Genomic DNA, 255901 nt, shown 5'->3' with positions numbered 1-255901 from the left:
TGCTGGTCACTGCACTTGTCTTAAATCTGCTTTGTTCTCATATAGGTTGTTCACATACTTTGAACACATAACGTCCCACTAGCATTCAGCTTTATTGTGAATATCGCCCAGATCACTGAAGTCTTGTCTTGCTATCCGGTCGTTAAGTGATGACATGACGAATCCTACTTCCGGGTCTAAAGTAGTCTGCGTTTAATATGGCTTTTGTGTTGTTAACATGTTTAATGTTTTGTATTTTCTTCTATTTAATCTCAAAAAGCTCCTAAAACAGTCAGTGATCACTGTTGACCTCCCTCGGCTTTTATTACCGCTAATCATTTATTTAAGCTCAGTTTTTAAAAGCTTAGGAGCAGCCCAGCCCATGCAGCAGTATATGAATGACTAACCTCGTATTGTGGATGGATTATCTCAGTTGTTCTCCTGGCTGAAGTTTGGTCCTTTTACAGCATCCTGCCATGCGATTACATTTGTTCCTGACCACCGAGAACACTCACGTTAACTTTTATCGAGTGGAAAAAAAGTTAGCTTGTTTATATTATGCTAACATAGCTGTATTGCTAGCGGTCACGTAGCACATCATTATATACCAGCTAGCCCAACTTCAGTAACCCTACAAACGTCACTGCTGTTTAGTTTTCTGTCTTCATTTATGTTGGAAGTGATAACAGAGCTGTACGTTTTAATCTGTTTCCAAAACCCCGCAGTCAGGACATGCTATATTGTATTTAGATAGAAGCTAGAGAGCTAACTTCCTGCTAACTTCTAACTCTGTTAAATGTCATAAATTCCATTTTCATGGATGCCTGGATGTTAAACTCAATTGCTACACCTGGTAGAGCAGAACGCTGATCATTTTATTAAAGATGAAAGACTTAAGACAGTTTTTCAACTCTCAGTAATGCCATAGTGATCGTTTGATATATGGACCTGCAGCGGAGTTTAGGCCCAGACACGGCTAGTGACATCAGACTTAACGACCGGATAGACTAAATGCAGCAAAGAACAAAGACAGTGATCAAATCTCTGGCGTCTCTCACCATCATACTCAGCTGGTCGTTACCATGTAGTTATTAATAATACATAAGTGCTTGTTTCATGCACCATCATGTACTGGATATGATGATGATGATTTTAAAAATGTTATAAACTAAAACGTTCTACAAGTTTAGTCATAACGAGCGGTTCTGTTTGTGCTGCTCATGTTGGGTTTGCAGATGTTCAGGATTTTCCCTGTAGGCTCTTCACCTCACAACTCCTTAACAAATACAATTTAACTCATTATTTTAATAACTGAATTGATTAGAATTGCATGAAAGTCACCTTCAAGTATAATTGTGAAATGTGAGCATATTTCTGTACTTGTTTAATGTTCTTGTCTGGTTTTGAAATAATAAGCCAATCTGTGATGTCTCTTAAAGACAAATAACACACAATCGTCATTCAAATGCATTTGCTGCTTTGGTCAGATGTGTCTCTTTTATGTCATTTTGTACAGTTCTTAAAGGCCCACAGTGCATCTCTAAGCCTAAGTGGGACTTCAGAGCCCGACAGTTTCCATAAAGCTCTCGTCTGTTTAACCAGCTGAGCTTTGTAAAGTTGCATAAATGAACCAATAAAGTTTTCTTGAAGTGTTTCCAAGGCTGCAGACGTGTGTGTGTGAGGCAGCCTGGTGCTGTTCTCACTCTTACTGCAAGACACAGCTTGCCATTGTGGACTATCACTGGAGGTTGTTTTCATGGCATGCTTTGGTTTGTGAGTATTCTGATCATGTACTTTCATGCAGAAGCACATATCAGTGTATGAAGGTAACCAGAGAAACACACAATCCAGTGTGATGAGTAAACCATAATTCCTCCTGTGACTGATGGCTTCCAAATGGATACAATGAATCTAACTGTAATTTTCAAAAGTTTGTGTACTTTAGGCAAAGCTTGAGATAAGCCTTCCTCTCAGAAATGTTTCATTTTTACGCGATGAGCTTCTAATCACAAGCCCAAGCTCGAGCCCGGTAAAAAGAAAGGGACAAGTATCTGGAGCTTGGCAGCCTCTCTGTGTACATGTCCCCACACTTGGACGGACAGACATGATAGCGGTTGTTTCCATGGTCACCCTGTGTTACTGTTTCCAAAAACAATGAGGAGGTTGGTGTGTAAGGAGAGGAGCTGCAGAACAACTGACTTCTTCCTCAGCCTCAGCTGTGACTGTGCTCTGCTGTTGCTCTGGCTACAGAAGAGCACAGTCACACTGGTGGACACTGGTTTTCAGAGGTATACGACCAACTGGTCATTACTGTTAATGACTTCACATCCTGGCTTTATTGTTTGGTATGAGTCAAGCTCCAAAAATGTTGGAAAATACTTCCCACAATTTTTCATTTGACCCCCCTGCCCGCTGTAGGCTTTCAGACTCCACTCTGTTATAAACATGAACGCCAAGCTCTAGATGAGATAGAGCCTTATCTGTTTCAACACACCAGTGTGTCACCTGTTGCGAGGTAGAATAGACAGTCGGTCACTGTGGATCAGGTTTAAAGCTAAGAAAAAGATGAGTGATGGTGACTGACCCTTTCATCGTGGTAACCATATTTGTTTCATTTTCTTCATCACCCTGGACAGTAAAGCCACTAAGCAGTGAATGTACAGCGACTGTCTCGTGGCATCTGTTTGCAGTGTTTATTCTGGCCTACACTGATAGCTGACATCGCTTCCTCCTTGGTAATCCTCTGTACTTCTCGATTCACTAACTGTCCTTCTCTTTGTCTACATTCAGCTCCTCAGCGTATTCCTTCCATCCTCTCTAAACACTCTCTTCACTCAGAAACACCGTCTGTGCGTACATGTTCACCACAGCCATTTCCATGCCTTTAGCAAAGTCTACCAACATTTGTCCTTTTGAATTGCTCTCCTTCAAACACACCTCCTCACATCTGTTCCTTTTACCTACATGTCCATAGAAGTCTGCTCTAATCACCCTGGGGAAACTCTCTGCCACTTCCTCCAACTTTCTCAAGAACTCCTCTCCGTCTTCTAAGTTGTCTGACACTCTCTTCAGCTCCACACTCTTCCTTCAAGATTACCCCTACTCCATTTCTACACCATGGTAGAACCCTTTGAATATATCTGCAATGCTCCTGGCCTTGCTTCCCTTCCACTCTCTCCTGCAAACACAGTATAGCTACCTTACCCTTCAAATTCAAACGGTTAATCATAAATGTTTAGCCATTCATTCAAAAACTAAAATATAAAATGTCCAGATGATGAGCTGGAGTGACAAAACAAATAAAAGCTCACTCAAGTTCAGCACCCATGTCTATCTCAGACCATACCATGCTGTAGTGGAACAAACGGGCTCTGGTTCTTCTTCTTGCTGCAGTTAGCACACTAAATCCTTGATTACCCTGTTAATGAAAATAACTGAACCCCTGCTAACAGCAGGTATGTATACTGGGAATGTGACTGTGGGTGACTTTGCTTTGAGGTTTGCTTTTTAAAAATAACTTTGGTGGTAATAGCTACATGGTTTGGTTTAAATTGTCCAACTTTTTTGTTAGTGTAGATTTGATGCAGACATTCATGGAATATAGAAAAATAAATTTTTCAAGCTATATGGAGGATAGGAGTCCTGGTCCCTGGAACTGGGACAGGCATTACACTTTCCCAGTTTGACTGGCCATTCACAGGGAGAACACAGAAAGGCTCCCGCTGATTTAAAGACAATGGATTTGTCTCACCATGGAGCCAGGTTCCAACTCTGTAATGAGACAAAAACTTCAGGGTCAACTTACCAGAAGGTTTCAAGACCTTTGCTTCACCTGCCTGGACGTCTGTTAACAGATGGTCAAAACTGTCATGTCACATGAAGACTTTACGTGACTACTAAGCAACATTCATGCTCCCAAAGCTTCCAAAAATCCGCAGTTTCATACAAAAGTACTCTGAAGAATAAGTAAGACACTTTGCAGTCTAATGGCAATAGAGCTTACTTTGGTCAGTGTAAGGTGTTAAAAAAGCGAGACCAACACTGAAGTCATAACAGAGGTTGATGACTCTGACTTATCACAAATGTTCTTCTGTTCAGGGCCACTAATGTAACTGGAAATGAGAGTCTTCAAACCTGGAATCATATGACAGAGTGGATCATATGAGGAACAAACTAATGTTTTCAAAAACCGCAGCTTTTCACTGTGAGTCACTGACAATTACTCTATTGATGTCAAGTGACCAGTACTGGAGCAGATCCAGCTGAAAAATATGACAGTATTTGTAAAATGACCAAACACTGAAGGGTTTGTCAGTGATAAAGTCCCTTTTTTAAATGCATAATCGGTGATGTGTGAATGAATGACTCCTTCTGCAGGTACTTGCCATGGTTGACCTTTGTTCATCTTTATCATGGTTTTCGGTCAGTAGTTTGATGGAGTCATACCCATTCAGGGATTCAAAATTCAAGATTCAAGACTCAAGGTTCAAGGTTCTTTATTTGTCACATGCATAGTTATACAAGTATAACACGCAGTGAAATGTAACCTGACATGCTCCTCGACTTGTGCAAACGGGGGGAGAGAGGAAGAACATTATATATTATATACATTAGGTGAATGTGCAGTAGTAGCATGTATGCAGCAAGCAGGTGAATTCTGTACATTAAGTGAATTAAATAAGAATAGACAATCTGAACATTTTACAAAATAGACAACATGAACATATTTAAAATTAAAGGAATTTGAAATGTACTTTGTGCCAGTGGGTTTAGAGTGTCTAGAAGAGAGTCCTGTCTTAGTCACTTAGGGCCCAGATGGCTTGGGGATAGAAGCTCCTCTTGAGTCTCTTTGTCCTTGCCCGGATGATGCGGAACCTTCTACCGGATTGCAGAAGTTGGAACAGTTTGTTGCCAGTGTAGGTGTCCTGAAGCGGAGGGAGAGCAATCCTGCAGCAGCGTTCTGCTGTACGGATCACTCTCTGGAGAGCTTTTTGGTCCTTCACACAGCTGTTCCCAAACCAGGATGTGATGTTCTGTGTGAGGATGCTGTCCACAGCGCCTGTATAGAAAATCCTGAGGATCTCTGGAGACACCCTGAACTTCCTCAGTTGTCGTAGGTGGTACAGGCGCTGCCTAGCCTTTTTGGTCTGGACCTGAATGTGGGCAGACCATGTCAGGTCTGAGGAGACGTGGACACCGAGATACTAGAAGGACTGCACCCTCTCCACTGGAGCTCCATTGATTGGAGGAGATGATGTTCTTCAGCAGCCTCTCGAACACCTTCATTACTACCAAGGTCAGTGCAACTGGCCAGGAATCGTTCAGGAATGAGGGTTTGCTGTTCTTGGGCACAGGGATGATGGTGGATCTTTTGAAGCATGTGGGGACCACAGACTTCGGAAGTGAACACACCTGCTAGCTGGTCAGTACAGTAGCTCGGACGTCGTGCTCCACGATGCTGATCACCGGTCTCTCGCTGATGACGGCACTGTCCTCGGTAGTCAGGTGGTAGTTAGCATTAGCCAACTGGCTAACCTCAAAACAGGTGTAGAACTGGTAAAGCTCGTTGGTGAATGCAGAGTCGGCGTTGATCGGTGCAGTGTCCCTTTTGTAGTCCGTAATGGTGCGTAGTCCGTGCCACATACTCTGTGTGTCGGTTGAAGCGAGACTCCACGCACTCCAGGTACCGGCATTTGGCATCTTTCGCCGCACGCCGTAGGAGGCGCTCATATCGCCAGTGGCGAGACCCGCGTTGTAGGTGGGGGTCCTGGCGTTCACTGCAGTGCGGCTCGATCTGTCCATCCACTGTTTCTGGTTTGGGAATGTGGTGACTCTTGCAGTGGGGATAATCTCCTCCGCTAGCATGTTGACGAAGCATACTGCTACTTCCGTAAACTCGTTGATGTCGACTGTGCATGCTCTGAACATGTCCCAGTCGACGTCGTTGGGTGCGTCCTGTAGCATAGCTTCTGATTGGGCAGACCACCGTTTTACCTCCCTCGTGGTTACCTCTTCCCTCCGTATGTTTTGTTTATACTGGGGAATGAGGAAGATGGCGTTGTGGTCAGACTTCCCAAAAGCCGGGTGTGAGACAGCTTTGTAGCCCTGCTTGTATGGCGTGTAGCAGTGATCCAAAATTCGATCCCCCCTCGTTGGACACGAGACATGCTGGTAAAAGTTCGGAATGACTTGTCCGAGGTTCGCTTTATTAAAGTCTCCTGCTACAATGAGGGCTGCGCCCGGGTCCTTGTTTTGAAACGAACTCAGCACATCATGTAATTCTGACAAAGCCATACCTGTGTCCGCTTGGGGTGGGATGTAGACCACCGTGGCGATGACCGAGGTGAACTCACGGGGCAGATAGAAAGGGCTCACGAATTCCAGATGTGGCAAGCAGCCGCTGGAGAGAGCAGAAATGCTCCTGGCATCACACCACTTTCTGTTTACCATGAAACACACTCCTCCACCTTTGGTTTTGTTCAACTCTGTTGTTCTGTCCGTGCGGAGCACAAAGAATGAATCTGACAGAGTTGTGGTCTGGTCCGGCACGGTGGGGGTCAGCCAATTCTCCGTGAAGCACACAATGTTGCAGTACCTTATGTCATGTTGGAAGGTGACTCTTGCTCTTAGGTCATCGAGCTTGTTTTCCAGCGATTGTACGTTGGCCAGTAGGATGCTGGGCAGTGGTGCGTGATGTGCCTGCTGTCTTAGTCTGTTTCGAACGCCAGCGCGTTTCTCCCGGCGCTTCTTTGTTCTACGCCTCGGGTGAGCGGCCCGTCCTTTATTGTTGTCTGCGCTGCATAGTATCTCAGGCAGCCGGGTCGGGTTTAAAAGTGCCCAAGATTAAATGTGCAACCTTGTCACCGATGTTTACAAGTGATCTGCTGTCGTAGACTATAAAACTAGAGGATTTTGGGATGTAAACCAGAGCAAAAAATAAGCAAACAACTAAAAAGGTGCATAGTCTGAGCGGAGCAGTCAGGAAGGCGTCTGGATGTGGCCACGCCATCTTTAATGGTCAGGGTTCTTCTGCCCTGTGATAGGAGGTACCCCTCCAGACTGGCTAACTTCTTCAGCCAGTAGGTGTCAGTCATGTCCGTTCCTGTCCCAAACTGTTATCTGACTGGATGCTGCTGTCAGCCTCCACAGCACTGTTCTCAGTGATGAGCGGTGAATGACTGGACTCTTTTGTCCTGAAGTCGATAATGTTCCACTTGGTCTTATCTATGTTTAAGATCAAATTATTAACACTGGACCAGTCCACCAATTGCTTCACCTCCTCTCTGTAGGAGAGGTCGTTGTTGTCCTGATGAGTACCACCACCGTAGTGTAATCTGCATACTTGATAATGTGATTGGAAGGAGATGCCAGGCTGCAGTCAGCTGTCAGAAGTGTGAACAACAGTGGACTCAGGACACAGCCCTGAAGGGAGCAGATGGAGTTGTTTCCCACTCTCAGTGACTGAGGTCTGCCAGTGAGGAAGACCAGCAACCATTTACACATTGGGGTACGGGTACCTGGGGTGTCAATTTGCTCACCAGCTGCTGGAGGATGATGGTACTGAATGCTGAGCAGAGTTACAGTTTTTTACAGACGCTAGGACACATTTCTCAATACTTAGGTCACGTTTGCAAAACTCCTCACACAGTGAGCACAACAGAAGTCTATGTGGGCTAAACTGAGGACCAGTTATCATTGTTTTGGCACAAAATGCATTCAATGACTACATCTCTCAAATTTCATGAATTATCTTCTCACTCAGACACAACAACTGCCAAAAATCTTTGTACGGACAGGACGTTTTGCATGTGCTTACATACTGTTTTCAAAACTGTTAAACTTATGGCCAAAACAATAACACAATGCAAAACTTGAAAAGACAGCAAAATCCAACAGCAATATTTTATTGAAACATATTTTAAATCTAAAAATGCAGTTTAACCAGCCACAGCTTATTCTCATTGTAGATGAACATCTACACAGGTGTTACTCCTTCAGTTTTTCAACTCCTTCAATTCTGGCATGCCAGAAGATTCTTTCCTAGGTGTATTGCCCTAGATGACATAAGATGTGATGTGGATGAGAACCTGTGGCCAAATGGAGAAGACCGAGTAGATTAGCATTACTATTGTATGTGTATCAGTGGATGGTGTGTATACAAATTCTTGTATTTTGGGATTACTTAGTGCAAAAAAATAAAAATGCATAAACAAATATTAACGAATTCTGCATGATGTATGATTCATTCCAGTAACATATATTGAAATTATAAACAGAGATGTGTCCTTGTTTTACACAAGGAAACACTGTGTAATGCTACATGTTGTTAGTGTTTTTTAGGTCATTGTTTTGTGGGTGACAAAGTGTGTTTGTCGGCTGTCAACCTTTGCTAGTGTTCTGGAAGAATGAGTTTATTTGAGACCTGAATAAAGTGTTTTGGTAGTTGTAGTGCATTTTGAATGTGAAATGAACTGCTTTGCCAAGCTGACGGTCAGTTAGGAGGATTGTGTGAAGTGTTTTGCAAAAGTGACCTAAGTATTGGGAAATGTGTCCTAGCGTCTGTAAAAAACTGTAAACAGCATTCGTATGTGACTCTTCTCCTCCAGATGTGCCAAGCTCAGTGTAGGAGAGAGGAAATGGTATCCTCTGGCTGGGAAACAAACTGGAACAGGTCAAGTGATGATGTAGTCTTTTACCAGCCTCTCAAAGAACTTCATCATTGTGGGAGTAACTTCAACAGGGCAGTAGTCAGCATGTGGGGCTACTGGGCTACTGGGAGACTAGAAACAGACTAGTGGTAGAAACACTTTTCTCCAGTTTGCTCCAGTGAGGATGGATGTCATCTGGTCAGCACACTTTCTAATGATCAGTGCTGAAGTGTCGGTGCCTGCTGCCTTCCGTACATTCACTTTTCTCAGAGTTTTTTGAACATCAGTCACATTGAGATTCAGTGCCTTCTCATCAGGGTGAAGAATGGGTTTTGAGTTAGTTGGGAAGGTTTGTGTTGTCACACAGTGTTACCACCCGAGTCCTCTGCCACATGCACCTGGTGTTACTGGGGTGTGATGCGTTCCAGTACGGGCACACTTTGCTGTTCTTATGACATGGTTAGGGTTGGCTCTCGCTGTTCTGAGCTCAGCCTCATCACCAGATCTGAAAACAGTATTCTGCACTTTTAGCTTTTCACTGACCTCCTGCTCCATGGTTTCTTTTTGGCGCTAGTGGAGATGTTATTCATGACACAGTGGTCTTCTGTGCATTTCTGGATGTCAGCAAATATCATTGCAATACTACTTGTCCACATTAGTGTGCTGATTATCAGTGGCAGCAGCTCTGAACATGTCCCAGTGCATTCAAAGCAGTCCTGTAAGGCTTCTATTGCCTATGTGCAGGTATGCAGGTATTAGCATCACAGACAGATGGTCTGTGTGTGTGTGTGTGTGTGTGTGTGTGTGTGTGTGTGTGTGTGTGTGTGTGTGTGTGTGTGTGTGTGTGTGTGTGTGTGTGTGTGTGTGTGTGTGTGTGTCGCAGCTCAGTGATGGTCTGACAAAGAGCACTCAGGGGCTCCTCTGTGTTTATGCTGGGGGGATGCACATGGCTATGATGATAACAGTGCTGAATTCCCTCGGCAGGTAAAACGGTCTCCATTTAACAGTCAGCTAAGAATCCAGTTTGCTTATATGGGAAAGTAAATGTTAGTAAAAAATAGAAATACTAGAATGACTCAGGCCTCAGACTTTACACAGCAAGGCGCTCTGAAATAGCTGAAAGAATAATAAGGAAGTTTATTAAATTGAAATATCTAAAGCACTAAATTCAGACAGGTAGTTCATGATTTATACTGTAATATTGGATGATGTTATTTGTGTAAGGCTTATTGAGAATCAGGCAGAAATCAAATCTGAACAAGTACACCACAGTCTCCAACACAAACAGGAACAACATCTCCTAAAGGCCTTTTCCTTCTCACAATCAAACAAGTATGTGATAGTTGCTATTTTTAGATCGTTCTCCCATTCTGTCTCCTCTGCTCTCACCCTCATCCCCTCTTTCCTGTCCTATCATGTTAGTCAATAATGTCCCCTACACAGGGACTGGACTGTGCTCCATACTCCCATTCCTGCCACTCCTACTGTGCCAAAGCCTGAAAACATTGGTGCAGCTGAAGCAATGTTACACACGATCCAGCCTGTAAAATGAGCAGGGAACACTGAGGCTCACATGTCCATATATGGACCTGGACCGACCTGAGTGAGAAGAATGGGTTCACTTGATGAATTTACATGCAAAACAGAGCCGAGAGGCTCCCAGGCTCAGATTTTACTTTACAGTGCTGCAGGCCTGGTTAAAGCAAAACTTTCAGAATAAGGTCTGACTGATGCTGTAATCCATGTAGTAGGATGGTAGATGTAAACATGCCTGACTGAAATGTTGAGTATGGCAGAAACAGGTGTTTCAAATTGTAAACGCAGAGGGAAGTAGAGCTGAAACGTTCAGGTTGAGGATGAGCAAAATGTGTTCTGACAGATTGTTTGTGCGATGTTCTTTCCACAGGTCAGGAGGAGCAGACGTACAGCGCTGTGGTATTAAATCTGCTAAAGTCAGGGATTTAGATGATCCAAGCATCTTATTGTATGCATGGACTTCCATTAAAAAGCTATGTTAAATACATCATTGCACAGAGACCAACTGACTTCATTCTGAAAACCGTTCGACTTTGAGGATGCTCATTTTATTACCAGAAAAGCTAAAAACAGCAAACAGGACACTGAGACAGGAGCAGGAGACCTGAGCCCAACACATTTCATTCATGTTTGTCTACTCGCTCCTGGATTTATGAATATCAAAGGCATTTTAAATAACACAGCCTAAAGTCATATAATTCCATTTTATTCAACCAGATTATCTGTCCCTGCGTGTGCTTCCGTCTTTGGTTAGGGCACCAGCAGCACAAACACTGTCAAGAGGTCCAGGTGAGTGAACCTGATTAACAGAGCACTGACCAATAGTTATCAGCTACAGCTACCTGTGGCATCACACCTGGGAGTCACAACAGCCACAGTCCTAATTCTGAACATAACCACGGTCCAGGTGGTGTAGTTATGAAAAGCCCTCTCCTTAGAGTTGTTATAAAATGGAAAGTATCCACAGCCACAGAGGTGGACAGAGGTCAAACTAAATCGAGTAGCAGGCTCAAACATACCTTAAAGTTTGTTCTAAAGTTAGACAGTTTGTAGTTTTGAAGCCTGACCTTTTACATTTACATTAAAGGGCTGCAGTTTTTAGCACATTAGGCACAGACACACACACACACACCCTTTAAACACCTGGAGAGCTACTTTGTGTTAATATCCTAAATAAAAACCCACAGTGGTGCTTCTTGATGTAGTTTACAGACTAGAACCTTTAGACTGGAGTTTAAATGAAGCTAGAGATCGTAGTCATGCTAAAACCTCCACGTGCAGCATTTCAGATTCATTTGTCTTTCCCATGATTAGCTTTGAATCTTCAGGACTAAATACGAGCACTTTATTCATCAGAGGAACGGATCTGAATGACAGAAGTGGGAGAAATAGAAAAAGGAATGAGGTGTGACGCAGGGTGAAGTGCGGGTGGCTGGAGGAGCTAGGGAGGTGGAGGAATGGGGCCGTGACTGGTTCCACATCAAGAGGAGTGGAGGTTAGAATGGAGAGTTGGGGATGCCTGTGCAATGAATCAGCTGTTTAAATATGATCCCTGCTCTTCATCGTAACACACCCATTCACTCCCTCAAGAAGAGGAGGTAGGGATGCACACCTCCTCTTCGTGACATGCTATTTATCATTCCACCCTCCTTACAGTGCTGGAATGAAGCCCCTCGGGCCAACCTGCTGCACTGGGCCCACAGTCTTTATTGCTGGTGTTTTAGCAGATTTAGACTTAAAGTGCAGGGATAGAAAAACCAGCAGGCACTGTCCTGGTTATCATATACTGCCACTAGCTGGCTTCAGGTCAAAGAGCCACATGTGTTCAGGTATAAACTAAACATCATCACACTGAACTTTATAAAACAGTCTGTCCTTAAAGGTGTTCATGGTTCTGCTCAGTGCACAGAGGAGTGCGATGTTCAACAATGGAAACAGGCTTCTCACTCAGCACCACGACCTGAACATGACGTCTGACTGAGCTTTTAAAAAACTGCAAAAATTAAACTTCACACAAGAACCGGGTATTAGCAAGGCAAAGTAATCAGTAATCAGTGGGTGCACATTTTCTTAGCTACTGATTGGCTGTCAAGTTATTTTTTTGCAGGTCACTGGAGCTGATGGTGTGTTTAAGTGTGACAGCATGGACATCTGCAGCAACAAGATAATAAAAGCTAAAGCTGCGTCCACACAGCACATCACTGTGTTGCTGTCAGTAGCAGATATTCCTAAACCTCTATTCTCACTGGCTGCCTCGAGTTTGAGAAAAGTTTAAAGTCAACAGAGTTTTGCTACCTGCGGTTACTTTAAGTTAAAATAGACAAATGTGACTGATGATTAAAGCTGAAGGAAGCCCCGGGAGAGAGCAGAGCAGAGCTGGAGTGATGAGAGGAGCTTGTAGAAAGACTTTGTTGAAGGAGTACCCAGAGTGATGTGAAACGTAACAAGTGTGATGTGGACTAAGAAAAAGATGCTGTGTACTTTGGTGATGGTGGGAGAGTAGAGCTGTGAGCTGTGATGATGTTTCCTGTGGTCAGCTGCATCCGAAACCTGATGGGGTTTAAAGATACGAGCCAGGAAACCAAAACAATGCAAGACGCAAGGTGATCATTTTCACTGCGTGTAAACTCTTTAAACTTATCAGTGCACCTTGCATTTCAGCGCTCTCACACGCTACTGTGGTGTAGAGTATCACATTCCAGGCCAGATCCTCACTGAGTGCAGTAAGCTCTCGTCTGGCAGCGTATGGCCTCAGCTGTCAAGGAACTGAACACAGATGTAAGAGAGTAAATCTCAGGCTTGCTGGACAAGCAGCTCAATGAGCCCAACGCACACAGGCTGACACAAACACACACCGGAGGAGGAGAGCTGCTGCTCATGCTAACAGGGAGGCAGGTGCTTCACGTGCTGACAGAACGCCCTCTGGTTAGTTTCCACCTACACATTGTATCGTAGCTCGTCACACATGCCAGCAGCATGGGGTGGCATTACTTTCGATTGGCTGTAATAGAATGTAATATGACTGAGGTCATAAAACCCAGGAAAGACACAATCTTGCTATCCTCCATGATTATTAGTCTTCCAGGGTGCATTTACATATATATTAAACTATACATGACACCTGAAATCAATGGCAGCCTTCACTCATGGTGAAATCATCACTTATATCAATCTCAGCTTGTGAGGGAGGCCTAGCAGGGACGGCATCAGACTACAGCACAGATTCAGCCCCCTGTGCTTCACTACAAAGCCCTCGTGCTGTTTCCTCACTGTGTGAGCCGGCCCCTGGAACAGCAACTGTGCTTTTATTACCAGCAGAGCACCAGGCCAGGGCCTTTCCTCAGGGTACCAGCAGCACAAGTGTGAGTGAAAAGTGGGAAATACCTGAGACACATCAGAAAGCTGTGTGTTTCTAGGCTGCAAATACGCTCAGAGCCTCGGGGTTAGACCGCTACGTCCTGATTTTGTAATAACATTTCAACACAGCACGTGAAGCAATCCAAGCTGTGAAAATATATTTTTAGCACTGCAGATGCAGTAAAGCCATTTAAATGAATACTAATGCTGTTAGTATGCTGTGTACTGCTTATGCCGCATGGCTGTTAGCTTGCACTGGACCGCACGTGTGAAATGAGATGTTGCTTTTGTGTATATTGTTTTGAACAGCAGCATTGTGTAAAGCTCATGGTGATGCTTAAATGTGGTGCATGTTCCACATGTCACCTTGATGCTGGTAACCCACAGAAATCACGTCAGCACATATTTCTGCACAGCCATCAGTATGTAGACTTTTACATGTTGTTATGCTGCGATATAGGATGAGCTATAGCTCAGGAGGTAGAGCGGATCTAACTGGAAGGTCGGTGGTTTGATTCCTGGGATGCCAGACTATCTCCTAACCCCAAGTTGCTCTCTGATGCATCTCTCAGTGTGTGACAGTGATGTTAGATGTGCCTGTGTGAATGAGGCAAGTTGTGTAAAGCGTTTTGGGTGCTCAGGTAGAACCAGTCCATAAAAGATTAGTTTTCCTGTGAGCGCTGGAAGCCTGATACACTGCAGCGTTTGCAGCTGAGATTCAATATCCTAAATTTTCCCCAAATGATTTACAAGTAGTGGAAACAATGTTGCACATTTGATGTTTGAAAATATGCATATGAGTGATTGTTCTCTATGTGTCCATTGGTGGTTCCATGCACTTCTACTTTAAGTTTAGTTGCTGCCCCGCCCCACCCTCCATACACAATAAAGAACAGTTTAGAATATGTCCGGTCACCTCCAGCATGACGGTGCCCTCAGCTCCTATGATCTTTGATCTGCATGATAGACAGCACCTTCATCCAAACACTGAGTGAACATGAACAGTGTTGGTATTCCACCAGGAGACCTGAAGGATCGTCGGGGGATCACTCTTCACACGAGGGCCCAAAACATTATTCAGACACTTTTTTTCCTCTAATTTGTCACACATCTGTTTGCCCTCTGTGTTCAGACTGAACGAAGACGTTGACAGTGTTAATGTTTCCAAGTATCAGTGTGTGTCCCATGCTGGGGTGTTGGCCAAGTGTTTACTGTCTGACTTTTAAAAAGAATCTGCCCTGAAAGGGCAACAGAGGAGCAGAGAAAACTGAAAACAGAACAACACATTGTGGCTTTGCTTTTTTAATGAAGATGAATCTGATCTTATGTCATAGTTGGCAACTGTAACCAAAGCCAGTGTTTTGAGTTAGCGAGGGAGCCGGTGATTGGCATTTCAGGGGGAGTTTCTCTCGCCACAGGGGCAGGGCGCTTGGCTAACGTTAGCAAAATCCCAACCTCTGATATTCCAAACAGACTGTTTTGGAAGCTTTCAGCCCTCAACTTCAGCAATTTATCGGGGACTAATTAAAATGTAGATTTACGATGTTCTCAGATTGAGAAACAGTTCAGTCATTGAATTCCTTCATATGTGATGAAAAGATAAGTTTGTTTTTCACTCAGAGTCCTGCCCTGCTCATCTGCTGATTGCTAAAAAAGTCTTATACTCGTACACCGAGGCACAGACGCCAGCAGCATTGTGTAAGTCTGTTAGCACAGAGTTCAAGTCCGACCGTGTGCAGTCAGGCAGTCTGCAGCGCCTAAGATGGAGCCTTCATTTGACTGAGGGAAACAGAGAGAGTGAGGTGGGTCCAAGCCACGATGTCTGAGTCAAGGGTGGAAACTCTGAATGTTCTCGCGCCACTGTGCAAAAAGCTGCAAGCTATTACACATCACAGTGCAGCCTCTCAAGCTAAAAAAAGAAACAGGGCTCTCCTCAGCTCCCCTCAAAGAAAAAAACGTGCTCCTTCTTAAAAGAAACATCTGCCCCCAATCCTCTGCTTTAAACTGGACCTGACGCATGCTCGTGGTATTTTCCATCTTTTTAGAAATAGTGAGGAAAGAGTGAAATGACTTTCTGAACCGATTTCGTCTGACTTGGGCTGCCAGTAGGCGAAGGCTGTTTGTCCTACATACAGCATGCTATGGAAGAGATACCTGGAGGCCACCTGTACTGCAAACTGAAGCTGCATATTCATTTTAACTGCTGTAGTTTTGGTGATGAGAAGGTGGAGCTGCAGAGACACACACACACACACACACACACACACACACACACACAGCCATGATCTCTGCTTCCCTGTGTCGTCTAATAACTTAATGCCAGTAGAAAGGACATTAATGATAAGACCTCGGGTGAACTCAGGAAATGTATCATAAATTGGAGAAAGAGAGGAAGCTGTGCTTTCTGATAAATTGTTACCATCGCTCTAGATTTGTTCTGTTGGCTCATACTTTAATTATTAAGTGTGATTTGGAGTCATTTGGTTCATGATTTACAAACTCTTGTTTGCTATTCATCCTCCTCAGTCTAATGCTGTCATTGGTTGATCGCTTCACTCTAATGCAGTTCCACAAGCATTTGGTTCCTTTTGCAAAGCCTGGTAATAATTACATAATAATTACATAATAATTACAGTTCTCTGCTTTTATTTCCATGCAGAAACACAACGTTTCTGTTAAAAGATCATTTTTTTTGTTTTTCAGGAAATTAAAAGTCTGAGGATGATCAGGGTGGTGTTTGAAATGCAATGCGAGGGCACGTCTATACAACAAAAACACTATCTTTGCATTTTTTTGTCCATCTTAAGTGATTATTCTGAGCAACATTGCAAAGTCAGAGTAATTCAAAGGTCAGACTTTCTTTCTTATCATCTGTCCAGAGAAAAGTCTTACTGGTGTGTCTGAGAGTGAAAGCAGCTTCCAGTAAGAACCACTCCCTGAAGCCCCCAGCATCCCAGCAACCTCTTCACCAGACTAAACCACCTTTGTAGGAGTTTTCAGTGATATGGCTCACAAACCAAAACCCTGCTCGGTTATTCGGTTCATCCATGAACCACACCCATCTCTCAGGGTTTCACTCCCACATCAAACTGACTAACACATACTGAAACACAAACACTCTCCCACCTGATAAATCATGACTTTGAAGTTGCGTCTCTTGAGCAGCTCCGCCTCGTTGTTCTCCAGCTTCTTGATCTGGCCTCCTTGCTTCTCCAGCGTGGCTCGCACTGTCTTGACATTGACGCTCACCTTGCGCACCTTTTCCATCATCTTGTTGACACTGTTGGATGTGGTGCTGTGGCTCTTGGTGAGTTTTGTGAGCTCGCCTTGGATGCTGGTCACCGTACGCTCCATCTCCTGCTGCCTGGCCTCCAGCCCGCTCTGGGTCTGCTGGATCTGGTCCACTGCCCCGATGATCTTGTCAAGCAGTGAGAGCACCATGACCCCGTTAACCTGTGGATCAGCTTTAACGCCATCATCTTTGTCCTCGGCGGCGTCCCCTTCTGTGCCCATTGTGGACAGCTCTTTCTTGGCTGCAGCAAGGGCGTTGTCTTCATCATCTGAAGGTGGAAGGTTAACCTCATCATCAGAGATCTCAGTGAGAGTTTGAGGCTCCAGCTGGGCACTTCCAAACTCCAGTGCTTCCATGGCTGCCATGTTGGTAGATTTTATAAAGTGTAATCAACCTTTTTCACCACAGTTTCTTCTGGATTACTTTCTCACTCCTTATCTTCCCACCTGCGTCTTCCTCTGCTCTGCTCTGCAGCCTCTTCTTTTTTACTTCCTATTTACAAACTCTCTAATCCCTCTCCAGCACACATACATAGAGCCTGTCTTTCTCGGCTATCTGTCCGTTCTGTCTGAAGCTCCTGGAGTCAGGCCAGTGATCAGGGGAAGCCGAGCGATGCTGGATGTGACCACATGAGCGTTAGGATGTAAATGGCTCACCAGGCAGAGAGATCCTCCAGTCAAGCTACAGCCAGCAGCGCTTTTTTTTTCCAACCCACCCTCCCTTTTTTCCACTGGGCTCTCCTCCTCTCCTCACACCCCTCCTTTATCTCCTCCCTAAATTTACAAATTTCAGTATGACTCCACCTAAGTCCAGCCCCTCATGACTCAATGGCACACCCACATGGCCTAGCCTTGTCCCACCAGCATGGCTGAAATAGTTAGCAGAGCTGCACTGATCTGCTGGTATACAAGCTGAGGCACAGCCGAAGGAGGAATGCCAAGCTGGAGCTATTCTTGTTTCCATTCCTGTCTCCCTGCTCTCCACAACATGGAAACCAGCAGTGGATGAAAAACACAAAGAATAGAAAGCAGCTTGGAAAAGCTAACAGCTTACAGTTCTAAAGTCTAACCTTTAACACTATTAGGGTAAGTTGTCCCAAAGTTTTCAACAACAGCTTGAAATTAGCGATCAGGCCCTTTTGGGGTTCAGTTAAGATTGAGGCCTTGTTTAGACTGCAGCACAAGTTCAGACCAACTATTTTTTAGACTGAGGCTTAAATCAGCGCTGGCTGTGTTGGCTCCAAAGACATTTCTTTCTACACGTGACGCTGATAAAGTATAAACTTCTCTCCACAGAAAAGAAAACTACCATGAGGTGCTGTGGAGGAAATTTATGATGTCTTTCCTAACCAAGAAGTGACATATCATATGCCATAAAAGTGACATATCAAACATGTCTCAAGGAAATATTCTGAAAGTCAGGTTACCATCTGGTAAATCTTCCTCATTTCAAGCACTGTCGTGTAATTTGTGACAGGAAGTAATGCTGCATCTGCAACTGGGTCAGATCAGCAGGATTATTCACATCATGAACCAACATCCACCTATGCACCTAGGAGCAATTTAAAAGGAGCGGGGAACAATACTAAAGAGGACGTACTATAAAGCACATTACAGGTGCAGCTGTTGGTTACAAAGGGCACGGGACATTATGATTACTTACCTGCATCCATCACTGACTGCTCCCACCTAAGGCCTCAGACGAGTCTGATTCCTCCTGGGTCGTTGTGCTACTTCCTCAGTGTAACCCAGTGATGTCCTTGTGTTCTCCTAGTGCTAACGTCAGCCTCTCTCTGTGTATAGATTCCTTGGACCTTGGCCTGTTCTCCTTCCCCGTGGACCCTGAGTGGATAAGCGTAAGAGTGAGTTTGGACTGGATTATTGTGTGGATTGCCGTGAGTCAGTGTGTGAAGAGGAGTTTGGACCTTCCCCTGGCTGCCCTGGACCCAGCTTCGTCCCCCCAGCACTGTATATATGTTTAAATCTCACCTGGTGACACCTGTGTAAATAAACTCATTCAGAGTCCTGTGTTTGAGTCATGCACTCGTAATCGTGACAGTTATGCAGATGGGAACTGATAAGAATTTAGTGATTATAAATTCATTATCAATATCACTTATCGATTCGATTCCTTATCGATTCTCATTGGCTCCAGTTTGAGGGTCACCATCACCTCTCAGCAGCATATCAAAGACATTACATCCATGCACATTAACTACATGCTGTGTGATCAAACATTCGTGCATGTTGGAGGTGTCCCCCGCTTTGTTGTGATCGGTGATGTTAAAAAAGTTAACGCACATATTACACAGAACACTTGTCTTAAAAGCAATGCAGTACGTTACTTCATTACACCCAGGATAAAGACATTCGTGTACTACTCGTTACTTTCATGTTACTCTGTAAGATCTGAACACTGTCACATAGTTACCACTGAACAATATAAACCTACAGGCTACAGTCACACACACCAACACAATCCTATCCTGATGACCTCACACGTGATCTTTCTCTGTGTGTCGGTATGAGCACAAAGCAAAGATGAAAACCAGCACAAAGAGACTTCATAACGGTTGTCACGGTGATTCTACTGTAGAAACGCCTCCCCTCTGTCAGCGCGCCCCAGGGTGGCTGTGGCTACAATGTAGCTTACCGTCACCAGTGTATGAATGTGTGTGTGAATGGGTGGATGACAGGTTGTGTAAAGCGCTTTGGGGTCCTTAGGGACTAGAAAAGCGCTGTACAAATACAGGCCATTTACCAAACATGAACAGGTAGAAACGGAAGCTGCAGCCTGACTGCTGTTCAGCAGCAGCTCAGGTTATCACGGTGCTGGGTCAGCACTTCCTCAGCTTCAGCATCACTCTGCGTTCTTGGCTATTAGAGTTAGCATGCTGTTTGTGCAGGTGCTTGCTAAGAGCCAAAGTTGTGTTAACAGTATGATGCAGCTGTTTCTGTCCCACAGCAGTCTCCACTTTACAATCGCGCTCTCGTCCTTTCTCCTACAATAATAAAAGTCTCGTCCATGTGCTCTAAACTGCGCTACTATTTCCTCCTCTGACACACGAGCTGAAATCAGCTGATCGTAGCGGGAGAACAGACAAACGGGATCGATAGGCAGGCAGACTAACGATTGCATTTCTTCTTCACTCACCTGTGTTTGTACACCACTCTACATCTAATCATTATTAATCTCTGGTTCTCTTCCTGTCTTCCTCCCCAACTGGTCACTGTAGATGGGCCTGGTTCTCCAGGAGATTTCTTCCTGTTCAAAGGGAGTTTTTCCTTCCCCCTGTTGCCAAGTGATACTCACAGAGGCTCATCTGATTGTTCTCTGTATGATTGTAGGGTCTTCACCTTACAATATGAAGTGCTTTGAGCTAACTGTTGTTTTGATTTGGGACTATAAAGTAGCAGAAACAGCTTCAGCAGGTATGCTCCAAGTCTTACTTCATTTTCATGTTCACATACTGCAGGATGACTCGTCTCCAGGATCACCATGTCCTTACTGATGGAGCTCCAGTCAGCCATGACCTGCTGGAGAGCTGTCTCCTTATGGGGTACTGTCTCTGTAGATGATGTCTTTGTGTTTTTTTTCTCAGAGCCATGGAGTGATCAGCTGATCAGCTCTGTTCTTCAGTTCCTGCCCCACGGCATGCAAGCATGGAATAGGATTTTAACATGCTCACCTGCCATGTGAAAACTACCCCAGCAGTGCACTCAACCCAGAAACTGCTACAGACACACAGTGGAGTGTTTACATACAAACACTTATTTAATTAAACTCCTTCTTTACTGTATTTTATTTTTGTTTTTGTCATCTGACCTGTTTAGTTCTCTGATGTTGTATCTTAATGAGTTGGTAAATGGTTGGTTTTCATGCTTTAACTGCTGTGCCACAATAATTTCCCAGCTTCTGGGATAAATAAATTATTTCTCATCTCTTCTAATCTAATCTTAGCAACAAAACTTTGCAAATGTACATATCTATGACTGAGTCAGTGTAAAGAACAGACAGTTTACTGAAGCACTGACTTTGAGTGTTAAGGTTAATGATGACAGGATACCTCTGCCCTCTGCGCCATGACAGCCATCCCAAAGGTAAAAGCTGTTTACTTAAATAAGTTGGGCTGCTTCATAATAACAGTCAAGAAGCTGTGAGAACAAAATCTTTTAACATATGATTTTTAAAAGAGGCTGATTTTAAATCTGTGGAAATCCAGCCAACATCTTTCAGTTATACAGTCATATTTGGTTATTGAAGGCATCTCCATGGCACACGTTATGAAAAACACATGGCACACACAATGAGGCAGAAAGCTGCTCCATGCAGTCGTCTGCTGTGGTAATTTATGTACATTAAGGGAATTCCATGCTCCAAAATTGCTCACTGGCAGCCTCCCAGTGTCCTGATTTAAACCCTGCACCATGTGGAACTGAGAGATGCTGAAACTACTACTGTGGCTTTCGTAATAGGAAACTTTCTACAGGTTCTCATTAGTACTGACTCAACATTTGGCTAGTCGTGGACACAGCATCTGTTAGACCTTAAGAAGAGGGGCTCTGGTAGCTCTGCTCTTTAGCTGGTAGTAATAAACATCGTATAGGCACAAGTAAGAACATGACAATCAGTTAACCAGAACTTGATATGCAGCTCTTCATGAAAGATTTGGGAGCTAAAAACGATGTGTAGATGCAAAGCTTCTAAGTTTTCTTGATGGCTTTTGAGCTCTTTCAGTGTTTTCTGTGTCTTCATGTAAAATGCTCAGACATCAGGGCTCGGTGGGACTGAGCAGTAAGAATCGACCCCACACACTGTGATAGGTCAAAGGGATGTATCCCGCAGAAAAGCCATGAATCACCTTCAACATTTTCAAAATATATTCCCATTGAACTGATTTCCCCATTTGCTGTATTAGCGTGTTTTGCGCAGTCGGAAGGACATCCTTCACATCTGAGATGTGTAAGTTCGAATATCACTTCTATGTCCATCGTCAAAACGAAAGAAATCCCTGAGATAAAGATACAGTCATTTTACTTTGAAATCCTCCCATCGGACATGTTTCCTGCTGAAGTGTATCTAACTTGACGCAGCGCAGGACCACCGCAGCATCCAGGAGGAGACTGAAGTGTGAAGAGAGGGCTGACGAGCTGCAGCTTGTGAGGTGAGTGTAGATACTGTGGAGGTGGGTGTTTGAGGATTATGAACCACAGTCCACGTTTGTCCGTGTGAGCTGTGAGGCGGTGGTCAGCTCCTCTGTGTTTGCAGTGAGGTCTGTTTCAAGGTTAGTTTTACGAGCAGTGATTCGTGTTCTCATAGAGGTGGCACGGGATGAGGCTGTGGGGCACTTGGTATCCTGCCACACAGCGGAGTTACGTCGTTGTTTATAGTTATTCATATTTAAAATGAGTGTGAATGAAGCGGCTGTAGGCCTGAGCCAGCAGCGTCCTTGAGCAGTGAAGGACAGAGCTGCATCAGCAGGGATGCAGTGACGTCAGCGATGCTCCGTAAGCCTCTGTTGATGCACGAATCACCAACAGGAACTACATTTATGACGTGGATGATTATTAATCCCGGTGATTCCTTATGTGGCTTTCATCGTCCTGAGGTGTGGAGCCCAGCCCGCTGTCGTGCGTGGCCTAGTGCCCGTCTGACAGACGCGCATTAGCATCTTTAGCCTGTTCTAGCATCATCCGTTTACTTACAGCACACGAGTGAGACATAGACCTGCTAAAACCAGACTCCTGCCAGCGCATTCATCCTCTATACGATTTATGAGGTGTGTGTGGTGTTTCCTGTCTGTGGCCTGTCAGTGGGATTTTTGTTTTTTACAGTGCACTCGTCTTATTTGACTTCCTGCTGCTGTAGGACGCTTCCATCAGCACCGTGCAGTTTAAAGTGCGTCCCTGGGAGCTTGTACAAAATGAGCTGATAATGGACAGATGCAAGATTATCCATGGGTACACCCTCATACAATCAGGAGGATGTTGCATCTCATTGTGTAGAGGCTGTAGCAGCCAAACAACAACGGTCAAATCCACATTTCAGTGTTTTTCTCAAAACAGATTTCCCACTTTATTCTCAAAATGACCAACAATATTTTTTCTTGTGAGGAAGCCGTGCTCAAACAGTTTAAAGACACAAATAACTATTTGATTATTTTACAGATAAAACACTGAAGAAAATGATTAGTAACTGCAGCCCGTATAAACCTGAAACCATACTACGCTTTATTATAGGAAAGTCTGAAGAGTGCAGCCAAGTATAATGAGACTATGGTATATTTGCTATATTATCTAGTTATTGTGCACTGTGTACTTGTTATTGAACCTTCCTGTCGTTGCTGCAGTGTTTGTTGATCCTAGCTGAGGTGGAGTGCAGAGGTCATCATGGGGGAACTGTTCAGAAGTGAGGAGATGACTCTGGCCCAGCTCTTTCTCCAGTCAGAGGCAGCCTACTGCTGTGTGAGCGAGCTGGGAGAACTGGGCATGGTCCAGTTTAGAGATGTGAGTATGATTGGTGCCAGACTGACACTGACATGTAAAAGTCATTTTTGATTACCATGGTGTAAGCTGGTTTTAGTGAATGCCAAATTCCAATAATACATTTTGAAACATGTATTTCTGGTCTTTTTCTAACAACAGCTGAATCCAGATGTAAACGTGTTCCAGCGCAAGTTTGTGAATGAAGTGAGGAGATGCGAGGAGATGGACAGGAAGCTGAGTGAGTGCTGCTGAGTCTGACTCACTTTCTGTTCCCTTGTTGTGGTAACGAGGTAATCACTGAGTTTCCTTGATGAACAGGGTTTGTTGAGAAGGAGATCAAAAAAGCCAACATCCCGACAGTGGACACTGGAGAGAACCCGGAAGTACCTTTTCCCAGAGACATGATTGATCTGGAGGTAATCAGCCATTTCCAAAACAGTGTTTCCTTCTTGTCCATTGCTTTTATTGAGTTGGTACAAAATGTTGTATCTATCAAAATAACGTATCAACATTATCACAATAAACTGTGTGTGTTTGGCAGGCCACATTTGAGAAGCTGGAGAATGAACTAAAGGAGATAAACACCAACCAGGAAGCCCTGAAGAAGAACTTCCTGGAGCTGACGGAGCTCAAACACATCCTCCATCGAACGCAGCAGTTTTTTAACGAGGTTTGTTCACACGTACACTACACAGAAGAACAAAGAGTGTTAGAGTGGCTTTGTTTATGCATCGATTAAGGCAGCAGTTCCCTGTCAGACAGCAGACGATGACATTAGCTTCGCAGTGTGTGAATGTGTGTGTGAATGGGTGGATGACTGGATATGTAAAGCGCTTTGGGGTCCTTAGGGACTAGTAAAGCGCTATATAAATACAGGCCATTTACCATTTGCAGCTACAACATTGTCTGGAGCCGCCTGCTGTGCCTCCAGAATGTTTGGGACAAACACAGTTTTGCAGTTTTACCTCTGAACACTGGATTGTAAATCAAACATCGAGTATCTCATTGAAGTGCAGACTTTTGGCTTTAATTCAAGACATTTTTGAGAGATTTTATTTAAGAACTGCAGCTATGTCCATAAACAGTCCACAGCCTTCAAGTTTCTGGGACAGTGGACTGACAGCAGATCAGTCAGCTGTCAGTGGTGCAGGCCTGGTGAGGCCAGAGGAAGCAGACACAACGTCTGAAGTTGATTTAAAGTCTTGACTTTGTGTTTCATGCCTTTCGCAGCTTTTAAATGTAATTTTAAATACGAGGCTCAAAGAGATGTTAGTGCAGGTGAGGGCGGGCATCATTAGCCTGGATAAACCTACAGCGTCAGACAGGCAGGAGGCGGTTAACTCAACATGGATGACTGAATGCACCAACAGGCCTGAGAGAAGACAAAGTGCATGATGGCAGAATTATTTCCATGATTAGGAAAAAACCCTTTCATAACACGTAACCAGGACAGAAACACTCAGGCAGGTGTGTCCCCGTCAGAGTCTACCGCCACCGTTAGCCTAGTTTACAACAAACCACTGATTACTCTCACAGTCTGTACACAGACATACTGGGACGGGTGGAACCAAAGTGACCAGTGGTGCAGTGAAGGGCTCAGACACTGATAACACAGCACACCACAGTGCAAAGGACCCAAAACTAACTGCAAAAGCATGATGGGAAAAACTTCAATATCAGAGTCAGTCATTAATGTGAGGCCAGCTTTTCTGTTACTGGGCACCAGAGTGGATGCAGACAGACCCACAAACCAGCTGCTCTGGGTCTTTTCTGTCCTGGCCTGGTCCCAGTTCTGTTCGTGGTTATAGTGTGGAGCTCCTGTTTCCCGGTGTCTCTGTGTTACCTTACTTCCTGTTTTATTTTGGTAGTCTGTTGTCCAGTGTGTGTTGCACTCAGTTTTACTGCCTTGTTTTCACCTGTATGTTTGCACACCTGTTCCCTTGTGTGTCTATGCTGTATGGCCTCAGTCCTGCCTTTGTCCTTGTTGTACTGTGTGCGCTCTGGCAGTGATGTATTCGTTGTTTTATTTAATCAGGATCACTTTCCTGTTAAACAAATACTATACGCTTCTTCAGTTTCCCATTCCATGCACCTGCTCTGTTCCAGGTCACATGAGTCTGTGCAACAAATTTGTGACTAGCTGACCTAAAAACGTCTTTCGAACATAAAATGTAAAAGAATGGTTCTAGTAGTCACAGCACTCTGCAGTAACTCACTGGAACATGCGTTAACTCTTTATTTGATGTTTCACACCCTGTGCATCTGTTACAGGCCTTGCAGCGGCAGTGCAAAAGTCTTTGTGTGATGCATGGGCCTAACTGCTAACTTCCTACACCTGATGAGGTGTTTTTTGTTATTTTGTTGGCAGATGGAGGATCCTAACCTGCTGGAGGAGTCATCGGCTCTGATGGAGGGTAGTGAGGGGGGCCGCGGGGCCCCACTCAGACTGGGGTAAATAATAAGGATAAATGTATAAAGTAACATCAATTTAAAAACTAAAAATGATCTTCTGGATCTCTCATGGTTAGTGATCCTGGAGAACTATAAACTCCACAGTGAAGGAATGGTTAATGGTGAAAGGACTTCCTCTTATGAGCACTTTATACAACGCGCCTCGTTCACACAAGCAGAAGGGCTTTCTCTCTAACACTCACACTCCACTGGATGCATCAGAGAGCAATTTGGGGTTAGCATCTTGCTGAACAGTGTTTGGCAGGCAGACTGGAGCAGGCAGGGATCGAACCGTCAATCTTCTGATTAGTAGATAACCTGCTGTACCTGCTGAACTACAGTCAGTCTAAACATCAGAAAAAGTCAACCTTATCTGCTGATGCAAGCGGAGCTAGATGCTAAATGCTCACCACAGTACTGAAGAAGTACTGAGACTGTTGTCTCTTATAACTGCTCTCTCTGGGAGTTTGCATGTTTAGCTCATTTGGCTAAAGGCGTGTCGGCACAGTACTCGTCAGAATTTCATCAAATATATGATCCTGATCCCTTAGTGCAGGGATAGGCAACTCCAGGCCTCGAGCGCTGGTGTCCTGCAGGTTTTAGATCTCCCCCTGGGTCAACACACCTGAATCTAATGATGAGTTCGTTATCAGGCCTCTGGAGAACTTCAAGACATGTTGAGGAGGTCATTGAGCCATTTCAATCAGCTGTGTTGGATCAAGGACACGTCTCAAACCTGTAGGACACCGGCCCTCGAGGCCTGGAGTTGGACACCTGTGTCTTAGTGGATCTCAAGGTCACATTTGTCACTTGTGAACTGTGATGGATTATAAGCTGCGACGTTTCTGTCGTGCTGGTTTCGTGTCTGTGCAGTTTTGTGGCCGGAGTGATCAGCAGGGAGAGGATTCCCACCTTTGAGCGGATGCTGTGGAGGGTGTGCCGTGGTAATGTCTTTTTAAGGAAGGCAGAGATCGAGGACCCACTAGAGGACCCCACCACAGTGAGTATAGTAGCAGTGGAGTTGTGGAGAGTAGTAGTGAGAACAGAATTTCAAACAAGAATGGGATAATAAAGCAGATGAATAATACATGTGAGGTTAAACACAGAGCACTATCTAATGTTTCGTTCCCTTTCAACAGGGAGACCAAGTCCACAAGTCAGTGTTCATCATCTTCTTCCAGGGTGACCAGCTGAAGAACCGGGTGAAGAAGATCTGTGAGGGGTGGGTGTTGCATGAAAAACCGTTGCTGCTGTCACTGTTAGGTTTTATTGACAGTCTTTAAAATGTAGAATCACGCAGCGTGATGCTTATGTTTAGTCCTGACACGGTTTCCCGATCACATAGTAGCATCACAGCTGAGTGCTAGTGAAGGTGGGAATGTGAGCGCTGTGTGACAGCTGTAAATCCACAGAGTGGAACATTTTCTGTAGAGAGTGACACACATGTCCCGTCTGTCTGTCGTCACGAAAGGCTTTGATCTTATTCTAGTGAAATGTACGATATGTCCAGTGTAACATGGCCTGTGATAAAGTCAGGGAGGGGCGGGGCCATCTGCTGCGACCGGTGTGTTGCACGCTGTGTGGTCAGACTGACTGTGGCGTTCCTGCAGGTTCCGTGCGTCGCTCTACCCCTGCCCAGAGACCCCGCAGGAGAGGAAGGAGATGCTGGCTGGAGTCAACAGCCGCATCGATGACCTCCAAATGGTAAGTTATGTGTGCTCTACAGGCATCAGCCAAATGCTTACAGTCTTGTAAAAATAAAGCAGAGGGGAGGAGTCGACCCTGGACAGATGCCTGTCTAAGCCGCAGAGCTGTTAGCTGTGCACTTCTTTTGCTCACTAAACCAGATGAAATCCATGAGACGCTCTGGCTCCTGCACCTTTCCTTGAGAACATTTATTTCCAGTCAAATTACAAAGGCCCTTGTAGTGTAGACAGGCTGCATTGTGCTACACGTCTTATCTTTGAAAGAGCCGCGTCCTTTATGTGCTGTGGTTCCCCCGTTTCTCCTTATTAAGACAGGAAAAAAGCCTGTTCTGCTTGAAAGGTCTGCACCGGTCTGATGCTGCCAGACGCCCTGCCACAGCAGAGCCGAGCAGTACACTGAAATACAAGTTGTGTGAATGAATATGACGTAGGTTTTCTGCACTGCTAAAACTGCACATTTCAAACTTCAACAAGAAAACGTGAAAAATCAAAGAACCGTGCGTCAGGTTAACAGAATGAAACATCCTTCCACGCTGCTGCTGTAGGTGCTGAACCAAACCGAGGACCACCGTCAGCGAGTGCTGCAGGCTGCTTCTAAGACCGTGCGGGTGTGGTTCATCAAGGTGAGGAAGATGAAGGCCATCTACCACACGCTGAACCTCTGCAACATCGACGTCACGCAGAAGTGTCTGATAGCTGAGGTGTGGTGTCCTGTCTCAGACCTGGACTCTATCCAGTTTGCTCTGCGCAGAGGAACGGTGAGTTTGGTCCTGTCTCTGCAGCCTGTCGCACATTTCTCTGTTCTGCTTCTCGTGCTGTGCATCTGAGCCCACAGACACCCACGGTCACAAACCTGGACTCAGGTTGGGATCAAGTAAGCAAAAAGAAACTAGAATGTTTCCAAAGAGAATCGCTGTGTCTTAGTTAGGAGTCAACTTTATTGTCATTACACATGTATAAATACGGGTGAACCAAGTACAGTTTGCATCTAATCAGAAGTGCAAAGAGCAGATGATGTTGTTGAAATGTTCCCATAGTTACTACCCAGCGGTAAGTAAGTAAAACTTTATGGCACCTTTTAAGAAATACAGTCACGAAGTGCCTCACAAGAGCCAACAATGCATAAAAAACAAGAAACATGAATACAAAACAGGTTTAAAACAATATGTTTTTAACTGGAGGCGACTGATCTGAAGTCCGAAGAGAGAGTTCCAGAGCGTGGGCCCACTGAACACACGGCTCTGATCCTTTTGTGTTCAGCTCAGTGTGGGGCGCCGCGAGCCGGCCCTGGTCACAGGACCACGAGGGACACATGGGTGCAGAAGCTCTCTGATATAAACTAGTGCCTGCACATGAAACGCAATCCATGTCAATAAAAGAATCTTATATTGCACGCTGAAATAAACCAGAAGCCAGTGCAGCTGCATCAGGATTTTGTCGAAGCCTGTCGGGATCATTCTGAGCAAACGCTCTACGGAGGTTTTGCTAAGACACGTGTGCACTGCAGGAATCCAAATGTGATGAAACAACAGCGTGAATAATCATTTCCAGTTCAGGACGTGACACAGTGCAGCTTATGTTTGAGATGATAAACACAGGAAGGAGTCTTCACATGTGCATCCACACGGGCCACAGAACCACCACGTCCAAGTGTCTCCTTTATCCCAGACACACATGTTTCTGCTGCACAGACAGTTATTTCAGTTTGTCTCGATTTAGTTGAAGAAAACTGTCTGCCATCCACCGTTCACAGTGTCTAGGCACTTTCAGTGAAACAAAGTGTACAGCTGAATATCATCTGCATAGCAGAGATAAGAGATGTCTGAGCAGAATGGAAAGAAATGTATAGAAAAACACTTCTATATGTCATATTTTACATTTAAGTTGGCACAGGGCAACAAAAGCCTCAGAAAGCTGCGTAATGCTTAAAGAACACCTGACGGGGAATCTCCCTCTTTAGACTAATAAGTTACCTCAGTGGTCCCAAACCTTTTTTGCACCACGGACCAATATTTTCACGGACCGGCCTTTAAGGTGTCGCGGATAAATACAACAAAATAAAATGATAGGACCGAGACACAAACTGTGGTATCTTGCACCAGTACCAAGAGAAGATTTATTCATAGCACACAGGAAAAGACCCAGGGAAACCGAGTTAATGATCAAAACCCTGAAAACCATAAATTTCACACCCGAGCCTCAATTCTCGGTACCAAACGAGCCCCCGGGGGTTGGGGACCGCTGATAGTTGGATGAGGAAAGCATCTGAGAGATGCTCTGTGTTTAGCTGTAAAGACGGCGTTCACTGGTCTGTGGACCTGTGGATAAGGAACATGGCCATGTTCTTGGTACAGGGCGAGGTCACAGTGACTGTGGAACTCACTGAGGTCTGAGGTTTTCTAAACGAGGCTTTATTTCACAGGAGAGGAGTGGATCAACAGTGCCCTCCATCCTAAACAGGATGCAGACCAAACAGACTCCACCCACCTTCAACAAGACCAACAAGTTCACATCAGGCTTCCAGAATATTGTGGACGCCTACGGCATCGGAAGTTACCGGGAAATCAATCCAGGTCATTGGCTCATATTGAAATGACTGTTCATTCAAACTTGTGATTGTGACTCTGGTGAATGTGAAGCTCTCCCTGACTCTGCAGCAGTTCAGTGTTCAGACCAAACTAATCGAGTGTCAACCAAACGAACAGAGCGATTTTGGTTCTGTTACAAAGGATTCGTTACTTTGTGTGTAAAATTTGCTTCTAGCCAAACATTTTAGAGAAGTTTCAGCAGCAGAGTTGGATGATGGTTGTTTGGATCCCTGTGTGCCTACAGCTCCGTACACCATCATCACCTTCCCCTTCCTGTTTGCTGTCATGTTTGGTGACATGGGCCACGGCCTGTTGATGACCTGCGCTGCCCTCTACCTGGTCATTCGAGAGAGTCGCCTCCTCGCCCAGAAGAGTGACAATGAGGTACGTTAACACAAGTAGAAGTAATCCAGTATAGTAAATCATCGTTGTTCAGTCAGTGAGCAGAAGCATCATATTCCAGTGTTTTCTGTTTGCTTCTGTAGATGTTCAACATGATTTTTGCTGGGCGCTACATCATCCTCCTGATGGGGATCTTCTCCGTCTACACAGGCGTCATTTACAATGACTGTTTCTCTAAGTCACTCAACATGTTTGGGTCTGGCTGGAGTGTCAGGCCCATGTTTGGCCCCAAAGGAGCCAACTGGACGTGAGTTCGGGCTCTTCCAGTTTTTCTGCATCACAAATGAAGTTTAGATTTCCACTTTTCCTGTTTGTGACCACTACCAGACGAAAACGCTATTGTTACGACCCGGCTGTAGCTGGGACGTAACAGCTAAACCTTTAAAATTACCAACAGTAGCACAAACACAGACTCAGAGGAAAAAACGAATCTGATGCATGTAATCCAGTTCAGCGTGTGAGCCTGTAGGAACCTAAAGGAGGCTTCTGTAGTCAGAGCCGGCAGGGATCTGCTGACTGGCCACTTTGTCAGGAGCACTTGTTCAGCTGCTTGTTAACAGTTATCTAATCAGCCAATCACACTTTGAACACGGCATGGTTGCTGTGTCAGACGGTCTGCTGAGATCATCTCAGTGAGCAGCAGCTCTTTGGTGAAAATGCCTGTTTGATGTCAGCGCTAACAGGAAGGTAGCAGTAAGTTAATAACATGCAGGAGAGCATCTCTGCACAAACTCTCATATTTAAGAGTGTTAGAATTTAAATGCAGCAAAGCTAATTATACAAAACACAAGATAACTGACTGTCAAAGTAAGACAGGAAGTCAACGTCATCATATGGGTCCAACCTGTTACTAGCGAGGTGTAACTAATGAAGTGGCCTGTGTGTGTGTGTGTGTGTGTGTGGCAGGTTCGTGCTCTAAACTGTTTCTCATCTTACAGCATGGATTGTAGTTCTTCTCCTTCCGTCTGTCCTAGGTCTGAGACTCTTGATGGAAATGCAGTTCTCCAATTAGATCCTGCTATTCCCGGCGTGTTCGGTGGACCTTATCCACTCGGAATTGACCCGGTAAACAATACATGTACTCACTGTAACAACTAAATCAAATTGCCGGCTCTAATTGTCTCCAGTGCACGACAACCTGCTCATTTCATCTTGGGCTGGTGAAATCAGTGATAGGAATGCCAATAATCCAGTTTGTGAGCCAAGCAACAATCGATCCTGTCAGAGCTCCATAGCTGTCGGTCCTCACTGTGTTACAGAGATGATTAAACACCCCACAGATGTGAGACCGTGTGACACAATGAGTCACCTGCCCCTGAACCCTGTCTGAGAAAACTGCAGTGTCCAGTAGGGCTGGGCCACATCATACCGTTCACGGTGATACCGGTATAATGTTGGGCAACGATAAGAAAATGAAATATGGCGATAGAATATGGGTAAAACGCGCATGGCGGAAAAAGCATGGCGGCGACGGAGAATGAGAAGGGCGAAAGCAGATCGTTGAGTGAAACAGATGAACCAGAACTGGTTTGTAAAAATGCTGCAGCATCACTGGTGTGGAACTGGTTTAGCTTTCGTCCGTCAGATACACAACAAAGCACTATTTTTGGTAGCGCATGCTAGCGGGCCGTCGTTATTACCGTGTTATTTGGAAAATACGGCACACTTAAAATCAATCCTTTGATTTTCCTGAAAGTCAACAGAGCCCTTTATAATCCCGTGTGCCTTATGTATGAATTCTGGTTGTGTTTACTGACCTCGAAACAATTTTATGTGCACGGCGCTCGAAAATCTGTCAGATGTTTCAGTACGACTTTGCTAAGCTACGAAGCCGCACCGCTTGATGGATTGTCGGAGCATTATGGCTATCGTAGGCGGAGCCTCACGGAGTGATACGTACTGTGCTTCAACATAATTTTGTGTGTGTATAACCTCTTTTTAAGTTTTGTGGATATTATACATGGTTATGCTGAGGATATGTCGGCCAGTTTCCACTGGAAATGCCTTTTGGTTAAACTGTCAGCGAGGAATTTGCATTTGCACTGTTAAAGTTTATATAACTTTAATGCACATAAAAAACAGCTGCTTGTTTAAGTGAAAATACACTGATGGGTTTTTTTTGCACTAATAAAGTTGTGGAGTTGTAAAGTATTTTGTCTCGTGTCAATTATATCGTCAGTTATATCGTTATCGCAAATTTTCAGATGTATATCGTGATAAATATTTTTGGTCATATCGCCTCATATCCAGCTCCAGAGATGTTTCATGAACTAACAACTGTACCTTTAAAAAAGACCATCTGTCTGAGGTCACTGAGAGGTCAGCACAGACCTGTATGTCAGCCTGTTTGTACTTGTGTCAGAGTAGCAGGGTGCTCTGCGTGTGCTCTTCGTTGAACCTGCTGTGTGCTCTCTGCAGATCTGGAATATTGCCACCAACAAGCTGACTTTCCTCAACTCCTTTAAGATGAAGATGTCCGTCATCCTGGGCGTCATCCACATGATATTTGGAGTGTCTCTCAGCCTCTTCAACCACCTGTAAGAGTCACACTGAGGGCTGATACTGAATGTTCAAACACTTTTCTTAGAACTAATAAGGTTGTGTGCCGTCTAGCTTCATATTCACAGCTGATCATTTTCAAACAGGCACCATGCTGTTCTGTTGTTCATGTGTGACCTCACTGCGCTGCAGGTACTTCAAGAAGCCTCTGAACATTTTCCTGGGCTTCATCCCAGAGATTGTCTTCATGTCGAGCTTGTTTGGCTACCTTGCCCTGCTGATCTTCTACAAGTGGACAGCCTACACCGCCCGGACTTCCAAGGATGCTCCCAGCCTGCTCATCCACTTTATCAACATGTGTCTCTTCAACTACGGTGACCCCACCAACAAACGCCTCTACGAGGGACAGGTGCTCCTTCCATTACCCACCCTCTCCTAACATATCCGCATCACACTGACATGTTAGAGTCGTGCATGGACGTTCTCTCAGCAGTTCTACAGAGCAAACAGATATTTCAGTGTGCTTTACTTTCCCGATGACCTTTTTTCAGAAACTTGAGGTCGAGCTTCACTGTAGAACAAAAACAAACAGAGCAGCTTGGAGCAGTTTGAGCTTTGCTTATTGATACCATCTCTTCTCATAAAGGTGCAGGTCGTGGCGTTCTGTCAGTATGCCGAGGTTTTAAATTGTTGATTTTTTTTTTGCAGTTTTAAATCGAGGTGATAATTTTCCGTGTGTGTGTGTGTGTGTGTGTGTGTGTGTGTGTGTGTGTGTGTGTGTGTGTGTGATTTGAAATTCTTTATCATTCTCACCTCTCAGTATGATGGTTGTGCTGCTGGCACCTAGTGGGGTTCATTTGTTGGCTATAACACAGTATACAACAGTTCCACCTTAAAACATGAACATGGACAACCTGCACAGATGCTTTGTTGTTAGTGAAACGCTCTAGTGGTACAGTTGGGGTCAGGTATATACATTCATTACGGGGCTTAAAATCATGGTAATTTTGGCTTTTAATGATTCCTTTGAGTTGTTTTTTTCAGCATCTTTCATCTTTAATGACTAAAAAAAATAATTCAGTGCACAAGTTTGAATTTATTTAGGATTTTCTCATTTTAAAAAACCAAAAACATCAAATTCCCCACTCGCCTCTGCAGGCGGTCAGTCCTCCAAGCTCGGGTCCTCTACCAGAGGCCTGGGAGCTTGAGGGTCCTGCAGTATCTTAGCTGTTCCCAGGACTGCGCTCTTCTGGACAGAGATGTTGTTCCCGGATCTGCTGGAGCCACTCGCCTAGTTTGGGAGTCACCGCACCTAGTGCTCCGATTACCACTGGGACACTGTTACCTTCACCCTCCACATCCTCTCCAGCTCTTCTCTGAGTCCTTGGTATTTCTGCAGTTTCTCGTCTTCCTTCTTCCTGATGTTGCTGTCATTCACTACATCGATCACTATGGCAGTCTTCTTCTGTTTATCTACCACCACTATGTCCGGTTGGTTAGCCACCACCATTTTGTCCGTCTGTATCTGGAAGTCCCACAGGATCTTAGCTTGGTCATTCTCCACCACCCTTGGGGGCATCTCCCATTTTGACCTCGGGACTTCCAGGTTATACTCGGCACAGATGTTCCTGTACACTATGCCGGCCACTTGGTTATGGCGTTCCATGTATGCCCTCCCTGCTAGCATCTTGCGCCCTGCTGTTATGTGCTGGATTGTCTCATCTTTACACAGCCTGGGGTCTTGCCTGGTGTGATAGACCCCAGCCTCTATGGATCTTGTACTCAGAGCTTGTTCCTGTGCTGCCATGATTAGTGCCTCTGTGCTGTCTTTCAGTCCAGCTTTGTCCAGCCACTGGTAGGTCTTCTAGATATCAGCCACCTCCTCTATCTACCGGTGGTACATACCGTGCAGAGACCTGTCCTTCCATGATGGTTCCTCGTCTCCCTCCTCTTTCTTAGGTTTCTGCTGCCTGAGGCGCATCTCCTTGGCAGATCCTGCACTTGATGCTGACTTGTGCTATGGGCTTGAGGTTGGCCTCCAGTGTTGCCTGCCACATCCCCATTGAGTTCCTGATGAAGGCTCTCAGGGTCCTGTTGACCTTGTACAGTTCTCGGCATTCCAGGATCCAGGTGTGGGGCATTGAGTCATAGGCCTCCTTGTAATCAGTCCAGGCAGTGCACAGGTTGGTCTCGGCTGACTGCTCAGTCAACCAGTAGCTGGCGTTTTGCGCTTCTGGTATTCTTGGCCCTTTCTGTGCCTCGCTCATGTATTGACCCGTGTGCCTGTTCATCTTAGCCACTATGATGCCTGACAGGAGCTTCCACGTGGTGCTGAGGCAGGTTATTGGTCGGTAGTTGGAGGGGACCGGTCCCTTCTGGGGGTCCTTGAGGATCAGGACTGTCCGGCCTTCGGTTAGCCATTCTGGGTGTCTCTCATCGACTAGCAGCTGGTTCATTTGTGCTGCCAGGTGCTCGTGGAGTGCAGTCAGCTTCTTTAGCCAGTAGGCGTGAACCATGTCGGGGCCTGGTGCTGTCCAACTCTTCATACGGGAGACCCTTTCTTGGATATCTGCCACTACAAGCTGTTGTTTAACAACATTAGTTGTTCGTTAGTTATCAGTTCTTGTTGCAAGATGAAGGTGAAGATCTGGCAGCAGTTGTAGTTTTTTCTGTTATTTTTAGTTACATGTGATCGATTAGAGCATGTTAGGTTTTTAATCATTTAAAGCACAGCAGAGCTCGTATTTTGACGTCTTGTGGGTTTCATTGTCAGTGTTTAGATGCAACAGACAATCTGTTGTGTTGTGCTCTGTATTTACAGTTTGTGGTACTGTTTTAGACCAAGACCTGTTTGTACAATGCTCATTTCTTAATTAACCTCTCTCTTTGAATCTTTAGGTGGCGATCCAGGTTTTGTTGGTGCTGATTGCCCTTGCATGTGTTCCCTGTATGCTGATTGTGAAAACTATGGTGCTTCGGCGTCAGCACCTGTGGAAAAAGCACCTGGTATGTGCATCTGACCACAACTAGATCCCTACTTCTATCTTTCATTACTGTTAAGTTACTGTTAAGTTATAACCTTTGATATAACCTTTTGTTTTCTTACTCCTGTCATTCATTTCAATGCACATTGTATTGTGTAATGTGGTTGGTTGTGCTGCCATGAAAACTGCTTAAAGCCAGCTTTGGAAACGTTGATATTTTGGCGAGAAATGTACGATAACTACTCAACAGACAAAGGACACCCTAAAATTCGATGATACTTTGATTCAGTTGTCTTAACTGTATATTTGGCAGTTTTCTATCCAAAATGATGACGACCATTACCGAGTGCTACCTTGGTAGATATGCTACCTGGAGCTTTCATATCTCTCACTGGTTATGGATCTCACTCCACTGAAGATCAGCAGAGTTAAAACCTCACAAAGACTCTTTATAACTCGTAGCTTTGTGACATGTGGGACCTGATCTTTGCATGTAGAGCAGATTAGCTTTAGCAGTGTTATACATGCTCACACGTTGTAAGAGAGGTGAATGTGGACTATGCAACTTTCTGCATGTATTTAAAGGTTTTTATCAACAATGTCTGAACAGACCTAACTGGCTTAGTTTGTACTGATTTCTATGTTTAGGAGCAGGGTTGTTTTTCACTACACAGTACTTTGCCTGAATGCTTCTCTTCTGGGAGAAGACGGCCAATAAGCAACACTATGGCAAACATTAGTTTAGAAAAGGAGTTTCTATTTATTAACACCAACAAACAGTCTGCTCTCAGCACAGCAGCACAGCACAAACTGTCTGAAGAGGGCGAAACAAACACTTGTGACTACTTAAGCAAACGAGAAAAGATTAGCCAGCTGGCTGCAATCATAGATCATAAAGACTGATGTCATTGGGCTGTGAACCCAGTTATGAAGTGTCAGACTAAGTGTTTTCACTGTCGCCATTCAAAGTGGACGTGACAGGCCGAGTGTGGCGTGAGTCTGCACGCTCGCTCACTAATGACTGTTAGTCACACGCTGTGGATAACTCTGCTTTCTGACAGATAGTTCACTGTTTGTTTGTTTGTTTTGCATGAGCCAAAATGATCCAAACTGAGTAGCTCATCAGAAAATTGACTGTCTCTGCAGCTCTTTTCTGATGCTTCAGTTAATTTGGTCAAATTAGCCACAAGAAGGACTTTTTCCCATCAGGCCTGTCTGGTCAAAGGGACATTTGACCATTAGTGGAAAACTGTGGTCATTATCAGCAGAACACAGCTGTCACAGTAATGATTCCAGCCCCATTGTTCAATTCATTTTTTTTATATCGTTATATTGCGAGGGAAAGACAATCGTTCAGAGAAAATCCCAACCATCAAATGACACCGTAGTTTTCCTCTTGACCCAGAGGCCACGAGGTTTGCCAAGCTCTCAAAGGGCTGACATAGACAGCCAGTTTAAAATCACTTATAAAGCTAACACGCCTCCTTTGGACAGTGGGAGGACAGGGAGAGCCTATAAACTGAAGGCACCAGTGGATTCAAACCCACAACCTTGCTGCCAGGTGACTGGCACTGCTGTGCTGTCACATTAAACCACCTTCCCAAATTCATGTAGGTTAGCTATGTTACAGCTAGCTGATATTATCACACACAGCCTTTGGACACATGGTGAAACTGCAGGTTTTGCTTTTCAAATTTAAGATTACTTCAAGGTCACAAAAACGCTTTTAGCCATGCTCCAGTATTTGTTTCCCAGCAGTTGTAAATCTCACACGAATGATGATGAGTTCTGGGAGCTGTACAGCTACAGTTAGCTGGACGGGTCTTCAGGTCTTTGTGCTCAGCTGTGATTGAACCAGTGAGACTATTTTGCTCTCCAGTGAACGATTGCTTATTGAAATTTGAACCATTATACTTGATAAGGTGGTAAATATATCTATTTTTTCTCGGTTTCTGGGTGTCCTGTTTTACAAATTGGAGTAAATTAAGAAGGAAGCATCATCCTAAGGCTTGCTTTAAGCTAGACACAGCTCTTGTGGCTTTTGTATCTAGTCACAGAAGAGGGAAGAAACCCCTGCAGAGAATCTAGAGCAGTCTTTAGAGCAAACAGGCGTGTCCTCATCATGCACCGGACTCACTCAACAGGGCACGCAGAAGTTTGGAGGGGTGCGGGTGGGCAACGGGCCCACAGAAGACGAAGCTGGCATCATGGACCACGACCAGCTCTCCCAGCACTCAGAAGAAGGCGATGAGGTGAGTCTCATCACTGCCACATTCTGTCCTCTCTCAGATTCTGCTTTGAATTGGTTTCTGTTTTGAATATATATATTTTAGTAGGATTGTGATGTGAATGATGCTTTCAGCGTCATATAGGCTCTGACTATTCCCTGGGCTCCCACAGATGCCCAGACGTCACAAAGCACAAAATGTTGCATGACTGCCATTTAACCAGATGCAGCTCCATGTTTCAGATAGGACATACAGAGCAATGGCTGCTTATTTCAGGTGCAAATGGACTGAAATAAACACACTAATATCCCTTTATAGAGATATTAGAGTGACATGATCACAGCAAATGAAAAAAGATGGCTTTTCCATTTCAGAAACATAAATATGAACGAGAACCACCCCCTTTGTTTCAGTCAGTGACACAGGGGTCAGGTGTCTCTGGCTTCTCTTCATAATAAATCTTGAGTGTTTTTGTCGTGATGACTTACACTGCACAGTTAGCAAGGCTGCATTTATCATCCATTCACAAAGTAAATATGTAATGTTCTGGGACTTTCTCTGGAGATCCGCCTGGCTTCCTTAGAAGGATTACTTGTAGATCCTGAGGATTTAATATGAGAATCAAACCTGTGAACCGTGTGGAAAAGCACAGTGGGTCCATGCGATGCAACTCTCACATCCCTGTTTGGAAGTCGAGTTAAAGTTGAAGTGGTGTGGAAGCTGGTTCTGCATATCAATGCGTCACTCCACTGTGGCTCAGACAGGAAACACAAAGAGGGGAGGTTCCTGTTAAAAACTGAGTCATGGTAAGAAGACAGGACACCCACTTTAAAGGTTTTACACATCACCACTAGGGCTGCTCAATTAATCGAATTTTAATCTCGATTACGATCTGGGCTTTCAACGATCATTAAAAATGACTGAGCCGATTATTAGCCCCTCCCTCATGCTTTACTCTCGCGCTGCTCCATGTGGCAAATCGAGCGCACCTCTCTGCATTTCGAACACATGTCACAACAATTAAGAGCAGCGGTCCCCAACCTTTTTTGTGCCACGGACTGGTTTATGCCCGACAATATTTCCATGGACCGGCCTTTAAGGTGTCGCGGATAAATACAACAAAATAAAACTAGTACCGGTACCGAAAAAAAGAAGATTTATTCATAACACACGTGAAAAGACCCAGGAAAACAGAGTAAACGATAAAAACGATAACAAAATAACGCTGACAACTGATAAAAACCCGGAAAACTATACATTTCACACCTGAGCCTCAACTCTCGCGGCCCGGTACCAAACGACTCATGGACCGGTACCGGTCCGAGGCCCAGGGGTTGGTTGAAAAGAGAGGTAAAAAAAACTTCAGTGGTGTGGAAACATTATGGGTTTGAGTCAGACGTGGATCAAGTAGACACAGTGTGTAAACTTTGCTACAGTGTCGTAGCTGCACCACAGAGCAACACTGCAAAGTTCACTAAACATAGATGTTTACATTTTTCATTTATTTCTTATATTGCAAACATTTGCACTGTTATCAGTATTTGCACACTATTTTATATTATTTTTTAAAGTCATTATTCAACACATTGTTATTGTTAAATAAATATCGTCAAATAATCGAGATCTCAATGTCAGTGAAAATAATCGTGATTATCATTTTTGCCATAATCGAGCAGCCCTAGTCACCACATAATACAGAATCATCTGGCCTTAGCAGGTAAACACAACCTCAGACGACCAACAGCATGTGACATATTACACCGTGTCATTATTTGACAAGAATGAAGCTAAATTGCAGAAGCAGTGAGTGGAGGAAGTTCAGCCTTTAGCAGGTTAAGTAGCAGCAGGTGTGACCACCTCTGCGAAGCAGAACTTGGCCTTCAAGCTTTACGCTGTATGTTAACACAAAGCCACAGTCTTCCTAAAAGTGGAAGTCCGTGCAATGCTCAGGGAGACAGCAAAAAAACATAAAGCTTGTTCTGCAGCCTGAGCATCTCACAGCCAAGGACTTGACCATAAACTTCTTCGTATACCAAAGTATTATAGCGTCAGGTGAGGTGTCACCTGTCTGACGGCTGAAGCTCGGATGACACGGGGTCAGCAGGAGTTGGAGGTGTCGTAATGGCCCAGTCAGTGACTGACATGCTGTGGTGGGACCTTCAGACATCTGTGCATGAAGTGGGAAGAAGAGTGTTTCAGGTTAAATGAGTGATGACATAGTGCAGCGTGTCCCGTGCTCTTCACTGAGGTGGGATTCACGGATGTTAGAGGTGTCGTTTCTTTTTACCATGACTGTAATATCTGAATTTTAGTTTACACTACAGGGACTCGTCACTTTTAAAAACCTGCACAGAATAACAGTTGTGTATGAGACCTAAGCATTCTGGGAACAAACCTGAGCTCTTATTAAGAGGCAGCCTGAGGGAGGGCTTCATTTAGGCAGAATGATGTGTGCTCGTCTACACGGCACACATCATCCACATCATTCACATCATAAACATGACAGAACTGAATGATTGTGTACGGGTTACCGAGCGAGACATCTTATTGATGAGTTCCACACACGTCCTCATTTGGATCATGTCCCAGTAAATCTGGGTGATGAAAACTTCTGAAAGATTTGATTGTGGATCGCACCACTGACCTTTCACCTTTGCTTACTTTCAAGCACTCAGAGGAAGAGCCGGTAAGATTCAGAGTTTAACGTTTCCTGAGCATGTCTGAATGCTGGCTTGCTTCATTTGGTTTTTGTCATGTTTGAATTGTTTAAATGTGCTTTAATCCTGAACTGCCAGGCATGCATGGATGAAGGTACATGTTTGTTTGCATGACAGAGTGAAAAAGCTTCTCGCCCTGTGACAGGTGTGTTGAGTTCTTATATAGAGCTTTTCTATTCTAAAGCACTTTATAAGGATACTTGGTGTGCAGACTGGAGCAGGCAGGGATCAAACCACCAACCTTCCAATGATGACCTGCTCTTCATCCAGAGCCACAGTCATCATTATGGAAAAACGCAGAACGTGTTTAGATATCCAGTAACTGGGAAAAGATGAAGCAACAGTTGTTACTTTGTGACCAGATCAAAGAGCAACAGGTCAAGGGTCAGTTTTCACTAAAATCCATCTAGTTGTACTTCTGCACAACCGGAGTTTTTGCCCCCATCTCACCGTTTCGCCCCTAAAGCTGCGTCCATAGTCAGTCAGGTACAGCCCAAATTTCAAGCTGTCACCTGAGCAGAAGTCTACCTTTTGTTTCCACTATCAGCGGAAATGTTTCCAATTCAGTCATTGGCCTCAGTGTTTTGTGCCATTATGGCATGCTCGTATTCATACTTCTGTTTTTCATTAGTGATCCTTTGAATGGGAACAATGACTCCTGCTTCCATGAACTCCATTTGTCTGATCCAAAGACAAAAGGGGAGCATGGAAAGAGGAAATCAGATCAGCGCCAAGCAAAACCGAACAAAAGCTACACGGAGCGTTTGACTGCCATGTTTCCCCCTCCCTGCTCGCTCCACACAGGAAAGGCTAGCCTCGCTCCAGGATGGAGAAAATGGAGGAAGTGCGCGGGCTTTACAATAAACAAACACCTCCCTGAGCTGTGATCTGGCTGTGGATGAAGAAACTTCTCTGTTCTTTGTTTTAAAGCTGATGAGAGAAGTCACAGGCAGAGGTCAAAGCAGCTCGTCACTAGCAGAAGTAGCTGTTTCCCAGCTCTCTGGATTAGCATGCTCGCTGAGTTATGCTACACAGCATGTGTGAGGGCTTCCTCCTACATAAACAAAGGTTACCCTGCAGCATGCTCTGCTTCCTAAACTACATCTCAGATTCTAAACAATGAAACATGTTCAACATTGATCCAAAGAACAAGGTGTGGTCAGAGAGTTCGTCATCATCATGAAGACAGGCTTATTTGTATGGGGCTACATACACTTCTAACCTGATGGATTCTCCAACTAAGAAGTCCTGAAGCCTGCTGAAAACAGTAGTTTACATCTGCTGTGAGAGCACACGTGAACACGTTCAGGAAGTGATCTGAAGTTAATCTGAAGAGAAACTGGGCCAATGTTTGGTTCGATTTTATGGTCACACCTCCTGCATGTACACACTCCTGTGCTCACGCTGTTCCTTCTCTCACTACAGTTTGATTTCGGCGATGTAGCTGTCCACCAGGCTATCCACACCATAGAGTACTGCCTGGGGTGCATCTCCAACACAGCCTCTTACCTGCGCCTGTGGGCCCTCAGCCTGGCTCATGCACGTTAGTAGCGACTCTCACACAGCTTTGTGTTGTTGATGATCATAAACATTCAGAGAAACAGAACTATGTTGAGTAATGTTGTTTACTGCTGGATATTCACTGTAAACCTTGTTGTCACGACTGTTTGCATAGAGCTCTCGGAGGTGCTCTGGTCCATGGTGATGCACCTCGGCCTCTCCTCCAGGAGCGGGGGCGGGTTCTTCGGCCTGGCCATCATCTTCGCATTCTTCGCCGTGCTAACAGTCGCCATCCTGCTCGTGATGGAGGGGCTGTCAGCCTTCCTGCATGCCCTGCGTCTGCACTGGTTAGAGTCGCACTTACACGCAAATACAGAGTATCTGTGACGGGGTGTCAGAGTCACTTTGTCACTTTGTGATCTGGACCAGGGAAGCTCCCCTCTGTGTCGGTGTGACAGACACACAGTGTCCAGCTTTTGTTTTATGTAATATTCAATACTGAACTGTAACTTTAACGTCTTTTTCAAGGAAGCAAATTTGTATTCAGTGTTTGCATAAAAGCCTTATTTTGATGTGTTTGCTACGAGCAGGGAGGACACACATGAGGTCAGAGACACGTTTGAGCTTTTGTCCTCCACAATGAACAACGGCTGAAAGGAAAAACCAGCATCACTTTGTTTAGTTCCTAATGTCTGTCCAGCTTTGCTGGGCCTGTAAGTTTGCCACCCCTGATTTATGATTTGAATGAAGACAAAACCAACAGTAACACGGTGTTACTGTCAGAGCATCTTCAGTGCTCTTTGGCCCTGATTGAAAATCTGCTGGAGCCATCTTTACAAAAGGTCTCCCAGGTTTTCTGTTTGAGGCCTGATAACTGTACCAGCTGTAGAACGACTCCAGTGCAGTGTTGGCGTGTTTGAATCAACACAGACTTGATCATAAGATGATTACTCTGACTGCAGAAAATATCCACTCACAGGCAGCTCCATGCATGGCACGTGAAAGCAGAAAGTAAACTGTCCTCGTGTCTAAACAGTCCCGCACTGATGGAAAACAAACACACGAGTGTGTGTGTGTGTGTGTGTGTGTGTGTGTGTTTATAGCATCTCATTGACATAATGGTTTCCCTAGCCCCTAACCCTAACCATTAAAAATGAATGCCTGACCCTGAACCTTTCCATAACCTAATTGTAACCCTGACACTAAAACCACATTTTGAGTCTCAAAAATGCCTTCAAACAAATCCTGGTCCCCACGAGGCCTGTTTGTCCCCACAAGCATAGTAAACCACCAATTTGTGGTCCCCATGAACATGTTAATACCCGTACACACACACACACACACACACACACACACACACACACACACGGGGGTACTTTTGCCAAAGCTCATGAGGAATTCCAGCAGAATCGGACCTTCTCAAACTGGTTTACTGAACTGTTATCACACCGAACTCCAGAGGACCTTACACACCTTCCAGCTCCATCGCCTCCCAGCACGCACTCCGCCCTGCTAATCCAACTACACTGACATACAGCAAATGTCAAACATTACACAGCAGTGAAATTTTTCAGCTGTGCAGTGTAATCGTGCTTTGGCTGGCAGCTGCACGCTGCAGCACACGTCTATGATTGCTTAGGTCAGGGGTCTGCAACCTTTAACACCCAAAGAGCCATTTGGAGCCGGTTTCCACGCAAAAGTAAACTCTGGGAGCCGCAAATACTTGTTGACATGAAAATGAAGATAACACTGTACATATTGTTTTTTTACCTTTATGCTTTGTGTGAACAACTAAAGTAAGTAAAGTTTATTTATTAAGTGCTTTTCACAGACAGGCAGTCACAAAGCGCTGTACACAAATATTAAAATAAACAATACAATCAACAGACATTATACACAATGTAAAAGATCAAATGTAAATAATGTAAAGAATATAAAATACGTAGATGAATTTATTATGAACTCCATGAAGTGCTACAGAGAAAATTACATTTTATTCATGTAATTAACACATTTTGAACTCTTAAAGAAATATAAAAGGAAAGCTGAACTAAAATGATCCATGTAGCAAACACAAACTGTTGTCAGCCGACCCCCTTATATCGCCTTTGGGCTTTTGGAGCCTTGACCTGACTTTTAAAAATAACTGGGGAAAAAAGCACTATGCTGCTGAAAAATGAAAAATAGATATTTGCAAAATTCAGCTTAAATATGTATTTTACCTGGTTAATGTGTGTGGCGGGGCGTGGTCTGCAGCGCTGCTGCAGGGGAGGCGGACGCACCTGAGCAGCACCCACAATCACGCCTCGCCGCCTTAAAGTCTGTGCTCTCTGTGTTGTTGTGTTGGTGTGTGTCGGGCTGTGAGCTGCAAAGCTACAGCCGGCTGTGTGCGTACAGCAACCGTGTGTGAAAAGTGGTCAGTAAAGAGAAGCTGAAAAGCGTGTTCATGCAAACATCGTCAGGTCTGCTGTGATATGTTTACAACGGGACTTCTGCTCCTGAACCTCTGCGCACAGCGTCTGCAGATCGGGGCTGTACGAAGTCAGTTTACGCAGGACTGTAAGCTGTCGTCTGTGAGGCGTGAGCGCTGTTTGTTTTAACATAGTTCACGGTGGAGCTGCTGACATAATGTGGATCCGAAGATCCATAATTGGCCTACGTGGGGTTGAAAGTCTCGATAAATGCACGCCGTTTCGGCTTCCACGAGTGTGACGCTTATTTTGAGCGATGAAAAAATAATAGAATATAATTTTAGTTTTAGATTTCAATATCACAATAATCTTCCAATTTAGAACTAAAAGTTAAAAAAGAACTAATATAAATAAAATACACTTCAGCTAAACACTTCTAATTTATTTTCCCAAACCACGCGGAGCCGCACTGTAAGAACTAAAGAGCCGCAGGTTGCCGACCCCTGGTCTAGGTGATAAATCTAAAAATGAATATACTGTAGTTTAGCTGATTGTGAGGACGTTTATTTTGAAAATCACAGAATATTGCAGAGGCCTATGAGGAGGTGGTGGAAGTGACAGATGATCCAGTACAGAGCACATGACATGAAACCATGATCATTAGCTGTGACTAAAGGGAAATGGACACCGGTGTCTCCAGCAGGAAGCACCTCTGAGGCGCACCACTTAGGTTTCACCTCATGTGTTTTGTAAGAACTCCGTTTATCCACCGCAGCGCTTCAGTGCATCCTCTCTGGGCACAGTGTGGATGCTCACCTGTACTCTGTGATAGCATGTATTGTAATGTGGGGACTGTAGTGTTGGACAGCTGTGGCTGATTAGTCTTTCCTGTCATGCTCACTGACGTCTGCTTGCTGGAGGCTCTGGTGCGTTTTAGTGAGGTGGCTCCGTGGACGAGTCGGAAGAGTCGCACAAAACTGTCAGACTTACAGACGACAGCACGATAACTTTAACTCGTCGTCTAATGATGAAATTGACATTACTGTCTCGTGTCGGGTAGAAGTCCTGGGAGCAAGTGGGCAAAACTCACAGGGTAACACACTGGCACTACAACACAACAAGGAAGCGTGGAAACTGAGGGCTTAAATGCACACACAAGCTAACGAGAGTGGGCAGAGCTGTGGAAAACAAGACACAGGTGAGCCGAGTCAAACTAAGCTCATCAGAGATCTGGAAGGACTCAGGTGCTGACCGTAGTTCCTGTCCACACGTGTCACTACAGTTGGTGTTTGAGCTGGTAGCTTTACAGAGTCGTTTATGGGCTGTCTACAAACGAACCACAGCACCGCTCAGGCTGGCAGAGTTGGTCTGCTGCAAAAAGGAACGCTCTGTGAAAGCTTTGTTTATTTTCTTTAATCCTTCGCGTCTGCTTTCACACAGAGCTTACATCATTGTTCAGAGAGGATGGCCTTTGTGTTTTTGTTGGACGGAGGCACAGTGGTAATGCTCAGCCTTTCCTCTCAGGCTGATTTGTATAAGAAGCTGAGGTGGACGCTGTTCCAGCACAGCTGTGTTACATCCACACTCTGAACAGTCCTTCAGTTTGTGTTGTCTAGTCCTACCTGTGTACCGCACACATGGGGCACTCACCATGGCGACCCCCTGCTGAGCGCAGCCTGAAGTGAATATGACAACTTAAGAAGAAGGTAACGGGACAACTTTGAATCCCGACGACCTAAAGAGGTCAAAGGTCAACTTATCTGAAAACCACTGAGGATTTTCAAATTCATACCATAGCTGCGTCCATAGGCTGAGGGGCAGCACTGGCAGCCTCCAATAATGATGTCATCCCCATAATCTAAGTGTGTGTGTGTGTGTGTGTGTGTGTGTGTGTGTGTGTGTCTGGCTCATGTGACCTGTTATAGCAAAGGTATGATGTCACAGATGATGACATCTGTTCTTACAAAGTTGGCACTTCTGGCTTTTCAGTCCCGCCATGATCTGTGAGAGCTGCGCGACTCGTACACGGAGAGTTTGTTCAGCAGGCAACAGGATACGTGACAGAAACACGTTGTTTCCCAGCATGTCTGAACGGTACACATCATGATGTTCAGTTACTTTAGGTGTTTAAGGCGGTCGTGCACGAGTATCATCCCCAGAAGGGTTGACAATAACGTCACAGCATCTGCTGAAAGTTCCTCAAACTATGCTGTCTGCAGTGTGTGGTGTCCTGCAGTGAGTCGGACTTGTTTCAGACGGGTGCTTCTGTTGACTGATGACCTCTTGGTCACAGTGGGCGGTTCACACCCGAGTACTGCGTTAGCACTTGTGAGGCTGTGGTCCTCAGTGGAGCGCCCACCGAGTGGATTTGCTGCCCCAAGTGAAGGAGTTCAAGTATCTCAGGGTTTTATCCACAGATGGGAGAAGGAAGAAGCAGGAGATGGTTGTGGAAGAGAGCTGAATGTGAAAGTGTGGATTTAACTTGGATCTACCTCCCCACGCTCAGCCACAGTTAGTGTTGGACGTGAACAAGTCAGTTTATATTGTTTGTGATGTTTTGTGTTTCTCCTGCATCCTGGGCCATGTCTGTACATCACTTTTGTTCGTGTCTAAGTCTGGAGCAACTTCAGATATTTCTTATTCAATCACCCACAGGGACACACAGGTTCATGACGCGTCAGTGTGTCGGCTCAGCACACCTCTGTAAGCTTCAGAAGGAGCACCGGAGTATTTTTCACACAGCTGAGTGACTGAGTGGAAATGATGATGTTCAAAGTGAGCCTCCATGTTCCCCTGAGCTGTTCACGCCTCACACACACATTCTGATGAGCTGTCTGCACAAACACACTCACACACCACAGTCCATAAAGCGTCGCGCACGTTAGGCTCAGGAATCTGTTTCCACGGCAGCGTGGCGAGGCAGATGAGAGGAGCGCTCGTTTCTTTCCTCTGTTTAAGTGTTGCCCTCTCACATCTCTGGAAGGCCAAATATTTGCCACAGCCGGGAAACATTCCTGGGCACTCCCTCGCTGACCGAGGCCAGCAACCATCTTAGCTTTTCCTCTTAAATGAAGTCATCACGGGTTGTCAGGGCCGGAGGCTTTCAGAATCCTAACTGTGGAAAAAACACAGCGGCTGGTTGGATACTGAGTCAGCCCGTGACAGACTGTAATGAGGTGAGTCACACGGAGTGAACCGTCAGGTCCTTCTAGCAGTTTTATTTCACAATCATGTGCTTTAAATGCTTTAAACTCCAAGTATCAGACACACGAAGTCTCAAACTGACCTGCTTCATCATTTTATTTTAAAGCCTGTAGAGCGCGCGCGCGCACACACACACACACACACACACACACACACACACACACACACACTCACTCACTCACTCACTCACTCACTCACTCACTCACTCACTCACTCACTTTTGATCATCCTTTTCACATTGCTGGTCAGGGAATAATTCAGCGGCTGTGTGGGAAGGTTTACTGGAATGCCTCACACACACGGCCAGATGAATTTTATCATCCTCACTTGTTTTTGTCCTGAACAGAAGTGATGTTCTGAAGCTCTGAGGTCATACAATACACGTGCTGCAGGTTTCTAGACTTCTTTGCAGTGTGTTCTGTTTGCAACAGTCAGAGCAATGGAACGATTGTACCGGTACCACACCAGAAGGTCCCAGATTAAAACAGAGCCGATGTGCATGAAGAATATGTTTGGAAAAGGAGTTGTCTCTGGAACAATGGCTTTGGCTGTCAACTTATTGATGCACCTGATTGCTTCATCATAAATATCTCAATAATGGATGAGCTGAGGGCGTGTTCCTCCATTTAAACGTCCCTGTACACGCTGTATCTCACAAAAGTGAGAAAAAGTATTTTGTTAAATCTTTTCATCACAACATTGAAGATATGACACTTGATACAATGTAAAGTAGTCAGTGTGCAGCTTGTGTAACAGTGTCAACTTGCTGTCCGCTCAAAATAACTCAACACACAGACATTAATGAGTACAGCCCTAAGTGAAAATGGTACGGCTCCAAACAAACTCCAGGAGCTAGGCAGGAAGTGAAGTGTGCAACTACAACGCTACAAGTTTACAAACTCATCAGCTGATTTGGACCAAAGTAAACGAAGTGTAGCTGTGAGAACGCCCTCGGACCTGATTGGTCGGGTCATTCATCATCTCTGACCAAACTGTCACTGACTTTAAAGCCCAAATAAAACTCAGATCGCTTCTCGTCCACTCTCCTCCCACTGAGTTTGCTTTGATAATAACACATAAATACTTCTTTCCTCCTCCTGCTGTAACTGACCAACATCACAAAGCTGCTTGTGGGTTTCAGATGACTGTTGCTGTGCACTGTTGCTATATAAATAACATTGTGTCTGCATTTAGGTTCAATCCAAACTCCCAATTTGAGTTTTATCTTCTTTTCCGTTGCTGGGAATGGCTGGAAAGGCAGAGCACTGGAAAGGGTGTGGGCAGCAGCGGCTTGTTTCATTTAAAGCCACAAGTACAGAAACAGCCTCTGTGGGCGGGGCTAAAACAAACGGCATACAGACAGGAACCAGCTCTGGGTGTACACGCTGGAGACATGTGGAGCTTCTGACTAGTTTAAAAAGGCTTTAACGGGACAACTTTCATACATGCTTGTGTGGATATTTAACCAAACAGTCTTCTCTCTTTTTCTTTCAGGGTTGAGTTCCAGAACAAGTTCTACTCGGGCCAGGGCTTCAAGTTTGTCCCCTTCTCGTTCGAGAGCATCCTGGAGGGAAGATTCGACGAGTGATCGGGCCTCGGCCCATCCAGCACAGTCTTCAGTGATCCCGCCTCTGTGTTTGTGTGGGCGTGCATGAGCCCCAGTGCAGTGTTTTGTCTCCCCCTGGTGGCACTTTGTGAAGCTTTATTGTGTATGAGCTGTAGTTTAGTCCCTGTGAAGTGGAGCATATTCCTGGGCTTATACCCACAAACCTGGTCTTTGCATTTAGACTGAAACACAGATATCACACAATCAGTCCAAACATTTTCACAAAGGTCAGATCAAGCTGAACAAAAGAATATTTTCATATGCAGCAGTTACGTGTATGCAGAGGTGCATCATCGGTCGCCCACAAGTTTATATATAATCAAACGTAAATAAATGATCGCGTCTCGCTGGATTTAAGGACATAAAGTCGTCTGTCTGTGTGACTGTCGTCATTAGTTCTCGCATGCTGCTTACAGCTCACTGCTCCCTGGATCATCTTTCTATCCTCTGGAAACGAGCTCCACCCGAGCCCCACCTGCTCTCATTCATCAGCTGCTGTGCTGCTTTCACACAGATGTGTGTAAAACCTGTGCTTACACTGTATTGTTTCTGTGAGGACACACCTCGCTCCAGTCGTCTGTGTTGCTCTTTGCAGGTAATCATTGAAATAATCTGGTGGCAGCTTCGTATGTGAACGTGGAGCTTTGCCCTCTTTGGTGAACCCCAGCAGAAGGTTTCACACTAGCACTAAATCTGGCCCTAACCTCGGGCGACACTGCGATCGCTCATTTACACCCTAAATGAATTTAAACTGATTAAGCTCAGTATGAATATTTGGTTCCCCAGTGGTGGAGCACTACTCCGCTGTACATATGTCAGATCTCTTATCACATGGTACAGCTCATGATAAATGCTTTGGCTGTCTGGAAATACAGAATGTAGGTTTTGTAACTTTGACTCAGTGAGACAACATCCAGTCGGCTTTGCCAGATATTTTGCGATGTTTCTTTGCTCGATCACAACTGTGATCATTCCTGTAAGTGTCCATCTTACACAGTGACGAGGTTCTCACCGTTTTATTCTAACTTTTTAAACAAGCATTTGTTTTTAGTCCCCGTACATCACCTGTGATGCATTGTCACATACTTTGCCAGTTCAGTCACACATGCTCACATATCAAAGGAGACTTTATGCACATGCACGTCTCCATCTTTGAGAGTTTAGATCACAAACTAAGGCTGTTGTTGCACATGAAACAGCACGTTGAGCTTTTTGTTGCTGTGAGTCGAGCTGTTGCACTCTCAGGACTGATTCCACGCAGACCGTGATTATTGGGAGAGTTTTCACTGGGAACCCACTGAAGATCCTGCTCATGCAGTGACAACACCTCAGCTGTGATGAGTGTTTTCACAGGTCACGTATTCCAGGATTAAAGCATCTTTAACAATGTGATATCAGCATTAGAATCATAATCTCATTGCAGCTTTTAAAGTGAATGTTTGGTTTGAATTAGTGTATGGCTGTAACCTGCTCCGTCTGTGTTTCCTGCTGTAAACCAGTTAAAGAGGGAACTGTCCAAACTCTGTACCGTCACCTCTGATTGTTTCAAAGTTGGAAGATAATATCACATATAGACTTCAGGACCGTCCTTTTTTCTTTAGCCTTTTATTTAATGGTTTGAAATCAGTGTCCAGCATCTCCCACTCCTGAGTATGTCTGAGATTTAACCTTAAGGTTTAGTCAGCCGTTAGTCGGCATTCATGTTGGTTTGATCACCACAGCTGTTATTGAACTGGATTTTCAGAATTCCATCATCCCTGTGTTTAGTTTTATGGGAACGTGTATTTGAAGTGCTGTAATGAACTCGTGTTTCCATTTGGATGAGAAAAAAATCAGATGTGCTGTTGATGTTGAACAGTGACAAGAAGTGTAAAGTGTTAATGTGTTAATAATAAACAGACACCTGGGGATTCATGCTGTGTGTGTGTGTGTGTGTGTGTGTGTGTGTGTGTGTGTGTGTGTGTGTGTGTGTGTGTGTGTGTGTGTGTTCTTTTGTAAATAGATGATAAGTCCGTCCTCACATCATGCACACAACACATATGTAAGTTCCCACTGTGCCACTGGGTCCGAACACTTTATTGTGATAGATTTCCGATTAGTTTCCACCTTTCAACCAGACTAACAACTTCCTGTTGGGGTACATCACCATGGTGCCTTCACCTGCAATCGTAGGCGCTCCACAGCATCTTATAGGAAATAAGAAATCCTAATGATCCATCAGTTCTCTGTAAAATAAAAGCAGCATTCCCAGAAGGTCACATAAACCTTAGAGAGTAGAAATGTCTGTTTTACACACAAGTCTTTGTGTTTTCCTCTCTGATGAACAGAAGTTGATCCTTATGATCAGCTTCATTCCTTGCTTTTGTTACACCATACCACAGCAGGGCAACTTGTTGACTGTATATAAAGTTCCTCCATGCTGTCGGACCACAGATGTCACTGCAGGCTTTTTCTAAAGGAAAGTGTCTTCTTTCAGCTGCTCCCTCTTGGCGTCTCCACAGCACATCATCTGCCTCCATCTCCCCCGTTCCAGCATCCTCCTTCCTCACATCAGCCCTCTGCGTGTCCTTCACTGCATCCATGAATCTTTCCCATAGGAAACATTCTTTTCTCCTGATTCTTATACTCTCCCCAAGCACTGAAACTTTGATACAACATGCCTTATTCACACCCATTCACACTTTTTCTATGCAGTGGTGCTTTCTTTCTAACGTCCACACTCTGATGGATGCATCAGAGACCGTTTACCACCGGGGTTAGTATCTTGGCCAAGGTTACTACAGCTTTGCATCAACTTCTTTACAGCGGCTCTCACTTCCTCCGCCTTCCTCTACACTTCCTGATTCATCCTCCTCTCCAATTGTCTTCCTTAATCAGCTCCTCCAGGAGCCTTTTTCAGCCCCCTTTACTTGTTAGTACGCTTCCATCTGCACATCCTTTCCAAATCTGCCTATCGACAAATGTCGGTCTCTCCTTGCTTTGTAAATAAAATGGCTAAGAATAGATGATTTTGTGGAAATCCACCACTGAAATAATTCTGGTCACATCTCAGTGATCACGTCTCTGCCTCAGGGTGTCACTGCTGAGCTCTCTCCTCATTTCACAACTGAAAACAGTTTCGGTTTCATTTCTACGCAGAGCTGCGGCTCGTTTTTCTGGCTACAAGGTATTTAAAAGTCTTCTTTTACTGAGCACCACTCATAACGTAACAATGTTGAATGTACATTTGAGCTTGTATGTAAAATGTGCAACAGCTGAACAGGTAAGAGGGCAGATACAGTCAGCAGGGAGTGGGCCGAACTGCGGGCCCAGCGTCGTTTCATTGGTTTCATAGTTTATATAATACATTTCCATCTGCAGTGTTTAATCACATAACATGCTTTGCACTATCAAACTATGAGTAATATCGGGCCAATGGCACAATGTGGAGTATAACAGCTCACAGCATAGGATGCAAATATCTAATGGAAGTAGATGGCGTCCTGCGTATTTGTGCATCTTCATTCTACTGGATATAGTTTATCTGATGTCGGTATGTTTTAATATGAATCTGTTTCTGCATGATCAAAGTCTGCGGTGTGTTAATGCTCCCGTTCTGTGGGTCCAGGTGAAATACAGAAACTAGCTGCTGCTGAGCTGTGTGAGTGAACAGGTGATGACATGAGCTTGGGCGCTAACTTTATTATCCAGCACATTGTCGTGTTCGTAACTGAGCTGCCCAGCATTCATGTTGTCGTGTGTGTTCATGTGTTAAGACACTGTGGTCCACTCAGCCATAAGTCAGTGTGACACAGAGGAGGGGGGCACACCATCTAAACGTGCCAAGAGCATGGAAGACTGCCTGGGCAATGAAGCTACGGGGTGAGACAAGAACTTCTCATACAGCATACAAACTAGTACTATTTCATTTTAAAATAATCCTGAGGCAATGCTCTGTGGGGGTCTCCCCCCATGGCTAACACAGTGAGCCATGTTGTAAAGGAAGTGGAGTAACCATGTGGGCTTTACCAAGTTATGTCCCTCTATGTATTTGTTTATCCAAAAAAATCAGTTTTCAAAGCAAATGTTTACAAATAGAAAGTAAGTATAATAAAATCATTGACAGGTAAGGACTGGATTTGATATCTTTGAAATTTAATATACAGTATGCTGTTTCCCTACCAGGATGCCGAAGCAGTTAGCAGGCTCTCCTCTGTCCAGCTCTATGTCCATGAAAAGTGACTGGTCTATGGACCCGCCTTTAAATTTCAAAGAAGGGAACCTCTCTGTTGACAAAAGGTAACATTTTGAAAGTCATAAAAGCAATCAGCCCTGCCTCTTTATTTTCAAAAACATCACTAATGCTGCACCTAAGGGTTAAATGTCCACTCCATCAGGGACTTGTGAGCGTCTCATAGCACACTGCTGTCCTCACTCCTACACTTAGCTGATGTAAACTGTCAGTGTCCCGCCCACTTTACTGTAGTTCTGCATTTCATTTGGCTCAGTTAGTATTTCATTAATCCCACGTACACCTGTAGACACCTGTAGACCCTTTATCGTTACCTACTGGTCCGTGCTGTGCTGAATATGTGCCGATCAGAGGACAGATACCAGAAATAACTGTGTACATATTCAACTTTCAGTGTATTTATGCAGTGATCCATAGTGTTACTGACCATTACTGCATTTAATAATGTTAATTGTGGATGTGTGCATGTGTGCGCTCTCTTCGCAGAGTCGGGCAACAAAAGTCTGAGGTTCATAGCTGTCAGTCTGCTCAGCAGCATCAAACAACGTTGGACTCAGTTTTTATGGTGGGAAAGTCTAAAGCACATTTTCATCACTGTTCTGTTTCTAATTGGCTCAATGACATTCTCCTGACAGAGGGGAATATGTGCACAATGCATAAATAAATACATGCATAAATGCTGAAAGATAATTTCCTATAATATTGTCTTCCAGCTGCTTGAAGAGAACATTATCACTTTTGTGAAGAATGAGCTTAAAAGGTTTCAGAGGATTCTGCAGAGTTCCACCTGCCCAGAGAAGGAGAGCGAGGATGAGGATGTGTTAGCTTCTAAGGCTGAAGAGCAGACATGGAGCACCAGGGAGGCTTTTGTGAAGATCACACTGGACTTTCTGAGGGCGATGAACCAGGAGGAGCTGTCTGTCTGTTTGCAGAGCAGTAAGGGCACTCCCACTGATGCAAAGTAGGGCTGGGTGATATGGCCTAAAATCCATATTGCAGTATAGGTTGAAGCATGTGCGGTAACGATATATATCACAATTTATTTTCTTCTGTATACCGTATTTTCCGCACTATAAGGCGCACTTAAAGTCCTTTAATTTTCTCAAAAATCAACAGTGTGCCTTACAATCCGGTGCGTCTCATGTATGAATTCTGGTTGTGCTCACTGACCTCAAACCGATTTCATGTGCTACACGGCGCTCAAAAATCTGTCAAAAATGTTGTAGTACGACTTTGGTAAGCTACGAAGCCGCACTGCTTGATGGATTGTTGGAGCATTACGGCTACCGTAGTCAGGAGCCTCGCAGAGTAATCTGGGTCCTAAACTCCGTCCACTTTAGGTCCCAAAGTCAAATGAACACTGCGGCATCACTGAGAGTTAAAAACTGTCTAAATTATTTCACCTTTAATAAAATGATCAGTGTTGCTGCTTTACCAGGTGTAACAATTAAGTTTAACATCCAGGCATCCAAGAAAACAGAATTTATTATATTTAACAGAGTTAGAAGTTAGCAGGAAGTTAGCTCGCTAGCTTCCACCTAAACATGCAGTGATGTTTGTAGGGTTACTGAAGTTGGGCTAGCTGGTATATAATGATGTGCTACGTGATTGCTAGCGACACAGCTATGTTAGCATATATAGCAGATATATATATAAACACAGTGAAGCTGGAGGATGAACGCTAACTTTTTTCCAATCGATAAAAGTTAACGTGAGGGTTCCCGATGGTTAGGGACAAATGCAATCGCATGGCAGGATGCTGTAAATGGACCAAACTTCAGTCAGGAGAACAACTGAGATAATCCATCCACAATACGAGGTTAGTCGTTAATATACTGCAACAACATGGGAATAGAGCAGCTGCCAGAGAATTCAGCATTAATGAATCAATGGTACAGCAGTGGAGGAAGCGCAGTTTTTGGCTTTCCTCATATTCCAAAAGTGCTTCATCTCTTCACTATTACTGTCGCTGGCATAATTTGCAGATGATTTTTCTTGCAGCTGCTGCAATGCTTTTGACCAAAACAGGCACTTGATGACATCATCAGCATGCGGTATCGCGGTAGAGCGGTATAGTCAAAATCCCTACCGTTGGTCAAATTCATATTGTTTCTACCATATACTGTTTATACCGCAAAGCCCTAATGCAAAGCCTCAGTCTGTTGTGGGTGCACGTGGTCGTGTACAACGACTGGGATATGACACTATAACCCAGTAATTTCTCTGCGGCTAACGTACTATTTAATGAGTCTAAAAATAAGAAATCATCCACACGGTTAGCCATTGTCTGTACAAACATTACAAGTATATTTAAAAGTACTTGATGAGTCAATGTGACCTTTATTTCACAAAGCAAGTCATTAAGAAACGATTCTTGTTGTGATTTGGCACTGTATAGGTAAAACTGAATTGAATTAATTCCGCAGTGGAGGCATTGCTGAGCAACTTGGGCTTCTTATTTTGCCCAGTGATATTTGGCATACAGACTGAAGCAGCCAGCCCAAGAGAAGCACAGAGAAGCACAGAGAAGCACACAGCTGTCGTGGTTATCAAACAGATTATATTTTATCCTCTGCTAGAAAAGCCTCATATTTTAAATTTTGACCAGCTGTTCATTGTTCTGAAATTTTAACACCATCTCATTTGTTTTTTGTCCAACAGGAGTGGGTGCATCCATTTGCCAGGATAAACTCAAATCAAATCTTAGAAGGAAGTTCCAGCATTTGTTTGAGGGAATTACTAAAGCAGGAAACCCAACACCTCTCAATCAGATCTACACAGAGCTGTACATCACAGAGGGAGGGACCGGAGAGGTCAGTGACGAACATGAGGTCAGACAGATCGAAACAGCATCTAGACGACGTGTGAGGTTAGAAAAGACAATCGCCTGTAAAGACATATTTCAGCCGCTGCTGGGAAGAGATCAACCAGTCAGAACAGTGCTGACAAAGGGAGTGGCTGGTATTGGGAAAACGATATTAACACAAAAGTTCACCCTAGACTGGGCAGAAGGCAAAAACAACCAAGATATCCAGTTTACATTTCCATTCACTTTCAGGGAGCTAAATGGATTAAAGGAGGAAAAGTTCAGCTTGGTAGAACTCGTTCATCTCTTCTTCTCTGAAACAAAGGATGCAGAATTTTGCAGATTTGAAGACTTCCAGGTTGTGTTTATCTTTGACGGTCTAGATGAGTGTCGCCTTCCTCTGGACTTTCAAAAGAATAAGATCCTAACTGATGTCACAGAGTCCACTTCAGTGGATGCACTGCTGACAAACCTTATCAGAGGAAAACTCCTTCCATCTGCTCGACTCTGGATAACCACACGGCCTGCAATGGCCAGTCATATTGATCCTAAATGTGTTGACGTAATAACAGAAATCAGAGGGTTCACTGACTCGAAGAAGGAGGAGTACTTCAAGAAGAGTTTCAGGAATGAAAAGCAGGCCAGCAGGATCATTTCCCACATTAAAGCATCACAAAGCCTCCACATCATGTGCCACATCCCAGTCTTCTGCTGGATCACTGCTACGGTTCTGGAGGATGTGCTGAAAACCAAGAAGGGAGGAGAGCTGCCCAAGAACCTGACAGAGCTGTACATCCACTTCCTGGTGGTTCAGGCCAAAATGAAAAAGGTCAAGTATGATGGAGGAGCTGAGACAGATCCACACTGGAGTCCAGAGAGCAGGAAGATGATTGAATCTCTGGGAAAACTGGCTTTTGATCAGCTGCAGAAAGGAAACCTGATCTTCTATGAATCAGACCTGACAGAGTGTGGCATCGATATCAGAGCAGCCTCAGTGTACTCAGGAGTGTTCACACAGATCTTTAAAGAGGAGCGAGGACTGTACCAGGACAAGGTGTTCTGCTTCGTCCATTTGAGTGTTCAGGAGTTTCTGGCTGCTCTTCACGTCCATCTGACCTTCATCAACTCTGGAATCAACCTGCTGGAAGAGGAACAAACAACCACTCAGATGTCAAAGCCTAATCAATATGAACTGAAACTCTTCTACCAGAGTGCCGTGGAACAGGCCTTACAAAGTCCAAATGGTTACTTGGATTTGTTTCTACGTTTCCTTTTGGGTTTGTCACTGCAGTCCAATCAGACTCTCCTACAAGGACTACTCAAAGAGACAGGAGTAAACTCACAGATAAACCAGGAAGTAGCCAAGTACATCAGGGAGAACATTGGGGAAAATCTGTCCCCAGAGAGAAGCATTAACCTGTTCCACTGTCTGAATGAGCTGAACGACCACTCTCTAGTGGAAAGGATCCAACAGTCACTGACATCAGGAAATCTTTTCACGGTTAAACTATCCCCTGCTCAGTGGTCTGCTTTGGTCTTCATCTTACTGTCTTCAGAAAAAGATTTGAATGAGTTTGACCTGAGGAAGTACTCTGCTTCTGAAGAAGGTCTTATGTGGCTGCTGCCAGTGGTCAAAGCTTCCAGTAAATCTCTGTATGTTCATGCACGACCAGATAAGTCACTGTCACTTTAAATACTGTAAAGAAAGAGAAAAAATGATTAACTTCCTACTTGTTTTTTTCCTTACCCCATCAGGATGATTGGATGTAACCTTTTGAGCAGAAGCTGTAAAGCACTGTCCTCTGTTCTTAGCAAGTCCTCTAGTTTAAAAGAACTGGACCTGAGTTACAACAACCTGCAGGATTCAGGCATAAGGACAATGTTTGCAGATCTGGAGAAAAACTTTAAACTTGAGGTTCTCAGGTTGGTTTCAGAATTTGTACACTAAAATTGTATTATTTAAATATATAGGTTAGAAAATGAAACAGGGAAAGTCAGGAAACTGTTAATCTCCATAAGTTCATATGTGTATTTTCATACTGTAGTTAAACCTTTACTCAAAAAGCCATCTCTAGACCCAGCAGTCTTAGCTAATTATAGGCCAATCTCCAACCTTCCTTTCATATCAAAAATCCTTGAAAGAGTAGTTGTCAAACAGCTAACAGATCATCTGCAGAGGAATGGTTTATTTGAAGAGTTTCAGTCAGGTTTCAGAGCTCAGCACAGCACAGAAACAGCTTTAGTGAAGGTTACAAATGATCTTCTTATGGCCTCTGACAGTGGACTCATCTCTGTGCTTGTCCTGCTAGACCTCAGTGCAGCGTTCGATACTGTCGACCATAATATCCTATTAGAGCGATTAGAACATGCTGTAGGTATTACAGGTACTGCACTGCAGTGGTTTGTATCATATCTATCTAATAGACTCCAGTTTGTGCATGTAAATGGAGAGTCCTCTTCACACACTGAGGTTAATTATGGAGTTCCACAGGGTTCAGTGCTAGGACCAATTCTGTTTACATTATACATGCTTCCCTTAGGCAGTATCATTAGAAGACATAGCATACATTTTCACTGCTATGCAGATGACACCCAGCTCTATCTGTCCATGAAGCCAGATGACACACACCAATGAGTTAAACTGCAGGAATGTCTTAAAGACATAAAGACCTGGATGGCCGCTAACTTTCTGCTTCTTAATTCAGATAAAACTGAGGTTATTGTACTCGGCCCTGAAAATCTTAGAATTATGGTATCTAACCAGATTCTTACTCTGGATGGCATTACCTTGGCCTCCAGTAACGCGGTGAGGAACCTTGGAGTTATTTTTGACCAGGACATGTCCTTCAACGCACATATTAAACAAATATGTAAGACTGCTTTCTTCCATTTGCGCAACATCTCTAAAATTAGAAATATCCTGTCTCAGAGTGACGCTGAAAAACTAGTTCATGCATTTATTACTTCCAGGCTGGACTACTGTAATTCATTATTATCAGGATGTCCAAAAAACTCGCTGAAAAGCCTTCAACTAATCCAAAATGCTGCAGCAAGAGTCCTGACAGGGACTAGAAAGAGAGAGCATATTTCTCCTGTTTTGGCTTCCCTTCATTGGCTTCCTGTTAAATCCAGAATTGAATTCAAAATCCTGCTCCTCACATACAAGGTCTTAAATAATCAGGCCCCATCTTATCTTAATGACCTTGTAGTACCATATCACCCTATTAGAGCGCTTCGTTCTCGCTCTGCATGCCTACTTGTTGTTCCTAGAGTATTTAAAAGTAGAATGGGAGGCAGAGCCTTCAGTTTTCAGGCCCCTCTTCTGTGGAACCAGCTTCCAGTTTGGATTCGGGAGACAGACACTATCTCTACTTTTAAGATAAGGCTTAAAACTTTCCTTTTTGCTAAAGCATATAGTTAGGGCTGGACCAGGTGACCCTGAATCCTCCCTTAGTTATGCTGCAATAGACGTAGGCTGCCGGGGGATTCCCATGATGCATTGAGTTTTTCCTTTCCAGTCACCTTTCTCACTCACTATGTATTAATAGACCTCTCTGCATTGAATCATATCTGTTATTAACCTCTGTCTCTCTTCCACAGCATGTCTTTATCCTGTCTTCCTTCTCTCACCCCAACCGGTCGCAGCAGATGGCCGCCCCTCCCTGAGCCTGGTTCTGCCGGAGGTTTCTTCCTGTTAAAAGGGAGTTTTTCCTTCCCACTGTCGCCAAAGTGCTTGCTCATAGGGGGTCATATGATTGTTGGGTTTTTCTCTGTATCTATGAAGCGCCTTGAGGCGACTTTTGTTGTGATTTGGCGCTATATAAATAAAATTGAATTGAATTGAATTGAAATTGAATACTTACCATTAATTTTTAGTGTGATGGCTGCACACTGAGACTCTTAAACTGTCAGCTGGATCCATTTAAACATTAAAGGCCACTCTGTGCTTTCAGGTCTAAACTTGGCCCCATAGTCTAATAATGGCCAGATCAAAGTAAAAGCTTTACTCAGTGAATATTCTTGGTGCTAAATATCATACAAATAGACTGATGATTATTTCTAATCCACGTTCTTTTGCTGCAGTTCGCACAATTTACAGGTCACACAGACAGACAGACAGACAGCCCAATAGATAGATTGATAGCTTGATAGATTATCTTAGGAAGAAGAAAAACATAGATCTTATTTTTTCTTAAAAGAACCACTGTATTACAGCAACCAAAAAAAGTGATTCAATAAATCAAAATCTAAATTTTATATAATAAGAAGAATTCATTTCTGAAAAAACAAACAACAACCCCAAACAAACGTTGAATTACAGGTTTAATGTGGGTTCTTTACCTTTAACAGAAAAACACAGTAAATGGGGACATCAAGAGCTCAGAATAATCAATACTTAAATGTAATTGTATTTAATTAAATATAATTAAAGTATACATCTCAACAGGAACACTGAAATGAGGGGACTTCAGTTAATAAAATCAAATACTGTTAAAAAAAAATGGCTAGATTCCCTGTTAGTGGTTTTAAAATAAATGGAGGCTGTGCTCTTCAAGATCGTGTTCCTTAAAGGTCCGATGGTGTAATGTCCAAATACCTTGGAACAATTATAGATTCCAAACTGAACTTTGAAACAAACTGAGAAGCTTAGTCATGTTTCACAACGCTGTCTTATTTCCACCTTAATAAACCATGATGATTTCATTTAACATGATTTTAAATCAAATTGTGAAACAGAGGAGGCATTTTTGGTTTTATTTATGTCTTCATTATGCAATATTATGCTTTTCTGTTGTCTCTGTTTGTATTGAAAATGTATAGTGTCGATGAATGACACCATAGTAACCTGAACCTACCCCTGAATGAATAAATCTATATTCAAATATTTTTCAATAATTCTCATTAGTACGAGCTGAAATTTGTTTTTTTTCTGTATTTTTTTTTATTCCACATTTCTGATGAATGCTCAATATTATGTCTTCAGGCTAAATGGCTGCGAGCTTTCATGGAGAAGCTGTAAAACTCTCTCCAGAGTTCTCAGCAGTCAGTCCTCTACTCTGGAAGTGCTGGATCTAAATAATAATGAGTTGACGGATTTAGCAGTCACGTATCTCTTCACGCCACTTGAGGGTCAACTGTGTACACTGAAGATTGTCAGGTAAGAGCTCTTCAACAACATGTGACAACATTCATATTCAAATCAGCACTTCTGAACCTGTGATGGCTAACCTTCAGAATCTGAAGGGTTTATCCTGAAAATTCTATTTTGCTGGATTTCTTATAAATGTTACTTTGCAAAAGCTGAATTCATTCTTTTTTTCTTCAGGCTGGGTGGCTGTAGCCTGTCGAATGAAAGCTGTGAAGCTCTTGCTTCAGTCCTCAGTTGCCAGTCAATTAGTATGATAGAGCTGGACCTGAACAATAATGACCTGCAGGACTCAGGAGTGGCGCTGCTGTCTTGTGGATTGAAGAGTCCTCAGTGCAAACTTGAAACTCTCAGGTTAGATAAGAATATGCTTTTGTTTTTTGTTATTTCAAGTTTTTTAATGTTTTCATATCACACATTTTCTACAGTTAATGCAAAATTTCAAACAGATAAACCCAATGATGTTGAAATGTTTACAGCTTGTCAGGTTGTCTGATAACAAAGAAGGGTTGTGCTTCGTTGAGCTCAGCACTGAGTTCAAACCCTTCTCATCTAAGAAAGCTGGATCTGAGTTATAATCACCCAGGACCCACAGGAGTGACGCTCTTCTCTGCTGCACTGCAGGATCCACACTGCAGATTGGACTCTCTAAGGTAGGAAGACAGGTGCTCGTAACCTTCTTCAAATTAAGGCTCAGGGGGAGGCGGGGCCATCTGTTGGGGTGAGGGAAGGGAGACAGGACAAAGACACGCTGTGGAAGAGAGCGAGAGATGAATCATAACTAACCATTAAATGCAGAAAGGTGTATAAACATTTAGATATTTGGAAGAGGGGAGTGAAGAAGCCCATGGAGGCCTAGGCCCATTGCAGTGTAACTAAGGGAGAGTTCGGAGTCACCTGATCCAGCCATTAGTTTATGCTTTAGCAAAAATGAAAGTTTGAAGCTTAATCTTCACAGTTAAGAGGTTGTCTCTCTCTCCCAAATCCGCAATTCGTTCCATAGAAGAGGGGCCTGAAAACTGAAGGCTCTGCCTCCCATTCTACTTTTAAATACTCTAGGAACAACAAGTAGGCCTGCAGTGTGAGAGCGAAGTGCTCTAATAGGGTGATATGGTACTACAAGGTCATTAAGAAAAGATGGGGCCTGATTATTTAAGACCTTGTATGTGAGGAGCAGGATTTTGAATTCTGGATTTAACAGGAAGCCATTTTGGATTAACTGAAGGCTTTTCAGGGAGTTTTTAGGACTTCCTGATAATAATGAATTACAGTCGTCCAGCCTGGAAGTAATAAATCAGATTTTTTTAGAGGACAGAATACTGTTCTGAGATGTAAGAAAATATCTTGCTTTTAGTTTGTTAATATTCTCAATGATTTAAAATTTTAGCTAGTCAGACACATCGTGTCTTGCTTATCCTCCAAACTCAGGTAAACAAAACCAACGAATGTATGAAAACATTTTCATGTCTCTTTGTTTGAATTATTATTCCAGGCTGGACAGCTGCGGAGCTCAACGATTGAAACCAGGACTGAGGAAATGTAAGTGGTTTTAGCTTGATTAATGAAGCTAACATGAGCTTATATATATATATATATATATATATATATATATATATATATATATATATATATATTAGGGGTGCAACGATACACAAAATTCACGGTTCGGTTCGGTTCGATACTTTGGTGTCACGGTTCGATATTTTTTCGATACAAAAAAAATGTTCATGCCTTTTTAATTTGTCATTTATTAAAATTATAAATATATATTTTAACTCAAAAGTACAGTTTTTAAATTTAACCCTAACCCTTGTGCGTGTTTTTTATTTTGACAGCGAATGCGCACCTGCGGACCACTTATGTGCAGCCCTGGTTATTTAGCTCATCATATTGCAGCCACAGAAATTCTTTTGTCCATGAAACCATAAAGCTGCACTTTCTTTTTGCCTTATAGTCTGATTTGTCATAACTTCTCCGTTTTGTGGTAAGCTTTTCTTTGGCTGTCACTTCTTCACCCTGACCTGTCTTATTTGGCTCAGCAGAACTGAAATGCTTTTACACGCTCACTCACATAAGCTCAGCGATTCTCTGCGCGATCAACCTCTCACATGTTTAAGCTTGCTGCGGGAGATTTCACTTGTCATGTTTGCATAGTAAGCTAACGATTAATAAGACGATGTCAGAGGAATCGGTGCACAAATTATCATCACTCACAGATCAGTGCTGTCGCTCTCTATACACAGTTCGCACGATTGCAAAGTGAAAGCAAAAAAACAAGCGCAAATTCAAACGCGACTTCAATATGTCACATATTGACAGTGGCTCACCGATGCCAATGACATAATTACCCAGCTACATTTCTGAAAGAATGCAAAAGCATTGACATATATTTTTCCTACAATAGCCCGACGGGCAGGGAAGAGATAGATTTTGGTAGCCCGACTGAAAAAATCGCTAGCTCCAGGACGTCGGGCTAGCGATATTGCAAGCCCTGTATCTGATTGAGGAATCACTCATCTTTGGAAAAGAGAGTTTATTACAGAGAAATGGCTCTTTCCAAAATAAAAGCTATACTATCCGCTTCTTCTGGGCTATATTCTCAGCAGCATAAGGAGAATCATGTGCTAACAGCTGTCTAAATGACTCGGCTAAAGTTAGTAGCATGCTTGTTGTTTTTGTCTTTGCACTAGGATGATGTCGGCGTAAATGTGCAGTCATATTCGTTGTGTTCCCACTAGTGCTTTCAGGTTAATCTCGTTGAAATGACCTTAACGCCACAACACGGCAAATCTCCGTTAACGAGCTACCGCCGATCGCTCCGTGCATGGGGCTAGACGGCAAACACGTTAACGAGCTAACTGCGCTAACACACTAGTTCACACCAATGTAATTGAGCATTGCATGGCACATCCAACATACTGTTTTACTTTAGTCCATGACTCGCTTACCTTCAGGGTCATATGTCACATGAAAACCAAAATAATTCCAAACGCCAGATCTGAATGTTGCAAGTAGAGCTTAACTTCTGTCTTGCTAGCTTGCCCTGCGCTCTTCCTTCTGACTATGCTGTCTGTGTTGAGCGCTCAGTGGATCTGCGCTCGACAGTGCAGCCTAGGCGGAGTAGTCGAACACAGATTCACTGAGCGCTCAACACAGACAGCATCGTCAGAAGGAAAATTGATAAAATAAATTACAAATGTTGTATTGTTCGATACATATGCGTACCGAACCGAAAGCACTGTATCGAACGGTTCAATATCGATACGAATATCGTTGCACCCCTAATATATATATATATATATATATATATATATATATAAAAACACCCAGCACGCCCCTGCGGGCGGTTTATCCTTCAAGCTCGGGTCCTCTACCAGAGGCCTGGGAGCTTGAGGGTCCTGCGCAGTATCTTAGCTCTTCCCAGGACTGCGCTCTTCTGGACAGAGATCTCCGATGTTGTTCCCGGGATCTGCTGGAGCCACTCGCCTAGCTTGGGAGTCACCGCACCTAGTGCTCCGATTACCACGGGGACCACCGTTACCTTCACCCTTCACATCCTCTCGAGCTCTTCTCTGAGCCCTTGGTATTTCTCCAGCTTCTCGTGTTCCTTCTTCCTGATATTGCTGTCATTCGGAACCGCTACATCGATCACTACGGCCGTCTTCTTCTGTTTATCTACCACCACTATGTCCGGTTGGTTAGCCACCACCATTTTGTCCGTCTGTATCTGGAAGTCCCACAGGATCTTAGCTCGGTCATTCTCCACCACCCTTGGGGGCATCTCCCATTTTGACCTTGGGACTTCCAGGTTATACTCGGCACAGATGTTCCTGTACACTATGCCGGCCACTTGGTTATGGCGTTCCATGTATGCCTTGCCTGCTAGCATCTTGCACCCTGCTGTTATGTGCTGGATTGTCTCTGGGGCATCTTTACACAGCCTGCACCTGGGGTCTTGCCTGGTGTGATAGACCCCAGCCTCTATGGATCTTGTACTCAGAGCTTGTTCTTGTGCTGCCATGATTAGTGCCTCTGTGCTGTCTTTCAGTCCAGCTTTGTCCAGCCACTGGTAGGATTTCTGGATATCAGCCACCCCCTCTATCTGCCGGTGGTACATACCGTGCAGGGGCCTGTCCTTCCATGATGGTTCCTCGTCTCCCTCCTCTTTCTTGGGTTTCTGCTGCCTGAGGTATTCACTGAGCACTCGGTCAGTTGGGGCCATCTTCCCAATGTATTCTTGGATGTTCGTTGTTGTTATATCTTCACTCCGGGTTACTAGTATAACAATGATACTCGGACCACGACGTAACTTGAGGCATTTATTATAACGGCATAACTTGACATGGAGCTAGCCGAGCAACAGCCTAAAAAGCATCTTTTCCCATAATGCATCTGGGCATGACCGCTACGGGCCCTGTTATAACCCAAAATACACAACATCTCCTCCCCTCTTACAAAGGATGTACTACGAAATAAACAGGTGATGTACTCACAAACTTCAGTCTTCACTGGCACATGACAGTAATAGCCTCACAAACATTTCACCTCTTATTAACTGTAAGGTTACAACACCAACTCTTTTAATTGCTATCTTGGGGAGTGAGGGTGGACTACCTCAACCTCCCCCATGACCCATGGGGATTATTCTGCCCCGTTCATTTGGGTCAGGTGCCATCTAATAACTCAAACGAACAGGAGGCCGCCGCTCTCTATTGGGGTATCGGCGGTCTGTGGTAACGTCAGTCTGTGTGCTCTCTTGTGGAGCCTTTGTTCCTGACACCGAAGATGTCTCAGTCTCTCTTACAGTCTCCTTTACAGGTGGAACCACTGTTCCTGATGTGGTGGAGTTCTCTACTTGTGTGTGTGAAGGGGCTGACGAGTCGATGAGTGCATTTTCAAGATCTCCGCAAGACCCTTCTGCAGACACTGGTGCGGACTGGAGTAGCTGATCCACGTGTCTTCTCCAGACTCCATCGGCCACCTGAACTGTATATGAAACTGGACCAGTTTGAGCAATGACAGTTGCAGGAACCCACTTGTGTACTCCTCGGTAGTTCCTGGCCTGCACTGACTCGCCGGTGCTGAAGACTCTGCTCTTGACCTTTTGACCCCTGTACATGATTTGTTTCTCTTGTTGTTTTTGTACAGTGTCCTTCACAGTTGAGGGTTTCAAAAGATCAAAGGCAGTGCGCAGATCTCTTTTTAACATTGCGTTGGCAGGAGATGTCCTTGTGGTAGCATGTGGACTATTCCGGTAGTTAAGCAGAAACTTGTGCAGTCTCTGATGCAGTGTTCCTTGGCCTTGTGATGTTTTCAGTGCATGTTTCATTGTCTGAACAAACCTTTCTGCAAGACCATTCGTTGCAGGATGGTATGGAGCTGACGTAATGTGCTGCACTCCATTAGCCTGTAGGAAAGCCTCCATTTCCTGTGAAACCAGTTGAGGTCCATTGTCAGAGACTATCTGAGTAGGAGATCCAAACCTACTGAACATTTCTCCTAGAGCTTCTATGGTCTTTTCAGTGGTGGCTGATTTCATGATGGTCACTTCAGGCCATTTACTGTGTGCATCAACAGCTACAAGAAACATTTTGTCCTCGTATGGACCTGCAAAGTCAATGTGTACCCGATGCCATGGCTCCTGTGGGAACTCCCAGGGATGAAGAGGAGCAAGTGGTGGGTTGTTCTGGACCATCTGACACGAAGAGCAGTTCTTAGCAATCTCCTCGATCTGTTTGTCCATATTTGGCCACCAAAAATAGCTTCTCGCTATTTCCTTCATTCTCACTATTCCACTATGTCCTGCATGCAGTTACTTCAACAGTTTTGGTCGCAATGACATGGGAATGATGACTCTCCTCCCCCACAGCAAACATCCCGCCTGAACAGAAAGCTCCGCCCGCTTTCCCAGGAAAGCCTTCAGGTCTACACCCTTACTTGCAGGCAGACCCTTAATGATCCAGTCCAGCACTGCTGCCAACACAGGGTCATTTCTGGACGCCTTTTTCACCTGCACAGCCGAAACAGGTGCTGTCTCTACCTCCCTGAAGTAGAGGATCTCAACTGTGTCAGAGACGGGTTTTTTAACAGGAAGGGGTAACCTGGACAACCCATCTGCATTGCAATGAGACTCCGATTTGCGATACTTGATGTCATAAGAATGTCCTGACAATATCAACGCCCACCTCTGGAGACGTGAAGCAGCAAGAGATGGAATCCCTGTATAGGGTCCCAGGATGGTTGTGAGAGGCCTATGGTCAGTAAACAGTGTAAACTTCCTACCGTACAGGTACTGGTGGAATTTCCGAACACCGAATACAATGCTCAGCGCCTCTCGTTCCAGCTGAGCATAGTTGGACTCTGCTGTGTTTAATGTCCTTGATGCGAATGCAATTGGCCTTTCTTCGCCATTTGGGAGAATGTGGGAAATCACTGCCCCCACCCCATAGGGAGAAGCATCACAAGCAAGCTGAATTGGGAACTTGGGATTGAAGTGGGTTAGCACCTCAGATGCAGTCAGTGAATCCTTTGCCTTTTGAAAGGCGTCTTGGCAACTTGCTGTCCACTCCCATGCTTCTTCCTTGCGTAGCAGGTTGTGCAGTGGTTTCAGGAGTGATGCCAAGTTGGGTATGAACCGTCCGTAGTAGTTCAACAGCCCTAAGAAAGACTTTAACTGACTGACATTTCGTGGTGGGGGTGCATCCACGATTGCTGTGATCTTCGAAGGTGCAGTGTGAAGTCCATTTGCATCAATCACGTGCCCTAGATATTCCACAGATGACTGGAAAAAGTCACATTTCTCCTTACGGACTCTCAATCCGTATTCCTTCAGCCTCTGAAGGGTCGCATCCAAGTTGCGCAGATGCTCTTCATCATCTGCTCCTGTACACAGGATATCATCCAGATAGCATTGCACACCAGGTAATCCGCTCAGGATTTGATCAATCGCTCGTTGAAACAATGCTGGAGCTGATGTGATGCCAAAAGGCAACCTGCAAAATCTGAAAAGTCCCTTATGTGTGTTAATAGTCAACATGTCACGTGACTGCTCTTCAACGTGCATTTGCAGGTAAGCTTGGTTGAGATCTATTTTGCTGAACTTTTGTCCTCCACTCAGACCAGCAAATAAGTCATCAATCAGTGGAAGGGGATACTGCTCTGCTGTTAATACAGGATTCATGGATACCTTGAAGTCTCCGCAGATCCGGATTCCGCCGTCCTTTTTGGGAACTGGAACGATGGGCGTGGCCCACTCGCTGGTCGTAACCGGCTCCAGAACACCACTCTTGACCAATGCGTCTAAATTAGACTCCACCTTGGGCCGAATGGCGTACGGCACAGGTCTAGCCTTCATAAAGACTGGCTTGGAGTCAGGCTTGAGATGCAGCTTCACTGTAATTTTTTTCATGCTGCCCAGTTCCTCACGAAAAACCTCCTGGTGTTTTCCCAGTATGGCCTGTAGCTGAGAGGAACCATGCGACAGCTTTCTCACCTCTTGCCAGTTGAGTCTGATTGTTTTGAGCCACACACGTCCCATTATAGCAGGGCAGTTCTTCTGCGTAACATACACAGGCAGCTTAGCAGTTTGGCCATTGTATTGAACAGTCACCTCTGCCATTCCTTTCATAGGCACTCGATGTCCAGTATATCCTTTAAATACTGTGTCGGAGGGTTTGAGTGGAAGGTGCTTCAGACATGTCCTATAGACATTATATGACACTAGTGATGCTTTTGACCCAGTGTCAATCTGCATTTTTACAACATGTCCCTCCAGTTTGGGCGTGACCCAAAAGCCGTCTGAGGTTTCATCCACCTTCAGTATTCGCACAGTATTTATTGCAGACAACACTTCTTCATCTGAGGAGTCATTTGCTCTATCCTCATGAAGCTTAACTGTGTGAACATGTCTTTCTTTTTTGAATCTTGCAGTGCCTCTTTTATTTCCAGGCTTTGAGCCCTTATCCTTGCATCTTTTGTTCCTGCATGCCCGTGCTACATGACCTTTTTTTCCACAGTTGTTGCAATCCATTTCTTTGCACCAGCAATCACTAGCAAGGTGTCCTAACTTGCCACAGCGGAAGCATGGTCCCTGTGCATTTGCTTTACCATTGTCTAGTTTGTGTACTCTGTCTGTAGCATGTAGCGCATGGGCTTCTTTTGATGCCATTTCCATGGTCACACTGATATTAATTGCCTTCTCAAGAGTCAAATCACTTTCCGTGAGCAATTTCTTCTGTGCAGCTTCATTTCTTAAACCACACACGAGTCTGTCTCTTAATGTGTCATTTAAAACATCTTTAAACTCACAGTGTTCAGCTAATTTGCGTAACGATGCAACGAACATTGTGACAGACTCACCCTCTTCTTGGTTTCGCTTGTGAAACTTGAACCGTTCAGCGATCACGAGGGGCTTGGGCGAGAAGTGTTTGGTCAGTGTGTCCACGATCTCTGTGAAACTTTTACTGCCTGGCTTTGCTGGCTGTAGCAGGCTCCTTAGCAGGGTAAAAGTCTTTGGGCCTATCACACTCAAAAAAATGGGCACCAGTTTAGCATCCTGTATGTCGTTAGCCGCAACGAAATATCCAAAACGCTCCGTATATGAGCTCCATTGCTCCGTGCTTTCGTCGAAGGGACCGATAGGGCCAGTAACTCCAGCCATTACTCGGCTCCTGGTTGAATGGCACTCTTCCCCTCACAACTGTTCCTTTTCGTAACGTCTCTTTTATCCGTTTATGTTTTGGTTAACGTCACTTACGGAGTCTGCCTTCGTCGTCCTGTCCGCTGTACATTCCTCCCCGTTTCGCTGAGAGAAAAAAAAAGCGGCATCCACCTTCGCACACCGGGAGCGTCGTTCTCCCTCCGGCGCTGTCTAACACCAGGTCAGCGCGAGGCATCAGCAGAAAAAAAAAAGTGTAAAACTCCAAAGCGGACTGCAGCGTCGGTCCAGACGTCCTCGTCGCCACTTTTGTTATATCTTCACTCCGGGTTACTAGTATAACAATGATACTCGGACCACGACGTAACTTGAGGCATTTATTATAACGGCATAACTTAACATGGAGCTAGCCGAGCAACAGCCTAAAAAGCATCTTTTCCCATAATGCATCTGGGCATGACCGCTACGGGCCCTGTTATAACCCAAAATACACAACAGTTGTCTCATCCTGGACTGTGGTGCTGACACTCACCAGTCCCCGGCCCCCTTCCTTCCGCTTAGCGTACAGCCTCAGGGTGCTGGACTTGGGGTGAAACCCTCCATGCATGGTAAGGAGCTTTCTTGTCTTTATGTCAGTGGCTTCTATCTCCTCCTTTGGCCAGCCTATTACCCCAGCAGGGTACCTGATCACGGGCAGGGCATATGTGTTGATGGCCCGGATCTTGTTCTTACCATTCAGCTGACTCCTCAGGACTTGCCTGACCCTATGCAGGTACTTGGTGGTTGCAGCTTTTCTAGCGGCCTCTTCATGGTTCCCATTCGCCTGCGGGATCCCCAGGTACTTGTAACTGTCCTCTATGTCTGCAATGTTGCCTTCTGGTAGTTCAATCCCCTCAGTTCTGACTACCTTCCCTCTCTTTGTTACCATCCGACTACATTTCTCCAGTCTGAACGACATTCCAATGTCATTGCTGTATAGCCTGGTAGTGTGGATCAGTGAATCGATGTCTCGTTCACTCTTGGCATACAGCTTGATGTCATCCATGTACAGGAGGTGGCTGACAACTGCTCCGTTTCGTAGTCGGTATCCGTAGCCAGTCTTGTTAATGATCTCACTGAGGGGGTTCAGGCCTATGCAGAACAGCAGTGGGGACAGAGCATCTCCTTGGTAGATCCCGCACTTGATGGTGACTTGTGCTATGGGCTTGGAGTTGGCCTCTAGTGTTGTACGCCACATCCCCATTGAGTTCCTGATGAAGGCTCTTAGGGTCCCATTGATCTTGTACAATTCTAGGCATTCCAGTATCCAGCTGTGGGGCATTGAGTCATAGGCCTTCTTGTAATCAATCCAGGCCGTGCACAGGTTGGTCAGTCTGGTCTTGCAGTCTCGGCTGACTGTTCTGTCTACCAGTAGCTGGTGTTTTGCGCCTCTGGTATTCTTGCCAATTCCTTTCTGTGTCCCACTCATGTATTTACCCATGTGCCTATTCATCTTAGCCGATATGATGCCTGACAGGAGCTTCCATGTAGTACCCAGGCAGGTTATTGGTCGGTAGTTGGAGGGGACCGGTCCCTTCTTGGGGTCCTTGGGGATCAGGACCGTCCGACCTTCGGTTAGCCATTCCGGGTGTCTCTCGTTAACTCGGTATATATATATATGAGTGTCATTCATCTAAAGAAAAGACAGATCTATGACCTGGACTTTGTGAAGGTTTAAATACATTTATGATCAAACTTGATTATGTAGAGTTTGTATCATTTCTTTGACACCTACCAAATGTCTTTGAACTCTGTTAGCTCACAGTTAAAAGATTTGTTTCATGTTTTAGCACCGATGTGTTGTTATCACATTTCTTAATATTAAGTTGGCAAAAAGTTTTTACATTTTAAGATTTTATGCCTTAAACTCGCTGACTTGCAGTACATTTACTAATTGTTTATCTGAAGCTGTGGTATAAAATAATTTGATATAACAATGGATTCATTTGCTCTGGGTCATGTGATCTGACTGGTAATGCAGTCATGTGATCTGACTGGCATCAGTGCTTGACTCTGTAGACGGTTCTGACGGTTCTGTTTTTATTTTGTTCTGCCGTCAGACGCCTGTGAACTCAAAATGGACCTGAACACAGTACACAGGAACCTTTACCTGTCAGAAAACAACATTGTGACAGATGACGACGAGGAATGGCTGTATCCAGATCACTCTGAGAGGTTTGAGTGCTGGTACCAGCTGATGTGTACACGTGGCCTGACTGGTCACTGTTACTGGGAGGTGGACTGGAGTGGGCTGGTATCTATAGGAGTGACTTACAGAGGGATTAAAAGGAGTGGTCCTGGTATTGACAGTCGTATTGGTGGGAACAACATCTCCTGGAGTCTGGACTGTTCTGCTGACAATTATTCTGCATGGCATAATAACTCAGTCCGGATCATAGATAGCCCTGCTCCCTCCACTGAAACGAACAGAGTGGGAGTGTATTTGGACTGGTCTGCTGGGACTGTATCCTTCTACAGAATCATTTTTGATACACCGACACACATCCACACGTTCCACTGCAGCTTCACCGAACCTCTTTATCCTATCTTCAGGATACGGTCAGAGTTCACCTATGGAGTTTACAACTCTGTGTCTCTATGTCAGATGGATGCAGAAGACTAGAGACAAACTGCTTTCCTTACACATTTATTTGAAGCATTTTTATAATTTGAAGATAACTGACAAACATGGACTATAATGGACTATAACAGACACAAAGTTTTACATCTTGGTTTGGCAGCTGCAAGTCCTGTAAGAAGCAACAACTCAATAGGATTGTTAAGACTGCCAGGAGGATTGTTGGTGCCCCTCTCTCGCCTCTGGAGATCTACAAACAGGGCCGCATACGCAGAGCTATCTCCATCATCAGAGACTCCCACCACCCGTCTCATGGCCCGTTCTTCCTCCTGCCGTCTGGCAAGAGGTACAGGAGCATCAGCTGCAGAACCACCAGGATGCTGGAAGGCTTCTTTGCACAAGCTGTGAGACTGATAAATGGACTGTGCCCCCACCCCATCCACTCAGCTACTCACACAGCTACACTGTAAGATTCACAATTGGACTGTGATGCCCCCTATCTACACGCACGCACGCACGCACGCACGCGCACGCGCGCGCACACACACACGCACACACACAATATACTCCCCAGATACACACACTACTTACTTTAACAACCCCCTTCTGTGAAAGGGCTGCTGCTACCTGTATGAGTGTGACTGTCTAGACTTGTGTTTGTTTTAGAATTTAGATTTTATGTTCTTTATCCCCATTTATTGTTAGGATTTTTTACTGCTCTTTTTAAAACTTTTTCTTTTTTAAATTGTATTGACTATTGCACTGTAGAGGCTGGTGAGAAACAGTATTTCAGCCTGGGTAACACCAATGACAATGACAATAGACTTGAAACTAATAGACTATAAAGATGGAAAATTAAGGAGAAGAGCATTACAGGACATCCAGGCCTTTATATGTTTAATACATGCCTGTATTGCTGTTTGTATCACTTGGCTTCATGTATAAATAAAGAGAAGGGTATTATCTGCACTGTTTTCAATGATACAGCCTAAGGGAATCGTGTATGCTATAAAAACTGTTGGTCACAGCAGAGAACCTAGTGAAACTTCACACCAACTCTTTTGAAGAAGAGGACTCCCTATTTACATGAATAAACTGTAAATTATCAGATCGTTATGATTCACTCATGTGTAGCTTAAATGCTGAAATAAATCTGTCTTGGACCATTGTCAGAGCTGTTTGTTGTTGTACGTCTTATTTGCTAAATGCAACAAAATATGGTATTACTCTAATGACATGGCAAAATTAAAATACTAAATAATCATTTTTAAAAATCCATTGCAGAGAAGTTACATTTGGTCAAAGATTTAAATTATTTCCACTTATTAGTGATATCAGTAGGCTCATAAGTCATAATCCTAAACCTTACAGTGAAGGCTGTGTCATCTCATTGTAAGGCTTAAGAACGTGACATATCAGCTTATTGATATTTCTAATAAATAGACATTATTTTGGTAGGTCGCTGACCCCTGCTGTCTCAGTCTGCTTTGCCACTGATGCAGTGGACAAACATGACAGACAGGGGGCGCTGAGGTAGAACTTGAAAGAAGCCGTCTCATTTGTTAAACATTTTAACAACAATAAAAAGATGCACATTTAACACGATCATTTCAAACCATGTGACATTCAAACGGTGATTGGTTACATTCAGAGGTTGGAATTTACCTTTAAAACAAGGAAATAAAACTAAGGTTACAACGTCACCAAAGCTGTGCGTTACAGAGCTGATTCAGTCACAGTCGTCATAAGTTTTATTTCCTGTTGAAATGAAGTCAGAGCAGACAAACACGGGCTGATCCCGACATCGACGACAAACTGCTCGTCGTATTCATTATTTTGAAAGGTTTGACCGGAACAGCCTTCTTGACCGTGGTTAACCCGGTGCGGGTCTGACGTGAGTGCGTCGTTTGTGGAGTGTTTGGCTAACCCTCACTCGGGGCACAGAGTGTAACTCTGCCGGTGGAGGGGGCTCTTTCTACCGTCAGGCTAACCGAGAGCCGTCGGAGCGGAGGCACACCGGGGAAAGACGACGAGACGGGTCCAGGTGCTGTTTACCGTCCAACAAACCCGGGATCGTTTGTGTTGCAGTGGCGCTTTCCTGGTGTTTCCTGTGGTAAACGCGTGTGCTCTGATGTTTCACGGTAAGTTGGTGCGAAGCCCCGGTGCCTGTGCTCCTCCACCATGCCAGACTCCACTTTAAAATCTTCCCATTTAAGGAGCGCTTGTTGTAGCACAAGAAGTTAACGCGCGTGGCGCAGGATACACGAAAGTCTGCCTGTTTACGGCTCTTCTCAGATGTTCCCAGTGGTTCACAGCTGGAGGGGTTTATTCGCCGAGCTAACACTGAACGACTTCTTTACTGAGCACGTTTACAGACGGACGGTGTCCGTGGCTGGTTTGTGACACAAGGATCACAGCAGGCGTGAAAGGCAGGGTTTGCATGTAGGTGCTGAGCTCCGCTGTGATGTGTGGTTTGGACAAAGAGACTGAAGATGCTCACGTTTTCACTGGGCGTGATGGACAGGGTTGGAGGCAGAGAGGGTTTGGACATGTGCAGTGGAGGGACACTGAGCTGCCAGGCTGGAGGATGTGCTGGGGTGATCGCTCTGGCGACTCTTACAGGGAACAGCAGAAAGAAGACAACGGGGTTCAATGACTGAATGCATTGACATTGAAATATGCAAACATAATGGCTTTATTCAGCACAGCTTCAGTAATGTTTAGCTGTGGGCTTTGGGGAGGCCAGTCCCTGACTGATTTATATCCAGGGTTGGTTTTGCTGCACAGTCCAAACATGAAGGTGCTTCGATCATTTGGTGACTCTAGATCACCCTGAGGTGGATCAGTGGAAGATGATGGATGAAAAAATGATTTATTAGTTTTGTCTGACCATCTTCCCTCTGAATGTCCCATTCAACACTATTATAAAAGAAAACCATCAAAAGGAGCCAGTCTTCACATTAGAAGGCCAAGTCCTCTCCATCTGTGCTGGGGAATTTCATGTTGTTGTGGATGGTCGTCAGTTCTGTTGTCCCAAGGTGCTTTATAGAGTAAGGTAGAGGGAACCCCGGTCCCTTGTGACTTGGTGACAGTGGGATAAAAGAAGTCCCCTTTATCAGGTCGGTCTCTGGTGGAAGCAGGCTCGGTGCTGTCTGCCACAGCAGGCTGGAGAAGTAAAGAGAAGACGTGAGCAACGCTGAAAGGTGTTCCTCTGTACTAAAAGAGTTTTGGGATACAGTTGTTGCTTTGCTGTCTGCACACACATGCTGCATATTATTGTCTGAAGAGCAGCTGCTGCTGAGTACAGCAGTCTGTGTGCAGCGAGCCTCTCAGATCATGCACTCAGATTTTGTTGGTAAATGCTGGATTGCCAGTATTAGACACATGCCCTCACTCTGTAGGACTGCAGTCGAACCGCTTCAGATGGGGGCTGGCAGCAAATCCCGTTCACCATTTTGCAACTAAGTGAGTCCCTTTGTATGGAGGAGAATCCAGTAGTGGAAACAGATGTGCGCATTCATTGGAGAACCAAGCGAGCTCAATCCAGCTGTGAAATGGAGGATTAAAAGGCAAAGCACTTAGTAAGTCCTTCACACAGAAAATATCATATAAAATATAGAAAGTGACACGTGCAGAAGTAATGTCTAATGTTTAATGGAGGGGCATGGCAGAGACGTGTGGCTGTGCAAGCATTTTAGGCACTCAAACGGAGGGAAGCGTCTCTGCAGCAGTGACAAAGTCCTGGTCTGGGGCTCAGGTGGACCTGCATTCAAAACAGGTGGAAAAGACTGCATCAGGAACACTTTGGAAAACAGCAAAGGCAGCTGCCCCCGCTCACGTACGACGGGATGAAGTGAAGCAGAGAACGGTGCTGTGCTCTGACTGTCTGGGTTAAAGGGGAGAGGGAGCTTTTATTAGCACACAGTTTGACACCAGCTTCGGTGGGGGTGGGGTCTCAGGCGGGGGCACCTTCAACATTATGCACATATTCCAGCAGCACAGCTCTGTAGGATCCATCCTGTCATCCACTGAAAACACTGAATTATAAAAAGGAAAAATCATAGAAACATCAAACAGCTGATTACAGCACAACATGTAACGTGTCCTGATCATTGGATTCTGCTTTTTCTTTACAGTGTTGCAACTTCTGTAATAAATCACGTGTGGTTGGCAGAGGTTCGCCGTCTTCATCCCCACAGTCTGATCATGTTTGTAGCTTATACATTTGAAATAGCTTAGGCTTTTAGCAGAGCATCAGCTGGACCCGTGTTGTTGCAGGTGACGTTGTGCTGCTGTTAAACTGAGGGTTTGGGATGAATGTGCCTCTCCACACGCTGTTGAATCTTCCTGTTTCTATGCAGGACTCGTCGCTGTGATCTGATGATGGGACAGGGTGCTGCTGGGAGTGACTGCAGCCCTGGAGGCTGATGAATCTGCTCCATCAGCCAGTCAGGATGCACATAGCTTCAGTCGGGGTCAGCAAGTTCTGCTTCCTGTTTTCTCTCGCGTTCTGCGGCCTCCTGCTCCTGCTCATTCCAGCTCTCCGGCCCCGCCAGGTGGAGCTGCCTAAGCCCCGACCCCAGGTCAGACCTGCCCAGGTGGGGACATCACACCAAGTCAGGGTTCCAGCAGGTTTTTTACATGTTGGGGACAAAGAAATAACGGCAGGTCTTAACAGGAGCTCAGAGGGGCTGGGGAAACCCATCAAAAGTGAAATTAGCAGGAACAGCAATCCCAAAACAGGAAAGGGTGTCAGAAGAATCCCTGAGAGAGGCGTTGGTGGACCTCGAGAGTATAAGTCACGTGACAAATTGGAGCTGAAGGACATTTTTGTTGCAGTAAAGACAACCAGGAAGTATCACAAGTCCAGACTGGAGCTGCTCATTCAGACCTGGGTGTCTCAAGCTAAAGAACAGGTGAGTGCCACTCCTGTTTTCACGTGGCCGTGCACTCCAGTGTCCATCTGTTAGGCTTTCCTATTGTCGATGCAGGCAGAGGTCCGGTCGGTCCGCCTGGTCTTACAGTCTTGGTATCAACCAGGAGCTGGTGCTATTTCAGAGCTGCTCTGACCCGTGCTCCTGTACCGACTCGCGTGTGCCTGCTCAGCTTGATGATGATGAGTACACAGTGAAAGACACATGTGGGCTTTATGACGGAGTTTTATTGTGATGTCCACAGTAAAGTGCTCGTCCTTTATTGTCCCAAACAGATGCCAGACAGAAACAATCCTGATATAAACTGGAGAAATGATCGTTTAACAACAGCTGAAACATGAGAAATGTGACATTCAAATATATACAAATGAAATAAAAGAATCTGAGCTCCTTGAAAATGTTTAAAATCAATATTTACTTTGTAAATCTGCACGTGCTCTCTGTACACCTCAAACATATTTATACAGTTTACATTTTTGTTGACTTTTGTTCCATAATACAAGAGAAGTAAAACTAACACTGTGCCGCACATTCAAACAACTCATTGATAATTGAAACATGTCTGATTACACATTACTGAAGTAATTCTTGGCTGCAGAAGGAAGTGTGTGTTTTTGTCTCCCGATGGTCCAAACTATTTTAGTTGCGGTGCTGAAAGGTTGTGCTTTGCATGGACACAACTTTCTGCAGCTTCCACACAAAAAGTGAAGATGCAGCTTTCACTGCAGAGCACCAGTGTAAGTGTAAGGCTGTGTGAGTGTGCCACAGTGTGCTGTGTCAGTTAAAACTCTGCGTTAAAGTGAGCTGAGACTGAGAGCGCTGCTGTAAGGAGATAAGTGGCTGTGACAGAAACAGATTCCCACAGCATGTAGTGAGCACATGTGATCTGGATTGTGTATACACACAGATGTTAGTCGTGAAGGATTTACTGTTGTGTACACTGTGTGGCTCTTTAGGGTGGATTTTGAGATTGCACAGCTAATGTGGTAAAGTTTGTCCCCGGTGACATTTAGCACAACCGCAGCACGTTTAAAAATCTTCATCCTTCAGTTATCGAATCATTCTGCTGCTCACTCCGTGTGCACAACGGTCTGCTGTACACAACAGCTAATGCTTAACATCCAGGTGTGTGTGTGTGTGTGTGTGTGTGTGTGTGTGTGTGTGTGTGTGTGTGTGTGTGTGTGTGTGTGTGTGTGTGTGTGTGTGTGTGTGTGTGTGTGTGGCCCCCAAAGTAGAAACTGCCGTTAATATTTCATGCATGTCTGTTCCTGCAGCAGCTGAGGTCAAGAAACATCACGATGTAATATAGAGTTGATGTGTGAATGGAGCTTTTCATTAAAGTAACTGGAGTTTAAAGTCACCAGCACAGCAAGTGCAGGTCTGACGCACTATTAAAAGCAGTTATCGAGTCCCAGCGCCGGACAAAGAGCCTCAGTTTGCAGAGAAGGAGCTTTATTGCACAAACAGCCTGCTGCACTGCAGCCACACACGTCACAGTCACACACAACTGTTCCAGTTCAGGTGTCGACCCAGTATCAGCAGCTTGGCTCAAACCAGTTTTAAGTCCATGTCTGCTGTGAAAGTTCTCGTCTGTGTGGGTTAACTGCTTACTTCCAGATGCTGGAGAGTGTTACAGGCCTGTCGCTGCATCGTTTCACTGCTCTCAGATCAGTAAAGTGTCCTGCGTGTTTAAATGTGCCTGTGAAACTGAAGGCTGCTCCTCACTGAAGCTCCTGTCACATGCAGTCCTTCCATTTAACTAATCATCAGAGAAATCACACAGATCTGCAAAAAACAACACATTTTTCAGCTGCTTGGATGTTTTTGGTCAATTTATGTTTTTCAGGGTGCTGAATCCAAAAACTCCACTTCCCTCCATCACGTGCAGTTATTTACATTAAAAAAAGCCCAACAGCAGTGAAAAACATCACTATTCTGAGCTCCTCACACCACCAAACCCACCGCACCCGCCCGCCTACTGAAGCCCCCCAGTGCCTCACGTTTTCTACTTTTATTTCTCAAGAGTCTCACTCTTAGAAATATTAAATTAATGTAAGAAATCCTTATTGGATATGTTTTTGACTCAAGTATAGGATTCCAGATTCCAGAGTAAAAAAGGAAATTTTGCTTAATGAAACTAAAAACATGAGTTTTGCAAGAGGAATTTTTAAAATATTTTCCTGGTTTCAGTGAGTAACAATCTGTAAGAAACAGTCAGGAAATCCTGTGCAGTGTTTTGGTTGCAGACCTGTGTAATCATACAGCATAAAGGAGGTTAAGAAAGGAGAGAAATGATTGAGGCCGGAGCTGTAGATGGTTTGGGAATGTAGGATGTCTGAAATGACCCTTAGATGAGGTGACTGGGGCCAAGTCCTCCTCCCAGTGAGACCATGGCACAGACCCAGCACACGCTGGAGATATCGTCTCTCCAGCGTGTGCTGGGACCATCTCAGTGTGTCCCCTGAAGTGCTGGAAGAGGTGGTTGGGTTGGACCTGCAGATGTAAAGGGGAGGGATGGATGTGCTACATTTATTTTACATTAAAGGAACGATGTAAAGTCCAGCCTGATGTCACCTTATGCACAAATAATCAGTCCCAGTGTAGAGTGAGGAGTCAGCTGATGAATGTAGCACAAATAATTTGAAACAAAGAGTCGGTGCAGCTGGTGACCGTGTGTTTCTAAATTAAATGAAGCAGTCTTTCTTACTTGCTCTCCATCTTTGCTCTTCCTCTTGCAAATGCTCGTCTTGATCAACGAGAGCAAACAAAGGAGCGAAGCTGTTCTTCACCGCGTCCTCACTGCAGAGCATTAGCTTGTGTAATTGTGCGCTTGCACAACTTTGACAGCATTTCCTTGTTTGTTTCAGACTTTCATTTTCACTGATGGTGATGACAAGGAGCTGCAAATGAGGACTGGTAAGAGGAACCAGTTTTACAGGGAAAAAGGATGACAACCAAAATGTCCCTCAGACTGCTGCAGCAGTGTGATCACATGTTGTACTGACACAGTGGAGACTGCGCACTGCAGAGGGGTTCGAACAGTAATCTGCTGTCTGTGCAGTACTGACCTTTCTCACAGCGTGTGTGTACACTCATCCTGATAATGAGAATGCAATATTTGAAACTGTTGATGTTCAGCAGTATTTTTTGATACCATTTGGACAAACAAAAGCTGTTGTTACAACGTTAAAAATTAGACCTTTAAAAAGACTGAAATAGGCTGAAAAATGATGACTGAGTCCACAGTGCTGTGAGTGAAACCTGACTTCTGGGTGTCCCAAAGCAAAGAAGCCCAGCTCCTGCCAGTGTGTCAGCACTGTGGACAGTTAGCTTTGAAATATTTAGAACTGAGATGCACGATGATGGTGCTGTCAGACAGATTGCATCACATAAAGACAGTTATAGATCAATCACTTCCTGTTACAACACAGTTATGTTTGTGCTTATCTGCTACATTAACACAGCTAACAGATCTGCAAAGGAATGGCTTATTTGAAGAGTTTCAGTCAGGTTTCAGAGCTCATCACAGCACAGAAACTGTTGAGCATAATATTTTATTACAGCCCTTAGAGTACACTGTTGTAGGTATTTGATTTGAATAATTAGTGGTTTGTATCATATCTATCTAATAGACTCCAGTTTGTTCATGTAAATGGAGAGTCCTCTTCACACACTGAGGTTAATTATGGAGTTCCACAGGGTTCAGTGCTAGGACCAATTCTGTTTACATTATACATGCTTCCCTTAGGCAGTATCATTAGAAGACATAGCATACATTTTCACTGCTATGCAGATGACACCCAGCTCTATCTGTCCATGAAGCCAGATAACACACACCAATGAGTTAAACTGCAGGAATGTCTTAAAGACATAAAGACCTGGATGGCCGCTAACTTTCTGCTTCTTAATTCAGATAAAACTGAGGTTATTGAATAGAATAGAATAGAATTCAACTTTATTGTCATTGCACATGCACAGGTACAGGGCAACGAAATGCAGTTTGCATCCATCCAGAAGTGCTTTAGTGATATAGATATATTACAATATATATTAGCAATAATATAGATATGTGAGTATATTACAGAAATGGGTCTATTATGGTATGTTATAATGTACACGGTATGAAGTATGTTGTGAATATTCTATAACTATAAGTATGTACAGGCTGTAGTGAGTACAAGCTATGTACAGGCTATGAACAGGATATAAATATGAAAAACTATACAGAATATGAAATAAATAACTTTACAAAATCTGAGATATACAGCTATACAGAAATGGGAACTATGCAAGTTATAAACAGTTGTAGGATTAAAGATTATCGAATGTACAGAATGATTATTTACACAGAGCTATACAGTAGTGCAGTTAAGATAAGTGAGGGTGTAGATAGTTTCTACAGAGGCTATATTGTACTCGGCCCGGAAAAGCCTAGAAATATGGTATCTAACCAGATTCTTACTCTGGATGGCATTACCTTGGCCTCCAGTAACACTGTGAGGAACCTTGGAGTCATTTTTGACCAGGACATGTCCTTCAACGCACATATTAAACAAATATGTAAGACTGCTTTCTTCCATTTGTGCAACATCTCTAAAGTTAGAAATATCCTGTCTCAGAGTGACGCTGAAAAACTAGTTCATGCATTTATTACTTCCAGGCTGGACTACTTCATTATTATCAGGAAGTCCTAAAAACTCCCTGAAAAGCCTTCAACTAATCCAAAATGCTGCAGCAAGAGTCCTGACAGGGACTAGAAAGAGAGAGCAGATTTCTCCTGTTTTTGCTTCCTGTTAAATCCAGAATTCAAAATCCTGCTCCTCACATACAAGGTCTTAAATAATCAGGCCCCATCTTATCTTAATGACCTTGTAGTACCATATCACCCTATTAGAGCACTTCGCTCTCGCTCTGCAGGCCTACTTGTTGTTCCTAGAGTATTTAAAAGTAGAATGGGAGGCAGAGCCTTCAGTTTTCAGGCCCCTCTTCTGTGGAACCAGCTTCCAGTTTGGATTCAGGAGACAGACACTATCTCTACTTTTAAGATTAGGCTTCAAACTTTCCTTTTTGCTAAAGCATATAGTTAGGGCTGGACCAGGTGACCCTGAATCCTCCCTTAGTTATGCTGCTGGGAGATTCCCATGATGCACTGGGTGTTTCTTCTTCTTCACTCACTGTCTGTTTATAAAACTCTTAGAATTTTGCACACAGCTCTGCAGGAGTCTATTCAAACCCTCATGCTGTCTCATCACAAAGATAATGTGCTGTAGCCACATGGATCTATGCAGATCTGAAACAAAGCAGAGTTACTGCCATTATATCCAGTCTACATATGGAGATGCAGTAGGATGCTCTAAGAAATCTTAGGTTAAAGTCTTTTCTGTTGTCTCTTCACCAGGAGCTAACATCATCAACACTAACTGCTCAGCAGCTCACACCCGACAGGCTCTGTGCTGCAAGATGTCTGTAGAGTACGATAAATTCATCGAGTCTCAGAGGAAGTGAGTGATTGCAAGGATGGAGCAGTTGGCTCTGACTCAGCCTGCACGTCTGACCCTGTGTGTTTGCGTCGTAGGTGGTTCTGCCACGTGGATGATGACAACTACGTGATCCTGCCCAGCCTGCTGCGGCTGCTCTCGTCTTACCACCACAGCCAGGACGTCTACCTGGGCCGGCCCAGTCTGGATCACCCTATAGAGGCTGCAGAGAGGGTCAAGAGTGACGGTTCGGTGGGTCAGCTTTCCGCTTTTATGGCTCCACTCGCACACAAAGAAGGGAAATTTGGCGACGCTGTCCACAGTCCCCTGTGACATGAAAGTTGGCGACATGTAATAAGAGCTAGCTAATGTGCTCTTTCCTTTCTGGTTCAGGTCTCTGTCAAGTTCTGGTTTGCCACAGGTGGAGCAGGTTTCTGTATCAGTCGAGGTCTGGCCCTGAAAATGAGTCCGTGGGCCAGGTAGGATGCTGCCTCTGCTTTGAAAGGATTTCTACACTCTTATATTTTGTACATTCTGGTGCAAAATATCTACATTTATACACATATGCATGCTCTTTTCAACTCGCATCAAATCTCTGTGCAGCCCCTGTGAGGGTGACACGTCCTCTTGATTTTCTGCATGGTTGATCCTGAGAAAGCTCAGCTTGGACACTGTTGTCTTGTGTTTTCAGTTTGGGGAATTTCATCAGCACAGCAGAGAAGATCCGACTTCCAGATGACTGCACCATCGGCTACATCATCGAGGCGCTGTTGGAGGTCGCTTTGACACACACGCACCTTTTCCACTCTCACCTGGAGAACCTGCAGAAGCTGCCCATTGACACTGTGCTGGAGCAGGTGAGCGAGAGGTGGCCGGGGACGGCGTTTTACAGAGCTCTGAAACAAAACCTGAAAAACGTCTAAATGTTGTTCAGTTAACAGATTTTGTAAAATGACCCACAAAACCAGTGTGAACTAAAGGTGAGCGGGAGATGATACCAACCCACTCAGTTTGATAATGGAAGCTCAGATTCATCCCAATATAGTTTAATATCTTGATGCATTTAGGAAACATTTAGGAAATACAACCTTACAAAGAATTCAGTTCAGTTTTATTTACACAGCACCAAATCATAACAGTCGCCTCAAGGTGCTTTATATTGTAAGATAGACCCTACAATAATACATACAGAGAAAACCCAACAATCATATGACCCCCTATGAGCAAGCACTTTGGCGACAGCGGGAAGGAAAAACTCCCTTTTAACAGGAAGAAACCTCCGGCAGAACCAGGCTCAGGGAGGGGCGGGGCCATCTGCTGTGATTGGTTGGGGTGAGAGAAGGAAGACAGGATAAAGACATGCTGTGGAAGAGAGACAGAGATTAATAACAGATATGATTCAATGCAGAGAGGTCTGTTAACACATGAGTGAAGAAGAAACACCCAGTGCATCATGGGAATCCCCCAGCAGCCTACGTCTATTGCAGCATAACTAAGGGAGGATTCAGGGTCACCTGGTCCGGCCCTAACTATATGCTTTTGTATTTAATGTATACATTTGTTTAGATTCACTAAAATCCGTCATTTTCACATGAGGGGGGTTTTCAGTGACAGCAGCTGTGACGTCAGTCTCCATTAAATGTTGATTTATTGTACACTGTATGATTGTTTTGCTGTAGGTGACTCTGAGTTACGGAGGGTTTGAGAACAGAAGAAATGTAGTCGGTGTGGTTGGAGGGTTTTCACTGGCTGAGGACCCCACAAGGTAAACACTGACACTCGCTGTGTCTGAACATCAGAAAGCATGGTTACATTTACCATCTGTATGAGCTGCGATCACAGTTGTTCTAATTATTGTTGATGGTTTCCTGTAATGAACTCTTTGTGTTCACAGGTTTAAGACGGTCCACTGCCTTCTGTATCCTGACACTGAGTGGTGTCCAGAGCTCAAACCGCGCCACAGAAACTGAATTCCAGTGTGAACATTTATCCTGCAGAGTCGCTCTGAACTCTCACTGTAAAGCCTTAAAAACTGAAGCCAAAGAAGCTGTTTGAAGACCATCCAGGCCTGCAGAGGAGAGTTTCTCCACTTCTAACAAGCTTTTAAGAGTCGACCTTCTCTCAATTCAACATATATTTGTAGCATGTTTTTTATGGTCGAGCGGAAGCTGAAAAGGTGAAGTTCAAGAACAGCGCTCAGGACGACAATGAGGCGTTCACTTTTGCATCTACACCGAACATGAACTGTGATTGGATGACACATGATGATCTTAGAAAGCCTCTCTGAGACCCTCAGTGACCCTGGTTGAGCTCCGGGTAACCGCGGGGCGATTATCTGTGAGTGACTGTGACTGTTGCTAAAGTCACGCTAACACAGTAACAATGATGGACAGCTGGTGTACAAATGCTTCATGCGTGTGCAGGTTGTGCGTCGTTCAAGCCAACAAAGCCAAAGTTGTTTTTAAAGGGCGACGGTAAAGCCGAGGGGAAAATCATGACTGTAAAACGCAGCCTCTCTTCTCCCTGAGCTCGGCGAGTTTAGGTCAACAGCTCTTACATGACAGATGTATGTGGAAACCTCTCTGTTCCTGTTACTTTGGTAAATCCCTGACTGGAGTTTAAAAGCTTTTTAAAAAGTATTAAAACAGTTTGAAGGAGGTAGAAGATTCCTGGTTGGCTGTTTCAGCTGCGGTCTGAAGAAGCATGAGGTCTATTATTGTGACGCCTGTTTTCTAGGGGTGCAACGATACACACAATTCACGGTTCGGTTCGATACTTTGGTGTCACGGTTCGATATTTTTTCGATACAAAAAAATGTTCATGCCTTTTTAATTTGTCATTTATCAGAATTATAAATATATATTTTAACCCAAACGTACAGTTTTTAAATTTAATGTTGCTGAAACAACAAAGTAATAAAATAATAAATCTATCTGATGGAGAAATCACTCATCTTTGGAAAAGAGAGTTTATTACAGAGAAATGGCTCTTTCCAAAATAAAAGCTATACTATCCGCTTCTTCTGGGCTATATTCTCAGCAGCATATTAAACATATCAGGTCCCCATAAGGAGAATCATGTGCTAACGGCTGTCTAAATGACTCGGGTAAAGTTTGTAGCATGCATGCTTGTTGTTTTTGTCTGCTTCCACTTGTCTTTGCACTAGGATGATGTCGGCGTAAATGTGCAGTCATATTCGTTGTGTTCCCACTAGTGCTGTCAGCGTTAATCTGAAATGACGTTAACGCCACAACACGGCAAATCTCCGTTAACGAGCTACCGCGGATCGCCCCGTGCGTGGGGCTGGACGGCGTCAACGCGTTAACGAGCTAACTGCGCTAACACACTAGCTCCCACCCATGAAATTGAGCATTGCGTGGCACATCCAACATACTGTTTTACTTTTGTCCATGACGCGCTTACCTTCAGGGTCATACGTCACATGAAAACCAAAATAGTTCCAAACGCCACATCTGAATGAGGGTGGGGGAGGTTCAATTTGCCATGTTGCAACGAGTTTAGCTTCTGTCTCGCTAGCTTGCCCTGCGCTCAGTGAATCTGCGTTCGACTACTCCGCCTAGGCTGCACTGTCGAGTGCAGATCCACTGAGCGCTCAACACAGACAGCATCGTCAGAAGGAAAGTTGATGAAATAAATTAAAAGTGTTGTATTGCTCGATACATATGCGTACCGAACCGAAAGCACTGTATCGAACGGTTCAATATCGATACGAGTATTGTTGCACCCCTACTGTTTTCTGTTTCTGTGTGATTAGACTGACTGCTGCAGAGGAGCAGATGGTGGTAAAAAGCGACACTAACATCGTTCTGCTGCTTTGTAGTTTAGTTTTAAACGGGGTCATTGAAAGATTTCGAGTTGGTGTTTGCTGTGAGTCCAACATGTAGACGTGCGCACAGGAAGGACCTCACAGTACTGTCATGTACTTGTACGCTCACGATGCAAGAATAGGATGTTCATTCCATTAGGATCTGAGGTCATATGAAATATTAGTGACAGACATGAACTTGGATCAACATGAATGTTTGATACGAGTAGACATGTGACCTCCTGTCTGTGGCCGAGCGCTGCTTTGCTCCTGGCACTCCTACAACGTTACCAGCTGTGGTGACGTGGGGAGTGTCCGTGCAGACTCTTTGGGTTTTATGTAAACCTGCTTTGCATGTCTTGTAGTTTTAGCTCCACAGGAATGATGGGCAGTCACAGGCTGGAGTAAAGCCAACGTCAGCATCAGTTCATGAAATGAATAATGTTGGTTGTAGTTTAGAGCTTCAGTCAGGTCCAAGGGTCAGCACTTTGTTTTCACAAACACCAGCAGTGAGTCAATAATAATAAGCTGTAATTTACACTTACAGTGGATGTTTGTTTCCTGCAGCCTGTTCTATCAAACAGGTCCTGCTGTCAGTAGCACACAGTGGTCAGCACAGCGTAATACGAGGCTTATTCTTTTAGCTGCAGAAGCCCCAAATCAGGCGTCATAGCACCGACCAGCAGCAGCATCTTCTGCTTTTAGACGACTCTACACATTTACAGCATCCTGACCAGTGAGCACGGTGCAGGAATGTGTCACCGTCGAGTTTCTCGTGTGAAGATTTTTGCTGAACTTCCACTGCTCTGTCTTTCAAAGAGAGGAGAATGAACCGGTTCTTTGTCTCCGCCCACTCTGATCTGTATATTCAGTCACTTCTGCTGGTGAAAGCTGGTGGTGTACAGCACCAGCCTGTTTGCACAAGACTAGAAACCAAACCCCACACCACGAGTCCCACTGCAGGTCAGTGAGTGAGTGTGTTTTTGTCAAAGCTGCCACTGCTCTGTTGTCAATAAAGCTTTCCTGCATTCCTAAGTGTTTCTGTCACATTGATCTATTGAAGAGAAAACCACATAACCGAGACGATGCATGGAAATATTCAGTGTCATGTTGAAATCGCACGTCTGTCAGATTTATAGGAGGTTGAGTCACACGGCCTCCTCGGGAGGGTCTCCTTGTAATTAAACCACAAACTGATGAGCTCGCTGGGATCAACATGTGACGTAGTCCTTTATCACAGCTGAGTGTCCGTGGATGGAGCACAGACAAAAAGGAGTGTGCAAATGAAAAGTGGAGCTACAAGTGAATTCAAAAATAAAATCAGCAAGAAACAACTTTTCCAGTATAATTTTTAAAAATCTATATAATACCAGTTACCTCGATGCCTTACAGTATGGAGTTCAAAGTCACCGCTTTGCTTTTGTTGCACACAGCATCCAAAACACCAGCTTATAATAAAAGTCAGTGTGAAGAAGAGGAAGGGCAGACGATGCAGTTTGATGCTGATGAATGAAAGACGAGGAGCTTTCCCCTCAGGACTGCAGTTCACGCTCCGAAATAAACAGCTAAGCTTTACAAACGTCAACATGAGTGCACACTCGGACATGAGAAACACCTCTGGATCAGACCTGGAGCTTCAGCACAGATCGAGGAAAGTCGTGAGGAAGCATTTCGAGCCCAGACTGACATCAGAGCTGCAGAGGACGACTGTGTCATCAACGCTGAAGCCTGACCTGGAGGAGGTCAAAGAGCCCAACAAAACAGTTACAAATCAATTGCAGAGATGCTGCAAACTGAAGAAATGATGACACATCAACGGACATTCAGAGAAATGTGGGAAACTGAGTACGTGCCAGAGGACCCGGGTGGAGCAGAGCTGCTGCTCCTCCACACTGGAAGAAGCCAGGGGCGGATGTTCTGAGTCAATGTGAACGCCACCGTGTACGCTACATTTGTTGATTAGAAAAACACCTGGAAGACGATGTGACGCCTCTTCACCCTGAACACATGCTCAGGATGCAGCAGGCAACCAGCCTTAAACGGGGCGCTAACAAACGGGGCGCTAACAAACAGGACAACAGGAGGAGCTAGGCTACAGCACGGAGGTCACATGTTCCCTGATATTTAGATCATGAAAGAAGGATTTTATTTTAGGAAAAATGCTGTGATGTTACTCAGCATTTTTCCTCTAATAGTTTGTCAGTTTTCTTTAGTTGCACTAAATTATCCAGAGGATATTCAGGACCCCGGGGCCCTGCACCGCTGGGGGCCACCCAGGAGGCACATAAAACTAACTTGAGATCTTGAAACTCTAATTATTGGTTTAATGAAGTTATTTTTCCATATCTCACCTGCGTCTCTCTCTCCAACACTGACAAACTTGTAATTTCTTAACTTAACTAGCTTTTTTAGAAATGTCAGATATTTATTTATTTATTTATTTTATTTAAAAGGAGAAAAAATATTTACCCCTTTTCTACTAATGGACACGTGCCAAAAGCATTTCCTGAAAATGGATGGTGATTTCTGAGTTGTGCAGACTAATAACATTATTTCTAACGAATCTTCGTATATTCTTCAGTAACACTCACACGTGACTCTGTCACCTGTTTTAAATGTTAGCACAGAGTGTGCAGGTGGCCCAGAAACACAGAAACATCAACTCTGATTAGAACTTCGCAGTGATCACGTTCAACAAACGAGCTTTTGGACAACAGATGATCAAATCTGTGAACTCATTATATGATTTATAATTACATGCAGATCATCCCAGTGCCTGAGAGTAACACGTCTGTCAAAGTATATGATGAAATACATCAAATATATATTATGCAGAAAATATTCAATAACGTTAAGTGGAGAAGTGAACGTTTAGTGGGGGGGCAGGTTACAGTAGATCTACAGACACATTTAGTGTTGTGGAAATAAATCACAGCAGTGTTTCATTGGATGATTGCAGTGACTTAAACTAGAGGATGCATTTGCTGCAGTGTGAATGCTGAGAGCTGAAATGTTCAATGAGCTGAATCAACAAATCTTTCAGCTGAAGGTGCAGAACTGTTGAAAGCTGAAGTGTCAAAGTTGGAAAGTAGCTGAACATCTTTAAAATGTACGTTAGAAACAGACGACTAATGATAATATGAACTTTAAATGTCTAAACTCAAGAAACTCAAAGCATCAGTGACTTTGTTCATCCTCTTCTGTGCCGCGTGGATGAGGAAGCTGACGTTTAGGTCCTGGGAGATGGTGGTTCCCGGAAACTGGTTTACTGTGTCCACTGGGCATGAAGGAAGATCAGATTTGGTGGTGTTGGTTTCAGCCTGAAGCCCACCATCATCTCCAGCTGGAGGCGGTTGATGACTTTTGTAGACTTTACTCCCATCATCCCAGCTCTGCTGTGACACCAGCTCTCCCACCTGAACGTGATTCGTTGTTTATTTCACCAAAGATTCAGCGACTATAAAAATTCAACTCAAGCATTGAGCTGTAAGCATTTACATGAGATTTTCTTCTCATATAGACATCTGAAAGGAAAATATTCTTTCACCATAGATGCAGACTGATGCAGAAACACCGATGAGGGACTTTTTATTTGATTTTGTACAGCGGGAGTTGTTTTTTCTTTCTTCCTGATTTGAACGTCTGCAGACGTGTCTGTGCAGCACTGCTCACTTCAACGAGCAGCTGTGGAGTTTCCTGAAAAACTCTTTTGCGGTGACCGGTTATAAAATATGACTTTTGGGGATTTCACAGGAATCCGGGAGCTTTGCAGCTCTCCGCCTTATATGGCAGGGCTGAGCGCGTGCTCCGTGCCTGTCCACGGGCTGCACGAGTGACCTGGAAGACAAACACGGTGTAGAGGCGGAGGACACGCGCACACACACAGCTCTGTCCGCTGCGCTGTTGGTGAGTACCTCTCTTCTGTCATACAAACACAAAACACAAGGAACAGCACAGAGAACACGCATGGAACATTTCACACTGCTAAGCTAAGCTCGCTCAGCACGTTCAGCCTGAGTGTCACGTGACTCGTAACTCCGTCTGTGGCGCTTCCACCTGCAGCGGCTCGCTCACCCACGCAGGCCGAACATGGAGGCTTCGTTTGCAGGTAAACGCGCTCTGGTCACCGGAGCAGGAAAAGGTAAAGGAGACACGCACGCACGCACGCACACGCAGCGACACCAGCAGGCTGCTTTATGAACAACATCCACCTTCGTGCAAATGCCCCCACCAACCCCAGTGTGGTCACGGGACCCGAGACTAAGGCTACGTTCACACTGCAGGCGAAAGCGCATCAAATCCGACTTTTTTGACCCTATGCGACCATTTATCCGATCATGGTGTGACAGTGTGAACGGCACAAATCCGATATTTTCAAATCCGATCTGGGTCACTTTCGTATGTGGTGCTGAATCAGATACATATCTGATGTTTCAGAAAGCGACTGCTGTTTGATGGTCATGTCGCATTAAATCCGTCTTTTACGTCACTGACGTAAGACGGACGCCAATTATCAGCGATAAGACATCGTGAACGCTTCCTGGACATCCCGTGTAGATGTCAGTGAAACTGTTGGGAAGACAACGTTGGAGAAACGTGAACATTTTATTTGTACTGTATAATCTGCAGATTCTGACAGAAATTAGAAGCAGCGCTCCTCTAAAACAGCAATAAGGATCATTATTAGGTTATTCACATTATTATGTAAATAACAAAATAACTTCAAGCAAAAATTGGGAAACGTAAAGTCCGAAGTCTTTATATTAAGGCCATCAGTCAAACATACTGTTGCTCTGGGTCTAAACAGAGCGCGTTGTGTGTGACGTCGTCTTTTGCGCATGCGGGCACTTTGAGCGTTCACACTAGAGCGCGTTTGCTGTCACATTTTATCTGTAGTGTGAACAAGCAGACAAAAACATCGGATTTGATCAAAAAAAATCGGAACTGAGCATTAAGACCTGCAGAGTGAACGTAGCCTTACTCTCCTCTCATGAAACTGTTTCTGTTTTTAAACGAATCAATGCTTAATGTAAAGTTTCACGTGATTTCCACTTGAGCTTGATTTAAAAACAAGTTTCTGAAGAGAACATTAAATGTCAGCAGTGATGTTGATTTCATTTACACTCAAACACAAACTATCATAGCTCCTTGTGTGGCCCCAAACAGAGGCTGCTGTATAAACGTGTCCTTCACATACACCAAGTTAGACAAATATATAAAACACAACACTAACATGTCCTTCTGTCGGCTTCCAGCCGTGTTACAGACGTTTAAAGTGAGACAGTGTTGATGGGAGCGATGAAGTTACTGATTACTGTGAACTCAGCAGAGTGTGCTGGAGGAATCTGATGACACTGCACGGAGCCTGAACCAATGTCATCAGTGAGAAAGTGGAATAACAGGAGCTTTGTTGGTGGAACGAAGCCTAAGACATGTGTGGAATGTGTGTGTGTGTGTGTCCACTCTGTAATCAGTCTTTGTGTTTATGGATTCTTGTGTCCCAGGGATTGGTAGGGCCACAGCTCTGGCTCTGGCACGCTGCGGGGCAAAGGTCATAGCGGTCACACGAACACAGGCCGATCTCAACAGCCTGGTGGAGGAGGTGATCACCCCACACACACCCATCTGAGGGGCCCCAGCCCTGACCTTTGACCCACACAGTGGACTGTCAATCAGCATAAAGCATATCTCAGGCCACCTCTTAAAAATGATGCGTATAAAAACCAACCACGTGTAAATGCACCGTTAGGGAACCGACAGCGAGGAGCTGGAGAGGCGTGTGGGTCTGGTATTATCGTAGGGTCCACCTTACAATATAAAGCACTTTGAGCTGACTGGTGTTGTGATTCAGTGCTGTATAAATAAAATGTCCAAGAAGAGTCCAAAAGAAAAAGATACATTACTAAAATTATATATATGGATTATAAAAGCACAGAATTAACAAACAAATATTTAGGAACCTTTCTAAAGACTCTTTTAAAAAAAAAACAGTCCTAGTTCAGTTTTATTTATATTCACAACAGTCGCCTCAAGGTGCTTTATATTGTAAGGTAGACCCTTCAATAACACATACAGAGAAAACCCAACAGTCATATGACCCCCTATGAGCAGCACTTTGGCGACAGTGGGAAGGAAAAACTCCCTTTTAACAGGAAGAAACCTCCAGCAGAACCAGGCTCAGGGAGGGGCGGGGCCATCTGCTGTGATTGGTTGGGGTGAGAGAAGGAAGACAGGATAAAGACATGCTGTGGAAGAGTGTCATGTCTTTAAAAAACGTTACATATAAAAAATCCAAAATGTCCTCTTTCTGCAGAGAGACTTGAGTCACCGTTGCTTTAGCTTTAGCTTTAGCTCTGTGCCTGGAAGACGTCAGAAACCCATCACAGCTGTTTCTGTCAGTTCTCTGATGGAGCGTCTGTGATGCACAGATAAACCTAAGAGACTCTAATCGACTCTTTGCCTACAGCTTTGATCTGCACAGTGAGATTTCTTCTCAGTTTAAATCTTATTAATAACTCATCCAAACCTTTTCTGACTCATTATATCAAACCGATTTTAATCAGCTGACGGCGGCTGATGACTTTAAAAGCTGTTTAATGTAGTTTTCACTTGAAGTAGAATCTGCAGTATGTTCGTCATGCAGATACAATAATAGAGAAATAATTTTTTTCAATCTGCACGGCTAACATGAGAAGCATTTCACTGATTGACTCTAAGGCAGCAGCTGAAAGAAGAACAAAGCTACCCTGCACAGAGTTGGTCTGACCTCAGAACAGCTGTTCAGCATCTGGATTTAGTTGTTCTCACACAGCTGCTGTAACCTCGTCAGAGTTTACTGTTTGTGAGGAGGCCTGTGACTGATTCAGTTCTGGGGCCCAAACGCATTATAAATATTTGATGTCTCTTGTCTTCCTTCTAATCCGAGTCCGTCTGCTTTTGACTTCCTGTCACAGTGCGCCTCCATCACCCCGGTGTGTGTGGACCTCACAGACTGGGGGGCCACAGAGCAGGCCCTGCAGGATGTCGGCCCTGTCGACCTGCTGGTCAATAACGCTGCCTGTGCCAACCTACAGCCATTTCTGGAAGTCACACCTGACAAGTTTGAGCAGTAAAGCAAATATTCTCAACTTTCATATTTGTTACTGAGGAAGTACCAGCTGTAAGCACACAGCACAAGCCTGTGAGCCCGAGGCCAGAGCCTCATCATGTGCTAACCTGTCACGTCTGTTGTGTCTTCCAGGGCTTTCAGTGTGAATGTGAAAGCTGTGGTACAGGTTTCTCAGGTAAAACAAACACGGCTGCTTTATTAAACCACGGTGTTTCCTTTCTTTGGATTTGATTTGTGGGAAATGCATTGCTTTGAAGTTCAGCTGTGAATGAACCCGTCACAATGAGTGTTGGACGGGCTTTAGAAAACGTGTGAATGGGACTTACAGTAAAACAGTGTTTTTTTACCTCGATATTAAGAAATGTCTTGTGTAGATCTGAAAGCTCCGGCTCTATATCTGTGCTTCGCCTGTCGGTCTGAGCTGTGCAAAAATCTGTGCTTAAAAAAATGAGCAGATGACATTTTGTTACATGAATTGTTTGACGCTGATGTTATTGGTTAAGTTGGGTTTTGGAAAGTTTCTGTAACAAAGCTCGATGCAGTTGAGTGGAGCTTGTAGGGTGTTGGGTTGACCCGGCTCATTCATCAAACTGCTTCTGTGCAATGAGACAAAGCTCCGTCTGTTGGCAGTTAGTGGCTCGTGGTATGAAGGCCCGGGGATCGGGAGGCTCCATTGTTAATGTGTCCAGCCAGGCATCGCAGTGCGCCCTCAGAGAGCACGCCGTCTACTGTGAGGAACACAGACATGGGCGCCACAGCCTCTATCACATTTAAACGAAGAAGCCCAGTGAGGGTAACAAACTGAGCTTCTGTTTCTGCTCTGTGCTCAGGTGCTACCAAAGCGGCTCTGGACATGCTGAGTAAGGTGATGGCTTTAGAGCTGGGACCACATCAGGTACACCACTGTCCTGGTCCACACGTCCAGCTTCCACCTGACAGTTACTAATGCTAATGTGGTTAGCTCAGGTGCATCTTTGTGAAAGCATTAACTGAGTTAGTGATGCCACAGTTATCATTCAGTTCGTGGTGTCTATTTCTAAATGATCAGGAAATACGGGGAAAACAATATAAGCTAATGCAAGAAACTGTCCAGGAAATGATTTCATGTGAATATTAATTATTCCTGTAACTGCATCACTGTTCAAGTGTCAAAGTCATTTACACGTGTGCCTCACGTCATGTAAGGTGTTGAAAAGCATTGGAATACTTCGATGAGACCTGATATAACAGTGAAACACTGCACGAACACACCAATGCCAGGACAGCTCACTGCACTGTGAAACACCTTCTGCAAACTCATGTGGCCTGGTGTGGTGCTGAGAGAGAGAGCAGCAGATTCATAATCATACGACATCAAAACACAGGATGTAGGCTTTCAAATCCCAGGAGAGACCCTAAGTGACCCTTCGCTCTCTGAGGACGACAGGCCTGAAAGCAAGTCTGCAAAATTCCCACCTGCACCACAGTGTGATATGTGCAACATAGTGAAGGAGTTGTGTAAAAAGTCGCTGGCAGCTGGTGTCAGTGGTGTCGGCACCAACCTGACACCAAAGTCCACACAGAGTTTTGTAAAGGCTGCATCTAAACGACACCTGAATCGGTTCCTGTGAACTCAACATTTACTGGAAGCAAACAACAGGACAGCAGCCAACACTAAACTTACTTATAAGTTCCCCATATAGAAAAGATATATATAAATCTTATAAAGTTTGTATCTGTCTTGTGTGAAACTTGTATGAAAAGCATACAAGAGTGAAAACACATAAGATCCCTTGAAAAATTATGTAATGAAACTTGTATGTTTTGTATACTTACTAAAAAAATATATGAAAGTAATGAGAAAGTGGCCACTTTCATGAGTAAATCATATATGTTTTTACTATTTCTTTTCCATATGGGTCTATGAGCCAGTGTTTTAAAGCATGTATGAGGTTTCATGCAGTTGCTTTAGGAGGTTACTTTAGTTACTGCTGCCTGTCCGGCTGTTAACATGAAGAAAAGTATTCGACAGTCGGATCGGGGTCGTCTGAACAAAGACGGGATCTGACGTCTTTTCGGTGACTCGATTAACTCAGGTGTCGTCTTGTGATCAGATCCGTGTGAACACCGTGAACCCCACAGTGGTGATGACTGACATGGGTCGCTTGGGCTGGAGCGATCCTGAAAAAGCCAAGAGCATGAAGTCCCGGATCCCCCTGGGCCGCTTCGCAGGTCAGTTGCAGCAGTCTTGGTCAGACATGTCCTCTTAGATCACATCACTGTGTTTGTGTTCAGCTCCTGTATGCATGGAAATCTACCTAATGTGAGAGGCAGTGTTACCCCACAGACAGGTGACGAGTCCACAGAGTGAGACCAGTTTGCATGATCCCAGTCGAGGGTTAGGGACATAACACTGATAGACTCAGTCCTGCCCTCTGGTCTGCACACGATCCTCCCCGTGGTGTCAGGGTTAGCTCTGTAAAGCTGAGTGTGATGTGTGTGTCTGTGTGCAGAGGTGGAGGAGGTTGTGAACAGCATTTTATTCCTGCTGAGTGAAAAGAGCAGCATGATTAATGGAGTCACTCTGCCGGTGGATGGAGGCTTCCTGGCCTGCTGACCCACATCATCCCATCGTCCACCTGCTCGGAGCAAAACTTCACTTGTAGATTTCTTCTTCACTGTGATTTTCTCTAATATAACTGGACTCAACCAGCGAGGGGCCCGAAGGATTGTTTGACCCATTGATGGAATTTGTGCTATTAAAAGACAAAAACATGCTGCTGCATTAAAATCAGTATTAAAAACAAAAACTCTGTTTAAAAATAAGTTGTGGTTTGTTTGTTTTTTACTGAAATATAAATGATCGCAGTGACTAAGTCACCAACACATGAAAACAGAAACGAATGAACTCTAGGTCCTCTTTATTTACAGCACCGCTCCACAGCTGAGGCGAAGTAAGGAGCTGAGACACAGGCCTTAGTAAAGTTTAGTACGTGGTTCAAAGTGACAGAACCACTGGACTTACTAACCAGGCCGCTTCTGCTTATTAATTTGGCTTCACGCACTGCAGGCTCTTGTAGTTGTTTCAGTGCTGCAGTAAAGAATAGCAAAGAAGAACTGAAGCCTGGACGTGTGCTGGAAAGCCTGCTGATGAAGCTGAATAAGAGCCATCATCATCATCATCATCATCATCTTCAGTCAGAATGATTCATTTGGTCACTTTGATAAATCTAAACAACTAAAGGTACAGGAACAGTCAGTCTTCTGTATTCTGTTAATATATATCTAAATAATCCTGTAAAAAAAAGGACTCATGCAGCCACTAGAGTTTTCCTCAGTGTTAGTCCACGAAGCACATTTCGATGTGAACACGAGGGAACGCCTCGCTGTGTGAGGAGGAAATGACGACAGGAAGCAGACTACCTTACATATACATTTGTATTTAGTATACAAAAAATTGAAATATGTCACCACACAGACATGTGAAGTAATAAAAAATAAGACAAACAGTTGAAACAAGTATACAAGTCATCTTACATTACATACGTACATGGCCAATGCATTTCATCATACAACCTCTCCTAAGAGTTACAGTGGGTCAGATAACCAGAGAACTTCCATGCAATAGTAGTAGTTTTTTTTTTTTTCTTTTGCTGTTTCTCAGCTACATTTCGACACCTTAGCTAGGCAGGACCACACGACATGATTCAACCACACAGCTATGCCAACCAAAGACAGCATAACGGAGCACTGCAGTGCTGCGTCTCGCCACACGGGGGAGACAGACACACGGCAGGCCTGCGACCATACAGAAATGCATTTCATAAAGGTGCAATCTGCACTGTTTGCCATGACGACAAACTCCACAACGATTGGCCCTTTATCGTACACTGTTAGCGACACTTCTAACTTCGACATGAGCAACTATAATCCCTTTAGTTTGAATTGTTTTAGTTTTACGAGCTATATATTCAGGTACATGTAGATATTCATAACGCATTCCTTTTCTGAGGATTATTCTGTACATGACTGGATGTCACTGATATTCGTGTTTTTTCCTTCCTTTATGTCACAGATTGTTGAAAAGTCTTGTGTTTTACTACAATACAATATGAAATAGTACCAAAAACTGGACACTAAAAAACTTGGCTTAAAACAATACTGTCTCTTATGCACTACCCCAAACTGTCTCACTGACACCGACACATGCCCGCCCACCGTGCACGCACGCAAACACACCTGTCACGCACACATTCATGTGCTTGCGCACAAACACACACACACACACAGTCTAAACAATGGGATAAATTAAGACAGAATATTTTAAGACCCATGCAAGCTCCTCCACTCCCACAGGCAGAACTCAGGCAGCAAGGTTGTACAGCCCCCATGTGTTTGGCAAGCTCGTCTGTCACATCTTCACAGTTAAGAATAGTTACCCAAAGAAATTGACCAAGATCAGGCGACTGAAGCAAGAACACACTGGAGGGGCATAGCCAAATAATTCTTCAACTGATCAGAGGATGCAGGTAGACCTCTAAAGTACAGTTATGAAACAGACAAGCTTTGACTGAAACCTCCAGTTAAACCTTTGTGTCTCACTGAAAATCTCTTTTTTCTCATTGAAAAGTTAAGAACGATGACACGGGGCTATGATTATGAATCTGTGCGTGGCTTTACTGAGACGAAACCCAAGAGGATGAGTTCACGGTTACATGTTTATACTTTGACTGCAGCGCTGATGTGATCGTTTGGCAGGAAATCTGTCCTAACTCGACAGGTTACTGAGAGGATTGAACAAATACAAGCAGTTAGACCATCGTTACAGTCACTGTGCTAGTTAAGAACTACAGGGAGCATCTCGGGCCGTTTGCCCAGTCTGAGGGAAACAGCACGGCCTTTCTCCAATGAGCTGTTTAATAATGAGACGCTGATCTGGCAGTATGGAGCAAACTTGAATACCTTGCCATTTTAAAGAACTTGGTTTGGATCGGGAATAATAAAATGCCAATCAGGACACCCGCCAGTGAACCAAGCTGTCAGAGAGTCTAACTGCTGGTGTTTCTGTCATGTGACCACAGATCTCAGGGGGGACCTCGCTGTGCATACTGTCAGAAATGAGGGCTGAACGAATGAAGGCAGTATATCTTTTAATGTGCTGATCCTAGATCAGAAGCTGAGGGTAACTTCAGAGCTGAAGGCGTATTCACAGTTCATGTTCTATCTAGTCAACACTGCATTATTTCAAGCAAGCATAGCTGAGAAACAAAAGACTTTGCAGTAAGAAGATAAGAAGTCTTTGTGAGCCCTCGTGGCAACATGACACGTGTCTATGAGTACAAAGCAGTTGGACAGTCATTGTCTTTCACAGAGAACCTATGACCTTACTCTGTAATGGTTAAAAAAACTGGGTTAAATATTGGTCCTACCAATATGATTTTGAAAAAACATCGATATAAAGAAAGCAATCTCAGCAGTGCACACTCACTCTCGCTAGTTTTCTTTCTCATCCTCTCAGAGAAGTAGTGGTTGTTGTTCATGGTGATGTGGTGTAGTGTTAGCAGTGCTTCCTCCTTAGAACATGGTGCATCTCTTCCCCCTCTTCTTCACGGGTGGGGGGCAGAGCACAGCCCGGATGGCCTCGTCAAATACCGTCTTCAGGCCTCGCTGGGTCAGCGCAGAGCACTCCAAGTACTTCACGGCTCCTGAGGACCAGGGAGAGGGCATGATGGGAAAACTGATACGCCCCTCTACATTACCCAACAGAGCACCTAGCACTCACCAACGGGCCCCACCAGATAACTGTCCATGCAAATACTGAGGAGAGTATGAATAAAGCAGGGGTCTCACACTGGAAGGAGCTGAGGGCCACTGCTGGCACTGTCGTCTGAAGGATACTTTTGTGTTGAATTAATACAAAAAACAAACATTTCTGAAAATGTTTTGTTTGCTTTTTTTAAATTTCAAATATCATATAGGCCCCGGGGCAGACCCAGGACACGCTGGAGAGATTATATCTCTCAGCTGGCCTGGGAACGCCTCGGTGTCCCCCCGGATAAGCTGGAGGAGGCGGTTGGGGAGGTCTGGGCTTCTCTGCTCGGGCTGCTGCCCCCGCGACCCGGCCCCGGATAAGCAGAAGAAAATGGATGGAAATATTATATAGCAATATCTTAACTAACTGAATCGTTTCATTGAAAGAGCAAATAAACACACTGGTCCTCTGTCTGTCACACACGTTCGTATTGAACAAAATACAAGAGCAAGTGACACATGAGTTCGTGCGAGTGGCCCCCGGGCCGCGAGTTTGAGACCCCTGGAACTATTGCAGAAGGTGCGTGATCGTTTTTTCCTCCTTGACACAAGGCGAGTGGAATTCAAATCACAATATAAATATTTACTAATAATTTTTTATTTTAAATGAAATAGTTTAACCTTGTTTTTAAACACTGTTTATTTTGGGTGTTTAAAAAAAACGTAGCAGATGACACGCTGTCTCTACCCACTGCTAAACACAGCCACAGTTCAACTACTGGGAAGCTGAGCAACATGTACATATAAAAACAAAACAAAGTGATTTACAAATCTCATAAACCAATACTTTATTCACAATAGAACATCTCCAAAAGGTTGCGACAGGAGTATGTTTCCATCTTTGTAGTATCTTTTTCTAACACCTGGAAACAGGAGAGCAGCTGTGGAGTTTCGGGAGAGGAACTTTGTCCCGTTCTTGTCTGACAGAGGATTCTAGCTCAGCAGTCCTGGATCTTCAGTTTGATTTATATCGAGAGAAATCACAACAACACTTGCCTCGAGGAGCTCTTCTCGTCCATCTTTTTCTGAACAGTATGCTGACATTGGTCCATAATTTGTATGTATGTATGTATGTATGTATGTATGTATGTATGTATGTATGTATTATTGTAGGGTCGACCTTACAATATAAAGCACCTTGAGGTCACTGTTGTTGTGATTTGGAGCAGTTTAAATACAATTAAACTGAATTGAAATTGTTCCTCCAGCTGTTTCTTTTTAGGACCACTGAGTTTTCCAGCCTGTTGTTGCACCTGTCCCAACCTTTTTGAAACATTTGCTGTCATCAGACTCAAAATGAGTCAAGATTCTTTGTGAAATAGTTCCAAATTAAGAGTTTAAAGATTTAACAGGTTTTCTGTGTTCTATTGTGAATACAATAGGGATTTATGAGATTTGCAAATCATTGCATTTTGTTGTTTTTAAAATGATTTTTTTAAAATTGGAGTTAAAAATTGTCCCTATTGCCAGTCTTGGCAGCCGGGGGTCGGTCCGCCAGGGCCTCCGCTCCTGGCCGCCACCCGAGAAGGGAGCCGGAGATCGACAGACGGATTGGGGCTGCGGCTGCAGTAATGCGGACGCTGCACCGGTCAGTCGTGGTGAAGAGGGAGCTGAGTGTAAAAGCGAAGCTCTCAATTTACCGGTCGATCTACGTCCCTACCCTCTCCTATGGCACGAGCTGTGGTAGTGACCGAAGAACGAGATCGCGGATACAAGCGGCGGAAATGAGCTTCCTCCGAAGGGTGGCTGGCCTCTCCCTTAGAGATAGGGTGAGAAGTTCGGCCATCCGGGAGGGGCTCAGAGTAGAGCAGCTGCTGCTCCACATCGAAAGGAGCCAGCTGAGGTGGTTCGGGCATCTGGCAAGGATGCCCCCTGGGCGCCTCCTGGGCGAGGTGTTCCAGGCATGTCCCACCGGGAGGAGGCCCCGGGGCAGACCCAGGACACGCTGGAGAGATTATATCTCTCGGCTGGCCTGGGAACGCCTTGGTATTCCCCCGGACAAGCTGGAGGAGGTGGCTGGGGAGAGGGAGGTCTGGACCTCTTTGCTTAGGCTGCTACCCCCGCGACCCGACCTCGGATAAGCGGATGAAGATGGATGGGATGGATGGAGTTAAAAATTACTTTTCTAAACGAGTTGGTCCCTGCACTGAAGCTGTGATAAGACCAGTTTCTAAATGAATAAACTAAGGAAAGGGCTTCAGTGCTTCCTTTATTACCTCCTTCAGTATCCACTGGAGGATGCACTGAAACATCCTTCATTAAAAAAGCAAATAATCAAAGTGTTTTTATGGATGATCTGTGCCAATGATGTTGCACAACAACAGTCAAACAATCATATGTATGAATCAGGATTACACAATCATAACAATCATCAACATGCTGGCATGTTGGAGCTTCCACAGCTCCTTGAATATTATGCTGCTGTATAAACATCTGCTTCTTATCACAGCTTTTAATAATTATATACATACCGATATACAATACAATAATCAGCCATATTTGAATTGATCAAAGTGAATTAAAGGTTTACTACATCATCGGCTTGAGCGCTGCTTTCAGGTTATAAGATTGTTGAAAGCCTTTACAAAGGCCGGAGTAACACTGGATCATCTCCTCAGTGGGACTACAACAATGGAGCAAATAATCTTCATGTGACAAGCACTTCAACTCACTTCACAGAAAACTACAAACGTGGTTATAAAGTGGTCTCTTTCTCCGCTGTACATACGATTCATGTGCCCACAGCATTTATAGGCTAACATTCCCAGCTATCCTAATACCAGCAGTGGTCTCCAGGTAGTTCTGTCCCTAACTGACATTCTTGGGTCTTTATCCTACAATGTGAATTGCTTTGGGTTGACAGTTACTGTAAATTGGCTCTTGAACAGGTGAGATGGATACCAGTGAGCTGAGTATTGAGATGAGGTCAGGACAAAAAGGCACATATGGAAGTCACTTATAGTGCACTGACAGCAGATCGAGTCCAAAGAACTCTTGACTCCTTGTGACTCCCAGTCTAATAGCAACAACATTCCCCAACAGATATCTGGTCACTGTTTTCTCACAGTCACTGTGGTCATGATTTCTAAATCCACGTCGCTTTAACAATCATGTTGGAAAGTTAATAAGCTTCAAAGGTTTATAGAAGGATGTTTCATTGACAGTTGGCTGGAACTGTGTTTAATTCATGGTTCCTCACTTACACAAACATCATTCTCCAACCACGCCTTCATGCTTCTGCTCGTCAGTGAGGGTGTGGGCATGTTTCAGCATTCTGAGGTCGGATGTTCCTCACTTTAAAGGCTGAACTCAAAGCAGCTCTAACCCAAACTAATGGACATGTTTATGTACAGGGGAGGACTGAGCACACCCTCTCCACATCTGTGTGTGTGTGTGTGTGTGTGTGTGTGTGTGTGTGTGTGTGTGTGTGTGTGTGTGTGTGTGTGTGTGTGTGTACACACAGAACAAACACAGCGTTATGCATTAATTAGTGAGTGAGGTTAAAAAAAGTTGGTAACTGTATTTTTCGTTAGCTGCTTTCAGCCTGAATTAAGTTCTGCTGAGCACCAAGCAGCAGACGGTGAATGCTACAAAGCTGTGGACATGCTACTGCTATGCAGTGAATAATAAGCTCTTATTTTTCTTAAAATGTGACATTTATGTTCTATTATCAGTAAAGTATGAATCCATGAGCTCTTTAAATCTACGCAGCCTGTTTTCATTTTCACAACTTTTTAGGAATCGACTTTGTAAAGCATGTTTCTGTCCACTGTGTCACATGAGCCTTTTCCCACCTACTCGACTCGCGGATCGACCGGTCTTCCATTAGAACCCTGTAGTACCGTGTCGTCATGGCAACGCGTCTGCGCGTCTCGAGACGTAATTAATATGCGACACGAACGCCACAACAAAGGTGGACATCGAAGCAAACACATGCCTGCTACTCGGTCCGTGGCGTTTCGTCACACTCAGAGATCACTGCGTTGTTTTTGTAGCCGTTTCAAAAAAATGGCAATTTGGACTTTCGTGAACGCTCTCATGACTCGTAACGCTACGGCCAGCCAATCAGTGGCATACAGTCTGATGACGTCACATTTAGTACCTGTTTGGATCACTTGAAATCCAAGCAGGTGCTAAAAACTGGTACCAGGAACTATGACTAATGGGAAACCCTGAAAACCGTGCCGAGTCGCTCCGTGGAGGTTCTATTGGAAAAGGGCTTTGGTGACCTCGTTTGTAGAAAAACATACATTTTTTTAAACTGCATTGTAACAATACGTTACTACAGGGAAAGCTTGTGCATTTGAAAACCTCAGTAAGAGCAAGAATGATCAGTCGAAGTTTATTCAAAAGTCCCATGTAAGTGTGCTGAGAAGTAGAAGCACCGTTGTCCGTCCATAAACAGCTGATTTCAGTTTGTCACAAGCATCCAGCCGCTGATGTTTTCACAGTGCAGGAAGGGCTTGGAAAATGATCATCAGGAAACTAATTTTAAAAGCCTTGAGGCGACTTTTTTTGTGATTTGGTAAATAAAATTGAATTGAATTAATTAGCAACTAAAACTGAGTTTACACCAGGCACCAGGCACATTTACTCACTTATGTGAGTAAATGTGCCTGGTTATATCCCACCTCTGACTAACCAATATTCTACTTAGTTCCCTCAACCCAGAAAACTGTATATACACTTTTCTTTGGATCAACTGTCACTGGTAACCAATTTAATATGTTACTTACTGAGACAACAGACAAACAGCAATCATTATATATAGCTAAATTAATGGTAGAGAAAAAACGATGCCGTTACAGCCTCACCAATCTCTCTCGCCATGGCCAGGCCCTGCGGGTAGGTGATGGGGGAAAGCTTCTTGTCCCGCAGCCTCTCAATGGTGTCCTTGTCATCTCGTAGATCCAGCTTGGTGCCCACCAGAATGATGGGTGTGTTGGGGCAATGGTGTCTCACCTCAGGGTACCACTAGGGCACCACAGGCACCCACACACAGACACAACCACACACAGATGTGTACATATGGATATACAAAAGACAAAGTCAGTGAGAGAGGTGAAAGAGAAGAGTCAGCTGGCGGCGGTGGAAGAACATCATGACCCTTTCCACAGTGACATTCAACAAACTGAGTTGTGGCTACAGAAAACATTGTTATTAAGTTCGAATGAAAGCATAGCTGCATGAACACAAGACATCCTCAGGCAAAGAAACCTCCAATCACGTCACACGATGGGACAATCCCGTCGGAAACACAGAGACTCTACAGAGGGACCCCAGACCTCGTGAAAAGTGTGATTTCACACGAGAGCGTCTCATGATGCTCAGCAGATCAAACCACAGCCGGCCGTGACGCTCCCTCTGCAGAGTGTTTGCACTCGCTCAGGCCTCAGCCTACAATGTGTGTGTCTGCGCTCCACGTCCTGCTGGAGTAACATCAAATCCAGACCATTCTAAGCTGAGGACTGAACAGGTGTGATGAACCAGGTGGAGCCAAAGATGTGCCTCCTTGTGGTCAGACTCGGCGTGAAAAGGGGAAAAAGGAGGGGGCGGGGTGGACGGTCAGCGTACTGACCTTAGCTCGGACGTTCTCAAAGGAGGCCGGACTGACCAGGGAGAAGCATATCAAGAACACATCCTGGGAGAGAACCAGAGACATCGCTAGTTGAGAGTGAGATCTGTGTGTGTGTGTGTGTGTGTGTGTGTGTGTGTGTGTGTGTGTGTGTAAAACCACCACAAGAAATCAGCTTTATTTGAAGTCTTCGACACTTATTAAAAGTCACAACACAAAAGCCTCAGAGAGGCGTGTTTCTGCTTCATATTGTTTGTTCAAAGACATTTTAAGTGTAATAGACCGAGGACGTCCAGGACAGACCCCGCCTCTCGCCTTATGGCAGCAGGGATAGGCTCCGACCACTGCAAGCCTAAACTGGATAAGACAGTGGATGAATGTTTGGTGCTTATCTACACAAGAAGTGGTTATCAACACAGTGGGCAAATATACACAGCGGTCCCTCGTTTATCGCGGGAGTTACGTTCTAAAAATAACCCGCGATAGGTGAAATCCACGAAGTAGGCAGCTTTATTTCTTACAATTATTACAGATTAATTTGAAGGCTGTAAAACCCCTCACTGCACACTTTAAACACTCAGACAGGCATGAACATCTTCACACGTTTCTCTCTTATTTAAACTCTCACAGTTCAAACCTAGAACAATGAGTCCAGTATTATAGGATGAAACCAAAGACGCGCAGGTGACGACGTTTCATCGACATTGTTGTGTTTGTTGGGGAGAAAACGTACAAACATACAGTTCAGCAGAGTCACACTGCTGGGATCGAAGATTTATGTCAATTTGACAAACTGAACGCACTCTGTCCTGTACAGGAGACACGGCACGAGACTGACTGACAGTGGTCTACAGCCAATCAGGACGCAGAACACAATGCGCTGTAATTAAAAAAAAAAAAAAAAAAAAAAGCAAAATTGCACAAAACAAACAAAAACAAAACAAAACATTGAAACAGCGAGGCCATGATAGGTGAACCGCGTTACAGCGAGGGAGCACTGTGCATGAAAACATTCCCTTGAACTGGAGCCCCGCCCACACGTGCGCGGTACTTTGGCAACTGTAGCTTTTCCTCAGTGTTTAGGCTGTTTTTCAGTGTTTTTCATACACAAGTAAATGACGTTTTATGTCAAAATCCCCATTTTTATAAAAACACAGGGTTTCTTAAAGCCCTTCCAGGGTGAACACTTTCAGGAACCATGGTTCTGCTCGTGCACTTGGTGAAGGAAAATGTTGATTTCATCTTGGACATCAAAGGTGTGCGCCGCTATCTCCTTTTTTGATGTCAGACCGTGCTGACCAACGTTTCACCGCCTGTTTTCTCGGCATCGTCATCACAGTGTTTGACATCATTTTTAGCTTTTCACGCGGACAGAGATATGAAAGTGAAAATCCCTGTTTGAATCAGTGCCTGTGAGCATAATCGCCTCCCAGATCATCCTTTTGGCCGTTTCCAGGCAGCTTCCACCTGCTATTTCTGGATTGCTCCCTGGAAGTTCTGTTGCGCCCACACTGCACAGGCGGATTTCATCAGACTTCAAATCCAATTCTTTTTCAAACTAACCTGAATTTCACGTGAAGGACTGTCGTTGTTGATGAGAGCTGGCAGTTTGCAGTTACAGAGTCAGCAGCTTTAAAGCTGAACGCTGCATGTTGGAGGAGCTCGCTCATAGTGGAACACCCTGGGGTGTCTGGGGGAGAACATTCAGCAGATCTACCCTGTGCCAGTGCACAATGCAGTGAAAATGGTGGCGTTTCTTTGCTCACTAACTGAATAACCTGCCACAACAATCAAGATGACGGACTGCCAGAGTTCCAGCATGCATTGCAGACGGGGAAGGGAAGCAGTTGCTAATCTTGAATGGGAGATCGCAGAACAGCCTTTTCCTCACACCGTGTACGCCCTGTTAGCCATCTGAACTGGTGAGTGTAGTTTGGACTTCTTGAAATATTGGGATAATCATTTGTAATTTAAGGCATGCAGTTTTCATATTAAACGGATAAACTGATAAATGCTGGGGTCTACAAAGCATTACAGCATCCTTCGTACATTAACCACCTTCCATTTCATTCCCTTACTCGTTCATCTAAACAGGTCAAACAGAAAGCTCGGTTCAGTCACGTATCTGTGGCATGCTGTGAGTGTGTGGGAGGAAAGAGTAGGAATACCGTCTGTGGGTAAGACAGTGGTCTGAGCCTGTCGTAGTCCTCCTGTCCTGCTGTATCCCACAGACCCAGATTCACTGGTTTCCCATCCACCATCACATTGGCAGAGTAGTTGTCAAAGCTGCAGGGAATTGGACAGCACACTGAGTAAAAAGCAGCTGAGACTACTGACAACAGAGTAGTGTGATTACTCCTAAACAACACTTTGCAGAACTACATGACCGCCTAGATAAGGGTTGGTAAATATTTAAGGAAGCTTTTTCTCCTCCAAGTCCACTTTTTGGTGTTGCATTACTATATTTGATAAAAGCTTTTAAAAGAGAGAATGAAATTTAAGGGACAGCAAACAGTCCAGTCCGGAGCTGAACTGGGAGTTCCTCATTCAGCCCAGTGCTCACTGGGCTCTCAGGTATCAGGTTCTTCTGCTGCGGATGGGTCCAGCACTTTGAAACTGAATTACTCTACTAACTAATTTGATATGAACTGGTTTCCAACCTATGGGATATATGCTGCTCATACTAAAGAGCCACCTGCCAGTTGGCTCAGCTGAGCGGTTTAACACGACTGAGGTGAGATGCAGATATTTGAAAAACAGGATTTAAGGGAACTTTCTGGGCTTGGCACAGTTGTCATGATTATTTTGTTATGCTGGTTTAAAAATGTAACATTTGTGTCACGACGTAGCTGATAAACACTGAAATATCTTAACAGCTTAAAATTTGAAAAGTTAAAAAAAGCATTGAGTATACATCACATCAGTCTGTTTGATTTGCAATATTAAATATATAAATACTACAAATATCATCCATTGATAAGCATGTATAGTTTCTCGGTGTACAGAACTGTGCTGCTCGCTGAATGAGCGATATCTTTTATTTAATCTGATTTCATTCGACATTCATTCGTCTCTTTTCTGTGTTTTCTTTACTGTCAACTAAGTTCTTGTAGGAGAACAGCTGTATTATTATTATAATTATTATTAAATCCTGAAACCTTTAGACAGCACAGTGTCTTTGACAGAGCGCTCAGCCCTACAGCGTTACATGGTGGTATTGTGAGAGCATGAGGAGTGTTTGGGTTACTCACACAGTGGGGATGTATTCACCGGGGAAGGCATTGGTGGTGTAACTAATCAGCAGACAGGTCTTACCCACAGCCCTGAGGAAGTGACAGCAGAGGATCCAAAATTAGGCTGCAGCTCCACTCTCATACAAACCTGAGCGTAAACAGGCCACATGTATGTGTGAGCACAATGGAGGCCTCTATCCCCTTTCAGCTGAGTGCCACACAGACATTGGCCTACATACATGTTGCCTAGGGACACAGTAGCCTTCTATGGTAGCCACGCACACACACACACGCACACACTCTTATATCCTTGTGGGGACATCTCATGGACATAATGCAACCATCAAAGATGAATGCCTAACCCTGACCCTAACCTAATGTAACCCTGACACTAGAACGAGTAAAACCACATTTTGAGTCTCAGAAACGCCTTCAGACTCGTGGGGACCGGGATTTTGGTCCCCACGAGTATAGTAAGCTTCCAATTTTTGGTCCCCACAAAGATGTTCATACCTGTCCACACACACAGTTACTCGCAGACATAGCCCACCTCTCCTCTGCTCACAGGCCCACAGCACCCCTCCGACTCGAGCCACTCGATGCTACTGGTGGCGGCATGGATGAGTATTGGCTGGCTGCTCATGCATGACTCATGAGCGATTCTGTGTGCTCGTCTCCACAGACATGACCAACAGCAGTGACACACGGTGGCAAAATGTGTGACTGATATAAAAGTGATTTGAGGTCAGTGGGACTCTGTTTGGTCAGAAGGGAAACACTGACACTTACAGCTGCTTCATTAGTCAGTTTCAGTGATTACGACTATTCTTCAGAAGATCGAGTGGCTCATCTACTGATCTAAACACTGGTGGTGTTAGAAATGAGTCCATCAAAGGGTAAGCTCAGGCCCCGCAGTTCTTTTCTAAAAATCAGACGTGGCTTTGATATACAAGCAGATTTTAGGGCCTTCAAGTGAAAATGAAATGATGCTTCAGAATAACTACCCGCTGTGCAGGAGAGAAAGCATGCAGGAGCAGACAACATGCGAAGTTCAAAACCAGGACTTTCTTGCTGTGAGGCAGCAGTGCTAACCACTGTACCACAGTGACACACACTGAGGTGGAGATGTCCAGCAGAACCCGTCTCCTGGAAAATATGCAAAGCCTTTGCTTTCACTTCCAGACCTCTGGACTCACACAGTACGTCTCTCAATCACACCTGTTTCACTCAAAACACACAAATGGTTCAGATTTGCTCTGCGTCGCACAAACTGAAGCTGTAAGATGTACACGCTTCAACTTCAACTCAGTTTTATTTATGTAGCACCAAAACACAACAAAACAAGGTAAAACCCTGCAATAATACAAAGGTCACACATGAGTGTGAAGCACTGAGTACAAAAGTCACACATGAGTGAGTTTAAATGTCTCCAAACAGATCCACAGGAACAGGAAGTTGAAACAACTGCAGGGAAACAGAGATGCTGTTACACAAACACACACAGTGCTACACGTGCAGATGTACAGCAGTGAATGCACAGGTGCTGGTAATACCACATCCCTGCTCCGAGTGTGAAGCTGGCCCACGACCCCGACACTGAAGCAGCGAACCTGCTGTCGTTCACTTCATTACGTCCCTGCGTGCTACTGTCAGCGTGGGTCAAATAACGTGAACGGCACCAGGTAACAATCTGAAGACACCAAACACACAGCTAGCAGCATCTGTACAGTCTGTATTAAAGCTGTTTGTGGCAGCTGACGAGAAAAACACACATTTTTATATCCCGCCCACCTTGTAAACAGCCTCATCGCATATAACAGCAGGTTCCTGTTAGAAACAGCTTTCTGAGCCCTGCGGTGATCTCAACAACACTGTCAGGGGCTGTGTGCGACATTTAAAGTCAGTGGATTCCAACCACAGACTGCATAACAAAGTATCCACCGCGGGGTCACGCTGTCACTGTCACGCTGTCGCTCTTTGAATCCTCACATTAGCCGGGCACGGCGGCTCAGTAGCAGACCCAGGTGTATTCTTCCTGGTGACTGCATTGGGCTTTGTGATGTCATCAGTATAACTTGACACCTTTGAGGTGAGACTAGATTAAACTGCTGAGCATCATTTCCACAGAGACTTTGGTGAAACTGGAGGTCTTTTCCTGGTGGCCATTAGAAGTAATGCATCTCTAAGGTGCCATTGCTTTTCACACCCAGAAGCTACTGCCATCTTTACTTACAGTCTGTGCTTCTAAAATGAAAAAAAGACTATTTAAAGATTTTTTAAACGACATTTATATAATTTTGCTGCATTTTTTAAAAACTTTTGCTACAAATCCAAGACAGCCCGTTTCTCTACATGTCAAAGACTCACACTTGTGCAGGCTGTGGCACATTTAGCTCAGTGCAGATGATCTGGTCAGAAAGAGCCATAAAACCAGTGCAGCTGTTCGGAAATATCCGGCTAAGCCCTCGAGGTTAAAAATTCAGCAACTGGACGATGTTTTGAAAGTTGCTGAATGCGTGTTAAAGAAGTGTGATCTCAGTAATGACCTATAATAAGTGAGACTAGGACTCCTGCAGTGATCGAGCGGCCCCAGCTCCCTCTGGAGGCAGGCGAGGACTTCTCGACTTGAAAGGTAAACTGAGCTCGTAGGTTGGACTGCTCCGTGTGTCTGCACACAGCACCGTGCTGTAAACAGTGTGTGCAGACAGCAGCACTCAGCATTCTTTTATTTTCCCATTTTGCCTTTGATGATAAAAAAAGACCTTTGGCCGCTCCTGATGTTTGTAAGAACTGATATGAGTGCCGGTGGCTTTAATCAGCGACCACTAATCATATTAGCATTTCCAAACGGCGCGGTGCACTCTCGCAGCAGACTTCAGTGCACATGCCGCTGGGTGGGATCTGGATGCAGTAGGAGCAGAATTAGGGCAGCGGGGCCTGCTGCTTGCCACTGACAGGGCCACAAATTCCTTAGCGTGCATCAGCACTTCAGCCCGCCTTCAATGGCCTACCAGGCGTGTAGGTGTTCCCGCAGCATCTCGATGCTCCGCTCCTGCCTTTGCGCTGGATGAAGACGTGATCACATGCAGATCCCCGTGGAGCTGTATCTGAGAAAGACAGGCGACCGACGGATCGCCGAGCCCCAGCCCCTTTTCACTACATAGCATCCTCCCATCATCCATCCATCCATCAGTGGATGCATCACTGAACCCCACATGACAAATGTGCCGTTTCTGTGAGCGTGCTCTTACCCGTCGCCGACCACCACACACTTAATCGCCTGCATTTGGACAGCAGCTGGAGGCTTTCAGGGAGCCGGCGCTGGAAGTTCACCGATCCGACAGTAAGCGCTGAGGTCTCGTACGAGAACAGCGGGCCAGTCCGCTCAGCGATGGAGCCGCAGTGAAAAGGGTCGATGACGAGCAGTTACGACAGTCTCCGAGAAGTGCCGAGCGTTCTTAAAGGGACAGAGGCGGAACAGAAGAACGCCAGTAGACGAAGAGATGGCTCGCTCCGATCACTTCCGCCATCGCTACATGCTACCAGCGATGCTACTTACGTTACATCAACAACGTTAAGTTATAAAGACAGCTAGTACAGGGCGATCCACGTGACTGAGCACAACGATATTTAGTTTAACCCCGTCGGACAGTCCCGAGCTAAGCCTCGTGAAACGCACAAGTTGTTGTGTGTTCGCTGCCTTCAGAAATATTTAGAAACGCAGACCAGAAACGTTTAGAATTAATATATTCGATATACTCGATCCAAAAGAAATTTGTCTTGAACAAGTTTACTTGTTGAAAGTGGAAACTTTCAATTGATGAAAGTTTCAACGCATTAAAAAGAAATCTTAAAGGACCCGATCCCCTGGATATGAATTTCAGCAGCGCAGCAGTTTTACGTTAAAGCTCCACAAGCTTGTGCCTGAACCATCTTGGCAGTTAATGATCTTTGGCTGCAGTTTCAATACTAGTGACCTCATGCATCCCCACCCCAACAACACGCCACACCATCACTATCACTACTGTAACCTTATCTGTTAGAATAATCCAGATCAAGCACAGACTCACAATGCATTAACACAAAACAACGCAACGCTGGTTTGTCACTGATAGCAGACCTGAAACAGAACAGCTTTATTTGGACTTTCATTATAAAATGTAAAAACAGCAGGTGTCCTGCTTTGCATCAGTGTCTACTCTGTAGTATACAATATTAAGGCATATCTGAACCAAATATCATTTTGACTGTAAACATCTACGTTTACTCAAACTGGATAAATGTGGCAGAAATGACGCTGGCTTGCAGTGAAAGCTAAGTACAGTTTATCACGTGTACTGTGTGAGCGAAGGACATAAAAATGGAAATTTATGACACAAGACCAGGTTCTGATCACAGGACTCCTTCAGCAGCGCTGACCTTCACATGTGGAAGGTCATAGTCACCATGTGCTGGATGTGTGTGAACAGCTGTGTGACTGTGAAACATCTGCAGATGTTTGATGGCTGCCTTGCAGCCTCTGGGCTGTTAGGAGTTTTTGAAATCGGTATTTATTCAGACGGCTCTCTCTTCTTCCCCTCAGCCACTGTAAATCCATTCGCTCCATCATTCAGTGAAGCCATAGTTCCTTTTACAAATGCACAGCCGATTCTTATTTTTCATCATGTGAAAACCTTGTTGCTTTCTACTACACTCACTGGAACGTGTGGAAAGTGTTGGCACTTAAAAGTGCGCTGTGTATTTATTAAAAGTAGCAATAAAAAAAGAAAGTAGCACACCACTGAACTGAGCACGTCCTGATGAGATTTGTCATTTTTTAACATTATGTTAGGTATGGTTATTATTTATTAGATGCTCATATTGCTGAGCACTGATCGTCCACGTCAGAATATTCTTCAGCTCTGTGGAGCTATGCCTGGTCCTGCCCAGTGCGGGAGCCCTGAGAGAGGCCCTGCTGGCTCATTTCTGGAGGCTGCTGTGGTGTCCCAGAGGAGAACCGTGAATGTACGAGAGGACGGCACTCTGCAAATAGCTGGCTCTGTTGGCCTCATCCTCCCTAATCCTATGGATCTCTGCCTCCTTCAGCCGCAGCTTCTCCAACATGGAAGACATCTCGCTCTCTTTGTCCAGAAGAGCCTCCCTGTGGTTACTACTCAGCACTACAAGACGGCAAACCGGAGAGAGAACAGCATGAAAGAGAGCAGCACAGAATCAAGTCACACTGTTGCTTCCAGACAGTCCTGGCACAAAGACGCAAAGTTTATGTAAAGTTTAAAAGTAACCGGAACAAAAGCGGACGGCGAACCTTTAAGCTCTCTTTCCAGAGCGCTGATCTTTTCTTTAAGTGCTCCCTGTGCCGTCCTCTCTGCCTGGAGATGTCCAATCTGCTCCTGCAGCTCCACCCTCACCCGGCTCACCTCAGCCACCTTCTCCTGGTCTTTGCAGCACAGCTCCTGTAAGAGCACAGCACCCCTCATTTATCATTTCAGATTAGGCCAATTTACTTCAGCGTTTCAGGCTCTGACAGTAACTGTTCGAGTCAGTGTACAGATTTGTCCCTGCTCCAACATCTTTAATTCAATTCAGTTTCAGTTATTTCTCTTTTTAGATTTTATTTAAATTTTAGAAAAATTCAAAGCCAATGAAAAAAATCTTTCTATGTGTAGAAACAACTTCTCTTCCACAGCTCTTGGTGCTGCATTCTGGATTCAGGACAAGGATTAAGTCAGAAATCTTTTCATTATTTTCAGCTCCACTGCGAGTCAGGAGCTTCCCTAATTTAGACAATGTTGTTCAGATGAAAGAAGGCAGACTGTTTACTGTTACAGGACAAAAGTTCCTGCAGGCTTCCTCACAGTGTCACTGGAGGTCCACGTCACAGTGTTTACAGACCACATGCCTCTGAAACGGACTCATGAATGAATGAAAGTAGCGCTTTGCTGATAGGTTACTTTCATTCATTCATAAGCACGGTGGTGCAGTGGTTAGCGCTGCTGCCTCACAGAGTTCGATTCCACCGCCTTCTGTGTGGAGCAGGGGTCTCAAACTCCAGGCCTCGAGGGCCGGTGTCCTGCAGGTTTTAGATGTGTCCTCTATCCAACACAGCTAATTTAAATGGCTAAATGACCTCGACATGTCTTGAAGTTCTCCAGAGGCCTGGTAATGAACTCATCATTAAATTCAGGCGTGTTGACCTAAAACCTGCAGGACACCGGCCCTCGAGGCCTGGAGTTCAACACCCCTATATATGGCCTTTGGTTCGGTCTGCTACATCAGTCAACAGCCTGCACAGATGCTTGGCTGTATGCAGCCAACACTATGGTAGCTGTGCTTTCAGGGCTGCTGTCTTCTGGTTTCCTGTTGACACAAGCTAGCTGTATATCTAGCATCACCGAGGTTTACTGCCTACAAAGAAATGAAGGAGACAAAATCATAACATTGATGTATGCTCATGGAGCTATGCTCGGGTATTAAAGTAGGTGCAATGGTCCAGAATGGCAATTTTGGTGTAGATGTCCAAATATGGTGGTTGCAGTGCTTCAGCATCAAGCTAGCACTGCAGCAGAGGAGTGTGCATGAAGGCAGAGGAAATCAGTCAAGATAGCTTGTGTTACATCAAATCAAAGAGCAGTAAACCTCAGAGCAGCAGCGGCACAGGTCAGCTGATCACAGCCTGCAGAGAAAGAAGACCTGCTGCAGCTCACAACAGCAACATGGAGCCAGTACTGCCAGTCTTTGACCCCGACTGGACTCGTTAGGGCTGGGTATCATCACTGATTTCTAGAATCGATTCGATCCACGATTCGATTCAATTCTATTCTATTGGAATCGGGGAAATTTTGCCTCAGACAGTCAGAAATATTATAATCCAGGTCATGCATCAGTACATTTCCATGTTTTTATATCTATAAAAAGAAAGCTGACACTTGTGAGACTTTATCAAAGGTGTGAGCATCACAGCAGAGGCCTTTGTGTCAAAGTAACTGAGGATAAAACACAGAAAAGCATGAAGGAGATTTTCCTGTTCTGGTTTTTTATAGCAGATGACCGTAAAATATTCTGCAGTAGATCAAAAACAAAAGAAAACCATGAATCAACATATGAACATTACCTGATGCTGCTGAAGTGAAGCAGAGCAAAGTTACAGCAGTTTTATTACAGACACAGCTGAGCGTATTGCAATTTTGCATAATTTTTAATAAGTTCAGAAGCCTATGGAAGAGCAGAAATGAGGCTTTCTTGTTGGAAGTAAGTAAAAGGGAAAAAAAACTGCGGCCGACAGCGCTGTAAACAACTTGTACGTAATAAGCAAGCGAATAATGCAGAAAACAGATTTTTAGACGGGAAACTACAGACAGAGAGAGAGAGAGCTGTGCATGAAGTGTGATTTTATCCTGGTGGAAGCAAAACAGCAAAAGTCAGAGTTGTTGGTGTTTATGTGAAGCGTAGTTTGGATCTTCTTTTGCTGCTGGTTCGGTCAATATTGTTTGGAGAGAGATCAAACTAACAGCTTCAGAATCAGCGCAAAAAGGGCGTGAACACTCGGCTCGACCCGCCAAAACATCAGAATCAGCGAGCTGTCGGCTTTCGGCCCCGACCGTGTCTGTGCCGTCGGTGAGAAAGTCACATCGCACTGATCCTGATGCGTCGGCGGGTCCACGCTGTGTGTTTACGTCTTTGTGCAGAAGCCTGTACCTGCTCTCATTCACCGTTTTAGCTGTTTGGTGGATGTTGAAATGTTGTGAGGTTTAAGCTGAGATTCTGGCGTTTCGGGCAAAAATAAATTTATATTTAAAAATCGATTCAGGATTTTAATGAATCAATATCACGTTATCCAAGCCAGAATTGATTTTAATCGATAAATCGATAATAAAAACCCACCTCTAGTACTCATTTCATGTGCTAATATTATTTGATTGTAATGATAACAGAGCATGAGCTTCAGTTAGCTCTCCACAAAAGCATCTGGCAGTAATGTCCTTACTCTGAGTACATTTCAGAGCCTGTACTGTTTCACTGTTACTGAGTAACGTTTAGCACAAGTATGGAAACACTGTGTGTACTTTAGCCACCTCTGCTGGTGGGAGTTAGAGGTGTAGCAGCTGAAACCTGTTCTAGGCCCAAACTCTGCTGTAGATACAGGAGCTACAGTGGGAGTGGTGTTTGTACAACAGGCAGGTGGTGCATCCTGACCTGCTGCAGCTCCTCTATCCTGCGTCGTAGTCCGTCCATCTCGATGCTCTGCTGGCTGTTCTTGGCCTGCAGCTCAGAGATGGTCTGTTTCTGCTGGGAACAGTGCAGCTGGACCTCCTGCAGGGATGAACGCACAGAGCGCAGCTTCTCCTCCAAGGACGACACGTGCTCCTGCTGCTCAGAGGAATCAACACAGAAGGAAATGCTGTGGAGGGTCTTTCTCAGGTATTAGAGTCCAGCTATTACAGGTGACAGTGCTTTTTAACATTAGGGAAACTTACAATATGATGCAATCCCAATATGTTACCCATATTGATTTTGTGATCAGTTGTGTGATAAATCAACAAATCTGTGTAACTAAAGGAGAGAGCGTTTATTCTACAGAGGAGCCTGTGGAGTCAGTTTGCTGTCCCCCAGTTTCTTTGTCTTTACCACTTCAGCGAGCTTGTGCTCACCGTACGTCAAGATATTCATATATTAAATAAAATATGGTGCAGTTTGCATTTAACCCATTCATGAGGAATGATCACGTGGAGCAATGATTCATTCGTCTCTGCCTGATGCTGTGACTGCAGGGTCACTGCAGGTCAAAGTAAAAAGACTTTTTTACTCAGCTTAGAACATTTTCATTAATTTAAGGACTGAGGTCATTTTAAGGAGTCTCTGGGAAATCGACCGTCATCAATCCATGTACAAGATTTAGAGATTCACAGACAGCGAACACACACACACACACACACACACACACAGTGTCGCACTGACAGCATGATGACAGTTGGGTCGGTGGGGTTCAGCCACGCTCTGCTTTTCCTCAGAGCTCTAAGTAAATGACTCGTCCTGCTAGTCAAGTGGTGGGTGGAGAAAGAAAAGTACGGCCACCAGAGTGGAGATGCTCGTTCTCCACTCACCACCAGGACTTTGGTCACTTACTGACTCACAACCTAAGTTTTCAAAGTTTGAACTCACCTCTTCCAAACGCACTTGAGCTCGCACTCTTCCCAGCTCCTCCTCTGCCTGGGCCCTTTCTGCCACAAACGCTGCTTTAGCTTTACTCAGTTCCTGGAACAGATGAGACGACAGATTATCATGAGAAACACATTCGGGGTGATTCGTTAACTCCCACTCTGGGTGTAGGATTAAGAGTTCCACTTCACTGTCATTCACTCTGTAGAAATGCTCCCAGATTACAGGGAAACTGTTTTATTAAACTGTGTGCAGCAGCTGTGGTTTTATCATTGTCCTCTGCAGTACCAAGGTGTCCCATGCTCTCTACAGTCACCTTCAGTTTGGCCTGATAACTGGGAAATTCCCTGGTGCCAAAGAGATGTTTGCTTGTGGATTTGAATAACTGTCTGGAATATACAGTTAGGGAAAGTTGACCCTTAAATCCTTAAATAAACAGAGACTCACTGAACCTTAAATATAGTAAAGAAACAAACTTAAATTCAGGCTCTGTGTTAAAGCTCGTACATCCCTGGATGTGTCACTATTCTGATATCATCAACTGACAGCCTTCAGGTAATGTATATATCTTCCATTCACAATATGACAGATCAAAATCAGAGACACTCCAGTTTTGGATCCGTTCGATACTGTCGACCATAATATCCTATTAGAGCGATTAGAACATGCTGTAGGTATTACAGGTACTGCACTGCAGTGGTTTGTATCATATCTATCTAATAGACTCCAGTTTGTGCATGTAAATGGAGAGTCCTCTTCACACACTGAGGTTAATTATGGAGTTCCACAGGGTTCAGTGCTAGGACCAATTCTGTTTACACTATACATGCTTCCCTTAGGCAGCATCATTAGAAGACATAGCATACATTTACACTGCTATGCAGATGACACCCAGCTCTATCTGTCCATGAAGCCAGATGATACAAGAGTGTATCTTATGTGGTATGCCAAGTTCCTCTGTCACAGATTTGAGTGATGTAACACGCATCACTTTGATTGTGGTAAACATAAATACTTGTATGTTGCGTTGCAGTTAGAGTGGTGTGAGCTCTGACCTCCTCCAGTTGTATCCGCTGTCCCTCCAGTTTGAAAATGCGATCCTGCAGGGCCCGCTCACTTTCTTCCAGATGTCGGTTTATATGCTCCACCTTCACAGGAACATAAACTTTCAGTAACTGATGTTGTTAAAATGACCCCATCTATTAAAACATTTTGCTCTTATTTTGATTCCTCTACGTGGCGCTGTGTGCCACCCAACAGCACACCTCTTTCTGCCGGAGACCGTCCATGTCATCCAGGGCTTGCTTGGACCGTCGCTTCTCTGATTCCAAACGGTCTGTCAGACACACAGGAAATCTCTGCTGCCGTTCACGTTACAAAAGGACTTTATATGTTCATAGCTGATAACGTTACCTTCAGCCTGTGCTAGTCGCAGCTTGAGCTCAGCTGTGCTGGTGGTCAGCTCCTGCTTCAGCTCAAAGATCAGCTGCTGCTGAGACTTACACCTGCGCTCCATCTCCTCCACCTAACACACACACCAACATCCCAGAGTGCTCACAGTGCAAATACCAAAGTGCAAATGATGTGAAAAGACAGGCCTCGTACGTTATTCTTCAGCTGACCGTTGGTGTCTGTCAGGTTCTGGATGTCTCTGAGGAGTTTTCCCTGTCTCAGTACAGCGTCCTACAGAACGGACAGAGAAGAGGTGACAGCAACACACACACACACGTCACACACACATGTCAGAGACATTCCTGCATATATATATATATATATATATATATATATATATATATATATATATATATATATATTTATTAGGGGTGCAACGATATTCGTATCGATATTGAACCGTTCGATACAGTGCTTTCGGTTCGGTACGCATATGTATCGAACAATACAACATTTGTAATTTATTTTATCAATTTTCCTTCTGACGCTGTCTGTGTGGAGCGCTCAGTGAATCTGCGTTCGACTACTCCGCCTAGGCTGCACTGTCGAGCGCAGATCCACTGAGCGCTCAACACAGACAGCATAGTCAGAAGGAAGAGCGCAGGGCAAGCTAGCAAGACAGAAGTTAAGCTCTCCTTGCAACAGGCAAATTGAACCTCATTCAGATCTGGCGTTTGGAATTATTTTGGTTTTTATGTGACGTATGACCCTGAAGGTAAGCGAGTCATGGACTAAAGTAAAACAGTATGTTGGATGTGCCATGCAATGCTCAATTACATGGGTGTGAACTAGTGTGTTAGCGCAGTTAGCTCGTTAACGTGTTGGCCGTCTAGCCCCATGCACGGAGCGATCGGCGGTAGCTCGTTAACGGAGATTTGCCGTGTTGTGGCGTTAAGGTCATTTCAACGAGATTAACCTGAAAGCACTAGTGGGAACACAACGAATATGACTGCACATTTACGCCGACATCATCCTAGTGCAAAGACAAGTGGAAGCAGACAAAAAAAAAGCAAGCATGCTACTAACTTTAGCCGAGTCATTAGGACAGCTGTTAGCACATGATTCTCCTTATGCTGCTGAGAATATAGCCCAGAAGAAGCGGATAGTATAGCTTTTATTTTGGAAAGAGCCATTTCTCTGTAATAAACTCTCTTTTCCAAAGATGAGTGATTCCTCAATCAGATACAGGGCTTGCAATATCGCTAGCCCGACGTCCCGGAGCTAGCGATTTTTTCAGTCGGGCTACCAAAATCTATCTCTTCCCTGCCCGTCGGGCTATTGTAGGAAGGAAAAATATATGTCAATGCTTTTGCATTCTTTCAGAAATGTAGCTGGGTAATTATGTCATTGGCATCGGTGAGCCACTGTCAATATGTGACATATTGAAGTCGCGTTTGAATTTGCGCTTGTTTTTTTGCTTTCACTTTGCAATCGTGCGAACTGTGTATAGAGAGCGACTATGGAAGCCCGTTTCCGCCACTAAAAAAAAAAAAAAAAAGCTAGTATCCATAACTCGAAATTTCGAGTTACTTTTCTCAAAATTTCGAGTTAGCTCTGCCAATCAAAAATATACGTGAATGAGGTCGCTTTCTTGTTACCCGGAAGCATATGGCGCAGGACCGCGCACTCAAAAACGGATCCCAACAAATTAAAGTATGTTTGCTGATAGTAACACCATGTGATTCAGCTAATAACACAGGGATTTCATCATTTGTGAAGCCAGGCTGAAAACACTCAGCAATCTGTGCATTCACGACTGGATGTAATACCGGTAGCTTAGCTGTAGCATTTGTAGCTGAGGGCTTCAGCTTCCGGGTAACATGGAAATGACGTCATTCACGTAGATTACTGATTGGCAGCGCTAACTCGAAATTTCGAGTTGCTTTTCTCAAAATTTTGAGTTAATAACTCGAAATTTCGAGATAATAACTCGAAATTTCGAGAAAATAACTCGAAATTTTGAGTTATGGATCCTTTTTTTTTTTTTTTAGTGGCGGAAACGGGCTTCCATAAGCGACAGCACTGATCTGTGAGTGATGATAATTTGTGCACCAATTCCTCTGACATCGTCTTATTAATCGTTAGCTTACTATGCAAACATGACAAGTGAAATCTCCCGCAGCTTAAACATGTGAGAGGTTGATCGCGCAGAGAATCGCTGAGCTTATGTGAGTGCGTGTGTAAAAGCATTTCAGTTCTGCTGAGCCAAATAAGACAGGTCAGGGTGAAGAAGTGACAGCCAAAGAAAAGCTTACCACAAAACGGAAAAGTTATGACAAATCAGACTATAAGGCAAAAAGAAAGTGCAGCTTTATGGTTTCATGGACAAAAGAATTTCTGTGGCTGCAATATGATGAGCTATATAACCAGGGCTGCACATAAGTGGTCCGCAGGTGCGCATTCGCTGTCAAAATAAAAAACACGCACAAGGGTTAGGGTTAAATTTAAAAACTGTACTTTTGAGTTAAAATATATATTTCTAATTTTAATAAATGACAAATTAAAAATGCATGAACATTTTTTGTATCGAAAAAATATCGAACCGTGACACCAAAGTATCGAACCGAACCGTGAATTTTGTGTATCGTTGCACCCCTAATATATATATATATATATATATGACATATAATGTAATTGCAAGGAGGTATTTCTGTAGTCTATTGATACTAGATAGTGGAAAAGGGGTGGGATTAAATAAGCTTCTTCCTGCTCCTTTTTGAACATGAAAGTTATTTGGAGTTGTGGTTGCTGGTTTTCCTTTTGTTTTGCTTTGTTCATTTGTCTCTTTTAATTCTATTTTGTTGCACTTTTTCAACATGTTCAGAATAAAGATTCAATCAATCAAATCAAATCAAATGTCTGCAGTAGTGTGCATGCACATAAATGTTCTGGGATATGTGAATTATGTGCAATTTAAATCAACTCGTTTGTAGAGTGAGTTTGGTTTGCGGGTGAAGTCAGAGTTTGGGTTCTCATCAGTTCAGCAGCTGCTGGTTTGTGGACTGAAACTTCTACTGCTGTATAACTGCTGCTGCTTCAGGTGTGGATGCTCCACTAACACCTGCCCACAGCAGGAGTGTGAAGACTCTATAGGTGGGACAGACCTGCTGTCGCTTCAGCCTATCGATGCAGCCACACACAGTACTCTGGATGACAGAAGGAGTGATATGTCCATCTGTGCCAGTCCTCCTCAGCCACCTTAGGAAGAGGAGCCACTGTCTTGCTGTTTTGTGAGCAGCAAACATCATCACTGTTTAATCTCACCAGCTGAAGCAGCTGACTCTCTCCACCTCAGGCTCTCGGCTCCATTGTCTCTATGTGATGTGGTCATGCAGCCACTTTTAAAGCAGGACTGGATCCATTATTCCTTACAAACCAGTGTCAAACCTCCTTTTTGTCTCTATGGTCACTGAACATTACTGCGAAAAAAGAAAGCTGACTGCATTGTTGGGCTTTCAGCAGCACTATAACACCATCTGCTCTGCATGATGTTATTATGTTTTAGTATTGCTGGATTTGTCTGCTGACTCTGGGACCTCATTGGCCACGTAGCATGTACATGCCGGTCATGTGTTTCAGCTTGTTTATGAGTGTCCTACCATTTAAAGGTAAAGCTGCCATCACTCTGTACCTCGTGCTCTTTCTTCCTCTCTTTGCTGTGTTGTTCCCTCTGTCCTTCTTTCTCAGCTTTCAGTCGAGACAGCAGCTCTCCCATGTTTTGGTTTTTCTGCTCAGAGAGTGCGAGGGCAGCTTCTGTCATCTGCAGCCTGCACAACAACAGATGATGCTGTTAAACGCATGTTTGAGGCCCCGGTTACACCGATCTTTAATCTCTGACTACCAAACTCGAATCAGCTAATCCTTTGTCCAAACTGACGTCTGTGCCAAGTCTCGAGACATTCCTGCAAATTTCCTCAGAATGACATCGCTGTCATGAAAATAGGACAAACAAAGAACTTCTATCATGTTTGGATACTGGAAACCATAATCGATCATCCCAGTGTCCTAACGCATCAGAGCTTCTGCATTTGCAGAGTGGCTCATAATAAAGGTGTTGGTTAGAAGGAGAGGAGGGCTGGACTCCCTCTTGTTTCTCTTGTTCTCTGCTGGCAGAAATAACTCCTCTGCCTTTTGCATAACTGTCCACCGCTCTCCTCAGCTTGCTGACTTTTTTGGCCGTGGCTTCATGCAAAAATTCTTCAGTTGCAAGATGTCTGGGGGCATTTTTGCATGTGCTGTGTTTTTCCAGATGTATCCACAGCATTTGAAAGCTGTGACCTTGAAGTAAGTCAGAACCCTGCGTTTCTGCTAGATTGTAAACGAAATCCAGGCAGTTATTTGGACAACGATCACTTCAGTGCTCAGTGGGACTCAAACCCACACATCAAAAACAAACAACATTCTGTGACTCTGTAACAAAGTTTATGTAAAGAGCTTTCCTGTGACACGTTACTCCACACCTGCTGGGCACACGTACAGTTTGACAGCATTACAACCTATTGTTCACACGCGGCAGCACGACACGACTGGCTAACTGGGGGAGGGGCTTAGAACTCTCCGTGGATTTCAGCATTTTTTTGAGTGCCAAGTCTCCTGATATAAAGTGATCCTCATGCTTTCTTCTTGTATGACTGCAGCAGCCACATATACGAGCAGCTGTCTTCTCACGAGGACTGACGGAGGAGGAAACGATTACTTTGCGGTGAGAGAGTTGACAGCGGACTTTCTCTCGTTCAGAGCTTCCTGAAGTTGGCCGATCTGACTGGAGGTTGACCTGACGACAGAGAGAAAGTCACAGAATCATAAGAGGATGCAGGTGTCTCCACACACCATCTTCCAGGCTATTGGCCAATGGCCACAGAGTCACCGCTCACCTACTGGAGCGCCCCATCTCGTCCCTCTGCCTGTCTATGGTCTCCATCAGGCTCAGGAACTGAAACAAAAGTTAGAAATAAAAAACTGTATTTAATCTGAGTAGGTTATCTGGACATTACTGTGGTTCATTATGACTCACAGAAATATCTGACTACACATTACAAATTTGTGTAGACAACCGTGAAGATATCAGACTCCCTCAACCCTCGCTCCACCGTTATCAGCTTAGTCCAAACGTTAACCTGATTTGTACCAATATGTGTGTCTTGGCTATTTATGGGATTCACTTTGGTATGGACACTGAGCTGGAACTAGGCTGTGTGTCCACTATGTGATGAGAAACAGCTGCACTCACCTCTCGAGAGCAAATTGCTTTTTGACATTGATCTGTTTGCATTTGTCTCTTTGGAAAAGTAAATAAAGGTGCATCACTACACAGAAAATAAACCTTTACAGAATCCATCCGGTGGTCTGTGGATCTGTGGATCTGTAATCACAGTGGGCTATAGCTACAAGAGTGCATGCACTGGGATTTCCTACTGGTGGTGCAAGTGCTGGGAGGATCAGAAGTCCCGTATTCAGACAGGTTGTAGACTTCTGATCGCTTCTCTGGGAGAAATGTTTCTTGGAGGTGAATGGCTGACCTGTGGTGTCTGCAGTTCGGGAATGCGAGGTTACCTGCCGGCCCTTCTCCTCCTTCAGTGTTTGAATCTCCTTGCTGAGGACCTGTGTGCGGCTGCGACTCTCCCTCAGGGTGGACCGCCTGTCTGAGTTGTGCCCTGTGGCCTGCTCTGAAAGGTAAAGATGGCTCTCAGCGTGACCATGTTATAGTAACGCTAACGAAGCCATACTGCTAGCGTTACGACCTCAGGTAGGACTTACCGAGAGCTTTCAGCGTGTCACTGGGAATGTTGTTCCCAGCCATCTCCAGCTGCACTATGCTCTTGTTGTTCTGAAGTGCCTCCAGCATGGACCTGCCTCCCAGCAGACCAATATTGTTCCACCTCAGATCTGAGAGAGGTAAGAGGAGTTAGCATGGACCATCTGCTGATGACAACAGCAGCCTCTACAACCTAAACTTATGATGCTGCCATACGACGGAGGCTGCTCTTAAAAGCTGTTCTCTACCAAACAACACGGTACATGACGTTAACCAGTTAGAGTCACCTAGAACTTCCAGTGTGCTGTTGCGTTTGAGTGCCAGAGCGAGCTCCGACGCTCCATGGTGGTTGATTTGATTGTTGCGCAGGTCCAGCTGCGTCAGCGCGCAGTTGGAAACTAAACCGCTGCAGAAGAGCGAGAAAGCTTCATCCCACACGCCCAACGCATTCCACTCCAGCACCAGCCTGCAAAAACCAAACACTGCCAGTTAATTAGGGACACTCTTCAGTGCTCACACTATGTGCTGACAGGTTCCTGCAATGACCAGAAATGCGTGATACGACTGGGTCACGTTTCTGCTGTCTCTCTGATGGGTTTGTTTTGTTTTCAGTATGATGACCTCCAAATTCCAGGATATGATGTCCCACACTACAGGCTGTCTGCTCTTACTTTCATGTCATGTGTTTGAAAATCGCTTTAATTCCCACAAATGCAATATTTTTGTTCACATCTTGGTTGTTTGATTGAAACTCATTTGTGGTGAAATACAAAGTGTCAGAGTGTTTCTCACCAAAAACAGAAGTGACTACAGCGGTTTTTGTGTGGTTAACTCAACTACTAAATATTCTGTGTGATCACTAAAGTGTCTGTGTGTCTCTACACTCAGCCTGCGGGCTTTCACAGGTCTCCTGCTGTTAAAAGACAGCTTACGATCTGTAGTTGTAAACCGGTACTACACAACTATTAACAGCCATAAGGGAAAGGAATGAAATGGCACACAGACAGGAAAAGCATGAGTCTTACCTGCGCAGTGTCTTGTTTTGTGCCAACAACTGTCCCAGCACCTCAGCTCCTGATGATCTCAGGTTATTCCCCTGTGAACAATAAAAACACAACCTAAGGATACACAGATATTGTGCAATAAGATAAAACTAGTGTCACCGTGTGTGGAGAGTCTAATTTGGGAGCTGGTACCTTCAGATCCAGGACTTTGACAGTCGTGTTGTCAAACAGTCCACTGAGGAGCACTCTGGCACCTGAGAGTCACACACAGCACAGTGACTAACACATCCTGAGTCACAATATTTACCAGAGCAGCAAATGTGGTTTATTATGCTAATGAGAAAAAAGATCTATATGAATGTGCTCTATTTCTCTGTTTGTTTGTTGCATTTAAAAACACTGCTTGCATTTATCCTTCTAATTCAAGCAGAGAAAACTCTGTAAATGTGAAGATGTGTTCAGGATCAGAACCAAAGGACTTTTTGTTGACAGCATCTGTGTGATATGTAGCCTAACACACTCGTTCTGATAGTTTTATCAGTCATCAGACTGACTAAAGTACGTTAAATAGACGTGCCGCAGCAGAGTGACTCGGGCAGGGCCACATCACTGCATCATTGACATCACCGAGCACCATACACTTGCACATACTGTATAATTCTCCACATTACATAAAGACTGTCCTCACGCACCCTCCTCGCTGAGCATGCAGTCACTGAGTGACACCTCAGTAAAGACAATATCCTTATGGAAGGCCTTAGCCAGCACTGAGCAGGTATCTGCAGACAGGCTCTGTCCACTCAGGTCCAGTCTGGAGCCCTGAGCAGACCTGCTCTCCTGGAGCTGAGCTACAACACCCTCCTGAGGCTCCACGCCTCCCTCCTTACACAGACGGAGGTATATCCGCCTGAAATCCTCCATCCAGGCTCTGCAGACTCCTGATCATCTGACGAGCAGAGCTTTCCGTCCTCAGACCAACTGGTGAAAAGAAGGAGAGACAAAAGTTGCTACTGCTGCTATCCATACATGTGCTGTTGATTTTCTTTGCATCGAAGATAAACGCATTAATCAATAACGAAAACGCCGAGCTTTTGCTGAATTTAAGAAATAATTGATGATCACACGACACTGACTCAACTGTAACCACTGCAGCGACCAGCCTGCACAGCTGTGTGCATTTAAAGCGGACTGACGTGTATTTTACATGGTAGCTTGTAACAGGCAGAGCCACGCTGAGCAGCCAGTTTTGAATGAGAGTGACGCGAGGAGCTATCTCCACGCGAGTCAGAGGCTCGCGCGGGACAATCAAATCTTAAACCGATGATCAAAGTAAGGAGGCGTTTAAACCGGATTTCGTGACTAGCGATCAAAATAATAATTACAGGTTAAGATAAAAACACAGACCTCCACCAAAACTGTCGTCCTGACAGTTATTGTTGTCGTAGCTCGACCAGCTGACAGAAGAAGGAAACCAGGGCACAGAGTAACTAGGAAGTGTTTGACGCAAAGCATTTTGGTCAACGTAGTTTCGAAAAAATCTTTATTTATCTAACTGTTTGTTGGTTTTTATCAGGCCTGATCTGTGTGAGGATGAGCGAAGACTGCCTATAATACTGTTTAAACAGATCGTCAACAACAGAAGGTTGTTAAGCGTCGTGTTGTTTAATAATGTTATTCATGCAGAAGGAAGACGGAGTGTTTGCTCAACCAGCGGGGGGCAGTAAAGACAACAACGGGTCGCATAGTTGCCACTGAGGGTAAAAGAAGAAGATGGACATTAGCCAAAGAAAAGAGAAACGAGCATGTCCGGGAGCGTCAGTAACACCGTCCCTGCGATAACTAGTTCTTTGTCGCAACTACAGGCTTTAAACGGATTGTTTGCGATATATAAAAAACAAGGGCCGACCTCCGCGGACGTGTTAAATGTACTCAAGGAAGCTTTGCTCAAGGGTAACGGGACCAAACAGCAGCAGGACGTCCAGCCCGGTGTTTGTGGAAAGCTGACCGTAAACCGTTTGTGTCGCTTTGTCTTTCAGAGGCGGGAGTCAAAAATCCAAACCCGCGGAAGAGGAAGAACCAGAGCCTGAAGATGGGACACGGAGGGACGCTGGACAGCGCTGCCAGCGGGGTGCTGGGTAAGCGGCTAGGCTAGCGCTCACGTCCCGGTGCTGGGCCACGTGCGACTGTTGTCGTTCCTGCCCTGGGAGGAGGGGGGAGAGGGGGTCAGTCCCACCCTCCTTGTTTACTGTTATTATCGGTAAAGCACCGACAGGGCCCGACCTCCAGGGCTGCTCCAGTCTGATTCAGTCATGCATGTCTGGGGGCGTTTTATACAGAGTTCACTATTAACATCAAATAGATTTATGTTGATAACAATCTCAAATTCCTGAGATATACACTGTCGTTTGTCTAGAAGATGTTTTTTCTGTAACAGGTGCATTTTCTTTTCTTTTGCACATTTTTCTTCTCACGCGTGTCCTGAGAAAGTCCGCGACATCGTGACTCCTGCATTTTCTATGACAACATGCTTGCTGTTTTTCTATGGATAAAATATAGTAAAGTCATGAAATCTGATCTTATTGTTTTGATATATAGCTATGTTCCTCATAAGCAGTGTACCCCTGGTGCTGGCCCGTCATCCTCTATGAAGAGTGGAATGGTCCAGATGACACAGATGTGTAGGAGCGAGGCCGGTGGACTTTTTAACACAACCTTGGAGAGGTGTACTGATATCACAGATGATGTTCAGGCAGCACCTCCACACCCCTGTCTTTCCTTCTCTCACTTCCATCAAGGTGCCAGTGGAAACAGCTTCAGTGTCTATGGGCACCTCGTTAGATCTATCAGGTGTTTTTCCTGCATTTCTACAGTGTAGAACAGGCTGTCCCAGTTTGTCTAACTCTGAGCTGCTTTATCAGCAGTCACACCATCTTTAAGTGGCACAGTTCCACTGGCAGCCATACAAGCCCATAATGCTGCTTCCAGCATGTTTGACAGATAATGCTTCAGTTCCTTCTGCATACTTTTTGTCTTCCCATCGTTTTTATACAAATTTATCTCAGTTTCACCTGACAAAAGTGGGTTTTTTTCTCCAGAACTGTGTCTTTTAAATGTTTCCTGGCAGATGCAGTCCGGCCTTCTTGGTCTTGAGTGTAACCAGTGGTTTGCACCATGGCGTAGGTTTTAACAATGACAGGCTGAGCTCCTCAACTGTTTTTGGGACTTGAGTCGATGTTTTGTCAGGATTTTTATTTCTTCAAATGAAGAATTCATTTAAATTTTCTTCAGTGTTTTTTGGGCCTTTAGGTGTTTCTGGGTGGCCCGTGCTTCCATCTTTTTAAGAATGGACTACATTGGTAATTTGCTCTCTGATAGCTGTATTTTGTTTTTGTGCTTTTAAATCAATGATGGCCTCGTTCAAATGCAAGTTAAACCACTATCGTTGAACAATGATGTTATAGGACTTGATTTTCCTTATAACCTATGAGCCCAACTGTAGTTCTTGTCTTTATTAAAGTGTTTTATAAAGCACCTATGCAGCTAAAAGTGCAGGAGGCCGGTTCATTGGCTCCAGTTAGCAGAGATGAACCTACCAGACAACCCTGCTGATTGTGCTGGTACGTCTGGCAAAGTGGCCACATCCATAATTTTAGGAAAAATTAATTCACTGTGGTTGAATTAAATGGCCTGTATTTGTATAGTGCTTTTCTAGTCCCTATGGACCCCAAAGCGCTTTACACAACCTGTCATCCACCCATCCACACACAGAGTCACACACTGGTGATGGCAGCTACATTGCAGCCACAGCCACCCTGGGGCGCACTGACAAAGGCGAGGCTGCTGGACACTGGCACCACCGGGCCCTCTGACCACCACCAGTAGGCAACAGGTGAAGTGTCTTGCCCAAGGAAGACGGCTTTTAACCAGCATGGCTGCTACAACATCCTGCAGCACGATGCCATGTTGTCTGATTTGCGCCCCGCAGCACAGGGAGACGAGAGCACACCTCCACAGAAGAAAAGCTGTTCAGTCAGGTGATGTTGGGTCAGTCTGAGGGAAAAGCAGCCGCTTCACTGCTGCTTGCAAAGTCCCAGGTGATGATGTCATGAAGAAGGGAATAAAGGTTGTTATCAACTTAACAAAGCACAAAGATGAACACTAAATATAAATGTTTCAGTATATTCTGAGTTTGGTGAACTTTGATGAATGAATTAAAAGTGAGTTCAGTGAACATTTCAACCTGTGGGGGGCGCTAGCAGGACCTTAATCATTGGACTCTCTTTGTTTCAGTTGTTGGTGTTGGGAACGGCACCAAAATGCTCAGCACAATGTTGACTGGGTCAAAGGTCAGTTTGCTTCACTGCTGTTTGAACTAAACTAAAATGTGCATTAAACCATGACGTCTGGTGAAAAGTGCGAGGCACCGTGCATGAATGCAGGTTAGAGCTGCACTGCTGTGCGTGTCTGATTGTTCTTTATTGTGCATGCTGACGAGCACAGCCAGGCTCTGACTACCGTATGTCGTCACCTGGATGAAGCCAAACATGTTGGTTTAACAGATGCACACTGACATGTTCCAAATAAAACGACGCGTCCTTTAGTTTGTGTCACAGTCCTTTCCCCCATGAACTTCTAGCATCGTGTCGATACGTGCTGATTGGTTTGTTCCTGCTTTCATGGTAGCAGATCTAACAGGTGCTAACGAGCTGTTAGAAACCACAACACAAACCTCTGTGTGTGTGTGTGTGTAGAGAAGCACTTTTTTTAGGTACAAGTATACATGCAAATCTATTGATAAGGACATTGTGTATACAATACAGTTTCTCAACAGACTCGAACGCCTCGTGAACTTTAGATGTCTGCGATGACAAATGCATGAATGATTCCTGTAACTTGTTAACTGTGGATGAACTTGGTGTGACACAAACGTGACACATGTTGTGTGTTTTTCAGAAATACGTTGCCGTTGGAGAGTTTGGAAAAGCAACAGACACTCTTGATGCCACCGGCAGCGTGACTCTGGAGAAAGGTTTTGGTAAATGGTGTAAATCCGTTCATTCGATCTTTCAGATCCATCGACACAGCAGGATAATCTGCAAACTTCGGTTTCTCCTTTACCGTCTGTCTCTCAGTGAGTCATGTTTTCATACATTTTCTAGAACACATAACCAGGCTGGACGTCGAGGAAAAGCTGAAAGCTTTCACTGGTGACATCATGCAAGTGCCTCCGCTGTGAGTCAACATCCAAACATCTGAAGCTTTAATTAGATCAAACGAAACGTTTATTTTTTAAGATGAAATCTTCTTTTATAGAAAACGAAACCTAAACTTTTCCGAGCAGCAGCTCAGGACTTCACGTCCTCTGTTACTGCGCTTGTTTGGGATGGTGTTGGATTTGATGGTAGATGTATAAACATGGGGTTCATGTGAGTTTCCTTTTTGGGGGTTGCAGTCATTTAGTAGCTCCGTGGTGCAGTGGTTCGATGCTTACCTTACATGAAGGTGCATGAATTGAACTCAGAGGCGCGATGACAGCTTTGGACGGTTCACCAGCTTTATCACAGACGCTTCCAGGAATGTGCCAGGTTGGCTGCTGCAGCAGGAAAATTCAAATCAGGGAACCACAAAATGAGTGTGATTGTTAAAATAGGCCTACCTATCCATGATGGAGAAGCTGTTTCCATTTTCTGAGGGACATTAGCCGTGTCATCATTTTGAGTCTACACAAGCAAAGATCAGAATCAGAAAAGGTTTTATTGCCAAATGTTGAGCAGCTTTACAACATTAGGAAATGAAGGCAAACACTTAAATAAACATAAAAATGAAAAGTGCCAAGCAGATTAATATATACATGTGTGCAAAAGTGGAACAGATGCAGAGAAGTATGGGGCCATGTGTTTGGGGTGGGACCAGTCTTATGTTACTGTTCATGTGTCAAACAGCAGAGGAGAAACTGTTCTTATGGCGAGAGGTTCTGGTGCGGATGGACCGGAGCCTCCTGCCTGAGGGGAGCAGGTGAAACAGACTGAGTCCAGGGTGAGAAGGGTCAGCTGTGATCCCAGCTGCACGCCCCAGTGTGCTGGAGGTGCACAGGCCCTGCAGAGATGGGAGTCTGCAGCCAGTCGCCTGCACAGCAGAGCGCACAACGCGCTGCAGTAGACGCCAGAGGCTTCAACAAGTGGCTGAACTGAAACCAGTTTTCTTTGAATGTGCAGCCAGTTTGATGGCATGTTACAGGTTAATGATATGATCAGAGAGCTGTAATGACTAATTGTTGTAAAGGCTAAGAAGTGATGTGTGGACCCAGTTCTGTGTGAAGATGCTCTGAGATCTAAATGTCCAGCTGCAGTAAACCGATCGTGTGTCCTTTAATGCCGTTCGTGTCCCCTGGGAGAATGAATGAAAGGCCTCTCAATGGTCCAGTTCTTTAAACATTTGAGGGTTTTTTGTCTTATTAGTGTAGCGCAGTGACCTATGAAGCCTCTGGAGGTCACTGTTTGCTCACTGCCTCTACTGCAGTGCTGATTCCCACTGAGGCAGGGAGCAGTGCCTTTGTGTCATTATACATGGAGTTCATATAAAAACAGTTCTTAGTGCTTCTTAGTGCTAAATGTGTGTATTTTTTAACTAACTCTTTTCTTATAATCGTTTTAGATACTCGGCATTAAAAAAGGATGGCCAACGTCTGTCTGTCCTGCTGAAGAAAGGTCACAAGGTCGATGCCAAACCGGCCAGGCCCGTCACGGTGTACAGCCTGACCCTGCAGGAGTTCAAGCCTCCTCTCTTCACTCTGGGTTCGACACGTTGCATCACACAGCGACTGCTCTCAAACAGGCTTTTAGGTGTTGTGTCCTCTTTGGCTGAATGTTTCACTTTCCTTCGTGTTGCAGATATTGAGTGTGGTGGTGGGTTCTATGTCAGAAGTTTGGTGGATGACCTGGGAAAAGGTGAGACTGCCTTCCACCTGTTTCACCTTTCCATCGACGGCGTGTTGCTGAGTAACGCTGTCTGTGTGCTGCAGCTCTGTCCTCTTGCGCTCATGTGAAGGAGCTGATCAGAACAAAGCAGGGTCCGTTCACTCTGGAGGAGCACGCCTTACACGAGGAGCAGTGGACGCTGGAACACGTCTTGCGCTCGCTGAAGACCTGCTCAGAGGGAGACCCGGAGGAGGACCATCCGAAGCCAAAGAAGGTAGTCACCTGACCGGGACCAGGATCCAGAGGGAAGAGGAAGGGGTTTCCTTTCATGTAAAGACTGATTTTTGGTTCATACTCTTCAGTTTTAGTTAAAGTTTGAACATCATGACACCTTACATTAAAAGTTGTAAAGCAAACAGTTATATAATGAGAAACGTGAGCAAAGGAGACTCAGCAGGTTACCATGTTGCTGGACCTGCACAGATTTGTGAAGAGTAAATAACCTGATCGTACGATCGGCGAGGAGCTCCGAGGGAACGGCGAGATCAGTGTCTGTGGCACCGAACAACTGTGAAGTTTTTGTTGTAAGTTTAGGATCTGATTTGTTTTTATCGGCTGCCTCGGTTTAGTTCACTGTTGTAAAAATGTCTTTTACAAAGTCTTCCTTGAGTCCTGCTCAGTGCAGTGATGCACATGATTAAGTAAAAAAAGCCCCCTGAGCTCGTCCAAACTCACGCGTGGACTGTTATTTCTTTGCTTCTAAGCTTCCCACTACAATGAAGACATCTACAGGTTCAAATATTGTGCAAAATGTGGCCACAATCTTCCGTAACACCTCAGCAGCGCCACAGCTGATAGCATCCACGCCACGCTGCATCGAGGCAGTAATTCATGCAAAAGTGGCCCAAATCAAGTACAGAGTGCGTATGCATGGTTATACTTATTCTAATTTTCCGAGTATCACCTGCTGCTTTATTTCCATAGCGCATGCTCTGTGCCGTTTCTCATGGTTACCGTTTCCTCTGTCATTCCAAACTCGAACAAAGGAAGGCCGGGCACATCCCGATGCGTTTGATAATCGGGATACTGTTGACTCGTGAGGAGGAGACTGAGTGGCTTGCACTGACAATGGCAGATATATGGCGCCAGCTGCCGGGGGGCGGCTCACTCGAGTTATCAGCGGTTTTTGGCCCGGAGTCTGACGCCACGGGAGGCTGGCCGGATCAATGAGCTGCAATGATTGTCTCAGTCCAAATATTAGCCGTTTTGTGGATGTCTTTGATGTCTTTAAGGCTGCTTACAGCGCTGTTTGCTCCACTTTATCTAAATTACAGCCGTTAGAAAGTTGGCAGACGGGGGCGCGCGCCAGGAAATCGAGCCAGCGGCTGGTTTCGGGGAGCGAGCAGATAAACGCCGTCGTCCGGCTCCCAGGTGCGACTCGCCGTTTCCAGCGACGATTAATGAACTCGTGTGACGATAAAATGTCGCGAGGCCCTGCGCGCGTGCAGCTGGGCCCCGCTGTAACTAAAGCAGAAGTCTCCGGTTATTGTTTAACATCCAATCACTTAGTGAGCCGTTACATACACGAGCGTTTATTGCTATCTCATCCCAGAGTGGATTTCACAGGAAAACTCCAAACATTCAAATCAGGAGTTAATCCCACTTGATTGAGCAGCACCGTTGGGGCCGTGTGTCGCAGTCGGCCTCTATTACACTGTTAAGATAAGGCTGCGGCCCGTTTGACTAGACAAAGGTGTGTGTGTGGGTATAAAACCAGCGCTGCGTGCTGTCTGTGCTCTGTTCACGTGGGTTTTACATCTGACATTCAACATTTGTTCAACATTTTTAAAAACCAATGTTGCCAAAGAAATGTTATTCACACAAGTGCATCATCGCGCTCTTTGCCTAACTGTCTTACTTCAGCGTGGTGCCAAACCACGGGGAATGTCTTTTTGCATAAAGCAATGATGCCGATCTCTGGCTGGGAGAACCTAAACAGTTTGGACAGCTACCCTCGTGGGCCAATCCGCTGACTTGTGACATGATACTTCCTGGAACAAAACCAGTGAGAACTATCATTTCAAATCACACTTATCTTTGAAAGCCCGGCTCTAATGCAAAATCTCCTCAAAGTTACCATTAAATCATCTGAGAGCTGCTAACAGACAAGGTCACGAAAACGCTGTATGCTCCTCCTGTGTAACAGTGCATGTGCTATTATATTTCATTTATGTGAAAACGTATTTCTTATTGTGCCAAGTTACACATATCACTGTGCTAATACATATATGACACAGCAGTATGCAGATACTGCAACAATAAACGGATGTTCACACTCATTATTCGGCCATGATCCAGTAATATGATTTTGCATGCAAGTTTTGATTGAGGTGCTTTGGGTAAATGCAAACAGTTTTGAGCTGAGTAGGAGTGTGACTTTTACTCAAACATTATGGGCGGTGTACACTCTTAGGAGTGTGACCGTGAGGAGGCTGAAGTGTGAGCTGGGCCCGTATTTGCATTTTAAGACCCAGCTACTCTCAGCGCCGGCTCTGTTCCATTACATTCGTTTGTTTTCTGATTACCTGTTTGCGTCGGGTCGATTCTTCTGAAACACAATTATCTCCCCTCTCCTGTCATCCGATCACTGTGGGGTTCGTTAAGAACTGCGTACAAGCCAATCAGGAACGGCCGCCGGCCACCTGCAGGAAGTTGGCCGTCCACTTATCTCCTCCCTCCTTCGGCTGCAGACAGATAACAGCAGCAACAGTTGAACAGAGTGGCAGCTCCTCAGCAACCTGATGGACACTAAAACAGTGTAACGGTCTCCCGAGCAGCTCGGAAACAGGCTCTGGTCGTTGTGTTTCGGGACTGGCTGAGCAGAGGTTAGCGCGGCTCATAAAAAGTTGCTGTGATAGAAAGAGGAAGGCTGCGGGACTAAAGACGCGAAGCTCTCCCCTAGTTTGGATCCAGTGCGCAGCAGCGGTGATCGGCATCATGAGCGTCCCGCTTTACGCACCGACCCCAATTCAGCCGGCACACCCGACCCCCTTCTACATCGAGGACATTCTGGGGAGGACCTCCACCACCTCCACATCTCCGTCCTATTCTTCATCGCCAACGTCTTCATCTTCCTGCTCCACTCCGGTCATCCCCACGCCGACTCTCCCGTCTCCCAACTCGTCCTTCAAAAGTTTGATCTCGCCGTACAGAACCCCGATTTATGAACCCACGCCGATCCACCCCGCGCTGTCGCACCACGCTGCGCTGACGGCGACGTACGCCTCGGCGGGGGCTTTCACCGGCTCCTTTTACCCGTTTCACCAGCAACACCACCGCTCCATGGGGGAGTACGCACAGGCGCTGCTCAGGCACGACCCTCTCGGTGAGTTCCATTTCATTTCCATCATTGATATTTGTCTTATCATTTGTTAGCAAACATATCCTGCGGGGCATTTTCTCCTTTTCTGCTGTCTTGCCGTCAGACAGCCAGCATCACGTTTCTTGTTTTCCTGTGTGGAAATGCGCCAGTTAAACTCAGTTCCTCAAGTCTGCACTGCTGGTTTTATTTCACTGGAAATCAGGACCCTTAAAATAGTTAAGGTCATATATTCACAATTTGCATTGTAAAAAAATGAATAAATCATATATTATTGGACATTATATCGCTCGGTGACAATTTAGGTGAACCTGAAATCTGTTCGCAGCAACATATACACTTGGATGATGTGGCAGTAAGACAACTTTTTGCTCTTTGCATGAAAACTTTAATGTCTTCACAAGCTTCGTTTCAGTCCCAACGAAACCATTTTTGCATAAGCATCACGCTTGGTCATGCATGTCGAACTCAAGATCATCTACACTTGCACTGCTCCTCTTAAACACACTTTAGAGTCGAGGACACACTTTGTGCGTCTTCGCGAAGCCTTCAGCTCATTTTGGTCTCACAAGAACATTTGTGCACGATGCCCGACCACGCACACATGAGTCACATTGTTATTGTGACAGACGTATTTGGGGCCACAATAGCAGCAGGCATATCCATGTGCTGCTGCTGGCGGTGATAGGGAGGTGCATGGCAACCTTGACTCGTTTTCCTGACTCCCATTGTTCTGAAACATCAGAGGACCGAGTCAGCCAGTGACTAAAACATAGCCAGGCCCTAAATCACTTGTTATTTCACTGCTGTGCGTGTGTGTGTGTGCGTCATATACTTTTGAGCACCAAGTAGTTAGGTTATTTTTCTCTAGGGTATTGACTGACCATGAGCTTACCACAAGTCTTTTATTATTATTATTATTATTATTATGATAATAATTATTAGCAGTATTAGTGGCGGTGGCTGGGGGAGCGGCCGACGTGAAACAAGCCGATCTTGATATTGTGGGCTTGTTAGAAATCGGCTGTGTGAGTATGGAGCCGTGAAAGCTGCTTTACATGATGTTCCCGGGGTGCTTGAAGCCATCACACACGCTGTGCGCCGTGTTAGAGGCCAGAAGCGATGGTCCTCTTAAGTATAGTGTGACAAGCGGACCGTCTGACTGTGTGCTGCTGAACAAGCCGGGCCTTTTTCCGTTCATAGCGGAAGCTGTGAGCCTGTCGATAGGAGTAAATCTGGTTTCAGAAGCTGTTAAATGTTTTCCTGTCTCACCCCGGCCAGCCGCTTCCTCGGGAGCCCGCTGCACGCTGCTGATTATTTTATCGACATCCTCAATACAGACATATTCAGGAAACACTCGGCCTCTGATAGCCCGGGATCCGTTTTTCACATATTGTTGCACTTCCTCTGCCGGGCTCGCGAGGATGTGGCTGACTTTCTTTATGGTTGGCGGCGAGAAGAAAATAAGGCAAACAGAGAGCTAATGGGGACTTATGAGAAAGATAAAGTCCCCCTAACAGCAGCTACAGTCGTGTCCTCCCAACTGAGCTGACCTTTCAGACAGACGACAAACAAGCACGAACTGAGATTGCCCGAGGAGAACAATGATTGGTTTCAGCGCCTACAATCATCTGTAATCATCTCGTATGATATGTCTTGTCGAACAGCGGATTAAAGATGCTGTGCTCTATAAATATCGCGCACACCTCCTCTGGCTATTTTAAGCAGCCCGCAGTGCGCGCGCTTTCAGGCCCGCTTATGTTCCGATCTCCGTCACTCACAGTTTTATGAAACTGTTATTAACGAGCTATCCCAACCGCCACATCTGTGCATCTATTTACAGCGATCACATTAATACTCTGATTTGATGAGACTGTCTGCAGGCCGCTGTGCGCACCAACGGCAGAAAGTTACAAAGTAACACAAAGCCAACAAAAACTGAGTGCGAAATATTTCAAACAGAAGTGCGCGTGCTTAATTACCACAATTATAACGAGTTAGCGCACATCATTTCAGTTTCACAGATCTTTATTAGCCGAGCGTAAACGGCACGAACACAAACTTCTCACATATTCAGTGAAAATGTTTCATTTTATGTCATTTCCTTCATTTTTGCCGCAAATTGATTTTTACTCAACCTTTCCTGTACTTGTATTTTCGCTCAGTGTCTCTTGGGGCTGGATTGGCTAACTTCCTTAGGAAAAGCGCAGCAATAAGAAGGTCTTTGACAGCAGTTTCGACCACAAACATTCATATTGTGTCAGAGCTGAGCACAGGAGTGTCTGTTGGTGGATGCCATTGCCTATAATCACACCGCAAAGCAGGAAGCACATGAAGCGGATATTTGGCCATAGTTTTCACTGTCACGACCTTCCTGAAAAGACAGCTCGCAGCAGGCTGCAGGCTGCCGTTGTTTGTTCCCGGCCATCACCCGGGGAGGAAAGCAGACAGGACAAAAACACCTCTGATTGCACCCAGCGGCCTTTCGCTCCAATAAATCTCTTCAACAGCACCGATCCTTTCCCCTCATTAATCCGCAGTAAATTAGGAATTATGTTCATTTCTAATCGAGTTGTAGGGTATAAACTTTGAAAAGCACATCGAGACTTTTGGAGATTTTGAGCCTCATTAAAATCAGCACCGGTGTAAAACAACAAACACGTAAAACATCAAAATAATCATAATAATGATAATTTGTATGAAATCTTTATTTTGAACATGTTAAAATATTATAACAACAACAGAGAAAAAAGAGAAATAAAACAAAACAATAATAATTATAATTAACTTACATTTATTTCAAAATGCAGTAGAAAGAAGCGCAAGCTTATTTAATCCCACACATTTCCCACTATTTAATAACTAATAGTCTCCACTTTTTCTTCCTGTTTATGCCCTGTCCATCAGAAATTCTTCATTACAATTTTACATCTGTTACATAATAATAATAATAATAATACATAAATAAATAAATAAATACATAAATAAATCCAAATAATAGTTATCCAATAATTAATCCTGAAAAATAATAAACTCTCAAACTTTTCCACATTGGAGTCCGCAGCTGTCTGGTGACCGGGAGAGGCCACAGAGTCTAAAACACATCTTCTCTCTGTTACCGAATAGTTCGATTTTTCGATGTCTCTGCACTGCGCATGTCTGCGTATAGGCTGTGCCGTCAGCTCCGGAGCTTTTAATGAAAATGTTTGAAATGTGTTGTCTTATATTTTCATGTGGATAAAATTCACTTATCGCAAGAGTTCAAACGCGTGAATGTGAGTGAAAATGCCGTCAGTGGGCCTAATATAACGCAGTACAAATGTACCGTGTTTCTGTCGCGTACTAGCGTGTTTTGTTAATTCGTTTCATGTCAGATGGCAGCAGGAAAGTTTATATGCTGTAGCTATTTTTTCGACAGCGGGCACGTTTGTCACAGCCAAAAATAAATATTTCGTTTTATTTCATGTATTTCAAACACGGTGCATTCTGTGGGATCTCTCCACAGGGAAGCCTCTGCTGTGGACGCCGTTCATCCAGCGGCCCTTACATAAGAGAAAGGGCGGCCAGGTGCGCTTCTCCAACGACCAGACCATCGAGCTGGAGAAGAAGTTTGAGACGCAGAAGTACCTGTCTCCTCCGGAGAGGAAACGCCTGGCCAAGATGCTGCAGCTCAGCGAGAGACAGGTGAGCGGAGCCCCTCTGGCTCACACATGTGCCGTAATGGCCTGCAGCTGTTTGGAAGGGTCTCCGGAGGATCGGCCGCAATTTTCGATGAAGCATTTTTATACATTTATTTATTCAGTTTTTGAAATGTAGCATAACACTAGATTTTGCTACTTTATTACTAGAAAGCTATTTACTGGCTGCGAATGGTTGGAATTTGTAGCGAATTACCGATGGATGGGTGTGTGTGTGTGATATTTGTGCTGCGTGCTGATTTGATTCAATGTGGCCTTGATCCAAAATGAATTTAAACCGCTTCCACGTGAACATAGCGGACCAACCGAATTTTTAATTGACGCTAGAAATCTTACGGACGACTTTGCGCATAAGAAACATCCTTTCAGAGTTTTAATATTTAAAGAAGGAAGATCATTCATTTCTTTCTTTTTTGAACATTTCCTTTCAGGTTAAAACCTGGTTCCAAAATCGACGTGCGAAGTGGCGAAGACTAAAACAGGTGAGCAGCGGTGACTGATGTCGCCCTACCTTCCTTTCACTCCTCACTAAAATACACTCGTACCGTCTCCTAATCCACGGGGTTCGCTTTCACCAGGAGAATCCTAAGAGGGAGGTGGAGGATAACAGTTCCAGAGGTAAGAAAGGAGATGAGATGATAGAGGCTGCCGGAATCCAGAACCAGGAGCAGAGGCAGCCAGGCTCGGTCCCCGAGTTGGCGCAAGCGGGACACTGTGTGTCCTCACAGCAGGCCCACACAGAGCTGGACTCTGACGTGTCAGACGACACAGACCAGGAACTGGACATAGAGGACGACGAGGACTTCACACTAAACCCCCAGTTCTGAAACACAGGCTCCATAAAGATCTGCCTCGGACACTGAAGCTCTCATGCGTCCTCGACGGTCGGGTCGCTGTAACTGCTTCCTCCTCCTCCTCCTCCTCCAGCCTGGTGACTTGCAGATTGATAGACTGGTTCCGGATGTAATACTAAGACAAGTCAGCCCCTCAAACCCGAGTGCCTTTCATCAGAACTGTCTTCTTTGTTGAACCTGTGTACATATGCGTAATGTTCTGTAACTGTGTGTGTGTGTGTGTGTGTGTGAGAGTGTGTGAGAGAGAGAGAGAGAGAGATGTTCTTCAGATGAATAGTATGCCTGTAGATCAGTTTCTCTGTACTGTAGCATATACGTGTTTTTATAGCGTGTTTTTTAGTTCTTTTTGTTTTGTTTTGCGTGTGTGTGTCGGCGTGTGTTTTTTATGTGACATTTTATTAAATAATCAATGTAGCGCAAATTCAGTTTTGTTTGATGTCTAATAAACTATTTTCTGACAATCAATCCAAACGTTTCGATGCAGCTCAGCTGGTCTGTGAACTCTTTTCTCTGCTGTCTGAAAATGGAACCTTGTAAATGAAGCATTTCTCCCACATCCAGCAACGCGTGAAAGATCCGCCAAGAAGCAGGAAGAATTATAATCAGTCCAAATAATCACAGAAAACCCAAAACAACAAGAACCAACGCGCTCTGGTCAGGTTCAAACTCACTCATTCAGGGATATTCGGACGTTTAACAGAAGTACATAAAGAATCAGTGCGAGTAAAAGTGCGACCCGTCGTGTCTAAACGCTGAGCTGTAGTGCAGAATGATAGAACAAACATACAGACGTCATATTGTGTCTGTTACACATTAAGCCTGAAATATATTTTGCACATGTTTATATCCAACGCAGTAGTTTTTTGTGTACCTGCAGATCTGAGACTTTTCTCCTTTTGTTTGTTTATTTTCACATTTTCGTTTTTGATTGGTTAAAGGTTTATCTCATAAAACAGCAGCAGCCATATTACAGGACATTACGATGTGTTAGATGTGTGGCTGTGCTGGTTATAGCCACTAGCTCTAATTCTTTTACTACAGTGTGGAAATCAGTGGCGTTTAAAACAGAAGAGAAGCAGACTGTAAGGCAAGGCAAGGCAAGTTTATTTGTATAGCACAATTCAACAACAAGGTGATTCAAAGTGCTTTACAGAGACATTAGAAACAAAAACAAATAAAAAGCATGATTTAAAATTGATTAAAATAAGCAAACAAACAAACTAATTAACAAACAAACAAAACAGTATATAAAATCAAAACAGATAAAATCAGTAGTTAAATGTAAGTTTTGAAATTTAAGCTTAAAAGTGTGGATTTGGTGCTTTATTCAAATGCAGCTGAGAATAGGTGAGTCTTCAACCTAGATTTAAATAAACTGAGTGTTTCAGCTGATCTGAGGCTTTCTGGGAGTTTGTTCCAGATATAAGGAGCATAAAAGCTGTAGATGAATGTACCAACACAACATGATAAATATAAAAATAGTGCATTTCAAATCTGACTTGAATAAAAGGAGCTGCCTTCTTCAGTAATATTTTATTAATATTGGTTTAATGTTGCTGTTACATTCATGGAAAATCAGAATTTAAATTTTGAATGTGTTATTATATGTAAAATGCATCCAGACGTGTGGCTTTATAAAACATTTCGCGTCAGGGACAAAAACACTGAAGAACAGCTGAGCTAAAAAGGAAGAGCTGCAAACTTGTGGAGGACCATCAGAGTGTGTAATCACTCAGTGATAATGAATGATAACTGCCTTTACTATCAGTAGTGAATGTGAGGAGGTACATTAGGACCCCCTGTGCTGCATTAAGCTGAATTACAGTCACACTGCTCTGTGTGATTATCAAAATAGAGAGCAAGAGAAAATAAAATCTGCAAAAACCCTGAAACCATCGTTCATTTAAAGAAACAGAAAACAAATGTGAAAGTTTAAAACTATCAGGCCTGTGTTTAACACTTTGTGGGCCTCTGGGGAGATCTGGGACCAGTTGTTGGACTTTATAGAAGATTCTAGATTAGTCATAGTTTTTATTTCATGATGTGTAAACTGTGTCAGCACTTTCAGCTGAGATTTGTGAGGCGGCGCCAACAAAGCAGCTTTTAATTAGAATTTTTAAAGCAAATACAAATGTTTGATTTGGAAGCTAAAAAGCGATTCGCTGCTCTTCATTCTGCCGTTTCCAGTTTCAGAATCTCTGAGGAATCAAAAGCAGCCAAAGATTATCAAACAGTTTAGTCCTTGTCAATTGTTGTCCCATCACCACATTCAACTTCAAATAGCTTATCGTCAAACTCATGCAAACAGCATGAGTGGGACTTTTTCAGTGAGTAGATTAGGTTAATGATTGAGTGAACCCTCAGAAGCGCGGGGACAGCAGAGAGATAGCAGCAAGGCTGGATTGATAGTCTTACAATACGTTCACAGTACTAGTTCATATAATAGATTACTTAACACCAATCGGGAATTGAAATGAAAACGTGTTCTGGGAAATGTAACTTTTTTCTTAACCCTGTGCGATATTTGGACGGAGAGGTCATTGCTATGTAGCCATACTCGAGCTGCATTACCATCGCTGAGGTTCAACGGCCTCACCGTACAAGACTATACTCAAACCCAGAGCACACTGATTGATCTCAGCTCCTGTATTGTGTAATGGTTCACAAATTGTGCAGGTAAAGTCAACATTTGGACAAATAGCACAAACAGTTGGTGGGTGAAATGTTCAGAAGATAGCTGACTGATTCCAAAGTGCCCATCTGATCTGGCCAATACACACACACACACACACACACACACACACACACACACACACACACACACACACACACACACACACACACACACACACACACACACACACGCAGACTGCTTGTTTTTGTCCTAACAAGTTATGCAGAATAATAAGATCCAGTGACTGTGATGATAGTTATAATTTGAATCATTTGCAGCTAAGGAGTAGCACCAACAGAACGTTACTGTGACCTGATCATGATCATAAAACATTTGGAAACAACTTTCAGACTCAAACATCACGAGCGATGCACAGACAGGAAGGATATTGATGAGGTGAGCTTTGCTGTCTGAAGGTAACCACGCTGATATTTGGCTGTTTCTCAGATGTGGGACTTTATATCACCTCTTTAACAGGATGAAACAGTCATAGGCAGCAGGACAGCTCACTGACAGTCTACTAGCTGTGTGTGCGTGTGTGTGGGTGGTATTGGTGACACAAGTTAATGTGTGGTTATATTTGAACGACTGAGGAATGTGTTGACTGTTGACCTTGGCCAAATGGAAGCCATTATCTCGCCCTGCTGAGGCCCCCCTCCTCTACTGAGCTGATAAATTAATGAGAGAAAACAGCACTTACATCAATACTAGTGTCGCCAGCAGCCACAGGGACACAGGTCGGGGGGGGAGACAGAAACTGAGAGATTAATGTCATTGTTCAGTATCACTGCTGAGACAAGGATGGGCAAAGTGAGGGGAAGATGGCAGCAGTAGTAATGATAGTACTATCCGATCCAGTTTCTTTCACTTATTGGCCCAGGTCATCAGAGGTCATCAGAGGTCATCAGAGATGCCCAGACCACCTCCTCCAGCTCTTCTTCTGGGGAACACGAGCATTTGCAACCCAGCAGAGACACATGATGTCTGTAGTGTGTCCTGGGTCTGCCTTCAGGTCTTCAGGTTGGACACCCAAAACACTTTACATAGATGTTGTCTGGAGCCTTTTTGAATGCCCAAAGCGCCTCAGCTGGCTCCTTCTGAGTGTATGCAGGTGCAGAAGCTTTACTCAGCTCTTTTCAAATGAGTCAGCTCTTCACCCATCCTCTACCACAGAGGAAAATCTATAAACGGTGAGAAAATCAGGATCAGAGACAATAGATGGAGGGCTGAGGTGAACACCACTCTGAGCCGCGTGCCAGAGAGAATATTGTCACTGAACATGCGCTGAATAGCCCTGAGTATCTGCTGTTTTGGAGAAGCTCAACAGTGCACCAGCCTGGATGAAGCGCTGCACAGGAACCCTCGTTACCAAGCAGCATGAAGTCCTGATGAAATGCTAGAGAGAAGCAGAGTCACACCGTACAAAAACATGGGTGACAGAGACACTGCAATAACCTTTGTGTGATGAAATGCAAAGAACAGTCATCCTAAACAAACAACACCATCCTGGAAAGAGCAGCAGTCCCTGCCATGCACACCTGGTGAAATGGAAATGCACATGTTGGCCATGTAGTGAAAATGTATGACCACAACCAGATCCCAACCACGACACAAAGATGCCTGCAGGAGGGATTTAAAGCTCTGGGCTTTGAACAGCAGGAGGTGAACATGGGAAAAGCTACAGCCTCTGAACGATCAGCTTGGAGATACTGTAGAAAGTCTGAAGAGCACCTGACTATACTCATGCACTCTGGCCACACCCTTCCTGTACCAGAACCAGAAACACCATCCAGAGCTCAGCTCTCCTGACAGATGCCTCTCACCACAGGTACACATCTGTAGAGAAACAAACACAGAGACAGATGTTCATGTGTCTGCCTGTGGACACAACTTGTCGAGGCAAAGGACCAAAATGATGAAAGACGTGATCACAAAACTCTCCAGACCTTTTCATTTTAGTTATAAAGCACCAAATCACATTAACGGCTGAGACTGTTGTGGTTCAACCCAAGCTTCTCATGTGTAATATTGCAGTATATTGCAATATTGTAATTATTACAGTATTTTGTTGTCATGCAAAGTACTTTAGCATTTTAAGTGCATCTTTAACAAGAGACTGTGGCACTGGGATGACACCAGACGCCATTTTTACATGAGTACTAACTATTTTTGTGTTTTTTTGCAAAGTTGTAATGCATCTAAATATCAAGACCGCCTTTGGGACAGTTTGTGCGTGCAGCAGCTTTCTTGCAGGGATCATGCATCTAACTACGAGTAACACAACTTTCATCTTTGGTGTCAGCTTATTTTTACGCTCTATGGCAAAGTAGTGCGACTCGTAATGGCCTTTACATTTGCATTGCTGCAGCTTTGTGTGTGCTCTGGCTGGTGTGATGTTGTTGAGTGGGGCACTACTGAGCCCTTCACTCATAGATTGGTGTGCAGACAGCTGTAACACCACCTCCCTGATGGCACAGTATTAACAGTCCTGCACTGACTCCAGCACCTCTGAGGCAGGTTAATACAAAATAATATCGAGTGAGTTTATCTGCAAAGTGCTTCAGTCTGAAGACTCGAGCAGATTCCAGTGAAATACTGACAGTGTTTTCTATTTCTTGCATACCACAGGTTAAACAAGATTTTACAGTGTTTGAGATCTAATGCTGGTGCATAAGTAACATTTCTAATAGTGCATTACACTTATGTGAAGCTTTACACAGTTTTGACAGAATAGCTGCATGCAGACGGTTTTAAATGTAATGCAGTGATTTATATTTAAATACTATCATAAGTCTGTATTTTAACAGCTAACGGAAACAGAGGATATGCAGTAATTTGCCAAATATACAAACTCTGCTGCATATTTAACTGAAACATTCCTGAAATCCTTGAAACTGATATGAAGTTATTATAATTTTTTTCAAATAACTATGAACAAAATGTGAAACATCATTCGAAACACTCAGAAGGCAGCTTGTTTACTTCCTATGAGAACCACACATGGAATATAAGCTGGGAATATTCAGTCCTATTGTGTGAGTCAGCAGTGCTTCCACATAGTGTTCTTCAACAGCTGTGCCACACAGAGTCAGTGCTGAATGGTTCTTTCACAGCACTTTGTCTGCATTACACAAGCACTCAGAGCACGTGACAGGACCCCTCGGTGTAACTGCACTGTTCTCCATATGCAGTGTTGATGCTGTGCGTAGCAGATATCTGAACTCAAACCTGGATCGTCTGCTGAACATCATGATAAATGGTAAATGGTCTGTATTTATATAGCGGTTTACACTACATCCAGTCATCCTCCCATTCACACACTGGTGATGGCAGCTACATTGTAGCCACAGCCACCCTGGGGCGCACTGACAGAGGCGAGGCTGCCGGACACTGGCGCCACCAGTAGGCAACGGGTGAAGCGTCTCGCACAAGGACACAACGACCGAGACTGTCGGAGCCGGGGCTCGAACCGGCAACCTTCCGATTACAAGGCGAACTCCCAACTCTTGAGCCACGATCGCCCCGGCATCAGCCTACAGTCAAAGCAGAAAAAACAAGCAAGTGGAAACCAACGTTATCAGTGTTGTAAAGCAGCCGTCCCCAACCTTTTGTGCGCCACGGACCAGTTAATGTCCAACCATATTTTCATGGGCCGGCCTTTAAGGTGTCGCAGATAAATACAACAAAACAAAACCAGTACTGGTACCAAAAGAAGAAGATTTATTCATAACACACAGGAAAAGACCCAGAGAAACGATACGTTTCGCTAACCGTAAAAACAGTAAAGAAATAACAATAAAAAACATACATTTGGGGACTGCTGGTGTAGACCAAGCAAGCCTTAAGTGTTGTTTCACAAACTGTACACGAACTAAGATCCTCTGACTCAGTCCATCTCCTAATGAGGAGCTCTGTAAAGAACACTGTTATCTGTGGGTCAGGGGGAGAGCAGAGGGACTCACTATCTTTTTATAGCTCGAGTCATTTTTGATGAATAAGTAAATATATAAAATCAGTAAACAGCCGCAAAACATATTAAGGCCTTATAAGGACGGTGACAGCGATTTAGTAAGTAACCTATGAATGCAAACTTTTATAGACCCAGGGGAGGAAGATAGGACACGCTGTGGAAGACAGCCAAGGACTGATAACTGATAATTCAATGCAGAGTGATGTATAAACACGCAGTGAGTAAAAAAGGAGAAGAAGCTCAGACCTATTGCAGCGTAACTATAGGAAGGATTCAGGGGCCTGAAAACTGAAGGCTCTGCCTCCCATTCTACTTTTAAATACTCTAGGAACAACAAGTAGGCCTGCAGAGCGAGAGCGAAGTGCTCTAATAGGGTGATATGGTACTACAAGGTCATTAAGATAAGATGGGGCCTGATTATTTAAGACCTTGTATGTGAGGAGCAGGATTTTGAATTCTGGATTTAACAGGAAGCCAAAACAGGAGAAATCTGCTCATGTTGTTAAGTTTCTGTACTTTGCAGACTGTAATGATGTGGTGCACAAAATGTTATATCTGACTTTAAATATTGATGCTCTTAATGATCTAATTTGTGATTAACATGTAAACTGTTTCATCACCAGCTTTAGTAATCTCATCATTTCAAATGGACCAATGATATTCTGACTGAAGACCTGCTCATTTGAATGTTATCTGAAGAAACAGGCTGTCTAAGTACCTCATTATGTTTCTTTATCTTAAGATAACAGGCGTCTATAGTTCCTCGTTTGTCAAACCTGGTGTCATCGTTTGCTAATTCAGATCAGCTTTGATAGAAAGGATGAAATTTCATTACCACTCGATTTTATTGTATTTTTTTATGCACAAAAACTCACAAAGACAGAAGAGTCAGAGTGTTTTCTGTGTTTTTACATCCCAGTATTAATGAAGATTTGAAAATGTCGTGCACTTCTTTCCTGGTTTGTGTTTCTCTTCGACGCCCACTCCAGTTTGTGCTTCAGGCATTCTTTTCAAATTCCAGTTTGAGATAACCCTGATGGCATCACTAGGAAAACTGTTGTCACCGGATGAGTATTACCTGATACGATTATGTGTAAAACTGATGGACTTGTCAGTCCTTGCTGACACTACTGCTAAGAACACAGAAGTAAAACCAGAGGGCATCACTGTGCATGTCAGCAGTGCTGCAGCCGCACGGTGAACTAACTGCACATGTGTAAAAGCTCTGCAGCACAGCCCTGGCATAGAAATACTGACACCCACATGTGAGCCTTAAAGACTCAGTGACCAAAGCATAGAGATGCACATCCTCAGAAAAGCAGAATAAAGAGGCCCGAGATCAAATTACAGACTCAGGGCGTAGCGAGCTGTACGTTTCTGTCCTCGTGGTGCACACCAGGCTCCATCACAGGGCATCTGTGGCAACGTTGTTCCTTCCATGAAACAATTTTCTATTTATAGTGAAGCAGAGAAGTAAAACTCTGCTGTTAGTGGTTGTTACTGATTTTGTTACCCAAGTGTTCTCATCAAGTTCCTTCTTATCCTTTCCTCCCCCTAACAACAACACACGCACGCACACGCACACACACACACTCACACACACACACACATGCAGTGAGAAACCCAGATGTATGACAGGCTCACTAAATGATCTGATGAGGATGAAACTAGATCATATGCTACGACCTTTGTTCTGAGCACCTGGAATAAACAATGAAGCAGGCCTGTATCAAGTAAGAATGGAAACATTTTAGCAGTTACCACAGTTCATCCTCTTCAGCTATTAAGCAGGTAGGAAACCTGCAGTGTTGCAGAAAAGGGGGAGTATTTAGCTCCGACTGAAAGGAAATGATCTCGTTCAGTGTCAAAAATAAAAGAGGAGGCGTTCTAATGAGTTCACATCGCTGTCACCTGACAACCACCCAAACACCTCCCAACTTTTGGGAGAGATGAGAAAACATGTTTCAACATGTTATGTGTCGTGTTACAGATCTTCCCACCTCATCTGGAACAGCTGTGGTACAACATGTAGTCAGCTGCAGTGTGGAGAATAAAACATACCAAACAATAGAAATACGTTTAATGCTCCGAGATGTTCGCAGTCCCTCGAGTCACCCTGAATACTGAAAGTATAAGCTCGGCTTTGTTCAGCGCTCCATCTGGTGAGTCAACATTTGAGGCCTGGAGTCGGCCCAGAAACCACTTACTGTCTGTGTGAAAATGACCTACATCAAGACATTAATCCCCCAAACAATAATGCAATAGATAATGCACGAGGGAGGCCATTTGAAGCAGCAGAAGACAGGAGAGGCGACGTGGGGCCAGCTTAGAGATTCATTCCTCTGGCAGCTAAGGAGATATCACTCACTGATTCATGGGTGCACTCAAGTGTACTATTTACTTTTCAATTAGGCCATATCCAAATGGAAGATAGGGAGGTTTTAAAAGTATTCACATGCTAGTTAAACGAGTGCAGGATTTTATGCCTCACCATCCAATTTAGATAGAGTCCATCTGAACGATTAACTGCTCAAACAAGCTGGCTTGGCAGAGCACACACAGATAATAAATAGTTATGGCCAAAGGCAGCAAACATCCGACTAAATTAAGGTGCTATTAGAACACAAGTGACGTTTCTGGAACCATATAAAAGGAAATCTCTTAAATCTCTTGGGTGAATATTGTGGAAAATAAAGACTTTTTAACATCTCGTTGTTGTAATGAGACGTTAAAAACAGGCTTTTATCTTCATTTCTGACTTTCCTAAGAGGAAACTCATTACTGTGACTCGTCACGAGCTGCATAGATCAAACATGCACTAGCTTTTCAGTGTTTTTTAAATAATTTCACAAAGCTTCAGCTTCATCTTCTTGGTGTGTCTGCTTTATTCCCTAACCCCGTTCATCAGTTCATCACCTCCTGGTTCCTACTGTAACGTGTTCAGCACCTCGTTAGCTTCAGTTTTCAGAGCGCTGGATCAAAACAGTTGGAAATAAACATGCTGAGACCGAGGACACAGTCGGATGTCACTATAAGGCAATAACTGTGGTAACCACAGAAATGTTGAGAAAATATTTGCATATTCCTAAAAAACAAAAAGTTTTAATGTGCAAACCTCGACTCAGATTAAAGGTTTAATTAGGATAAATGTAAAAATCTGGGACAGGTAGCGCTGAAAATCAGAAAGTGTCTGTAGCTGATAAGAATAATTCTGACCCGTTCCCTCTGTCAGACACAAACTCATGCTACCTCTGCAGAGGTGGAAAACACTGCCCTCACTGTGGACACCATCTGCCTGACAAACAGGCTAAACTCAGCCTAACGTGTGGTAATGCTGAGGCCTTTACCACACACACAATCTGACACACACTCTCACAACAACTGATCAAAAACAACCTCTCATATTTATTTTAGGTGATTTCTTATATTTTTTTATATTTTACTTTTTGTGAAGCTGTCCTGTCCTCGAGCATTAGCAAGCAGAACCGTGGTCTGGAAGCGCTGTTGGCTCTATTTGCTTGTCAAGAGCAGCTCTATAAACTACAGGCTCCTCTTTTTAGCTCTTTTCTATCTACGTAGTCTAACAATACCAGAGCTAATGGGCAGGAAAGGAAAGAGATAAGGAGAAGAAGATGTTAGTCCTTTATTTATCCAAGTAAAAATCTCCTTTCCAAGAGAGACATGGCAGCAAAAGTCAAAAACATATGCACCACATAACCACATAACAATTAGATGAATAAAAAGTGGAGGTAGAGGAAGATAAGGAAGACAAGAAGATACGTGGAGGTAGAAATAATAGGAAAAAAGATGAAAGTAGAGGACAAAGCACAAATAAAACACATCTGTAACAAAACACACTGAAACAGAGCACAGTGTGTGTGTGTGAGTGTGTGAGTGTGTGAGTGTGTCCCTCAAAACACTTTCTTTGTTATGTATTTAGTGTGAAAGTTCTTTTTTTTTTCTTTCTTTCTTGGGCATGCTACACGGCATCCAGATGACCATCAGGGTGTACAACCTCACCCCTGGCGTCGTTGCCCACCTCTCAATTTTAAATACACGTAGACATTGAGGGCTATCAGGAGGGACCATGCGCTTACCTGCTGCTCTCTGGCAGGTAGCTCCATGCCCTCCTGGGTTTTAATGCACCTTAGAACACACATGCATCAACACTACAATGAGTGGGTGGAGGGAGGTTTGGAGTCTTCTCTCACCCCCGTTCTCTGCGGCCTGCTGGAGCGGGGGAGCTAGGAGGAGTTGGCCGTCCGACTGCGGTCTGGAGTGTGGGGCCTCCCTGCTGCTGCGGAGTCGGGGCGGTCTGCCTCTCCCCACCGCAGGGAAAAGGGTAACACCACCTGGGTCTGGGTGCAGTTCCCCCCTCCAGGGGCAAGGGTACCTAGACCCGGTTCGTAGAGTACGCTTGGGGAGTGTGATCGTGTGTACAGCGTCTCTTTATGTCTGTCTCCACGTTGGTTGAGTGTGGAGTAAGTGCATATGAGAGCATGAGGGTGGGAATGGATGTTTGTATCTGTGTGGGCCTGTATGTCTGTGTCTATATGTCAGGTTGGGTATCAGACGCCACCTCTCTGGGGACATCTCAGGCCCTCCAAGGTTTGGAGGCCTATCTCCCCCTACCACCACTTCCCCTGCCAGTGGCGGACTCCCTCAGACATCGGTGCGTTGGTGTTTCTTTGTGTCCGGGTGTGGGCGCCCGGGTACACACCGGCTCACTCCTTGGCGGCTGCTTGTCGGGGCCTGGAGCCTGGGGCTCGCTCGGGCCACTTTGGAGGTGGGGTGCCCTCGGCCTCTCGGCCTGGGGCTCGGTCACTCAGGCACAGCTGGCTGCCGGCGGAGCTCACGGGCGCGTCACTGCAACTCCCCCTGGCTTCTGCTCGGTGGCTGCTGAGTGAGCCCTCATCTGGGACTCTCCTCAGCTCTTTCTGGGACAGTGGCGCGGCTGCCCCTCTGTTGGTCTTCCTTGGTCTCTTGTGTTCTGGGGGCCTCTGGATGGCTGGAGTCTTGATCTCCTCCATACCTGCTTCATGCCCTGGAGGACGGGGCTTCATAATAATATTCAATATTTAGTATTTACTGTTATATTCCCATAGATCATCATGATGTTGTTTATTATGTTGCTCTTTTTCTTTGCTTGTTTTCTCTTTTTTCTTTCTCAGCAGGTGATCCAGGTGATTGATAGATGTGTTTTTTGTCTGTTTGTTTTGTTGGTTTTTGCCCTTTATCCCCGTCCCTCTTCCCCGCTCTTTTTCTTTCCCTCTTTCTTTCCCCCAGTCACGTCTGTCCCGTGTGTAGCAAGTGAAAATAAAATAAAATAAACAATAAAAGCAAAGGTGAATCAAATAGGCCAATAAGGCAAGGCTGGGATGGTCCAATTGGTAAAGTAAATCTGTTGGAAATCTTTCTTTGCCTTTAGACAAGAATTCTGATGCAAAAGAGCCAAACGGGACAGACGGGAAAAAAGAGAAATTTATTTTTAAAAAGTAATATTGAATTCAGTTGTGTGTGACAACAGTTTTATTTATATAATGTCAGAGTAACTCTAGTCACCTCGAGGCACTGATACTGTTCTGTAAAGACGCTGCTGTGTTAGAAAGAAACCCCACTATCCCCCTTGAAGACTGAGTCTTTAAGCAGCTGTGGCAGCAGTTCTCCGCCCGATTGTAGTCTCCACTTCAGTGGTAACTTGTTTACTTATTTGGTTCTTGTGAAGTAACTAGTTTCCATGACAATCTTCTCGATAGATTTCCTGGAGTTTCCACCATTCCAGCTTTCCTCTGGAGATACCACATCTAGATAACTCCTGACCTGTTAAGGCTCACTTGGATCATTCCTGCCTGTTTCCTCTGCCTGCTCGCCTTCAGTGCATCTCCTTGGAAATGGGCGCTCTCTGTAATGAGTAAGACTCTGTTCCTGTTAGCATTGGCTAGCACATGGTGCTCCCTCTCAGTCACTAACAGTACATCTCCACACAGATCCCTGCATAGCTGGAACCACTCACTGTTTGCGTCTGCTCCATGGGTCCAACTCGAGCCTTGGTATGACAGAGTGATGATGATTTTTAACTGTGCATATAGACATATATGCATTAGGATGGCCCCAAAATCACAGCCAAACTAATGAATCTTGATGCCCATGCACAGCTTTCTTCTCCCAGGACACGATCCAGCCACAGCTGAAACAACTATGCAGGTACAAAGTACAGAAAGCATAAACCTTAAACAAAAATGAAAACGTTAGACGCATTATTTGAATTCAGTTAAGGAGATTGTTTGCACTGATTTTAGATGAGCTCAAATATCTTTCATGCTCAGCAGAAGAATGTAAAGGGCACAAGAACAACAAACACAATGATTCACTAGCACGAATGTAGAGTAGCAGACAGTCTGGCAAAGACTAGCTGTGTGCACTGGTCTGACATACGCCGGCCTAATCACCACCAGGTGCGGACAACAGGTGAGGTGATGATGGCTCCGCCCAGGGGTGGAGATCACAGCACTGTGGAAAAACACCACCACTCGCCCGGACCATGACAATTGTGAGATTAAAGACTGTTTAATTTCTGACAGCTGGTATCAACAATAATCAGGAGCATCTGGATGTGACAGTGATGCGACAGGAACCTCCCGCAAATCTCTTCAGTGAGGTCGATAAGACGCATCAGGAGAGTATCTGGACTACCATAAAAAGACAAACAGATGCCAGCACGCCGCCTGTCCGTGTGTCCTAACCTTTGGTCTTGCTGGCACTGAATGCTAGCATAAGAGATCAGATTTCTTCAATGTAAGCTTCAGTGTATTGCTGTGTTACACAAATCTTGTGAGTGTATGTTAATGTAAAATTAAATTTTATATTCATGTTTTGAGATTTAATTTTTTTTAAATTCATGTTTATTCATACAGCACCAAATCCCAACAACTGTAAGGTCAACCCTTCAATAACACATACAGAGACAAACCCAACAATCATATGACCCCCTATGAGCAAGCACTTTGGCGACAGTGGGAAGGAAAAACTCCCTTTTAACAGGAAGAAACCTCCGTCAGAACCAGGCTCCGGAAGGGGCGGGGCCATCTGCTGCGATTGGTTGGGCTGAGAGAAGGAAGACAGGATAAAGACATGCAGTAGGCCCCCTCATAAAACTTCCTCAATAATTTTAAAGGTTATTTCAAGGTAAACTGGGCCCTGTCATCACTTTAATGTAAGGAGCTGAAAGGGGCCGAGTTTGAACATGTCCCAACCATCTGTATCAAGTACATAAATAACTGAACTCTCAGTATAAATAACTCTCAGTATGTATGCACATTTCTGTAAGGGTATGTGTGAAAAGGATAAACACATGTATGCATGTTTACAGTGCTGAAGCAGCTTATCGTCATCTCATACACACACATGTAAATGATCAAGTTATGAGCTTTTATTGATCTGCTGCTGCTTGTTTTATGACATGCTCTCGTTCCAATCCCACTATTGATTTTCACTCCCTGTGCAAACAGTAGGCCCCCTCATAAAACTTCCTCAGTCGACAGAAATGAGTAGGTAAAAGTGTGTGACACACACACACACACACCTGCATGTGTGTGTTTGGGCTTAGTGATATGGAGGTAATCTCAGATATCGTGTTGGGATGCGTCTCTTTCTACTGACATGTGGAAACCTTAACAAGCAGCAATATACGTGTTTGCTTTGTTTATTACTGCGCCCGATCACACTGTCAGGTCATAGCTTTGCTGCCTAGAGAAAAACAGTAAAGTGCTGCTCGTGCAGTAGTCTGTGGAGTCTCTAGTAGATGAATGGGAACTACAACTGTTCGATAGGCTAACAATAGTTTCAAAATCAGTCCTGTGCCAGCTGCCATCAGCTCAAAGCCCCCACGAACACTGGCAGTACTTTTAAATTCTACCTTCCTGTAAGTGGCAGCATGCATACACAATGCAGAGCTGTGGGAACTACAAAAAGAATACAACACTAGTAAAGAATACATGTGACTAAAATGTGAACATGCAAGAAGAGCAGAAACAGAGAAGGTGGATAAGTTGAAATACCTGGTGTCAGCCACCTGAAACTGTGGACAGGGGGGATTTATGGCAGAAGGATGGGAAGGTTTATAAGATGGTGTGGAGACCCTACTGGGAGTGAGCAGGACGTCATAGCATGATGGGAACGTCCCAACTGTAACTTCACTGCTGTAGCTCTGCAGTTGTTGCCCTCAGAAAATGTGCACCGGCTGTACCAGCCAGCCTCTCCTGGCAATGCCCCGAAGCCTCCTCCCCACCTCTCTCCTGCAGCTGAGACACAAACACACCCCACTGCCACAAAGAGGGACAGCTCAGGCTGAGTGATTTGGAGAAAAGGTTGGAGAGGCAGGGCTGAGACAGGGTGGACACCCGACAAAGAATGTTGAAGACAGGCAGGAGGAGGAGAGGAAGACCTCTGAAAAGATTCATGGATGAAGTGAAGGAGGGCATCCATATGGTTCGTGTGACAGAGGAAGATGCTGGGAAAAGGGTGAGATGGAAGCAGACGATCCACTGTGAAAAAATAAAGACAAACCTTTATTTTTTCTGTCCCACTAACGAGAATGGGAGGAGCCCCAGCTTCATAACCACGGTGAAGTTTCTGCTGTGTACAGCGACTATGCTGCTGTTTGGATTTGCCTTATTTACATCCCATCAGTGAAGACAGTGCATATTAAGTCACGCAAGCTCAAAGTCGTTAGAGACACGTACATGTATTGCCGTTGGCCTTTCCTTTTAATGTGGCCCTCAGGAAACTATTGCTGTGCTGATGTTTCCAGCTATAATGCGACTGGCCAGAACAATGCTGTGTTAATTTGTTTGGTTTCCGGCAAAGGACTGTGAAAACAGTGATGGCCACACAGACAGGAAGGGACATTAATAGATGAAGGAATGCTGGGAGGGAAGGTGGGACTTTGGCTGGGATATGTCCAGCACAAAGGAGGATGTTTGATAAGGAAAGAGGTTAAAAGACAGAAAGCTGGTAACAGATTGTTAAAGAATGAACAGTTAAAGAGTGTCATTGAAGGAACATTGTGTTAGGCACTGGAGGAAGAATGGCACAGAAGACAAAGAAAGAAAAGAAGAAACCGCTTCCATGAAAGTCACTCAGGTTTGAAATGCAACATCCTTCCATGTTTCACGTTCTGTAGTACAGACAGACGCTGGACACAGACCTGCACTGTCGGGAAGATTCACTTTGACCTGAACCAGGTTCAAATATGCTCTCCACATTTTAAACCTTTCAAACTTTTTCCAAATAATAATTCCCGTTGCTCCTATTTTTCTTCATATTTGGTATTTTATTGTTTAGCTGTTTTCGTTTCTATGTTCAGCATGCCACTGCAGACAAAGTTCTCTATGCAAGGTCAGAAACGAGGTCTCCCTTAGCCCCAGTGCATTCTTGCTATCCATGGAAAGTGCTATGCAAGACAATGGGGGTCACAGGATGTGAGTTTTCTCACTTCCTCCCAGTCAGTGGGTAAAAGAAAGAATGCAGAGAGCTAAAAGGATAAAGAGGAAGCAGAGTGGTCTTGGCTAAAAGTTGATTTGACGCCGTTTAGCCGTTTATAAAAAAGGAGCCCGTCGTGCTCTGGAGCACAGGCGTGTCATCCTTTCCACACTGCAGCAGCACCTTGGGAAGGCTCCTGTGACACAGCCACAGCGACCTCACACAGTTATTTGGATCCTCCAGGTCAACATTTTGGTTTTTGCATGTGTGGATTGGAGGGTTTGTACCTGATGATAATTTCATGTTAACGGCACCTGCAGGAATATATTTCATTGGCCATGTGTTCAGTACTGTACATTGGTATGAATGGGAGCATTTAACTGATGCCAAGTGTTGAGTCTGCACAATAAAGGGCGGGCTTCAATGAATGTGAAGACTTTCATAGCGACAGTGTGATTGTTGTGTCTGTATTGATGATGTTAATTTCTCCATGATTTGACGGGTCATGTGTTTCTCCTGCTTTACTACAAAATGTTCTTCAGCTTAGTTTGGAAACTTGTGATCAACACGGCTGAGCCTTTGCCTCGGGGTAAAAAGAGTCAGCTGAAATGATATTATACTGAAGTCTGTGGTGATTCAGCCTGAACGATTCTTACACACTACAACAGGTCCTCCCAACTAGTTTGCGTTTGAAAGTAACGTCGGTAAGGGTAAATATGTGTGGATTTTCCATCAGTGTTAGTTTCAGGTCACTGTCTGCATGACTCAAAGTTTGAAGCACCGTTGCATGTAAGCTTTCATTTTATCAAATCACTGAGCAGTCTTTATCTTTAAAAACAAGCTCTCTTCTTCCTCTGCTTTCTGGCATCTTTCTCCATCTCTGATTGAAATGAACTCGCACCCTCTCCTCCCTGGAAGCACAGAGCTGGACCGTGAGCTGGCAGACGCACACAAACAGAAACGTTGCATCTGAAATTACCTGCAACATTTGTATTGCCTTTATGCTCCTCTTCTGTAGTGCTAGCGAGATACTGATACCCATTTAAATCACCGAGTTCATAAATGATGTGTTTCTGTGTCTCTTCATGTGCAACAGTAACCTCCCTCCATTTACATTCAGCTCGCAGTGACAGGAAGTGACATCACATGAATGCTTTATTCTGAAGTAAAAAACATGTTATGAATAAAAGTGAAAAGGTGCCAGAAAAATAAATACTGCAATAAAGTACAGACACATACTTGGAAAATTGCATTTGTACTGTCAGAAGTCTTTGTACTCTGTCACTTCCCATCTCTGGACCTCGGCGTATAAATGTGGCACAAACAGGGAACGATTTCCACGCAGGCCCTTCAGCTGTCGCTCTCAGGGCCTCCTGTCCTGTCTTCCTCCCCTCAAAGTTAGGCTGGATGATCTGAGTGGGAAGTCCAGGTTCAGGGCGTGTTCCAACTGAAGTTTCTGAGTCAAATTTGGAATTTACAACTTTAGACATTAAATGAATGCAGCAATGTCCCTGTCCTTGTCTTTATTGTGCAAGAACCTGAGATGCTCCTGCATTGCTCCGTCTGCTACCTGTGGTGGGCTTTAGTTGTCCTGTTCCATTATATCTTTGATTTTCATTATTTTGGTGAAGCTTCCCGAGTTTGCAATCAAATCTCTATTTTGTGTGGTCTGTTTGGGGGCCACCACTCCACACACTTGTCTGAAAGACGTACCTGCATATACATACACACGTCCTGCCTCAGATCGAATGAACTCTTGTGATAAATGTGAAACAGTCGACTTAAACAGCAGATTTAATCGCTTGTGTTCTTGGACCCGTGCATGTCGCTGAGTCCTTCTCTACATTCTGCAGTGTAAAGTCAGGCCAGTCCCCTGGGTGCCATCACTATCAGTAACAGCACATGTTCGTCGACTCAAAAACAAACTAGACCACACACAGGTCTGCAGGGAGAACGGCCGCACTGCTTTACTGAACACTGGATGTGTGCGCCTCTCTTTCACTTCCCCATTTGAAATGAAAGCCAAGCCAATTTCACAAGACTAACAGACTAACATTCACATTATCAAACAGACACACACTCACAAGGTTCAGCGAGCGTACGTTTCTCATTGAGTCTGGGTGTTTCTATTGGTTCATAAGCCGTCAGAACTGTAAGTGGCATTGTTGGACAGAAATGGTTCCATTTACATAAACTGCAACTTTGTCAAGTTTTCTCTCTCTCTCTCTCTCTCACACACACACACACACACACACACACACACACACACACACACAAAGCTGTGTTAACGAGGTTCCATCTTCCTCTGTAAAGTGTCAGTTTGGATTAAACTGTTGTGTCCAATGGACCATTGAAGAAGTTACTGTGCTGCTAAAGGTGAGGTGCAGTTGTGTCATCTTCATGAACCTGGTAATGAAGACACCTCTGCGCATCAAACACTTGCTGCACATCTTCCAGAAGGAAGCTCAGTGAGTGGGGATGTTATGAGGATCCATGTTCCTGGGCTTATGGACCCTGGACTGGTTGCCAGTCTGTTGGTGTAACACAAAGTCACTCGCATTCATGTCTATGGGCCAACATAGATTGAGTGACTAACCCAACCAGTGCATGTCTCTGGATCATACACAGGGAAACATGCACGCTACACTGAGAAAGGTCCCCGCTGGACAGTGGCATCAAACCCAGGCCCTTCTTGCTGTAAGGTGATGGTGCGATTATGAGATATAAGTAAATGTTTTAGTATGATTAGAGATTTTTTTAAACAGTTCCAGAACAAAAGCTAACTCACTCCTTACTCCTTCGAGACACAGATCAAAGTTCAGAAGTCACAGCAGGAACTCCCGTGACAGGAGAATGAAGCTCTGCAGGTGGTGTCTACCTTAGCTGCTTATGTAGGCTGCAGTCCTCATGCTAATCATGGACACACACCTACAACTAGCATACAGCATCAGGTTTGCATGCCGACCTGACAATATACAGACCTTTTCATAAAAGGAAGGAAACAGAGACATGAAATAAAAACAAAGTGTGAACCCAAAAACAGACTCATTAGGCAACGACTTTAATTATATAGTCTTGATGTTATAGGCAGGGAGTGTAACAGGGACGAAATCCCCTCGAACATACAGACGATTAATTAATTTGATTAATTAAACACAAGACTTCAAGGTGGGTATTTTCTTGGGAGAGTGGAAGGGTGTTAGCTTACTCGGATTATCGGATGGAAGAGTTTTCGGAGGTGTGTGTCAGTGAGTGTCACAAAACAAGAGACTCAAGACGTCCAACCTTTCCTATCTTGATCTCTGGTAGAAGCATGAGCAACAGCAGGAGTCGGCAGGTAAATGTTCAGCAGGTAACGTGATGGCGGACGAGACCAGCATCAGCGAGACGGTAACAGTGAATGCTGATTGGTGGGAGGGTGGACTGGAGACACAAAACACAACATTAACACAAGACGCAACAAGACCAGAGAAACAGTGTCAGGCTCAGCGTGAGGTAGCAGACAGTCTAGCAGAGACTGGTCTCAGATACAGGCCAGGTGAGTGCTGCTGATGAAGCGAGGTGAGGACAGGTGGAACCGAAACTCCACCCAGAGGTGAGAAGGTGGGACCTGGACTCAGGAGCAGGAATGGAAAGACATGCCAAAAACCAGACACTCGGCCTGGACCATGACTGATTTATTTTATGGAGGGTCATCAATTTGCAAATTGTGAACAGATTTTTATGAGCTGTGATTTTTACTTTCCACGATAATTAGCACAACAAAACACAACTTTCATGTGGACTGACGCTGTGTTTGGAGACCTGGAATGTAAATGTGCCTGTGTCTAAGACACTTTTGGTCAACGTTTGTCGTTTAAATGTGCTCTAAATGAAATAGACAAAAATAAAATCAACACAAAAGGTTCCCTCGTTTGTCATTTCCAAAAGAAGTAATTTATCTAAACATGAGTCCGTGGGTCTACAAACTGAACTGAGGAAAGAAACAAAGTATCAGGCTGTTGAGGAGCTTTTAATCAGCAAAACAGAAGCGTCTGTTTCATTTGCACGTCATCATTTCACTGTAAACTTGGTTTGAAATGCTCAAATAAAACTGGCAGTGAAATTACATGTCAGCATTCTTCAATGGGCTGAAAATCCTCGAGACCCTTGAAGTCTTGTGCCTACACAAGTCAGAGAGAAAGACCATTATCTTTGTTTGACTTCCTCTTCTTAGTGTCTGATAAATCTGCGTGGCAGGATGAGCGTGACCTCTTCTTTCAGAGAAACAGAGGTGAAGAAGAGTCCACAGCCGAGCAGACAGACAGACTACACTGCAAACAATCACAAGTCTGCAGGGACCTGTGGTTCAGCTGCACACTGCAGGCCTACTTTTCAATGCATGAGTAAAAGTAACTAAGTAACTTTTACTTACTCCAAAACATGGTCAACCAACTCAGCTAGACAAGCTGACAGAGCTTTATTGGCCATAAAACATTATTTTTTCCAAAAAAAGAGAGACTCTATCTGTCAGTGTTTTAAAGTATCCTCCCGTACGTTTGCACCGTGTAGCAACGCAAACACTGATCGGACGGCCAGTTTTTGGAACGAGAAAGCGAACAAGAAGCAGTTTCAACCTGCACACTCGAAGGAGACAGGAGAGCCACCTGACAGCCTCTGAGTGGTTTGTGTCTACTGAGCAATCATCGTACACTTCTGTGTTAGTTTAAGTAGTGAACGTGACTGAGTACACTAAACATGCAGAGACACACTCACAGAGCCATCAGAGCCCTTTGTCTGAATGACAAGAGCTCTTTACCAACACACACACACACACACATGTATATGTAGCTAGGCGAGTGGCTCCAGCAGATCCCAGGAACAACATCGGAGATCTCTGCCCAGAAGAGCGCAGTCCTGGGAACAGCAAAGATACAGCGCAGAACCCTGAAGCAAGGGATTTTCTTTATATATCCAAGACTGAAAAACGCTCCTTGCTCAAAGATGCTGCCTCCTGACAACCTGCAACCACAAAATCTACTAGTTCAGCTGTCTTCTGGTGGCTTCTTCAGCCTCTGTGAAGCTTTTCTCATATAAAGAATCGATTATTTCAGGTGTGCATCGTGAAGGACTCAAAGTCCAAAAGCACAGACCACAAGAAGCCCAAAACACAAACCAGGACAACAGACGGCAGACTGGAGTACAGGGGCACAAAGACAAAGAGTAAGAAGAAGGACATCACTAGATCTACTGGCTGAAGCACAACTAAATACAGAGACAAGAAAACCCGTAATAAACATGATAAAAAAGCAACAGCAATGAGGAAGGATCGATAAGGGCAACAACCAAAAGGTAACAATATCACAAAACAAAATAAAAACCAAAGTTTCATTGTAAAAAACGCGAGTCGTTACAGTTATGAGTTCCTTCCAGGAGATAGCACTCACATTTCCCTCCACAGACTCACACTCTCACTCATCTTTGAACAGTTGTTAGAAAACCAGAACGTGTCATCTGATAAACAAACAAACAAACAACAGAAAGTGATTATGAAATATTTAAAACTTTAGAAGAACCCAAACAAACAATGAAAAGGTGAGAAATGAGAGGTGTTATTGTGGCTTCCACAGAGAGCAGGTGAAATGTTTATGTTGGGCAATGCGGAGTCACATGACAACTTTCAACATTTATCAGGAAATGATTTCACTTGGCTGACATGAGTCTCGAACACGCTCTGTGAACGAGCACATCTGACTGTGGGGTGGAAGTTTGAATCAAGGTTTTGAGATTTTAAAATGTCTCGAGTGAGGGAGGTTACTCATTTTCACCTGAAATGACGACTTCAGAGTTACAAACACAAAACGTCTGTTCAGAAGCGACTGTGTTTGCAGCTGAACTCGTCACTTTTATCATAAATTAAGACAGTCCAAAAATGAAAGGTCACATTGTGGTGAAGACATCCATCAAAACACTTCTGACTGCAGGGCTGTTAATAAAGCGGCAGCCTGGCAGTTGCCTCCTCTATGGCTCCCTCTGCTGGTATCCAACAGTCAGTGCTGCTCCACACACCCCTGCTGAAAGAATTTAAAGAGGATGAACAGAAAAATACATCATTAGTTTATGACAGTTCATATTTTCCCCTTAAATACTGATTTGAACCTGCAGCAGTTTCTCTAATCTACGTCTTTTATTTCACACATCATTATAATCAATAAGCACTGAGAGCTGAATCAATGATTACTGATATGGAACAGCTTTTTGTCAGTACTGAAGGTTTAATCCTACAAATAAAAAGCAACCTATGATGTGATTTATGCTCCACACAGCACACGCCTGTAAATTGCAGTGCAAACTGGGCATGTGCAGCTCCAGGCCTGATCACCGCTGTGATACCTCATTCAGTGACGCTGACAAATTAAATCCATTAGATTTAATGCAGCCAGTATAGTGTGAACACATAGAGAGTCAGTGATTTTGCCTGTTGTTGACCTGCTGCCCTTCTGTAGCCTTGCTGTTAGCATGTCTTAGTATGTTTCTACTGAGGATTTACACATTCAAGAGATTCAGCTGATTTTTCCCCTCATTTTCCCACAGAAAAAACAAATACACAAACAAATAACAAGAGCCACATCATACTGTAAAGTTAGCATGTTAAATATTAAAGCTTGTGACAGTACAGTTAGTAAAAGGCTGAAGAAGCGTGGCTTGTTGGAAAGTGTTTGAAAGACTCTTCTGTCTATAAAGAATATGCAGCACAGCTTAGATTTGCAAAGTTGCGTCAACAAATTAAAACTTTTGGAAGAACATCCTGTGGAAAGATAAGGATAAAGTGTAGGTGGTTTTCCATTATGCACAGCTGAGTGGCTGACATCCAGAAAGACAGCACAGAGGCACTAATCATGGCAGCACAGGAACAAGCTCTGAGCACAGATCCATCGAGGCTGGGGTCTATCACACCAGGCAAGACCCCAGGCTGTGTAAAGATGAGACAATCCAGCACATAACAGCAGGGTGCAAGATGCTAGCAGGCAAGGCATACATGGAACGCCATAACCAAGTGGCCGGCATAGTGTACAGGAACATCTGTGCCGAATATAACCTGGAAGTCCTGAGGTCAAAATGGGAGACGCCCCCAAGGGTGGTGGAGAATGACCGAGCTAAGATCCTGTGGGACTTCCAGATACAGACGGACAAAATGGTGGTGGCTAACCAACCGGACATAGTGGTGGTAGATAAACAGAAGAAGACGGCCATAGTGATCAATGTAGTGAATGACAGCAACATCAGGAAGAAGGAACATGAGAAACTGCAGAAATACCAAGGACTCAGAGAAGAGCTGGAGAGGATGTGGAGGGTGAAGGTAACAGTGTCCCAGTGGTAATCGGAGCACTAGGTGCGGTGACTCCCAAACTAGGCGAGTGGCTCCAGCAGATCCCGGGAACAACATCTCTGTCCAGAAGAGCGCAGTCCTGGGAACAGCTAAGATACTGCAGGACCCTCAAGCTCCCAGGCCTCTGGTGGAGGACCCGAGCTTGGAGGTTTTAGTGGTTTACAGTAATAATAGTCAGCTTATTTCACAACAACCTTATTTTTATGGTACTCTCAGTATCATTAGCTAAGCTAATCTTAGCTACTAATGTACTGTTAGCTACTCTGCTAGTGGTGGGAGTTGATAGGATGTGGCATAAGTTAATAACTACAAGAGTCATGGTCCTAAATATAACTTAGGAATAAAATACTATACTATTACCTCTGTCTTACTGAGCTGTAATAGAAAGTGCTGCTGAATTAGTCTGTGGATGGTCTCAGACACCTTTTGTCTGTCTGTTTGGTCAGGAGGGACTTCCTCATATTTTTAATACACAAAATTTACCAACTAGGCGTGTCTCCTCCTTCTTTTTAGATCTCCAAAAACTGTATTTCCCCCAAACGCCATATTACAGTTTTTTACAGACGCTAGGACACATTCCTCAATACTTAAGTCACTTTTGCAAAACTCCTCACACAGTGAGCACAACAGAAGTCTATGTGGGCTAAACTGAGGATCAGTTATCATTGTTTTGGCACAAAATGCATTCAATGACTACATCTCTCAAATTTCATGAATTATTTTCTCACTCAGACACAACAACTGCCAAAAATCTTTGTACGGACAGGACATTTTGCATGTGCTTACATACTGTTTTCAAAACTGTTAAACTTATGGCCAAAACAATAACACAATGCAAAACTTAAAAAGACAGCAAAATGCAACAGCAATATTTTATTGAAACATATTTTAAATCTAAAAATGCAGTTTAACCAGCCACAGCTGATTCTCATTGTAGATGAACATCTACACAGGTGTTACTCCTTCAATTTTTCAACTCCTTCAATTCTGGCATGCCAGAAGATTCTTTCCTAGGTGTATTGCCCTAGATGACATAAGATGTGATGTGGATGAGAACCTGTGGCCAAATGGAGAAGACCGAGTAGATTAGCATTACTATTGTATGTGTATCAGTGGATGGTGTGTATACAAATTCTTGTATTTTGGGATTACTTAGTGCAAAAAAATAAAAATACATAAACAAATATTAACGAATTCTGCATGATGTATGATTCATTCCAGTAACATATATTGAAATTATAAACAGAGATGTGTCCTTGTTTTACACAAGAAAACACTGTGTAATGCTACATGTTGTTAGTGTTTTTTAGGTCATTGTTTTGTGGGTGACAAAGTGTGTTTGTCGGCTGTCAACCTTTGCTAGTGTTCTGGAAGAATGAGTTTATTTGAGACCTGGATGAAGTGTTTTGGTAGTTGTAGTGCATTTTGAATGTGAAATGAACTGCTTTGCCAAGCTGACGGTCAGTTAGGAGAATTGTGTGAAGAGTTTTGCAAAAGTGACCTAAGTATTGTGAAATGTGTCCTAGCGTCTGTAAAAAACTGTAAAATATGTTTCAATAAAATATTGCTGTTGCATTTTGCTGTCTTTTTAAGTTTTGCATTGTGTTATTGTTTTGGCCATAAGTTTAACAGTTTTGAAAACAGTATGTAAGCACATGCAAAATGTCCTGTACGTACAAAGATTTTTGGCAGTTGTTGTGTCTGAGTGAGAAGATAATTCATGAAATTTGAGAGATGTAGTCATTGAATGCATTTTGTGCCAAAACAATGATAACTGATCCTCAGTTTAGCCCACATAGACTTCTGTTGTGCTCACTGTGTGAGGAGTTTTGCAAAAGTGACCTAAGTATTGAGACATGTGTCCTAGCGTCTGTAAAAAACTGTAAAACTTCACATGTGAGTGAATGCAGCCCTGCTCTAAAACACCCAGAAAACTTTCCTGGCTTCAACATTAGATTGTCTTCGTTCCAGGATGTCCTTCAGTGCTATTTGTTTGGAGTGTAACTTACAATAGAGGTCAGTAGTAGAACAGACACAGGAAGCTGGCAGGGAGCTGCCAGAGTATGAAGAGGAAGAGCACACGAGAGGAACAGGGACAGCACAGCCCCACTGCTGTGATGACATGACCTCAAGAACATTACTCCATATGAAGTATATGGTTTTCTACAGAGAACGCTGGTGTGTAAAATGTAAATGCCACATAAATACAAATACAGCTCAGTCCAAAGACACAATATGAATGGAGTCTCAAGAAAGTACCGAGCTCACACATTTCTACTACAAAATATCTTTCAGTGATCAAAAGTATTTTCCACTGTGTGATTTTACAGTAATGGCGAGTCAGGGGTCAAGGTAATAAAGCTGTTGTTTACTAGCTACAATTTCAAACTCGACGGTTAGCCTCCAGAGAGCAAAAGGAAACTGCTGCTTCTCTACTTCCAGGACACTGTCCTACATTTCAACCCTGCTGGTACTCAAAGTGAAAGAAAGTCTCATTAAAAGCCTCCAACTGCTGCTGGTTTAATGCATTCAATGAGATTTAACTGTTTATTTTACACTAGATTTATACACAGTAGATTTAAAACTCTTATTTTTTTATATTCTATAGGTATAGATAAAACTACACAGCACAATGTAAGTAATTTAAATAGTGATTCAGCATACTTTATTATTCCCAGAGGAAAAATACTACTACTGCTACTACTACTAATAATATTGTATATGATTCTAAACACTTCCTGTTACTTTGAGGTATTTAAGCCTATTTTGATGCTGTGTAATGCCAGGTGTACGAGGGCACAGATCTGCACACGAGCCAGAAAATCTGACAAACGGCAGAGTTAGAGGACAGGGCAGGATGTTCAAGCAGACATTCAAAGGCCAGCAGCAGAATGTGATATCGCTGCTGACACTCATCCGTTCCTCTCTTCCTGTTTTCTCTCCTTTTCAAGTCCCTTTCCTTTGCACTCTGATGCAGCCGTGCTGCTTTTCAATTGATATTTACTGAAGCAATTCATTTCTTTCCTGATGAGTCCTCACTGTGAGCGAGTTCTGTAGTTTTAGGTGTTGAAGATCCAAGGCCCGTGCTCCATGGTGAGTTATCCACACACTCCAGGTTTCCACCACAAGTTTAAAAAACGTTTATGAAAACTGAGATTTGTCAGGCATTTGTTTCAATGAGAAGACTACACACCACCTCCAGGAAGGACCATTTAGAACGATATTAGGACAGTTAGTCTGGGGCAGGTTTATAAGCAGCCCTTTAGAGTTTAGCAATGGAAATTATTTGTGAGTTTAACCATAAATACATGACAAATATATGAAAGATACAACTTTAAACTCAGGACATATAAACATGGTCAATTTTTTTCATGTCAACGTTCACAAAGATTGTTTGTCTATGAACACAAGTCAGTATTTCAGTTTGATAACGATGTAAAAACTTCACTGAAACTGTGCTGGAAACCAACAAGTACAGCTTTACTATCAAGGGAAAAACAATCTTTAAGTCAAGAAAGTCTCTGGCTGCCAGTATTTGTTGTTTCAAAACAGGTGTAGATGAAATATATGCTGTTGTCTTATATAATGGGATCTTTTGCACTCAGATCACTGATGTGCACTAATGTCTCTGCCTGCTGTGCTCAAATGTGTTAATGCAACAAACCAAGAGTCACTCAAATGGAATCAAGTTAAACACAGCCTCATAAAGTAATAGAGTATCAGTGCCATTGGTTTGTCACAGTGTGTGTGTGTGTGTGTGTGTGTGTGTGAGTGTGTGTGTGTGAGTGTGTGTGTGAGTGTGTGTGTGTGAGTGTGTGTGAGTGTGTGAGAGAGAGAGAGTTTAAGCTGCATTTGTCATCTTAAATGTTCATGTTTGCTTTCTTCATTTCCATTGTGTAATATCAAGCTATTTTTTGCAACTGCTGGTGTGTGTGTGTGTGTGTGTGTGTGTGTGTGTGTGTGTGTGTGTGTGTGTGTGTGTGTGTGTGTGTGAGAGAGAGAGAGAGAGAGAGAGAGAGAGAGAGAGTGACCCAGTACTTGGTGTTGGTTGGGTAATAAGGAAACTCATAGTCATGGCTTTTGTAAAGATGTCATTGGCCCTAATGGGCCAGTCAATTCCAAGAAGAATAGCAGGAAATAGAAAGTTCTTGTGTAAGCTGACCGAGGCCTGTTGCCTTGCCCACAATATTCAGAAGAGATGGTAACTTTTTGTGCCACCATGTGTTTATCCACACACCATAGTCATTTGAGCTGAGTCAAACAGTACATGTAAACATTAGAATATTCTCTCACACACACACACACACACACACACACACACTCACACACACACACACACTCACACACACACACACGTCCTTGTATCTGTATAGAATGCAGTAGTCATTTACATTTACACTGTGTAGTTTTAGGTAACATTAGTATCTGAGAACGTTCATTTTGCTACATTGTCACTGTGATGAAGTGTTGAGTGATGTTTCCACAGTGTGCGATGCCAAATGCATACTTTTTTAAGCCTCCATAGCTTAAAATTAGAACGATATTATTTGTGGTGTGAACAAATGCAAACATTCAAAAGAAACTTTTATGGGGAAATTATGATTCATGTATGCACAGGGAGGAATAGCTTAACATCTAATACAGGCTCTTTATCGTTAACCTAACAGATGTCACACCTGTAAGCTGCATGTTTTGGTGTTTTCCTTTTCTTATTGGTCACATGGTTTCCAGAGCGCACTGCTTGTGGAGAGAGGTGGTGTGGTGTACGTGTGCCACACTTAACTGCCATCACATTAATTATAAGGTGTGCCAGTCTGACAAGTTTGTGGACTTTACATTATATGTGGTAAACAGACAAACTGTCAGACTGTGCTTCAATAAACACTCACGTCAGGTTTAGTTAAAAAAAAAGAAAAAAGCATCCACAGTGTTAGGAGTCATGCTGCTCTTCTGCAAGTGCAGCGCAGAGAAGGGACAATCTGCCAAAAAAGTGATGTTTGTTTGTTTTAGGTTGTTTTTAATGTGCAAGACCTTTGCTTATATTGCTAAATAGGCTATTGTCAACATAATTTAATCAATTCAATTTTATTAAGGGGCTTTATAATATAAGATAAAGACCCTGTAACAATACAGAGAGAAAAGAGAAAACCCCAACAGTTGGATGCCCCCTATGAGCAAGCACTTTGGCGACAGTGGGAAGGAAAAACTCCCTTTTAACAGGAAGAAACGTCTGGCAGAACCAGGCTCAGCTGCAAACCACTCCAGTGAAGGTCACATTCTGATGAAGCCAAACAAACCAACCAGGACAGAACCTGCTTTGCTGCACCTGGGTCCAAGTTTCAACAACTGACCTCCTTTCCTGGAACAAACCTTCTCCAACAGCATGTAATACCCTGACAACTGGAGCTCACTCTCTGGTCCCCCTTTTTGAAAATGGGAATCACCATCCTGGTTTGCCAGTCCACAGGTGCTGTGTCAGACCTCCACGTCTCATTAAAGGCGTATGTCAACCAAGGCAGTGTCCAGAGCCTTTAGCATCTCAGGGTGACTTTCATCTAAACCTGTCGTCTTGCCAACAGGGAGCTCTCTTTACCCAAGTGTCCAAAGCATACAGCCTCAGATCAGATGTTGCAGTCTGTGTAGGACAGAAGTCCAAAAGCATCCCCTCAGCACCTAACACCATCGGATACTCCAGAAAAGGACAAATCCAGAGTCCCATCTGCCAGACTTTTGTTCCAAAACCCTTGGTACCTGTGGAAGTGAGACAAACTACATCTAGTCAGTAGTGCTCCAGCTCACATCCCAAAAACCATTCTGCGATACTGGGGGTCCACATGCCCAGCCTCCCACCTTATCCTACCACCCACGTCACACTGCACCTGATCATAATTGATATCCAGGGGGACTACAGAACACTAGTGGATTTTTTTGTGAAGTGGCCTGAGAGAAATCATCTGAATGTGAATAAAACCAGAGGAACTGTGAGGGAACCTCAGAGGGAAGAGGACACATACACTGTGTCTGTGTTGAGACATAATATTAATGTGGTGGAGGAGTAAAAGTACCTGGACATCCACATGGACTGAGGCAGGAAGTAACAAAGTACAAATACTTCTCAGGTATTTTCAGGTACCTTACTGGAAATACTTACTTACTAGTTATTTTTTGACAGCCTTTCACTATTACTCCCTGCATTTGAACACAAATATTTGTACTTTCTACTCCTTACATTTTGAAAACAGGCTAGTTACTTTAGGCTCAGCGGTATCGTCTAGTGTTTATACTCAGTGGTTAAAGTGGACGGAACAAGTGCAGCTATGTTGGAGCCAGCTTCTAGCTAGCACTACAGAAGAGGAATGAGTCCAGGGTGTAACGTTTGTTATGTTTGACATTTCTATCTATCAGCTCTATCTATCAGCTCAACAAACATCAGCAAACACACAAACTGTTCATGTGCAGTTTGTCACAAAGTGTGTTGCTAACGGTCCAGATGTTGGATTTCCAGGGAGGGAAACGAAAGAGAGCAAATTTCATTCATAGATGGAGAAAAATGTAAGAAAAGACATGAGAGGAACAAGAGAGGTTATATTAAAGGTAATGACTGCTCGTGACACTTGATAAACTGCAGATTTACAGATGACATGTTATAATTTTTAATCTTTTTAATCTTAAGTAATCTTCAGTAAAGAAGTTGAATCAAGTCTGTGTATTTCTCCTTAGGTACTTTTGCCACCTCTGCACTCTGAGGCCAGGCTGAACTGGAAGTCTATCTTTCTTTAACATGCACAGCAGATACTGGAGACGTTTTTCTGTCAGTTAGTTGTTAGTCTGCTGGGGGAGCTGCTGACAACAACAGACTGAACAAACTGACAGAAAAGGGAGCTCTGTGGTTTACAGGTCACTGAACAAGTGGTTTCCCCTCATGGATGTTATTATATTATTAATACTATTATTATTATTAAATAATAATAAATTCCAGTGATCACAGTTCTGTGTTAGTTTTAGGCAAAATGACTTTGTCACATCAGGCCAGGGAGGTTTGGACAGATTTTTTTCCATAATAGATAAAATCATCATCAAACTGCATTTTGTATTTTTGTATTTCCTCTTTATAATATTACACTTTGATCAGTATTCATGTGTGACAAATAACTAAGAAATCAGGCCCTGTATCTGCAACATCAACTGCAGCTTGATGGCTGTGGTTTTACTTTTCAGAGGTGAATAAAGCCACAGCTACTAACACAGAACAGCTGAAATTAGTTTTGTTGGCTTCAAAGTTCAGTGAATCACAAGGTCTCTTTTTCCTGTTGCACCCTTTTTTCTGCTGACCACAGCAGGTGTCCTGCACGACACACACACACACACACACACACACACACAAAAAAAATCCTCTCTTACACGTACAGATTTTTAGTCTTCATACTTAAGACATACTTCACTAAGAGAGAATGGCTAGTGACAGGATCTATGCTGCTTTACCTGAGCCGCCTCGTCAAAGCGAAGCAGAAAGCAAAGAAGAAGAAAAGAAGGCTTTTGGGAATATTTTTGCAGAGTTGGAATCTGTGGACTTACCTCTTGGAACCACCTTAAGGTAAACTCCAAAACACACCCAAGATTTATCTGCTGAACACAACTGAAGGTGGACTGATTTAGCTAAATTACAACATTTAAAACGCTGGTTTATCTTAATACCAAGACCAGGAAAAAACGCACTTAGAAGCTAGCGGACACATGCAAACTGTGTTTGCTTTGATTAAACTGTGAGTTCAATTACAGACATTTAATATGAAAAAAGCTTAGTATTATTAGCGTCAGTGTGTATCATTTGTCAGGCTTTACCAGAATTGTATCTTGATTTAACAAAACAAAAACAAACAAACTATAAAGATGTAAATAACCTCCTCTGCATGTTGTTATTTAAAATGTATCTACAGCAGAACTGAGATGAATCAAATAGAAGCCACTAAAGCTCATTTGATAGCAGGCATCTTTATTATTACAAGTACCGTGTGAATGACAGTACAAATTATTTTCCTGTTTTTTACTGCTAACCATGCAAACCACTCGCTATACAGTATTTATGATAAGATCATAAACAGTCAAAACCCGTGTGGTTTTCCATGTGGTACAATGTTTGAGGAACCAGGCACAGGCTATGCGGAAACAAAGCCGCAATCACCGGGGTCAACACGACCGTAGTGCGCCTCCCACAGGCCGGACCTCACACTGACCTATGCTCCGCTGTAGCTGCAGTGATAGCCGTAATATGCACATAACAATCATGGCGGACAGTGAAACCCTGGAGTGTATAACGGAGCACGAGCGGATTTTACAGGAAATTGAAAGCACCGACACAGCTTGTGTCGGTCCGACTCTTCGGTAAGAATATATAGCTTCTAAAAACGCCCTTAGCAACATAGGTCCTGTGTTTTTCACTGTGTATTACATGATCACACCTTTTGTTTAAGACCTAGCTTAGCCTTACCCAGTAGCAGGCTAGCGCTGGCTATTTTAGCCAACAGTCTAGATAGTGTTGAAATGAGGAATGGGGCTAGCTGTCGTGTTAGCAGCAGTGACTGTGAGGTAATCTTTTAGGTTATGTGTAAGGATGGATGACTAGTGACCTGTCAAAAATGTCAACATCATTTGTGGGTGTGGCTGTGGGACTTCACATCCTTACGTCGTTGTGCAGCTTGAGTTAGCTAACGGCTAACAGGTAACGATTTTGGATAGTTGTTGGCTAAAATAAAACGAATGCCACGAGCGGATAAGAACACTGACCCTGTGGTGTTGTGTTATGTGGGCGACAGTAGTGACACAGGATGCCGGTTTGCTCAGCCTGACGTTCCCCAACACACCGCACTGGTTATTTTAGGCAATTAGATGCCAAAGTAGCTTCCGAGGCCACAGTGAATAACATTAGTTGAATGCTTCCACCTGTCACACCTGTCCTGTAGACGTGCCTGTAGGCCGTGGTTGTTTCTCATACCTGGGGAAAGTGATGAGTGTTTACCCTCCAGGTAACAATGCTATCTAGCTTTCTCAGCGCGTGTCTTCATCTCTTATCTCTACGGTGACGCTGTCTTTTCTTCATCTCTTGGCAGCTTGGTCGGGTGTTGTAAAATGACAGTGACGTGCTGTCAGTGATCATAGGGGTTTGCTTTGCTTACTGTAGAGCTTACTAATAATAAGAATACTAATTGAAAGGGTCGGGCTAAAAACGGGATTTTTCTTATAGCTAATATTAGTGAATATTTCCTGGATAATAACACGTGCTGTTCTTTTCCAAATGCAGCTCTAGTGCAGTGCATAGGCCTTTCCTGGGTGTGGACTATTATATGGCTCAGTGGACAGAGTCATAAACACTGGGTGTTGTGTGGTGGACTGACTTCTCTTTTCATGATGGTAACAGCGAGTCAGTTACTCCAGTATTAACATTACCACTTGGCACTCATGTTCAGTCTTATAAATCACTATTGGAGCTGTGCCAGCCTGAAAGCATCGTCCTTGTAGTTCCAGTCAGTACAACAGTCGTTAAGGATAAACCAGAGGACTTAGGCAAAGACATGTCCTCACTATGTCTTTTTTTGTAGATAAAAAAGACAATCTGACCTTGCTGAGGAATGCAGGTTATGTTGGCATATTTGTTTCAATGAAACATTTGTACCTGTTTCCTTCAGCATCTTCACAAGGTCTTCTTCTTTTGTGCTAGCATAGATTCACTTGTTTCGGAGTGCAGGAGGGAGGGCACGTCTTCTTTAGTGTTGGGCGTCATGTCCATAATTATTCTGTTGTCCTGCTTGAGATTGCAAATATCCAAGACCATTTTTGTGAAGCAGGGGGGCAAACATGCTAACCATTAAGGCAGCACTGGCCGCCCTCCATAGTACATACTGTGCAAGTGAAATACAAAGAATACAAAATAGACACTGGGGAGGTAATGTCCCACTTTCAGACACACAGGAGCGAAGATGGACTGTACAAATCTGCCAGTTTAAACAAGCAACGATAAATACATTTGCTGAATTTAACCAAAAACACAGATAAAATCTGAACAGCTAAAACAGTTATCATATTTGTTTGGTTCTTATGACTTTTAATAATTTTACTAACATGTTTAGTCTAGTTTGTGTAAAATGGCTTGACTCCTGCATTCTTAGTAATGTCCTCATTAACACAGCATTCTGTAATCCACCAAAACAATTGATGTAATAGAAAGTTGAGTGGAGATAGGTTAACTGGAAACACTAAATTGCCCATAGGTGTAGATGTGGGAGTGAATGTGAGTGCGATTGGTTGTCTGACCAGGGTGTACCCTGCCTCTCACCCCAAGACAGCTGGGAAAGGCTCCAGCGCCCCCTGCGACCCTGAAAAGGAGAAGCGGAAGGAAATGGATGGATGAAAGTTGAGAGAATAAACTGTCATCTCTGCAAATCATACTTTAATTAAACCTGAAATTAAAATCTAGCCAACGTCCAAAAATGCCTGCCATCCATTTTTATGAGTTCAGTAGTGATCAGTGTAGCTGCTCCCTCACATACATGTTAACTTCAAAAGCATGAACTTATGTGTGTGCGCACCAAAAACAAATGTTAGATCCAGAAATGGCTGTGGTTGCTTTCCTCTCGTGTAATCTTGCAGGTTCTGTTGATCAGTAATATTATATAATGCAAGATTTCTTTTGACGTTCTTGTAGATAACACAGTAAACATACTAGAAGAAACAAGGACCCTGTTCTTACATATGGTGGTCCATAATCTTTTGGCTGATTTCTTTGTCACTGACCAAAATCTCTTATCCTGTTAAAAGCCAGTTCTTATCCCGATAACGATATACACAGTGACATCTGGTGAGAATTTCAAGTAAGCAGCATTTCAAAATAATTTACTTAGAAAATTGGTGACGTGTTCAAGACTTATTTTACCCACTGTATATCATAATATAGGGCATTTTTGTAAATTCAGTGAATAGTCTATATAATTACAACATGGAAAGTACTGTTTCTTTTTTACATTTCAGTTAAATTATCAAAAGCACTTGGTGACTAGCAATGTAAATATAAAACATGAGTGTATAAAATCTAAAACACTTTTCAATAACAAAATGACCAAAGGCCCAACATAAGATACCAAATGCCAATGAAATAGAAACTATAGCAATATAAGGCTCACAGCATATATTTAATATAAAAATATCAAAACACTTACAACTATATAAGGCTAATAAACACTTAAAAGAAAATAAATATGGGAGTTATCATTTACTTATTTATATGGCACATTTAATTACAACAGCAGCCTGGACCAAAGTGCAGTACAAAAACACAAAATAACTAGTACCAAATAATAGGGTTGTTCAGTATAACGATATATATCGGATGATGATAAGAAAACGTCTGTCGTTTCATTTTACGCTGTCGTTTGTTTTGTGGTGTCACAAAATAAACTGTTTACGGCAACATTTTTTCAAGGATTTGACGGTCACTGTGGAATTAACTTCATTTTTATTAATTTTTAAGAATTAACTAACATTTTACATTTTACAGAAAATGTAAAATGTTTGTGATTTATATCGTTGTCGGGACGATAAATGTTTTATATCAGGATATGAGATTTTGGTCATAACGCACAGCCCTACCAAATAACTACTAATATTAGTACCAAACACCAGTTATGTTGCATCATACGTAGTGACACATACCAGATGACAGTCACGCAGTTCTTATGATTCAAACCTCTGGCTATTATGATGTCTCCTCTGTGGTGGTCACAAAAATAGCCCGTCTGTAAACATTGACGACCGAGTGTCCAGTCTTGGTTCAATGAGTTGGGGCTGCTGTAGCTGAGGTGGTCGAGCAGGTCATCTGCTAATCTGAACGTTAGCAGTTCCATCCAGTCTATGTCAAATATCCTTGAGCAGATAATATAAGATAATAACCCCAAGTTGCTCTCCGTGTGTGAATCTTAGGCAAGTTGCATAAAGCACTTTGAGTGCGCAGATAAATTAGAAAAGTGCTGTAAAAGAATCAGTCCATCAATCAGTGTGCTGTTTAGCTTGTCTTCATATCTGTTGTTGCACTCATAATATAAATGCAGCTGAGTCCTATGTATCTGGAATCAGTGATTTTTGTAAAGTTGATGGGGACCAGTTTGCTGCATAATTTGCACAGTTAAATTTTCTGATCCGTATCAGATTTTTCATAACAATGTCAATGCTACAGAGGAAGCCCCTTGTTTAGGAATGGACACCCCATTTTCTTTTGGCTGGTTCTTTTGTACTGCTGATGTTTCTGTTGCAAACTGTCATCCAAAGCGATGAAAAAGTATTGCAGTAACTGCGTATTTTGTGACAGCAGAGTCTGTGCAATGTCTGTCATTCTGCGCAGACCCACGGCTAAAAGCTGCAGAAGCCTGTCAACGGTTCCATCCAGCGTTAACCTGCAGAGCAGGATTAAGTGCTTTTGTTCAAGGATTGTTCTAATGCAAGCCCCCCAAACACAGGCACACACACACAAATACAAAATTGTGTAGAGGGGAATCTATGAGTAGCACAGAGGTATATTACAACATCTAGTTAGTTTTCATTTTTATTCATTTAAGTTTAGTTTAGGTTAGTGTATGAAATTGGTTTGCTTTACATGTATTTTTAAGTTTAGTTTGTGTTAGCTTCAGTATTAGTTTTGTTTTTGTAATATTATGAGCTGTTTGTGCATCAGTGGCTCTCTTTCACTGTAAGTGTTGATAAGTGTGATAAATGTTTGGCACATTACCAGACCAGAAACTATTTAGCAAGAATTTCAGTATAACTGACAGTCCTCCCATTGCAACACCGTAGGGTGTGTTCCATTGACTCCAACACTCATAAACTGGCAGCGTAGTTGTTTTGTCTCATGTTTCTGCCCCTGGTTTTACCGTCTTGTGCCAGATACGAACTTTGACTTCACCCTTGGTAGTTGAGCTGGCGGAGGATTTAAATTTGATTAGGTGAAGCAGCTGATTTGTTTAACAAAGTAACTCCAACTGCAGGTCAGTCTGTCGCTCCACAGAAGTCATGTCTGAGGGGACTTTAGTATATTAAGTCAAGAGTGAACCAGACATTCAAATTCAGAGAAAATGTAACCAACCTTTGCCTCAGATTAAAAAAAGTATTTGTTATATGAAGCTCATTATATGTGTCCAAACTCCAGACAAATCATAGATGGTCGTGTGTATATGTGTGAGAGTGTATTAGGAATGTTCCTAAAAACAATTTAGACCAACCGACTAGTCTAAAACTAAGAAACACTCAGATGTGAATTCAAACACTAGAACTGTTTCATTAAAAATGTCAAAGACTCTCCAAACAGCAGCATTTAAAGCCACTGATCACATTCTTCAGTCGTTAATCATGCCGGCGCCTCAAATCGAGCATCATGAACATTGAACATTTTACTCCAAACTGACAGCAAAGAAGAAGAAAAACTAAAAAAATTAACATCAGAAAAAGAAAGAAATCGTGACTGAAAGGTGTGCAGCTTTGTGCCCTGCATTAGCAATGATGCATGTTGTTCTGCAATTATGACAATCACTTCAATAAAAGTCCAAATTTATTTCTGAAATCCAGCTTCATAAACTGTCAGTTTTCCATGATGTGAGTTAGCTTTGATACGTGTAGTGTTTCATGTCCTCGTTAAGTAGTTTGTCGGGTGTTTTTTGTAACTCATACTGAGTTACGCATTACTAACCTCCAGTTGACCCCAGACAAGCAGCTAAAGCTTGCTTTCCACTAAGGTTGTTATAGTTAACTAAAACTACACTAAAAATAGTGTTAAAAATGTTAACTGTAATGAAAGCCAAACATTTAAAAAAAATATATAACTGACTGAGAAATGTTATAAACTTGAATAAACTAAAATAAATAAAATACAAATATTGAGATAATATGCTTGGTTTTATTGTTTAGTTTGCTAAAACAAAAAGTGCAACTTTACTGATGAAGGGTTATTGGACATACTTCTTGATACTTTGGGTGTCTACAAAATGTTTTTAATTTTAATATCTGTAAAAGTCTTGCCTCTGACATAAGCCCTTCACACATTAATAATTAAAAAGACTCAAACTAACACTGAAACTATGAAAATGTTTAGTTTTAAAAACAATAAAAACTAAAAAGAAAAGTCACTCTTGAACTGAAACTGAAATAAATATAAAAACTTGCAAAACTATGATAACTCTGATTTTCTGCAGGTGAGTCAGGCTTGTGGCACTACAGGCTCCATGTCTACAGATACCTGTTTGCTGTAGTAGACGTGCTGATGTTTCCTGTCATGTGTTCTTTGTGCTGATTTTTAGCCATATTTATTAAAAAATGTCTACTCCTTCGATTCGTTTGTTATGATCAGAGCTGAAGGAAATGAAATTCCTTTTATTTTGATCTACAGTGTTAAATTGTGGAGTTAAATGATATCTTTAGTTGTTTCTTAGACTTGAACAAGCGTGCTGTTCGAGGGATGTAAAAAACAGTGTCACACTGAGGCGCGTCTGTAGTCCTCAGAGGGACAGATTAACATTTTCATAGTGTGTGAAGGATTTTGTCAGTTCGTTACATTATGACAGTCATGAGTGTTGTGTTTGCCACATGAACCGTTATTGTAATCTAATGCCACACATAAAAATGGGAAGACGGTTTAAATTTGAATATTTTGATATGGGTTCGCTTTCACTGTGCCCCCCTTCACCTGAAATTCTGACTTATTTAAATCCATTATCAGTTCTGTTATTGTCAAGAAGCTGCATGTATTTGGCACAATCATGTGCGGGTGTTTATATAACCAGTTATGCCAAGAGTTCGGCCAAATTCGATAATAAAAAATTCTCAAAGCATGTTTCGTTTAGCTGTAACGTTTCACCCACATCTGTGATTCAAAACAGAACTTTGGAACTTTTAAAGTTTGAAATGCAGTCGTTCAGGCAGTTTTGGAGAAACGTGCCCCAAATTTAAGTGTCTGTTACCTTTAAACTAGTCTGTTAATCTAAATAGTTTTTTCCCCATTTAGTCAATTAAGAAATGAGTTGCCAGGAATACATACAACATTAAGCCCACGAAGCCCGTGGAACTGGAGTCACACTGCGAAGAGCAAAGAGGTGGTGCCGTTAGTGAGAAGATAAGCTCAGGTTGAGTGATAGAAAACAGGTTTTTTTCCTAGTGTCCAAAGCAGCAGCATTGTCCCAGTAACCAGCATTAAAGCCTTGACTGGGAAAAAGCTAGCAGCAGTCGTTCATCAAAGCACTTGATCAACAAACTCTGATGTAAAAAAACGAGTGCTCGTTAATACGACGTTAATGCCATAACCGCATTAACGTGGCAAATCCCCGTTAGCGAGTTAACACGGATCGCCCCGTGTGAGGGCTGCATGGTGCTAACGAGCTAACGCGTTAACTTGCTACTGCTTTTCAAGCATAAACATCACGTAGATATCTAAGGAGCTTGGAAAGAAAAGCGTCTGGACTTGAAGTTGTTCGAAGACTCTCATCCAAGAAGCTTCTTCAGTTCTAGGGTAAAATGGTGGAGAGTCCCAGATTTAAGCCCTGTGGGAGTTTCCCCCCAGAGGGACAGTGGGGGGAATGTGAGTAGGAAGGGATCTCAACACTGGTGAAGCTGGTGAAGTCGGTGGAGTTTTTGATTGGATGTGGTGGTCCCCACCAGGGTGGCTAGGATGCCAGCAAGGTGTTTGGAAATGTTGTAAGTGGCTGAGTTTATGCTGCTGACAATGGGTCTGAGTGGGACGCCTTCTTTATGGATCTCAGGAAGTCTGTAAATACAGTGTATGGCATCCCCTGGGTATAGACAATGATATAATAATAATAATAATACATTTTATTTGAAAGCTCCTTTCAGAACACTCAAGGACACTGCACTCAGCAGAACAATAAACGCAACATGAAGCCAGCAGTTTACACAATCATAAAAGCATAAGACATAAAACACATTGAAAAATAGCAGAGTGGAGAGTTTATGTGTGATAAGCTGTTTTGAACAAGTGAGTTCTGAGTTGGGACTTAAAGAGAGACAAGGAAGCGATATTTCTTAAATCAGGAGGAAGGGAATTCCAAAGTGGAGGAGCAGCTGAAAGCCCTGCTCCCCATGGCGGCAAGATGGGGAGAGACACTGGGATGGGGTGGTGATCTGAACCACATCAGAGAGATATGGAGGGGAGAGATGATGAAAAGCCTTAAATGTGTACAAGAGTATATATTTATTTATTTTTTGCCTGTCCCATTTGGTTCTTTAGCCGTCAGAATTGTTGTCTGAAGACCAACAAGGAGACCCAATGGATTTACTTTGCCAAATGGATCATCACAGCTTTGCTGTATTGGTCCATTTGATCGACCTTTGTTGTTATTATTTATTTTATTTTCAGTTGTTACAGACGGGACAGACATGACTGAGGGATAGGAAAGGGAGAAAGAACGATGCAGGAAAAGAAAATCAGAAGGGACAGTGAGAAGTACAAGAGTGTTTTGAAATGTAGGATGGTCAATGGTTTTGTCCTTTTCAAGGTCTAAGTGATAACTTTCTTTTTGTAGCTGCTTGTGGGGTCTCGCTTTAAGGCTTCGTAGGAGTCACTGAGGAGTGTAGTAATCTTTGTGTGGTAACCTGTTGTGTGTGTGTGCGTGTGATGTTGTGAACTTTGCTCAGGAAGCGACGGCCTTCTTTTTCTTGTACTGTGAGGTTAGACGGAGGGACTGGAGAGGGTGGCTGAAACTTTCATCCTGATTTGCTCTGCTTCTGTTTGTGATATTTTATCAGTCCGTATGGCTGTTTCTGTGGCTGTGATGAGGTCCACTATGGACAGCTGTTGAGGGGAAATGGCAAAATTGAAAGAAAGAACATCGCCCAGACGCTCTTCTTTCCAAGCTCCTTAGACCACGATGACCTGGATGACTGAGAACCTTCACAGACATCGTGTAAATATAGAGATATTAAAGACAGCTTAGATTATCGAGCTTGCTAAAGGCTGACAGCAGCCGTCCTATTTTACATGGAAGGAAGAGAGGTGAGTCTAAAGGGAAGCATGGTGTGCACCAGACCATATTTATGTCAATGTTTTCATAACATTTTTCAGATTGAAAGTGAAATAATATAAATACTGTCTCAATGAAATTGTGTGAAGTATAAATTTTTTTTGCAAGCGTCTCTTTACGCAATGCAAAGATAAAAGGGGCGGAGCCGTTACTGAGAAGGTGAGCTTTGTTTGAATAAGGCTTCTAGCATCTAAAGCAGCAGCGCTGTTCCTTTGATCCCCATTAAAACATTTACTGGGAAAATGTGAGCAGGAATCCTCCATCAAAGCACCTGATCAAAGAAGTCTGATGTGAAGAAAAGCAAACTTTGTAGCTGCTCTATCGTTTCACACAGTGAAAAATCACAAGCCAATAAAAATGCACATAGGTTACCAAACTGTGAGCCGCTGGACTGTGTGACTCAAACGGACTCATTCACTGCACACTCAAACGCGTACAAAAACTCAGAGTACAGATTTATGTTTTTTGCGTTTTATAAGAAAAAGTTTTCTTTGAGAATAACATTTAATTTGCCCCGTAATAGAAAAGGTTTGGTGTTTTTGTTTTTGACAAATGAAACCTGAAACTAAAAATGAAACTCCAAAGATTGCCTTTTCTAAAATGGAACCAATGAGCATTTTGAAAGACTCTTTCTCTTTTCAATATCTATTATTTCTCATTAATAAGACCAACATTTTTCTTATCCAATTACTTGATTAATTAACGAAATAATCTATAGTTTAATCGTTTAATTAAATTACCAACAGCTGCAGCCCTAAAGAATATTAGTAACAATAATGATATCAAACCAAAATATTTTGCATATATTTTATTGAAGACTGTGCAGTAAAAATAAAACAATAAACATAAGCCATATTGCATGACTAAACTAATAAATCTGTTTAGAGAGTGACTCTATTTAAAAATATCGAAATTTTTACATTCACTCTATAAATGTGACTTTTTTAAATTAAATAGCAGACAGTTTATCAACAGTGCATATTCTCAATAGTTTTCTTTTAATACATAAGAGAATGATTCTCTGACCTTTTAAGTTTTCAGTTAAAAGGGATTTTTCTGTGTGTGGCTGTATGTAAAGCAGCCCTGTGCACCTGTGTTTCAGTTGATTTCCATGCCTGTGTATCAGCACTAGCCTGCTGTGTTCCACATAAAATAATTTAGATGCTGATACTCTCTCACTTTGCTTAACTGCTCAAGTCTGCACAAGAAAAGCACAACACATAAATCTTTGACAGTTAAAGAAAGGAGCAGTTTGAAAATGAGTGCATTGCTTGTCTTTGTTCTCCCTTCACCTTAAATTGTTGGGAAAAAGCCTGGGCAGTAAAAGATTTTTTTAAAAATATAAGACCAAATATCTGTTTTTTAAAATAATAATGAACCAGTATTTTGAACTCTGGGGTGACAGAAAATGCAGAATTGATTTCTCAGACAAAGAAGAACAGAACTTATCCACCACACTGGAAAATGGTTACTGGCCAAATACAAAAACAGCCCATGAGTTTGTCCAGGATAAAGTCTCATTTAAAAACCAAAGAACAAACAGGATGTGTTAATCTCATCGTACTAATGAAGAACAGCGTAGCGCTAACATCAGATGAGCAGACTGTAGAAACGTTTGAGATTCCTCCGAGCAAAATTGTGATGGTTGTCCATCAGGGCTGCCACACACGATTATTTTCATAGTCGACTAGTCACCGATTATTTTTGCGATTAGTCGACTAATCAGATCCATCGGACGTAAAACGTACAGCTTATTGCACCAGTAGCATCTGCTCTTATATAACTATCATTAGCTTACAGCTGGAAGTGTTTCAGGTGTGTGCCAACTAAAAATAAAGACAAGATGATAGTTTATTAAAGTTTTAATGAAATTTGGAGATCGTCTCGGTGGAGTTTGATGAACTCCGCCGTCTGCTCCTTGCTATCTAACATATAACAGGACGGTCACCTATCGAGCTGGTGGGTAACATATTTTGCAAATATGTGATGTCTTGATAAACCGAGCAGATATTTGAAGTTTGCACAGCTACGTTCTCACCTGAAAATATATTAAAAATTTATTTTGTGACCCAGAAAGAGTAATATTAAAACTAAGTAGCTGCCGCTATTGTTGGAAACTGGAATTGGCTGAGCCGCGCTATGAATTCTGGGATATGGTGGGCCATCTTCTTCCTGTTAAGAGGGAGTTTTTCCTTCCCACTGTCACCTTGCTCATATGGGGTCCATATGATTGTTGGGTTTTCTCTGTATGTATTATTGTAGGGTCTATCAATATAAAGCACCTTGAGGCGACTGTTGTTGTGATGTGGCGCTGTGTAAATTAAACTGACTTGAATCTTCTGTTTCAGTCTGTTATTATACACTTAAGTGCTACTACTTATTCCTGTGTTGTTCAGGATTTTGCAAAGCTTCAGACGACGGGTCGACTATTAAACTGGTTTAGGCGATTTTGATAGTCGATGTAATCGTGGCAGCCGTAAACTGTCACATGTCAGTTGGCTGATCTTTCTCCACTGTTCCATGGCAGGTGGTGATATACTGTGGGGAGCAGCATATCTCAGAGGCACAAAGTTCCCACTCCTGTGTCACTGGCAAAATAATTCGTGTGTATTCCTCCACATAAATGAAATAAATAAATAAACTGTTACTTGCATGAGTCTCATTATAGTGAGACAGCTGGATGCAAACCCTACACGATCCCTTGGATTAAATTAGACTGAAAGTTGTTGTTGATTAAAATTTCTAAATGTTCTTTGAAGAAACTGTAGCACTTAATATAACAAAAAGCCATCAGACTGTTGTTAAGCTGGCTCTGTGGAAAGCAGATAAACAGCTCAGGTCTTCATAAGAAAAGCACCTAAATGTGAATCTGTGACAGTTGCTGCAATTATCAAATTCAAATCTTTGGATGAAATGGATCAAGTTTCATTTAAAATGATGGATGTCTGTGTCCAGATCAATATCTATAGCTGAAGATAATTTTCGTTGTTGCGTTGCTTTTTTTGGCACAGCTGCAGCTTTGCTTCATGGCCGATGTTGCAATGCCATAAATTTCAACCTTAATTTAAATCCATGTTTATCACACTTACAAAAAAGCCCAGCGGAGACAAGTCACGGATGAAAGGCTAAATGCTGTTTTTTATCCATCAAAGATATTTGATTGATTTGCTGATGGGAAGTTTTTGACTGATGTTTAAATACTGTTACAGTTACTTCTCAAGGCAACCTAGACCCAGGTGAGGTGGCTTCAAAATAATATTGCATTATATCAAGGTGTTTTTGTGCAAGCAGTACTTTGAGCAGTAGGGTTTAAGGATCATTATTTAATTTTTACCACAACATGTACTAATATAATGTCCTGTCAGATAGCCTTGTTGGACTGGACTGGTTCTTTTATACCTGAGCCCTCACAATGCTTTACGCATCTTTCCTCATTCATACAGTCCCGATCAAAAGTTTAAGATCACTTAAGAAATGTCAAAAATCACATTTTGATCTTTTTGATTGAGCTTCAACATGCAACAAGAAGAAAGGGGAGTGAGACAAAACACTTTTTGAGCATGCAGTTTACTGAAAACAGTGCTTACACTGAAACAGGCTGTTTTACAGCTGATCAAAAGCTTAGTACCACGTGCGCTGGCAAAGGTCGGCAGCCTATTAGCCTGGGACTAATAAAGGTTATCTTAACTAATCTTATCTTTACAAGGCCAAATCTGTGAAAAAATGTGGATTCAGTATACATATGTGCATAGACGTATTTACCAGAGAAATTCAATTAAAAACAGGTTCAAAGTATTCCTTGTTTTTATTGGAAATATGGAAAAATCTAAAAGCTAAGAACTGTATGTGTCAAAGATAATAAACCCTACAACTGTGAGAAAATGTTTTTGGCAGAATGAGCTGGAGTAACTTCACTCTTCTCATCTTTGCCTCACTGCAGTTTGTTATCTACACAGATTTTTTCTCAGCACTTCATGGACTGGTGTTTGTCTTGGCGTGCAGTGTAAACTGTGGGAGCCTTTATACACAGGTGTGTGGTTTTCTAAACAATGGCAGTTCATGTTGCTGCAGGTTGACAGTAGTTTTGCAGAACAATTATTATTTGAGGTCTTGATGATTCGCAATTCATGGAGTAATTCGGATTTCCACTGAGTATGTGTGTATACACCTCTCTGCCTTTAATCTCTGTCTCCTCCACAGCATGTCTTCATCCTGTCTTCCTTCTCTCACCCCAAAGGGTCGCAGCAGATGGCCCCGCCCCTCCCTGAGCCTGGTTCTGCTGGAGGTTTCTTCCTGTTAAAAGGGAGTTTTTCCTTCCCACTGTCACCAAAGTGCTCATAGGGGGTCATATGATTGTTGGGTTTTTCTCTGTATGTATTATTGTAGGGTCTACCTTACAATATAAAGCACCTTGAGGCAACTGTTGTTGTGACTTGAGTGAGTCACTGGTAGGTTCACAACAATACTCATGCTATTCCTCTTCAGTGTCACTAGATGGCGTAGTAATTCCATTAAATGGAAGGTTATGCCAGTATTGTAGGCTGGGATGTAGCTGCTCGGCCATGAAACTCTCCACCGAGTGAAGTTTTGAGGTCTGTAGCGATCGACCTCTCTGCACTATGCACCTCCCTTTGTGATTTCACGTGGCCTACCACTTTGTGGCTGAGTTGCTGTCGTTTCTATTTGCTTCCACTTCATTATAATACCTCTAACAGTTGACTGTGGAATATTTAGTGAGGAAATTTCACAGCTGTACTTGTTGCACATGTGGCATCCTGTCGACTTCACTGAGCTCCGGAGAGTGCCCCACATTTCTCTCACAAGTGTTTGTAGAAGCAGTCTGCATGGCTATTATCACTCCTGGTTCAGGAAATATCAGAAACATACAATACTTTGTAGTTGCCTTGTTATGTTCCTGATCTCTTCCTAGTAATTATTTTTACAAATGATGCAGTTGTGCTCATGCTAGATTTTCATACAAAGGCTGAAATAATTCAGTTTATTAGTCAAAACATGTCATAGAAAAGTATGTATGACATGTTTACATTCACCATGTACAGTAACAAAAACTGATCAGTGCAAGAAGCAATCAGGAAACGTTTATTTCATTAAAGGAAAGCTGACTGCCCGTTAAAACAAATATGAAATATTCTGTATGTTCTGAAATTGAAAGTTCTACACCTGTTGCAGTATTGTTACTCCAGCTCTTTGTGCTGTCTTTGGATTGCTACCTTAAGCTCCCACTCTGTTGTTTTTGGTCCCACTGTGTTTTAGTCTACCGTTGGCTGATTGTCCAGAGTAGGGCTGCTCGATATAACCATATATATCGGATGACGATATAAAAACATCTATCGTTTCATTTTACGCTATCGTTTGTTTCGTGGTGTCGCAAAATAAACTGTTTATGGCAATATTTGTTCATGGTTCTGATGTCACTGCAGTGGCTATATTCATTTCTTAAAGTTCTCTCTTTCTCTTATATTTAATATAACCACACTACAGACGGACAAGCGCCTGTTTTATCGTTAGCAACAACGACAGTAACAGCATCGCGTGTCCGCTTGTTTATTTTCCACATAAACCTTTCACAATAAAGCTCAAGATCCTGTTGAGACCTTTCAAAATAAACTGAATCACGTGAAAGAGCAGATTTTTTACAGATGAGAATTAAAAAAGAGTCGCCAGGCGCTAAAAAATAAACCTTAGACTCAAACGTTAGAACAGGCTTTTCCCCGCAACACACCGTGTAATAAATACTCACAAAGAAAACGGCGGCCGTTACAACTTATGTCTAAAAATGTATCGTTTCATGCATCGGTTAAAACACTCGACTCCAGGTACACGACGCCCAGTAGGAAACACTTCACGCAAGTCGAGCTGCCCGAGATTCACAGACTTTACAGAAAATGTTACATTTTTGTGATTTATATCGTTATCGGACGATAGATGTCTTATATCAGGATATGAGATTCTGGTCATATCGCACAGCCCTTGTCCAGAGCCAGCATTTACAGGGAGGCTCCTAATGTTTCATGAAGGATGAAGGAATGTAATCTGTATCAGCTTTGATACAGTACTAACACTCTGCTTTAGGTGTCTCTTGGTACATCTGACTGATAAGATGGGAATTTAAATTCCAATAATATACAAATATATACTTCTAAGGATATAAATAAAAATGGAATAGCAGCAAATCAGTGCACCTATTTATTAGGGGTGCAACGATACACAAAATTCACGGTTCGGTTCGGTTCGATACTTTGGTGTCACGGTTCGATATTTTTTCGATACAAAAAAATGTTCATGCATTTTTAATTTGTCATTTATTAAAATTATAAATATATATTTTAACTCAAAAGTACAGTTTTTAAATTTAACCCTAACCCTTGTGCGTGTTTTTTATTTTGACAGCGAATGCGCACCTGCGGACCACTTATGTGCAGCCCTGGTTATTTAGCTCATCATATTGCAGCCACAGAAATTCTTTTGTCCATGAAACCATAAAGCTGCACTTTCTTTTTGCCTTATAGTCTGATTTGTCATAACTTCTCCGTTTTGTGGTAAGCTTTTCTTTGGCTGTCACTTCTTCACCCTGACCTGTCTTATTTGGCTCAGCAGAACTGAAATGCTTTTACACGCTCACTCACATAAGCTCAGCGATTCTCTGCGCGATCAACCTCTCACATGTTTAAGCTGCGGGAGATTTCACTTGTCATGTTTGCATAGTAAGCTAACGATTAATAAGACGATGTCAGAGGAATTGGTGCACAAATTATCATCACTCACAGATCAGTGCTGTCGCTCACTATACACAGTTCGCACGATTGCAAAGTGAAAGCAAAAAAACAAGCGCAAATTCAAACGCGACTTCAATATGTCACATATTGACAGTGGCTCACCGATGCCAATGACATAATTACCCAGCTACATTTCTGAAAGAATGCAAAAGCATTGACATATATTTTTCCTACAATAGCCCGACGGGCAGGGAAGAGATAGACTTTGGTAGCCCGACTGAAAAAATCGCTAGCTCCGGGACGTCGGGCTAGCGATATTGCAAGCCCTGTATCTGATTGAGGAATCACTCATCTTTGGAAAAGAGAGTTTATTACAGAGAAATGGCTCTTTCCAAAATAAAAGCTATACTATCCGCTTCTTCTGGGCTATATTCTCAGCAGCATAAGGAGAATCATGTGCTAACAGCTGTCTAAATGACTCGGCTAAAGTTAGTAGCATGCTTGTTGTTTTTGTCTTTGCACTAGGATGATGTCGGCGTAAATGTGCAGTCATATTCGTTGTGTTCCCACTAGTGCTTTCAGGTTAATCTCGTTGAAATGACCTTAACGCCACAACACGGCAAATCTCCGTTAACGAGCTACCGCCGATCGCCCCGTGCATGGAGCTAGACGGCAAACACGTTAACGAGCTAACTGCGCTAACACACTAGTTCACACCAATGTAATTGAGCATTGCATGCCACATCCAACATACTGTTTTACTTTAGTCCATGACTCGCTTACCTTCAGGGTCATACGTCACATGAAAACCAAAATAATTCCAAACGCCAGATCTGAATGAGGTCCATGTTGCAAGGAGAGCTTAACTTCTGTCTCGCTAGCTTGCCCTGCTCTCTTCCTTCTGACTATGCTGTCTGTGTTGAGCGCTCAGTGGATCTGCGCTCGACAGTGCAGCCTAGGCGGAGTAGTCGAACACAGATTCACTGAGCGCTCAACACAGACAGCATCGTCAGAAGGAAAATTGATGAAATAAATTACAAATGTTGTATTGTTCGATACATATGCGTACCGAACCGAAAGCACTGTATCGAACGGTTCAATATCGATACGAATATCGTTGCACCCCTACTATTTATGTAGATATGGTCAAGATGACCAATGTGTAAAAATCCAACATTGTTTGTAATTTCAGCTCACGTTTGAACAAAAAGACAGAAGCTGAAAGATGAGCGGCTCTGTTGACCTGAGAAAGCTGTGCAGGTTTTTATCAGTGAACGAGTACAATTTTTCAATTAAAACCATGAAAAGTTTGCATTTATTGGTTAGTGGAGAGAGACCGGGGTTTGAGCACATGCAGCACAGGGCCACTGATCGGACTCGCACCGCTGCGTTTCAGCCATGTGGTCGCCTGCTCACCCACTGAGCTAAACTGGCACACACATAAGAAAGGGTTTGTTTGTTTTTTCATTTTTCTGTTCATGTTTTATCCTCTTTCTTCTGCTGTTTGTTAAACTGTTACCCATCTACTCCTCTTTCAGGTCTATTTATGATGACCAACCCAATGCCCACAAGCGCTTCATGGAAAAGCTTGATGCCAGGATCAGGAATCATGACCGTGAGATTGAAAAGATGTGCAATTTTCACCACCAAGGGTTTGTGGACGCCATCACAGAGCTCCTCAAAGTCCGTGCTGATGCAGAAAAACTGATGGTAAGAGAGATTACGTTAAACATAACTAGCGACACCTAGAGGTAATAGTAAGAGAGCTCGCTTTTATTATACATTGGCTTTTTAATTTAACAGTGGGTGTGTGAACTCCTGCATTGTGAAGAAGAGAAAATTACAGCAGGTTTTTTGGGATTATTGGTAATCTGACAGTGCTCAATGATCTGAATCATAAACCTTCCTACTGGATTCAGTGAAGCTGTGATCACACGAGTTGTGCACAAATGCCTCAGCACAGTCTGTGACTTCAGATCCAGGCTAACGTTCCCAGTTCTTTCTTGGATTTCATTTAGAAAATCCTGACCAACGTTAGGGCTGAACGATTATGGAAAATAATCTAATTGCGATTTTTTTGCCCCAATATTGCGATTGCGATGCGATATGCGATTATTTTTTAAGGTCTTTGTCTTCTGTATTATTAAACAAAGACAAGCAATACATCATATAGTATGGCCAATACTATATTACATTAATTTTAAACTGTTCTTTCCTGGAAGACAGGCCTCTGTTATGATGACATGAGGTGATGCATGAATTGATGACTGACATTTTTATTTAACTTCTTCAATCACAACAGTATATTTGAACATACACAATAGTTTATTTTTAGCTTACAAACATCTGAGCATAAAGTGCTGACAAGGAACCCTGGTGTAAACATTAAAATGAAAGTCAGTACAATGTGCAGATTGCAGAAATATACATAAAAAAAAATCAGTGGCTTTACCACACTCAGTTTTTCGACATCTGTGAACTACTAGACAGTCATTAAATTAAAAAATAATATTAAATAAATAAAACTAATAAATAAAAAATACACACATCTTACTGATCTCTGCAGTCAGTAACATTACACATAAAGTGCAAACATAATAGCAATTGTATAAACACACACACAAACACGCCTTTAAAATTTAAAGGCGTGAAATTGGACGGTCTAGCCTTCTGATTAGCGTCACCGCTGTCTCGGTGGAGTTTAATAAACTCGGCCGTCTGCTTCTTGCTATCTAAAATATAACAGGACACTGGTGTAAATTCTCGACTGCCTCATACTTCTGTTTAATAAGTTTTCTGTTTGACGTTTATTCAGCTGTGTGAAAACCAAGGAGGAGCCCACCCGGGGGATTAATAAAGTTTTATTTTATCTAATCTAATAACTTTAATCTCAGCCAAACCGATTTACTCACAAACAAACAAAACACTGAAAAAAGCCCAACAATAACATTTTTAGGTTGTCTAAGTGACTTATATATTACGTTTAACCCGAGCAGCGAAAGTCCGCGGTGATCTGAAAATGATGTGCCGGGAGTTGTGCCGTTCTCGGCCGCATCAGTGACCCTCGAGCTCCCGGCTAGCTATCGAGCTGGTGGGTAGCAGACGCCTCCGAAAACGTCGAAGCACTTTGGCAAATATGCGATATCTTGATAAACCGAGCAGATATTTGATGTTTACACAACTACTTTCTCGCCTGAAAATATGTTAAAAGTTTATTTTGTGACCCAGAAAGATTAGTATGAGTAATTTTAAAACTTAGTAGCGGCCGCCATTGTTGGAAACTGGAGTTTGGCTGGGCCGCGCTATGAATTCTGGGATGTGGTAGGCCACGAAGGACACACCCGACCCATCCTTCAAATTCGGGGAAAAGGAGGACTCATTTGTCGGCTACATTCGGAGGAGTCTACGAATTTGGACAGCCTTCGGCACGTCGCTGTGACGTAATTGATCTACAAATGCGGCCTCAGGAGGATGCAGCCCATGAATCTGGACATGTCCAGAGTATAATCGCAGCCTTTGCGGTTAGAAAATTGCACTTGATCATGTCGCGATATTATCGCAAATGCGATATATCGTTCAGCCCTAACCAACGTGATGGTTTGATTTGGAGTTATTTATTGTCACATGCGAAAGTTGAGGCTCTGGTGTGAAATTCATGGTTTTCAGGGTTTTTATCGGTTCTATGATTATTTTTATCGTTTTTATCGTTAACTCGGTTTCTCTGGGTCTCTTCCTGTGTGTTATGAATAAATCTTTTTTTTTGGTACCAGTCCTGGTTTTATTTTGTTGTATTTATCTGCGACACCTTAAAGGCCGGCCTGTGGAAATATTGTCAGACATAAACTGGTCCGTGGCGCAAAAAAGGTTGGAGAGCTCTGGTCTAATCAAGTTTTTCAATTTTAAAGTTTCGGTTTTGATAAACAGCCAGCTCTGGCCTAGCCCTTTTATGTTTTTGCTACCTGCAGGCTCATCCCACTGATAGTCAGACTTGAAAGGCACTATCTTGGACTGCAGCTGGGAACAGTAGTCCCTGTATTGCTTTATGTGTAAAAGCTGGGAGCTGCAGCACACTGCAAATAACATGCTGAGCTCACTGAGGCTGCAGTCCCAGGCAGGTAAGTTGAAGTCCGTCTTTGGGACGGCTTACCTCTGAACTTTCGTCTCACTCTTAGGTTTACCAAGTGTTTCTGGCTCAGGAGACCCAAGCTCTGTTCCAAAAGCCATCCTCCTTGTTGGCTGTAACTGTCAATGTCTCTATTTTTCACCTGTTTCTTTGCTGCCAAATATCACACACTGCATATAAGGAATGGCTGTAGATTGCTACATGTAGTAGGGGTGGGGGAAAAAATCGATACTGTGTAGTATCGTGATATTTTGTTTGCTAATACTGTATCGATACAGGGACAGCAGAAATCGATATTTTGTTACAAAAAAGGTTTTTGTGCTCTGACTTCAGAGCACGTTGATCCTTTTTCTGAGCAAGAATCCTGACATTCCTTCACTGTCCAAATGTGTTTAACTTTTTTTGGCAGCAATAAACATGACAGTTTACTTATTTTAATTTAAGACACGTTTTATTTTAATTACGTTTAAAACTTTTTTATTTAATGTAAAATTATATTTTGTTTTAATTTATTTTCAAATTCTTCAGTTGCTGAAGGGGCTGCATAGTTTTCATATTGCATAGTTCAGAATAGCTATAATTGTACCAGATGGTTGCATTCAGTTAAGTTGGACTAGACTGTAATACAAACCGTTCAGTTTGTCAACAATAAAACTGAAATGAGAGAAAGACTGAGTGCGAGACTTTGATATTAGATAAAATGAATATTGATAAAGTTTACCTTTATGTACAGAATCTGAATATTGCAAAATATTTTAAAAAATTGCAATAATATCGTATCGTGCGTTAAGTATTGTGATAATATTGTATCGTGGGATGTATGGTGATTCCCACCTCTAACATGTAGTGAGGTCACCTATTTTTTGTGGACTCTGCATTTAAGACTCAACATTAGACTTTTGGCCACATTAGTCATGTCATGCTATCATGTTAGTTTTGGAGCTAGTGAGCATATTTAGAGGTGGTGCTGTGCTCCGTTATCAGCTAAGGTTAGTGAGCTGCATTCCCAAACTGTATGGGTGCAAAGCACAGACACATATCTGCTAAGTAACAGACTAAAATATCAGAATTTCACTTATCCACACCAAATCAACTTCTTGAGCAGTCTTTACCATACAACAAGACAACAAAGCATAAATATTTATAGTTGTGTGTTGGTGTGTGTTTCAATTAATTATTCATATATGACTAAATAATACAACACAAAATTATACAGGGCGTTGTTGGGATGCTACTATGGAAGTAATCCCTGCAGATGGAGTTGCATAAAGAGGATGTGGGACCTATGGATACATCGAAACCCAAAATCTGGACTAACCGCAAAACAGCTAGTAGCTCAGTGTTTCAACATCCTTAAGAAGCAACTGCTAACACAACTAGAGATTTAGGAAGGACGGCACAAATGCTACGGCAAAGGGGAGCCAGGACATCAGGTCAGGGAGGAGATAGCATCTCTACACTCTCAGATTCCCTCCTAAGAAGTACAGTAAGTTGGACATACCTGAGGCCTTGGAAACTGCCAAGCAAAGACTGGCAGTATCTCATTGGCAGGGGAACAATATGAGAACAGCCCTACCAAAGCTGGAGTCAGAGCAATACTGAAGGATTATATGGGACAAGGATGCAACACACATATGGTTGGTGGAGCTAAGAGCAAACTCCAGTAACCTCCCTGAACAGGCCTCAGTTACCATCGCACTGTCAGACATCTAAGAAAGTCTCAAGTATGAAGAGTTGGACAGCATCAATTCCTGATATGAGTCATGTCAGGAAATTGGCTAAAGAAGCTAACTGCTCTCCATGAGTGTCGCACAAATGAACTAGCTACTAAAAGATTAGACACACCAAGGATGGCTAATTGAAGACCGTACAGTCGTGATCACCCAAGGATCTTCAGAAGGGACCCATCCAACTACCGGTCAATGACCTTCCTCAGACCCAAAACATGAAAGCTCCTATCAGTCATCATAGCAGCTAAGACAAACAGGCACATGGTTCAAAACATGAGCAGGACCCGGAAGGGAATAAGCAGAAACACTGAATGGGGCCAAACACCAGTCATTCAAGACTGACAAACTGAAGAACCTGAGCACTGCCTTGATTGATTATAAGAAAGCATACAACTCAGTGCATCACACATGGATCCTGGAATGCCTAGAACTTCATCAGCAATTCAATGGGGGCAACTTCAAGCCAGTTGCACAATCAGCATGAAGTGCAGGATTATTCAAAGAGATGAACCCTCTCAGCCAGGACATCAACAAGACTACGAAATAGAGGAAATGTTAGGTATCTCCCACTCATCACATGGATGACATCAAGCTATATGCCAGGAGTGAATGAGGCATTCACTTGTTCATTCATATCACTAGGACCTACAGCAATGACTTTGAAATGTCATTCAGCTGAATGGGAAGAGAAAGATCCAGACAGTCAACACCTGCTGGTTGTCAGATACCTGGTGGGATAATCAAGTGGCCACAGGAATAGGAATAGACTGGCGATCGTGGCTCAAGAGTTGGGAGTTCGTCTTGTAATCGGACGGTTGCCAGTTCGAGCCCCGGCTCCGACAGTCTCGGTCGTGTCCTTGGGCAAGACACTTCACCCGTTGCCTACTGGTGGTGGTCAGAGGGCCCGGTGGCGCCAGTGTCCGGCAGCCTCGCCTCTGTCAGTGCGCCCCAGGGTGGCTGTGGCTACAATGTAGCTGCCATCACCAGTGCGTGAATGTGTGTGTGAATGGGTGGATGACTGAATGTATAAAGCGCTAGAATTGAAAGGTTTGTCACTGAATCTGTGAGAAAGACCCTGTCACAAGCCATTAAACTCCGTGAAAGGCCCAGTGCACAGTCGATAGGCTCAGTTCTCCACGGCCTGGTTAATGGACATGGACAATGAGCTGATTACAAGGCTGAGCAGCTGTAGAAAGGGAAAAGAGAGGGCACGAAGAGATGAGCAGAATAGACATGCAACACCAAGTATGCCAGAACCAACACTGAAGTATTCATAAAATGCATATTGAATATATCACAAATTTTCTAGGTAAATGTATTTCTACAGGTGGTATTGGTGTTAGATTCTCACAGGATGTCAGTAAAAAAACCATCCAATCCACTCATGCAAAGAAATCAATCAACAGATGTCCATAAATGATGTGTAATAATGAGAAATGACACGAGGAGAAAGTATTAAAAACGCTTACTACAATTTGTTGAATACTTTGTACTAGGGCTGGGCCATATTGTACCGTTCACGGTAATACCGGTATAATGTTAGGCAACGATAGGAAAATGAAATATCGCGATAGAATGAGAGTAAAACGCGCATGCGCAGTGCCTTTATTTTCATACGCACATGGCCGATTGTTGAGTGAAACAGATGAACCAGAATTGGTTTGTAAAAATGGTGCAACTTCAGTGATGTGGAACTGGTTTGGTGTTTGTCCGTCAGATACACAACAAAGCACATTTTTTTGCAGAACATGCAAGCGGCCGTTGTTATTGTCGTATTTGTCGGACTAAGATGCTCTTAAATCTGGGAGTAATCTGGGTCCTAAACTCTGTATGCTTCAGGTCAAACAACACTGCAGCATCACTGAGAGTTAAAAACTGTCTAAATTCTTTCATCTTTAATAAAACGATCAGCATTGCTGCTTTACCAGGTGTAACTATAAAGTTTAACTTCCAGGCATCCATGAAAACAAAAGTTATTACATTTAACGGAGTTAGAAGTTAGCAGGAAGCTAGCGGAAGTTAGCTCGCTAGTTTCGCTAGTTACCTAAGCATGATATAGCATGTTCTGACTGAGAGATTTCTGAAAAAATTAAAACGTACAGCTCTGCTATCACTTCCAACATAAATGAAGACAGGAAACTAAACAGCAGTGACGTTCGTAGGGTTACTGAAGTTGGGCTAGCTGGTATATAATGATGTGCTACGTGCTTGCTAGCGACACAGCTATGTTAGCATAACATAAACAGTGAAGCTGGAGGACGAACACTAACACTTTTCCACTTATAAAAGTTAACGTTAAGGTTCCTGATAGTTAAAGACAAATGCAATCGCATGGCAGGATGCTGTAAACGGACCAAACTTCAGTCAGGAGAACAACTGAGATAATCCATCCACAATACAAGGTTAGTCAATAATATACTGCAACAACATGGGAATAGAGCAGCTGCCAGAGAATTCAACATTAATGAATCAATGGTACAGAAGTGGAGGAAGCAAGAAGAATGAGTTTAATAAAGTTTGATTTATCTGACTGCTTTGTTTCGCTTAATGTGCCTTATAATCCTGTGCACCTTATGGTCCGAAAAATGCGTACTGCACACTGCAGTTTAATGTTGCAAAGCACCTATTTTTAACTTCAGTGGATATTATACATGGTTATGCTCAGGATATGTCAGCCCATTTCTACTGGAAATGCCTTTTGGTCAAACTTTCAGCAAGGAATTTGCATTTGCACTGTTACATTTTTATAAAGCTTTAATGTACATAAAAACCAGCTTCTTGTTTAAGTGAAAATAAATGGAAGGTTGTCTTTTTTGCGCTAGTAATGTTGTGGAGTTGTATTTTGTCTTGCATCAATTATATCGTCAGTTATATCGTTATCGCAAATTTTCAAATATATATCGTGATAAATATTTTTGGCCATATCGCCCTGCTCTACTTTGTACAAAAGCCTTTGTTGGTGAGAATGATTCTGCACAGTCTTAAAATCCTGAATGCTTCGTGGGCCCCTTCCATGAACTTTCATCTTCATCGTCCTCGTAGATGACAGCAGATATTTATCAAGAATGTCTTGGTACATTTTTCCATTCATCCTTCCTGCAATTATTTGAAATGTCCCAGTGCCGTACACTGAAAAACAGTCCCACGCCATGATGTTCCCACCTCCAACCTCACTGTTGGTATGGTGTTTTTGGGGTGAGGCTGTGTGACCTCCATACATGGTGTGTATTATGGCTATTATGGAGGTATGTATGCTCATCTTGAGGAAGGAAGCATGTCACCCAGTGTAGCTCCCCAGAGTTTGTGGACAGAGGAGCTCTTTTAAACATGATGGATTATGTGGAATTATAAAATCTTGTGGAAGATCAATGGTAAAATGATTTAAAGTTATGTAAATTATTAAACTTGTGTCTTTTTTCCAAAGGGTCAAGTGACAGACACTAATCGAAGACTACAAGATGCAGGCAGGGAGGTACGTCCATGCTGTTCCCCTGTGAAGAAATCTGCATGTACATTTACTGCAAAGAGAGTTCCCTATAAGACATGACTGTACTTAATCCCAGTGGTGCCCTCTTTTTCACTGTCTCCAACACTGCGTTCTCTTCCACAGGTGACAGCTCAGACAGAGGAGGTGATTCGCTGTCGGGTCCAGCAGAGGAACATGGCGACCACTGTGGAGAAACTCCAACTCTGTATACCAGGTACTAATGCTGCCTCTGCTTCAGTGAGAAGGATTTTGTTGTTCAGTTTTGAACAGTGTTATCCAGCTGGCTGACCTCAGGAGTCTTTATATATATATCATAGTTTGAGTATGAGCTGTCACAACACTATTTCCACTGCTACATGTGATTCCTTATATAAAGGAATGGAGATGTGGCATGATGCAGACTGGATGCAGATTGAATCCAGTGGATGCAGACTGGATGCAGATTGAATGCAGACTGAATGCAGACTGAATCCAGACTGTATGCAGATTGAATCCAGTGAATGCAGATTGAATGCAGACTGGATGCAGACTGGATGCAGATTGCATAAGCCTGCTGGTTTAGATTTTGTCTTCAATAACATGCATGCAATGTTAGAATAATATAGGTCAGTGCACATTTCATGAATCTGAATATTGCATACACGGTTGTTTTTTGTGCAGGAAAAAATATTTATATCCAAATATTAGTGAATGAGTTCAGTGAATATCTACCAAAAAACATTTAGAATCAACTCAGGCTGCTTATTGCTTATTGAAGCTATTGATTATTTTAGTAATTGCATAATCTATTGATTATTCTATCGATTAATCGAGTATTCAGATAAGAAATACTTTTCTCTCATTAATGAGTAATGTTGTGAACTTTAACTACATACATCATCTGTCAAAGTCAATAATATGAGATATATATGAAACCTAAACTAAGGCATAAACTCTGAGTGTTAGTGGCCCATGTACATTTCTCTTGGCTTGTAAAAATGCTTTTATTTTTAAATATTAATGCTGTTAATTAAAACAAAATATTTCACATTCAATCTGAAAAATATTATGGAAGTCTTAAAATGAACATGGTCTAGTACCCCCCATGCCCCCCTTTAGACTCACCCCTGTTCGCTGCAGGTATCACTTCCATGTAAAATACCGTTCGTTAGCTTATGCAGCAAGTTGTAACATTTAAACTTGGTGTCAGACTAAGTAATCAGTTCATCTGCATATTTTAATTCAACTTCTGGAGGATTACTGCAGATTTTTCTCTGTGTAAAAGGGTTTATTTGTACGCTGCTTCTAAAAACGTTTGTATTGCAGGTCTATTTTCAGTTCTGTGGTGACAGTGGCACGCTACAGAGCTGTGCGTTAAACGAAGCATCAAAGCAAAGAATTGTGTCAAGAAATTTTTATAATCATATAATTATTTAAATTACTCGATGAATTGTTGCAGCCCTAGTTCAGTTACATTTGAGCCTCTGAAAATGAGAGAATATGGATAAAAATGGCTGTAACTCATAAGCAGTTAATTCAATACTTAGTTTTAGACTCCTTGAAGTAAAGCTAAAAATCTGCACTTCAGTCGCATCTGTAGTTTATAATCCACTGTGGTGAGTTTTGTAAAATTCCTCACTGACTCTTCATCAGTGTGTGGATACTGAGTCAGTTTGTTTAGACTTTATTGCGTCCTGTGACTGCCTCCAGCCTTCCCAGCATCATAAGCTGAAGAAGCTGATTATAACCTTAGTTTTTGGGTATCAAGTAAAAATTATTTATGCATGCTTTTATCTGGCATGTGTAATATTGGAACTTGTATAGCACCTAAGCTGCTGCAACAGTGATGCATCAGTGTGGAGGTCTGCAGTGCAGTGGAGCCTACTGGTAACTAAACATGTTATCACTGTAAATGTGATGTGTGATGAGCAAAACTGACTGAAATGTGTGAACCATCAAACTAATCCTGCTTCCTGTCATTGCTCCCTTTGCAGTGCTAGAAATGTACAGCAAGTTAAAGGAGCAGCTGGAATCCAAAAGGTAACCATCATAAAGCATTTCACCACAGTGTGACCTTGTTTACAGTTTTTCTTTGGCAATAAAATCACAAGTAGAGAGCGATAAATACAATCAACTCGATACATCATGGTCCAATCATTTAAACACAGCTGTGTGTTGTGTTGTAGTTTCACCTGATGTGTCACTGGTGAAGATAAATAAATAAAGATAAAGACATGTCAGAAAAAGATGTTATCAATGCAGGATGTAGTAGTTCCTTTTTGTTAGCAGCCTGTCAGAGCACAGGGTGTACACACCTGCTGTGGGTTAGAGGTGGACTGACGTCTCAGTTATGGTCAGACGGGGACATCGTGGTGCATCAGCTTTTATGTTACCAGCAGAGACCCTGTGACAGTGACATATGATCACATGACATGCTAACTGGTTAAAACTGGGCTGCCAAGATGTAGGAAATAGTCAGCTTTACATTCATTCTTGCATACGTAGTGACAGTGTGGTCTGGAATAAGTTGAGAGTTTATAAAGACCCCCAAAAGTTGAGTTTGTTATCATAAATCAATCTAGGAAGCCTTAAAACTGTAACAAGTTAGCTAGCTTGTAACTGTGACCTGCTTGCCAGCAAATTAAACATGTGATTATCGACTGATTAATTGACATGTTGTTGTATGTGCATTCCTTTTCTCTCTCTGTCACTTCCTGTCTGTGACACCCTGCCAACACCATGCCGAAACCAAGCCTGGACCTTCCAAAATAAGATTCAGGAAGTCATCCTTTATTGTTAATTCTAAACATTTCTAATTTCTCTTTCCAGTTTAAAATCTCACCGACTTTTCAGCTCATGTTCTGCTAGCTTGTCTAAACTTTACAAGCCTATCTCTGTAAAGAGGGGAGGGGTGTTCACTTTGGACAGGAAATATTGACCCTTTCTTGTTCATTACCATGTACCAATTAAGAGACTGGAAGGAAGTGCCCTTGCTCACAGGAAGGCCCCCCTCGCTGCTGCTCTGTCACGGCTTAGCAGGGGTGGGTTTAAAAAAAAAGATTTCCCGATTCGAAACTATTTTAATTTGCTGCACCTGACGGCACGTACGCACACACGCCATCAGTGCTGAAAGCTGTCGTCCTGGCACTTTCTCCTTCCTCCTGACAGCGTTTACAGTTGATGAGTGTCTTCTGTTCATTTGTGTACAATACAGTTTGAACCACCAATTAGATCCATTAGATCAATTAGATCATGCTTATCAGCATCATGATGGGAGCTCAGCACGCTGACCGTTCACTGAACTCTTGTCATTTGTGCCCAGAATTTAAAAAAACACAAATACTTTGTGGTTACAGAATAGACAATAAAAAGAAAATACCAAATATAGATGTACAGTGTATGTACATGCAGATATAGGTCATACTTTGTTGTTATTTATTATTTACTATCATTATATTGGGATGGGTGTTTCCCTCAGACATTTACTGTTGGCCCTGGGCTCAGTGGAGGGGTTATATAGTTCAGATGGCCTGAAAGCACCGGGGGTCCCCCAGGTGTAGCTGGAGGATCTGAGGCTTTCTTACTGTGTATTCATTTGACAACAGAAACAGTGTTTTCTTAGTTTAATCATTCCTTGTGTTGCTACTAAGTTTCCAAGTCCATTTGAAGACTTAATGTTAAATGGTTCTAATAAGTAGCAGTAGTTCGGAGTTGTTATTACTAATGCTGTGCTGTTTACGTCTACAGATATTATGCCGCACTAAAAACCATGGAGCAGTTGGAGAAGGTCTATATCCCAAGGTAGGATCAGACGAAGGCTGCTGAAAGAATGTCACAGTAATGTTGGCTCAACATGAGAAGCTAACAGGTGTCAGACTGTTAGTCTGCCAGCTGTTGCACTGCGCTGCTTTTTAAAATGTATTTCTTTATTGATTTTTTGAATGAATGTAGATGATGTTGGATCGGACTGCTTTTCTTTTTTCATAGTTCTGATGTATCCCTTGCAGGGTCAGTCAGTACAGGTTCTGTCAGATCATGGCTGAAAATCTGCCCAGACTGAGAGAGGAGATCAAAGACATCTCCATGTCAGACCTCAAAGACTTCCTGGAGAGCATTCGAAAGCATTCAGACAAGGTTGGAGAGACTGCCATGAGACAGGTATAGACCTTTTTCCTTTTTAAATAATTCTGGTCATAGCAGGGAAAAAATAAGTCAAATTGCTGACGTGTGTGTTTTTGTCTTCAGGCACAGCAGCATAGGACCTTTAACAGTGCAGTAGCCAAGCAGGCCAGTATGGGCCACTACATCAAGCCCGTGTACTTTCTCAATGAGCGAACTCATGCTCACACTCCCAACGGCCTGCTGATGGATGATGACACTGGAGATGATGAGGCTGATGAAGAGGTGAGAAAAGATGTGTGTGTAGCTGACGTGGCGGTGATGATCAGATACTGATGTCTTTTAAAGAACCATGGCTGACAGCATAAAGATACAAAATTAACTTTTTTCCAATGCAAAATCTTTTTTTTTCATAAAAGAAGAGATTATGAAAGTTTCCACTGTTACAGGATCGTCTTTTCCTTAAACGACTGAAAGTAAAGTGCTTTGCTTCTGGACAGAGATACAAATAATGAACTTGAGTACGCCCACCTTTACTTACCAAATAAAAGCAGATTCATCTAACCAAACAAATTCAGATATATATACTTATATAATTTTTAAATTCAGCAGGTAACAGTGCATCGACCCTTTTTCTTTTTTTACTGTTAATTTTCCTTCGTACTGCTGTGATGTGCAGCTCTGCTCCATGTGAGGCTAACCCACAGGTGAACACCTGAGATTCTGCTGCCTGGCTGCTCAATCGTTCTTCCTTCTTCTCTAGTTTTCTGTTATTATATTTTCATCAGACATAACAAATGTGCAGGTGGATGTGGATCATTAGTTACAGAGTGATCCATTTGTCATGCTGCATAATCAGGAATTCTGTAACTAAGTTTCTATAATTACATAAGTTTTGTAAGCAGGTCACCTGCTAAGGTTCGTGGTTCGATCCCTGGCTGCTCAAGTCTGCGTGCCATAATGATTCCCAGTTGCTCTCCAATGCATCCATCAGAGTATGAATGTATGTGAAGCTCTATGTTAAATAGAAAGCACATAGCAAAACGTGCTTCTGTGAATGGCTGAATGAGGCACTGTGTAAAGCACTTTGAGTGCTCAGAGCAGGAACGAGTCCATTTACCATGACCAAATAACCAGCATATAAAGAAGCAGTTAAAAACATTCCATTTGTGTTCTTACAGATTCTTACAGCTCAGGATCTGGTGGACTTCTCGCCCGTCTACAGGTGTCTACACATCTATACTGTGTTGGTAGGTGTCTGTGGCGAAAGCTAATAACTAATGCTATCCATTGGTCTGCCTTATTTCTCTGTTCATTGGATTTTGATTATCTAATGACAGCTATGCTAATTAACTGGAATCAAGGTTATAGTGCTGACATCCAACGTTACCCCTGAAATACAGCACAGCTGTTTCATGATCAGCTCTAATGCTTGTGATTACATCAGACATCCTGCTGCATATTCAGAAGAGTCTCAGCTCTCCTCTCTGTGTCACCTGAGATAGTGCCGGGTCTATTTATTACCTAAGCCCCATGAAGCCCAGAGCAGGTAAAAAGGACGGGGATTCAGACACAGGAAGGTGAAGTGTGGACCCAAACGCAGACAACGAAGATGAAGGTGGATGTTGAACAGAAAGCGAGCCTTTATTTTAGCGAACACAACAACAAACAAAAGCAAAGGACGACTAACACTACATGAAACCTGACAGATGATCCGACGAGGAACAAAGGAAAACACACGCCATACATACACAGAGGATAATGAGGAAATAGGAAACAGGAGGGGAACGCAGCCGAGACTAATCAGGCATGACGAGACGGGGAGGAGAGCAAAACTATAAACGCTAACGAATGAACGATGAATGGAAGTAACACAAGGGACCTAACAACAAAACACAACAACTAGAAATCACCAAAACACTAAAGAAGCAAGAAATACAAACTAAAAGCCACCGAGTCTCCAGACCCAGGACTAGGACAGTCTGTGGAAAGGGATTTGATAGTACCTGAGTGTTCTGGTTTGTAACAACATATATCATAGTTAATTGATCTATGTCTGTATTCTGTGTGTGTGCAGGGTGACCGAGAAACATTTGAGAACTACTACAGGAAACAGAGGAAAAAACAGGCCCGGCTAGTTCTGCAGCCTCAGGCTAACATGGTGAGCAACACAAGCGCTTTAACATACGTGTAAAGCATATGAATGAAATTCAGACAAGCGCTCGGGGGTTTTTCAGTGGGCCTTTCATTGTGACTCTATATGGCACTAAACACAGTCTGCCTTGTATAAATTTTTCCTAGAACCTGTGTATTTCTTACTATGACTAAATAGATTACTCACAGATCGTACAGCAGCTGTGGTCCAGCTCTGGCAAAGCTTAGAAAACCATGACTGTTACTGTTTTTTCAGGGGAAAAATAAACAGCTGTACTTTGTATTTAAAAAGTTACAAAGGATGTTTTAAAGTTTTAGGATAACATCAGGAAAAAGCAAAACAGCCCCAGAGCAAGATGCTACCACCAGCATGCTCGGTGCACAGATAGGTGGCACCATCTCAGTCCATATCTTTACTATGGAGAGTGGTGCTGGTTCATCAGCTTCCAGGTCCCAGCAGGCTTGAGCCTCGGTGGTTCCTGGGATGAAGTCACAAAGCAAAAGCCATGTCAAACAAGAGCTGCAGAAATACAACTTTTAACTTATTTTTTCTCCCTCCTATTTCAATATTTGCCTTACTGGTGACTGTTACGTTTGCATCTGTATTAACATGGCTTTGTGTCTAATTGTGTGTGTTTAGCATGAGACAGTGGAAGGCTACAGAAGATACTTCAATCAGATTGTAGGGTAAGATGTTCCTTTCAAATGCTCATCAGGCTGTTTTGTTTCACTGTGAACCTAAATCTGTGTGTGTGTGTGTGTGTGTGTGTGTGTGGGGGGGGTGTGTGTGGGGGTGTGTGTGGGGTCAGGTTCTTTGTTGTAGAGGACCATATCCTCCATGCCACTCAAGGGCTGGTGACCAGAGCTTATACTGATGAACTGTGGAACATGGCGCTGTCCAAGATCATCGCTGTACTCCGGACACACTCTGTAGGAGCACACACACCACACACACACACACACCACACGCGCACACACACACACCTCTAATGTCTGCAGGGCATTGACTGTGAATGGAAAAGATGCTGTTGAGAGTTAATAGAAATGATAGTTCCTTCATTCAGTGGATGATATACCCCTCACAGGTCAGCACACCCACAAACACACTAATGATGTCACTATTAAGAGCAGAGGTCAAAACACACATACACATGCAGGCAAAGAGGAGGCCATTGTGACCTTAATGAGAGACAGATTGCAACAATAACAGCAGATAAAGAAGGCATATTCCTGCCCGCTGCAGCCCTGTCAGTTGTAAATGACCCCGAGGATTATGCTAACAGGCTGGAGAATAGGCCGCACAGCATGGGTGAGAAGACTAACAAAGAGCTGGTGTCCGCTGTGCCCCTCTGCTGTGCTCTGACAAAAGCAAGTCCACATTGTCGGGCTCCTGCACTTACAGCGAGTGCATGGTCAGCTAAAAGTAACAAGGCTGCATCAGATTGTTTAAAAAAAAAAAAGCAAAACTAATACATGCAGATGATATACTTAATGAGTAAAATTCTCCCAGTGTGGGTTAAATAAATACAATATGCTTTCAATAGACAACAAAACGCAGCTTAAAGAGCAGATTTAGCACATTTGCATTTACTGGTCTGGATATGGTGGAAGTAGACTTAATTATTTGTCATTTTTTAAGATTGTTGGAGTAGATGGAGAGCCCAGCCATTGCTACTGAGTGTCCAGTCTCAGGCTGTGTTCATATACAGCTGTGTTGCTCTCAGGGTGATAAATCACCCTACTCTCTGGAAAAACGAGGACCTTTGTTAATGCACTGGCTTAACTTGTTTGTCATGTAGGCATTTTGACAGACTTCCTATAAAAATGTACCTAGTTAAAACTCTACACAGTATACAGTGCAGTTACTTCATATGTATTCAAAGGCCCAAAGTGGGTCATGGAGCAGGACGATGATCCTAAGCACATAAGCAAATGTGCTGCAGAGTGTCAGGAAAGAAAAAGAATCAAATGCTGTGGGGGGCTCTGAAGTGTGCTACGCCTAAACAGAGCTCAGTGAACTGAAACAATGTTGTCAACAAGAGAACTTCTCACAATTACAAGTTCAGTTACTGCTAAAGGTGGTCGGACACGCTTTTGAATGACAGGGTGTTCAGTTTTCAGAGGACTGCAAAGACTCACATGAACATAGATTTAGGAAGCAAAGCAGGTAATGCGACGTTAGACCAGTGTGTGGTGATGACTCTCTTTCTGCAGTCATACTGTGACGACCCAGACTTGGTGCTGGAGCTGAAGAATCTCATAGTCATCTTTGCTGACACACTACAGGTTGGTTAAGAGTGGGACTTGACTTGTTTGTGACTCTGCCGTGTGAAAACGTGTTTTCTGACTGTGTGATGTTTGTGCAGGGGTTCGGCTTCCCGGTAAACCGTTTGTTTGACCTGCTGTTTGAGGTTAGAGACCAGTACAACGAAACCCTGCTGAAGAAATGGGCACTGGTTTTCAGGTGGGCTTCACTCACGTGTGGCGTCTGCCACAGTAGGACGTGCAGAAACACAAATGACAATTTGACAATAACAATTGTGTTTGCGGTAAGGCTTTCTGCTGTGACATCCCCGTCTGTATGCAGCCTGCACATTTTGTTTGAACAAAGCAGAGCAGCTAAAAACACACAACTAAAACCAGAATCAGCTTTGTTCGTACTGTGTCAGCAAAGCATCAGCACCATGTGAGGGAAGTTGTTCTTTTTTTCATATCATTGATGCTGAAAATGGCACTGAGACGACATTAAACTGAACTGAACAAACAGTGGAGACCAAAGTGTGTGATAACTCTGATCTGTGTTCCCATAGAGAGATCTTTGAACTGGACAACTACAGTCCCATCCCAGTGGAGACAGAGGAGGAATATAAACTGGTTGTCAGCCGCTTTCCCTTCCACGATGCTGAGATAGAGAAGGTAATGTGTTCAAGTACCACCGTCTCCCCAATCTGGCACGGTTGCATCCACGTAAAAGAAAGATTTCCTAAAAGACAACTTGTGTTGGATGAATATTAATACAGTTTTTCTGTGTGCATAAGCAGCAGGACTTTCCTAAGAAGCTGCCAATGTCCCAGTCTGTCCCTCAGATCTACACCCAGGTCAAAGAGTTCATTTACGCCAGCCTCAAGTTCTCAGAGTCACTACACCGCAGGTACACTACTCTGTGTTCACTCGCCACACGAACACTTCTACATATCTAATCTCCCCGGACTGCCGTCTCTTCACTTTGCAACTGTCAAGTTTGTTGTGTGTCCAGTTCAACAGAGATTGATGACATGTTGCGAAAATCTACCAACCTGTTGCTGACAAGAACTCTCAGCAGTTGTCTGCAAAACCTTATCAAGAAACCTCACATAGGACTGACCGAGGTTAGAACTGCTCACACACACACAGTCGTGAAAAGCATTCAGGATTCAGGCTACAACTGTAACCTTGTCTCTGTAGCTGGTACAGATCATCATTAATACCACCCACCTGGAGCAGGCCTGCAGGTATCTGGAGGAATTCATAACAAACATCACCAACGTCTCCCCAGAAACAGTTCACACCACAAGACTCTACGGACTGTCGACCTTCAAGGTGATTTGTGCCTTTAGCAGTCACCTTCTTCATACCTTGGTTGTGATGAGTTTACTGTTAGCTTTCTGGCCATTCTTTTCTGACTTCTTGCATTTTCATCCGGTGAACCGATTCACTTTTTTAGTCTAGAAACTGATATAAGAGAATCCCAGTAAATCAGCAGTTATTGAGACAAGGCCAGCCACGTTCAAAAACACCTTTGTTCATCGTTCTGATGCTCAGTTCTTCAGCAGGTTGTCTCATCTCTGCTTCCATCCCTGATTACATTCAGTTGCTGCCATGTGATTGGCTGATTAATGAGATGTTAAACGGGTATACTTAATGAAGTGGCAGAAATTGAAGCTCTGTGTCTCCATTCCAAAAATGAATGCGTGTAGGAAGAACAATAATATTTGCTCCCATTAAATCTTGTGAAAACATTGTTCCAGGATGCTCGTCATGCTGCAGAGGGAGAGATTTATACCAAACTGAACCAGAAGATCGATGAGTTCATTCAGCTAGCAGACTACGAATGGGGCATGGCCGAGTCTGACGGCCGCGCCTCAGGGTATCTCATGGACCTGATCAACTTCCTACGATCTACCTTCCAGGTGTTCACACACCTCCCGGTGAGTGTGAGCCGCCTCCAACCTCTACACGTTAGCTCAGCACCTCTGTCTGGGAGCTGTGGAACATGAACAGTGCGGGGTTGTGTTGTTGTTGTCCTTTCTGTTCACACACTAGCTGTATGGCGTGCTGTGAGGTCGATCTTTTGTTGATAATATGAACGCATGATTATTTTTGTTTGTTTGTTTTCCTTCCCTGACTTCCCACCATCACTCTGTTGTTTTTTACGCCCTCATAGCATTTCTATCAGATTGTAGGTGCTGTCTGAAAAAGGTTTATACTGTGGATATTACGTTGAGCTATGTACACGTTGCAATGCTGATTTCTGCATGATGTGCTGTTACTGGCTTGTGCAATGTTTTTGCAAACTGACATCATCTCCAACCCAACGGAGCACATTAGATAGCAAAGTGTAAAGGACTTGATCAGAAACTGTTATTTGAGCTCACAGCCTGATTGGTCTGTTGGCTGTACCTGCCCTTCTCACCTGCATGTGCGACTATTTCTCCTTATTATCTCCTGCTGTGTCTCCATCCACACCTTCTGTAATGCACAGCTTTGTAACTGAATTTTTTACTCCTTGATTAATTTGACATGTCAAGCATGCAAGATATCTCTAGCTGAACTTACCTCCTCCTGTCCATTTATTGTTGCCACATTTCTTTTCCTGTCCTTTCCCTCTTTCCCTCTCCTTCTTCCATTTTTGGTTGGTTTGGGGGTTCTCTGCTCAGAATAACAACAATGATCATGCATCAATGTCGGTGAGTATCCCTGCCTGGATTTATAACACTTTGCTGCTAAGCTACAGGCAGAATGGCGATACAATGCATGCTAATGTTTGCCTTCAGAAGTCCCACAACTCTAAGCTTGTGGTTCTGCCATAGACTGAATATAAAAGATTGATGTAGCCACCATGACATCACCTATGAGGTATTCCCATTGTGAGCATTTTGTTTCCATTTTAGCTCTTTGAAACGGGACATTACAGGATAGGCGGACCTTACTGTGGCACAGGGGGACACTGCAGGCTAACTGGCTCAAGACTTGACAAGTCTGCAACTCAGCACTTTTGCTTTGGCTTCACTTTTCAGACATGAAAGCTATCTTTAATATACAATCTGGAACTGTTGCTAATGAAAACATTCACAGACCATAATTACATTCAAACTTGAGCAACAGATACTTTTATCTGCGGGAAAGCTGTGAGACCAAGGATGAAGTAACATCCACTGCATATGAAAGCTAAGGCCAGAATACTGCAATTCAGCTCACCTTTATTTATACAGCACCAAATCACAACAGCAGATGCCTCAAGATGCTTTACTGTAAAGTAAAGACCCTGCAATCAGTCTTTACCTTGGCAACAATGGAAGGGAAAAACTCCCTTTAACAGGAAGAAACCTCCAGCAGGACCAGGCTCAGGGAGGGGCGGCACAGCCGGTTGGGGTTAGGGGAGGAAGCACAAAGACAGAGCCAGACATTTATAATAACTAATAATTAAATGAAGAGAGATGTGAGTGAGTGAAAAAGGTGACTGAAGAAGAAGAAAAACTACATCATGGAAATCCCAGTTTTTTCATGCAAATTGTTTCTGTGTGTTTCTTGACTCCGTTTGCTTTTGAAGCCAAGGTTTCATTTTTATCTCTGCTGTTGAATGTTGAATGTCCTGTTAGCTTTATAAACAGTGGCACAGTGGTTAGCACTGTTGCCTCACAACATCCTGGCCAGGGCCTTTCTGTGTGGAGTTTGTTTATTCTAGTTTTATTTTATTGTCTATTATTCTTATTTTGTTTTACTATTATTTAGTTTTCATTATTGTTTAATACCTGTTTTATATTTTCTTGCTGTCTGGAAATAACTTTGGTCAACTACATTGTGTTTTTTAAACTGCTCTAAAAATAGAGTTGTAATGGTTGGAAATTAGAGTCCACTGGGATCTGAGTGCAGGGGGGATATTACCTTCAGTACGGATGCCTGCTTAGAGGAAGGTAGGAAATTAAGAACAACTAAGGTCTCTGCAGCTGTCTGTGAGTTTGTTAGCAAGGGAGCATAATTCAGGCCCATCTGCAAGGTGTAAAAATGTTGTGTTCTGGCCTCACTTTCAGTGCTACAGTAAACTACATGTAACTCTGAACTTGATGCCAGTCACTGCTAACCAGGAACACCAGCTGACTAGTGTTTATATAGTGAACCTGGAAACTTCTTTGAGGCCACATCTAGCAGCTACACTCGGCACACTTTACATAAATAAAACTTCTAAACTCCAGGGAATAGATTGTTTTATACTAGCTGTACTATACTTTATGGATCAATTCAAAGTTCGTTCAAAGTTGCATTTCTAACACTTGAAGGAGATTTAACATGAAGCACTTCCAATTTGTTCAAGGTGCCTATGTGAAACAAAATCCAGGTACCAGATATTCAAATCAAATCCAAAACAAAAAATCAAATTTATTTATGTAGCACATTTAAAGACTGAAGTACACCAAAGTGCTTTCCAGTAAAACCATGATACAGATAAAAATCACAAAATAAAATATAAATTACAGATATAAAATAATTACATAATCTAAATGCAGAGCCAGGTGTAAATTACCCTAATTAGCCTCGAATGCCAGGTTAAACAAGTACGTTTTTAGACGTGATTTAAAAGATTCAATAGAATCTGATGCGCGAATGTCGAGAGGAAGATTATTCCATAATTTGGGTGCGGCAATGGCAAAGGCACGGCCTCCTCTGGTCTTCAGCCGAGACCTAGGTTGCACTAAGAGCAGTTGGCCCGATGATCTTAGTGCTCTCTGAGGGCTATACAGACAGAGGAGATCAGTAATCAGGTGCCATATTATTTAGGATTTTATAAGTAAACAATAACATTTTAAAATCAATTCGATATTTAATAGGAAGCCAATGTAAGTTGGCCAGAACAGGAGTGATAGTATCATACTTTCTGGTGCCAGTTAAGAGACGTACTGCGGCATTTTGGACCAGCTGCAATCGCTGGAGGAGGGAAGATTGTAGGCCCAAGTAAAGAGAATTACAATAATCTAGTCTTGAAGTGATGAATGCATGAATGAGTTTCTCCAGATCTTTGTGTGGTATATAAGGTTTAGCCTTAGAAATTTGGCGTAGTTGGTGGAAGCTGGTTTTTACCACAGTAGAAACCTGTTTATCTAGTTTGAAGGAACTATCCATGAAAACTCCAAGATTCCTAACAGCATCAGTGAGGTGGTTAGCAACAGGCCTGAGTGTGCCAGTCAGTTGTCTCAGAGGCATATTTCTATCAAAAATGATAATTTCTGTCTTCTTTTCATTTAAAGTAAGAGAGTTACGTGATAACCAGTCTTTGACATCCCTCAGACAATCAAACAGAGGATGTAGTGAAGATGAAACATCCCCAGTCAGGTGGAGGTAGATTTGAATATCATCAGCATAGCAGTGAAAAGAGACATTATGTTTTTCAAAAATGGAGCCCAAGGGCAGCATGTACAGGGAGAACAACACAGGACCCAATACCGAGCCCTGGGGCACTCCACAGCAAAGAGGGGCAGAAGAAGAGGAATATTTTCCCATCATGTCAGAGAACGACCTCTCAGAGAAATATGATTTAAACCATGAGAGAACGTTTCCTTTAAGGCCTACTACTTGTTCTAACCTTGCCAAAAGAATATCATGGTCAACCGTGTCAAAGGTGACGTCAGATCTAATAGAACTGAGACCGCAGTGCGCCCAGAGTCGGCGATGAGAAGAAGGTCTTTGAAAACTCTTAGTAGGGCAGTTTCGGTGCTGTGACGCGGTTTAAATCCAGACTGAAATTTATCACTTATACCGTTTATCTCTAAATGGGTCTGTAGTTGCTGAAGCACTATTTTCTCTAAAATTTTTGACATGAAAGGGAGTTTAGAAATCAGATCGAATGTTATGATCAAGGCTGCTTTTCTTGGTAACAGGTTGCACGACTGCATGTTTAAAGACAGTCGGAACACAGCCAGATGACAGTGATGAGTTCATTAAAAATAAGATACAGGACCCGATTGTATTCAATGCATCCTTAATGATACGAGCGGGAATAATGTCATGCAAAGAATTTGAGTTTCTCAGGTTATTAATTATTTCCTTTAAAGTCGAGAATGACACAGGTTCAAACTGTTGAAAAACCGTTGAACATTCGGAAACTGGGGCTTGATTTACTGCCGGAGAATGTGGGGCCCTTAACACTGAGATTTTATCTATAAAATGATTTAGAAATTTTTCGCAGAGGGCCGGGGAGGCACCCATCGAAACATCAGAGCAGGGATTAACCACTGAGTTAAAGATTTTGAACAGAACTCGATGATTGTGACAATTAGTTGCAATGATGTTCGACAAAAAATAAGTTTTTGCCAATTTGGCAGCCTTCTGAAATTTAGATCGGCTCATATGCAGGATGTCAAGGGACACCTGAAGTTGATCTTTTTTCCATCTCCTCTCAGCTCGACGACATTCACGCCTAAGAGTGAGGGTGGATTCGTTTAGCCAGAGTTGGCGAGAGGTTTTAGGGCGTTTAGTCTTTACTGGAGCCACAGTGTCCAAAGTTGAAGAGCATCTAGAAATGAAAGAGTTGACTAGGCCATCAACCAAGAGAGGTGCATTACTGATGTCATCGTAACAGACAGAGTTAGCAAAGGCCGCAGAGAAATGGGTAACAACCTCAGGATTAATCATACGCGATAGGCTCAGTGGACCCTCAGAGTTCAGTTCCATATTGCATAACTGAACATCAAACATAACTGGGAAATGGTCCGAAATCCCAGCATCATTAATGTCCGTGATGCAAATATCCAGTCCATACAACAATACCAATGCCATCCCAGCCGGCGAAGATTGCTATAATCCACACCTCCTCCAGAGACCCGCTTCCAGCTCCATACAGGGCACTCAACTGGTAAGACCGAGTGGGCTTGCTGGCCAGCATAGCAGATCCATCGATGATAACACAGTCTAAAAGTATACTGGGAGGGCCGCAAGATGTCCATGATGGAGTGGTAATTAATCACTTCATGTGCTATTCACATATATTGTAAAAGATATTGTGAAATGCACTATTTTATACAGTTAACAACTTACTATCGATGTTCATTTATTGTAAACTTTACATTTATATCCCCTCCGTGAATCACTACCTAATTGTGGTGGAGTTGCTCGTGTGTCCTAGGGATCCGATGGTACATTCTTCCTACAAATTGGTCCTGGGTGTGGGACCAGTCAAGAGCGATTCAGAAGACTCTTATGAGTACAACATCAAGGGACATGGGACCACCCTCCTTCTCGGAGTCCCTGGGTGAGGAGCTTGAGATACTCCACCCGGGGACTCTCTCCACATGAGCAACACGACAACAACAGTGAGACCTGATAGGGTGTGATTGGGAGAAACGGGCTCTCCCACCTAGGGCTGGCCCATATCATACCGTTCACGGTAATACCGGTATAATGTTAGGCAACGATAAGAAAATGAAATATGGCAATAGAATATGGATAAAACGCGCATGTGCAGTGCCTTTGTTTTCATACGCACATGGCAGAAAAAGCATGGCAGCGACGGAGAATGAGAAGGGTGAAAGCGGATCGTTGAGTGAAACAGATGAACCAGAATTAGTTTGTAAAAATGCTGCAACTTCAGTGGTGTGGAACTGGTTTGGCTGTCGTCCGTCAGATACACAACAAAGCACTATTTTTGGTAGAGCATGCAAGCGGGCCGTCGTTATTACTGAACCGATTTTATGTGGTACATAAAAATAAAATCTGTCAAAAAATGTTTCAGTACGACTTTGCTAAGCTATGAAGCCGCACCGCTTGATGGATTGTCGGAGCATTACGGCTATCGTAGGCGGAGCCTCGCGGAGTGATACGTACCATGCTTCAACATAATATTACCGTATTGTGTGTGTATAACCTCTTTTTAAGTTTTGTGGATATTATACATGGTTATGCTGAGGATATGTCGGCCAGTTTCCACTGGAAATGCCTTTTGGTTAAACTGTCAGCAAAGAATTTGCATTTGCACTGTTAAAGTTTTATATAACTTTAATGCACATAAAAAAACAGCTGCTTGTTTAAGTGAAAATACATTGATGGGGGTTTTTTGCACTAATAAAGTTGTGGAGTTGTAAAGTATTTTGTCTCACGTCAATTATATCGTCAGTTATATTGTTATCGCAAATTTTCAAATATATGCCGTGATAAATATTTTTGGCCATATTGCCCTGCCCTAGTCCCACCTTAACCCGACCGGTGTTCTGTTAGTTGACATAACGAATACCATATTCGAACATAAGGGTGCCCATAAGTGCACGTGGCATCCTATGCCAGCGGTCCCCAACCTTTTTTGTGCCACGGACCCGTTTATGTCCGACAATATTTTCATGGACCGGCCTTTGAGGTGTCACAGATAAATACAACAAAATAAAACTAGTACGGGTACCAAAAAAAACGATGATTTATAACACAACATCCATGGAAACAGAGTTAACAATAAAAATGATTTAAAAAAAATAACGCTAAAAATCCTGAAAACCACACCCGAGCCTCAACTCTCGTGGCACAGTACCAAACGACTCACGGGCCGTTACCGGTCTGTGGCCCGGGGGTTGCGGACTGCTGCCCTAGGCCACAGGTCGATAATCCACTTGGTAATCAGATCATCATATCTGCGGCCGTATGTTCTGGACACTCGGGTAAAGAGAGGGACTGAGCTGTCAACTGATTGCCCAGGGTGTACTGGGAACGTCTAGCAGAGGCCCCAGTCTGCAAGATGGTCAACTCTTGCCTCCTTCAAAGCTTCAACAGCATTCTAAGGAGGACTGGGGAACATGTTCAGCGCCTCCAGCTAAGGCTGCACTTCACTGAGCTGTGGCTGCAAGCTGGTCGGTGCCTATCGTGGTAAACCCCAAACCAGCTGGTGCACACCAGAGGTGAAGGGAGCCATCAGGCCAAAGACGGATTCCTATCAGGCTTGATTAGCCTGTGGCTGAAGTAAAAACGGGTGTCGGAGTTCAGTGAGGCCATGGAAAAATATTTGTAGATTGCCTTGAAGCGATTCTGGCAAACTGTCAGGCAACTCAGGAGGGGAAAGCGGTGCTCTACCTACACTGTGTATACTGCAAGTGGAGTGCTGCTGATTACAACTGAGGACATTGTTGAGTAGTGGAAGGAAAACTTTGAAGGCCTCTTTAATTCCACTGACACGTCTTCCATAGTGGAAGCAGGGGATGGCTCATACATCACCGATAATTAGAACACTGAGGCAGTTAAACAACTCCTTGGTGCCACGGCCCCTCGGGGGGCTGAGGTTAGCCCTGAGATTCTGAAGGCTCTGGATGTTGTAGGGCTGTCTTGGTTAAAACGCCTCTACAGTGTTGCATGGAAATCTGGGGCAGTACCTGGATTGACAGATGGGGTGGTGGTTGCCAATTTGAACAAGGGGTACCAGAGGGTGCTCCAACTCTATGGGGGCTCACACTTGTCAGCCTCCCTGGGGAAGTCTATCCCAGGGTGCTGGAAAGGAGAGTCTGTTAGTCAAACCTCAGATTCAGGAGGAACAATGCCGTTTTTATCTGGACCATGTCCCTCAGAGTATTCTCTGGGAGAGGCATCGGGAGTATAAGGTGTCTGACCCGTTGCACAACCTTTGCAAGAGCTTAGTTCACTGTGCTGGCAATAAGTCAGACTCGACCGCCAGTCCGTGGTGAAAAGACAGGAGAGTATAAAAGTGAAGTTCTTGATTTAACGATCGATCTTTGTCCCTATCCTCACCTATGGTCACAAGCTCTGGGTAGTGCCTGAGGCTAAATCCACACTAATGCGTTTTCGTTTGAAAATGCATTGTTTTCTCTCCGTTTTGGCCTCCTGTCCACACTGAGACAGAGTTTTCACTCATGGGCAGCGTTTTCAAAACGTTCTCAAAAACGCATACATTTGAAAATGGTGCTTTTGCGTCACAGTGTGGACAGCAAAAATGCAGACTTTCTAAAACGATGACGCATGTTAGTCATATGATGCAGTCATGTGACCAATTAAACTAAGATAGTGAAGGTCATTACACAGCAGTTGTTTTGTTTGCTCTCAATTTTGACAGTCTGTACATGCTCCAGATAGCTTCCAGATAGATTTCACAAATGCGCAGGACTGGAACTTAAGCGTTTTTGGCCGTTTCAATGTGCACACGCAATTCTGTGAAAACGACTGAAAACACTAGTGTGGACGCGGAGCGTTTTCAGACGAAAACGCCGTTTTTAAATCTTTCCGAGCCAGTGTGGACGTAGCCTGAAATAACAAGATTGTGGACACAAGCAGCTTTCTTCGAAGGGTGGCTGGCTTCTCACTCAGAGATGGGGTCAGGAGCTCGGCAATTCGGGAGGGGCTCAGAGTAGAGTTGCTACTCCTCCGCATCGAAAGGAGACAGTTGATGTGGTTCAGGCATCTGCTTAAGCTGCTAGTGCCCCCTGTGAACAGGTCCCGGATAATTGGAAGAAAATATATACATGTATATATGTATATTAGGGGTGCAACGATACTCATATCAATATTGAACCGTTCGATACAGTGCTTTCGGTTCGGTACGCATATGTATCGAACAATACAAAATTTTTCATTTATTTTATCAACTTTTCTTCTGTCGATGCTGTCTGTGTTGAGAACTCAGTGGATCTGCGTTCGACTACTCCGCCTAGGCTGCACTGTCGAGTGCAGATCCACTGAGCACAGCGCAAGCTAGCGAGACAGAAGCTAAGCTCGTTGCAACATGGCAACTGCCTGAACACTACCCGAAACTGAACCTCCCCCACCCTCATTCAGATCTGGCGTTTGGAACTATTTTGGTTTTCATGTGACGTATGACCCTGATGGTAAGCGCGTCATGGACTAAAGTAAAACAGTATGTCGGATGTGCCACGCAATGCTCAATTGGTGGGAACTAGTGCGTTAGCGCAGTTAGCTTGTTAACTTGTTGACGCCGTCCAGCCCCACGCACGGGGCGATCCGCGGTAACTTGCTAACGGAGATTTGCGGCATTATGGCGTTAGCATCATTTTAACGAGATTAACGCTGACAGCACTAGTGGGGAACACAACGAATATGACTGCACATTTACGCCGACATCATCCTAGTGCAAAGACAAGTGGAAGCAAACAAAAACAACAAGCACGCATGCTACAAACTTTATATATATATAATTAATGGCTACTAATTATTTAATAATATTACAACTGCATCTTGGATTTACTTGGTTCATCTCTGTTCATTGTTAAAATTAGTTTGATGATCTGAAACACCGTGTGTGTGACAAATGTGTGTGACTTTTTAATTTTTCATTTAACTTTTTCATGTTTACATAACCTGTAAACATTTCAATAAATCATTGCACTTTTTCCATTTTTCTAGCAAATACAGAACATAGTGGTGACTCAAGACTTTTGCACAGTACTATATTTATACCTGTTCATGAAGAATTTGAGACAACACTAACATGGAATTATCCCTTGCCCTTCTTGCTCTTTATTCCCCATTTCTGTATTACTCCTATATCCTCTTTTCTCATACCCTCCTCCTCCTTCTCTTTCAACTTTTTACCCCAACTGTTTATCTCAATCTGTTATTATTCACCTTCTTTTTCCCATCCTGGCCTTGCTACATATTTTTAAAACTCAAATACTGCCCGTTCTCTCTTTATAAAATGTTCACCCCATCAAATGACTTCATTCTGTCGCTTTCCCCTCCTCTCATCCTCATCCTCTACCAACTCTGTCCCCATCCTAATCTTTCCATCCTTCATCTCTCCTCTTGCTTCTTGTCTGTGCCTTCCTTCTCCCTGAATCTCTCCCTGTGCAGGGAAAAGTGGCCCAGACAGCTTGTATGTCAGCCTGCAAGCATCTGTCCACATCACTGATGCAGATGCTGTTGGACACGGAACTCAAACAGATCAGTATGGGGGCCATTCAGCAGTTCAACTTAGATGTTATTCAGTGTGAATGTGAGTATAAAGAATTGTAATGTTGAAACATTTGTTTTCTTTTAATATAGATAAGATACAATAACATTCTATTGAAACTAAGAAAAATACTGAAACGCAAAGGCATTTAATGTAAATTCATCTTATCACTTGTCAGATGATGATTCTTACAAACACTGTTGGGTGTAATGTGTTCCAAAGTAACACATTACTGTAATCACAAGACATTTTTCAGCAACATGGTAATGTAACACGATATTGTACTAAATTCAGTAGTGACATTACAGTTGCAATTATGTTGTTAATCACATTACAGAGGTTTTGTAGTTACCTGCACGTCAGGTGGATGAAAAGAAAACGAGCAAATGCTCCTTCTTCTTTGTGTGCACTCACACATGCATGCAGCAGCAGTCTGCAGCTTGTGAGGAGTGGATGTATGGAAATGATTACAGCGACCAGAGTGTGATGGTGAAGTGAAAACTACTTCCGCTGCAGAAACAAGAGCATAATACTAATAACAAAACCTCTGCACAGACAGCATGGAGGCTGCATCTTCATTAGGACAGAGATATGTGTTTATATTGTTAACTGGTAGTTATGTGACAGTAGGGCTGCTCGATATAACGATATATATCTGATGACGATATAAAAACGTCCATCGTTTCATTTTATGCTATCGTTTGTTTCGTGGTGTCGCAAAATAAACTGTTTACAGCAATATTTTTTCATGGTTCTGATGGTCACTGTAGTGGCTATATTCATTTCTTAAAGTTCTCTCTTTCTCTTATATTTAATAAAACCACACTACGGACGGACAAGCGCCTGTTTTTATGCGTTGTTGTTAGCAACAACGACGGTAACACCATCGTGTGTCCGCTTGTTTATGTTCCACATAAACCTTTCAGAATAAAGCTCAAGATCCTGTTGAGACTTATCAAAATAAACTGAATCACGTGAAAGAGCAGATTATTTACGGATGAGAAGTAAAAAAGAGAAGACAGGTGCTAAAAAATAAACCTTAGACTCAAACGTTAGAACAGGTTTTCCCCCGCAGCACGCCGTGTAATAAATACTCACAAAGAAAACGGCGCCGTTACAACTTATGTCTAAAAATGTACCGTTTCATGCATCGGTTAAAACACTCGACTCCAGCTACATGACGCCCAGCAGGAAACACTTCACGCAAGTCGAGCTGCCCGAGATTCACAGACTTTACAGAAAATGTTACATTTTTGTGATTTATATCGTTATCGGACGATAGATGTCTTATATCAGGATATGAGATTCTGGTCATATCGCACAGCCCTGTGTGACAGTGCGTTTCAATTAAATTTACAGGGTAACATGAAAGTAATTTAATGAGTACTATAACGAATTACTGCATTACGTTTAAGGACAGTGACGTTTTATGTGTAATGCTTTACAAAGCAGCATGGACTTGCAGTAATGCCTGTTTTGCTTACACAGATAGATAGTCCTAAAATACCTCGATGACTAAAGTTCAGCCACTTCACATTGCTATTTGTAAAACAGTTTACATGAATGTTTATATAAACGATACATTGGTTTCAGTAAAACAAATCACCCAGAGTGTAATATAACATTTCAGTTCTGCTCTTGTGTGATACTGCTGGTGTGATTTCTTCCAAAGAAGTGCAGAATCTTTGTGCTGACCAGCATGTGTTGCCTCCACTGGTTCACATATAAATGTCTCATTTACAACAAAAATGATTCTTATTTCTTGCATAACTAAATCCAGCATTTAGCTGAATGACCACAGACCTCCAAATGTCCAGTGTGTGCTTGTATAGTAAGAAACAGACCTGAAACTCCAGCTTTGAGTCGACTGTTTTGTGATGTTGTCTTTGTAACTTCTCAGTGTTTGCCAGCTCAGAACCAGTGCCTGGGTTTCAAGGAGACACTCTTCAGCTGGCCTTCATCGATCTACGACAGGTAAACTTTTATTACTAAGCCTTAAACCAGAAAGAAGCACAAACGCAAAGACAAAGGAAAAGAATTGGGGCAATGCATGTTGGGTAGGCATGGTGGAGAGAAATGCAGATGGACAGATGTTGGTGGATTTTACAAAAAGGATGGAAATGACCACGGTGAACATGTATTTAAAAAGAGGGAGGAGCACAGAATGATGAATAAGGGTGGAGGAAGGTGAACACTGGGGGACTACGTCTTATACAGAAGGTAAAATCTGAAAGTGAGAGGAGACTGAATGTGGTGGCAGTGGAGTCTGTGGGAGGATTTTGTAAGTCAAGAAGAGGAAGTGAGTGAAGACGGAGGCAAAGATTCAGTGGAGAAAGCTGAAGAAGGGAGAACGTTGCAAAGAGTTCAAGGAGGAGCTGAGAGAAAGTACAGCTGAAACGGTGAGGCGAACTGCCAAGAAGGTGCTTGGTAGCAGAGAGGAAAGAGACTTGGTAGTAGAACGAGCAGTTACAGAAATTATTTAAAGGAAGAAGTTAAGAATAAGTTAGTCAGGGAGATGTAGAAAGTATACAGGAGTACTGGGAGGCTAGACAACGATGAAACCTTATAATGAGTTGTATGTGAGTTGGGACTCTAAAGAAATTGTCTGCATCGAGCTAGAAAGGATGTGCAGCAGGTTAGTGATTAAAGACAGGGGTGGAAATTTACTGTCAAGTAAAGAAAGTGTGTTGAGAAGATGTAGGGAGAGAGAGAGGACAGATGGAGGAGTGTCAGTGAATCAGGAAGTCCAGAGGATTAGGAAGTAGGAAGTGAAGGCAGCTTTGAAGAGGATGAAGAGGAGAAATGTGATTGGCCCAGATGACATACCTGTGGAGGTGTGGAGATGTCTAGGAATGAGGACGGAGGACTTTTTAACCAGATAGTTTAACGCGATCTTGGAGAGTGAGAGGATGTCTGAGGAGTGGAGAAGGACTGTACTGATACTGATGAGAATAAAGGTGATGTGATGATGCTAGGTTAGAGAGAGGTGAGTATCAGCGAGCAGCAGTAGTCATGCTGGGAAAAAGCACCAACACAGTGTTGCTTATGTATATGAAGCATATGTTTGTTAAATACTTGAAGAAGGAGATGAAGCACATTTTCTACTAGTTATGTAGACTGTGTGTGACTGGTACATTGCTAATCTTCTAGTTACTCTAACTGTTGGTTACCTGAACATAAAAGCACGATAAAATACACAAAGATGGCACTATGGTACAGTGGTTACTGTACTGTGGGTTCTAACCTGCAGTATGATGGAGCATGTTCTCCCAGCTGCTACAGCTTCCTCCCATACTGCAGAGATGTACTTGTAGGGTTAACTGGTAATTCTAAACTTGCTGTCGATGTTAGCTCTGTGATAGACCGGCCACCCATCTAAGGCATCCTGTGTCTGCTCGTAGTAGCTTACAGGCATAGAACACAAAGCTGTTCTTAGGGATTATCTTTATCCCCCATTACCTTCATTTTTTCAAATATGATAGGTTACTGTCATGATGACACTCCATCCACAGGGTAACAGGTCAGGTGTCCCTGAGGGTAGCTGGTGCCCTGCCTGGATCTGTTCTTGAGCACAGCTTAGTTTCCTGCCCCTCATTTGACAAGATGTGTCCATCTCCCTCTTTATACAGGCTGCTTGGTTAATCCTAGCCTGAGGTGACAGGGTTAGGAGGCGCCCACAGGCTGGGGTTACACAGAGGTCATCCTTTTACTTTTTTGGGGCATTAGCTGCTTTTTAGATCATTATCCTATCACCGTCAGAGTGTGTGTGTGTGTGTGTGTGTGTGTTCAAGAAGGCACACTTGATGGAACGATTTCTTTTTGTCTGCACAGCCTTCTTGCTATGAACGGGCAAATTATTAACAAGCCTGATTATCTAAAAGAGGATGATGGGCTGAGACTTTGCCGTCTGTTAGGTGTTATCAGCAATAGAACCACAGACATCAGGCTAACAAACTAAGTGCTGTGCCAAACATGCTGCTGGTGAAGTTTAAATAAGTTGTTGCCATGGATTCAGTGATGGTGGTGTGGAGTGCTGCTAACACCAGGCCAAACTCTCCCGTAGATGTTCAGGTGAATTGAGATGTGGGGACTGTCATAGCATAAGATTCATATGGTTCTCATTCTCTGAGTTTCTGTTGGTTTTTAGTGACCCTTCTTCCAAAGGGGAAAAGATGACCCAAACGAGCTACACCCCCGGACCGCCTTCACTGTCTGTAGGGTCAGACCTGCACCGCCTTGCTGGTCATATGCGTTACGTGCCCTTGAATGCAGTCAAGGATGATGATTTTGAACACATCTCTGTAGCAGATTGTCTAAACATTTCTTACTAACATTTAAGTTTACAGTAATCAGCTACACTGCAGTGATGAATACATTTCACTATAGGACGTTTTTACACTAGTATTTCTGTAAACAGTGTTTTCAGCTGATTCCTCTGCTGTTGTCTTCTTCAGTGGCATCTGCCTAAAACAATACACAGCAGCTACCTAAACTTTATTCCCTCAGTTATTTTGTTAACAGTGTTACATCCTCACTGTGTACGAGTCTGACTGTGGCAGCGAGAGTGCTGACAGGAAGTAGGAGACGCTTCTCCCATATTAGCTTCTCTTCGCTGGCTTCCTGATAATTCTCAAAATCCAGAAGGAGAATTTCAAATTCTGTCTCTTTCCCACATTTGTCTTTGGTCCTCTGCTCTCTTCATCTCTTCCCTCACCCCCAGGTGAGCCTGGTTCTGCTGCAGGTTTCTTCTTGTTAAATGGAGTTTTTCCTCCCTACAGTTGCCAAGTGTTTGCTCACAGGGGGTTGAGTGATTTGGGGGGTTTCCTCTCTAAAATTGCAGGCCTTTACCATACAATATAAATTGCCTTGAGGCAGCAGCTGTTGTGATTTGCAATATATAAATTAAGTAGAACTGAATTGAAAATACTTGTCATGTTAAAGGAAAAATACCCATTCTTATCATTTGACTTGAATTCAGTCTTTAGGTTTTAATGAAAGCACAGGAACCATCCACAGGCAAACTGTGTGCACACAGCTGTTCAAACCAGTGGTCAAAGTCAAGGAGTCGGGATCCTGTTCACAACAGACCTTAAAAACATAAAGTAGAGGTTTTGAGTCCTGTACTGGAGGGCTCAGATAGCAAACTGTGGCTTCTCAGAACTCGTTACTTGGTTCCAGGTGAGAATAATGGCATCGCTGCTAAGCCTCACTCTGTAAGTTGGAGTCTGTCAGTCAGTAGAATAATGCTATTATCACTAAGCTGTTCTTGCACTGTTCTTTTTCAACATGACCGAAATACCCAGCGGTTTCACCCTATGACATTAGCATACACTGTGTCTGTGTGGGGCAGGGGAGTCATCTCCATCTGGTTAAACAGAGGTCATGGTGGGGTCATTTAAAATGTTCACACTTAACATCATGAAGAAGTCTTCTTACTCCTTTCTTCTCTCTCCTTAATCGACTGTATCTGTCAGAGTGGTGCAGCGACCCAGGAGACGCAGTCCTCAATAGTAAAGGGTGGTGCTTGATGCTGTTTGGTTAAACTTGGAGAAAACTGCTCAGTGTAATCAAAAGGAAGAAACAAACGCAAAAGCAATAGAGAGAAGAGAAAAGGGGGAAATGGGGGAGAGATTTTTTGCCTAATTATACCAGAGAAAGAGCTGCAAGTTGCTAGAATGCAGTTATAGAGGTTTATATGACATTTTCTAGTCTTCACCGCAGGTCACAACACAATTAGTAACGCTCGTCATGACTTACAGGTTTAATATGTTGGACTGTAACATGCAGACTGTGCGAGTCAGGGAAGGAGCCTCTATAGAAACACGACAGTCGTGTAGCCAAAAACATTAGCCAGCTAGAAACGGTTAAATCCTACTGCATGTTTCCTTTCACAGAAAAAACATGTTGGTCTCTGACTTTTAGTAACACTTCTGATGTACGTCAGCCAACAACAAAAGGCTGTGCTGTACCACTGGACCTGTTGTCAGCACATTAGATTCAAGACTTGAATATAAATCTATCTAAAATGCAAGTTGCATTATCACAGCAAGAAAATCAGTAAACAGTTGGTGTTGTGTCTCAGACTATGACAACAGTGTAATCTGCAATAACCAACACTTATTAGCACAAGTTGTCTAGCAGTGCAAAATAGTAACATACTTTGATTTATACCTTTTACTATCTGTAATTATGTAGCACTAGCTTCATGATTTGTTGTTGGCTGGTAAAATGAGTCGGGTTTCTGCACTCAGCTAAAATGAACTGTAAGAGAAACGCCTCTCTGAATTACGTGATTATTGGAAAAGTTAGTCGATGCATCTGTCATACATGCCAACCCTCACGATTTTTCCAGGAGAATCCCGAATTTCAGTGCTCCTCCCGAAAATCTCCTGGAGCCACCATTCTCCTGAATTTCTCCCGATTTTCCACCCGGACAACAAAATTGAAAAACCATATCCCAGAATTCATAGCTCGGCCCAGTTTCCAACAATGGCAGCAGCCACTTAGTTTTAATATTACTCTTATTACTCTTTGTGAGTCACAAAATACACTTTTAACACATTTTCAGGTGAGAATGTAGCTGTGTAAACTTCAAATATCTGAGCCGGCGAAAACAGCGAACCCCCAGCACATCGTTCTCAAACCCCCGCAGTCTTTGGCTACTCGGGTTAAACATGATATATAAGTCACTTAAATAACTTAAACATGTTGTTGTTTGGCCTTTTTCAGTGTTTTATTGGTTCGTGAGTAAATCGGTTTGGCTGAGATTAAAGTTATTAGATTAGATTAAATAAAACGTTATTAATCCCTCGGGTGGGTTCCTCCGGGGTTTTCACACAGCTGAATAAACGTCAAACAGAAAACTGATTAAACAAAGTGTGAGACGGTCGAGAGTTTATGCCAGCATCTGGTTATATTTTAGACAACGAGGAGCAGACGGCAGAGTTTCACTCCCCCGAGAGAGCTCGTGACGTAATTCTGAAGGCTAGACCGTCACAGTCGCTCACTTCTGGCCTATCCGGCTTTCGGAGGACCCGCCCACTTAGACCGCGAAGGCCGGGTCCTCAGGTGGATGCAGCCTCTGAATTTGGACACCCCCGCTGTTTCCGGCCAGCCAATAATAACGGTGTCATTTAACTTATTTTATCTGATAAATCAACACTGTAAAATTCAAGTTTTTTGTATATATATATATATACAGTGGGGCAAAAAAGTATTTAGTCAGCCACCGATTGTGCAAGTTCCCCCACCTAAAATGATGACAGAGGTCAGTAATTTGCACCAGAGGTACACTTCAACTGTGAGAGACAGAATGTGAAAAAAAAATCCATGAATTCACATGGTAGGATTTGTAAAGAATTTATTCGTAAATCAGGGTGGAAAATAAGTATTTGGTCAATAACAAAAATACAACTCAATACTTTGTAACATAACCTTTGTTGGCAATAACAGAGGTCAAACGTTTACTATAGGTCTTTACCAGGTTTGCACACACAGTAGCTGGTATTTTGGCCCATTCCTCCATGCAGATCTTCTCGAGAGCAGTGATGTTTTGGGGCTGTCGCCGAGCAACACGGACTTTCAACTCCCGCCACAGATTTTCTATGGGGTTGAGGTCTGGAGACTGGCTAGGCCACTCCAGGACTTTCAAATGCTTCTTACGGAGCCACTCCTTTGTTGCCCGGGCGGTGCGTTTTGGATCATTGTCATGTTGGAAGACCCAGCCTCGTTTCATCTTCAAAGTTCTCACTGATGGAAGGAGGTTTTGGCTCAAAATCTCACGATACATGGCCCCATTCATTCTGTCCTTAACACGGATCAGTCGTCCTGTCCCCTTGGCAGAAAAACAGCCCCATAGCATGATGTTTCCACCCCCATGCTTCACAGTAGGTATGGTGTTCTTGGGATGCAACTCAGTATTCTGCTTCCTCCAAACACGACGAGTTGAGTTTATACCAAAAAGTTCTACTTTGGTTTCATCTGACCACATGACATTCTCCCAACCCTCTGCTGTATCATCCATGTGCTCTCTGGCAAACTTCAGACGGGCCTGGACATGCACTGGCTTCAGCAGCGGAACACGTCTGGCACTGCGGGATTTGATTCCCTGCCGTTGTAGTGTGTTACTGATGGTGACCTTTGTTACTTTGGTCCCAGCTCTCTGCAGGTCATTCACCAGGTCCCCCCGTGTGGTTCTGGGATCTTTGCTCACCGTTCTCATGATCATTTTGACCCCACGGGATGAGATCTTGCGTGGAGCCCCAGATCGAGGGAGATTATCAGTGGTCTTGTATGTCTTCCATTTTCTGTTGATTGCTCCCACAGTTGATTTTTTCACACCAAGCTGCTTGCCTATTGTAGATTCACTCTTCCCAGTCTGGTGCAGGTCTACAATACTTTTCCTGGTGTCCTTCGAAAGCTCTTTGGTCTTGGCCATGGCGGAGTTTGGAGTCTGACTGTTTGAGGCTGTGGACAGGTGTCTTTTATACAGATGATGAGTTCAAACAGGTGCCATTCATACAGGTAACGAGTGGGGGACAGAAAAGCTTCTTACAGAAGACGTTACAGGTCTGTGAGAGCCAGAGATTTTCCTTGTTTGAGGTGACCAAATACTTATTTTCCACCCTGATTTACGAATAAATTCTTTACAAATCCTACCATGTGAATTCATGGATTTTCTTTTCACATTCTGTCTCTCACAGTTGAAGTGTACCTCTGGTGCAAATTACTGACCTCTGTCATCATTTTAAGTGGGGGAACTTGCACAATCGGTGGCTGACTAAATACTTTTTTGCTCCACTGTATGTATGTATATGTACCCCGCCCTCCAGAAGCCCTTTTGAATGTCTCCCTAATTCTGAGGTCTCAAGGTTGGCAAGTGTGGCATCTGTTGCTGTTGAAATTCTTCCTCGTCCATCTTCACGTGCACTCTGAGGATACACTGAATACGTTTCTGTGTCTTGTAGCTCCTGGACCTCTTCATGGTGTGGGACTGGTCAACTTACTTGGCAGACTATGGCCAGCCAACATCCAAATACCTGAGAGTAAATCCAGCCACTGCCCTGGCTCTGCTGGAAAAGTAAGTACATGGGCTGAGTACATCCTGCCGAGTGTTAAGGTGTTCCACCAAGTAGAAGACGTCACAGTGAAAATTCATATTTGAGCTCCCCCATAAGGGTGACACTTTCTGCAGCCAGCTTTAATTTAGATTCCTGTTTCGTCTGGAGCACAATTCCCATATTTCAGGGTTAAAGGTTAAAGCACACTCACCTAGCCTTCACTCTGTGGGTCACCCTGCAGGATGTATATAGGACGCTTCAGAGGGGATGGTGAAGATGCCAGCCAATAAGCAACGACCTGTGATGGGTTCAAAAAATCTAAATACATTTGTCTTGTTCTATGTCTGTTACATATTATTGTATGTATGCTTTATAACTGAGAGTGTGTTCAATGTTAAAGAAAGGCTATTCAAGTCATTTATTTTGAAATTTTTCATGAGGACTGCACTAATGTTTGGTACGGTTGATTTATGGTCATTTATGACTTTGAGATTTTAGCCATAAATAACTCTTGTACATAGGATTGGCTCGCTTTCCCAGCCCTGCCTGTGTTTTGCTTCTCTTACTCTTAATGTTCTTTGTTTCTTTTTCTGCTGCTGCTGCTCAGAGTCTACAGGGGGTACGTGCAGCTTCCTCACGGCTTCATTCTCTGTGTGTTTCAGATCATAGCAACCCCCGTGTGTGTGTGTGTGTGTGTGTGTGTGTGTGTGTGTGTGTGTGTCTGTGTGTGTGTGTGTGTGTGTGTCTGTGAGTGTGTGTGTGTGTGTGTGTGTGTGTGTGTGTGTGTGTGTGTGTGCGTCCATTCTTCAGCACATTCTCACCTGTGTTTTCATCGTTTGACACAGAAAGCTGTAAATGTTCTTTGTTGAATCTTCACATCATGTCACATGTGAGATTTCACTGTTTATCTGAAGAACGTTTGTTAGTATCGTTTTATTACATTGTGACCATGATCTACACTAACTAAACAGTGGCAATAATAATAATAATAATAATAATAATAGGAAAGATTTCGTGGTGAGTTTACTCATCATGGACATGGTTAATCTTGATCATCATTAATCTTGAGCTGTTATGTTTTCAGCGTGCAGTGATTGTACAGCACACAGATTATATGATGATAAAAAACAGAACTGAGTTATTGTGGATTTGCTCTGATCCTAGTAAAACTACAGACCCTGCTCCCTCCCTGTGCAGTGGGGCAATTCATAGATTTTGAGCAAAGACAGGAGTGTGTTTAACAGAAGCTGAGCTACATACTCTGGAGCTTTTAGTTCTACGTATGTAAATATCAGACTTTTAAAGCAAATTCAAAGTCAGCTGGGAGCCAGTGTGGAGAGAATAAAACTGGGGTTATGTGAGCTGGTTTACTAGAGTGAGGCTACCTGCAGCAGGTATCGCTGGGAGGTGTGAAAGATGTGATTTATATAAACCAGTATATAAGGCATTACAATCTACTCTCTATATGCTGTTCCAAAAAGAAACAGGAACATAAGGACTTCATATGTGGACCAAACCCCAGAGAGGAATCAACTGTGAGGCCAAAATGATGAACGCTGATCTTTGCAGATGAGCAACAAGAAGCACTTCACTGATTCTTGCATGTATTACAGGAGGGACCATAATAGCCTGAGTCATTGGAGCCAGTTACTAATCCAGGATAAACAGTCAGGTGGACAGCCTGTTCAGAGACACATACAACTGAATGTCATAGGCACAGAATTGATAAGAAGGCTTAAAAACAATGAAACAATACTGAGTAAAGTAAGGATGTAAAAGGAAAATAATAATGGAGCCGGGATCAAAGCTTGTGGAAATGCTTGTGAAAGATCCAAGACAGATGGTAAAATGAGGGGGATTTGATCTTACCCATTATACAAAGCATTTAGTGTAACTGGAGAGAATGAGCTAAATGACTGAAGGCCATCTTCATAAGAGAGGGATCCGAGGGAGACGTCCAAATAAAAAATACATTCAAGTCAGAATCAGAGGCTGTCAAATCATGGTGAGACGGAGGAGAAACAATGCTGTTAATAAGGTCCAATAACACACCGGGATTGATTTTAATGCATCTTATTTAATGGTGGAATTCTTTAAAAGAAATCCTTTACGAGCAGGCAAACCTTTGGACAGTCGTTCTGCTTTTTAACAGGACATGTCGTAGTCTTAGTTAGTTCTGGTCCATTGTTCCTTGACCCACCGTCCTCTGTTCAAATACCATCACACAGTCAAGCATCTTCAATTCCCATTAAAGTTTTGTTGATGTGCTTTGATCCAAGTTCAGCTGTTTACTCCACACCAGACTCAAACGAGCTGAAATACAAATGTTCCAGAGCTAACGTAGCTCAACTGAGCCGTCTGCAGACAAAACCGTCTTTGTCTCCACTACATGAGGAAGTGTTTTTGTTTTTTCTCACTGAATCATTTGTTAGTGATCCTCTCCATGTGTCTCTGTGTGCAGGATGAAGGACACCAGTAAGAAGAACAACATCTTCTCCCAGTTCAGGAAGAATGACAGAGACAAACAGAAGCTGATAGAGACTGTAGTCAAGCAGCTGAGGAGTCTGGTCAATGGCATGTCCTCTTAAACCCACACACACACACACACACACACACACACACACACACACACACACACACACACACACACACACACACACACACACACAGGCAGGAGTGATGTGTGTGAAACAAGAGACTAAAAGATGTAAACATGAATGGCGTCACATGCACGCGTTGAACTGCCAACAGAAGGACTTTTTCACATATGTAAAAACAACACACCAAATGGCAAAGACACACTTGTGAACCACACGGGGAATTCGAGGGACAGATACACAGCTTACATGTACACACAAGTCACACACACACTTTACATGAAGGCAAAGCAATAGACAAACTGTACAGAGTGTGCAGGACTCTGCAAACACACAAAGTCTCCTTAGCTGACTCAATACTCGACTATAAACGGCATACAGCAGTTCACTGACACAGGAACAAGCAGTAAAATGTTTGTAAAGTATTTTTAATGCAGACGATGAGACGAACTATGTTTTGTACTTTTGTGGGAGTGCAATGGTTGCTGCAGAGCGAGAGCACTGGAAATGACAGGCACAACTATTGGGACGATGAGGTCAAAGATCAGTAACACCAGTGAATGGCACCAATCACTATCTGATGCTTTGTCAGACACATCTATAAACCGAAGCCCTGTGCAGTAAGATTATCTGCTGGTTAACCTAGTCAGTGTAAACCAGCTGTTTGGGGGAGTGTGGTCGTTAACGAGTAAATATGTCAGCCCATGCTAACCTGCTGAAGTCCTCTTCTTTCTTTTTGTTGTTGTGCATTAGGATGAGCCTCATTTTAGCTGAAAACATATTTCCACAGACACTCAGAGTCTGAGCTTAGACTCATGCAGCCCATTCTGTTTAAAATGTAAAGAAAAGCAGAACTAAAGACAGATCAGATATTTAAACTGAACAAATGTCCCATTTTAAGAATAATAGCACGTTTTGAATTTGATGGCACATCTTTAAAACGTTTGGAAAAGACTGACGTTTCCCACTGTGTGAAGCTGTGCTGCTGGAACAGCTGCAGTGTGTGGTTTAGTGTTGTCCTGCTGAAATATGCAGGTCTCTCCTGAAAAATACTCTAAAGCCTGTATACACCTTCCTGCATTGATGGCCTCTCCAGATGTGCCAGCTGCTGATTCCATAGGCATTAATGCGCCTCCACACCATCAGCGATGAAGGCTGAGTGCTGGTAACAAAGCAGACTCTTCCTCCCGTCTTTAGTCCAAACATGTCATTTTGGCTGACCTCAGAACAGTTTCCCACTTTGCCTCAGTCCATTTTAAATGAGCGTTGGTCCAGAGAGGACAGCAGAGTGTCTGCATCGTGTTCACATGTGTGATCTGTGGATGGCAGAGCGAGCTGTGTTCCAGCTGAAACTCAGACTCACACCTGGAGGTCACAGGCAGCCAGTGCTGAGCTTCAGCCAGTGCTGAGCTTCAGTGCTGAGCTTCAGTGCTGAGCTTCAGTGCTGAGCTTCAGTGCTGAGCTTCAGTGCTGAGCTTCAGTGCTGAGCTTCAGTGCTGAGCTTCAGTGCTGAGCTTCAGTGCTGAGCTTCAGCCTTGCACTCAGAGATTTCTCTGCATCTTTTGATGCTGTTATTACTCTGGATCAGACGTTCACAGTCTTTTGCAGCGCAGCACATTATTCTGATCTGTTAATTGTACACTAGTTTCTTGCAGATTGGTGATCCTCTTCACCTGGTCATGCTGCTGACCTGTTGTCAGGTAACCAAATCAGCTGTTCCTCTGTTGGATCACTTACGTTTCAGCTTTTGTTGCCCTGTCTCACATTTTGCTGCTGCCATCAAATTTAAAATGAGCCACTAATGTTCTTGAAATAGTCAGATGTTGAAGTTTAAATATTTGATAAGTTTTCTGTGTTATATTGTGAATAAAGTACAAATGGTTGTATTCTGGTTTTATTTACATTTCAGACAATTGAAATGTGGGAATCCTACTGTGAACAGATCTGTAATAACGATGAAGATGATGCTTATCTTTTCGTGTGTTGCTTTGTGTTTCTGGTTAGATACTACATCACAACAACAAAGGTGCAGCAGTTAGTGCTGTGTGCTCACAAAGAAAGGCTCACATCACAGCTGGGCCCTGTGTGTGTGACGCTGGCATGTTCTCCCTGCTCTCATACTTTGTTAGAATGGAAAGACGACATGTTGGAGTCACAGTGAGAGTCTGAGGTTCAAGAGTCTGACTTTGTTAATGTCCACAATCCTTTCAGCACTGCTGCGCTGAGAAGTCCACATCACAGCTGGGCCGATGCCATCCACAGGTTTCACTTGGAACTGTAGACCTCGGGCCAAGCTTTGATTGATTCAAAGCAAGTTTGTGCTGATTTGAACTTCAGTTGGACTTTTCAGCTGAAATAGTCATTTATGTGAGGACACATTATGACCATCACCAGCTGTGCTGAACACATGGTCTGTGCTTTAGTCGTTACACCTGAGCAGTACTGCTAACGGTGGATCAACCACTTAAACATTTATAAATGAAAATCATAACTTTTCAGCCTCGTTCCACTCATCTGTGTAAAACTGCAGCCACACTCAAAGTAAGTGCAGCGACGCGGTGACCAGAGACCAGAAGTGACTACCAATGAGAGTGCAGGTTACCACTGATTTAAACCACATTAGCTAACCAGAGTGGGGAGTGTATGCAAGCGACCAGCCATCAGCATCACAGCGATACATGACGAGCAAACCCTTCCCAGTGTGGCTTAAAGCTGCACGTGTGCCTGTGGTGTACGGCCTGGTTCACTACTTTACTGACTTTGACCAACTGCAGAGGGGTTTGATTGGGCTTGTGTCATGTTAGGGTGAGCAGCTGCTTAATGAATGAATGAATTTCATTAAAAATGTAGTAAACTTTCATGTAGTGAAAACGTCTCCCTGCTTCGTGTTTCCAACCTTTCTGCGTATGAATGTGTCACGTGACCCCGACAAAGACCAGATGAAGTTCATCGTCCCAATACGTCACCTGTTGTTGCTGTAGCGCTGGTTCTGTGACAGGAGAGAGAAGTGTGGATGATGATGTCTTCAGAGACTGATGTTCATGAAAAAGGGATGTTTTATTGAACTTGGTGTTTGCTGTTGTTTGCTTCTTCTGCCTGACAACCCTGAGACAGTGACTGAACACGGAGGAGCTCAGTGTGTGCTTACATGAGAGGACAGCAGAGGGACGAGCCTGTCCATGGAGTCTCTGCATATTTAAATGATTTGACCTGTCTTACATGGATACATATGTTGCACAACATAAGACAAAGCTTGATACCAAATAATTTGATTCGTTACCACAAAAACAAGATCGATGCTGGTCAGGTCTTTGCAGCTTGTTGCACTGGATTGTATTACATTGTGCAGGTGTAAACATCTGGATTTGTTAAGGCCCTAATGAGGGTTGATGAAGATTTTAGGCTGAATGTGTGTGACACTGTAAGAAACAGCCCTGTTAATGTGTATGCATGTGATACCACCATATAAGAGATTCACTACAGTCATAGCAAACTAACACCTGGTATTAATATGTAGCTTGTGTCTGCAATATGTTTAGTATAAATGCAACACACACGAGTCCGACTGTTAGTGGATCAGCTGGATCACCTCTGAAGGTGTAACTGTAACGTGATTGTTAAGCCAGTGTTTTAAAACTGGCCACAATAAGCGAGGGGCAGATCTAAGAAACAGGACGCTAACGGTTTGTTAGCCACCATCGTACCCTGGTTGATCCTCCCGCCTGCCTCTGAAGGACGCCATATTTAACAGAACGAACACTTACACTAGTGACTAAAACTAATCAGGAAAGTTGGCTGGGGGTTATTTTCCCATAGACTTCTATACAAGTATTTCGTCTCCTGCTGACCACAGAGGTTCTTTTTAGACCTGGAGGCTACATCCAGCCTGCAACTTCTACAAACTGAGGCACTGCACTACAGTAAACCAACTATGCACGTGTCCTTCAGGCTGATTCCAAGCAACCTGAAAAAGTATGATGCCAGTAACCACTACTCTGTGGTGTTTGTGGTGTCTGCAGCTGACCGCGTGCACGTCCACAAGGGAGCAAGACTGCACGAGGTCGACGACGTGGCTCATTCGATACAAAATCCACTCGACCCCCTTAATATCACTTGATTATTCTTTATGATTTCTTTAGCATATTCTAAAACCTCAAAAGCTCAGCATGATTTTTTCCCATAACCAGCTTTGCACATTAGAGTATATAGAAATAATATGTTAGATTGAATGTGACGTTTAAAATTGACTGTTTATCATTTTGAAGACGAGCCTGGTACCTGAACGTGGGTGAAAAGGACAAATTCATACAACCTTTTGGCCTGTTAACTACCTGCAGAGCAGCTCTAATATCCAGGTTGCTGGTGCTCTACACCACAGACAGTGAAGCAGGCCTGCCTGTGTCACATCAGCACATGCTAATACCAGGTGGCGATGGAGGCTACGTTTCCTCATCACGTGGAGCTGGTGTCGCTGAAATCATGCCCCGGCATGGGCCTGTCCGTGGTGCTGAGGCTGGTCAGGTGGACTCTTCTCATACAACCCACCCAAAATATCTGATTCACGCTCACATGGAAACGAGCTCCATGGGGGATCGTAATGTTGATTTAAAGTGCACATATTTAATCGCTCGGTGGCCGTTGCATTCTCTTCTTTTTCTTTTTGTTCCTCAGGGTGAAATCAAGCTTTAGAATCACTTAACACACAAAGCACAGCAATAATGAATCGGTTCCTTTACAGCATCACAGGCAGGTTGACATTTTGTAACAAGACCGTTTCTATTCTGTTTGTGTTTGGGCTCTGTTTCCTCCTCTGCAGGTGTTTTTGCACTGTAAATGAGTTGTTTTCCTTTTATGATTTATTATTTGCCTTTTTTAATGGTTACTTGTAAATGCCAATGTATATATTGGATATTTTGTAAAGAAAATCTTACAGCAGCCTGTCTGCTTTAGAGAGAATGTGAGGTCGACGGTGTCATATGAACCTCCATCAACAGCTAAAGTAAATATGTAATTAATAAGAGTTTGCATTTGTTCCTTTCCTGTTAAATGCAGCTGAGTGCAATATGAGGACCTGAGTGATTGAAGTCGGTACCTTCTCTTCACACAACTGCATGATTAAAATGTAAAGAGCTGGCTCCTGCTCCACCATACATCCCATATGAACTGTGTAAATAAGGTCCCACACATTTCTCTCTGGGTTTCATCACACCAGTCACACCATTGCTTCTGCTGGTTTGAAAGTAACTACAGCACCTGTGTCACAATATAAATAAAACCCAACTTCCATACAAACACAGCCTGTACTGGTCATAGCTGATGGAAACTGGAAACACAATCATTACACTCTTCATTTTGAAGTTGGCCCCACTTTGATCTTCATAGGAACAAGGATGCTGTACGCCCTGAACTCTGCTGACTTCCTTGATGAAAAAGTTGATCCCACCTAAGGAAAGATTGGCTGGTGGAGAAGTCGTTGCTTTTTTAACAGAGAAGCTGTTGTTCCATGTCCTGATGTCCTTGAAGGATTCAAGGTCTGACCCCGGATTTTAAAGACGGGGACCACAGTAATCGGGTCGGGGCAGCAGAATGGGGAGCATGACTCTTGAGTTATTGGCACTGACTGCTGGTTTGCCACATCTAAGATTAAGGCCTAATGAATGTAGGTGATTTCGATTTAGTTTTAGCACAGACGAGTTTGTTTTCTCTTGTCACTTGCAGACGTAAAGAGAGGGTACGTCTGAATATCCAAAGGCATCCTTGCTTTGTCATTGTTCTCAGTAAGAAACGCAGACTGAGATGTTGTTTCCCTGAATTTGTTGTTTTTATTTTGTGTGCTGTAATAAAAGGTTATCCAACACTAATGGCTTCCTGTTGTTGAACATACTGTTTGATGCAAAACTCGGCAGGCAGGTTATATTTAAGACTGATACGTCCAATTGCCCAATAAGACGTGCACGTCTGACTGGTCAATATTCACGTTGCTGTGATGGATAAAAGTCAGACTGAGCCATGGTAACATTATGGTAGTGTGCTGCTTTAAGAGTAGACAGAGGGTGGCTCTTTTTCTGAAAAACATTCTTATGATTTGCTAAAGAAAAAAAAGCTAATATTTGATGTCTATTTACAAGAAATACTGGAACCAGTGTGTTGGACAGGCACTGGAAGCTGCACAGGAAGAGATGGAGCTGTTATTTGCGTCCAGATGAAATGAAAAGCATTGTTTACCTGCACTTCGAGGTAACTGGGTTCTAATTGCTGGTTATTCTTGTGTACAAGATGTCAGTTCAGATACCCAGGGTGCTGAAAGCTGTCCCAGCTGTGGACTACTTTGTCCTGTTCTGGGACTTAAGTGCTCACATGGGCAGTGACAGTGTGATGTAGAGGGGTGTGATTATGAAAATGCTGATGTAGTGTTTTTATGCAATTCATTCAAAAAAAAACTGGTCTGTAGATGTGTAATGGTGCCTAATCCCAAACCAGCTTTACACATTTTGAAAGAACCAAGCCTGAAAACCAAATTCCTTTTCTTGGGCAGGTGTGTGTGTTAGGCGATGCCATCGTGCTGAGCAGGCCCTGATTATCAAACTCCACAAAGGGCCACTTTGTAAAAAATGGTGCTTGTGAGAGCAGAACGCTGCTTCACGTTCCTGGACACCTCTGTGATACCTGCCCATATTTGGTGCAGTGCAAAGGTTGTCGACGGTAACAGAGCGGGAAATCAATCAGATTAGCTCGGACTAATTAAACAAGTTTGTTCTGTTGGTAGCCGACCCTTTAAACTCACTGAGTGACACACAGGCATCCCTTTACAGGGAGGGTCTCTGTCATTTCACTCAGAGCCTCAGTGTGTCCCCGCACACACACTCACACACTCACACACACACACACACTCACACACACTCTCACACTCACACACACACACACACACACACACACACTCTCACACACTCACACTCACACACACTCTCACACACTCACACACACACACACACACACACACTCTCACACACACACACACACACTCACACACACACACTCACACACTGTGAGTCAGAAACAGAAAGTGAACTTTGCCCTGGGTCAGTGTGTCACCACAGTGATCTTGGTTGCTGCAGATGCAATGAGGCAAGAGACATTTGGACAGCAGCTCGCACTGGCAGGGCGGCCAGTGCGAGCTGCTGTATCTCTTGTTATTGTGCACGCTTCACCAGATACACACTTTGTATATTTTTGTGTATCTTTCAATATACAGCTGCTCAGACAAGCCAGTGTTTGTCACATCCAAGAGTAAAGAGTCAGCCAGTAAAAAGTCCTCACTGGGTTTTACACAGAGTTACTGGGAGAAGATGGGAGCGCTATTATATAAATAATTATTTCCAAATGACGACTGTTTCTTCTTATTGATTATGTGAAGAATTCATTTCAAGAGGCAAAGTCCTCTAACACACTTTAACATGTTTACTTTTAAAATTAATAGAATTAGTTTATATTACATATATATAGTATATTAAGTATATAAGTTAGTCAATCTTCAGATTAAGCTGGGCAATGATGCCTGCAGATCATGTGTCCACTGGATTTGTAGCTACAAACTGCTGGTTAAGTGTGTCTGACATGGTAAATGCTACTGGCACTGAAATGACGTGTCCGTCACGTTTGTGTTGATGTTATTTACATTCATGCTTTGTTAAATGTTTTCTTTTCCTATCATATTAATGTTTGAACTGTAAATAACTCGTCTCCCTTGATTATTTCTTCACTGCAGTTCACCTGCAGCTGTTTGCTATCATGCAGATTTCTGCAGTTAGGATCTTAATTGGTGCTTACATATATAATTATTGCTGTCTCAAAATGCACTGACAGTGGTTTGTAGCAGAGACACGTGTGCTTTGCCCTAAACAAACACTACAGAGCATGCTCAGTGCCCACATTCTGCTTATCCTTGTATCTCTTCAAGTTTCAGTTGCAGCTGCTGAGGCTTCGTAAAGTACACAGAGGGCTTGATGTGCTAATACGTGCTAAACCGTCACAGTCATGGGAGACACAATGAACAGATCAAACAAACTTTAATGCCAGTTAACAAAAACACGTTTTTATTCTAGTTTTAAAAGACTTGAGGGAGCAGACCTGACTGTGAGGGATCTGGGGGCAAACATGGAGAGCGCACAGGCTCTTCCTGAATCCACAGACCTGTTCATAGATCAGGGTGTAAAAGGTCAGTGACAAAAGATTGAAGTTTTGTTGATGAACAAAATCCTGAAATCAATTCTAAAGGTCACAGATGAAACAGGTGTAATATGACCTTAAGTGCCTATGTGGAGCCAAGCTGCGGCATTTCATACAAGCTTAAGACTGGACAAAGTAAATTGCAGAAGTCCAAGTGGGAAGAATGACCATCTCCAAATCTCTCTCACAGAAATATCACTCCGAAACCTTTGCCATGAGGCTTGACAGAAAAACCCTGTGATGGAATCAGAGAGGACAAATTCAGTTTGATCCTTTTTTTAATTTCTGTTTAGCAATAACAGAATTTATGAGGACGAGCACACTGATCAATAATGAAGTAACAATGACAAATAAAAATGTTACATGCACTGATTTAATATGTTTTAATATGTGTGTTGTACTTATTTCTTGTCAACTCTCTCATTATATACACAGTGTGTGTCTGTGTGTAGCACATGGGTCAATACATACATACGGCTACTGGTGGACGGAGCAGTCGCCCGAGACTGCATTGGTCTGAAGCCCCTCAGTGAGATCAATTCAATTCAATTCAATTCAATTTTATTTATATAGCGCCAAATCACAACAAAAGTCGCCTCAAGACGCTTCATAGATACAGAGAAAAACCCAACAATCATATGACCCCCTATGAGCAGCACTTTGGCGACAGTGGGAAGGAAAAACTCCCTTTTAACAGGAAGAAACCTCCGGCAGAACCAGGCTCAGGGAGGGGCGGGGCCATCTGCTGTGATTGGTTGGGGTGAGAGAAGGAAGACAGGATAAAAGACATGCTGTGGAAGAGAGACAGAGGTTAATAACAGATATGATTCAATGCAGAGAGGTATGTTAACACATAGTGAGTGAGAAAGGTGACTGGAAAGGAAAAACTCAATGCATCATGGGAATCCCCGGCAGCCTACATCTATTGCAGCATAACTAAGGGAGGATTCAGGGTCACCTGGTCCAGCCCTAACTATATGCTTTAGCAAAAAGGAAAGTTTGAAGCCTAATCTTGAAAGTAGAGATAGTGTCTGTCTCCTGAATCCAAACTGGAAGCTGGTTCCACAGAAGAGGGGCCTGAAAACTGAAGGCTCTCCCTCCCATTCTACTTTTAAATACTCTAGGAACAACAAGTAGGCCTGCAGAGCGAGAGCGAAGTGCTCTAATAGGGTGATATGGTACTACAAGGTCATTAAGATAAGATGGGACCTGATTATTTAAGACCTTGTATGTGAGGAGCAGGATTTTGAATTCAATTCTGGATTTAACAGGAAGCCAATGAAGGGAAGCCAAAACAGGAGAAATCTGCTCTCTCTTTCTAGTCCCTGTCAGGACTCTTGCTGCAGCATTTTGGATTAGCTGAAGGCTTTTCAGGGAGTTTTTTGGACATCCTGATAATAATGAATTACAGTAGTCCAGCCTGGAAGTAATAAATGCATGAACTAGTTTTTCAGCGTCACTCTGAGACAGGATATTTCTAACTTTAGAGATGTTGCACAAATGGAAGAACGCAGTCTTACATATTTGTTTAATATGTGCGTTGAAGGACATGTCCTGGTCAAAAATGACTCCAAGGTTCCTCACAGTGTTACTGGAGGCCAAGGTAATGCCATCCAGAGTAAGAATCTGCTTAGATACCATATTTCTAAGCTTTTCAGGGCCGAGTACAATAACCTCAGTTTGATCTGAATTAAGAAGCAGAAAGTTAGCGGCCATCCAGGTCTTTATGTCTTTAAGACATTCCTGCAGTTTAACTCATTGGTGTGTGTTATCTGGCTTCATGGACAGATAGAGCTGGGTGTCATCAGTATAGCAGTGAAAATGTATGCTATGTCTTCTAATGATGCTGCCTAAGGGAAGCATGTATAATGTAAACAGAATTGGTCCTAGCACTGAACCCTGTGGAACTCCATAATTAACCTCAGTGTGTGAAGAGGACTCTCCATTTACATGCACAAACTGGAGTCTATTAGATAGATATGATACAAACCACTGCAGTGCAGTACCTGTAATACCTACAGCATGTTCTAATCGCTCTAATAGGATATTATGGTCGACAGTATCGAACGCTGCACTGAGGTCTAGCAGGACAAGCACAGAGATGAGTCCACTGTCAGAGGCCATAAGAAGATCATTTGTAACCTTCACTAAAGCTGTTTCTGTGCTGTGATGAGCTCTGAAACCTGACTGAAACTCTTCAATAAATCATTCCTCTGCAGATGATCTATTAGCTGTTTGACAACTACTCTTTCAAGGATGTTTGATATGAAAGGAAGGTTGGAGATTGGCCTATAATTAGCTAAGACTGCTGGGTCTAGAGATGCTTTTTGAGTAAAGGTTTAACTACAGCCAACTTGAAGGCCTGTGGTACATAGCCGATCATTAGAGATAGGTTAATCATATTTAAGACCGAAGAATTAACTAATGGCAGGACTTCTTTGAGCAGTTTTGTAGGAATGGGGTCTAAAAGACACGTTGATGGTGTGGAGGAAGTAATTATTGAAGTTAACTCAGAAAGATCAATTAGAGAAAAAGAGTCTAACTTAACATCAATGGTACTAAGAGTAGCTGTAGATAATATTACATCTGTGGGATGATTATTGGTAATTTTTTCTCTAATGATAAAAATGTTATTTGTGAAGAAGTTCATGAAGTCATTACTAGTTAACGTTAAAGGGATTGTTGGCTCAACAGAGCTCTGACTGTTTGTCAGCCTGGCTACAGTGCTGAAGAGAAACCTGGGGTTGTTCTTATTTTCTTCAATCAGTGATGAATAGTACGATGTTCTGGCTTTGCGGAGGGCTTTCTTATAAAGCAGCAAACTATTTCTCCAGGCTAAATGATGATCCTCTAAATTTGTGACACGCCATTTCCTCTCCAGATTACGAGTCATCTGCTTTAGGCTACGTGTTTGAGAATTATACCACGGAGTCAGGTACTTCTGATTAGAGACCTTAGTTTTCACAGGAGCTACAGTATCCAGAGTCGTACGTAGTGAGGAGGTGAAATTATTAACAAGATAATCGACCTCTGTTGGGGTAGCGTTCAGATAGCTGCTCTGCTCTGTGTTGGTACAGGGCATTGAAGATGATAACAGTGGGTGGATTATATTCTTAAACTTAGTTACAGCACTTTCAGAAAGACATCTACTTTGATAAAGTCTACTCTCCACCGCTGTGTAATCAATTATTGTAAATGTAAATGCTATCAGGAAATGATCAGACAGGAGAGGGTTTTCAGGAAACACTGTTAAATGTTCAGTTTCTATGCCATATGTTAAAACAAGATCTAGAGTGTGATTAAAGTGGTGGGTGGGTTCTTTTACATTTTGAGAGAAGCCAATTGAGTCTAATAACAGATTAAATGCCATGTTGAGGCTGTCATTTTAGAATCTACATGGATGTTAAAATCACCCACAATAATTATTTTATCTGAGCTCAGAACTAAATTAGATATAAAGTCTGAGAAATCAGACAGAAACTCTGTGTAAGGCCCAGGTGGACGATAGATGATAACAAGTAAGACTGGTTTCTGAGTTTCACAGCTGGGGTGGACGAGGCTAAGCATCAGGCTTTCAAATGAATTAAAAGTCTGTCTGGGTCTTTGGTTGATTAATAGGCTGGTGTGAAAAATTGCTGCCACACCGCCCCCTCGGCCTGTGCTTCGAGGTTTCTGGTAGTTAGAATGACTCGGGGGTGTTGATTCATTTAAACTAACATAATCATCCTGCTGCAACCAGGTTTCTGTAAGGCAGAGTAAATCGATTTGTTGATCAATTATTAAGTCATGTACTAACAGAGACTTGGAGGAGAGAGACCTAATATTTAATAATCCACATTTCACTGTTTTACTCTTTGGTTCAGATGTGGATACTGTATTGTTCTTTCTTTGTGATTTTCTATGTTTAAGTTGTTTGTTGCTGGTTTTTAGTTTGTTATTTGTCTTTTTGGAAGCTGACACAGTCTCTATGGAGATGGGTTTTTGGGGGGGTAGCAGGAGGAGAGAAGCTGCAGAGAGGCGTGTAAGACTGCAACTCTGCTTCCTGGTCCCAACTCTGGATAGTCATATTTTGGGGGTTTAATAAATTGACAATCAATTGACATAAATTGATCGTTGACAAGACTGGCTACAGATACCGACTATGGCGTGGAGCAGTTGTCAGCCACCTTCTGATCATGGATGGCATCAAGCTGTATGCCAAGAGTGAGACATCGATTCACTGATCCACACCACCAGGATATACAGCAATGACATCGGGATGTCGTTCGGGCTGGAGAAGTGTAGTCGGATGATAACAAAGAGAGGGAAGGTAGTCAGAACGGAGGGGATCGAACTCCCAGAAGGCAACATTGCAGACATAGAGGACAGCTACAAGTACCTGGGGATCCCACAGGCAAATGGGAACCATGAAGAGGCAGCTAGGAAAGCTGCAACCACCAAGTACCTGCAGAGGGTCAGGCAAGTCCTGAGGAGTCAGCTGAACAGTAAGAACAACCCAAGTAAGAGGAGGAACCATCATGGAAGGACAGGCCCCTTCACGGTATGTACCACTGGTAGATAGAAGAGGTGGCTGATATCCAGAGGTCTTATGTGAAGGTTGAAGGTAACAGTGGTAATCGGAGCACTTGGTGCAGTGACTCCTAAGCTAGCCGAGTGGCTCCAACAGATCCCAGGAACAACAAGTTATTTTTACATTCAGTACCACAGTAAACCAGACAGACAAAGGAGATGATGACACATATCCCTCCACTGACCCGGACACTGTTCAAACAGTCTGGCTTGTTGCTGCCGGAGTGAACGGTATCTTTGTAAAAGTGTTTTAGTGCAAGTGTCACCACATTTCCACCAACACGTACAGAGAACAACTGCAGCTAATAATAAGAAATGTTCATTCACCTACTCAAATAATGCATCCATGGCAGAGTCGGTGTCAGAAAGGTCAACATCCACAGTCATCGTGCTGCTGAGCTCTGGAACTGCAACAAAGACATTCTACATGGATTACTTTTATTCCTCTCCATCCTGTTTACTTTTTGTTATTTGCTTGTGTTCAGCTTGGAGGAACCCATCTGTAAACACATGCAGGGAAACTGCAGGACAGAACTGAAAACAAAGTTTGACACAATTCCTCAGGTTTATATTAATGACAGTTAGAAATAAGGAAATAAAATAATCCCTTTCCACAAACTGACTGCACATATTATGGCCACTGTTAATTCTGTGGGCAAAAGATGACAACTCATGAAAACGTTATTCTACAAAATACTAAAAGGGAAGCACTCCTGACTGCAGTATGTGTCACATAAAGGTTAATGGGCTCCAGAGTCACACTTCCAGACAGGAAAAACACGGTCCGAAGTCAGGCCCAGATGTACTGCAGCTCGGAGTACTCTCAGATCCACTGACAGCTTCAACAGGGAACAGCAGTCGTCTTCTAGACCCACCACCCTGTGTGGAGTCGGCAGCAATCACCCCAGCTTTGGCAGGTCAGCGCTGCCTTCAAGCTGCAGCATGCAGTAAGCTTCGGCCTGCATGGAGAAACGGGAATATGTGACAGCAGTGGCTGCCATGTGGAGTATAATCAGACTATAAGCATAATCAATTAAGCCAGCCGGACACAGCCACTGTGAAACACAAAATCACCCCCAATAAGTGGGAGTTTCCTACAGCAAATATGGAAGTGAATTAGCATGCAAGTGCTACAAGTCTGCTATGTTAGAGGACGTCTAATGAAGAACAGGACGAGGCCTCAAGAAGACCTCGTCCTGTCTCCTGTACTCTCTGACTTTAAGTCTCACATCCAAAGACGCAGAAACAATGATGTCAGTGGACAAACACTGAGTGAGCGCATACTGAATTAGTAGCTTGACACTCCCTATGACTTCCTCCTGCTGGGAATGCACCTCTGATTTGCACCTCAAACTAGAAATCCCAAGAGTCAAGCACACCAGTGACCATTAGTGTGCGCCTCACTGAAGTAGTTTCAAACTGAATACAGTATTTGTGCTCACACTCAGTGCTTTTGTGATACCCAGAGTGGCTGCTTCCAGCTCTGTCCTGCAGGTTTCCCATTAAAGATGCATTTACTCATCCTTTGTTGAACTGTAAACACAAAGTCTGACATATAATAAAATGTTGTGGTTAACATGTCAGCAGACAGTCATATATAATTTCCTCTGGATTAATAAAGTACTCTGATTCAGATTCAGAGCAATGTTAGCAAACCACTGGAGCCTTATTGATGAAGTCCACTGATTCAACATTCGTCTGTTCAAAGAAAGATGTATTAGTGGGCCCACAGCCACAGGAGACAAGGACCAGAACCAGAGGCTCGGTAGCTTGTGTTTCTGCGGTGCACTCACATCACAGGAAACAATGATATGATGCTGTTTTGTAAAGCAGTGCAGAAGATGCAGAAAACATTTGATTCAAAACCCACTGCAAGCATTTGTGCAAGGGTCCTTTGCCTGTTACTGCACCTCCAATTTAATAAATGCTATTTGCTTTAAATTTGGACAGGATGATGGAAATAGGTGCAGTGATTACGTGCAAACATAACACAAACACACAGTATGTAAAGAAACACATTGATCCTTCAGTACAGTCTGAACTCTCTGAGGCAGCATTCTTATTATTCCTTTAAGTATCTTCAAGAATCGCTCTCCAGCGCTTCTCAGTTGACTTACTAAAATATTAAACAAATGTATTTGCAGCAGTGAAATGATTCAGTCATTATTTGGTAATGATAACTGAACAGAGCCCCCCCCCCCCTGCCCTTAACGGACAGTGAACTTGGTTGTGCTCCAGAGTTCACTGAGATGTCGAGGTCACAAGCAGGTCAGCCAATGTGAAATGTGGTGCTCGCTGATTGTGCACTCTCTTCTATAGGTGTGTGTGTGTGTGTGTGTGTGTGTGTGTGTGTGTGTGTGTGTGTGTGTGTGTGTGTGTGTGTGTGTGTGTGTGTGTGTGTGTGTGTGTGTCCACGTTCCGATCACCATTTAAGCTAGCATGCATGACTTTGGACTGTGTGAGGAAACCCATGCAGGCACTGAGAGAACATACAAACTGCACACAAAAAGGCCAAGCCACATTAACACACATTAATAAACTTTGCACAAAACGTAAGGAAATGTATGTTTGGTTGATTATTCCTCTGTTGTAACAGTGTTTTTGGCATAAAATCTGAGGCCACTGGAAAGTCTTAAATGCTGCCACATTTGTAAGGAACATGAATTTGTGGGTTGCGCCCGTGAAAAACTTACTGGCAGTTCAACAGTTTATTAATTGAACTATCAGGGGTCTCAGTAGCTTGTGCTAAGTCTATTTGTGTTTTTGGGGGTTTATCATCTAAATATGATCTGCAACAGCACAAACAGCAAAGCCAAGAGGGACAACGTTTGGCTCTACGGATAAGACACAACGTCGTTTAAAAAAACGTGTTCTCTTTTCACCAAGCCAGACTCAGGTCTGAAAATCATATTCTACACTTTAAAATAGACTTTCCTCAGGAATTTGTCAACTCTTCAGTAGACTGACAAACTTGAAACATTTCTATAGTAGGTTTAATCATCAGTGTTGTAGACTAATTATTATTATTGTATTTTCACTGGTCCAGTTTGAAGAAAACCCTGCCTGTGCATGACTGTTGTTTGATTTGGTGCTATATAAACTGAATTGAACTGAAGCTTTGTATAAAGTTGTGTTGTGGCTAAAGCTGAAGTGTATAAGAACAGACTGTGATGGAAGGTGTTAGCCTGGGATCTATGCATGCAGCACTAACTATGACAGCAGCAGAGTCACTGATCGCTCTGTGTGGGCGTTTACATCGAGGAATCATTCTTTACACTTGAACTTCCCTTCACCTCCTGTCCCCTCTCCCCACCTCATAACACCTCAACAGCAGAATGCTGTTTCACACATTCACATTGTCGTGTGAAAAACTCACCATCCACAGCATGACCAGCTGGAAACCCATTCACCCTGAAAGTCCATCACAAAGCGCTCTCTCTCTCATACATGATAACTCTGGTTGTCAGTAGCATTCTGCAAATGATCAAACGATGACATGAAAATGTAACTTACTCTAAAAGCAGCTTTGCACAGTGCTTTTAAAAGAGAAAGCTGAGCAACACACTGGTGTCCAAGGTACATCACAATATGATATATGTCACAGTGTTTTACATTAGTGACTATTATCAGGGGAAATGTGACTTGGAGCCTGGAAACCAGCAGAGTGTGCCCAGTAACTCTGTCACCGAGCACAGAGTGCACATGACAGCTGAGAGGTGAGGCTCGGACTAGACTTCTCTGTGACAGCTGTGCACAGCACAGACAAATATTCTTCCATGAAATTTTTTTACAGATATAAAGATCCTACTTTTGCATCCAAAGTACTCCACTTGACCTGTTGAGGCTGTGTGCCTAATTCCATCTGACCCACCCTACTACACAGACACACAAAACAACATCTGGAAAAGTTGTTTCATGTATTTTCTTGTTCACTGTTCAGCTTTTTCCCAAAATAACAGGCTACTTCCAGGAAATCCAGCTATTTATACACTAATATTACCTCGTGTTTGTTTTAGTGTTTTATTAATTTGAACTGAATTTGAAATGTAGTCTTTAGTATTCATATTTTAGTATAACAATATATTTGATATTGTCTTGTTGATTTTGAGAAACTGTAATAAAGCATTCCTTTTTTTTATCCCAATGTAAAGGTCAAGGGTCCTGTTTGTCAAAAGAAACAAAGGTAGGGCCTGTTGTTGGCCCCACCTGCAGCTAAGGTGGTGTCACCTGGTTTGTACTAGTCACACTTCACTTGTAAAGAAATGTAGAACAAATCAGTTTTGCACCTTTATGAATCTGTAGACATGGGAAGAGAGACACTGATCCTGGTCTTGGTGTTCTGGTCCTGGTCTTACTGCACAACAAGGCTGAAAAAACAACCCAAGTATGTCTTTAATTGTATCCTAGAGATTTACCTGGTGCGCTATAGCCATGCAAAAGTTAAAGAAAAAGTCTTTCTTTCTAGCAGGCCGTGACGGGAGATCCGATTATACGTCCTGGCTGTAATGGTGATAGCTGCCGCACCTTCCACAGGGGTGAACCTCAGGGCGCGCACAGTCAGCCAGAACAGAAAGATCCATCCGTGTAATGCTTCGCTGTAAAAACAGCAGCCAAGCTGTCTCTGTCAGGCTGAGCGCGCACACGCACGCTCGCGCACACACACACACACACACACACACACACACACACACACACACACACACACACACACACACCCCTTGTGAAGTTATGGCAGCTCGTAAAAACAAAGAGTCCAAACGCAGCGGCTCGGCTGACGAGGACGTTCTCTGCTCGGTGTTTACTTTGCGTGCAGCAGCGTAACCTGGGAATAACCCTGCGTGTGACCCGTGTTTGAACCCACTCAGAGAGATATCATTTTTATAACACGCACACGGCAGGACAGACTGACGGCAGGTTAAAGTCTTCTTCGAGATTAGAAAGCGGCTGAAAGAGAAGCCGCGCGTCACCGCGCAGCGCAGCTTCCACCTTCATCTCTGATAGTCACGTGCTGCCTTATTCATGTATTGATTTATAATTAAGGCAGGAGGGTAAGCCACAGCGGTCACAGGCTATGAAAGGAAAACAACTCGGACTTTTAACTATGAATGGCACCCACGGCACCCACGGGGAGAGGGATTAAGCGCCGCTTTTACATTTTCTGAAAATTGGAAAGGTCATTGCTCCTGAATACTCGGCGCATGATTACCGCTCCTACAAGCGGGGCTTAAGCCAAGGTAATGAGTGTGTAAAGTAGCTGCTTATTGCCAACAAAGGCGTCTTGGGACTTCCATTGTCTCGGTGGGAATCATCACCTTTTCTCAGTGAAATCCGCCGTGGATTGTGTGCGTGCAACAGGAGGTAGGGACTAAAGCTGTGGCCTCTGGAACAAATGGTGAGGCGAGTCGGCCAGCACAGGTCGGAGGCGGGGCCGAGCAACACCCACAATTAAAGATGAACTTTGCGTGAACTAATTTATCGGAGGGAGGAGAAGGTAATGGGCTGCCCACGGGCTTGCCAGCCTATAAAAACTGCGGCTTGGCACACCGGAGTCCCAGACGCAGACTGAGCTCCACCTGAATTCTTCACCGGGCCCACGAGACGCTGCAACATGGTCGTGAATGCACTGTTGACCACGTTCTTGTGCACCGTAGCGCTTCCCATTCTGCTATTCCTGTTGGCCGTGAAGCTGTGGGAGATTTACACGCTCCGATGCAAAGACCCGACTTGCCCTTTCCCGCTGCCCCCCGGGTCCATGGGCTTGCCTTTCATTGGAGAGACGCTGCAACTCCTCCTCCAGGTAAACGCCGCTTCTTGTCATCACGCGGAGGATGAAATATTATATTCAATTTAAGCGTGAAAGTTTGGGTTTCCCGGAGCTTATGGGAAGTGTAGAATTAAAATGAACCCACTGTCATAAATGTGTTCATGTATATTTAATGTATCATGCGTGAGGGTAAAACCATCCACACGTGACAGTTTGTTTGCGTGGCCATATGTTCACAGAGGAAAACATTTCTTCGGATGAAGCGGGAGAAGTACGGTTACATCTACCGCACACACCTGTTCGGGAACCGCACGGTGCGCGTGACTGGCGCGGATAACGTCAAGCAGATCCTCCTGGGGGAGCACAGGCTGGTGTCCGCGCAGTGGCCCGCTTCTGTTCGCGCAATCCTGGGCACGGAGACGCTCTCCAACATGCACGGAGCTCAGCACAAGACTAAAAAAAAAGTAAGTTACTTTGACCTTTCCGTAGAGGGAGCACTGGTTACAGCGGGGGGGTTACATCAGGTTTGCGTCCAAACTCTGAACAAATGCGTCTCCTCTCTACAAAAACCGGGAAACTCGAGCTCGGTCACTTCGGTTCTGTTCAGATTTGTGACATGGCACCAGTTTGCACCAGTTTGCACCAGTTACCTCCAGGTGCTGAAGCTCAATATCATCATGCCACGGTCATATCTGTCACACTATACCTCCAGATTTGACAGCTACTGCCGCAGTGTCATTGTAGTTGTGTTGTATGTTGCTTACAGTTCATTCAGAAGTGTTTTGTTGTTGTTTGTTTGTTGTTGTTTTTTTTTTAAAGAAACTTTTTGTCATTTTATTAAAGCAGAGACTTGATGTCCCCTGACACAATGTAGTTTGTCTTTCTAATACCAGGGTCATTCCATACAAACACATTCTCAGAACATTTTCTGTCTCTAATTTGTTTTAAAATCGAATCAAATAGTTTAGAATTTAGACTTTGGTTTTTTTGCAATCTTAGCTTCATATCAAATCCTCCAGAGAATGCTCCATCCACCTACTTCCTGCATGTTTCTGTTTGTTTTTGAAATCTGTGGCAGTGTTTGAACATGAATATCTTAAACTGTAAACATAAAAGCCCCAAATTCTCAAAAGAGTGAATCAGGATCCGTATTTTGGGACAGGTGTATCAAAATGTTTTTGCTAGTTTAGTGTCCTGTAAAGTCCCACATTTGAGCACATAAAGAGAATCCCATTGCAAAAGACACCCAGTGATGGTCTCTGAAAGGTCTATAGTTGTAGTTCACAATAATGCTTACTTTTTCAAATGTGAGGGGGAAAAATGCAATTTTCATTTAACATTGATTCTGTTTAAGCAAATATGCCAAGTTTTACTACAGAAATAAAAATGTCCATAGATGGTTTAAAGCAGTCTCTGAATATAGCTGAAACCCGTTGAATCGCACGTGCGACCCACATTTCGGCACGCACTGTGCCTCGGAGGAGTCTTATAATTTAGGTTAAGCTTCAGATGTGCTGAAGCATTAAAGCTGCAACAAGCAGTGATGTAAAACATACAAGTAATTATAGTAAAACTAAAGAGTAACGAGAAGTAAAAGCCAGCTGAGTCGGGATCAGGTGAAGGCGTGCTGAATGTCACAAGAACTGTAATAAAGCAAAATGCTGGAAACTGGTCAGCAGGCTGTTGGACCCCAAATGTTTTTGCTTTATTCAGCGAGATGTGGTCGAGGTTTGACCATAGCATTTTTAGACAAATTGGATTTTGTCGAGCAGAAGGCCCACACGGAGTTGTGCACCCCACACCACCCACCCTGCTTTTGAAACCCAGCTTGAATGTTTCTGTTTTGATAAAGCTTCAAATCAGGACTCTAGCAGGTGATGCTGAACCAGCTTAGTTATGCTGCTATAGACTCATTCCTGTTTCATGTTCTGCACATCTTTGTCCTCAGTCTCGCTGTGGTCTCTCCTCTTTGCTCTAGTCTTTCCCCCTCACCCCCCATTTGGTCGTTCTACGTAGCTGCTCCTCTGAGCCTGGATCTGTTGGCGATCTCTTCCTGTTAAAAGAGTATTTCTTTGCACATCTGCCAGGAGCTTGGCAGGGGGAATAATGTGACAGTCTTGCACAATATAAAGTGCACTGAGCTGGAACCATATCTAAACATTAAAAGTCGGACTTGAGCTGACTGCTCAATGCTTTGCATTTGTCTGCATAATTATTATGAAACTGGTCCCAGATACAAATAATCTTCAAGTTTTGCTAACACACTGACCTGGAATCAGTGTAAATGAAGTGATGTCAGCTGCTGATTTGTCGAACTGTAATGTTATTTGTGGCATATTGCCTGACTAAAAACATTTAAGGACAAAATACTTGTCTTTGACACCGGCACTGAGGTGAAATGGTCTCACGAAGTCTGCTCTTCCATCATCACTCCTGTGCCCCCTCAGGCTATCCTGCGCGCCTTTTCCAGGGAGGCTTTAGAGCTCTATATCCCCGTTATCCAGGAGGAAGTTCAGGCTGCAGTGGAGGAATGGCTGGCAAGTGACTCCTGTGTGTTGGTCTACCCAGAGATGAAGCGGCTGATGTTCCGCATTGCCATGAGGGTCCTGCTGGGCTTTGAGCCGGAGCAGATTCAAACCGATGAGCACGAGCTGGTGGAGGCTTTCGAGGAAATGATCAAGAACCTGTTCTCTTTGCCCATTGATGTGCCTTTCAGTGGACTGTACAGGGTAAGAAGCATGAAATGCCAATATTTTAAGGGTTTAATTGTACAGTTAGTCCAAATAATAACAAGTTTACGGACAAGATGAAATCGTTTAGGGTGCATTTGATCTTCTCTCTCCTACCCTCATCTGATGTTTTCCCCTCTATTCCCACCTTTCCTGCTTCCTCTTCTGCAGGGTCTGAAAGCAAGGAACTTCATCCACTCTAAGATTGAGGAGAACATTAAGAAGAAGGTGCAGGAGTCAGACCAGGAGTGGAAACCCAGAGACGCCCTGCAGCAGCTCATAGACAGCAGCAACAAGAACAAAGAGCCCATCAGCATGCAGGTAATGAGGAGGTCACCTGCTGCAACGCACGTCTGCAAAACCGATTTCTGTCCATATGAGCCACTGTAAATGTATTTCTGTTTGCAGGCCATCAAGCAGTCTGCCACAGAGCTGTTGTTTGGGGGGCATGAAACCACAGCCAGCACAGCCACCTCTCTGGTCATGTTCCTGGGTCTAAACCCCAAAGTAGTGGATAAACTGAGACAGGAGCTCGAGGACAAGGTAAAGCTTGTTTACAGGGACTGTTTTTTAGCTATTTTGTAAAAACAAGGTCTGGACTTTCATACCCATCTATCACCTGGTGCTGAGCTTTTACTTGTTGTGTAATAACAGTCCCGAGTCTTTGCTGTCCAGTCTGATGCTTTAGATTTCCCAAGACTTGTGTTTCTGGTTAAATTAAAGTAACTTTATTATAGTTTAATAAATGACACAGTGAGTTTTGCACATCACAGAACTACTGTGGAGCTCCATCCATACTGAAGCTTCTGAAGAACCTCATTTGATCAAGTGGTTAGCACTGCTGCCTCACAGCATCGAGGCTTCTGGTTTGAACCCCACTTGGAGACTTCTTCTGTGGAGTTCTTCCTGTGGCTGTGTGGGTTCCTTTGTTGTGCGCATTGACTAAGCTTAGAAAACTGAGGGAAAACAAAGACGGGCAGCTGATCTTTGCAGCTTCACAGAACAGTTGGATATCGCTTTCTGTGTTCAGGCGGCGCAGGGCATGGACCTACAGAGCCTGAACATCGAGTCCTTGGAGCAGCTGAAATACACAGGCTGTGTCATCAAAGAGACTCTGAGGATCAACCCTCCTGTCCCTGGAGGCTTCAGAGTGGCCCTCAAGACCTTTGAGCTCAATGTAAGCTGGCAACAATTTCATAAGTAACATGAACACGGAAGCTTTAAGACTCATGACAGAAGCGGCTCACTAATGATTTCCACTTGCCTCCTCAGGGTTACCAGATCCCCAAAGGCTGGAACGTCGTCTACAGTATCTGCGACACTCATGATGTGGCAGAGATCTTCCCCGACAAAGAAGACTTCCAGCCAGAGCGCTTCATGACCGATCCGTGTGCGGACTCCTCCAGGTTTCAGTACATCCCATTTGGTGGTGGCTCCAGGATGTGCATTGGGAAGGAATTTGCCAAGGTTCTGCTGAAGGTGTTCCTGGTGGAGGTGGTAACAAAGTGTCACTGGACTCTTTTAAACGGGCCTCCAACCATGAAAACAGGACCTACTGTCTATCCCGAAGACAATCTGCCAACAAAGTTCACCAGCTATGTACAAAATTAAACAGAATAAACATCTCAGATTTATTTTTATTTTCCCCAAAAGTCATAAAAGATTTGTTTGCAGATTCACTCACACATGAACAGGAGGATGTTCCTGTTAGCTTGGTGTCAGTGTCTAAGCATTAACTGTACATAGTGTAGATTACACAAGAGCAAATTTTATATTCTACTATTTATACTTTGGATTTGTGTTTTATCTTTTTCTTGAGCTGAGCAAAATGAATGAGAGGCACTCTGGACCTGTGAGCTGTGTCTACAGGACTGTACATATTTAATGTGTCTGTTAATATAAATATGCCTTTCTGTTGGACCTCAGCTGATGTTTGAATGTTTGGGTTTTATTTAATAAAACAAATTTGCAGAAGCGTTTGTTTTTCGTCTTTTACTGAACCAAAAATGATCGCACATGTCTGGTTAGATGCTGTTGAGTGTCTGTGTACCAGTAAGCTCACTATGCTACATGGGCTTTTGTAATGTCCATGATGCTGGTTGTAACTCTGGTTTCGAGTTATTATTAACAGGTTCAGCCTCCTCCATGTGCGCATAATGAGGCAGAAAATAAATCTATGGAAGCACAACTAAATGTTATACAAATGGTTATTTGTAGAAAATGTAATTTAATGTATAGGTGGTTACTACTCCTTGTACACTCTGGGCTGGTGGAGTCCAGATGCTGTGGCCATAAATCATCTTTCTAAACGTGTTTGTAAAGATCATACTTTGGATTTAGTCTCTTTTCTCTCTAACACCTGATTGTTACCCTTGAAAACACTTGACTCTGATGTCAGCGTCGAATCAGCTGTTCATCAAAACACACTTACTTCTGAGAGATTTCATCTGTCATTCATTCAGACAGAAATGGAGTCATTTCTTCCATCCCCTCCAAATCATCGTGTGTATAGAGAAGTGATTGCAAATGACATTTGAACAGAAAGGAAACACCACATATCCCAGTTCAGGCAGATATTTACACTTTTTAAAAACACAGTTTTTGTGTTTTCTGCATTTGTTAGCGTCTGTTGTGACTTCGCTCAGCCAACACAGTCTCTGCTCCGTCCGTGGGTGCAGCCCTCCTGCCATGGCCATCCTTCCACTTATGGTGTTTCTAGGCATAGTGCTAATCGGGTCTCCTTTCTGCAGTGTCCTGTGCTTCCCCCTGTGTAACCAGTGTTTCTCTGGGTGCCAAAACCAGCTAATGTACTAGTATTACTAGTTCTCTACCTGTCTGCCCACTTCCCACCTGCCTCGTCTTGGACATTCTGGGGGCCCTTGGAGAGATGACCCTTGGTGTCATCTCTCTAAGTAGACTGTTGCGATCAAATGCAGCAACACTTATTCTCACGTACCAGGTCCTCCAGTACCCTCTGCTCTGCAGCAGACCCTGTAGAGTTCCCTCAGTTTACAGCCAGTCACTCCTATTCCAACAAACAGTTTAAAGCTGCTCTCTGCATCTGGTTTAACCAGACTGATGACTAATACCAGCTCACTGCTGGTTTACCTCTGACACACAGTGCTGCCTGAATGCTTTGCTTTTACATACAATAAATGTAGATTTTTATATATTCATTAAAATGTGGTTATTTTTATTTATCTCTATTTAAACACATTTTTTTTGACTATTTAAAATTAACTATTTGTGTTTTCTATTCATAGACTGTATATAAAAGATGGACACAGACACAACAATGCCACCCATCAGCTGAGAGTTTCTGAAAGTGGACATGATGAAACAACACACTGAGAGGTCAGGAACTTTCACTGATGTGTTGCATCGCCTGCTGTATTGTCCTTTTTTGCTACTGCAGTGGACCCAGCAGAGTGTGTTTAGGCTTATATTATTCAAAATGATTGAGACTGAAAATCTATCAGCAAAGTGTTTATCATAGTCACAGATTTTAGACTTCTATTAAAACCTGACCGTTTCTGCCTGCTGCTGGCCGTCAGGAGGAACACAGTTTTACTTTGGCTCGATTTTTTAAAGTTACATCTGATACAATTTATTGTAAGATTGCATATTTTCACATTGAAATCCAGGGAATGTAAAACGTCTGGGTTAAAGGCAGAAACAGTGAGTGTGATGTAAGAGTGATTGTAAATGTAGTGATAACACAAACACACACCTCTTTATCAATTGTTGCGAGGAGGAAAGCAACAGAGGAAAAATCTGGAATCCATACAAGCAGGCAAAGCAACGATGTGCCCTGATGACCCTGGCAGATGAGCAGCCAGAGGGTGAACCAGAGTTCATACTGGTCGGTTCACTTTCAGGGCACCAAGCCAGTAAAGATTTACAGAAGAAGAATAAAAGCAGTCCAGTATCATAGCATTCATGTGTCTTCATTCATGATAACAGACTGTTAAAGGATTACTGTTTAAGTGTGTTTATGTCAAAAAGTGAGAAATAGCAGCTACTGCAGCCGACATTGCAGATGATTGTTCGAAGAACACATTACGAGCTAGCAGAGGAGCTAATGATCAGATTATCTGGTTAGCACAGAGAGTTCATTGTGCTTAAAACAAATCCTAACCGTTTTGAGCACTGATCGAGAAGATCGTAGTCTGAGGAGCGTCTGGACCAGCTGCTCTCAGAACTGCAGAAGCTTCTCAGATGAAACGTCTTCAAGGAAACTTCAAGAAGTCCAGACGCTTTTCTTTCTAAGCTCCTTGAGCTGTTTTGCATCGCCACACCTCACCTCCTGGATCCTGACACCCCTCAGCAGACATTTTGAACTTTGGTACATTTATGTGTTTAATCCATGACTTTGCTTTACAGCTGCTCTTTTCTCTCATGTTGTACTACGTGAGGGGAAAAGAAGCACAGCCACTGGCTCCTTTCACACTTCCACACACCCGACCAACGCCTGATGTGAGTGTAACCTCTCACAGGACCAGGACCACGCCTCAAACATATCTCCTGTCATGTATCTATGAATGCTTTCCTGCACTGCACACCGTGTGCTCTCCCCTCGCCTTTTCTCTCTGTATCCCCACTATCACTACCAGTCAGATGTGGTCATCTGATTTAATACTAGAATTACGATTCCTTCGCTTATCTTACACGACGTGTTTCTTTTGGTTGTTAAAGGTAAATTTCTCCAAAGACAAT

The 255901-nt window shown here is 43.4% G+C and overlaps 11 protein-coding genes and 1 long non-coding RNA gene across 26 annotated transcripts; 8 read left to right on the top strand and 4 right to left on the bottom strand.

Annotated features, from left to right (window-relative positions):
• Positions 1–16204: 16204 nt before the first annotated feature.
• Positions 16205–22529, bottom strand: LOC120737756 (caveolae-associated protein 1-like). Of its 2 annotated transcripts, XM_040038617.1 has the most exons (4): positions 22518–22529; positions 19594–19598; positions 16637–17482; positions 16205–16281 (listed from the first exon to the last, which is right to left on the bottom strand). In XM_040038617.1, the coding sequence occupies exons 3-4, from the start codon at positions 17175–17177 to the stop codon at positions 16220–16222; spliced, it is 603 nt and encodes a 200-aa protein (XP_039894551.1). In that variant the 5' UTR covers positions 17178–17482; positions 19594–19598; positions 22518–22529; the 3' UTR covers positions 16205–16219. The 2 variants fall into 2 exon arrangements, with proteins under 2 accessions (XP_039894551.1, XP_039894550.1); XM_040038616.1 differs by lacking the exons at positions 19594–19598; positions 22518–22529 and having other exon boundaries at positions 16637–17520.
• On the top strand, positions 21841–51475 carry LOC120737749 (V-type proton ATPase 116 kDa subunit a1-like). 4 transcript variants are annotated; one of them, XM_040038606.1, is made up of 22 exons: positions 21841–21976; positions 23162–23318; positions 23457–23535; positions 23616–23713; positions 23839–23967; positions 25666–25748; positions 26622–26748; positions 26888–26970; positions 27359–27452; positions 28000–28212; positions 29877–30027; positions 30287–30426; positions 30528–30691; positions 31419–31509; positions 32863–32981; positions 33136–33352; positions 35842–35949; positions 37979–38179; positions 40824–40841; positions 42298–42415; positions 42548–42719; positions 49482–51475. In XM_040038606.1, exons 2-22 carry the CDS (start codon positions 23202–23204, stop codon positions 49573–49575), a joined length of 2616 nt encoding a protein of 871 aa, XP_039894540.1. In that variant the 5' UTR covers positions 21841–21976; positions 23162–23201; the 3' UTR covers positions 49576–51475. The 4 variants fall into 4 exon arrangements, with proteins under 4 accessions (XP_039894540.1, XP_039894542.1, XP_039894541.1 ...); XM_040038608.1 differs by lacking the exon at positions 21841–21976 and having other exon boundaries at positions 23202–23318; positions 38072–38179; XM_040038607.1 differs by lacking the exons at positions 21841–21976; positions 40824–40841 and having other exon boundaries at positions 23202–23318.
• A 140-nt stretch (positions 51476–51615) lies between these two features.
• LOC120737748 (NLR family CARD domain-containing protein 3-like) lies at positions 51616–74223 on the top strand. 3 transcript variants are annotated; one of them, XM_040038604.1, is made up of 13 exons: positions 51616–52759; positions 53201–53245; positions 53349–53454; positions 53758–53871; positions 54311–54389; positions 54538–54760; positions 56486–58283; positions 58386–58553; positions 61615–61788; positions 61957–62130; positions 62256–62429; positions 63269–63315; positions 72532–74223. In XM_040038604.1, exons 3-13 carry the CDS (start codon positions 53423–53425, stop codon positions 73092–73094), a joined length of 3546 nt encoding a protein of 1181 aa, XP_039894538.1. In that variant the 5' UTR covers positions 51616–52759; positions 53201–53245; positions 53349–53422; the 3' UTR covers positions 73095–74223. The 3 variants fall into 3 exon arrangements, with proteins under 3 accessions (XP_039894538.1, XP_039894537.1, XP_039894539.1); XM_040038603.1 differs by having other exon boundaries at positions 53164–53245; XM_040038605.1 differs by lacking the exon at positions 53201–53245.
• A 463-nt stretch (positions 74224–74686) lies between these two features.
• rfng (RFNG O-fucosylpeptide 3-beta-N-acetylglucosaminyltransferase) lies at positions 74687–86119 on the top strand. The gene is made up of 9 exons (XM_040038612.1): positions 74687–75190; positions 77411–77965; positions 80851–80899; positions 83382–83484; positions 83559–83712; positions 83854–83939; positions 84152–84317; positions 85140–85225; positions 85355–86119. Exons 2-9 carry the CDS (start codon positions 77477–77479, stop codon positions 85428–85430), a joined length of 1209 nt encoding a protein of 402 aa, XP_039894546.1. The 5' UTR covers positions 74687–75190; positions 77411–77476; the 3' UTR covers positions 85431–86119.
• Positions 86120–90071: 3952 nt separating this feature from the next.
• On the bottom strand, positions 90072–90944 carry LOC120737759. The gene is made up of 2 exons (XR_005696830.1): positions 90834–90944; positions 90072–90702 (listed from the first exon to the last, which is right to left on the bottom strand). It is a non-coding gene; the product is annotated as an uncharacterized LOC120737759 (long non-coding RNA).
• A 121-nt stretch (positions 90945–91065) lies between these two features.
• dcxr (dicarbonyl/L-xylulose reductase) lies at positions 91066–97199 on the top strand. Its single transcript, XM_040038615.1, has 9 exons — positions 91066–91192; positions 91349–91427; positions 92791–92888; positions 94240–94394; positions 94527–94569; positions 95025–95124; positions 95225–95289; positions 96488–96605; positions 96887–97199. The coding sequence occupies exons 2-9, from the start codon at positions 91376–91378 to the stop codon at positions 96988–96990; spliced, it is 735 nt and encodes a 244-aa protein (XP_039894549.1). The 5' UTR covers positions 91066–91192; positions 91349–91375; the 3' UTR covers positions 96991–97199.
• A 594-nt stretch (positions 97200–97793) lies between these two features.
• On the bottom strand, positions 97794–112440 carry rac3b (Rac family small GTPase 3b). Of its 2 annotated transcripts, XM_040038618.1 has the most exons (6): positions 112244–112433; positions 109011–109082; positions 107928–108045; positions 105763–105825; positions 104999–105158; positions 97794–100078 (listed from the first exon to the last, which is right to left on the bottom strand). In XM_040038618.1, exons 1-6 carry the CDS (start codon positions 112276–112278, stop codon positions 99948–99950), a joined length of 579 nt encoding a protein of 192 aa, XP_039894552.1. In that variant the 5' UTR covers positions 112279–112433; the 3' UTR covers positions 97794–99947. The 2 variants fall into 2 exon arrangements, with proteins under 2 accessions (XP_039894552.1, XP_039894553.1); XM_040038619.1 differs by lacking the exon at positions 105763–105825 and having other exon boundaries at positions 112244–112440.
• Positions 112441–113093: 653 nt separating this feature from the next.
• On the bottom strand, positions 113094–127941 carry lrrc45 (leucine rich repeat containing 45). The gene is made up of 18 exons (XM_040038610.1): positions 127764–127941; positions 127052–127337; positions 126552–126613; positions 126381–126451; positions 125643–125821; positions 125358–125486; positions 125154–125266; positions 124475–124533; positions 124297–124374; positions 123232–123367; positions 119754–119831; positions 119562–119673; positions 119414–119484; positions 119204–119296; positions 118152–118244; positions 117186–117359; positions 114298–114445; positions 113094–114151 (listed from the first exon to the last, which is right to left on the bottom strand). Exons 2-18 carry the CDS (start codon positions 127278–127280, stop codon positions 113952–113954), a joined length of 2025 nt encoding a protein of 674 aa, XP_039894544.1. The 5' UTR covers positions 127281–127337; positions 127764–127941; the 3' UTR covers positions 113094–113951.
• An 87-nt stretch (positions 127942–128028) lies between these two features.
• trub1 (TruB pseudouridine (psi) synthase family member 1) lies at positions 128029–134006 on the top strand. The gene is made up of 8 exons (XM_040038614.1): positions 128029–128309; positions 128396–128494; positions 130650–130705; positions 131313–131394; positions 131519–131591; positions 133014–133153; positions 133250–133306; positions 133381–134006. Exons 1-8 carry the CDS (start codon positions 128162–128164, stop codon positions 133560–133562), a joined length of 837 nt encoding a protein of 278 aa, XP_039894548.1. The 5' UTR covers positions 128029–128161; the 3' UTR covers positions 133563–134006.
• A 126-nt stretch (positions 134007–134132) lies between these two features.
• hhex (hematopoietically expressed homeobox) lies at positions 134133–141672 on the top strand. Its single transcript, XM_040038613.1, has 4 exons — positions 134133–136661; positions 140161–140339; positions 140785–140835; positions 140932–141672. The coding sequence occupies exons 1-4, from the start codon at positions 136274–136276 to the stop codon at positions 141178–141180; spliced, it is 867 nt and encodes a 288-aa protein (XP_039894547.1). The 5' UTR covers positions 134133–136273; the 3' UTR covers positions 141181–141672.
• Positions 141673–172116: 30444 nt separating this feature from the next.
• exoc6 (exocyst complex component 6) lies at positions 172117–235754 on the top strand. Of its 8 annotated transcripts, XM_040038540.1 has the most exons (26): positions 172845–173082; positions 190042–190213; positions 197781–197828; positions 197967–198057; positions 199817–199862; positions 201570–201623; positions 201830–201980; positions 202068–202226; positions 203123–203191; positions 204019–204102; positions 204736–204782; positions 204905–205025; positions 206310–206381; positions 206462–206559; positions 206906–207011; positions 207137–207246; positions 207352–207463; positions 207540–207674; positions 208103–208282; positions 209012–209041; positions 218142–218283; positions 220142–220215; positions 227208–227320; positions 227908–227919; positions 229762–229891; positions 229946–235754. In XM_040038540.1, exons 1-25 carry the CDS (start codon positions 172937–172939, stop codon positions 229886–229888), a joined length of 2499 nt encoding a protein of 832 aa, XP_039894474.1. In that variant the 5' UTR covers positions 172845–172936; the 3' UTR covers positions 229889–229891; positions 229946–235754. The 8 variants fall into 8 exon arrangements, with proteins under 8 accessions (XP_039894475.1, XP_039894478.1, XP_039894474.1 ...); XM_040038541.1 differs by lacking the exon at positions 172845–173082 and adding an exon at positions 172117–172294 and having other exon boundaries at positions 229762–235754; XM_040038538.1 differs by having other exon boundaries at positions 172846–173082; positions 229762–235754.
• Positions 235755–248221: 12467 nt separating this feature from the next.
• On the top strand, positions 248222–253141 carry LOC120737764 (cytochrome P450 26A1). Its single transcript, XM_040038627.1, has 7 exons — positions 248222–248489; positions 248696–248920; positions 250904–251185; positions 251357–251506; positions 251594–251728; positions 252216–252362; positions 252458–253141. Exons 1-7 carry the CDS (start codon positions 248301–248303, stop codon positions 252794–252796), a joined length of 1467 nt encoding a protein of 488 aa, XP_039894561.1. The 5' UTR covers positions 248222–248300; the 3' UTR covers positions 252797–253141.
• Positions 253142–255901: the final 2760 nt, after the last annotated feature.

This window comes from Simochromis diagramma, unplaced genomic scaffold (genome assembly GCF_900408965.1).
Source record: "Simochromis diagramma unplaced genomic scaffold, fSimDia1.1 OVJJ01000617.1, whole genome shotgun sequence".
Lineage (NCBI taxonomy): Eukaryota > Metazoa > Chordata > Actinopteri > Cichliformes > Cichlidae > Simochromis > Simochromis diagramma.
This window is presented reverse-complemented; position numbering and strand designations above follow the sequence as displayed.

What these genes read in the sequence shown, in the direction of transcription:
- exoc6 (XM_040038540.1), top strand. Translation starts at nt 172,937, where the DNA reads ATGCTCCGCTGTAGCTGCAGTGATAGCCGTAATATGCACATAACAATC. An exon ending in ATGATGAGGCTGATGAAGAG is followed by an intron (nt 202,227 to 203,122) that starts GTGAGAAAAGAT and finishes GTGTTCTTACAG; the next exon opens with ATTCTTACAGCTCAGGATCT. An exon ending in AGGTGTTCACACACCTCCCG is followed by an intron (nt 208,283 to 209,011) that starts GTGAGTGTGAGC and finishes TTCTCTGCTCAG; the next exon opens with AATAACAACAATGATCATGC.
- LOC120737764 (XM_040038627.1), top strand. Translation starts at nt 248,301, where the DNA reads ATGGTCGTGAATGCACTGTTGACCACGTTCTTGTGCACCGTAGCGCTT. An exon ending in AGCACAAGACTAAAAAAAAA is followed by an intron (nt 248,921 to 250,903) that starts GTAAGTTACTTT and finishes GTGCCCCCTCAG; the next exon opens with GCTATCCTGCGCGCCTTTTC. An exon ending in AAGAGCCCATCAGCATGCAG is followed by an intron (nt 251,507 to 251,593) that starts GTAATGAGGAGG and finishes TTCTGTTTGCAG; the next exon opens with GCCATCAAGCAGTCTGCCAC.
- rfng (XM_040038612.1), top strand. Translation starts at nt 77,477, where the DNA reads ATGAATCTGCTCCATCAGCCAGTCAGGATGCACATAGCTTCAGTCGGG. An exon ending in TGTCTCAAGCTAAAGAACAG is followed by an intron (nt 77,966 to 80,850) that starts GTGAGTGCCACT and finishes TGTTTGTTTCAG; the next exon opens with ACTTTCATTTTCACTGATGG. An exon ending in CTGGCTGAGGACCCCACAAG is followed by an intron (nt 85,226 to 85,354) that starts GTAAACACTGAC and finishes TTGTGTTCACAG; the next exon opens with GTTTAAGACGGTCCACTGCC.
- hhex (XM_040038613.1), top strand. Translation starts at nt 136,274, where the DNA reads ATGAGCGTCCCGCTTTACGCACCGACCCCAATTCAGCCGGCACACCCG. An exon ending in GCTCAGGCACGACCCTCTCG is followed by an intron (nt 136,662 to 140,160) that starts GTGAGTTCCATT and finishes ATCTCTCCACAG; the next exon opens with GGAAGCCTCTGCTGTGGACG. An exon ending in TGCAGCTCAGCGAGAGACAG is followed by an intron (nt 140,340 to 140,784) that starts GTGAGCGGAGCC and finishes ATTTCCTTTCAG; the next exon opens with GTTAAAACCTGGTTCCAAAA.
- lrrc45 (XM_040038610.1), bottom strand. Translation starts at nt 127,280, where the DNA reads ATGGAGGATTTCAGGCGGATATACCTCCGTCTGTGTAAGGAGGGAGGC. An exon ending in CAAAACAAGACACTGCGCAG is followed by an intron (nt 125,822 to 126,380) that starts GTAAGACTCATG and finishes TGGTTTTTGCAG; the next exon opens with GCTGGTGCTGGAGTGGAATG. An exon ending in TCTGGAAAGAGAGCTTAAAG is followed by an intron (nt 114,152 to 114,297) that starts GTTCGCCGTCCG and finishes GCCGTCTTGTAG; the next exon opens with TGCTGAGTAGTAACCACAGG.
- LOC120737748 (XM_040038605.1), top strand. Translation starts at nt 53,423, where the DNA reads ATGGAAGACTGCCTGGGCAATGAAGCTACGGG. An exon ending in CTGGGCAATGAAGCTACGGG is followed by an intron (nt 53,455 to 53,757) that starts GTGAGACAAGAA and finishes TTTCCCTACCAG; the next exon opens with GATGCCGAAGCAGTTAGCAG. An exon ending in AAAGCTTCCAGTAAATCTCT is followed by an intron (nt 58,284 to 58,385) that starts GTATGTTCATGC and finishes TTACCCCATCAG; the next exon opens with GATGATTGGATGTAACCTTT.
- LOC120737749 (XM_040038606.1), top strand. Translation starts at nt 23,202, where the DNA reads ATGGGGGAACTGTTCAGAAGTGAGGAGATGACTCTGGCCCAGCTCTTT. An exon ending in GGAGATGGACAGGAAGCTGA is followed by an intron (nt 23,536 to 23,615) that starts GTGAGTGCTGCT and finishes CTTGATGAACAG; the next exon opens with GGTTTGTTGAGAAGGAGATC. An exon ending in CGCAGCAGTTTTTTAACGAG is followed by an intron (nt 23,968 to 25,665) that starts GTTTGTTCACAC and finishes TTTTGTTGGCAG; the next exon opens with ATGGAGGATCCTAACCTGCT.
- LOC120737756 (XM_040038617.1), bottom strand. Translation starts at nt 17,177, where the DNA reads ATGGCAGCCATGGAAGCACTGGAGTTTGGAAGTGCCCAGCTGGAGCCT. An exon ending in GATTTATCAGGTGGGAGAGT is followed by an intron (nt 16,282 to 16,636) that starts GTTTGTGTTTCA and finishes TTTGTTGTATAG; the next exon opens with ACGTGCCCTCGCATTGCATT.
- rac3b (XM_040038618.1), bottom strand. Translation starts at nt 112,278, where the DNA reads ATGCAGGCGATTAAGTGTGTGGTGGTCGGCGACGG. An exon ending in CACTGTCTTACCCACAGACG is followed by an intron (nt 105,826 to 107,927) that starts GTATTCCTACTC and finishes GTTCTCTCCCAG; the next exon opens with GATGTGTTCTTGATATGCTT. An exon ending in GGCCATGGCGAGAGAGATTG is followed by an intron (nt 100,079 to 104,998) that starts GTGAGGCTGTAA and finishes CCTGGTCCTCAG; the next exon opens with GAGCCGTGAAGTACTTGGAG.
- dcxr (XM_040038615.1), top strand. Translation starts at nt 91,376, where the DNA reads ATGGAGGCTTCGTTTGCAGGTAAACGCGCTCTGGTCACCGGAGCAGGA. An exon ending in GGTCACCGGAGCAGGAAAAG is followed by an intron (nt 91,428 to 92,790) that starts GTAAAGGAGACA and finishes CTTGTGTCCCAG; the next exon opens with GGATTGGTAGGGCCACAGCT. An exon ending in CTGTGGTACAGGTTTCTCAG is followed by an intron (nt 94,570 to 95,024) that starts GTAAAACAAACA and finishes GTCTGTTGGCAG; the next exon opens with TTAGTGGCTCGTGGTATGAA.
- trub1 (XM_040038614.1), top strand. Translation starts at nt 128,162, where the DNA reads ATGTCCGGGAGCGTCAGTAACACCGTCCCTGCGATAACTAGTTCTTTG. An exon ending in CGCTGCCAGCGGGGTGCTGG is followed by an intron (nt 128,495 to 130,649) that starts GTAAGCGGCTAG and finishes TCTTTGTTTCAG; the next exon opens with TTGTTGGTGTTGGGAACGGC. An exon ending in GACTCTGGAGAAAGGTTTTG is followed by an intron (nt 131,395 to 131,518) that starts GTAAATGGTGTA and finishes TACATTTTCTAG; the next exon opens with AACACATAACCAGGCTGGAC.